Here is a 288,358-nt window from a genome sequence, read left to right on the forward strand (position 1 = left end):
TGACAGCTCGAATGTCTGCTGTTGATGGGCTCCGTCCTACATCCGTTAAGTTTTTCGTCGTATCTATGGATTAGAGATTTGATATTTCAAATTAAGAAAAGAGAAATATATATTTGCAATAACAAAAACAGATTTGATGGACATTTAAAAATACCACGCCAAATAAACTTATCTTCTTCCAAAAATTCCTCTGTAATAACAATTACAAAGATTGATTTCATACTATTGTTAGTAGTGTTATATTACCAGCCTTTCATCTATATTTATAAACTAATATAATAAATGCGATATTATAATAATTTTTAGATAAATATTTGTTAGTCAATCAAGCCAGATCGACTGAACAGATCAGAAAGAAAATTAAGCAGACAAAGATTACAGTCTAGAATAGCCCATAGGCTACTTTTTATACTTTATATTACATGGGATACATTTTTTTTTGCATAGTTTGTAGCTCAGGGAACAAAGAGTTGCATAGGCTTATTAAATCCACGTGAATTAAAACGAGGGTAAGGATTAAAAGTTTTAGACTGCTTATTTTTTATAGTTATGTCTTACCTACCAACCTTTGTCCAAAGTCGACCGGAAATTATTCTTTCTGGAAATTAACTTATTAATTTCTTAATAAACATAATTAAAGTTTATTTTGGAAAACCTAATCCACACATACGAAGTCTTTATAGCTCTTGTACATCATGAAAAGTTTTTAACTAACCACAGTATGTGACAGTCATACAAGTACATAAGCATAAGTCTTTTGACTACAAATTACTTTTATATTCAACAGGGTAATAGCAATTGTTTATTTTAAGCTCTGTCGCGGTTGATATTTCACTAAAAAAAATGTTATTAATGCAAATTTGAGTAAATAAATAAAAAGATACTTGCCATTAGACAAATTTCATTCTACGTTGTCGGTAATTAGTCAAATTAATGATCGAAACAGGATCATATTGTTTTATCAATTAAACGTTTCCTAACAGCCCTAACTGGTTAAGTATTTTCTAAAAACTGCTTAATAAGCGTAATTAATAACCCGTAAATAAAAGGAATGATAATTATTTATAGATCGGTTAGTTAAAATTCTTTGTTCAAACCATTCAAGCAATAATGAAGCAAATTGTACATTCAAACTATTTAGTATTTATTTCTTCGGAATATGTGTCGCTGATTAACCCTAATGATTTTAACAGCGTTATGCGGGCTTGTCGGTGTGCCTCGGAATTGGAATCAGCCAGGAAAAGTTTGAAACCTAGGGCTAGAAGGAGCGAAGGGATCGTCGGCCTGAGGACGCCTCATGAGAGGCCGAACCTCGGCACAGGCGACGGTTGGAGTGAAAAGGTTTAGCACGATGATTCGTCCGCACGCCTCCAAGGCCGTGATGCAAGACCACGTCAGAAGTCGGGGACCTCGTCTTCGCCGGCAAAGACGCTGTGCAGAGGTTGATTGTGAGTCCTAATAGGGAGCATTTTCAGTAGTAATCTGAGACACTATGTAGTAACCCTATTACCCTGTTATAGACTATTTACAAATTATAGTTTCATGTCCTGTGGTCTTTTATCTAACGTTGTATGTATAAAGGTACATTTATTGGATGTTATTTTATAGTGCTTATCCACACTAATATTATAAATACTAAAGTATGTATGTTTTTTTTTTACCTTTTTTTGGCAAAACTACTGACTGACTACTGATATAGAGTATTTTATTATCCGGGACTAAAAACCGTGCCGTGGGCAATCAATAGGTAGAATAATATCTACCATAGCTATGTAAGACAAAAAAAATATATCTACACGGTCGCTTAAACGAATGATTTGTAAAGAAATCTAATGTTAATTCTTTATTTAAAACCTGAAAAAAGAACCTCCATAAATTTCGGAATCTTCATTCGATGTTCTATCAAACATTAGAATTTTTCGAAGTATCGAAATAATTATTTTGCAGTATTAACTTATATTGCCCACCAATCCGCATTTGAGCAGCGCGGTGGTTTTGTGCTCCGAAACCCTCTCTCCTATGATAGATTGACTAAATATTATTTTTGCTTAAGAATTTACATAGATTTCTTGAGAAGGTTGTTTATAATAAGTACCTAGATTTTTTATCCAGCTTACTTTCATAACAAATTGGATTGGTGTCAGTAAACATATAGGCAATATGTTTCGATTCTACTTAACCGCCAACGTTGTCCTTCAGTAGCCGAAACAACTATTGACTCAAAGACAACACATAAAAAAACATAAGTGTCGGGACACGGCGGCGTATCGCGTAAATTAAGCGTTTTTATCGCGCACACTGCCGCGGCTATTTTTACCGGTTTTACTATTTATACCGATTTTAGTGCAGGCACGCGCCCCTACAACAGGAGCTTTTTATCCCAAAGGAAGCTCTGCGGCAACGGTAATTTCTCTAATAACTCTATTATTAGGATATGTAACTTGACATATGGTAGATAAAGATGGATAAATGCGTCTGGTATCTTGGAATGGTAGTAAATATATTTACGGAGGTTATTGTTAGATACAATAATGTATTGGTATATGTTTCATTATTTTAGTTCTTAAAAAGTAACTGACTTTAAAGATAAACGAGGCATTAAGATTTACTTAAACGATAAAAAAGCTTAGGTGTAAATTGCTTTAGATAGCGCATTAGTATCAAGGGGCATTGTTAAATGGTGATTACAAAAATAAATATACCTAGCTTAGATCTTTTGAACTTGTTCTTAGACTGTGGTAAGTTTGGAAACTCGGTAGCTTTAGTTTTAAGTTGATAAATGTAATTATCAACACCTTATACTTATTATATATTCTTACAATACAAAAAAAATTAAGTACACATTAAAAGTGTCTTCTTTGTTCTTCTTGAATAAAAGTTATCTAAAATATTGAGGTTTTTATGGTCCGATGTTAACAATTATTCATTGCAAAGTCAACATCTAGGGTACATTGCCGAGGATCTGTTTGGTGTGGACTATACGGATTGAAGAAATTAAAAATTACACCAAAAGAAAAGATTCTCCTGCTGTTCGCGGAGTATAGCAAATTAAGCTTAATTTTCGTAATAGGTATATTATGGATTTCCGCATAGTTTTTTCTATCCAATGTTTTTATAATGTTTGATTGAAAATTATCGGAACAGCTTTTAAACTTTTTGTGGTTAACCATTGTTGGCTTATAGGCTTGGTTTATAGGCTTTATAAAAAAAAATGTTGTAAAGTTGGTCGGTTTTTATTTATTTTCGTTACTTTAGAACTCCATCATTTATATATTCTACCCAGATTTGCACGTTACTCTGGAAATTGGAAAGGACATACACCTTTACGTATACATTTACGTACATCGTTGGTCCTATAGATGTTTTAATAGTAGGTTGGGTTTTTTATTAATAATAAAGGGATAAATTGTCATCTAATTGTCACCAATCCGCACTGGGCCAGCGTGGGGGACCACGGCCTTAACCCCTTCTCATGTGGGCCCGTGAGAAGGGGTTAAGGCCGTGCCCTGTTGCCCGGTAATGGGTTGATATCATTAATGTATTTTTTAAAGCTTAATTCATTTCATGGTATATTTCGAACCATTATAAATTCCATTTTGATGATATATACCAGTATGTTTTATTCATTCAGGTATTTATAATAAGTGTGCTTATATTATAGATTTATATTAAGTATAGTTAAAAAAATACCTAGGTATATGTCAATCTGCCCTTGTTATGCACCCAAATTAAAAAATAGATGAATATCTTTTCGTTAGACTAAATGCATAAGTTTGTTAACGAAAACAACACAGCTTCCTTCACAATGCACGGTAAAAAGATTGTTGGTTTTTAAGAAGTTTACCCACCTGCTACTGTCGCGTGCCTGCAACTTTTGTTTGAATGTTACCTTTACTCCATTACGTTAAGGTTTATTTTAATGTTTACTATTTTTTTAAAGCGAGAAGTTTTTTAGTTAAAAAAGTATTCTGCCTCTCGCTCGTTTGAAATGCATTATCCTTGTTCATCAGGATGTTTAGGTTTGTTATCTCGCACACGCCGTCGCACCTTGCCTCGGCTTCGGGAGCGGGCCCCTGTTTTGCGGGCTATCTATAAATTAGGCAAGAACAGAATCTTTGTCTTGCCAACATTCGCAGATAAAGAACCTTTGGCAGGGCAGGTGCTGTGGGATCTTATCTTCTATCAATATTAGTTATAAGTATATCTTTAATTAGTGCAACCCACAAAGGACTTTTCGGCAACGTGTTTTCTTTGCAGATTGTATCAATACAAGCTGGAAGATTTATGATAAAGGTGCAACACATATAAAAATTACCCTTGTAAATTTTGTCCTTGTGATAACGCATTTTTTTAACGAGTAAAACGTAATAATTAGTGGATGTACTTATAAATTAAAACCAACACAAAAACATCTATTCCTTAGAGCAAGACGAAACGCTACCTAGATTTTATTAGGTTGTTAACGATACAATTTTCCTATGCGGAATCAACACTAAGAATTTTGTCACCTAAAATTTAAGTTTAATTTCGAGATTTGTGTACGACTGAATTAGTACAAAGGTTATAGTTTCGTCTTAAATCGGCCATGCACTTGAAGTGTTTGATTACATAGCACATTGATTTACCTCATATTGTTTACCTATAATATGTGTTTTTAATTTATGCAATTCACTATCACTTGCTTTATCGGTGAAGAAATTAATAGTGGGGAAACTTGCACGCCTGAGAGCACTCCATAATGATCTCAAAGGGTGTGAAGTCTACGAGTCCGGACTACGTGGTGGAGCCCTAAGCCCTTCTCATTCTGAGAGAAGAACAGTGCCGTGTAGTGAGACGGTAATTGGTCGACAATGACGATGATAATCTTTAATCAAAACATTTAATGATTTAATTTTTGATGATTTCTTAGAAAATAAGAAATAGTGGGCAACATCAACATCCAAGATTAAACAAAAAAAGTATCTAGTTGGAAGGTTTGAAATAAACAACTTAATTATATATTATTTCATATTAGATGTTCAAACGCGATTATGGGTTTACTGTAACTGCTTTACCGCTAACAGGATAACCCGTTTTATCTTAGACTGCAGCACCACCAGAAGGGCTAGCTTCTAAAGGAATAAAAAAAAATTGCCTGACCCGAGAATTGAACCCAGAACATCGTGATCCATTGTTAAACATGCCAACCACTAGACTAGCGAGGCATTTACGTACAGTGTAATTATGCATAGTTTGTATGCATACAAAACATAACTAAACCTACTTTTTGTGAATTGAAATTTGGTCCGTGTAAGTGAAAGTATCCTTTGTTTCAAAGGAGTACGACCCCTGCGTAGACCACTCGTCAAACGAGCCAACTCTTTGAAGTCAACAAACCACAATTAAGCCTTGCCGGGGAGAATTCAAGGACACATCACTTTGCCCCAAAACGAAAGGGCTTTTAAAATTCACCTAACACTTTTACTTTCCCTTTATTCGCACAAAGCTTTTTGTCGGGAGCTTTGCTTTTAGAAACAATACAACCCTTTACGGTTTGCTTATAGATAAAGGGATACGGATATGCCTATTTGGCAATGTTGTACAAATAAAGCGTAAGTATACGAGTAAGTTGGTAGGTAGGTAAGAATTTTGCACTTCATGTTGTGTAAGATGAATTTGAATTACCTACTATATAATTTAAATTCATTTTACTTCTTGAAGTTAGTTCGGGAATACCCCCTCAGGGGGGGGGGGGTCGAGTCCCACATTGAATAGCGTCTATCATGCCCAAGGGTGAAAGCCAAAGGTAGACGTATTCCTAATTTGAAAAGTTATACAAATATAGTAGGTACATTGCTATAGCGGCCAGCATAAGAGTCGCTTATAGGTTCGTAGACAGAATTAAGATCATACGTGCCTATATCAATGCCTATTGGTGGCCAAGGTTTGTATACCTACTTATGATTAAAAACATACAGGAACCGTGTACACGACTAATACACTTAGTAGTGTTTCTCGAACAGGCGATTAGTCACTACATTCATTTAGCAGTTGACAGTAAATATTTTAACATGTTCTAAACGTTTAGCATAAAATGGGGAAAATGGGAAAAGTTTTTTAGCCAGGAACATTCACAACTGTGAAGTGAGACGTGCTCGGGGCGTTTTCTCTGTTTTTGGACACAATGCACTGCATGTATATTCTAAATTCTATGCTTGTATACTGTGTTTATTCAAATTAAAAGTAAGTAGCACCTTGGCAGAACTTATTGACGGCCGACTGGCGCAGTGGGCAGCGACCCTGCTTTCTGAGTCCAAGGCCGTGGGTTCGATTCCCACAACTGGAAAATGTTTGTGTGATGAGCATAAGTGTTTTTCAGTGTCTGGGTGTTTATATGTATTTTCTAAGTATTTATTTATATATAATTCCTAAAAATATTCATCAGTCATCTTAGTACCCATAACACAAGCTACGCTTACTTTGGGGCTAGGTGGCGATGTGTGTATTGTCGTAGTATATTTATTTATTTATTTTATTATTTATTATTCGTAAGTAATAACGAGTTTTCTATTAGCATATATAGCAGGTGGTAGGTATTAAAGTAAGTTCATCAACTTCAGATTGTGAATTACAATTGTGATTTTTCAAAATCACTGAAGAACAACGAACAATAATAATGATTTTTCTTGCTTTCTATTTGCAAGCCAGTTCGAAATTTTAAAAAAACCTTAATAAGTTACGGGTTAATCTAGTTTCATGTTTCGAAGTAAAAGATCGTTCCATTTTTAAATTTACACGACAGATATGTTTAGTTTGTATTTGGCCGAACCTTAAAATCGATTTTAAGGTTGTAAAAATAATGCTCAAAATTCCAAGCATTTTTGAGAAAAATAATAATCTAGAATACCTACTAATTATATCTAATTATGAAAATCAGTAAATTCGCAGCATTTTTTTCCTAAAATGAAATTTGCCATTTCGCGTTTGAGCAGCTTTTAGAACTAAGGGTGTAAGCTCCAAATCCGTCTTGTCTATGAGAAAAGACACCTTTTGGTAGCGTGGGGAAATCCTCATGGATTCCTACTACGGAGAGGTCGGTGAGGTTATGTACTTCTGCCGACTAAAACCCCACACATTTGCATTGCATTTGCGCAATCCAGTCAGGGTTACGGGAATGCTTTCGTGCACAACCGCAATATAAAAAATGACTATTATTGTGTTAAGTTAAAGACGCTAATAGGCATGTTTTAAATGTATCATTTAAAAAATGGAGAATATTTTCCAAATTGTATACGTTGTTTTCTTTTTTTTCTATGTACTTTTTGTGGTGTGCTATAAAAGTATATTCATTCATTCATTCATTCATTCCTAGCACTGAATAGTATGCAAACTGTCTTCTTTTTTACTCTCATTTTTAAAATGCTACTTTAATTTAGTAACATAATAAGTGAATATTAAAAGTGAAAACAAACAATAAAACTCGGATGGGCACAAATAATTTGTCCTATTGCGCGAGATTCTAAAACAATAGAGATTTAAGACTATTCTGCCAAATTGGAGCAACCCGCTTTTATGAGCACAGACGGTATTGTTTGATAAATCCTTGCAAATCTCGTCAATAGTGCCGGCTGCCGGTAACTATCTTAGAGACAATCGCAAAATCCACTGTTGACCATTACACAAATAATACAAAGAGGTGTTTCAATGTTTTTCTTTATTGCTTGTTACATAATTCAATAATAAATAGTAGGTAGGCAAATGACCCGAGTTGCTAAATGGTAGGAGATTCGCTATTACTGACTGGTAGGTAGATAGTTACCATTCCACGCGGGCGTCATAAGCGGAATAGTAAAATAAGTATTTACTTACTAAACCTACCAAGAATTACATACAATTTTTTGCGCAAAAAGTGTGCCAGTCTTTTTGTCACGATAAACGACAATATATCGTGAACTCCTCCTAACAAATTTCTGACAGTCACATTTCATCCTTACCAGACTACAGAGTAATGTATTAGGTATATTATTACTAATGTACCTACTAAGACGATGGTTTTGCATAGCTAAGCTAGTGGCAAATCTATCGACTATATCATTAGTTTACTGTTGTTGACGTTTTGTTTCAGAATAATAAGCCTTATTTTTAGGACGTCAAGTAAATCAAATTAACTATAATCTATAAATATAATAAAATTGGAGTGTCTGTTTGTAATAGTGAAATAATATGAATACATTATATACAACTAATATAAAATATATGGTGTATGTACAAAATAACATTTTTTACAATTTTTTCTGTCTGTCTGTCTATCTGTCTATTGTTCCACTAATAATCTCGGAAATGGCTGGACCTATTTTGACTTTTATTGGCAGGTAGCTGATGTAATAAGGAGTAACTTAGGCTATGTTTATTCTAGAAAAAAAATTTTCGACAAAACTGAACTAAACTTACGAGTAATTAGAAAAGTTCTTTTTAAAATTACACCCCATTTTGTTTTACAAGAATATCCAAATTATAAACCTGATTTGAAAACAACAACAAACGCGGACGAAGTCGTGGGCAACAGCTAGTTCCAAATAAATACTACTTAAAGCGATGATAGTATTGCAACTACAGATGGCTTTTTAAGTTGCAATAAGTTATTTAGTCCTGACAAACTCTAATGGTAGTCACACTGTTTCGGGTCTAAGCTCCATCTCCATCCATCAGCTCTTACTTATAGAGAGAAAGCACCAGGTGCCCAGCAGCCGGTGTTGATTAAGTAGTTGCTTAAGCTGACGGTGTTACACTTTACAGACCCTATGACACTGGGATCTCCACGGCAAACGGAACAAAATTTGTAAATTGTGTAAATTGGAATAATTATTTATACGACGCTTCAACTCCGAGGAATTCGGGTAAACCTTGGCTTTCTTGTTAAAGTGATTGTTTTGTACAATATGATTGCGCACAATATGATTCGCTCCCTTCCGTGTGAACGACAGATGTGCACAAGCGCCGCGGAAATTACAAAAATTGTGAATATTTCATTCACATTATTGCGCATTCGGCCGTTACGAATCAATCGCACACAATGGACTCGAGTTTTAGCCAGTTTTTTTGTATTTGTTGGTGATTTTAATGTAAATTTTAGGTAAACTGAACCGTCCGGTAAAATAGGGTAACTTCAAGCATAGAAGTAATGTAACAATCTTATGATTGATTGCAAACTCGTTTTAACTTTTATTGAGCTAGGTTGACGTTTTAAAATCCAGTTTTGACAAAACTTCAGTTACCTAATTATATTTTATTTGTAAAATTAAGTTCAACATATAACAATTAATACGAACACTGTAATTGAATGAACTATGATTGCATTGAGAGTTAGTTGAAAGTTAAAAATGATTTTATCCGATATTTACAGAAAGAATTAAAAAATATGATTTGTGTCACGAATCAAGTTTATAACGAACTTCCAAGTAACGGGCATTTAACGTCTTGTTTGATTCTTTTAACGAAGCGATTAAACAAAGTGTTCGGGTTTCAGAGCATAGGCCTAGAACACTGCTCTCATGCGGGTTGGCGGACTTAACAACTATTACCACATGCTAGTTAGGTAAAACTAAAAATAACGGAAATAGACTTAGAGAGTTAGAAGAAGTAAACCTGCAAGGAACTGCAGAATTTCTGGGCAGCAAAACCAAATTGGTACCTACCTACTTTCTAATTCTAGGCTGGTACAGGGAGTCTTATAACAAAAAAAACATCTTTGCCCAAACTGGGAATCGAGTACAGACTACCGAGTACTCATTCATTCATTCGTATGCAAGATGTACATATAAAGATAAACCACTGAGGTAAAACTTGATGCATTAATGCAATAAATGTTATAAAATTTTCATTCTTTTGTTAGTCTATCGTTCCGGTACATCACGCAGGTGAGACCCGACGACAATCGTACGGGGATAAAGTATAAAATATAGCCTCCAAAGGATTCGCATTGAATATTTATCCCGTCCGTAGTCCTGTCCGAGCGTCCTTTGTTCTCGACGCCCGTTTAAACTTTTGATTCTGCAACGGCAACAGTTAACTGGACCCTCGGAGTTGACAAAAATACCCCACACATGTGATATACTCGAGATAAAATATACTTTATTTCCTAGTTAATAAGATAAATATTTGAGGGTCAAGCTTGGGTGGCATGTGTCCTTTGGGATAGTGGCAGGTGGCTATTCCTATGCTTGCGTCATGGACTCTCCCCTTCCGGGTGTGATGAATAATTCCCTTTTTCTGTTGGAGAGAATTGTCCTTGCGAACTAGCTCAACTCGATACGCGCCGTCGGCCGCTTCGCATAAATGTGAATTATGTCCTACACTATCCCACTTACTGAACTCCTCTTTTTATTTCAACCCTAAAGCGGGATTTACGTTGTCTCCCAAGTGAACGTTACGACCGTATGTGTGCACACATACCTCGTATTCTATCTATATATTTTTACGTTGTGTAGAGAGTACAGAGATCGAACCCATTGGTCAAGTGGTTAAGATGATCACGAGGTCCTGAGTTTGATTGCCGAATTGGTTAGGAATTGGGCTTTTCTGTCAAACAATTCGTATTGCCAGGTCAAAGTTAGGGCATTGTCTATTTGACTTTTTGATTGTTGACTAACTTCTAGTATACTAAAAATAAATTTTAAGGTTTAACCTCTAATTCTCCATCACCCATGAGAGAGGAGAATTGCACCCAGCCTTGGGTCTCGAATTAATAAATAAATAAATATACTACGACAATACACACATCGCCACCTAGCCCCAAATTAAGCGTAGTTTTTGTTATGGGCACTAAGACGACTGATGAATATTTTCATAAACAATATACATAAATAATTATAATATACACATTAAAACCCAGACACTGAAAAACTTACACAGACATTTTTACAGTTGTGGGAATAGAAGCCACAGCCTTGGAATTTTAAAAGCATCCTCTTATTATTACCTAATAAACACACACGTATTTATAATATTCTAGCTGTGGCAAATTGTGATTGAGTGGTTGAGAAAAATAGATAAAAACAATCCTTGATTCGTATTATATATCATGCTAAAATTTCAGTCCGATCGGTGCAGAACTTTTTGAGTTTTTGAAGCGTACTCAAATAAACATAACATTTTTATATATATACATGGGTGAGTTAGTATGTAAGGTAGATGAATAGGTATCAGCTATAACCTTATTATATAACTCTTAATCTGATAGCTACAGGGTAGGTAGGTATATAATAGCAAGTTATGTCCGGCAGAACGCGATTAAGGGGACACTGCTCGATCACTCCTTCCATTCAACCCCATTCATAACGTCTTTCAAACGTCTTCTCTTTGTGTCTTTTGCCCATCTCCAGAACTGTCACCTTTTGTAACGCGCGCCTCATCTCGTCCGCTGTCAAACGTCTTGCACAAATTCAAAAACAACATCGACATAATTTTTTTTCGGTGTCCCTGTGCAAACGATAGATAAGTTTAGCGTTTGGACTCTTTGTTTGATGCAAACAAGGGACGTGTCCTGTCGCTTATCGGTTCCTCTCGATCACATGGATAGGTTATATGAATATCAAGTCGACTATTAACGAAAAAAATACAGAATCACTTTAAATTTCTCGCATCAGACGAATAGTATGTTAACGTTACTTGTAAGCAAATTTTAAAGGTTAGGTAAACTTTGTACTTCGTGAAAATAAAACAAAATCTATTTCAAGCGATTTACTAATACAAATTGACGCAATATCCACTTTATGGACAGCATCTAAATCGTTTTTACCCAAAAACTAGGCACAGAGGGTAAAATAAAACATTTTATGTGGCAAAAAGACGCCACACACCACAATACCCTCTTGGCTTGACATCAATTCGCAATTTTTTAAAAACACAATGTCTAGCACTCGTGCCGCCGCGGGCGTCGCGCGGGTCTCCATTGTGATGCATCGAAATGCATAATTTGTCGAGCACATGTCGGTTTTTTATTATAAAAAAAGATAATGTAAAAAGTGACCTTACGTTTCATAAGTAACGGGAATCCAATAGATCCTATTTATTGAATATTTTTGACCCGTGGACATCGAACAACAAAAAATAAGTCCAGGTGGGGACGTTAGAAAAGATACAACGATTGTGAAAATACAATGTTTATTGTTAATAGGTCTACAATATTATTTCTATTTTATTTTTTTGGCTTAGATACAGCACGCGTTTGCTTTTCGTGAATAAGTCTAGGCACATATCATGAAGTTTGCGCGTGATGTTGTATTAACGAGGCCTCAAACAAACTTCCCAACAAGAGAAAAAGTTTACAGTGAATTTTATTAAAGATCCATAGATACTATAGCACTCGTGTAGAGCTTGTAGTATCAGCTAAATCATATAGTTTAACTCTCAGTATAATATTTTTGTGCTAGTTAGGGTTCTATTCGTATCTTTTTTCATCTTAGCGGTGTTAGTGTTAAAGACTAAAAATAAATATTTGAATATGTTTTACCAAAATAAATATAATCTACACCTTTTCTCAGGCCATCTTAAAGTAATATACACCCTGCAGAGCTAAGGTCTTGTTCATACCAGAAAAAAATAATAATTTTATTTTACATAATTATTATACACATAGATTATCAATGAACTATCGTAATATTTTAAATGTGAAAGTGTATTTGTTGTTAAGTTATTCCGTCAACAGCAAGTACAGCAGCATAAGGAGATATCAGCAAGAAACACTACAGCCCTGCGATTCTTCGCGGTTTAATGGTACAGAAAAGTAAGAAAGGTATAAAACCGAACTATTTATTCAATTCAGTCCGTCTATGATTATACAATCCAAAAACTATCTTCTTAAGTACCAACATTTTAATAGCAATTAAAAGTCAGCTTTGAATGTCTTTTTAATCGAATTTCTTCAAAAAGGAAATCTGTTAAAAATTCAGATGAGGTTAGGATGGTAAATATACTATGACAATACACACATCGCCACCTAGCCCCAAAGTAAGCGTAGTTTGTGGTATGGGCACTAAGACGACTGATGAATATTTTCATAAACAATATACATAAATAATTATAATATACACATTAAAACCCAGACACTGAAAAACTTACACAGACATTTTTACAGTTGTGGTAGTTATCAATTAATGATGTTTCATTTTTTTATGTATTTCCGGGCATAACCCCGTCATTGAAGCTAATTGTAGCTCATATTAGGTACTTAAGCTTTATTTATACAAAAAATAGTCCACCAAATAATTTATTTTCTGTAAAAAAAAAATTTCATCAAGGATCGGAAATTCATATTTTATACGTTTTTACGCCGTTTAATTCCGTTAAACGATTATATGCATTTTAAAATTTAACATTTCCTTCAAGTGAGAGTAACACAATTTAAAAAATATATAGGATGATGGATTCATTCTTATTAAGCATAATAAGAAATTGAATTTTTATTATTTTCTCTACCACCCTATATTATTTTCATGTCATTATGTCTGACGCTTAGGCTTTGGACGCTGCGAATCCTTTCTGATATGTTGTACGATCGACCTTTGTACCCTCGCCTCCTGCGTTTGACAACTCCTGACGTAACTGCCTTTACCATTGACCGTTCTTACATCGACTTCCAAACACAAATCAATGTTAAATGGCATGCTATTATAGTTGAATTGCGTCAAAAAAAAGAAAAATTGAGCTTACTTTAGCCAACTAGATATACTGTAAGAACGTAGATAATGTATCATCATTACTTATCACGTAATTAGAGGTAAGCCATACAAACAATTTTGAAGGTTACGTCCTAAAATAAAACATTGTTGGTTACAGGATCTATTATTGTATATTCGGCCGAAAGTTAAAACATATCTTAATATAGGTTAGTTTCTTTTATTATTTTACTAATTTTCCTTAATTCCTGGATTTTTGGGTCGTTTATTCTCAAGCAGATTTGTCAGCAGTGTCATTTAAAGAACTTAAATATCGGTTAGATAAAAATTACAAATCTGAAGTCTTCTCTTTACAATTTATAAAAGCAATACGATTGTATTAAAATACGTAATAAAAACTTGGAAGAATGAAAAAAAATGATCGGATTACCTTAGGGACAGGACAGCTGCGGGCCAGTGCGCGGACGCCGCACTTTTTTTACGATTTTGCAAAAATCTATCGTAAATTGCATCATTCAGCACGCACTCCGCACTTCCGATTTCAAAAGTCCAATTTCAATTCATCTCGGACGTATCTAATTCAAAATTCATTAATCTTTCGCTAGAACGGAGACCAGCCAATGGTTCCACTTGTGCATGGTCAGTTGCTGACAGGAAATTGATTATGGTTTTTTTATGATTCCCACAAATAATTTATCGCTGTTATCTTTTGGAACTCTAAAGATCTTTTAACTTTTAAGGTAACTTTACTTGAGTGTTCGGGTATTGTAGAGACACAATAATTATTCTACTATGGTTTTTGTTATACGAATGTATTAATGACAATAACTTTATTTAGATTATGAAAATTAAGCTTAATTTGCAAAAAAGAAGTACAGATTTTAATTTGCAAAAAAAGAGGTGAAAAACAAAAAGAAATACAGATTCTCCGCTAAAAGCACGAGAATCTGTACGGTGTAATTTATAATTTCTTTAACCTTCTCGCGCTACTTTTCGCGGAGTAAAGCAAAATAAGGTTAATTTTCATAATATATAACGGCATTCCGCAAAGTAAAGCCTGCTTCTATCCAACTTTATTTAGTCCAAAAATATTTTATACGTGTGTGTAGTGTTTAGTCCAAAAATAGTTTATATGCTGTGTTCTAAATTAAGTATTTTCACTTTTTATAGGTAGTACCAGCGCGCAGCTTTTACACAAAATATTTTATTTGCTCATATTAGAAAGATTTTAGTTTTTCGTTAATAATACTGATGAACTAATGATACCATATCATAAGTAAATAATATAGTTAACCATGCTCATGTTATTCTCCACCTACTTAATAGAAAATTGCCCACTGACTGGTAACCCGTAAGCGTTCATTTTATTTGCTGTCTTCTATACTTACTTATTTGCGAAATATTATTTTGTAAGAATTGATAGAAGACTTTTTATTTACCTTGTTGAAATGCTACATCCTGCTGGAAGTTTTAGATAACATTGGTCACAAAAAGAGCATTTAAAACCGATTTACTATTGTGTAGGCACACCTATGTCAATCAAAATCATATCAATTGTAAAATTTTGTGAAAAGCATGATATTTAAACATTAAGAATAAGTAAGTTTGGAAATTATGCAATTTTAATTGTCAAAATATTTAGGCCAATACCTACATGAGCGTATTTATAAACAAATTTATATGCAATTGGTAAGTCACAGTAGGCTTGGTCAAAGTAGGATAGGATAACATAGAATTATTATAATAAAGCATAGATTAAAACTAACTGTAAATATACAAAAACCATCAAAAGTATTCTATTTTATTATTAAGAATGAAAGGGTTTTTCCCCCAATCATTTCGATTACAATAAATCCTTATATTTTATTATAGTTATAAGTAGGACTATATTAAGAGAACCGAATAATCAGCAACAAGAAGCTACTACAATTGCATTTTTTGATTCATTACGCGATAGAATCTTTTTGCTTTAGGTCAACATAATACAGCCGAATATTATATTTCTCGAAAGAAAATATCCCATTTCCGCATCTTCCCACAACAATGGCCGCGCCATCCAACTATTCAAATATAGCACGGCGTGGGTACAGCACCCAATGATTTTTTGCACATCCAGCGAATTAATGGATAACCAAAAACCGAAACCAATATAAAAAACATGCTTATTAAATGTTGGTTTCACGTAATAACACGTTCATGGTTTCTTTCATTGTTTCCAAGGGCGCGCCGAGATATCCGGTTACGGCCGTTAAATATTTTGCCTCTGGATGAAAGGGAAACTAGGTAGTTTTTTCGTCAATATTCCGTTTTTGCTCCTCAGAACGCGGAAGTTGTATACTTATGCAAAAGCTGAAATCGGGAATCGATTTCGCTTTTACGTTCGACGGCTGCTCGCAACTAACATACCTACAATTACAAAATTATTTCATTCATCTGGTAACGAACTTCGGCAAAAATTGCGGTTTCATTGTTGGAGCTTCATGAGCGCTTGGATTTTTTTATCATTTTGTCCGTGCTCATAATTTAGCGTTTTAATTGAAATATCTACATTTTGCTGAATTCAAAGAATCCGCGCCGGGAACATTTATCAATTCACTAGCAGTGAAACCTCTCTCAAAAGAAGCCTGCGTCGGACAGATTTAATTTGTTGCGAAGGCCTTTATAATTATAACATAAAGATCGCGAGTAATTAATTTTCGCAGCGAGTCAAAAGCAAAGAGGCTGTGCATTGAGGCCGAGCGGGTCGGTAGCGGCCGCACCGAGCCTAATTAATATTAATGACCCCGGGAAGTGCCGCGGCCCACCTCTCTGATGTTGCTTTGTCTAGCACCTTCGTCACGCCAATTTTAAAATTATGTACTGTGTGTCTTCACACGGATACAATTCCATAACATATATTTTCCATGATAATTAAATCGTATTTACACATAAACAGAACTATTGTCGCTTGTTTCTCCTTGTACGATCGAAGGATGTAAATACTTTTTTGTCAAAAATGTTATTATTATTATAAGTATTTAGCCCATAATTTTGTTATAACATCTAAGTTTAATGTTTACAAGATGCAGTGCTAGTAGCATGTGTTATGGGTACTAAGATGACTGCTGAATATTATTATGAATAATATACTTTTAATGTACCGATAAATAGCCAGACACTGAAAAATATTCATGTTCATCACACAAACATCGTTTTGCACGACCTTCCTGGCGCAACGGTGCGCAGAGGTCGCGGGTTCGATCCCCGGCAGGAGCATTTTCGGAATTTATTATTTCTAAATTTTCTCTGGTCTGGTCTGGTGGGAGGAAAGACGTGCCGCTTAGTGATCTAGTGTTCCGATGCGATGTCGCGTAGAAACCGATTAGGGGTAGGACTACCATCCTCGCTAACAGGTTAGCCCGCTACTAGTCTTAGTCGTCTTAGATTCTTACTAGTCTTAGACTGCATTATCACTTACCACCAGGCGAGATTGCAGTCAAGGGCTAACTTGTATTGGTATAAAAAAGACATTTTCCACATGTGGGAATCGAACCCACGGCCTCTCAGTTCCTCACGGTTTTTTGAGTGCTTCCAAAGCACTCAAAAAACAGGGTCGCTGCCCACTGCGCCAATTGGCCGATTAAATGTTATTAATATTTTTAATTAAAAAAGAAGTTTCATTTCATTCGGTTGCACTTTCGTTATTTAAGTTTTAATACGTATTCTAAGTGTTTTCTTAAGTTATGTATTTTGAAAACCTAGGCTTTGCTTAGCTTTGCCAGCCTTGCCAAGCAAGCCTGAGTGATAAGGCCGCCTTTTGTTTCTTCAACTTGGAAAATAATGAATATAAGAAAATAAATATGGTTGCTTTATAAACACCTACTTTTTCTTACATAAAAAGTTAAGATATATAATGCATATATCTCATCCTAAGAACTTATAATCAAGTGTGTATGCGTGGGTGGAGAGAGTGGAGATATGGTGGCGACTTGATACGTGGAGGTGTGTGGCGGTGACCGATGGGACGGCGCTAAAAGCCGGACGGAAGCCGCGGACGCCCGGCTCCGGTTACACCGACCGTGGGATTTGGTGCAAACATTCACAGGGTTGCCACATCAAAAACGTTAAATATAGTTTACCACCAACGAGGGTTTGCCCATAATCACCACGCTGGGTGGAACGTTTGGTCATCACAGTAGATGGTAATAGTAAAACAAAGAACACTGCAGCCCATTCTCCATTATATTCCCTTTGACAACGGTATTCTCCAAACGAGATTAGTGGGCTGTAACGATTATTACATATCAAAGGTAAGATATAGTATCCAGGACTAATAGTTGAACGAGCTCTCCTTGGCACGTCAATTTCCTTTACTAAAGCGGTTACTAAAAACTTCTTACCTATACATTTTTGACTTAACCCACGAATTGAATCTGTGGCCTCGAGATCCCTAGTTTAAACAGTCCTAACATTTTTTGAACGTCTCTTCCCTGCATTGACTGTTTTATATAATATGTATATTATATACTGAAAAGTGCTGGCATGATTGGTAAAAAAACAGAAAAACATTAAAATACAAATAAAATACTGATGCTGAATGGACTCTGCGAACTACGAATGTTTAAGTGGCAGCCCTGAAATTATTGCACAAAGATGAGAGCTATGTATTCCGCAAGGTCTTCCTGCGCGTCCATATGCGAGCCATCTCGTCCCTCGATGTGTTATCATAAACAAAAACCTTACACCATACTTCAGTTTTTTTGGGTGTTGATTCCATTTTGTCTACTGGGAGCGAACAATAATTTCTTCGGCTTGAGATTGTAGGGTAGTTTAAACGTATAAACTGACTGTAATATTAGTTAACTAAGTGCGCGTTGATTGTTTTTACAATACATTCATCAGTATAGTATGTAAAGAAATATTTAAAACCAATTGTTGGAGCTTATAGACAGAGAACCTTAGTTAGGGCGTGAAGGAAGGACAAACGAACAAACAAACACACTTTCGTATTTATAATATTGGTAAGGATTATAATAATTATTTGTCTGATTGAAATTGACGCGGCGTTATCGCCGATAAGATTTCAACAATAACTATTACCTGTTTTTTCTTTGATTATTGGCATATATTTTGTTGTAAAATAAAGTGAATTTTCAATTATTTCCCATTTCATTATGTGCTTGACATAATAACGTCAACGACTTCTATATCTAATATGTATGTCTGTATCTAATCACAACTTTTAATGAAAATACTTTTTTTTTAAACTTGTTAAAGTTCATTTTCTGTCTGAATCTTCGGAACTTTAACATTCCCTTTTGTTTTATTTGGGGTTTGACAATATTGTATGTATTTATGTATTATTGATATTAATTATATAGGTATATATTAATTATTATCAGTATCTATATATTTTATTGTAAGTTTATTATATGTATATATAGGTATATATGCATGTTTATTTAAATGCACCACCTACCTCTCTTCTTGAGCTGTGTTTAACGCCTTTGGTTGCCTGGAAGAGTTCGCTATGTACTGATAAGGCCGCCAAATTGTATACTTTTTGTTAAATTTTTATTTATAATTTTACTATATGTTTATGTTGTTGTACAATAAAAGTGTTTTCATTCATTCATTCATTCATATAGACTTACTTAAAAAAAATATTTCGCGAACGTAGGTCTTTGCCAAAAAGCGCCACCACATCCGGTCCTTCCTCCTCATCCACCCACTCCCCGTCTCTCTTTATGTCGTGAGTTCATCGTTCTGGAGGGCGTTCCACATTATGCTTGCTTGTTCTGGGTCTCCACTCTAGAACTTTCCTGATCCAAGGGCAATCGCACCTACGATAAGCATGGCCTACCCAGTACCCATTGCCAATTCAACTTGCTGATAGTTTCGGCAATGTCAGAGTTCTGACTTTGGTTCTCCTGCTTACACTTTGATCTCTACGTTTCTAATTTTAACCCTCAGGTAAACTCATAGCATAGCCCTCTGCATAGCTCGTTGAGAATCTTTAAATCTGTTGATCTGTCTATTTGTAAGTTTCAGCGCCATAAGTTTTTGTACATAATTTTTATCTATTCTACAAAAATGTTAATAATATGGGTTTATTTACCTTACTTTCTTTATCGTGTCTGGATCAGATACTCGGGAATGTAACCATTCTGGCGGCTTCACTTGCACAAAGACCGAAGCAAATGTAGGTAAGAAGGTTATAATCGAGTCTAAAGTGGGTTAAAGCAAAAAGCGGCATATGTTTTATTGTAAAAAATCCTTTGAAACGCGTAATCTGCACGTGTGCGCGCTCTTGAGTGCAGGCAAGCGAAAGTCTTCGCGTGCGATATATTTGCACCGACGCGGCGACTTAACATGGTTTTACTCGAAATAAGTGTGGCAATAAATGATGAGTGCTTAAGATTACTAATGCCTATAACGTCACTTTCGCGTGGACTGAATTCGATACCGGGTACCTTTAACTTTCCGGAGTTAAATAATTAATAATTACCACGAAGGAAAACATCTCATGTATGTCTCAGAGTTCTGCATCTCGTTCTCAGCGGTGTAAAGTCTACTAAACTTGAGAAAGGGCTCTATCCTCAGCACGAATCTACTACCTTTCTGGAGTTATCTTCGTTTTAAGTAATTAATTATCACTTGCTTAATCAGTGAATGAAAACATCGTGGTGATACCAGCATACCTGAGCGATCTCCATAATATTCTCAAAGGCGTCGGAAGCTAAAAAAAACAAACGTCCTTTTATTAGCTTAATTTGTTGGTTGATAATTAGCATTTTCAACAAGGGATCACTACTTTATAGTAACTATTTTATTCTCACTATTTTCAATGTATGTATGCATCAAGTAAGTTATAATATAATCATTTTCATAGATATAAGGCATTTAAAACAACGTTGACTTCGTATTAAAAAAAAAATACATTTTGCTTCAGGTTCGTGTATAATTAATTGCGGTATACCATTTCTTCAGCTACCTGAATAGCAGACATTATTATTGGCTTTAGAAAATTTATTGTAATAGTTCTGTTTGTACATAGCTTGCAATTTTCTGCGGTCTCAAAGTGCATCGGAGCGGGGTTGCACTGCGATGCACTAGAGTGTGAAATCACCCGTTTACATGGCTTTGTATCCGCAGACCGACAAACGATACTCTTAACAACTCTCAAGTTGAATATTGTTGGCTAACTACGTATGCTATTCGCTTTTTTATTTGCATTGGTCTTCCTGTATTTATTTATAAGAACTTTTATAATTAGTTTTTTCTTTTCACAAATAGTACTAGCTGTTGCCCGGGACATCGTCCGCGTTAGTTACGATTTTTAACAAATCCCGCGGAAGCCGTCAGTTTTCTCGGCAGTTTTTGTAGGTGATAATAATAGACAACAATTTAGACCTTGACTGAAATTGCATCTGGTGTTAAGTGATGATTAATTTATATTAAAAATGCAGCATCGCCCGAAAGCCTTGTCGCTTATCAGCATGTCTTTGTCGTGCGCTTAAATTAAATAAATTGTGCTCGACGCGCAGTATACCTTAGCTCCAGCATCACTATCTAAAGCACTTGGCGTCCTGGGTGGCCTGATAAGCTTCTGGAGTGAGCTAGCTGGATCACTCCAGCCAGCCGTACCAGTGGCACTACGTACAACGGAAGGTTCCGGCCGACCAAGTACGGAGACAAGTCCAGGGGAAGAAGAAGAAGAAGTGCTCGACTAATCAAATAGATCAACGGCAAAGAATCGGAGGTGAAAGCTATCGATAGTCAATATGTTACTAGGTGGAAGGCGCTTTCTCTACCTACAAAAGTTACACAGTACCTACATGACATCCATTCAGATCGACAAAAATGTTTTACTTAAAGTAATGCCATCTTTTAATTACTTTGCGGTTAAGCATTGCATTTTAAAAACTGTTTTAAGTGTTATTCAGAAAGAAAATAGCACAATTCAAAATTTGAGAAGTTTTAGTTTCGTCTAAATAGTTTCAGTGGTTTTCGCATGAAGTAAATTGATATATCCACATCAGCAGGGGCTCGTCCCACAATAAGAAGGCCGTAGTCCACTACGCTGGCCCAGTTTTGGTGGACGGTGGCACGGATTGGTGGACTCCCACCGCCTTTGCGAATATTAAGGATAACAGTCATGCAGGTTTCCTCACGATGTTTTCCTCGACCGTTGAAGCAACTGATATTTTGATTGCTTAAAACGTGCGTGGATGGGATTCGAACTGGGCCCCCGAAAGTTAGGTCGATATCTTAACCAATGTGCTCTAGCCACTTGAACATATCCACAAACAACAAATTAATGTAAAATAATTCAAAACATACTAGCTATTTAAAAGTATAATAAGGTGCAAGGTAAAAACCTTAATGTCGTAGACTGTTGAAATAAAATATAAGGCTGTCGTTTATAAAAGTAAATAAATAGGTTCATTTATTTATTGTTGGAATATCTTTGAAAAATTGTATAACACGCACGTGAAGGTAACTTATTGTGAGAGACGATGTACCTATATCACAGGCTATATTGAAAGTGCAAGTGTTGCAATAATACTCGAACTATCTTACCGCGTCGCTTTGGGATGTTGGATACGTTTTTTTCCCCGGCCGCTTTGTTTGCCCGCCCAATACCAGTTATAAATGATCGAATCGCTCCAATATCAATTTACATCGATAGTTTAAAGGCTTTTAAGCACAAAATAGTACTGCACACAAAACTGTGTCATATCTAGAAGGCATAAGGTTTAAGATAGTTGTTTAAGTTTTAGTAGCAAAAAATATTCTTTACCTGCATATAAAAGGAAAATTTAAATTTGCCAGCGAATTTTTAAATTTCAAGACAATTTTACATAATTAACGGATTCTCATAAAATGAGATAGAAATTTATATTTCAAAATTAATACACATACCAATGCTTTCTCTCAGTAAAAATATAATTAAATAGGTTACTAGGTAAGACTTTCTTGGTAAGTAAATGACCAAGACATAGAACCTGCTTACAAATTTGAATCCAGCGTGCGTCTTATCACAAAAAGCCCAAGTTTGAGATCATCGGTCAAAGCAAATTACACGCCTCATGGCTTGCAAATAAAACCTGTTTTCAGTTAAGACCTACATTCACTATAATCAGAAACTGTTTGAATTCCATAACAAATCTATAAAATATATCTATATGTAGGTATCCGTTTGTTATACCTAAGTTATAACGCTTAACAAAATATTTGATCCTTTCATAGAACTAACCCGAAGAAGAGTAATTAACCCGCTTTTTGCGACTATCCCATATACATTTGATTTATTTTAGGACCCCTTCGGAATGAAAGAATTTGCGAAACATTGCAGTCCATTGGCGCAACGTTCAGTGGTTTTCAAACTTTTATTTTATTATTTTATATGAAATCTATGTTCCCAGTCTGAGTGTAACTAACTTTCACATCTATTCCTAATCCGTCCCTCGTTGTTGCTATTTAAATGGCATTCTTAATACAAACACAGAATACGACAGTTTGTGTCAAAAATCATGGCCAAGTTAGGTTATATAAGTTGCCTATTGAAAATTGATTGATGAAAGGTAAATGTATGTCTACGAATCTCCTTTGATTATGGGTTAAGCTCTGCTTTGATGTAATTAGTGAAACTGAGCATAAGAGTCATCTTCATAAGGATGTAAAAGGTCTTCAGACAGGAAGATTGAAAACAGCCTATTTTTTATGAAATAACCAAATGCATTTTAATATTACTCACCTTGCTATTTTGCCTATAAGGTACTAAAATATTAAACACTTTTACTAACAATATACTTTTTGGCTACTGAATAGTTTGAGAACAACAGTCCGTTGCCTTCTCCGATTCCGGGAAGAGAGTAAAAAGCGCAGGTATTCATCGAGAGTGAAAGGGTCGATGCAACTGGAGAACTAGCCCAGTTTCTCGTCTACTGACCCCGATGTTTTTGCTCAGATCAGATGGGCCATTGATTGCGCACTCGCAGCCGCGGAGCGAAGTGGAAACACGTGGGAATCTCGCTCAGCGTAGATCCCCGATACTGCATTATTTGCATTTTCTAAACCTCTGACGCTTTGATAATGGATCGGATTACGTAAACCTTTCCGAGAAACTATACCATCCGAGGTACTCTTATATAGTAAATTTTGCTACTTAACACAAATAGGTATATATTCAAGTTATTACTTATTTAACCCCTTAATATCGCATAACTTTCTAACAACTGTTTATGGTGTACAGGATTGCATAGTTTATAATTTTTTGCACGTTCTAATTTCAAAAAAACAATTTTATTAAATTGACCTGATTTTAATATCACAATGGAGTCTAGATATAGTTTTTTATAGTTACATATAAATGAGGCTACTTTTTACTTTATAGCAGATTAGGCTGTCTTAGAAAATTTATTTTTTCCGCGACATATTTAACGGGTAATCACAATAAATTGTGATTACCCATTAAATATAAAAACGTTGAAGTACTATTGAATACAATGCCTCATATTAATCATAATTATCATTATCAGCCTAATTAATGCTCCACTTCTGAATACTTAAGGCCTTATAGAAGGCCTTAATAGGTTACTTATAGGCAGTGGCGTGCATAGAGGGTATGCACAGGGTATACAGATGAAATTAAATGAAGAAAATCTCAGTACGAGTTATAAAAACCTTAAGAATAGGCATTGTAAGCGTTATGCTACCTACCTAGCCTACCCTTGAGTATTTATAACTCTTACGGAATATTTTCTTCATTATATATCATCTGCATACCCTGTGCATACCCTCTGTGCACGCCACTGCTTATAGGTTACTTAAAGAATGTATGTAGAGCTACTATAACTCATCCTCGCTGCAATATAAATAACGTCCTGCTGCAACTTTATAGTTGAACTAAAAAGGGAGTTTAAGCGAATGAAAAGCTTTGAATCGGCAAAAACCTGACGAATAAATGTTGCATAAGGCACGTTTATTCTTGCCGCTACAACTAGGTCACATCATCCTCCTAGTATCACAAAATGCCTGAGGTTGCATTTCCAATACAACCTCAGTATATCTATCAACACTCTTGGCACTATCCCGTTCTCTTGCTGTAAGTCCTATCTACAAAGGTTGCCTGTAAGAGATTGCTTGCAGCAATAAGGCCGCCTTTGCATGTCTACATTATGTGCTGTATACTCTTTACTGTTTCTTTTCCTGTATGTTATACGTGCAATAAAGTGTTTCTTCTTCTTCTTCCAACAGAGATGTGCTACATTGCTAAGCTTTGTGGTGTATGTCAAACCTGCCAAAAGCATCGCTTGAAATCGCTACGACTAGGCCACATCATCCTTATATTATCACATAATATCATATCACACAACGCCTGAGGCTGCTTTTCCATCAGAGTTGTGCTGCTTTTCCAGAGAATGTGCTACATTGTTAAGCTGTGCGATGTATGTTAACCCTTAAAAAGGAACGCTTGAAATTAATATCTTAGCTAACTGCTAAGCCTAGCTATGGTGGAAAGGGGTCTCAGCAAAGTTATATGTATCTTGTTTAGAGAGATACGTCCTAAAGATAGGAGCTACCGATGGGAGCCAAGTATGTGAGTTAGCTGTTATGTAACGGTATCATTAAATAAACAAATATACCTACAACGCCAATACACACATCGCCATCAAGCCCCAAAGTAAGCGTAGCTTGTTTTATGGGTACTCAGATTATGAACACCCAGCCACTGAAAAACATTCATGTTCATCACACAAACATTTTCGAGTTGTGGGATTGGACCCCAAAGCCTTGGACTCAGAAAACAGGGTCGCTGCCCACTGCTCCAATCGGCCGAGAAGTTTAGATTTAATGTTCTAATTAGTACGTAACGAAACCGAAATTTCGACAAATGGAGTCTAGCTAGCAAGAACAAACATCAGTTCACCTTACTTTTTACGCTAGCGATAATTAATTTTTAACTATAAAAATAATATTCAAATGTCTTTTTCAATTCATTTAATTTCATAGCTTAGCTTTGACCTCGCTCACTGCTTAGCTAAATTCATAGCTTTAGTTTAAAGACATTCCACAGTAACGCATTACTGTATAATTTAGTTTCATTTAAATGCAACTGTTTACAATGATTTCAATAAGTATAAGCCTAATTAAGTCCAACAAGCCAAACATACCTTATTATACAATATTTAGTTTGAAGTTGTATACAGTAACTACTGCACTATCTATCGTGGACCTAAGTCTGTAGGGATAGACATTGTAGCTATATAACGTAATTTCTTCCCACGCAATCGCATAATAGGCCCTTTTACTCAAATCAGACCCTTTGAGGCGATATTTGAATGTTTGACAGCAATTTTATTTGCGCAACATTTTTTTTCAATAAACCTTCAACGTGTGTTGCACTTTCTTCATGCAGCGTGGGAATGCAGGTGAGGAAGGGTTCGTACCTACGCATACTTTTTGCTGGGTCCGAAGTTTCGCCTTGGTTGCACAAAAGTCGGAATTATTAGCTCTTTGTGCAGACGTCAAGTGATGTTCGACTAATAGATCTTATTTATGGTGCCGCCAGAAAACATGTCACATAAAACTTTTATATTATTACTTATTAGCTTCTAATGTAGAGCTTGTTTTAAGACATTTTTGTCTATCTTTGTAATTTTAATATCCATGCAGGTTATTGGTTGTCCGAGGCTATATTATGTATAGGAAGGTATAATCATGGTCAGACTTTTATAAAAGCTTGACTTTTTGGAGCTATTAGTTTAAACTCTAATTTGCAACTTTGTGGATTCCACCCCCAAAACTCTAATGTAGGACATAGTATTTAGGTTATCTATCAATATCCACGTGTTAATATATAGAGCTTCCAACACCATCATTATTCTACCTACATCATATAACTTTTTTTCTTCATAGTTAGAAAATTGGCTTTGACAACCCCGAGCCTCGAAGGGCACAGAAAGCCGTCAGTCCCGGTTATTATCACTAACTTGTGAAAATAGTCGTAAAGCCCATCAACCTGCTTTTAAGTAGCATGTTGAGTATATGCTCCAAGAGACGTTAAAAGTCATAGAGTTATTGATTGACGGATTAAGCAGACGGTCCATTTTATGTTAAGTAAAAACCATCACGGTATGCAAGGAACACGTTACAAACCTGTACCCATAAACCTACATGATGATGAGGCATGTGTTAAGACTCATTTACCTGTAACTAAACCGGCAACCGCATCCTTCAGACCGGAACACAGCAATGCTGCTTAACGGTAAGTGCTGCTTGCGGTAGTAGTTCTCCGAACGAGCTCTGCCTCTATCAACGGCAGCTCTATTATTTTTATATGATTGCATTGTGGTTATCATCTATGTTGAATTGAGCACACATAATATGTGTGTGCGTAACTCAATATTATGACAGCAAGTAGTGGAATAATGTTTTGCAAATTAATATATCTTATATCTTTAAACGACCAATTCTGGTATATATATAATTGGAATCTCGGAATCGTCTCCAACGATTTTCGTGAAATTTAGTATACAGAAGGTTTCGGGGGCGATAAATCAATCGATTTAGCTAGGATACATTTTTAGAAAATGTCATTTTATTCGTGTTTTATCGATAAATATTAAAGATTTTCATGAAATTTAGTAAACAGGGGGTTTAGGAAAAATATTATTCATATTTCATCATTTTATAAGTATATAATTCGTACTTAAATATAATTTCCAAAAAACACAATTTAATCCAATATTTTTTTATTAAACATCAAATTTGAAATTGGTATCGGATAGCTAAACAACTTTGATAATCATATTATCGGTATTTTCTTTCCAACAAAATAAAATATGATACGGGTGAAATCTTAGAGCAGTAGGTACCTTAAAGTTTTTAGGGTTCCGTATAACTTTCTGTAGTCAGGGATATATTACGTATATATTTGTTATTTTTTCTTGTTTTAAGAGCTATCAAAGCTCTTAAAGCTAGGGAAATGAGATTTACAAAATGATCCAGAAGATACGAAAAAAAGTATTGAACTAAAACGATAATTCAAAAGGTTTACAAAAGTTTAAAATTCTTCTTAGTGTTAGTCAAAATATGAAGTGTTGCTGTTATATTCATTTAATATAAATAATACTTATAAGTAAAGTTGAACTTAAAAAACAATATAAACAATATATGAGTAAAACACTTTTCCACTTCCATTTAGATAAAAGTATTATCGTATTGAAATATTATTAACAGCTATTTCCAAACACATCCGTATTTTTAGGTATGAAATAATGGGCTTTGGAAGACGGATGGATGGACCAGGTCGCACCATTGTAGTTACATTTTTATCATTTCAGTACTCTATCTGTGACGACGATGACGATAATTGAAAAGTTTCAATGTGTTTTTCAGAATTGAAAAAGGATCGTACGTAGGTTCGTAAGCGAGCTCAAAAGCGCTTCACTAAAAGTGTTTGTGATTATTTTTTTAATTAGATATTTATAGGTATCCTTATGCTTCTGAGTTTTTGATAGAATATTTCCTTTCAATGTACAGAACTCATGATGCATGAATCGCTATTGGCCGGTTTGCTTAAGTTAGAATTTCTTAAGAATTTGCTGCGCCTCTGCTCTGGGTATATTTTTACTCCCGACGCAGAAAGAAGAGGCGCTTAAAGTACCGACCGTGACCGCCTTGTTTGCCTGTGTGTCTATGTTAAGGAGTTTACACACCATACCGTACCTACGGCGCTGCGTTGCACACTGTGGTTTGAATTCTCGATGTCCTGAGTTTGATCCTCGGCTGGGCTAATCTGGGAATTTACCATTTCTGATTTTTTTCTCGTTTTTTTCTGGTTCAGCCGTAGCTAGTTACCACCGTGCTGTCAAGCGATTTAGCGTTGCAATACACTGTCGCTCGGAAGCTGATTAGGGATTGGTTTTATTTATATACCTAAACGCCATGCCATATTCAACTTTTTTCTAGATTTTTTTTATACTTGATCATTAACATATTTTTGAACACCAAATGAGACGGCATTTTTTTTGCGTAAAACATAGCGCGTCGTCGAAATACCAGCTATTAAGACCAGTTTTTAAAGACCAGCCTGCACGTTTGCATGTTAAAATCAAACCTCAAAGCATATTTACACAGTGCTATAATGCAAACGTTACCACACTAATCCGTTTATGCATGGAGATGTATGGATCAGAGTGTAAGCGTTGACAAGCTTTAAAACTAAATGAAATGAACAAGGTGCGGTGTCCGTAATCCTCATGTACTCGAAACAGTCACGTCAGAATGCCACGTTCCTCTTTACGACCAACTCTCACTTCAAACCAACAAAACCCAATTTTAAAAGTCATCAGATTAACACGTACTTAATCCTCAAAATCCTTTGCGCAAAATTTCGTCGTAACCGATTCGCATTATTGAGACATCAAACAGAGTTGCTGGTTTTATTACTGTTGCCTTAATATTAACATGTGTACCTTCCAATATTATAATAGGTCCTCAGAATCAGCTCTCTCTGCTTGTTAAATGATTTAAACAGAATTACCAGTTTACTGAAAAGAAAATATGGTTGCGATCAGACTCACAATTAAAGAGTCACTCTCTTACCGCCGGTAACAGCCATTTGTAAAAAAAAAACTAAAGGATTTATAGGAATCCTAGCATGGGTAGCTGCTCTTCCAAACCTTGTTTTTTTATTTAAATAAAATAGACCTTTAACTTTTTGAAGCCGAACATCTCAAAAAAAGTTAATCAAGCGAGAAACCTTAGTAGCTGTTAGTATGGTTAACGTTATGGGGAAAAAAATAATAGCCAAAAAAATACTGGACTTACAACAACTTAAAGAGCGCAATGCCAATAAATGCACACAGACAAGCACCATGCTATATATTTTATGTCAATATTTACTGCCTTTGCTGCTTGTGTACAGACACCTCAATATTGCTACTAACAGATACATTAACTTACGTATAGATTTACGGATGTTAGATATGTATAAACGTTACAAATATGTGGTGAAACGTAAATATAATGTAATTTTAGTTACTATGTGCACAAAACACACAACATTACGTAAAACTTTCAAAACTATTCCAACCCCTTTTATAAATCCCCTCGGTTAATGCAGTATATAATATAATCAAGACAACCCTTTCTTTAAAGGGCATGCATATAATATGTACAGCTTTCCTCCGCGAACGATCGAATTTATTTACATCATAACCCTTTCACGTCAACCAATCAAAGCGCGATCCGACTGAGTAAAAAATGAGCCGCGTAAACAAGGTAAAAGATGAAACGGGCGCGGCGCGAGGCGGCGCACGCGCACTCTGATAGGGGTATAATTATAACCCTTTCACAATGGAAGGGTTAACCGACCAATCCGTGTAGAGGCGGAGCGTGTACGTAATTAGAAGAATCTCTACATCTAATTCATTTTATTTTGTGTAAATAAGTATAACTATCTCGTTGGTCTAGTTACATTGTGGATCCTCCAGAGGGTCGATCACAACCTTGGATCGATACCCAGATTAGTCAAAAAAATAAAATGGGGTTTTCAGCCAAAAATTTCGGTGGCAGTCTCTAAGTGGGTCTGGATGGGTATTACATGAATATGTTTTTTCATTTTTTGTTTAGTTTTTTAAGAGTTATTGTGCCTGTTGATTGTCCATAAAAAAAAATTCTACAGACGTTTTATTTCAGGTAGGAATACTAAAGGTGTAATATTATTTGTAATTTGCGTACCTTTATAAAAAGAACATTTATTGTCATCTTTTGAGTAATTAATTGATAGCAATCAAGAAGTCGCATGTGCCATTCATACTCGTAGCACATCGCTTCCACGTTTCTACGAGAAAATGTTTTTCAACTTAACATACTACTAGTACGATTATGATACTGTACTATAATATACTCTGTCTATCTCTACAAATACATGTAACAACATGAAAACAGGAAATAGCTTCTAATGCAACGGTCAGACGCTCCGAACGTGAATGCAGAGTCTGATAAAATACTCCCGCATATAGTTCGGTCACAAATGAATTAAATGCGGTCACCCTCTCCCAGCAATTGAAGACAACTGACATGTAATTTTATTGATACAGTCATCGACAGTCTTCAGAATTATAAAAATTAAAAATTTACATGAACCCCGACATGAACTGAAATTTCTTGCAACATGACACTTTGTTCATCAAACTGAGAATATTCTAATGAGACAAAACATGAGGTATATCTAAAGTAGTTACTGAGGGATATATCTCGTAGAGTCAGTTTAAGGTTATTTCTGTCTGACTTGGAAAAATTACCTGTGTCAAAATGGATAATAAACAATCCCTGGACCAATGTTAAGACACAAAATGAAAATAACAGAAAGTGGTTTTCGCTAACTCCTCTTAAAATTTAGTAAATCGGTATCTAGATACCGATAAGTATTAATGGTTTAATATAAATGTCACGTAAGAATCTAAGAGGTGAGCCCGCTACCATCTTAGACTGCGTTAAGATCCACCACCAGGTTAGATAAAAATATTAGTTGTTTTAAAGAGATAAATAAGTGCAACCACTTGTGTTAACGAGTGTATTAGTCATTTATGAACAAGCATTTACAAATTATCACTTTGTTGGTCATCTACATAAGTAATATGATCGTTGAGGCAGGCTCTAATAATGACCCTTTCCAACAAATTATATTTAATAAAATTAACTCTAAAATTCCCAGTAGGTAAATACGTTCCCTTCTTGGAAATTATGGACTGTACAATATAAAGTTGTTGGGAATTAACAACCAATTAAAATGGTATAGAAACTGAATACAAAATGCTGCCTATGATATTCGCCCACGAGTGGAATTCAACAATAGCGCTGTACATCTTCGTAGAGCTCTGCAAAGCATGCGACTGTTTATAAAGCGGCATTTTCACGATTTTGAGGCTGCATCGCAAAATAGTGGTTACGAAAAAAGTTATCATGGGCGACCTCCCTAAAATGGTAGACAACGCGGTGCGCGGCTTGGGTTACAGTTACAGACCCGGAACAAAGGGCGGCTGTATTTTCAGTTTAACAAGGCATCAATCAGTTGCCTATTCAACAAATTGATTTACGGTAATGTTACAATTAACATTACCGTAAATCAATTTGTAAACCCAATGCTGGTCGCGACCAAGACTCGACAGACGACTGACCAAGTTCCCAAGTTGATTGATACAGGAGTTTCTAGTCAAGAATTATTTCTAATAATTAAAATATTTTTTCGTTAGTTAGTGTTCATCGAGAAAGGTTCTATCTTCTTCTAATGCCATATCCTACCACAGGTAAGCAACAATTAGGGCTTACTGGACTTTATTAGTAGGTACAAAGTCACTGTTTATTAGTATACTGATTTTTTAGCCAGGAAATTCGCCTTCGACCTGGCCGACGGGCTATTTAGGTTCTATATATCTGCTTTATAGCGTGACACTACGAGCCAAGATTGACGCGGGTGAAAACGCGCTATTATATTTCTATATTATTATTATAATTAAGCTTACCAGCCTTAGGCGTACGGCACATAGTGTTAACAAATGTGTTTTCTTTTTCGTTATTCAATTTAAGCTTTAGTTCTTAACAACTTTTAAGCTGCAAGGGTTTCATTTTCCTATAGTGGGTGAATAACAAGCTCTCCTGTAGTCACGTAGGGCATCAACAAATAATAAAACAATAGGTAGAGTGGTGTGTATGTGTGGTTATGATTATTTTGCTTATTACCTTTATAACGTACCATTTTGTATCCATAAAGGGAGCAGTAAAAAGGTATATTATTTTCCCTAAACTACTTTAATTCGTTCCGCGGGAAATTAAATGAAATAACCGTACAAACGCCTCCATTACATAACTTATGTACGAACGCTTCACTATCACAAAACAACAATAACAGAGCTGTGGGAATCGTAAAATTGTCCCCTATCATCGGAATAAGTAACTTTTGGTCGAGTTTTCTTTTTTTGTAAATACGTAATCGGGGTAATAATGAGCCTTTTAAAATATCATAAAGAATGACAAAGTGGTGTAGAAAAAGCGTCATTGTAGCCTTGATATAGGGGCGTATTCAGTGCGGAGCCGCGATGAGGGCGATTGTTTCGTGTCTAATTGGTTAAGTAGCACGAACTAATAGTTGCCGGACACGACACCCACCTCGCGATTAATACTATCGTCATTTATATTCATTATAATCACAGTTGATGTAATACCCATTTTGTTAAACACTTGCTAATTTCTTGAGCTATTAAGAACAGATACCGCAAACCTTGCAATATATTTTTATTTTCTAAGGTCTAGGGTTCGAATTTATGATTTCTGAATTTTCTCTAGATTGGGCTGATGGAAGGCTTCGGCAATGGCTAGTTACCAATATACTGGAAAGGACATGGCGCGAAGCGATTAAGCGTTCCAGTTCGATTCACCAGTTCGTAGCAACCGATTACAATAATATGGACTATAGGTTAAATATAAATGTTATACCCTAACGGGTTACCACGGCATACAGCTTATTTATTTATTTATTCAAAGCACCAACAGAATCACATATAATACATTGACATATGATAATAGCCTAAGGAATTAGATGCACATATGATTCAACTTATAAGTAGCTACAACAAGCTCAATAACTATTAAAGTTAACGCTACTAACAGACACTATAACACGAAAAGAAAATGTAAATAATAAAAAAAGAAAAGAGCAACTAAATATACGAAATTATACAAAAGGGGATAAAAACAACCTAATTCTTTATTAATTATTTTTAAATAAGATTTCCCACCAGTCAAGGGTTCTCTCTCATAGAAATACTAAGAGAAAATGATACACATAATTATCTCGAGTTTTATTTATGCTTCCCATAAATGGCAAAAAAATATCTCACTGGGCAGATCAGTCATCGCAGAGCTAGGCCAATTCAGAGAGGGTATACCGCCACTTCTCGGTCGACAGAACCTCCCCACAAAAGACCTATGTCCATCAGTGGATGTCCATTGGTTTTTCCTGGACTTGCTTATTAGCCCTAACAGGTCAGCTTTCAGTAGATGTGATACCATTGGAAAGTAAAGCAATGTACTTAGTTGGGCTTACCAGACAATATTGTAGTTTCATATTGAAAAAAAAAAAGACACAACATTTTAGAGTTGGCACTAAACTACAAAAGATTTGGATCTATAAGAGATAGATCTAAGATTATTAATTCAATTGCAAAAGTACTTTTCAGGGATGTTGACCATTCTTATGCAACTGCCTAATTAACGTAAGGGTGGTCGGAACCCTGTGTGTTATACTGTATACACGGTTGATTTATAGTCCTCACGGAACAGCCCAAGTGTCAAACACGGCAAACGGTGCGATGTACATACACGTTACGATGGCTATTAGTAATCCTGCCTGGGAGACGCATTAGTCAAATTAACACGGTATAAACTCCGCCGTGCCCCTGATTACTTGCTGGAGACCAGCGGGTGCGACTGCCTAATTGACCTAAAACTGCTCAACACGAATCGTTCGAAATTACACTTTATAACCCATCAGGGATGGCGATATTTTATTTTTACTCTACGTAGTTTCGCAGGTTGAATTCTTCATCATCAATTTCAGGTTTTGAACTTGTTCACTAAAGAGCTGTGCTGAGTTCTAACTATAGACTGAAGTCATCAAAAGTTTTATCATTTATCCACTCTACGATAATTATTACAGACACAATTAAAAAACAAAGTTCAATGTTACTACCTAACGCTTGACAGTGACAGTAACAGTAACAGAGTCAGCCATAGTGCAATCATGACACCCTGGATCGCAATTGGCTCCTTTTTTTTGGCCGTGCGGCGACGGCAGTTCAGAATACAGATCTCACCCGTACTCTTCCTGCGGGTGTCGAACAAGGCGATTAAGAGAATATTACGGAGGACGGCGTCTTCTACTCTAATACTAGTATCCACTGCGATCACCGACCTGCCTGCCCAGGGTGGATTTTGGGCAAACCTTCCCGTTGCGAGAGGCCTTAGTCCAGCATTGGACTGTTATAGATGATGATTAACTTTTTAACACCAATCCGCACTCGGCCAGCATGGTGGACTACGGCCTAAACTCTTCTCAATGTGGGAGGATACCCTTAGTGGACCTGTAATAGGTTGATATGGTGATGAACTTTGTAACAACTATATTTGGAAGCCCTGGCTGGCTAGGCGACATGGTAATGCGGTGGATTGATAGGCCCGCGCCCAGTAACCCTAATCAAATTAATGGCGGCTGGGCTCTGATTAACGCGGCGCGCAATACATTTCCATAGCGTCGCATCACTTCAGTTCGCTATAAAAGGCGCGCCCGATTTATCGCCTCCAGGTCGTTCGATCTACCAATTACGAATGAATATCGCTTCTAATCACACTAATCAATCTTAAAACAAATGCTAGCAATATGTAATACAAAATAATGGGTAGAAATATGCGACTTATGTTTACAACCAACTACTTAGATATACGCGCAGAATCGAAAACTCCGCAAAAGGGATATTACTAGTATTTTTTTTTTAGTCGTAATAGATATACTTACTAAAATATTGTAACTCTATATATCGTAACCTATTACAAGACAGTAAATATTGTTTGTGTCTTTATTAATAAACATTTTGAAAGCTTTACTTCTTGGTTTGTGCAGTAGAAAGATCAACGAATCGAACGCACGAAAAAGTAATGCAAAATCCTTAGATCAAAAAGTAGGTATATCAGAGAAGTCGTCGTGAACTAAAGGGAACAGGATAGCACGGATTTATATTTATATATAAAGAAATCCAAAAATCCTCTAGTGACGGGTAAGTGAACCGTGACCGAATAATTGGTCAAAGCACTCCAACCGCGATAGCTAAGAAATGCGGGTACGAATCGCGTTGGTTAACGCAACTTTTGATAAGTCTTTATATTTTTTTTATAATTAAACCATTTTTTTATCGACTACTAATTAGCCCTTGACTGAAATCTTGCCTGCTGGTAAGTGTTGATGCGGTCCAAGATGGCGACGGGCTAATCTGTTAGGGGAATGGCAGTTATACCCATAACCCAAATCGGTTCCTACGCGACGACGTACCTGAACGGCACCTAGCCTAGCGGCACCGTCTTTTTCGGTATGGTGGTAACTAGCCGCGGCCGGAACCTCTCACCATAAATTTCCCAATTGCCCCTGACGGGGATTGAACCCGGGACCTCCCACTTAGAAGCACAGTGCTCACTGCTGCGCTAGGGGCAGGTCGTCAAAAGTAAGAACCACGCAAATTCAAAGTGTAGTCATTAGCAAGTTGTAACGATCGAGCCCCCTGATTGGTCCTCATGAGTCGATATTAATGGCACAGACTCAGCTCGGCTCCCAGTTTCCAACAAACTCCGACAACTTTGTTTGACGTAATTAAAATCCATCTCCCTTGAACGGCACGCAAGCATCCGACGTGTAATTTTCCTTTCAAAGAGAACTTCCGTTTTAGCTCCTCCCCACCCTAATGAAAGATTACTTTTCTCAGCCTAAAAAGGCTTTTAAGCAACGCCAGCAAAATGACCGAAGTTTTATACTTTAATGACTTAGTACAAAATTTGCCGATTCTCGAAGAAATTTTAAACTTAGATTAAGATTTCGATGTTTGAAATTGCGAGATGTTTTCGAGAGATTCCAGAGCGTCAACTACAAAGTATGAATATCAAGCAATCAGCTCTAATTGCTTTTTAATTGCTTTTTCGTATGATGGATTTTAGCAATAGCCTATAGCGCTTTCGAAGCGGCTACAAACTTTTGTAATTTTATACAGACAATATTTCAGCTTCAATGGATCATGAATTATTTAAATACCTACTCATTTGAATACAACAAAGTGATCGTTATGAGCGTCTGACTCATTGCGGAGACAACGCAAGGTTACAAAGTTAACATACCTATCTATAATAATATTAAAAATGATTAAAAATTATCGGTGTGTTTAATTGAGTGTTTATTTGGAAAAACTATTTTGTTATTGGATTTTGGTACACCAACAATCCAATATAAAATAGTTGTAGTTTTCATACAAGAGATGGTCATAGGAATGTTTTATACCAGCAAAGCGCTAAGGAATCGTTCCCTCGGGATATAACAATAATTATCTTCACTATCCAAGCTAGAGCTAGCTTGTATTGTGGCAGATATGTATACATACACGATACATTTATGGCAAGATTTTCTAAAAACCAAAAGAAAGTAGATTGAATTTGCGAAAAACTGAAGCGGTGAGCGCTGTGGTTGTTGGAGGTCTTGGGTTCCATTCCTGGCCGAAATGGGGAATTGATTATTTCTGAATTTTATCTAAACTGGTCTGGTGGGAGGCTTCGGCAGTGGCTTGTTACCACCCTACCGACAAAGACGTGCCACTGAGTAATTGATCAGTTGCGATGTGGCATAGAAACCGATTAGGAATATGGGTTACATATAACTGCCAAACAGGTTAGCCCGCTACCACCTTTGACTGTAGCATTACTTACCACCAGATGATATTGCATGTAAATTAAAAAAAAAGAAACACGAAGTAAGTACTTAATATACACTAGTGATATACGTAACACAAGGTGAGTAATAAAATTTGTCAGTTGTACAAGGAAAAGGAGTGTTCAGCGGCTGGCACGGTAAATCCTCGCGTCGCCAACGTCCGCGTACTTATTAATTGCTCGCTCCCCTCATCGCACTGGACCCGTGGCGAGGGCGCAAAAACGTCCTCCCGAGTCCTGTCAGCGAGGGAAAAAATCAGTGAGCGATCGTCCCCTCGCGGCCGAGTCCATCATATTGATTGAGGGTGGGGCTGCCATTGGTCAGCTTCCCCGCGCCCGTTCATTTATTATAGACACAGTGATGCTGCCGCACCGCCCGCACCACTCACTCATGTTATTTGGCACAAATACGCTGTTTGTAAACTTAACTATGTAAGTTTAAGGCGTAAAGAACAAAACAGCTTACTATTCTACTTAAATTCATTTATTTGCCTAAAACATGAAAACTTTACACATTTTTTTTAAACTCTTTAGTGCAAACCAAAAAAAAAATGGTTTACAAAAGGCGGATTGAATGCTAAAGCATTTTCTACCAGCCAACCTTGAAACTGTATAATCTTAAGGATCTCACTGTGTAGGTTACGATGAGACTGGCATGTCCTCGAGGATAAAAGTCCCCAAAAAAACTAAAAATTAAAAATAAAAACCAGTGCGAGAAAAAAAGTTGTGTGGGTGAGGCAAAAACAAAACTTATTTTAGTCTCCGTCTATAATCTTAAGGTATGTAAATTTACGATACATGTTTTACAAATTAAAATTAATACATATTTTAGCGAGCGAGTTGATGCGGGCGTTCCGGGTATTGTGTGGAATAGCGGAAGGAAGTCTGTATGGGAAACTTATCGGAAGCTGTACGTACGGACGGGTACAAACTAACGATCCCCGTATAGCTTGGAGTTGCCGAGGTTTTTAAGCTTTGTACTCCGCTCCACCGCAAAAAGATCTTCAGCAATGTACCTACTCTCTACGCACTTTTCGCTACGACACCGGAGCATCCTCAGCAGATATTGACTATACAATTAATAATTGTTTAGTCTTTCCATTAATTTTTTCAGAATATAAAAACGCTTGTCTCCATCTCGCTCATTTACCATACTTATATAAAGTAGTAACTGACTTACTGTTGTGCGTTGCTCCACCGCTGCGTGAATAAAGCCCAAGCATTACACACATTTACTCTAGGCTAAAAAATAAAACTTATCCAAACAATATTTAAAAGCTATCAACTATTTAACATTACTCATGCTACAACAATGGGAATGTTATATGTCTTGTGTATTGACAAAATTACAAAGAAAAGACCAGTGTATTTTCAAGTAGCCGATAAAATAAAAGTTGAACTATCTAGGACAGTGAACTCCCAGTAGTATTATGGAGAGGCTCTTTAAAAGGATTTTGTTTTATCATCTAAAGAAGCCGCCATTGTGATAGATAATGAGACAGGTAAGATTTGCAAAGTGTCCAAAATTACTTAAGAAGCAAAACGACAGGACTTTATTACGTTTGTTAACATAACAATTTAGAGTAAAGCCGGGAACCTACTGATAAAAAAAATTGAACTTTTTCATACATGTTAGAAATGTTACCTACCTATTTAATATTTTCTTTAAATACAGATAAATAGTGAACTCGCATCTTAAATTGAAGTATACATGAAAAATAAAATTTAAATAGCCTATACCCGTGATAATAATCTTTAAAGCCCACCAACTTGTATAAGAGCACCATTGTGGGTGCAGTGACCGAGGAGGCTTCGGGCCAGCATTGTGACTTTCATTGGTTGAGGATGATAATTATGAGACATTGTCACAAGCTACTAACTACAAGTAACTACTTATTGTACCAAAGATGGAGTCAGTAGGTAGAGTAAATTATAAAATAAAAGTTGATTCATTTACTTTATAATTTTAGATTTGACCTTCTTTTTGTGCTTGCTGTGCATCATCACGCAAACACTGGTCAAGATTATTTTTAATTTTAAAACCAAAAACTTTGCTTTAGTTTTATTCGATAGTAATCATCGAATAAAACTAAAGCAAACGCCGGTCTCAAAGGCCCTAGAAATTGTAGACCCTCAATTATTTGTCACACGCCTCCTTTTGATTTCGTTCTTGCATGTTTCTGTGTAAAGAAGATTAATTTTATTTTTATTCTTTATAATTATTTTATTACTTTCACCTTCGCAGTCACCAATAGGCCTTTTAAAATAACATCTTCAACAGTCAGTCAAATGGAAACAAACAAAATCTTAAGGTTCAGAAATGAAAACGTATCCACAAAAGAGTCCAATTTAAGAGCATTACAAAATACAGATATCAGAAAACACAAGACTATACCAACATCCTTATATATCAAAGATTGCCTGTGTAGGCCCAGCACTAAGACTTAAAAGGAAAAATAAAAGGGCAAAGTGAAGGGAAAAGTTTTATTCTCCTTAAAATATGTAGAGAAAGTGAAAAGTAAGTGGGGTGTGTGGAGGCAGCGGTCAGCGGGGATGATGGATCACCGCGCGGCGCCGAGCTGAGACCTCTCTTTTCTTTTATTCCCAATTACACCTACAAACACAACAACTTATTTAAGTAGCAGATACTGGCGTTTTTGTTGCGATATAGACAAATATTTGTGAGCCTTTTATAGAGAGACACTTATTTGTTTTCTAGCGTTTTAAGCCTGCGAAAAGTAGTAAACGTTTTCTAAAGATGATATTTTAAAAAATATTATGTAGTTTCTTGACTTTCCGAGATTGCAATTATTGAACCTAGTTATTAATTAAAACTGAAATAAATCGATTTTAAACACCAATTTTTTATTTTCCGATTCGTAAGAGAGTAGTACCTTATTATATAGATATTCACACGAATTCTTATTCTCACTCTTCTTTCTTTTTATTTCTGTATTTAGAAATCTAACTCTACCGCTTATCTTCTGCTTATGTAACTTCTCCTTTTTATAAAAATCAAATCGACTTTGAACATAAGTAGTTGTTTTAATTATGATTGACAATTATTTAATCCGCGGGTTTTTTACTTCAATCAGTCCAGTAGTTAGGTTACAAACGCATCGCGTTACTAACTGCGACAAGCTTAACCTGTAACCCTGTTTTTCATTCCACTACAAGTTAGCCCTGGACTGCCATCTCACCCGAAGGTAAAAATAAGGAAATGATAATTCAGTCTAAGATGGTTACTGGCTAAACTGTTTGTTGATATGGCAGTTATACTAATCGATTTTCTACACGACATCGTACCGGAACGGTAAATCGCTCGGCGGTGCTTTTTTTTTGCTTTTTTTGACGGCCGATTGGCGCAGTGGGCAGCGACCCTGCTTTCTGAGTCCAAGGCCGTGGGTCGATTCCCACAACTGGAAAATGTTTGTGTGATGAACATGATTGTTTTTCAGTGTCTGGGTATTTATCTGTATATTATAAGTATTTATATGTATTATATTCATAAAGATATTCAACAGCTATCTTAGTACCCATAACACAAGCTACGCTTACTTTGGGGCTAGATGGTGATGTGTGTATTGTCGTAGTATATTTATTTATTTTTGTCGGTAGGGTGGTAACTAGCCGCGGATAAACCGGACCCGACCGGAAAACATTCTGCAATTATGAATTCCCAAATTGCCTCTGCCAAGAATCGAACCCGGGACCCACCAGCGCTCAAGTCTACTCCATAGAGGTCATTATTAACACTAGCAAAGAGTACATCATATTCGCACACTGAGTTTTTCGTACCTAATAGTAGATAACTAACCAATAGCAGATAAGTACTTAAATAAAATTCCCATTTCTTTAACAAACAAAAAAAATCAAACGTCATTGTAACCCAAAGTCGATCCCTGTTATCGATAGAGCATTTCAGATATCACAGTGCATCTTGGCTCTTGTGAGCAACTGGGTGAAGTAGTGTGTCATACATATGTGGGGTCGGATGCGGTAGCGTGTGGGTGCCCCTACCCCCGCTCGTTGCCCGGCAACCGTTTGTTTTCGCGCACCAGCCGACACGGGGCGGGATAGAAGGGGTAGGCTCCATGATTGATCAGCCTATCCCGACACCAAATGCCTACAGCCACATTCACCTCTCAATATCGCTCATATTTTTAAAACCCATTCATGTGAACGATGCTTTGTAAATATAAAGATTTGTTCACCGCAATATATCTATAAACCCTACTGATATCCTAACTAATGTTGTAAATGTGAAAGTTTGTTTTTAGCTCCTGCCTTCACGCCTTAATTAGCAACCAATATACTTGATTTCTGGAATAGAGTTAGTTGAAAGGCGTAGAGTTAGGTACACAACACTACAAGTTACAACAGGTTAATAGAAAGACACAAAACATTTTTTGAACTGAAATAGTACAAAGTTCTGTATTCATTTCTTTTCTGTATTTATTTTAATATCAAATTACCACGCGAACGAAGCCGCAGGTAAAAGCTAGTAGTAAAATTAGTGCGAGTGGTTTCAATTCTATAAACTGAGGCCTCACTACAGTTTTAGTAACTGTTTTATCTGAAATGCAAACTGAATTACAAATATCATGATTTAAAAAAAAAAAAAAAAAAACTATAACGTAACGTGAATAATAAGCGCTTTAAGCGATAGTAGTACGCTGAACTAAACAAGACAGGACTAAAAATAGTGCGATTCCAGAACTTATTTTTTTTTTTATTGACAGGGTACATTTAGTGATGTTTAGATATTTGCGTAAAACAGAATTGCTACTGTCTTTGTTAGTTTCTTACTTTGGCAATCCCGCAGCAACAGAGCAATAGATTGACGTGATCTTTTATATATATATATATATATATATATAATAATGTTTATACTTTATTACTCCCTTCAATGGGTAGTTGAAATAAAGACGAAATTGCGTTTCTGTGAAAATTCAAGAAACAACATTTAAAGCCCTTACTTCAAGGTCTTTAAAATCAAATGATTTCCTCTTCAAATAAACTCTTAAATATCTTTTTTAAATGTCACTTATCACTGAAAAAACATTGGTGACTTTAAGAAAAGGTTCGTTATATGAACTCGAGAAAAGAGGTCTTTATATCTCCCCCCTTCGGAGAATAACAATTTCATTTGACGATAATTGTTCATTCATCGATAAAAACTGGAGATAGTTTTGTTATGTGGTAGAGATTTGATTCCGTTTAGCTCTGCGTCCGGTATCAACTTCATAAATTGAGTTAGAAAAAAGAACTCGAGAAAAGAGTTCTTTACATATACTTATAAATAGTTTATGGGTACAGTGTCATATACTAATCCATCACACATCCACAATACACACTGTGTACGAGATGAGAACATAATCTAAAGCGTATTTTTAGAATTAGAAAGTACCTAATGATTTGATACAGTAGGTACGAGCTAATACTAAGTACCTTGACGAAGCCGCGCACAAATTTAGTCGCACATTTTTATAAAACCCACTGAGGTGTGGTAAATATAAAGATTTCTTTCACCTCAATACGTCTATATTTTACGTTGATAATATGTAAAGAAACTATATTATGAAAAGGTAATGTAAAAATAAATCGCTAGTCATTGTTGTCTAGTCAGCCCATTTATTACGAAAGAGATATATATATCTATATCTGTAAGAAAGTTCTAGTCATTTAATCTTTTTAACATAGTAGAAAAGCAAATATACTGATATATGTCATTAATGATAAACTGCCAACCTTGTGTTATTAGAGTGACGAGTTTTTTGTCAGGGTGCCTAGGTTAAGATTTAACCTAGGTACTTATTTGACCGCGTGAGGGTTAACTACGATTTGTATGGAATTTTAACAGCGCCATCTAGTTACAACAGATAGCGCTCACTGTCACTACATGACCGTCTTTTGATTCCATTATAACCGTAGTTAACTTTTATGCATATTTGTACCTAAGTATAAAATCTGACATAAGCATTAGGCACCAACAGTAGGCACTAGGCAGGCAGTTTATTAAAACTAGAATGTTTTGGAAATTATCTCTGCTCGTAGTGTTTTTATATTCATCAAGTATTTTTTAATTATAATATACTTTACTCAAAACGGTCCCGAAAAAGAAATTAGAACTGGGAAATTAAGTACACAAATCGCATACATGCACGGAGTGTTCCTTTAATAAGTTCTAGCTCAAAGGAACAAATTTTTTGTCATTGGAGTCCCTCTGAAAAAAAAAACCATTGCCAAACTTCATTCTTTTATTTACAACCACGCTTTTGTAGACCGACAAATAACTGTGTTATCTGGACTAACATAAATCTTTTTTAGCATTACTACCTAGATTGTGTGAGCTTTGTTAATTTGCATCTTTCAACCACTTATAGATAAGATGGCGTAATTAATTTGCACAAAAATCTAAATTAAATACTAGTGCTGACTAAAAACGAGTGAGGCTCTTTTAATGTTTAGATATACAGAGTATTTACGAACATTTAACGTAGTTTGAAAGTAAATGTGTGGCAGATTTGCATCTTACAACCACTTAAGAAGTCGTAATTAATTTGCACAAACATCTAAATTAAATACTAGTGCTGACTAAAAATGAGTAAGGCTCTTTTAATATTATTAAGTAATTAAATACTAATTAAATTGTAATTAAGTATTAGTACAGAGTATTTACGAACATTTAACGTAATTTGAAAGTAAATGTGTGGCAGATTGTTTGTAATTTTTTTTTTAGTCATACCTATAATAATTTTACTGAATAACATACATGTACACTGTAGTATATCTACTACACTCATCAGTTCCATAGGACTGGAACTTTGAAGAGGTGGTAAGTAGTGACCCGTGGCGTGCACTGGGTTTTTAAGAGGGTATGCATACAATAGGAAGATTGCATAAAATGGAAAAAATCCTCCTCCTATACGAGCTATATTTAAATCTTAGGGTATGCAATGCTTTTGTGCATGAATGAAGTACACGCCACTGGTGGTGACTATAGCCCCTAGCTACATAACATAACTAAGTCATAGAAAGCTACCAGGCACTTTTTCCGCGATTCCGAATATGCTAAGACCCGTACCATACCAAACTTGATTTCCAAAGCGTACGGTGAAATGGACCTAAGTACCTTTGAGTTATTATGGACACAGTTTATCTTTGTGCCAAATTTTATTTCAATCCAAGTTCTTTATATGTGATAAACCAACAAACATTCCCACATCCGAGCATACGTGTGCCTGACTTTACCACAATTTCAAAATTCAAGTCATCCATAAATTATTGGAAAAAAATACACGAAATACCTTATATAAATTTCTTAAATGAGTCATCTTAAAGAAATATATTTAAAGGATGTGATATAAAAAGGACGTTAACGAAGCTTTCAAAAATCATTGTTGGAATGTTGAATATTCATAAGGCAATTTTTTTTAGGACGCTACTTTATAATTACGTATTATTGAGACAAAAAGAATTGGAAAAAAATTGGGGTTCCATATTTTATAGTCGTATTTTTGCGAGTTTCTTGAAAGCGTGTCGACCATTTAGCAAATATCACTGCAATAACTTTAAAAATGTTGCTCCTTTTCAAATAGCCTTGCATTGTCCCTTATGTAAACCTTTTATAGTCACACAAAAGAGTTTGTCAGTATCCAAATTCGCAGAAGTATTATTACGTAATTTGCATAACCGTTTGCAAACTAACCTTTTTATATTTAAGCCCTCCGTTAAACTCTATACAGAGAAACCTAACCACGCACAAACAATATTAGACGATACCAATTGATTACTCATTTTAAGTCAACGAATGTGGCTATCGCAAATAAGATTAGCATAGACCCACAATGCTGCAATTTAAACAAATACCATGTAAAGACAACTACGTATCTATGATATGTTTCTCTAAACTATTTATATCCCTATACCTACTAATATTATTATTATTATTTTATTATTTATATTTATTATTATTTATAATTATAAATGTCAATGTAAGTTTGTTTGTTACGCTTTCACGCAAAAACTATTAAACCGATCTTCATGAAACTTTGTACACATATTCTTGGAAGTGTTAGTAGACATTAAGGTCAGTTCCTTTGGGAGGGGGGAACAAAGTGTTTGACGATTTTACACCATAACTCCGAATAATTATAACCGATTTAAATAATTATTTTTGTACTATAGAGGTTATAATATGTGTTTAATTTTGCCCAAACTTTGGTTGGAGATAGAGGACAAAACTCCTCAGCGGACAGCAGCAAACCCCTCATTTCAAACTTAGCCATACTGAATACTTTAATTTTTTTAGAACTACAACTAAATTTAATGCCACATACAAAAACAAAATCAAACGCAGACGAAGTCGCGGACAACAGCTAGTAAGTATATTATATATCTTAAACACATTATTCAGAAAAAGTCATGTAGAATCATGTGAAGTAGGTATCCACGTATTTCCATAATATAAATTTATTATAAACCTATCGTTCCTAGGTATAGGTAATGAAGCTATGCTATAGGAACATACTTATAATAACCTGCCTAAGAGTATAGCTACCACCCAACCTATTTCCTACCAACCATCAACCTACTACTTCTTTGATTGAATTTAATGATAGGGTTACAAAAACCATGGTTCCATTTTGCTTTTGTAACTTTGGCTTTGCATTCACAACGAACAATAATTCTTAGTTTTTAACTAAATATTTAGTTATGAAATAACAAACTAAATATAAAGCCTATAACTTAGATCTATAGAAAACTCTGGTAAATTTTACATATAATAATTATTACAGGGCATACGTAAATAACTGATATTAAAATCTAATATCCACTTAATTAATTATCTAGAATGAAAGACGGCCCTCGATGAATGGATTTACTTAAAAAATGTAATAAGCAGGAATATTTCCATGCATATCTTATCAAGACATTCCACAGAGAGCCGGACGCGTTCCGTCCCAAATTACTCCTATTATTTTATAATCCCCTACTTACGTTTTGAATATTAATGACATACCATAGCATTTTTTCCACGGCCTATTTCATGAAGGGAATTTCCGCCACTGTCACAAATTTAAGAAATGTAATTACTTCGAGAATGTAATATGAAAGTTCACATGGCTTCTTATGTAAAATACTGGTACATATAATAGGTTCAATAATTACTTAAGACACTATACCTTGCACAATCTATAAAACGAGTATATCTATGTCTTTGGTGTGCGGTGATATCGGGATATATGGTCGCTAGATACATATTGGAATTAGCATATTAATAAAATATATTATTACCCGTTCAGAATTGTGATAGTAAAATAATAAAAGACAAGCATTATACCTTCACATCCCGGTACTCAGTGAGCTGACTAATTAAAACATTCACCTACCGCGGTTTAACTGAATTCTAAAAAAACGTAACCCTAACGGCTACAATAAGGTGGATTGAGGTTTTTATTGAGCTTTACAAAAAAGGCAGCACACGCGCCTTCGAAATCCGATTAAAAAAGGGGTAAGAACGCGTGTCTTTAAAGTAAAAAAACTTACGGGTCGTATAACCCTAATTCGACGCGATACTGATAGAGCTATTTAAGCGCGTCTTTAAGGGTCAAAACGGACGATTGTTTCGATATCTACTAATTGGATCATACGGTAATCGATAACCTTTCTACGGCAATGTGTTTTTACATCTGCTTCTTAAAATATGATAAAATATTCTGTTTTTCTATTTTACCAAAAAAATACCTCTAAAAATTATATAGAACCTATACCTAGTTCACTTTTAGCTTTGTTTTTCAGATATGTCATATTAATCTAAAATACCAACTATCTGTCGTTTATTGTTACACAGTACAATATAATCCATTTAAAAAAATGTCAAACGTCTCAATAATATCAACTCACTGCTGGGCGTAGGTCTAATAGGAGTTACAGTTGTAGAGCATAGACCCATCACACTGTTTCAATGCGGCTTGATGGGTTTTAAAGATTGCTAGTGCAAGTTAGTGATGTTATCAGTAATACAAGTATGGCAAACGAGTATCTGCTACCCGACACTATGGCAATTTCCTTCACTACTTTGCAACAAAGACTGAAAGGAAAATGTATCAATAAGATTTAGTGCTTTAATATTTGTATTGCAAAGTACATCGTGGCCGCTGTGTAGGTAGGTGATACAAAAGACACGGGCAAAAAGGTTTTTTAAAAACCAACTCCACATATGTACTTACCTAAGTATTCTGAATTTGAATTTTATACTTTTTTAACAATGACACCTGTTTAATACATTTTAAAATTATACCCGTGTGACAGTTAAGTAATCTAATTCAATATTGTTGAAAATGAGTCTAACAGGTGTTATCTAAAAAAACTCCCGTGTCCACAGAAAGCTGTTTTGGCTCAACTGTCACGGTTATCTAAGTTTTTATTGTGTATAAAAACTGGCTTAGGCCCAGTAAAATATTAATAAAATAGCACGCGTGGTTAAATAGTAGAGGCACAAAGTGAAGTTTTTATTTGTAGTACGAGTATGTAAAGTGTGGCTATTGGCTAGGTATTCTTAGAAGATGAAATAACAATAGTAATTTTTTTCTTACTTGTTCTTATAATGTAAACAATATTTTTGTTAATTTTGGTCTTTATTTCCAACTTGTTAAGAAAATAATTAAAACACATTTACATAAAGAGAATTTCGTTTTATTGTGATTATTTTTATTTATTTTATCGCACTTGATTATTAAAATTTTTAAAACATACTTTACACCAAAAAAATAATGCAAAAGATTGGTTACATTATAAGACAAGTTAGTAAAAACTAAGTGTACTTATATTATTTTTGTATTCCAATAACATTTATTAACGAATATTTAATTACTAAACAAAAATACTAAAACAAATATAACCTATGTAAATCTAAATAAAATCTAAAATGTCTTCTTCAATGCAGCGATACACAGTGCCTAATATACTGGCAGCATTGCTCGTTTGGATGGCCAAACTAATTCTTTGGCCAAGGTAACTGCCCGCTCTGGGACCACCGGTAGACTCGTTAACCCTTTTTGATACATCTGTAAAAAGAGCTTGAGCCCCCGGTCCCGTTTTTCTGCCTTTTGCCCCTACTCCAAAAGGCAGAAAAATGAAACTGCTATCCAGGTTTTCATATTTACGCCTTTTGGCATGTTCTGCACTGGTAGCAGCCGCACCCACCATTGACGCGGTGGCCTGGATGTGTTATGTAGCTAGGGTATCGACACACGTTGCATCCCACACAAGTGACCTTCCCAGCCTCCAAGATATTCCTATATTGAAAAAAAATATAGTTTAGTCCAGCAACTATTGACTTTTAAATCGGATTTAAATCGAATAGAATCGCAAGCTGAACTAAGTTCTATTTTTTTTAACTGTTAATTGTTTTTTTTTTAATCAAACTGACCTTGATCACAAGAATCAATATTCTAAGCATATTTCCGAAAGCCCATGACTCTCACAGATAAACAAACAAATGATACACTGAATATACCAGAACATTTGGCCAGGTTGGTCTGATGTTCATTTGTCAAAAAGTGACGCGGCCGATGCACAAGTGCATCCCATAAAAAACGTACAATAGAAGGGTTGAAAGGGTTGTAAAGGCATGATATCCGTGTAAACATCGTGTAATTGCATATTACAGGTAAAAGGGTTCTCTGTAGGTGAGTACCTATACAAAAATAATTCCAATGTCAATAACATCTAACAGTTATGTTTTTAATTCAATGCCTCAATGGCAACAGTAATAAAAAAAGAATTTAATTAAATGAATCCTGTAGGTATATAGTAAATAAAACCTAAATAAGTGAATAATTTTGAATGTAAACGTATTACTATATTCTAACGTTGAGTTCACGTTAATTTAATGAATCGCTTAATTCGGTTAATATTCTATTTCATCAGACTCAAAAAAATGAATTTCCGTTTTTTCAATGCACGTTTATAAGACTGATTATTTTTTAAGTACCCACGATTTCCGTCATATTACCTACAGAACCAAGATTCGTGATCTTTCTTTCCACAGAGAAATACTTCAGCAATATGAACTTAGCTTTAATTAGCTAAAAATTAAAATTATTTGAAAAAACTACTTAGTTTTTTTAAAGAAACATTTTTTAAAGTCGGCTGTTGAAGTAAACAAGTTTATGTGTGAACATTTGAAGTTAGGTTTTTTTAAGGATTTTATGAAATGCAAACTAAATCCCCATTAAAGAATGTGCGAAGAAATCCTGTAGATATACACTTATTTAGCCATTGTTCCTTTTATTTGCGGTTTCAAGGTCTGTTATCACACGTCACACATTCGAAGGTATCTATCTCTACAGGACGTAAATCTACGATAATAAATAAAAAATAGAAAAAAAACCGGCTAACAATCATTTCGTACCCTTTTATTGCGGCCGATTGTAAAACTGATAAAGGGATGAATGCCATAACTGTCCGCGGAACTAATTTATAAATGATTGAGATTTCATTTTTTTGTCATTTAGGGGATACGCACTAGACATTTTTTATTACTTCATGTAAAAAAAATTATACAATTTTTATTGTATCTAAAATAGTGTAAGTAAAACTCTACAAAACCATAGACTTATTCTATTACACTACGTAAAGCAGTTTGCTGTTTATAAGTATACAATTTATTGACTTAGGTTTCTCGGTGCTGTGTACTATCCTACAGGCGAAAACGTAATGCCAAGTGGTTCAGCGTTAAGGTAAGATGCCGCGTAGAAACTGGCAACCAGGTGCTCTTTCGAGGTGAGACCGAATTCAATTACTATGTGACTTTAATTAATAAATGATCTGTGCCCTTCGAATGATTTCTATACATTCTTTTTAATTTGAGAGAGTTTGTTAATAGTTGATACCATATCTAGTTTATGAGGATCCCTGATTAACATCTGCAGCAATAGAGTACCTTCGTAACTCCTTCACAGACATAATCTAGACATACCTACGCTCTACTTATTCTTTTTTGTAAGTATAACGAAGTCGGTTACCTTTTTTAATCCTAGTTTTAATAAGGAAAGCATTTTCCAGATTCCACTTCCTACTTTATGTTACCTATTATTATGACCTAACTACTTACGAGAAACTACATACCTATAATTATCATATTACAAGGGCGAATTAAATTCTTTATAAAAAATGCAGTTTTAAAGGAGATATTTTTCGGATTTCAATTTCGTATAATAACGGCAATCGATCGAAGCAAAGTAATGATTACTAGTTTCAAAAGCACCCTTTCTGACCCACTTTTTACCCGTTTTTAACAATTTTTCTATTCCCTCTTCAAAAGCTCCCTTTGAAAGGCCGGGCGTGAACGAGTTGATGATATTACATTTTTTTTCCAAAAAAGGGAAAATTTACGAACAATCTACTGTATTAACAACAAAACAGTGCTGTTGTGTTCTTTATAATGGTTTTTTGCAAGATCGCGTGCGCCTGCGCGTCGGCGGCCGTTCACGTCCTTGCGAACCCTTCCTAGTGAGGATAGAACGCGGAACCCTTCTCGCTCAGCCTATGTGCGTGAGGGTTACCCTACATGAATGCTTCCGCTCCAGAACGTCACAACCATACGAGCAATGTAGTGCACATACGCCTTTTAAGAACCGCGAAACGTTCGCTACAATTCGCATGTGTGCCACCCGACAGCTGCATCCAGTTTTTATATACCTATACTCTCTCATATTTTTTCACAATGGATAAGCGCAGCGCACCCTTGAAACAGTTTGCGTAATCGATGACAAAACTAAACATTCCGCCCGATGATTTCCGTATTTTTGGAATACACATTCAAATGCTACATATGGAATGAACGAGTTTAAATCTGACAGTAGCCGTTAATGCAAAAAAATGTCTTCTATAGTCGCCCCTATAGAGAAAAAATAATTTACGCTTTTTAAATTGTTCTTGTCCAAATTATTATACAGAATATTTTTTTTATTATTGGATAAATGAGAGCATATTAGGCCAAAGTTGCAAGGCATTGTTTGTAAATGAAGTAGCGCCGTCTCGTATCAGATTGTAAAAATTTAACACTCCTAGAAAAAATATCTTGTCCGAGAGAATAAATCATGGAAGTTAGCGCTTAGCAATTGAATTTTAATGTGTGAGAAAATCAAAGTGTTATCGCGGTATCCGATCATTTTTCTAGGAAGAATCGCAGACAATTTGTTGTAAATCTCAACAGGTATAAAATTAGCGTTGATCGACTACAATAAACAATTGCTACTATTCTCTATTCCATAGTATTGCACACACATACCTTTTTACCTGGGCATTGGATATTGGATAGATAGATTAGTATTATACGTAGATTAAAAATAAAATTTTATTATAGATAAACCTGGAAATTGGTTTAGTAAATAGCTCGGAGGACCGATGGACCGATGGTCTCAGCGGACGCAAGTTCAGCTGAAAGACGCATGATTGTAGAATTTGGAATTCAGAGCAATATTATTAATTTATTAAAGGCTTAAAGCGTTATATATTGTAATGAAGTGTTAGTCGAACAGATTATTTTTACATTGGTAGGAAAGTAGGTACCTTCATAAACACAGTTTATCTGATTTAATTACACCAATTCCTACAATTTCAACCGCTTTCGGCCTCCTCTGCCGAAATGTTTTTATTTTACAAGTAATACTTTAATTTATTGCAGATTGATTGCTTAGCAAACTTCGGAGATTAGTATAGGGAATGATACATATACAAAATCCTTTTTTCGCGACTTCGTCCGCGAATCTACCTACAACTAAGCTTAACCTTAACTAAATTTGTCTCACAAAAACTTCATTCGACAACACGCTGCGTTACATCGCTCGCCTACAGTCGGACTATATGCCTAAGAGTCGTAGCGTCATGTAAAATAGCCTTTAGCCTCCCTCAAGAATTAGGCTTAAATATTCAAAAAAAACAAAAATGTATGTTGTTTATTGGTATTGTTGATATAATAGATAGCTTTAACAGTTAATAAAAAAGTTCATAGCTGATAAGGACCTCGAGGACTAAAAAAGTAGTGTATATACTAATTTTTCTCGTTAAATCTAACCTTTATGGTGCATCCATGTTCGTGGGTGAAGTTGTGACCAATGCAGAATCTTATTTACTCGACCCTATTATTTAGCTACCGTTCAAAATTTGGTTGGTCCCTTTGATTTATGCAAAGCAACGAGTCGAACGCAATTGTCCACTTTTTTTGCACCAACAACGGCCGAGGGGATAGTGGACGGGTATTGATCATAATGTAGATGGTTGCGCAAATTCCAACTATTCTTTATCTTGTTTTTCTATATTTCTATTAGAAAGCTTCGCTAAATTCAGCTCCTATGTGGTTTGGTAAGCTTTAACAATTATTACTATCACAAATGTTAGTAATATTAAGTACAACGGCACTGCGGTTCTGTGTACCGAGAATTTCTTAACAGAAAACCCAATAGCTAAGAAAACCAAGGCCGAACCGACTGTCGACCCTAGGAGCTCGTTGCCCTTACTAAAAATGCTTACCTCCGAACTAACGAGACCGTAACCAGCCACTGAGGAATATGACGAATTTTCATGAGATGAATGCCGACTGACGGAATGAAACTTGAAGTTCTACCTCAGCGATGCAATATAATACTAGCGGTCCCGAGTCAACTACAAAAGATACACATATACTGTCCTGGACTTTTTTTAAGAACATTTAAAGAGGAAAAAATCCGTTTACGCATCGTAAGCATCGTAGGCTCTCAAAAGGAATATTTTCTCCCATTTTTGCAAGAATTTTCATTGATTCTCCGCTCCTATTGGTTATTGCGTGATGTTATATAGTAGCCTTCCTCGATAGATGGACGATCCAACACCAAAATAAGTTTTCAATTCGAACCAGTATTTCCTGAGATACCGCATTCAACCTAAAAAAACTCTTTAGCTTTACAATATTAGAATAGTAGTATTGATTATTTTTTTGTTTGAAATTCAAGTACCAGAATATAGTCGTCCCCTTGATATACTCCAATTTTAATACAGTGTTTTATGAGGTTTGACAGTAATAACTATAACCTAATGTAGTAAGTTATAGTAGATAACGTAACTAAAGATGTCCTATCCCAAAGAAACTAGTAGTAAAAGCTTGGTATCAAAGTATCGATTGAAAAGATACAATTAAAGTTAGAGTTAGGTTACTGCGCGTTTGTTGTCTCACACATACGTGTATGTACTTTAACCCCACAAAACTTTCATCTCCAGAGGCCCTGCGTACACTCGTGTGCGAGAGGGCCGACCCTCCCTCTGAAGGGAGTAAAAAGTTGTTGTGACTTGTTCACCTCTTTCGGTGTCGCCCTCCGCACGGTCTCTTAGTGTTCCTTTTATGAGAGTACGATGTATATAATAAAATATCGTCATATGTTCACAATTTAAGTTTTGTCGATATTCCTAAATATAGAATAGCCAATAATCATTATCGTTTGTATCGGAAAAGTCTGCACATACTAAAATAATATTCTGGTACTACTAGTAACCGGTGATAGCCCAGTGGTAGGACTTCGACTTCACTTTTGGGAGGCCGATTTTGAATCCCAACACGCACTTTTAACTTTTCTAAGCTATGTGCGTTTTAAGCAATCAAAATTTCATTAGCTTCAACGGTGAAAGAAAATGTAGTTAGGAAACCTGGATGTCTGTGAAATCTCCATAATGTTCTCAAAGGCCGTAGTCCTACTCGATGGCAAAACGCAGACTGGTAAACTTAACATACCTATGAGAACATTATGGCGAAACCTCAGGGATTGCAAGTTTTCCTACGAAGTTTGCTTCACTGTAGTGAAGCCGAAGTCCTAACCAATTTCTAACACCGCTTATTTTATTATCTCAATATGTGTAATTATTGTACCTAATAACGCTGACGTAGAAATAGTAAGTATCTATTATATCATAGCTACCAGATTTATCAAATAAAAATGTAACCACTTTATCAAAAAGTAACTGTCAAAAAGTATCAAAAAGTAGTTGCCAGTAGGCAAACCATTTCAGGTTGGCTATGCCATATTCTATTTCTTTAAATTAACTAATTATATCTGAGACAAAACAACACTACAAAGCGCCACAAAAGATAGCAAGGTGGTTTGTTTATAAAAATACGTGTATCACGTGAAGACGCAAGTTATACCTCGCGGTGCGCGATGGCACACACTAAGCTATAAAAAATCCCTTCCTTACATAAAATCAAACGCGTGCTCATCCGACACGCAACAATTGAATTCAACTGCGGGGACACATTTTTTGACTAAAAAAGTATATTTTATTTTTAAAAAACACTTTTCCCCCGTTCTACAGTCGTTTAAAAAAGCTATAACGCGTCCCCGAACGAGAAGCGCGCGCCGGCTGAAGATTTGACGCGCTCGCGCATGTGTCTATAATCGTCCCCTCGGAATTTACAATTTTTTCGTAAAATTTAAAACCATCTAGTACACCGGTTAATGGCGATCGATATTATGTAAAAAAAATACGCGAATTGTTACACAAAAAGAGCGGACATCAAAAGGCTACAAAAAAACTAAGTAGGCAATCCCACAGTTTTTCATCGACATCAGGGCCGAACGGCTGGACGTTATGGGCTCAGTATGTAAGTTCAACGGTTTTTGTGTGGACCCCAATTTACAACGAGGGTCCGACCGTACCTTAACATCTTAGCCTGCATGGAATCTAATGTAAATTTGGTACAAAAATGGGAATTTAAATAAGTGTAGCCCCAACAATCCTCGAGTGGCCCTTCGCATAAAGTAGCCGTTAATACCTACCGGTGCTTCAGTAAAACACGTAGCCGTGAACTTTGACATCAAAACGCATTAGGGATTAACTTAACTGGCTTAAGATTTGTCCTTAACAAAATGCTTTGTAGTATTATATACTTAGTTCTGTAAGTAGTTTTCTCCTTTCTTATCAACTCTGGAAGATCAAATCATTGGTCAAGTAATTATCTTGTAAGAATAAATTAAAAAAAAAAATTGTAAATAATAATTATTTACAATTTTTTAAGATATTATTGTAAAAGAATTACATTTATTTATGAGTTTTCTACTCGTTAGTTTGATTTAGTGCATTACGCAAATACATAATAATTACATAAAATATATAGACGTAAAACTTAATAATCTCAGTTTAAAAGCACTAAATACTCAGCCAATGTTGATCCAAAGCGGTCTACTAAAACTCAAAAGACGCCATAAGATCAAATTCACACAGGCTAAGCAGAGTGTAAAGGCTAGCAATTATTATTATATAAATGGCCATGGATAAAATATATCCTAGCCACTTTCCTCAAAGAAATAGTGTGTTCATAGTCGCACAGGAAATTAACATGATGCGAGTTTTCCTCTGGGCAAAGCTGGAGATATCGGCAATAAATAAAATTGCCAAAAAGCGAAGCGGCGCGGCGGCGGACATCGAACAGGGCGGAATAGATAAAAAACCTCGTAGAGAAGTGACCAAATTGTTTTTTCTTTATAGACAGTCGATATCGATAATTATATCAATAGGGAGGGGAGGGAGGATGGGGAGTAAATTTGCTTCAAATTTTTATTGAAAAGAAATGATAACTTTTCATGCGAAACTACCTTTAGGTTCTAACTACCGAAAAAAATGTAGGTCGAGACATCTTATATATATCCCAACAACTTTATATCACCTGCCTATCCGGTGTAACTTATCAAGTTAGCAAACCTAAGGTTGCAGTAAACCAAAAGATTGTCAAATTTCTATGGAGTTGTAAAACCATTACGTTTAGCCATATAAAATTACAGATTTACACTAACGTGAATGTTATTTCTTGATCTTGATGAACATCCCTGAGCTGGGAAGTTCGTTTCATTCGCAGATTATCAACAACAGAATCAGAATCCTGCAATCAACTTCATACTATACCTAAACTAAATGTATACATGCAAACTGTGCCCGCTTGTTCATTTGTTTTATCGTTACCCCTTTCGGCTTCGGTTCGGCTCACTGCACCGATCTTGATGATTTTTGGCAAAAATATAGCTAAGCAACTTGGAGATGAACATAGAATACCTTCTTTTAATAGCGGGATATGTACCAGCTCTCCTCGTATCTTTAAAACCTGAAAAAAGAATGCGGACAAAGTCGCGGACAACAGCTAGTAAGTAGTTTCGTAGTAACGTAGTTTGTACTATGGCTGGTTCCCTGATTATTTTATCATCAATGCAACCTATGTGCGAGCTCAGCAAAACAAACATTTATAGGCATTTAAATTATCAACACTCAAAGATATTGATATATATTTATTAATATAAAATCTGTACACATTCAGCCAAGGTATTCTGAACAGATAACATTCGAGAAAATACTCAGTAGGTACGTTTTAATATAGTTTTCTATGTACAAATATTATTTTTACTTATAAAAGAGTCATAACTTAGAAACGAAAACTTTTGCATCATATACCTACCCCTTGGGGTAGACTGCAAGAAGAGGGTGAAATGGACAGTGCGCACAGTGATGTATCATTGAAGCGCAGAAGAGCGTGATTCGCCCAAGTGACCGCAGTCCGCACTACGCGCCATGCAGATTTACATCAAACACTCGTTACGCTCGTTCGCCGCGTCATCGTCATCCATCTAAAGCATTAAAGTCGAAGCATAGTCGAAATTTATCGTCATCAGTGCCCAACAAACACACTATACCTAAATTATACCTAACCGTAAAATTTTTAACTAAGCGTAGTGGTGTCACCTGATCAGCAATTGCCTGCACTAAATAAGCTAGGTTCGGCAGAAAAACAATTGTTTGTACGTAGAATGTTGCTATAGAATAACAGAGATATTGTATTATATATTATATATAGTTCTCTATTCACGAAGTTAAAATAATAATTATGAAGTCTGGGTTAAAAATTCTAACATTAGTCTTACGGCCATATCAAAGATTCGAATCGAGTTTTTGAGCAGTATAGTTATATGTGTTTGGATTCGGATGAACCTGCTGACCTCTATTGTAATATCACTGAAAAGGCTATCACTTTGTTCTTGTCAGTAAGGTGAGTCCGGAGAGCACTGGAATATAATCATAAAGGCACAGCTGGTAAGTTGTTACAGTTAAGTTTATGATGATACCAACTGAATAGCAAAATTATATCGAGTTTCTAGTAGTTCTATTTTTAAGTTTTATTTTTCACGAAAACTTCAATCACTTATATACCTCAAGTAGGTATATAAGTGATTGAAGTTTTCGTGAAAAACTACTTCTGCTACTACTTGTGAAGTTGTACTTGTGTTGTTCTAAGCTTACGTGAACAAAAGATATTTAAATATAGTTAAAGTGATAAAGGGTTATGTAATGTGTTATTTTTATTATGTTATTATCTGAACTCTGAAATACTCGACTTCGTTAAACAATTAAGTATAAAGTTAGAAATAAATATTTTCTACAACATTTTTAAGTCGGTGCCAAGTAAAATGTTAAATTACTAAGTATAAATATGCTTTGTATACGATATCCTCCTTAATAGTACCTAACATGGAAAGTACCTAGTATTGTTTTACAATTTACTTTAAAACCTACTTAACGTATTGTAGTAAATATTTATTTCTTGCTTTTTAGTTGTTTAACAAAGTCGCTTTTTAGTGGGTAGTTATGCAATTATCTAAGTTAAAAATGTCAACTGCTCGTAACCCTTTAGATTTTTCCGAGGCCGCGGCGTTATTGGTTGAGGAGTGCATCAGCTTTATTATTGTGACAACCATAAATTTCTTAGCAACCATATACCATAATCAAAGCGCAACCCGTGTAGGTAATACTAATTATTGTATAGTTCCAGTGGACATCCATGATCTTAATCAACAGTTCTACCTGACCATCTATTTTCTATAGGATTTTGTGCATCTTCTTTTCAAAAGATCCTTTACCAAATGGTGAAATTGTTATAGATGGGCCTATAATATTTGAAGAGTTCCCTCGATTTCTCCAGGATCCTTCCAATAAATCTTCACCAAATTAATTAATTGATGGGACCACCTCTGGGGTATGAAGTACCAAACAAAAAAATAAAAACTAATATAAAAAAAACTAATAACAAACAGCCTTTTTTTAAGTCGGTTGAAAAAACATGTTAATCCCTTGCTCTGGAAAATCAAAAAAAGGGTTTTCCCCAAGAGAATCATACATTTAATCCGGGATACAAATGTACCTATGTACCTACTACACCAGACTATAATCTTTCTAATTGCTAAACTTCATCCAGACACGTTCAGCAGATCTGGCTGGATTGAGTAACAAACATCCATCCAAAATTTTGCATTTATAATATTAGTTTTGACTTCCATTGAAATTGAACTGCTCTTCTATAAGGCAATAATGAGTTACATAATATGGTGTTCCAAGGGCTAACCGCCCTAACCCTTTACCGCGGTGGTGTGGGGCCGGTCGGAGGCGGGCAGCGGAAGGGTTGCCGCCCGCGGGAGGGCGGCGGCGGCAACTCTGACGCACCCCGCTCCCGACGCATTTTTACGACGAGGTTTTTTATCGTGCGTGCCGTCGTTTTTCCTTTTCTATTTTTTATGTTTATTTCCCCGAGATCATAAATTATGTTTGAAAGAAGGGAACTCTCGGACGTTCACGGCGACAGGAACCGGGGTTAGGCCGAGTGAGTTTTCTGCTTTCGATTTCGTTTTTTTATGGTCTGTCATGTGTTGTCGTAGGGCTGCAGCGTTGCCATGACGACTGCATCGCATTAGACAAAGGCGAGGGAGGCAGACCGCTCCTTAGCGAATGGTAGCCTGATTATCGATGCCATATAAATAAACGAGAATATTTGTTGTTGTAACGCGATCCAGAACGACAAACACGCATGTCTATATTCATTCGGATCGTGTTTGCGAACAAACTGGCGAGATGGACGCCACCATACCGTATGTTTACCCGCACTCACTGAACTCTCGACCGTGTAATTTTATCCGACAATGTTATGGAACGAATATTTTATATACGTGATTTTTGGAAGCATATTTGCTATTTCTGTCTCCATGAGTCGTGGTTACTTATTGTATTACTTATCTGCGGAGGTTCATTTAGTCAGAATAGAGCAAGTAGTACTTACTCGTATAACAAAGCTGATGCTCACGGAAGGATAGAGATTTGTAAAAGGATTGCAAGGAAAGAGGCTAAAAGGAAATATCCTGAAATATTGGACCAGGTGAAGAAAGCACTTGATTGTCCCATCTACCGTGCTTACCATACGGCAGAAAATACGAAGAGGTGGATAAACAGTAGTTTCTTATCATATTAGAGGTTTTTGTGAGAGCTTGTCCGGTGAAGTACTACCTACCGTAGCTTATTTCTGCCGCTAAGTAGAAATTCTGTGTTTCTCGGCGTGCTGCCTAAAGGGCTATAATAAGGCTGCCTAACGGTGTAATAACAGGACCATGATGCTTACCACCTACGTCTCAGGTTGATGGACCCATTGCAGGACCTGTTCCTTGCATGCCTTGCTTAGAGTAGACCTGTTTATAGGTGATGTTTCTCCACTTACTATCAGGTGAGCCATGTGCTTGGTGCGTCAATTAAAACTATAAAAAAAACATATCTGCACGTTATATCCACTAGGAGCCACGATCCTCGATGAGGAAGCGACCTCAGTAAGAATTAACAGGCACCTTCATATCTATAACTAACCAAAAATTAATAATTACCTAGAGATATAATAATGAACAGTTTTTTTGCATTTGTATAGCAATTCGTTTGGTATTTTAATTGCAATAATCTGCCAGAATTATTAAAATACTTGTGTATGCTGTAGTAGTTAATTGGTGATCAACCGCAAATGTCTTGCAAACGAGCGTTGTAACCAGTTAATTGCTTACCCTTCCACGCGTTGATAAAAAAACCACGCCATATTGCGTCCAGCGGGCAGCGGGTTAACCACCCGCGAAAAAGAAATTTACGAATAAAGGCAGAAATAGTTACACGCTGCATTTAAAATTAGAACCCTTTAGGGCGCCACGCCGACAGACAAAGAGAGAATGGCGAATTGTCGGCAGGTAGCGAATATGCCAGAGTGAACCCAATAATTACTAAGGGTTTAATAAATGGCTCTTTTTCTAAATTATGAAGGGCCGATCGCGCCATACGGGACGTACCTGCCACGAACCCTTCGCCAGCCACGATAATGAGTTATAACTATTGCTATTCCGATCCATTGATACGATGCAAAAATATATTTTTTTTTTTTAACAAAGTTCAAAAATAGATAGATATTTAAAAAAAATACTTTAGAAGTTTCTTTACTTTAGTATATTGCTCCTAAGCCTGCCTTTCATGTAACGTCATTTAGAATCATCTGCAATACCAATTTTGCCTGCAAAAAATAATAAAAAGAATCAACGTTTGTTTGCACTTAAAGTAAATAGTTAAATAGAAATAAAATGAAAGGGTAAGGATGTGACAACAAACACCCTTTTGCCTGAAGGCAATAGAGTGTATCATAATGACTTGTAATTCTGATGTTTTCGCTTTTAAAATCGCATTTCCTCCAGGCGACATTTATAAAAGTCACCGATGCGCACACGAGAGCATTCCTAATGCTAGGACAAAGATCTGCTAAACAATGCCTTCCGAGAGAACTTAAAAAGAATTCCTCCATAAGCCTTGCCGCCTACGCACATAGTGAGGACTGCTTGTGGTGCAAGTTACAAGATTGACCCCATTAACAAATTGGCAACTGAAAAGCTAAACAAAATACAATACAGATGTCTAAGAATATTACTTGGTGCCATAAAGTCATCTCCCACCAATGCACTGCAAGTGGAATGCGTTGATCCTCCAGTTCAGATAAGAAGCCAGTATTTATGTGACCGCTTTATCTGTAAAAGAAAGTTTTACAACTTTCTTCGCATCCGTTATTTGATAGCCTTCGACGGCTATCTTCTGTTGTCAAAACAAACCAAGACCTCCCTTTTCTTTTGAATTATTTTTGTAAATTCACATCTCTTCCTCATCCAATTCAGTCATCTCCAATGATATCCCTTTTTTTTACACCATTCAAAAGTTTGACTTATAAACCATCCATTGTTAATTTAAATATACATAACGATACAATTGAGGCCAACCAAAGGTTCAATGAAATTATTCATAGTAACTGGCCCGAGTACCTTACCATCTATACGGATGCCTCAAAATTATCTCTGTCTGGTTGCGTTGGCGTAGCATGTTGGATACCAAAATACAAAATTGGTATTCAATTCAAGTGTCCCCCACAATCTTCAGTATTTACAGGAGAATCTATAGGTATATTGGAAGCAATCCTCTTTGTGGAAGCCCATAACATAAAACGAACAATAGTACTGACTGACTCCTTAAGCTGCTTACAAGCACTAAAGGATAATCCGTTTCGCTCTAAGATGAGAATCTCCATCATATTAAGGATAAGAGAGGTATTGCAAACATGTCAGCAGAAAGGCCTTACCGTTGTGTTAGTATGGGTTCCAGGTCACTCAGGCATCATTGGTAATGAGACAGCTGACGCCTGGGCTAAACTTGCAACCGAATCGGGTTCCATGACCTATTTTAAAATCCACCCGCAAGACCTTCGGTGCTTAGCAAAATCAGACTTGGAGAAATCTTGGAACTCAGTGTGGGTCGAATCAAAATCGGTTAAAGGAAAACAATATGCTTCAATCCAGCCTAATATCCCCCGAAAACCTTGGTTCTTTATTCATAAAAAATCTGTTCGCTGGGTCACGTCAACTATCAGTCGTCTACGGATTGGACATGCTTGTACCCCAGTACATTTGACAAAAATAAGAGTTCGAGATCATTCTCTGTGTGAGTGTGGCCTGGACGAAGCATCAGTCTCACATATCCTTTTTTCCTGCCCGAAATTGCCCTTTAATCTGTATGATATACTTCCTTCTAAAATTCCTCGTCCCTTAAATGTCGAGTGTGTGTTAATGTCAGTGTATAGTCGGTATGTTAAATATCTATGCAAATTTATTAAAATTAACAAATTAAAACTATGATTTTTATATTTTGGATATAAATTTTGAATTTTATTTTATCTTCAAATGATTGTTAAATTCATGCGTACTTAGTTCATTTCACTAACACCTACTATTGCAGCTCGAAGTTGTGAAATATACATTTCTTTTTCTTTACTGACCACTCTAGTTCGTGCCTTTTCCAAGCTACTTGACACTGGCAAAGTACATTGTGCTGTTTTGGCACTACGAAAAGCCATAAATAAAAAGAAGAAGAAGTTACAAGATTTCACAGGATAGAATTCTTGTACCTCTGGCAGCCAACTGATATACCAAGGATATGTGCCAACCGCTATGGCTACATATTGTGGAAGGTTGGGACCATCCATGTCGGTTTAATCTAATTTCAGATTTCTCTGTTATGAATCATATATTTTAGTGCTCATTCATGTTGAAATGCGGATGCGGTAGTTACTTGTAAATTGTTATGTATTAAGTTAGAAGCCCAGGTGTATGAACAAGTGCGTTCTAAAGTAGGTAATAACCACGTGAGCTTCTTAATGCGATAGTGATATAAGACGATTTAGCCATTGCCAAGCATTGAATAAAGAAAAATGTAGTAAAATTAAAAATTTGAATACATTTTACCACTTTTTGTAAATGAATATTATTCACTCTAGTAAAGATGATTGTACTAAAATAGTGAAAATATCGAAAATGAACAAGATCTGCGCGCTAGCTACATGGTTATCCTACAGTCATGAAGTAGCTAGAGTGCAGTTATTTTGTAAACCATGTGTGTAATTACTTTGGCATAGAAATTTGTGTGCCAGACTGATTTACGTGATTGTGTCTAGAATCTTTAACAATCGATAAAATGTATCACATGAATTAAGATATACCTACTCTAAACCCCTTACTAATAATAACTGTAACACAAAGATTCACCTTCAATTTTTAAAGAAACTGCTACTGCAAAATAAGAAAGAATATATACTTTATTGCATACCAAGAAACACATACAACAACGTCATAAAACGATATGTACTTATAACTTAAGTTACGGACTGCAACGCTGTATTCGCCGTAAGTTAGTGAGTGTAATAAAGTAAAACGCAATAGTCTGTACCTTGAGGCAACTCGGAAGTGAACAGAAGGATCGAACAGGGCGCGCTACCTACTCACTATAGCGACACACTCAACCGTGAAACTTCTGTCGGTAATCCTTTACCGACGCAAGCCTTTCACGAGCGATAGCCTAGAAATATTTGTAAAATATTTTGGCGGAAGATACATTGTACGGGTGGTTATGTTTGATTACAACCATTAGACTGATATAAAACATTAAAATATTAATTTTAAAATAAACAGTTTAAAATTAGTGACAAATAGTAGATTGTTAAACGAGTTTGAGGATGAGAATAGGGTGTGTTCACGAATTGAACATAATTCTTTTCACATCGATTGTGAGGAAAAATAATGAGATGAAAAAAAAAAACAATAAACGATATTTCTCGAATAGGCTGTATGGTCAGTGATCTTTGCCTGACCTAAAAGGTACAAATGAAAAACAACAAATAATAAGAAATTAAAATATCACTTACTTCAGCGGTAAAGGAAAACATCGTGAAGAAACCTGCATGCCTGAGAGTTCTCCATATTGTTCTCAAAAGTGTGTGGAGTAATGAGTTGATAAGATAATGATGATGATGAACAACAACAGAATAAAAATGGAAAATATCAGACGATTGGCCATTCTGACTTCTCCTTTTGAATACATTTTACCACCCGCGGTATAGTAATGAGGGATTTTCCACCCGCAGTTGAGATAAAGAACGCTAATTTTCTGAACATTTTGACGACCTTAATGGCGCAACAATTTCGGGCAGGAATAAAGGACATGGGAGACTGTTCCTTCGTCCAGGCAACACTCACACAGAGAATGATCTCGAGCTCTTATTTTATCAGATTTAGGCACTAAACTTACTAGGGTACAAGCATGTCCAATCCGTAGACGACTGATAGTAAACGTGACCCAACAAACCGATTTTTTATGAATAAAGAACCAATATCGTGGTATATTAGGTTGGATTTAAGCATATTGTTTGCCTTTAACCTATTTTGATTCAACCCACAAGTACCAAGTTTGGTCCAAGCCAGATTTTTGTAAGCGAATAGCTATTATTTTAAGCTTTATCTAATTTAGGATGATAATTTTGACCATTTCACAAATCTAAATTAGACAAGCAAAGTTTTAACACCGGCACCAACGACGACTTAACGTGGTCGGTAAAAAACTAAGCTATGACAAATTCACCATAGTGATATATTATATCATATTAAAGGGATCGTTCTAAGGTTTATAATTTAAAAGTCAATTTCAAAATTACATTGACCAGAAAATATGCAAAAGAAAATCTGTTCAAAATTATAAAATTCCAGCGGGAAACAGGAAAACAATTTATGTACCACACGAGTCGGACTCGTACTCGACTGTTACTGAAAAAACTGAAAAAACAGTCGAGTACGGTAACTAGTCGGCAGTGGCGTGCATAGGGTTTTTGACCAGGGTATGCATAAAGAAGGAAGATGGCATGAAATGAAAAAATCCTTCGCATTTATGAGTAACATCCAGAATTAAGGGTAGGCAGTGCTTTCTTGCATGTATGAAGTGCACGCCACTGCTAGTCGGTAAGAGTTATGTCGCTTTATCAAACCATTATTCACTATCGGTCAACCTCTCTCTAAAGTGCCTATTTGACCAAACAGAAGTCGGACACGAATAGGTACCTCATCATTAATACCCGTCAAGTAAACTGCGAGAGTCATTTGAACTAAGATCACATCATTAATATTGAGTAATACATGTAGGCGGCGCCCGTACGGATAAGTTTCACGGTGAGCTGCTTTCACCCTTTACGACTGCCATCTATTTGTCACTGAAAAGGCTTCTATTATGGAGAAAGAGGTTTATTTCGATGAATAATTGTATCTCTTAGACTATGATCGTTAGAGAGCAGATATCTGTTGACTACCAAATAGTATCGATTTCACACTTGGCTTAACGATATAGCGGAGATAGCTATATTAAATTTGTAGAAACATCTGTATTTATAGCGATAACAAATATGACGAAGACTTGTTAGGAAGGTACTTTTTTCAAAATGTTGTATGATAGCATTAATAAGATACAATAAAACGACATCGAGCTAAAAAAAAGGCTCTCAAGTTCGATCTTACCATACATTGAGAACTTGTTTTTAGCTCGGTTTATTCATAGGTACGTAAGGGCCCCAGTTATTAAATTTTTCAATAATAACCTACCTAATTTACTAAAGTAAATGTAAAGAACTGTTGAAAAATATGTCCCTACGATAGTAATATATTAAATCGATTCCAACCATTCATTGCACTTATTAGTACATTTAAACCTACCCATTTTGAGCTTTATGTTTCGCAATAGCCACGTAAAAGATGAAATCTAAGTATACCTACATTGTCCGTACGTTGGTAACCAATCTATTCCACTGACTGTACTGTCTAGGTATAATTTAGGTGTTTTCTAATCATTATTTACCTACCTACCTATAGAGCTAAGTTATCATATTATTTTCGCATTAGGAAATCTGAGATTTATAGCCTGCTATGGGAATTCCGATCCTACGCCACAAATAACGCTGTCACTAGAATATTTCGGAAACAATAATAGCTGTCTATGTCGTGAGCCCTGTCTATAGGTACCTACTTATGTAGATTTATATATACATAAATATCCTCGTTGTACTACGGTTTCACATGTTCGACTTATAGGCGCTTATTGCCGACACTAGGTGTAATAAAGGTAGGTGTTATAAAAAAAATATAAAAGACAATAACACATTTTATGTCGAAAATAAAACATTATGAGATGATTTTCAATAATCATTATTAGTCATAGAAAATTACAAAAAGTAATTTTGTTATTGCTATAAATCATGTTATTTGGCTACATATTTTTGTGCTTATATTGCGCCGTTGTGACAGGAAACTATATATACTTATGAGTAAAGTACCGGCGCGGAGCCTATACTTATTTTAATCGGGTGAAACCACGGGGCGAAGCAAGTGTTCCAAAAAGTGAAATAGCAAAGGCTTGTAATTGTTTTTGTAGATTTGCCCAACGATTTATTTGCTTAAGGTTTACGATACATTATTTATCCTTTCACGTGACTTCCAATACAGCGTCCATACTCCATACAAAGCTCCGCGCGTCGGCCGGTCAACCCATTAGCTGGTCCGCACCGCGGGAGATCATGATCACTTTGCTGATGTTAATTTATGTGCTTTGTTGCTTTGTCCGATTGACAATAGGCACATTTTATAGCATTCGGCTGCCGGACACCAAGATTAACATCTATGCACGGTTTTGGCTTTCTCTCGTTTTGTGCAAGAACACAATGCGAGTCTAACTGGGCACCTGGCATTAATGGATTTAATGTCATGGAAACTAAAATGCTCGCAGTTGCTACCTCCTTTCTTGTTTATGCGGTAGGTACACTGCATAGCTTGACTAGGTGCAAGTTAAGCATACAGGTAGGTACCGTATTTTCTTATCATCATCACTGGCAACAGGAAAAAAATATTAATGCTTTATAGGAATAAGTCTAGAAAAATAATGCCTTCTTACTTTGATATAAATGGGGAATTATTAAGAGGTATCATAAATGTAAATACTTCATTTAATAAAAAGTAGTAAATATAGGATATTGTTACCAAAAATTAGTTTGCGTTCGAATACCTAAAGTTTTAAGAGGTAGGTTATTTTTTTTTGCAATTAGACCGTTTTAAATTGCTTAGACTTTACGAGAAAAACCTACTTGAAACTTGTCAATCTTTTTTATCCACCTAACACAAAATAAGAAAGGATAGGATTAGCTGTAACACCTACTTACAATAAGTAATAGAAAATAACAAACAAACAAAAGGTGCATAAAACATTATAATTTAAACCCTTACATATATTATTACACATAAATGTTCTTAAAATATCAAGTAAGTATCTATCTAAATAATAATACAACAACATAAAATAAATTAACTAGTAGGTAACTATGAAACGATAAACAGTGTTGTCCTTATTCATATGATCACTGCGTCTATTCATTTTCAATTCTCAAATCATCGTCGTTTACCTGTGCCGTAGACCGCGCCTGGTCTGATATCAACTCTCCATGAACCCTCACTCGATAGACACATGTGTATACAGTGTGACCCCAGTTTGAATATACTTTCAAGCGGACCAGATTAAACCCTTTCGACGATGATTGCAAAACTTCATAATACTGGATCGGTTTTCCATTCTTGTCATATTCGAATGTCCCAAAGTCGTGCGGGTAGGGATCTCCACGGAACTCGAGTCCTTCTAGTTGGAACAATCTAGGTGCTGACGATATTTCCCTAAAATAATCTGATTGATCACTGGGTACATCGATATAAATTGAAGTCATTGACTGGGTATCGTGGCGGTATTATCAAGGTAAGCGCTTGACATTTAATGATGCAATATGACGGAATAAGATATACCTACCTATGCTATATAACTTTAACAGCCCCCCTAGTGGTATTATATAAACTTAAAACAAAAAGGCTTTCTGAAGTGGCTATGGCTAACACATACTCATCATCATTATCACATCAACCCATTACCGGCCCACTACAGACCACGGGTCCCTCCCACAACGAGAAGTGGTTAAGGCCGTAGTCCACCACTCTGGCCCAGTTTGGATTGGTGGACTCCACACACCTTTTGAGAACGTTATGTAACAACACATGTGTGAAAAGTTTTCAAAATAAGAATACATTTTCATTGAAACCCGAGCGTTTTTTTTGTTATCTAAAGCCTTGTTATGTATCTAATAATCTACGTAGGAGTAGGTATCTAATAGCAACCACGTTTGATATTATGTACACGGTTCATAGATCTACGAGTAGGTTGCATAAACTCACATAGAAATCGGTGTAGTAGTTTTTAAAGAAATTGGTTACATTAAACTCATGCAAACATACCTACACAACAGGTGTAACATCAAACACAAATTCTAATTCATTCCATCGCTGTGAAAGGTAAAAGGATATTTTGTCTGATTTAGTAACTTCACAATAATAGTTGATTTAAATAGATATTTACCCAGTAGCTGAAATATGGGCCGGAATATGTTCCAGGCTTAGCCCATGGACATGGACAGTTCCGAGTAACCTGATCGTTGCCTCGCCTCTAGAGCCTCTGAAAGCCCAGCATTCCCCTGGCAAGTTCCCGGGGCGGATGATGGTGCTGGCTCCGGGACACTCTCGACAAAGGATTGAGCTGATCATGTGCAACACCCAGCTTACTGGAGACTCGTATACAATATGCTCCAGCGTTTCTCCCGTGTCTACTACACGAGCGCCTGCCGTTTCTAGCGCGTAGTCAGCCATCTTTAAATCACAATAGGTAGGGCAAAAGGTATATACGCTCTGTAAGGTTTTCTACCAAATATTTGTAATACTTTAAAGCTGAACACAAATGAGGCCGCACAGATTACGAGATTGATTTTTTTCAGCGAATTCAATAAGAAACAATTCAATCTCGGAAACCTATACGAGATTGAATTGTTTCTCATTTATATACTCTTATATTCTTATTTGTATTATAGGTTTTAAAAATTTAAAAAAAAAAAATCTTCAAGTAACCATAATATATGAAATAGAAGAGCGGTGATAGCTTGGTGGATAGGACTTCGATTTTACTTTCGGTGAGCCGAGTTCGAATCCCAGCTCGCACCTCTAAAATTTCTAAGCTACGAGTATGTGCGTTTTAAGTAATTAAAATATCATTTCTCCAACGGTGATGGGAAACATCGTGAAGAAACTTAGATGCCTGAGAGTTCTCCATAGTGTTCTCAAATTTAAAGTATTTTTTTTTCGTTATTATAAATTTTCTATGGGCTGGTCTGGTAGGAGGCTTTGGCCATGGCTAGTTACCATTCTACCCACAAAGACCTAGGTAACGCTAAGCGATTCAACGCTCAGTTACGATGTCGCGTCGAAACCAATTAGGGCTGTGGGTTGTTGTGTTGTATGTTGATATAACTGGTTAACCCGTTACCATCTATAGATAGATACCAGCAGGTGAGATTGCTTGCAGTGGAATAAAAAAAAAAAAATGTCTAAGACAATTGATCGCATTGTAGCGTAATCTGTTTGGAAAGTTCTTAAGCCCTCTCTTCTATGATAGAGAGACCTGTTTCTACAACAATGGGATTACATAAATGAATGATCATGATCACCTGGCGGTCGTAATCGTAAACATCGAGAGGGTGTCGCACGCTACGACGGGAAGGTTCCAACGCATCCTTGGCACGCCCAGCCGCCGCTGCCACTGCCGGCAGAGCCTCTGAAATGCGCTCCATTTCACCTTGTAACGACTCGTGCTTGCGATTAACCTGATTGCGAAAAGCATCAAATACTCAGCAAATGACCAATAATAGATCGTTGTAGCGGCTTATCAGAATACAGTTTTTACTTGTCACCACCCCTTGTCTTCCTGCGGGTGTCATACAAGTGACGTACGTCCTCTGTTTGCGTCGTCCTCTGTCTGCGATTGCTAACCCGTGGTTAGCAATCGCAGTAACGGAGTATCACGTGGTGATAACATATGGGTAAAAGCTCCTTTAGGCCCAACAGTAGTGTTATAGGGTATAGATTGATCAATAACATACCAAAAGTATATTAAGTATACGCGCAATCTTAGTTGGCTGGACAAGACTGTGCCAGACGCCATGTTCGGAATTGAATGGTGACAGAGATAGGTAGCGGTGTCCACCAATCCGCACAGCCCGCGCCAGCGTGGTGGACTACGGCCTTAACCCCTTCTCATTGTGGGAGGAGACCCGTCTGTAGTGGGCAAGTATGGGTTGATGTAATGATGATAGGTAGGTACGATATATTGTGAAGCGACCCGAGCACCCATGGGCTTCTCCCACCATCAAATGGAATTCTCATATACCTACCCATACACTCCTCGCGTTAAAGATAGTAAACCACTTGTGGGTATATGAATTGATTGAGGTGCCTGATGGAAAAAGAATAGTGATAGGACAGATTATGGTAAACCAGATTTCATCAAATAGTCTTTAACAGTTCTGTGCTCGACCAAAGGCCATTCTTAGAGGGTTTCCAATAATCACCACGCTGAGCAAACGGGTTGGTGATCTTAGCAGATGGTAGTAGTAGCACAGAGGAACCCGTTCACAGTTAGTTATATTCTCTTAGATTTAGAACAAGTCTTCTTTCGTCTATAATGTATGTACCAGGGGAATCCCCGTTCAGACGATAAAAAAATAATTCTTCAGGGACAACTTTAATAAGTAGGCGCCTAGCCGAACTAAAATACCATTACGTAATTTTATAAATTTAAAATGCATATAAAATGAACCGACAGGATTTTAACCTGCGACTCTCTGGCAATCGCGGCCTGAGCGGTTCTGTCGGTTCCGAAATTTTTGATATGCATTTTAAATTTATAAAATTGATAATCCCTCCAAGTGTTAAAACACTAATAAAAATAATAAAACCATTACATAAGCCTAGTCAGGAAAAACAGAATATGGTAGGATAACTGTCTTCCTTTCAACCGGTAGACGTGTACTGTTTGTCATAAGACTTTTGTAGAACCCGCTAAATCACCCCACTACTTAAAGCTGTCGAAAGCACATCTACGGTTTGCCTCCGAAATAAGGAGGTACACCGCTGAGATACTACCAACAATGTGTGTAAGTAATTAGTAGTGTGCTAGGAGTAACCTCTGACAAGCCTCGGGTAAGTTGCATGACCATATATTTGATATCCGTAAAGTCACCCTCCAACGCTTCCTGAGGATCCAGGAAGTAACTATACACTTGGAGTCCGAGAAGCAGCGAAAGTACTACACAGACAAACGTTCGGAAGACTTGGCGAAAACAGCTCTCGTGTTCAAATGGATAATCCATCTGTAGAAATAATTATGTTTATTTAGTTTTCTTTGATAGTAAAATAAGCAATAGGGCTTGTTAATTTATTTGATAGAATTTTGATTGATTTTGATAGAATAATAGAGGCACGTCATATTATTATTAGTGTTTGTATTTTCTTTGGTCTTGCTTTCAGTAGAATTGATTTTATTGTGCGTATTACAGTAAAAAAACCTGTTTATATAAAACTTTATTTAAGGGTAATAAATATTAGCTGTATTACTGCTACTAACACATTGAATCAATGACAACGGGTAACAAACTGACAAAAACTACGTTATCCTGGCTTTTCAAATGTGATGGTATGCTCTTTGCAATATTTAACACACTATATTTGCTATATTTGCTATCACGAAATTTCTTGCAAACAACAATTTAAGAAAATCTGATTCTGAATTTTAAATAATATGATAAATGTACTTTAAAGCAATGCTTGGTAGGATTGAAATGAAAAAAAAAATATTGTTTTATGTTTATTATTCCGGAAAAGTATAAATGGTATATACATTATATTTTCCAAACAATTGCAAAATCACGACTGTAATTTTTGTAAATTAGTATGAACCGCAATTTTGCATCTGTGTGGGTATTGTTAAAAGACTATAAACACACATCTGTGCAGTGTCCGGCAAAGATTGTTAACTTGGCGATATGTGTCCGTAAATGTTGTGTAACTCCAAATTATATAATTATATTATTATTGTGACTTAATTATTAAAATTAATTATAATTATAAAATCACCTAGCTATTTATTTAGGAAAAACATACCGGAAAAGTTCTATCATGTGTTGCTTACATTGCACAGTTGCGAGTGTTACCTCAGAGAAAGAATACAGATAGAGCGAGTCCTAGCTATTGTTAAACTTACAAAACAATGTAGCAAAAGGCTAAAATTTGTATGCGTTTTTTTATATGAAACTAGTTGAACCGGTCATTGGTTCATACCGAGTGTCTACAATGCATTACATTCCGTGTTAATATAACAGTTGCTCGAAAATATCAACAAATGGCAAAAACGCCAATTTCTAAATTCCCAAATCAGACCTACACTGAAAATTGAACCCAACCTCTTGTTTTTAAGGAATTAAGAAAACAAAGCAGCACCAGAGGGGTTGTCGAGACAACAAGCCTTTGTTATGATTGCCATAAGGCTGTAGCCAAATCGCATTGAAATTGGAAGATCTTTACTGTCTCTTCTATGAGACCAGCCTTGGGACACTTATAATTTGAGGTGATTTTTTAAAGCTCTCTTTACCTATATTCCTTTCTCTGAGGTGTGTATAGTCGATTAAATGGCGGAGTGACGTTAGTGAACGTCATGATATTTGTGCTCAAGGTTTCGCCAGCTGCGCGGCGTACTCGGATTGCGCGGCGGCGACTGACTTCATTGCCTCGTGCGCGTGGTTCACGTTGCCGCGCCACGATACTAACACGTCGCGAAGCGTCGCCCACTGCGCACGACCGAACGTGCGGTGCATCGTGTTGGACACGCGCACCGTGCGGGCCGCTTGGTCCATACGCGCGCGCACCAGACGTGTCTTCAGAACTGTCATGGAAAAAATCACAGCTATACTATTTGTCGTTAATATTATAAATTTTTTTGCTTATTTGCCCTATGTACATACCCTCGCCCCAGATAGATATACAATGATAGTTAACAGAGTAATTCCAACCTAGTCAGTAGGACCTGCTAGGGCTAGATTCCACTCTACTACTCATTACTAATCGTACAAAACCCTCAGAATTTTGCCTGTGTCAACTAGGTACTACATTCAGGCGACTGAAAACAATTCAAATCCCAACTAAAATTTAAAACCGAAAGTGGGTTTGCATAGAATCAAGAACATACAGAACCCTCATTCAGCCATTATTGTATGAAGTACATTGTCTTATGCAAGTGCAAAAACAGTGAAAACACCCCGCCCACATCTGACTTAACACCCGTGGAATGTTGCTAGCTCACAAACTTCAATTTCCTCATTTTATGGTAAACGTTTAGAACATTAGAGGTAAAATAATTACTGTAAACGGCTAAATGGAATAAACTGACTAACCGCCTGTCCGGAAAACACAACTAAAGTGGAGTGGTTTTTTTTATTAGTCGTGTACACGATTTCTGTATACTTTTAATTCTGTGTGGGTTTGTTTGTCCGTCCCTCACAGCCCACTTTACCGACCAATTAACTTGATTTTTGGCATAAAGTCAGTTCGAAGGACAGAGAATAACCTAGGCATACTTTTTATCCCAGGAAAACAAATGGTTCCCACCGAATTTTTATAAAACCGTAATACAAGCGGACAAAGAATTCGGGCAACAGTATTATAATAATACTAGCGGACCCGGCAAATGTCGTCCTGCCCAGAAATGGAGCGCCATGTATATCTATACTTATATTATAAATGCGATAGTTGTGATGGTTGTGAAAGTTGTCACTTAACCTTGCCAGATTGGCTGAACTGATTTTTGGCACTGAGTTAGATTATAGTCTGGATCTTAGACTAGTTTTAAACCTGGCAAACAAATGGTTCCCTAAGGATTTGAATAAAAACCGTAAACAAGGCGAACGTTAGCTAGTGATAAATATAATTTTTCAATCAAATTACCAACAGACTGACCAGCTTCAAAAATTCTCAAACGAAATGTTTATATGACTCAAAATTTAATCTCCTGAACTGAAATTTCTAGTCACTCTACCCTCGAATTGGTTGCATTAAAATCTCCATCCACTCTACTGACTTACCTTCAATAACAAATGCTTCTACATTTTTCTCTTCAATTTCGAGTTCAGAGATAATTTCGTCAAAAGTGATTTCAGGGTTAGATTCTGCCATCTGCATGAAGGTCAGTATCCTCATTTTCTTAATGTTTAGTTCATGGTTCAAACCTGTAAATAATAACCACGTTGTTATCAATATCAATCCTTTGCCGACCTACTACAGGGGTCGCCCCTCATATTGAGAATATCTTAGGTTTAGGCTAGTGCTATATATATATAGCAAGTGTAGATTAGTAGACTTCACAATTTTTTGGGAACATTATGTCTCAACTCTCAGGCTTGTTTTCTCAGCACCATTAAATAAAATGATATTTTAATTGCTTCCAGCGCACATCACCGAACTCGATCCCCACGGAAGGCCGAAACCCTAACCACTAGGCCAATACCAACCACAAACACCAAAACCGCAATATGAGACATAATAAGATAATTTATTACAGTAGTTCAACTCGATTTTCAAATTGTCAAACACTGTAAAATCAAACTAAACTGAACCTGATCTCACAAATTCTACATCTTTAATATTCTAACAAACTGTAAAGGAGACTCAAATCATACACAAAATGTTCAAATATAACTTTATATTGCACAAAGCAATGCAAATCATTTTGACAGCTGATGCCCTCAGAGATAAATTTGAAAAATAACTGACATCTCTAAGTATACTCCATATCATTTCATTAAATTCAGTTCTGTGTTAACCCTACTTTAATGATCAGTGAAATATAGACTCGACATGGTAGGAGCCATATCGCAGCACATGTTAAATGTTCGGCAATACAGGTAAGGTAATCAGAATGGGCATAATAAGTTATAAAAGGAAACATACCTTGAGAATGCACAAACTCCTTATGATTGTTGTAGAAGGTTTGATAGCTAGACAACTTTTCAGAGACAAAGATATTTAGTAGATCGTGAATTAGCTCCCTTTCTAAAAAGCGGACTGGTTTCAATGCCAACAGTGGGTCTAAAAGGAATGTGTTGGGATCTGCCAGAGCTGTCACTATACACTTGATGGCATCTTCCCGTGCATACGATGCATTCTCATCTGTGTAAGTGCCTAATAGCTCTATCATCACCTTTGCTGCTAGTTCACTAAAATTGAAAAAAGGTAAAATGAAAATTTTCATTCGAATATAAATAACAGGGGTATTACTTAAAGCAAATGTATTATTTTAATGTTGTTTATGCTCCTGTATAATGCCTATTTTAGGGGTTTTAAAATATAACTGCTTAAGTGATGGTTTACAAGCCTCCTTTTTTTATTTCATGATGGACTTTGCAGCCTCATTTGAGCGATTGGTCAAACTTGGCTTCCATTGGGTGGAGGAGGTCCTAATTTGGACTTTCTTCTGTGCCTTGGGGTGCATGTTGGTAAGACTTAATCCCTAATGCAAAAAATATGCAATTGACTAATGATGTCACTACCTTATTAAATAAACACAATCTAGCAATATTTATTTTATAGCCTGCCCAGTCTTGAACACTGCTGCACAACTGCAATTGTTTATATGTGTTTAATTTGTGTTTTTGATGATAAAGAGACATAGACCATAGTGTAGATACATAATAGAGATAATTCAAGTCAGTAAAAATTGGAAGACAGGAATTTTCTTAGAATAAAATATTATAGTGCATACCTGTTTTGATCTTTCAACACTTGGTGAAGCAGTCTGTACAGCTTTTGCATTTGTTCATTAGATGGTGGGCAACTTGCAAACTCAGTTCTCAGTTGTTCTACTCCCTTAAATACATCTCCAACAGAGCCCAATCGTGCAGCCAACTCTATTACATGATAGTAAACATGGTACCGAAGTGGAGAATTTGACTCTAAATTGTTGTAGAGCCGCCACAATCTGTAATTAGTCAAGATTTAATTAAGATTTAAGTGTTTAATTGTTTTGTTATGTGACCTATATTATTTCATAAATTAATAACAAGTAGCTATTATCAGGTCTGGTTCTAATTCATACTCAAGTTTGTATTCAGGTTCTATAGTAAACCAGGAAGCCTTGAGTTTTTAATGTCTGTGAAAACTGTTTTATTACAAAACTACTATAAACTTAAAACTTTTAATATGTGATCACTTACCAACCCACCTTGCATGACACTAAATATAATAGGTATTTCAAAATTACTGTAAGGTTTTCTTAACATATTTTCAGAAATACTGCTTCCAAAGATATATGACATTATTAATTGATTTCATTTTAGAACAAATTGAGCAATGATTGATAAAGCATTTGTTAGGAGGAAGAAGGAAAATACACTATATAGTACAAAATGTCATATTTTAAATAACTTTAAAAATATATCACGATGCTTATAACTTAGTAAAACATAAAGAGGTGAATGAACATAAATAAGAAACTGACAAAATCATAATTTATCAAATAATACATACGATTGTAGGGCAACCATGCCAAGCTTCGGACCAGGAGCTTTAGTAAGCCTTTGACTGAATGCCAATATGAGATTTTCACCTCTTTCTAATGGAATCTGTAATTAAATTTCCCTTGAATTAAATGATCTCTATTTTTATTCTATATTAACTTCTCACCTTGACTTGTCCTTTAAAATGGTTTAAACCTAGTAAGTTTTTCAAGAAACAAGCATCTTATTATCAATAGGTTAACACAGTAAAAAGTTTGGATAGGCCTCTTTGCTAGGCCTTTGCAAGTTTATTGGTTAATGGTGGTATTATCTACATGTACCCTTCTGATAGTAATACAAGTTCCTGGATTTTGGGATTATTGTGTTCTTCCCCTTTCTTTTTTAGACAAAATTTGTTTACTACTCTTTGCATCTTGATCATCTTCTGACCTGTCCCCAACATGTGTGTGTTAAGTGATGCAAGCTATAGTCATACATCATAAGTCATTTAGGTAACAGAAACTCTTCTTGCTCCACCACTATCATTATTGGTCATCAATTACTGATTGTATAGGTATTGCTGCTGCCAACACCATTATATGCCATTTGATCAGTCTAATCAATTTAAAGTCTTAGTCTGACATTTGTTAGTCACTAGAAGAAGTTGGTTAGACAACAGGACCATATTTAGCTGAGTTAAGCCATTTGAAATGCTTACTATTACTTGCATCCCCTTACACCTTCAGTATTATAACTATACTGATGCTGAACTGACTGAATATATACTTACTGAAACCATGATAGAGACTATACTGTTGAGTATAGCTTCCACATCTGCTTCATTGGTTTCTTTGAAGCAAACATCACATACACCAACAATTTTATGCAAATCATCTTCAATACCTTTTGGCGACTTTTCTTCTGATATCTCAGCACCCAAACTCTTAAAATATTTTCTGAGCTCCTGAGCCTAGAATGAATTTTACATTTCAAACTTTATCAAAGTAATTTAAACCTGGGATAACTTTCTATACTAGGCGCAGTCTTAAGAGATTATAATGTGTGTTTACTACTAGTATCTATGGGGAAATAATGATTTTATCATACAGAATATTGTTGTTTAATTTTCATAGGTTATGTTCACGCGTGAACTTACTTGATCTTCAAGCGATATATCCATAAACACCGCAGGTCCTTGCATGGTTACTTTTTATTTTTATCACGTTGATTTCAATACAATTTTTCTCACAAATACTGAAATAGTTGGTAATACTAGTCAAGACATTTAATGAGTTTTTGACGTGTACTACACCACAGATTATTGATAAGTAGTTCACCACAGATTACTAACTCAATACAATATGGTGAATTCGGACTTCATTTGACACATTGTACCGATAGTTATAAACAGAACTGTATTTAATATATAGGTATCAAACATTTATTATATTAAGTAATAGGTGATTGCACCAAAAATAATTACGTAACGAAGCACAAGACACAAATGTATGCTTTTCGTATTATATAATTATATCTTTAAAGCGATCTTTTCACTAAAAAGTAATTGAAGGTTATTTTCATAACAAGAAAAACTTGAGTTTATCTGGTATACAATTTTTCCTCTTTGGTACCCTCGTCTATAATCTCGTACTAATCTAACATTGACTTATGTCGAAAAAAAAACATGTTCACAACAGACCTTACAACTTAGGTCAATACTCAATCAGTAAATAAAATTTATTTTATTTAGCTGTTATTTTATTAACAAATAATGTTTCCTCGTTTTCAGTTTCTTTATTGATGTTTTTGTAAAAATAATGACAAGTTTTCACAAAGCTTCAGCTTTTCATACGTCTCTTAAAGGGACAAAATTAAAAAATAACCTAATATACATTTCATCAGGCATACCATCATTGGATTTCATTATTGGTAGGCATGGGATTTTTACGTTACGGTACGTTATAATTATTTTGTAAAATCGGCTCTAATTCTATTATTTATTCCAGGTGGGGGATTATCCGCCGGCAGTGTATTTCTTGTCGGTAAGTTTTACAATTAATTCATCGTCGTTTACTTTATGTGAGATTACAGTCAAACTGAATTGAACTAACGAAATCAATTTTAACGAACTACATATTTGTATTTTCAGAAGAAGATGTTTTAGGTAGTTACGGCAGAGTGCTTTCTAAATACTTTCTTGCTGAAGGTGTTGTTTGCAAACATGACTTATATGTCATATCTGCTGATGAAAGCCCAGAGGATATTGTAAGTATTTCATTACTTTCATCACATAGACAATAAGTTGCTTTTGTTGATCTATCTTTAATAAATCATTAAAGATAAAAATATTAGGTAAGCCATATTAAATCTACCTCTTTAAAGAGGATATATAATGCAAAAATATTAACTTTCCAAGATTGGCCATATATTTTTATACAAATACAACTTTATTTTAGTGGTCTAATATAAAAACTATAAAAATCACAAATAAATGCTATCATCATTTGTCCAAGGTCCCACTGCTGGGTACAAGACTCACCTCACATATAAGAAAGCTATAAAGAGCTTACAAACAAATGTATGGAAATATGCCATACAAGCAAGCCACAAAGCAGTGGCAACGCAGCTACCCGTACTCTTATTTACATCCCCTTAAAATTTGCACAATTGATTATTTGACACATGGCCAGTACTTTTGACTCTTTCTATGTCTATGTATTGATGGAGAGTGGTCAGCATACCCACCCATTCACTGAGAATTCAAAACATAATTAATTTTTTGGCAATTTGTGTTTATATATAATATACTAGTTTTACCCTGCCACACTTTGCTGTGGCACATCTATATGGAATGGTTAAGAAATGAGAAACAAAACAAAGAATACATTGCATATAAGTTTAATTTTGCAATACTTTGCGGTTGTCAGTCTCGCTTTCGGCAGATAGAGCGGGCACTGGTACACAATGGTGGCGGATATGTCACTGATGCAAAAAATAGATAAAACCAATCCTTGATGCAGATTATATTTCATACTAAAATTTAAGCTCAATCGGTGCAGAACTTTTTGAGTTTTTGAAGCGTACACAAACCAACATAACATTTTTATACATAGATGTATATATATTTATTAGTAACTAATTTATAATCACAAAGTTATTAATATCATTACAAAACTCTTTAGCCTTTTATGCCCTAGTTTAAACAATGCTTTGTTAATTCACTTATTGATCTTTTACTTTTATTGTGTCTTTCAGGTCAAAGAATTACCCCAACCATGTATAGTCCCAACTAATGAGAAGACCAGCAATCAGGGTAGCAGTGCTGAGATGAAAATAGCTTGGAGGTATGAGGGCCTGGGTCAGGTGGAATCATCATTTGGAAGCAACACAAAGTTTGGCCACCATTTTGATCTAAGCAAGCATATTGATGAAGATACACTCAAAAACTGTAACATAACTTATTGCCATTTACTTGAAAATAATAAACAAGTTAATGGTAAGTTTGCATTTTACACAATAGTAAAGATCATGGTTGATCACACATAATGATCACAGTTGTCAAAGAAGTCCCTTTAACCCGTAATCAATGCTGTTATTAAATAGAAACTGGTATTTAATAGTCCCTATAGTTGCTTTGGACCAAGTTTCAAATGCATCTGCACAAAAATTTACAAAATATTTAAAGGCATCATCATCAATCATCATCGTAAAGGGGAAAGACCCACCACACTGCTCCTAAATGGGTGGGTGGTCCTAAATAAATAATGTACTATCATCATACATCAGGGATAATAACTGGGACTGGCTAGTAGCCTGGTACTATGATTTTTTAGTAGAATAATCCACTACCTAACAATTCTTGACAACAATCAAACGTAGTGTTGAACTCACTAACCACAAGACCTACTAAGCAGATACTGTAGTAATAATAGTTTCAAGTATAGAAATTCCAACAGCCTAAGCCAAGATTGGACAGTTATGTATTCTCTATGTCTGGGAGAGCACCTCAAATAAGAATTGCATCAAGTTTTCTAAACCTGCCAACCTGCCCCAAAGCAAAGATATATTTCTATGATATAGTAAGCTTGTACCCAATTGCAGAACCGAAACCCATTTTTTTTTGTTTTAGGGTTCAAAAATGGTCTCTACCACACATTATTAACAAACATTAAAACGATTTTATCTAAGGAAGATTATAAGAGTAGTAGTCAAAATAAAAATATTCTCCGCATATGCATTCAATCTCTTGGGTCTCCCGTTTGGATGGCAATGGATTGTGATGATGCACAAAGTGGGTATGGACAAGATCTTATAAAGTTTTTGTATTGTTTGCGAATGCTGGTCCGAGACACAAATGCAGTTATTTTTATAACCATTCCTTCACATTTGTTTGATGTAAGTCTTTTTTTTACTTTTATATTTGTTCACTATTGTATGTTCTTAAATATTAATAATAGTAACAAGAATGGCCTATTATTGAATTGGACCTCAAATTGCTTATATTTAGTATGTCTATGAATACATAACAAACTAGTTGAAAATTCTTCCTGAATCTGTTTATTTAAAACTAAAATTGTTTCTTGTTGAAAAGTCAAAATACTAAGCCAAAATAAATAACTTAAACCAATCCACATTGCAGAAAAAATTATAATGTTCAAGTCTTTTACATATGAAGATAATTCGTTGAATTTAGAACCTCCACAAATGTATAGAATTTATTGACCCTTCCAATCCTGCGATTTGTATTTCACAAACATTTTTTGTTTATTTACGTGGCCAAGAGGCTAAAGCTAAGCATAAGTAAATACTATTCTACAAACCTGTCAGCTCCAGTCATTACTAAATAGTTAAATAGACAGTATAAACAGCCTCATCAACATACAAAGTCAGCAGCAACATTTTTGCCTGACCACTTTCTGAGAGATTTTACATCTACGCGGGAGATATTATAGTGCATATTGTGTGCACAAAAAGATGATATCGCCCTCTATTCCCTCACCTATGAGGGTGAGTCCAATGGGACAGTAGATCCGACTCTACCGGAAAGAGATCAGGCACAGCTTATCATGGTCTCCGAGGCACTAGGGTGAATCACCGCCAATTTCTAGACTCCAGGCTGGCACTAAGTATATCCTGATAGAAAACCCAAACACTACTTATTTGCCTAACCCTGGGATCATGCCCATGACCTTGTGATCAGCAGTTCACACACGCTCACTACTAGACCAACGAGGCATTTCAAGCTATATGTCAAATATAAGGCATGCAAGCAACTGCTTTCAATAAATTCATAAAAAGTTTATTATCATTTCAGGATGAAAATATAATAAAAAGGATACTGTACTCAGTAGATAATGCTGTTCGAATAGAATCTTTTACTGGATCGAGCAAAGAGACAAATCCAGTGTACAGTGATTACCATGGACTGTTTCATATAACTAAACTGTCTGCCCTGTATACACTTGTACCGTTTGTACCGCCAAGTCTGGACCTTGCTTTCAAGTTGCGAAGGAAAAAGTTTGTCATAGAGAAACTACATTTACCACCAGGTGTGTACAATAAAATACCTTTTTTCTTTAATAGTCCTTATAGCACAAGCTGTACCACTAATCCTAAACAGAATTAAATAGTTTAAAAGATGGCAGTTCTTTATTTTCAACAGGGATAAGTGGGTAAAGAATGGCACTACTTTTACTATCATGTATAACCAAATAGACACCACAAAACTATGTATAGATATCTTTTGATAGTAGTGATTTCTTCAATGAATACCCTGCTTTGCCACACTACACCCTTGGTAGATAATTTAATGCATGAAGTGAAAACTAAAATAGAAAAATATAGAATCTTATCAGCCTTTATATCCCTTATTGTTTTATCAAAAAAAATAATACACATTGATTGATGTTGAAACAGAAAAACTTTTATTGCAACTAAACACAAAGAAACAATATAAGGAAAACAGAAATAATACTTACTAAGTATGTACTTAGTGCTAAGGTGCAAAGGCGGCCTTATCAGTAAAAGTGATCTTTTAAAGGCAACCTGAGCGTGCATAGCCGATGAAAAGGTGAAAAGTGGAACTTGACGTTTCAAAAGTACTTATATTATAGACCTACTTGAAATAAATGAATTTTTACTTTGAATTTAAATTTTTGATAATTTTTTTGAAAATTAATTTTTACTAATTTTTTTAGAGCTTCAAGAATCGAGTGAACGTGAACAAGATGACATCACGGCTATCCCAAAAACATGTGGCGGTTTTAAAAAGAAGGATGTCGATTTTTAAAATCAAACTACCTATGTGATAATAAAATTTACTAATTAAATAAATTTTTTATATTTTGATGCTAGGCTTTATTGTGTGGATACCTTTGTAAAGTAGGTGTCACGGAAAAGTAGCGCTAAGAGTTGCACAAATTTTTTTGCTGAGGAGTTCGAAGATATTGCTAAGTTATATTTAATTAATGTAATTTCTAAATAATAAACGATAAGATATTATATAATATTTACTATACGATGATGAGGACTTGAAGAAAAGCCTTTTACTACAGCAACAGTGTTCACAATTCTTGAAGAAGGTCAAGCTATTCACCAAAACGCTGCGAAACTTGAAGCTGAGCAAAATAAAAGATAATGCTAAGAGAAAACAAAGTAATAACTGACCGGATGTCGGTGTGTGATGGTGTATGTTGTGGAGACCAGTGGATGAGATCCTGTATTGGAAAAATTTACTTCACAGTATTTTGCCAGCGATGCGGCTTCCGACTTCTGATATTGCAGTTCGTCCAGCTAGTGGGGCACCTTTTAACGTTTACCGGTGTGGGATAGCCATTCCGGTCCAGATCTATATAAGCCTAGTCAACTCTTCGCGCGCTCTTTTTACGTGACACCACTTTTATTAGTTTTCGGAAGGAACATAATATTGAGTAACTTCGAAATTCCAAACAGGCACGCAGTGTTGAAATAAGTCATGCATAATTTTTTAGACAAAACTGGCTTAATTATTAGTCACCCCACCTGTTCAGCAGAGCGTATCTCCCTAAAACCGACAAATGTATTCATCGAGTTTATTCATAGGATACTATAACGCGTCCACGCATTTACCATATCGCATACCATTTCATATACTGTAGTACCAGTGACACATATTTCGTGCAATATTGTTTACAAGTGAACATGAAGAAAATTGCGAGTGCCAAAGTGCTGTTCGGATGTTTCAATACGATATTTTTTGTAAGTCATATAACAGCCTTATAACATTTTTTTACATAATATACAATTATAAATATTACGTAGTAAAGTATATTAAGTTGCGCCAACAGTTGCTCGTTTGGAATTTCCAAAAAAATCCACGGGAACCGGTTGTGTCTCCAGGCTTGAAATTAGGTCTGGCTCTAAAGACTCAAACTATGTCTCAATGCAAAATTTCGTCAAGATATTTTATTTCTTACTGCACTTTGTTTTCGCACGCGTTTATGACGATTTTTTATGAATCCTTGAAAACCGTTTGTTTTCCAGGTATAATACTCTCCGTTCTTTCAACTATCTTCATGCCAAAAGGCAAGTTGATTGGTTTTTTTAGTTAGGGCGTGAAGGAAGGATACAAAAATAATTTCGCATTTTCAATATTATCTACTAGATGTTGCCCGCGTTTATTATGGTTTTTACCAAACCCGTGGAAACCGTTAGTTTCCCTACGATAAAAATTCATTGGTTGCTTAGTGGCGTAAAGAAAGGATAAACAAACACACTACTATCCTATTTATAATATTACTGAGCGTATACAGAGTTAAATAAAAAATACCAGAAAGCTCTCCGCCTAGTTGTTTTTTTATTTATTTTTATATTCCACTACAAGCTAGCCCTTGATTGCAATCTCACCTGGTTGTAACTGGTGATCCAGTCTAAGATGGTAGCGGGCTAACCTGTTAAGGAATATTGTAGTCACACCCCTAATCGGTTTCTACTTGAAAGCGCACCAGAACACTAAATCGCTAAGCGCTACGTCTTTGTCGGTAGGGTGGTAACTAGCCACGGCAAAAGCCTCCCACCAGACCAGGCCAGATCAAATTGAGAAATTATTTAATTTTTTAATTTTAGTGTAAAATTTAAAATAACGATTTTTGTTGCACGACTTTAGTTTTAACTCTACAGTTGATGATATATTAAATGAATATTCCACTCTACTACGCGACGTTGTCGAATCACATGTATTTGGATTCACAGTGTAATGTTACTTTACAGAAATAATATGATTTATTATTATTTTCGCATGAAATAAATTAATTCTGAATTTTGAAAAGCTTCAGAATTAAAGTTTTCAGTCTTATGGTAGGAGTTAAAAGGCTGAGAGGTTTCTGCCCTTTTTTAACTAACCCTGTATAGTAAGGATTCTTACCTATTTGTTCTAGGCATGTGGTTTCATCAAAGTAGTATGCGGTTTTCTGCTTCTGTGCGACACTCGAAGGATTCTTCTATCTCGATTGCTCGCAATGCCGGAAGACGGTTTGGAAGAGCCGCCGTTCTACTACGTTGCGCTTGGTCTTCTTGTCGCTGGTATCACGGTTTGCGCAGTAGCTGCCATTGGAGTGTGGGCCACTTACTTACCGGGATATGTTATTTTGACTATTGTAAGTAAATACCTAGGTTAGTGGGTGGAGTTCACTCGCTTTAACGGTGAAGGAAAACATCGTGATGCTACCTGCATGAGTTGAGAGTTCTCCATTATGTTCTCCACGGCGTGCGAAGTCTACCAATCCGCACTTGGCCAGCGTGGTAGACTACGGCCTAAACCCTTCTCATTCTAGAAACCCTTGCCCTGTAATGGGAAGGTAATGAGTGGACGATGATGAAGTAAATACCATTTTATATTACATAACATGTTGGCGCCTGACCGCAAGATCACTTGGTGGTAACATAAATTATCTATAAAACCCTACAGGTTACCATAAAAGGTTAGCTCGCTACCATCTTATATTGCATCAGCACCTATTAACTGCAGCGTCCAGATTAGATGTAAAGAAGGGTTATCTTGTGGTAGATTAAAAAAAAAACAGGATAACTTATGCAAACGTATTTATTAACTATCGTAAGATTGGCAATTCTCAAATATAGAAACGAACGAACGAGAGCGGAATTTTGTTTTTTTTTGTTTGAAAGCTGAACTCGTCGCAATCGGTCTTAGCTAGTGTCCAAAGAAGACCGTCGCCACAAAATGGCGGATGACATATTTTTCGATAGCTCCCACGATATCGGTATCAAACGAAAGCCCTTTCATTTGTTAAAACAAGAAGAATAATGTACACTTTATTGCAAGTCGGGGTATTTTTTATTTTCCATTTATATATTCGATTATCTATAGGTACCACAGAGATTGCAGTCAGGGGCTAACTGTTAGTGGAACAAAAAAAAAATATGGTTATTGAAGAAAGTTAAGTTTTTTTGTTTCTTTTTTAGTAGCACTAGATCTTTGCATTAACTTGCTATGACAGCAATTTAAATATTTGATTAGGTACTTTAGTTATCTACATTTAAGATTATCTATATTAGTAAGTGTTACTTGTATCTACATCGTATCGCCCTTCTGCTCCTTTCAATATTTATTTAAGTAATGATGTTATATATTGAAATATATTGATAGTATTTTATAGGTAAACTAGATGTGCCCTGCGGCTTCGCCCGCGTAATTTTGGGAGGCAACGTACTGCTACATAGTCACACTTATAGTCATAAATGAGCTTTAGAGATTTTTTCATAAACATTTTTTTCTTACGTTATTTTTTTTTAATTGAAAAGTATTCTATATTATTTCTAATACCTCCAACAATATGTATAAAAAGTTTCATGAAGACCGGTTCAGTAGTTTTCACGTTAAAGCGTAACAAACAAACTTACATTCACATTTATAATATTAGGGATGTAAACCTACTTATGTGCACCACCAAACTATTTTCTGTATTTGTTTTCTTAGCCATTGGTTGCCTAGAAGAAATCACTATGAAGCGATAAGGCCGCCAAATTGTATATGTTGTTTTGTTATACTTTTCTTTTATGTACTTTTTGTGGTGTGCAATAAAAGTATATTCATTCATTCATTATTCATTCAATATTATGTGGATAAATATTACACCCTGTTTTTTTATTTAAATTTAAGAGTTATTGTTATGTATGAGTTATGTTATTGTATGTATCTAATTGTTTTCTGTCCTAAATAAAAAAAAAAAGTCAGTGTAAGAATAAAGACGTTTTAGCTTCCCGTGATAGTAGTCCTTGCACTTCGTTCCGCAGTACTTCCTAGTAGTGCTGGGGCTGTTGATGGGCGAATGCGCTGCTGGCGTGGTTGCCGCGATCTGGCCGCGTTGCTATGGCATCCAGAGCACGCGTGGTGGAGCTGTGGGCGCCCTACAGAGCTACTACGCTGTGCCGGACTTTGAGCACTTTACCGCCGCGTTGGACTTAGCGCAGACTGAGGTAATACAAAATCGTGACTAGATTATAGTAGCCGTAGAACTTTCCGTGACAGAGCTCATCCGGGGAAGAACTACTAGAACTACAAGGCGTAGTTGGTATGATTACAGGCACATTAGGCTTGCACGCGTCGCTCTGTTTATATGCGATGTTTTTTCAGGTCAGCCATCTACTTAGTCAGGCAATTAAATTTATGAAAAACAATTTCTTTTTTCTTGGTTGGTGGGGTTGGTGAATGAATGCAGTTGATGGTAGTAGCACCGAGGACGCTGGTGTCCGTTCTCTGTTATATTTCCTTAGCCACATCGTACAAGAAACGGGAGTAGATGAGGGTTGGTGACAACTGTAGGTACTGTACTGTACTGTACTGTACTATTTGATCTGTTTTCAACACACGGCGTAACAAAGCATGCGTGTCAGTTTATGGAGAATGCCGTTAGAAGTGAAAACTAAATCTATGTACATGTTATAAATATATATAAACACATATAACTTGTTTGGGCACGATGACATGAGTTTTAAAGTTTTTGTTTACTCAAAGTACACATATAAACACAGTATTCCATACCATATAGCTCTTGTATGAATGAATACACTATTATAAATAAATAAATAAATATACTGCGACAATACACACATTGCCATTTGCTATCTCGTCCCAAAGCAAACGTAGCTTGTGTTATTAGTACTAAGATGACTGATGAATATTTTTAAGAATAATATACATAAATACGTATAAGTACACAGATAAACACCCAGATACTGAAAATAATCACGTTCACATAAACACAAACATTTTCCAGTTGTGGGAATCGAACCCACGGCCTTGGACTCAGAAATCAGGGTCGCTGCCCACTGAGCTAATCGGCTTACGATTATTGTACACCACAGGAAATTCACAGAAATCCATATACAACAGAGCGTTAAGGTAGAAGGTACAATATAGCGATCTCTTCAAGCCAGTCAAAGGCGTGGAAAGCGTTCGGTGATGACGACGCGTGTTCCATGATTTTTGTTTCGCGCTAAACGTTCAAGTTTTACTTCAAAAAAATTAATTTAAAATTTTACATATATCTCAGTTGCAGTGCTGCGGTATGACGAGCGCTCGCAACTACGACATGTCCCTATGGCAACTGAGGAGACTGGGGCCGCGCGGTATGTCTGCGCCGCTCAGTTGCTGCGTACAACCGCACGGCGAGCGCTCTTACCTCAACCCCGCGCCCGTCAACACGTCGCGCTGCCAGGACATTACGCCCAACGCGCAGTACCGATATGTGCCGGTGAGATTTTTTTCGCACAGTCCACAAGCACGGCTATCATCTCCATCACTCATTTATTTATTTAACACGAAACAAATATAAGTAAGGATGTGTTCAAGTACAGCTTAACTCTTAAGAGATTTCTTTCAGAAGCCGCATACTTAAAGTCAGGGTGTGTATAAGAACAGCTTAACTCTTAAGACTCAAGAGTAGTAGTATGAGTAGTTAGGTAAACAAAAAAAAACTGAGATAGAATGTAAATGCTTAAGGTACAAATATATAAATCCAATAAGAATATACTGAAAATATATTACATAGATGAAGAGTGCTGCTTGAGTCTCGTCTTAAAAACATTAAGAGTCGGGTTATCACACAGGATGTTCTCTGGTATACTCCAGAGGCGAATTCCAGAGGCGCGCTGTATGTACTGTAAAAGACGAAATGACATATAGAGTTATGCTTACCACTAGCATAGAACTAGCATGGACAGCATTTTCTTTACGGGTAAAGCACAAAATGTTTTATGTCCTCCCACAATTTACGTGTAAACTATTTTTTTCTTTTGTTATTTTTTAGTTTTTCTTATTGTAATATTATTATTTGCATGCGGTGTTTACCTAAAAGTAGCTGAAGATTTTGCCTTCATATTGTATAAGCTAGTTTAAATTGTTTTTTGAAATGTAAAGCTATTGGTAAATCAAATAAAAAAATACTGTTTTGGCGCGTCCATTAGGAGGCCAATCTAAGCGTAGACAGTAATGAATATCCTTCAAGTAGCTCCGATTAGGGTGGCATGTTCAGAATTGAACAAACCCTCCACCCTCCTCCTTGTATAAATTAACAATGCCGTTATTCATTACAGGGGTGCCAGACTAAACTTGAAGATTGGTATCAGCATCAGTACTTCATATTCATGATCTCTCTATTCGTCCTCGCGATTTTCAAACTGGCTATTCTGCTGAGCACTGTCTTTTCATGCATTCGGCTGAGGAAGAGCAAACAAGATGTCCATACTTTCATGATAAAAGGTCTCGGCAGTAAGGCGAACGAGAACATCTACGAACGGAACATGAGTTTGCACGATGAGCCCATAACAGCAAAGTACATCCAACCAAACAACTTCTACAGCCCCCGTGTACGAAACCCTCGTATTTTTCACACTAAACCCAACGAGATGGTATGAGAATTAACCGCGGAGATAAATGCTTTAGAGAGAAGATTGGAACGTTTCTCGGACATTCTACACAAACATCAGGCGGACTCTATTATGTGGTAAAGATTGTCGCGGTTTGTGTTTAATGTGGTGCCGCTGCATAACTCTTATGTTAAAGGTTGCTGTATACATAAGGTAAGGCGAAACGGGACGGAATGTAATATAATAGAGGAAACGGTCCGCCGTGTTGTGACGGCAGAACAGAATACAATCATCACTCCCAATTCTGGGAGGCCCTAAGTCCAGCAGTGGACTGTTGTTGGCTATTGATGTACAGGAGAAGGATAAGGCCCACAAGTGAAACCTAGATATCGTCTAGAACAACAAGATATCATCCATTAAATTTAGCATACCAAGTCTCGTCCGTAATTCTATGAGTTACATTTGCCCTGCAATTCGTAGTGACGCGCATTGTATTTAATTTCATCTCATTTTCGTAATACATATGTATCAGTACGCAGTGTAAAATGGAACTTATGTTGTTATAAAGCTCAAATTTGTCTACAATTCGTGTGTTGCCGTCTTTCTCCGTCTCTCACTGTAGGAGTGAGTGCCATTAGGTCAATTTTGTTTTGACTGTATAATGTTTCAAGTAGCGAAAACTTCTCCTATTATTCTCTTTGCGAGCGTGCGAATCTTATTCTTCGGGCACAGGGATCTTATGAGTATCCGAAAGCGTAACCAAATCCGAAATCGAAGAAGAATCTAAATGAGCCAATATTTCGAAAATCGTTATCATTTATGTTGCCTAACCTAACCTAACCATACAGTCAGTCATTCATACTTGTTTACTTACATTTACAATACCTTAAAATTCTAATATCCGTAACTGAAACTATCGGAAAGTTCGGTATAATTTCATATCCGTATCTAAGACTATTTTTCATTTATCCGTAATCCGTATAATTATCCAGATCAGAAATCGTTAACGGGTAAGCATTGTAACCAACTTGTTATTTGATTTGTCTGTCTTTTCTGCGCCGCGTTTACGTCCTAACCCGGTTATGTATGCAGCAACCTTTATTGCACCGTGCCAATACAATTAGCTAGAAATTATGCTTGCGACTGATTTATGAATAAATCAGGGTTATGTCCTTAAGTTCAGACAATTTTCTATGAAGTTTTATCTCCTCATTACATTTATAAGTGACCTGCACAGGGTTTGACCCGGGTAGGCATAAAGTAGATGGCATAAATAGGAAAATCCACCTCTTATAAGAATTGTATAATAATGAAGTGCCACTGAGTGACTTACTATTTCATCCTGCGGCTTTGTCCACGTGGGAACTGTATCCTTTTTCCACCTTGCTAATGTTGTAAATGCAAAAATAACTGCGTGAGCCTTGATGACCTATACCAAATATGTAATTTTTAAATTGTAATTACAAACTTACCAGCGCACCTAGCATGGCAAGGTTATGACTGTGAAGGTTATGACAAGTATACATAGATGGCATACCAGATCCTAGCTACAGTCTCATTTTCTCTGCAAAAATTACGAAAATCCAATGCTCCTAACGCTGCACTGCAATACTTTCGCATTTATTATATTAGTAAGAGTTAACTATTAGTAGATATTAATTATTAAGATAAGGAAAGACTGTAATTAGTTTAAAAAATGTAGTTATAAGTTATTTTTTAAAATAAAAAACCAGATTTCAATATGTAATATTATTTTCAAAAGAACATTCAAAAATTGGTCCTAAAGTTAAAACATTGTTAACAATGGCTCTGGAATGTTTCAATCATTTACAACTGGTCACTAGCTGTAACAGAGAGCGGGTTTTCATTTATATTAATTATGATTTTTTTCCACTTAAAAAGGAATTATATTTAATACATATAATATACTATCTTTTTCAGCTATGCTTTTCCGAATTTTAATAAATGATTTAACATATTTTGTAAAAATAATACATTGAAAACATATTATACATACATACAATAATTTAATTCTCGTAACCTACTGGCGGAACTCGTCCAGAAAACTAAAACCAACCAACCATCCAGAAAATTCCAGAATCCCACAAACCTCTTCTAAGTAATACATGAGATCCTTAACAATAACAATATTCTATTTATAATAATTGATTCTATTTTAAACCTACAGACCATTGAGACCGACATCACAGTATAATCTACTAATTACATCTTAGGTACAGGAATGATCTTAAAATAAACTTAACTAATAAAATGTACATTTGCACTATAAATAAAAATAAATTGGGCCGTTTGCAGGCGGAAAACTAACCTCGCCAATAATCCTATATACAATGAAATAATATTTTTACATAAGCGTTTCTACTTACACTTGGAGGAGATATCATAATATTTATATAGTTTAATTCAAAATAAAAATTTCGGAATCCTCATTTTTCCAATTGCAGTCTAAGTCCTTTGCCAACTAAGCTACGGTTCTCATAACACCGGGTTTTGAGAACCGTAGCTTACCGGCGGGTTCGAAATTTTTATATGCATTTTAAATTGAAAAATGAAATAATAATTAAGACTGACTTTGACATCAAAGTTTTAACTATATATACGTCAATAATTGTAGTGACATGCGCTTTGATCTAATGTCATTCATATATCTATGCCAATCAGTGGCGTGCACAGAGTTTTTGACCAGGGTATACATAAAGAAGGAAGATGCCATAAAATTTTAAAAATCCTTCGCATTTATGAGTGATACAAACATTTTAGGGTAGGCAGAGCTTTTGTGCATATATGAAGTGCACGCCACTGACGCCAATCTATAAGTCTACCAGTCCGCACTTGGACAGTTTGGTGACAACGGCCTAATCCCTTCTCATTCTGACAGGAGACACGTGCGTTACAGTGGGCCGGCAATGGGTTGCATATCGATATATATTAACGCGTTAATCTCTAGAACTACATACCTACTGTTAGATAAAGAATAAAAATTGGTCTTATTTCCGTAACGTTAAATTGAAGCGCCTTCAAATTTGATACGTAATTGTGGCATTATAATTACTTTCATTACTCTCTTAGGATAAGTTTTAAGCTTTGCGTTCTTCGAGATAAACATAGGTAATTTTAACTCAATATTAGCGCCACGGGTAAATAGATTATATAAGACATTCTAATACTAACAAACTGTTTCAAAATTTACGTTATAGAATGAATTTAAAAGTTAAAATTTCAATGCCACAGACTCAAGGCTCTGAGATTTAATGCCATAAGATATAAAGAGCTTTTCAACTTCCAATCACAGGAAAAGTTTTATATTTTCAAAAAGAAAAGGATTATCAGCGAGATTGTAATGGAGGTCCAGAGGAAACGAATAAATTACTACATTGTAATGTCACATGGTAAAGTACAGACTCGATTATAAGAATATACGCTATAAAATGTATTGCCCCAATTATCTCTGCATTTGATAAATAAATTTATAAACTTGTAAATAAAATCGTTGAAATGTCTTTTGTGCTATTTTACTTATATTAATAACAATATCTGTAATAAATATACATAGTATATAAAAGCAACTCCGCAAATAATGAGATACGTAATTACCACCTCGTAAGGATAAATTAAGTTATCTGGGAGCTTTCCACTACTGCCCTACATTAATACTCTATAAACAACCTTACTATACAATATTTTTTTTTTACAAATGAACTATGCATGAACAATAATAAAAACCTATAAACATTACGAAATGGAATTCTTTAGAATAATTATTAATATAGTCCATATAAAACAATGCATTAGAAAATGTTTATATTTATCGGAAGATTCGCCAGTGGCGGGGCCACGGCGTATTTCTGATGGAAAACTTTGGTCACAATTTGTTACACGTTGGTCGCGAGCTACTTTATATGCTATACGAACAATAATGATACAATGATATGGCGCGGCTATCCGAGGCTGCCAATTTCCTTTTATTTAGATGAAACTAAAACACAGTTAGCGCCGACTTACTCGTCCGGGCGGAAGACAGCTTTTGAAACGTTCATGTATGTGCCACGTGAAAATTTCACCTCAAACTTCTATGGAATTCCTATATAATGAGCCATCTTTGATCACGTGTACTTTAAAAACACTTATTGAAACCTAAAATATGGCTATTTCAGTGTCATAGGGTTCAATATTACTATTTTAGTGTCAAAAGCGCAAAAATACTTTAAAACGCGTGACATTTACGGCCAGCCCCGGAAAGATCTTTTTTTACTTTTTACGCCGCAGCGTGAAGTCTTGGTCCAATAACGGTCAAATATATCCTTTCCCATTGAAAAAAAACTTCATTATAAACAGCTCAGTATTTATAGTATGTCGTTCAAGAATGAGTTATCAAGCGAGTTGAGCAACTCCTGCGCAGTGAGGTTGCTGGCGTCGCTGGAAGGCATGTTGTCGAGGAAGTCCAGGTTGAAGTCTGCAGTTTGCCCCGTGAAGGAAGACGCGGAGTGGAGTGAGAAGGGATGGCTGTTCCCGTTCTGTGTTTGCATGGGCCCGTTTCCGAGCATGTTCTGGGCCTGCATGCTGTTGCTTTGCGCATGCATCGGCTGTTGACTCGGCATGGACTGCATGGGCCCCAAACCGCCCATGCCGGACTGCTGCAAGCTCATACTCTGGGACTGACTCATGTGGATATTCGGCATCTATAGACAAATATTACAAAGTTCATTTTAACTGGCCGAAATTAACCTACAACATTAACAGTTGAACATTGATTTACTTTTAATCTGCGACAACCAGGCAAATCTGTGTGATAAATTTCTAACTATCAATATATACTTTTACAACGTGTAAATGAAAACCGAAATAATACTTCACAGGCACACTGTAAACTTATCTGTGAAACCGAAAACCTAATTGTTTTTGAGTAAACTACTGCCATAGTTTTTACTGAAAGAAATCAGATACAGCCGCGAAATTGAAATCATGAGACTCCTGCCACTTTATAAGGTACGCGTCGCGTAGCATAGGTACTATGCGCGTGTCGGTATTTTATCTTCAATAGTGTTGTCATAAGTAAACACTTAAAATGCTTTGAATTCGTTTGTATGGAATAATAAATATGCATCTTTTGATTTAATATTTTTTCCTTATGAAATATACTTATGCACGGTTCAACAGTATTTCGTAATTCAGTTACAGGTTGTAGTATGAGTCTGTTCGTTACTTTTAAGTTTGTCTTTATTTTTACCTTTATTTGTATATTGACACACTCTTTTTGCATTTCGACGTACGTATAGTAAAAATAATATTTACATATAACGTAAGACAGTTTAGAAAGAATAGTTGCCGATATCGCAGTCCCGGTAAATGTGAAATATCAAAGTTAATGATAGAATTTGCAGTATTAAAAGAAAATATATTAAATTAATGTAGCAGAGTTTCGTTGCTAAAATTCCCTTATATATTAACTAAGAAAATTATATGGTGGTGTAGAAGAGGCATGACGGCATATGATGATATGAGAACGTCATCCGATCCTTGTGACGGCATACGGGTCGATTTTACTGCCAAGGCGACAAATAATTAGTCTGCTTAACAACACAAAGATCCTCATACGTAATCAACGTACGATGGAAATGTTTACTTTATAAATTTTATTAACAAGTGTGCACAGATTCGTGTTGGCTCTCGTGGTGTGATTATAGCAAATTAAGCTAAATGTTCGCTGTTCACGCCGTACTTCCGCAAAGTAACGCTGCTTACATTTCAATGATAAACATTTTATATTATTATTAATTTCCTCATTATCGCGTTGTTAACACCGAGTAAATCAATGAAACGATAAGCGCGTACGATAAAATAATTACCTGTCCTTGCACGCTCATCATCTGGTTTTGTTGCATAATCAGATGCGACATTGATGACTGTTGATTCGACGCCCTGGAAGTAAACAAGTGCGATAAATAAATAGCTCGCGAGTTAAATGTAGTGTCGCCATGGTATTGTGAATTTCAGGTTTGAAATAAAAAACATAGTTTTAAATGTTTGGCCAAGAATACACAAATATTATAACTTCTGGTGCGGACTTATTGTCGTTCTATTAAAATTTCATTAAAATATATCATAGAAATGCCATTCGTTTACAGATTGACCATTATTTTGGTTGACAATATGCCTCTGGCATCTTTATTTTATTTTGGGTTAAAATATTTCCTATAACCTGGATGCAATCTATTTCTATGCAAAATTTTACCAAGATAAGTAAAACGGTTAAGCCATGCATAGATAACAAATGCTATGTTTTAAAATGCCGCAGGTAACTCGGCTATCAGCTTTTCGGGATTAATATTATCCTGTGTTCATCTCCAAGATGCCAAACGGTTAAGCTGAACATAGGTAATACACAAACATACACGCTTTCGCATTTATAATATTAGTATGGAAATTAAAAAGCACAAAATCGCGTGGATTGCCTTTACGCCTCGAACGTACAACTGGCATGTGGGCATTCTTTCGGACGGAACTGAAGTCATATATACATACAAGTACCACATACTTGCGCCTCGCAAAATAACGAACTCTTCACGATTTAAAAATGTAAATTTTATTAAGAGCCATCTTTATATTTTAATGCAATCTTTCCCGCAATTTCACAAGCGCTAATCTAAAAACACAGATTCAGATCGATCTGGAATTCACTTATATTGCTTATATATACTTTTATATAATGCTTTTACGTAACACCAACTTTTGAAACAGCATTAAAATAAAATTTGTGCCATAAAATTAAAACATTTTTAAAACAGGAATCACACCTGCTACGTATAAGGAACAAAATAGTGTTAGAATCTTTAACACTATATAAACAAAATATGGTATTTTTAATCATTGTTTTTATTTGTATCGGGACATTCTATGCCAGTAAGGGCATTATGACAACATTAGTAACGCGTTATGCTCGCAAGTCGTCAACAAGGTGAGCGCTGAGGTTAAAGAAGGGGATACGCGACTAGTTTTAATTAATCATTACATCACCAGTGTTTGCACGGAAATTAAAACTACTCGTGTAACGTTTTCTAACGTTCACAGTACCAAACAGTTCTACTAGCTGCTAAACGCGTTTATTACGGTTTTTTACAAATCCCTTGGGAACCGTTGGTTTTCCTGGGAGAGCTTCTGTTACTCTCCACCCTTTCAACTAGCTTTAGCGCGTGAAAGAAGGATAAACGAAACACACACTTTTATCAAGTAGGTACACACTAAACACATTTCGATTGCCAAAATATCTCCGAGTATGACAATTTGACTATTTGACATAAGTTGTGTGGAAAACATATCATATAAATCCTTATTGTCAAAGCCCTTAAATGAGACCCGCTGTTGTCTGTCATATTTTAAGACCCATTGTGAGACATTATCGATGCTACACAAAATACCGCATCAGAATCGGTCCAGTAGAAATATGCTAGTTTGGTGAGTAGCGCTGCGTTGTAGCCTAAAGATGTACAACAGATAACCAACATATAATCAACATAAGTGCATATTCTGTAACACCACAACGTTTATCGGGGAATCCCCTAATATATTGTCATGAAGCTATTAGTATAACCAACCGTTTAAAATAGTTTCCTATTGATTAGATAGTCTTACGTCTGGTTTAAATCGAATTGTGTCGTTATTTTGAAGAATAAGAGAGAGAGAAGAGAGAAATAAAAAACAAAACATGTTAGGTTACCTTTGCTGCTGATGCTGCATGAGTTGCTGTTGCTGCAATCGCGCCTGCTGCAGCTGAAGTTGCTGTTGTTGCGTCATGCCGCCGCTAACGCCGCCCACGTTGCCCATACCGCCCATCCCGCCCATATTGAAACCTGGTTGTTAAAGACAAAAAAAACCTCCATCTTTATATTCTCAGCCAAAATCACCTAGGCTATCCAACCGCTATTAATAAATCTGATCATCATCATCATTAACAGTCAAATACAGTCCACTGCTGGACTAAAGGCCTCTCGCAACTGGAGGATTTGCCCATAATCACCACGTTGGGAATAGAGAGCAACTGTGTCCATGCTATTCTCCAAGGCGTGTGAAGACGATCTACTAACGTGGTGGCCGGTAATGGTTCTGATTCATTGATGTCTGCTACAAAATGATACCTTGATGATGGTGCGGGAACTGCTGACGCGCTGATTGCTGCTGTATGAGCACATGCCGCCAGTCGGGTGCGTATTGCCGCGCGTGCGGCGGGAAGGCACGCGGTTGCGGCGCAGTAGGTCGGCGTGGGCCCGGCGCGGCGCTCGCGAACCGCGCCTTGTACTCCGGCGGGGGAGGCCGCATCTGCTGTTGCTGCTGTTGCTGTTGTTGCTGTTGTTGCTGTTGCTGCTGTTGCTGTTGTTGCTGTTGCTGCTGAGCCCGAAGCATTTGCTGCTGCTGTTGCTGGATTATCTTTGCTTGCTGCTCGCGTGTTATGCCAGCTCCTGTTATACCTGGTGGGAATAAAATGTACCTAAGAAACTCACTATGGAAGTAATGGTGTTCCAAATATATATGTGTAGGAAAATTCTGAATTTAAATAGTTCATGGAGTTTTCGTACTTTGACGGAGCTACGGTGTTTGTACTTACCTATTATTTACCTATTATTTGTTTCTGGAAGAATATTATGTCTTTGTTTGTTGTATACATCGTAGATGTAAACCTTATACGGAAAATAATTGCGATGATACGTACGTACGTACCTAGTTTTTTTTACAATTACATTTGTATGTACCCATAAGTTTTGACGAGGTCGCGTTAACGTTACTTATTGTTTACATTGAAACATCGTATAAAAATATATCTATCTTTCTATCGAGCATAAGGATCTTTTGTACCTACTCTCCCTATCCTCTTACTAAATAGCTACCTATACCTATTATAGCCCGCGAGACCAAACAGGCCCGCGACACTATTTAAATACCCAAGCAAGTCGCGGAAAACGCTAGATTGTGATGGGTCAACTGTAAAGATAGCTATACAATCTGATTGGCTGACACTATTTCACTATTGGCTGATAAATACAATAGCATAAATTTATTCAATAACAAAAAGTGCGATTATCAAGAGTTTCGCAGTCGAGTATACAAGGTAACTATCCCGTGTCCTGTGCATAAAGTAGGTAGCTAAGTATATGGATTGGTGGCAAAGTCCGTTGAATGTGCTCCGTCTGCATTATTAAACATAACCTCATCTACTTACATCGTCTGGCTAACGCCAAGTATTTATACTGTTGGTACCTATTCTCTCAAATTTGTCATAGTAAAATCGCGTTAACAGTTTTTAACATTGAAAGCTTAAATTAACGCTCCGTTTATCGAACGATTTTTAATAGTCATAAGATCGTACAAAGTCCATTTGCTTTGATTTGGCATTTAATTTCGAAGTGCCATGCCATGCCGTAGTGGAAGGTGCTATTTGTTGACTATTGCAGAATAGGTTTTTTCGTAACTACTACTACTACTACTACTAACAGTACTAGTAGTAGTAATTACGAAAAAACTACTCTACTACAATCAGTAGTAGTAGTCGTTCCTACGTCGAACAGATGTTATGCTAGGTATCAATACTTTACTGTGGATTGAGAACGTTATGACGATGGATCCTTTATTATAAATAGGTATAGGACACAATGAACCCAACACCTTGCGTGATGGAAAATAGTGTCTATTTTACTTTCGTTTATATTACTTTATTATACCTCTTCGTATTTATTATAACATACCATAACAATAAAATTCAACAAAACAGGTACCTACTCTCCAAAAAAACAGAATTTACAAAACTAATACAGCTTTATTGTAAAATGTCAAATTCGCCTGCCGGTGTACCGACACTATGAAATTGAACAGACTATACACGCTATTGCGAACACGGCCTGATTTGGCCTTGTGTTTACCTCTACTTTACCTAGCATGAATGAAGTTTCGCGTTAGATTAATAAGACCAAATAAAATTTCCCTATATAGATGCAATGGAAAGGCCATCCATGGTGAGTGAGGATTGTATGGAAACCTAAAGGTCAACACCATTCTGCTAAAACTGAAACAGCTTAGAAGAACTTTTTGTGACAGTTATCATCCGGGGAAGCAACAGTGCTGTGTTCCAATTTGAAGGGCGTGGTTGGTTTAATAACAGGCGCATAAGGCTTAACACCTACGTATCAGGTCGATAGACACAGGACGGAACTTGGTAGGACGGGCGATGGCCTTCCTATAACAAACAGTCGAGCCATCTGCTTGTTCCATGAATTATAACACATTATTGCACAACATTGAGACAGTTGATGACCTAAGGCAATTCTATGAAACACCTATTGAAACGACAACTCCATTCGACAGTTTGAAAAAAATGGATCTGCCGAAGAATTTACATATCCAAGAGGATTACGTTCGCTTCCATCCAGTTAAAGATACCGTGTTCAATGGAAAGTCTTTGTTCCCAAAAAGCTCAACAATTTTCTCTGGTTTCAAAACAAGGAAAAAACATGAAGGCTTCACTGCTGAAGAGAAGAGATCATGGCCTTAAAATGTATTTATTTCCGAATGTTATTGGTTGCTAGAGACAGTAGGTAAACAAATAATAATAATAATAATAAATATTAAAAAAACAAGTTTCATTCGTTTTTTAAATAAGTACTTACCGAGTGTCTGCTGACCAGGGCCAGGAGCGTTCTGCTGCGTTTGTCCGGTGGGTCTCACCCGCATTGACGGCGAAAAGTTCATACTCTGCGACTGTGACACCGAGTACGAATCGCATCCGCTCCCTGGGTAAGATAAACTTCATTATTGCACTAATCAAGATATGTCGGAGGACTTTTCGATAATTTCCAACCCGCATTGGATCAGCTTAAGGGTCAAAACTTTAATCCCTCTGTCTTATGAGAAATGTTCCATGTTCGCTTAAATATAGGTGCTAAACCGATGGATGTTGTGGCCCCAAGGTGCTGGAATGGCGACCTCGCACCGGTAAACGGAGAATTGGTAGACCCGCAACGAGGTGGACGGATGACATCAAGCCAGTTGCAAGGAGCCGCTGGACCCAAGCAGCACAAGACCACAAGACCCAAGCGGTATTTGAAACTCCCTACAAAATACCTATGTCCAGCGGTGGACGTTCAATAGTTGACATGATGAAGTTGATGATGAGATAAAGAAAATAAAATTAAAATATTTTTTCCTTTTTTCGGTTTGTAAGTTCGTATGAACTAATACTATTACTGGACGGTATCTCACAGTTTCACATAAATTAGGCTGATGATGAGATAGATGACGGCATCTATACAATACCATTGAGACAGTTACTGTTGTCGCGGGCAAAATAATAATTCTAAAAAGGTAGAATAACCACGTAGGCAGCTTCGTGACGCAAACATATTTTTTTCCTTATCAACATTGCGTTGACTGGGAAAATTTAAAATGTGATAACATTGCAGCGTTAAATAAAAATTTAAAATTTAAAACGTTATGTTATTTTACCTATCAACAAATTCATCAGTGCCTGTACGTAGATGTGTCAGTTGTCTTCCCCGAAACCAGTTGGCATATAAGAAGTCCAGGTTTGTTTGCGTAATATTATTATAACGTATCAATCGGGTTAGTTAAGCAACGTCGATTTATCAGTACCAGCAGGGCTACCACAGATAGGAAACAAAAATTATATCCCCTGACAGGGAATATTAAGAAATAAATTATAAATGACGTGTCCACCTGCTAATGCTCGGGAACATGGAATAGGAGAAGTTTACTCCCGTTTATACATATATTATTTGGATACTATTTCCACTTGAGCGCCAATGCCCTAACAGTTGATAAAGCCGTGGGAGAAGATAATAAGAGGTACATTTTTATACTTTCCCCAAGGGGATAACTTTATTCTGCCCATGCTAGCCGTGCTTGATGAGTAAGCGACTCTTGAGATATAAAGGCATTAATCTTTTCTCCGTAATAAACGTTAAAATTCTCCAATCGTTATTAGAGCAGTGCAGCGTCGTTGTTCTAAGCTCTTTCTCTCTTAAAAGAAGTGGGACATAAATAAGGATAATTAGTGTTTTAGTAATAGCCATAAACTTCTATTGTTACAAAATCAATGTGAATCAATCATGAAGCACTATATGTAACGAGGTATTGCTTAGTCAATTACGTAACCGAACAATGTTAAATTTCGTGCTGTGACTGAAGTCACGTAACGAGAGACTTGGAATGGTATTTGTAACAGTTTTCCGACCGACTTCCAAATGGAGGGGGGAAATTAGAAGCGTATTTGTTTTGGGTTATCCTCAGCTTATTAATGTGCCAAACCTACGTAATCCACTGTAAGTGAAGGATTTAAAAGTTTAGACCTAGAATAATTATTGAAAAAATTCAAAATTCATTTATTTTAAGTGGGCCTACTTTATAAAGACTTTTGAAACGTCAAGTATGTATGTTTGTAGTGACTCTACCACCGGTTCTCAGTAGTTGCTCTTCTACAACATCAACATATACAATCACTTTTCTATCTTGAGGAAGATGAGAGCGAAGCTGGCTGCTTCTAATCTACCTTGTCATTAACAGATTCATCAAATGTATAGTAACCTCGTTGTTTAAGATGTGTTTTTACACATTTTTTAAATGTATGGAACGGTAGGTCCAGAATTTCTTTAGGAATCATGTTGTATAAAGTTGTAAAAGCGTATACTCAACCCTACAAAGGAGTTCTGCACCTTTCGCAGACGATATGCAGATATCACTAATTTATGTCCGTTTCTGGTAAGTCGATTGTTAACCGTCATCTAATATGGTTTGGCGGTCTTGATAAATGATCATAACTGTTACCGACGGCATAGGTTCCCAAAGCAAGCCATGTAAATGTAGCAACACTAATTCTCTATCTATAATGTTTCAATTGGTATTGACCATTTCTTGGTATAAAAAATGAATACGATATGGTGGTGGTATTATAGGCACATAAACACTTACTTACGCCTCATACCCGAAGATCACAAGGCGGCAATTTGTAGGACGTGTTACTTGCATGTCCTGCGAATTGTTGCTCTGTTTAAAGGGGTTTTACACTAACCTGCATCTACCTGGTTGGCGCATTTTTGCAATAACACGAAAAAAAACGTCCGAACCGCAAACCGAATGTTATATGTCTCTGATATCTTAAGGGACTTTTTTTTTTTGACTCATTTGTACCATTGAGAACCTTACATTCAGAAAACAAAACAGAAGAGGTCAGACAACAACTCGTCGCGCAATAGTTACTGCAGTAGACACTATCGTCAGTTTCTAGTGCATACGTAACACCCGGAAGTAGGTTTCGTTTATGTTTTTTAATAAAATTCAGCGCAGTTTTGTGACATTTGGCTCGCTAACTCGCGTTTTAATGAGACGACCTCCCAGGCGCATCGGTTACGCAGTTGTCTTTTATGACGAAGGTCGTACGATTGAGTCCGAGCTTAAATAATGTCTATGTTTGCTCCAGTTAGCTCTGTTGGAACCATTAAAACAAACCCAGAAAACGTTTTAGGTGGGTAAGGGTTTCACACACAACCATACCCTACAGATTAACACGCTTTAATCTTAAGACTGTGTCGTCACTTGTTTTCAAGTGTGTTCGCAAGTAAGTGCTAAAGTCATCGAATAAGCATTGCAAAAAAAGGCATCCTATATTAAGCATTTGTTCGGAAGCTGACCTCTGCAACTTTGTAAGGATAAACCACTTATAAAAAAAAACTAGGTACAAGTTATACGTACAATGACTAAGTTTTAATATGTCCGCAACTCGATAACTATTACGTATATACTATACACGTAAGTAGATACTTACCAACATTTATTTAGAGATTAAGCCAACAATAGGAGGGTTTAAAGTAAATTTACTTCAATGTATATGTAACGTATTCGTAATCTAACAAGTTACTTCTAATGGTTAAAAAGACTGAATGCGAGTTATGTACTGCTATCCGTAGGAATTCAACCTTCCATCGTAGAAGATTTTTATCAGATATACCAACTTATAAGAAAACTGTAAGTGAACCATTTCTATAAAATATATTTAGGAAAGTCTTCAATATTTTGGTTAAATTTCTCTTCCACCATTTTCTAAAGCCACCGTAAAAACATGCATGAATCAAAAGCTGGAATAGATTAGAACAAGAATTGTAATAAGACGAAATCGGATTGTTACAGGCTTCAGAAAAATAGGCTTTGGACGACCTCTCTGGCGCAGCGGTTAATTGTTTTAATTTCTGAATATTCTCTAGTCTGGAGCGGAGAAGGCCGTGGCTAGTTACCAAGCTACCGACACAGACGTGCCGCTAAGCGATTTAGCGTTCCGGTACGATGTCGCGTAGAACCAATGGGTTTAATATAGGTAAGCCCGTTACCATCTAAGACTGCATCTCCACTTACCGGCAGGCAAAGGGCTAACTTGCAGTTGAACAAAAAAAAAAGCTATCCAAGTTGTACTGGTGCCGCCATCGGTGAATAATTAAATTTTACGAATTTGCTCTGCAGTATTGTTTTTCGTTTATTCCAACGTAGATTTACAATAAAAGCCTACCTAACAAAAATCTCTCAGAAAATAGTATATCTCTTGTTGAAGAAGAAAATAGTATATAACTTGATCTAAACTTGAAATTACCATAAAACAATATTTCAGGACGAATTCATAAGTTAATTCAATTTTAAGTTTATGATTTATCCACAGAAAAGTAAAACTTTGATAGGTTATATTATCTTACGACCCTGGAGCAGTGGTGACGCTGTGGTCTTATAAGTAGAAGTCCCGGCACCCGGTCCCCCAGTTCGATCCCCAGCAGGGGCTATTTAGGAAATAAAAATTTGTTAATTTTCTCTAGTCAGGTCAGTGGCTCATTGCCACCCTGTCTACAAAGAAGTGCTGCCAAGCGATTTATCGTTCAAGTACGACGTCCATACGTACGGGGTACGGGGTTTCTAACCCCCGCAGGTGCAACTTCTAGTTGAATAAAAAAACAAGAATTTTCATAAAACCTTACTACACAGCTTGCAGGCAAAATGCAGTTAAATGTGTATAATACTTTTGTATAAATTCATAAAGATATTACGAATGTGCATAGTTCTCAAAAGATACACGCCAAAGCTGATACAAAAAGTAAAAAGAACTCTTCGTTCGGTGTACACCACGCATCATAACTAAACAGTAGCACAAAAAGAACAAAAATCACTTATAAAGCGAACGCAATAAAGACTTCAATCTATGTCATCCCCGAAGCGCGCTTGGCGCATTCTCGCAGATCGTCAACCTCAGAGTACCCTCCCCCCGTTCACAGATCAACCGAACGGCTACTGTAGTTTCGCAGCTACCACGCGACCTATCACGTCAACATAAGGTGCATTTTCACCCATATTACACCGACGCTTAAACAGGCTGGCAGGAATACCCATACCCCTTGGTGCATTGTACTGAGCGTGTGTTATGAAAAATAAACTAAGCACGCAACGCTATGTTGTTACTCAAACCTATATTGGTAGATGTAGTGTTAATAAAGTTATATCGAGTCATATTCCATGATATCCTCTAGCTAAATCTGTTAAGTTATTACTGAAATCTAATAATGTCTTTAACAAATAAAACACAAAACCTATTTATAAAAATAAAAAAAAAAAGTTGTTCTTGCCCGCTTTCTTCTCCGCTTTTATTACGGTTTTTTAGACATAAATAAATCCCTACTAATATTATAAATACGCTTTCACGCAAAAACTACTTAACCAATCCTCATGAAACTTTGTAGACATATTCTTGGAAGTGTAAGAAGTAATATAGGATACTTTTTATCCCGACATTAAGCTCGGTTCCAGGTGATGAGTGTTTGACGATTTTACAACATAACTCCGACAAATTATAACCGATTTAAATAATTTTTATTGTACTGTAGAGGTTATAATATATATTTAATTTTGCTCAAACTATGGTTGGACATAGAGGACAGAACTCCTCAGCGGATACTGAATACTTTAAATTTTTTTAGATCTACATTTAAATTTAATGCCACGGCAAAAAACTAAATCAAACGCAGACGAAGTCGCGGGCAACAGCTAGTAATAAATAAATATACTACGACAATACACACATCGCCATCTAGCCCCAAAGTAAGCGTAACTTGTTTTGGGTACTAAGATGACTGATGAATATTTTCTTTCTTATTAATAATATACATAAATACTTATATTATACATATAAACACCCAGATACTGAAAAACATTCATGCTTATCACACAAACATTTTCCTGTTGTGGGAATCGAACCCACGGCCTGTGGAACCGTGAGATTTCCTGAGATAAAAGATGTTACTCTCCGTCCTTTCCACTAATACTATACCAAAATTTAAGATGATTAGTTGCTTAATTAGGGAGTGAAGGAGGGACAAGCAAATAAACACAATTTAAAATATTAGTAACGATTTGTATTCTTGTAACAAATGTAAATTTTTGATGTTTTATTTCAAAGTGTCTTATAAAAATTGCGGTACATTATTGAACAATATTACAAAGCTAAAAAAACGATTAGGTTGGCACGTACGTAAATAAAACCAGCATACAACGGTATAAGCGCATGTACTTATATGGTATGGTAGATATATTACGTATAGCATAGCCAAAATGGCTATCAGCAAACCAAACGACCGGAAACCGTGTAAATTCCGAATGCCAGGTAGACACGTCGAATTCAAAATGACTATAAGAACGAATTTAAAAATATTCACTGATCCTCCGCACTGCATTAATACGAAACGTGAAATCTAAGATTTGTCTAGGACCTACATATTCATATATTTAATCTAAACTCTAGGATTAAAGACATTACCTTATTTTTATCAGGCTAACGCAAACTATTAACATTTACCGGAAATATTTATATAATGAGTCTCAATGAAAATCTACCGCAGCGTTTTTCAACTAATTGCCCGAGGCTGTCATCAAGTTTACACCATAGTAGAGTAAATCTTTTAGGCCACTTCCTATACTTGCACTTCTTCTTAACAAAGCATCATTACTGGCCTCAGAGTGCCTGCGACACTCTACAATACACATTGCACTTGATTTTATTTAGGTCGCGTACGAAGGTGGAAAAACACTTGTCTATATAGCCGAATTAGAGTGTGCGAGAGTTCTCACTGCCCTGGTGGAGGCCTAGTGAATCCGTTAGAATACCAAGGGCTCACTTTCTTTGAAGTGCATAACGCTCTTATCTCGCGATGCAATAATATCTCGTCGCGCTCTGGCCTCTGCGTCCATACCTGCTCAATTGGAACCTTCCGTAGATCGATTGCGAAACACAATGTGATTATCGCAATTGTTGCTCTTGGCTTTTATCGTACTCTAGCTCTTACGTATTCCAACCAAACGTGGAATAGTATAAGCTAATCAGAAAGCATTAATTAATAGCACGGCAATCGACAAACCGGTATTTTTAGAAATTACAACAAGAGTACATGGTATGACTGTAGAGACGATCATGCGTGGCGTGTCCTCTACAGCTAACATTTACGCCACGAGATAATTATGTCTACCATTTACTCGTCTCATTTTTATGACGACGAAAATGATCTTATGCCGCGGATCTTAGCCCCACCGATGTTAGATGGAACGTGCGTTGATAGGTGGTAAAATTTAATGTACGGGTACATCTCAAAAATCGTGATGCAGCTACCAGTTTAGGTCAATACACAGTAATCAGTAGTAGTAGTTGTCAAGAAGAGTCACAAACATAACACTAAGTTTTATACTCTGTTTTCAATAATTGTAAGCGCTATAAAACAATTCTCTTGACAGTTGAAACTAAAATACAAAATTAGCTGAAAGAGAGATCGGTTGTGTGGATCACAACCGATCTTGCTCTTGTGTCTCCCACCTCGGTCACGTCATTCAGTGATACACCTTTTAGATACAATATGAAAATTTCTTGATGAATGTTAAATTGTAAATTATCGATGTTGGAAAAGAGCAACTGTTGAGTTTTATTGTCGGCTTCTTCTCGGTAGAGTCTGCCTTCCGAACCGGTGGCAGAATCGCTACTAAAGTATGGACTTCACGTTTCAAAAGTCCCCATATAGAGTAAGACTTCTTCAAATAAATGCTTCTTGGATTAAGTATATCACGTTCAGGGAATGTTCTTACCTTGATGGTGCTGCGGCGAGGGTGTGCCCTGGTGCTGGAAGGTGGCGTACATGCCCTGCTGCGCGGCGGCGGACACGTGGCCGCCGCCGCTGCCGCTCACCTGCATGTGTTGCGCTGCAGACACCTGCCATACAACATTTATTATTACTAACTGGGGTCCGCGTAGTGTATATTTTCTTTTAGTAATAACTAGTTCTTGCCCGAGTTCTTCGTCTAGGTTTATTGCGGTTTTTCACAAATCCCGTGGGACAAACGTTTCCCACGGGATTTGTGAAAAACCTAGGGATAAAAAGAGCCATGTTAATCTCTATCCTTTGAACTAAATCTATGCCAAAAATCCAGTCGACTGATTCCTTAGATTGATGGATGGCCCGGGGAATATCAACGCCTACAAACAGAAAACAACACCTCGCAAAGCATGCTAGGAACACGTCCTATAAAGTACCACCCTGTGTCCACCAACACTATCAGCCGCCGTATTCAGTAACTTGTCTGACAGTTGTTACCGGTGGTGACCTGTCATCGCGCACGCATCGTGCGCTAACGTATCGACTATGAGTAGACCATGAGTTCGTTGAAACACGACGTCATCGAACAAAATGAGTCAATTTTAACTTTATATTTGTTCCATGGAATGCTTGAATATAATAATTGGAATGGAACAATATGCAGGAAAATCATTAGACGCCTACTTATACTCTCATCTGACGTCACTGTGACACACGCCTATCGTCGTATCGTCCGATGAGATCGCATTCCATAGAATAAATGGGAACTACCCTCCACTAGTAGCGCCAACTTAGTGGAAAGTTATATGTTCCAGCTTTTTTATTTAAAAGAGTCTAATTCTAGCTCAGTTAATTCCGTTACGATATTAATGCCCACATCTTGTTTACAGCAGATTGAAAATTTAATTTTTAATTTGAACCCCAAGTGATATAGATCTACCTAAAAGGAGATAAGAGATTTTTTATTTAGTGTAAAAAACATTAAACTTAGTTCAATTTGATAAATTATATTTATAAATAAAAAAAAATACAGCAAAAAAAAAACGCTAATGATCATCTGTCAGCTTTATTTTTGTGTACAAGGATTAATACTTACTTAGATTTTATCATTAGTCTAGTCTAGTCTAAAAACTAGTTACACACTTTAACTCTATTCCGACGTTATGACACGTTTATTGATGAGGCCCAAAAAGTTTTATTGTCATGGTCTCCTACATAAGAATCTTACCTATGACCGTCACCATCTTCTCTATTGGCTAAGGCTGACCGCTGTATCCATCAGTTTCCACATAAAACCTTACGTCAGTTGCGCGTGAAAAATCGCTAATGTAATGGGTACCTACCAACACGTTGAACTACGTGTTGGGTAATAATAATTCTTTGACCTCTAGCCCAATAGACAGATGACCCTGTCTACTTTTTATGAAACCCTTAAGGTTATTCGCTCATATTGTGACCTTCTAGGTGGTAGGATGCGTCTCGGTCGGGCGGTGGTAGAATTCGAGTAATCAATTTTTTTTTTTATATATACTACGACTACACACATCGCCATCTAGCCCCAAAGTAAGCGTAGCTTGTGTTATGGGTACTGAGATGACTGATGAATATTTTAATAGAATAATATACATATAAACACCCAGACACTGAAAAACAATCATGTTCATCACACTAACATTTTCCAGTTGTGGGAATCGAACCCACGGCCTTGGACTCCGAAAGCAGGGTCGCTGCCCACTGCGCCAATCGACCGTCTTTACCGACCGAAATTAAATGAGTATAGACAATCCGTCGCAACGATAGATTGTACGCAGAATTCTAGTATATTCTGGTGGGAGCCTTCGGCCGTGGCTAGTTACCACCCTACCGACAAACACGTGCCCCTAACCGATGTCGCGTAGGAACCGATTAGAACAATGACTACCACACTCCCTAACAGGTTATCCATCGGGTAGACTGCTTTTGGTGGTGATGGTAATTGATGAAATTAAGAACTACATACAAATCTAGTTAATTGCTTTTTCGGAAAGTAAAGCATTCGTAACTTTGCCCTAAACTTATTGGTGTAACGGTAATCCATCGAAATGTGTTAGCCTGTAAGGTAAATAATTTAAGAAAAATGCTTATCGTACCCATGTTATTACATTTACAGCGATCCCTAAAGCTATGCTATATAATAAATATTATTCGTTCAGCTGTTGCTTAACACCTAATAAACAGAATTGAAATCATTTTTACAACCGTATCAACGGCATCGTGCTATTCTCTGGTAGAACCTGTTATTGCGGATATCTATTTAGGTAATTGGAATGATATTAGTCATTTAATGTGCTCACTCTGGTCAGGTTTATGAACACATTAAAATATTTTGTATAAATAAAACCGTAATTATCAATTTCAATAATAATTTGATATAGATATAATATACCTAATATGAAAGAACCTGGAATAAACGACTATATGTTCATACTACCTTCTTTGTTTGTTTGAATCACGTAGCAACTTTGGCATTCATAAAATTGGTATAGCGAAGTAAGCTACAGTACGGTATAACAAGCGGTGATAGCCGAGTGGCTAGTCTACTAGGTTCCGGTCTTTAGATCGATCTCCGGCACGCATCTCTACGTTTTCAAAATTTTATTGTGCATTGATAATGTTAGCAATAAAATATAACTATAATATTATCATTCTTTAGTTCCTTTATATTCGCATTGCGTTCTGCAAGGCACGAAATGTCTTCACGGGTGACAGCTGCCAGTTTAAAGACATGGGCGTAAGTCCAAACATCGGGACGGGACGCGAAGCGCAAACCAGTTCTACGCCCCGCACCGCTCCCTCGATCTGCCACTCGCCGCGATATAATATGCGTAATAGCCCGCTAAGCTGTATTGTACAGCCAGACAAGCTAACGGAATCGCTTATCTAGTCGCGCATCGCCTTTCCGCGCGCGGCCGAGGATTGCTATCACGACGCGCACCTACAATAGCGAACTAACCGACGACGCGACGATGTGAAACCTATGTCGAGCTGAACTGGTTTTCCGTTATACCTCGCTTGAGACCGAAATAGATTCAGGTTTCGCTGTATTTGAGTTTAAATAGAAAATAAAGTAGTAAAATGTAGACAATACAGCAAACTGGATACTCTGAAACGAAACGAAAATCACGTCCTCTACTGTTCATATGACTGTCGAGAAATCGTAGGTCCCCTAGATTAAAAATCATAAGCGATTAGGCAGACTTATTAGTAAATAGCTGTTAGCCCGTCTTTGTCCGCGTTTATTACGGTTTTTTAAAAATCCCGTCGGAACCGTTGGTTATCCTGGGATAAAAAGTAGTCTTTGTTACTCTCCGTCCCCTGACCTCTCAACTAACCCTATGCCAAAAAACAAGTCTATTGATTGCTTAGTTATAGTGTAAAGTAAGGACAAACAAACAAACACATTTTCGCAATTATAATATTAGTATGTATTATACTAGTACATCAAGTCAAACTGTTGAGTGAACCTATAGATACTTCAGTTAACTCAACAGTTTTATGGAAATGTGTATAACTATTAAGGAGTCGGTCTATCTATAGATAAGTAAAAACAACATGTGGAGACGGCGTAGTAACAATTCTTGAGCTTCACAGCTAAGCATTCCCCCGGTAATGATTTTGTTGGATCGTGACGTCACGGATCGCTACTCGCTAGTCTATCTAACGGTTCGTATAGTACGCCCACGAGCCGACGTCACCGACACCCACAGCTCGGATCAAGCATAAAGTTCATTCTAATAATAAACCTGCAAATCTAATGATACCTCAGCAATAAGTTTACTTTGATTCACTTTCATAAGCAGATTCGTTGCATGTTGCAAACCTTTGTTGTTTCATAAATTATGTCGCAAACCTATGTTGAAAAGTTAATATAGTCTTCGAGAGATAAAGCAACTGAATTCAACCCAATAAAATGCAACACTACTTTTAATAAAATTCAAGTGTTTATATGCCGCGCGAATTATTATGCTCTACATATTATATTCAATACCTTTACATCATCGCGTCAAACTAGGGCAATCCGAACCATAGCATACTTGTATCTAGTTGAAGTATAAGTCGTCTACTTTATTCCCCATTTTGTTAAATGGAGTGCATAACCTACCATTGTAGTTTAAAATACTTTATAAAAAGTGATAAAAAGGGTCAAAAACTGATTTCCCTTCCTTCTGGGGCAGTATCTGCAGGGCTAGCGTAAGCAGGAGATAAAATTTATATCCCCCGAGAGGGGGTATAAGTAACGTATCCACCTTCTATAGTACGGGAACATGGAATAGGAGAAGTTTACCACCGTTTATCTTTAAGCATATATTATTTGGATATTATTTCCACTTGTGCGCCAAGCTGATAAAGCTGTGGGAGAAGATAAATTTTTATCCTTTCCCCGGCGAGATTATTGTGTCTTGGCCATGCTAGCCGTGCTGGTGTAAACCTAAACTAACTACCAGGAGCGCATAAAATACAATCGGATGGCAACACTAGGCCGTATGAACATTGAATATAATACCTATGTATGTACTGTGCACAATAGAGCGTTTTTAATTAAGGGAGTGTCGAGATGACTGTGGGTGGGTGGGACACGTGTTCTCGATGCAGGAAGTAAATGGACGGGAGGTTACACTTTTTATTCCATTCAAATGTTCTGATGTCATCTGTCGCTGAACATGTTGTTATCATTTTCATGTTCGTGTACTCAGTAAGGAGTAGGTTTTTTTTTATTCCATTACAAGTTAGCCCCTCTCACATGGTAAGTGTCAATGCAGTCTAGGATGGTAGCGGACTTACCTGTTTAGGATTTGCCTACTCAATCGGTTTCTACAAGGCGTACTGGAAAATGAATGCCCGTTTTCACTAAAACGATCAAGGCAATGCCGAAATAAGTAACGCCTTATCTAAGGAGACACTTAGACACAAAAATTGCCCACCAATAGTTATTACCTAAGACTTGGTGAAACGTTTTTTTTATATAGACATCACCTATTTCATTAAGCATTCGATTTACGCGATGCCTAGCGTTAGTGAAAACAGGAATAAATCGCTTTGCGGTACGTTTTGCCGCTAGGGTGGTAACTAGCCTAGGCTAAAGCCTCCACGACCCGTCCACCAATCCGCACTGGACCAGCGTGGTGGACTACGGCCTTAACACCCTCTCATTTTGGTGGAGACCCGTGCACGGGCCGGTAAGGGGTCAATGTGATGATGATGAAAGCCTCCCACCAGACCAGACCACAGCAAATTCGGTAATTATAAATTCACAAAAGCCCCCACTGGGGATCGAACCACGGACTTCCACATATAAATCAAACAGTTCATACGGGATTTGTATTAAAAATAAACCGTAATAAACGCGGACGAAGAACGCGGGCATCAGCTAGTGGCTCGATCGACAAAAATCACATTATTTAATTAGGTGGGAACTACGTGTGCGTATGTAATATTAAATAAGTCAAACATGTGGCCTTAGCACATCTGCGAATTGCAAATTCTATTTCAGACTTGTTTATATTTAACACGTATGTATACCAACTACGACATAATATTATACTGAAACTATATCAAAATAATTAGTTCATCATTTGCTTGCCTGACCGACTCAAAAAACCTACGCCCGCTACTCATGATAACATATAAGGAGATCGTTTAAGAATTAAACGGTTTTTTTTTTTTTCAACTCAAAAAGCCATTGAGTACCCTACGTTTAGTATAGTATTAAATTGTTGAAACGACGTTTTGAGTTACGAAACACTGCTGCCAGAGAGAAAAGAAACTTATCGACTTTGAATAAAACTCTAATACTCTTATTTTCTACCAACTTCTTTATACAGCTTTCCTATACCGGTTAATAGTTTTACTAAAAATACCTTTATTTTTATTAATTCAAATAAAAATAGCCCAAAACATCCTAAACTTTCTAATTAAGGCAATAACGCGTTCTCTACAAGTAGATTAGAGTTGTCATGATACATTATTGGTATTTGCTACAATAATTTCCATTCCATAAAAAATGTAAACATTCTTTGTTATTTGTTTACTGGAATGATAATTGATAACAAATGAATGCTATGCGGTTTATACATACAATTTACTCCCACGCGGGGCGCCTATTTTGCGATATAGTGCGTATGGGTCAGACAAGCTATGCTTCGATAATCGGTATCATGGAAATCCTTCTCGGATTTCCTTAAAGTTAATTTCAGTGGATCTATATGATATAGGCTATAAGCAAATGATATAGAAGCGATAGAAGAAGACGGCAAGGATATTCTTGTCGCACTCGTTTCTAACCCTTCGTAGTCTCCGACTGCGACCGCTCGGCGCGCGCATCCTTCCCCCGGTCGATACTACACCAGACTCCCATGTTTTTTATGTCCTTTCACAACACGAATTACCCAATAAATAAGACTTCCAATTACTAAACGCAATTCATTGCAATGATTCTTATGGAGTGCCAAGAAACGGGGATTCGCCAACGTCACGTATATAATATCCCTCGATATCATCCCATAAATGCGCATATAACACGGGCCGTTACCGGAAACGGTCATACTATCCGTACATATTGAAAATTTTAGCGCGCGGAATTGAAATTATGGCGTCCTACAAAAACGAGGCGTTGGCATACTTAATAGCATTTGAATTTTATATCTGTTTCTTTTGGAACACATGTGATGCTGATTTCATTTAGTATTACAATTTCAAGGAGTCAATTCTCGTACAATGAATTTCTTATACTGTCTGAACACTATGAATCCTAACAGAGAGAGAAATTTTAATGTCTTGGTAACTTAACTGGCACATAAATTTAACACGACAGAGGACACTTACTTGTAAGTTATGATGAGGCTGTGACAGATGTAGCTGCTGCTGTTGTGACATGTGCAGATGTTCTAGCGGTGGCTGCGTCGGTCTCGGCCGGTACCCACCGTAGCCTCGGTAGCGCGCCCAGTCTCCACCCGTGGCTTGTTGGTGCTGTTCCGCCATGTGCTTCAACGTCTGCGCCGCGGGAGACATTTCTCCGCCGCCGTAGGGCCGCGGCGCCGGCTCTCCCTCGGGCGGCTCAAGACCTCCCATACCTCCACCCCCGTTAAGTTTTCCACCATCGAGATCGAAATCCTTCATTAGCTCGGGATACTCGGATATCTCAGTGATGAGGTACTCGAACGCGTCGTCCCCATCGTCCTCGCCGATGAGGTCGGCGAGGCCAGGGAAGGCAGAGGCCGCGTCGCGCTCGAGGGCCGCCGCGCACTCATCCAGACCAACAAACTCGTCATCAGCCACTTCGGATTTGCATTCGGCTTTGCATTCTCGCTCGCAGTCCAGCGGAGAGGGCACGCGCGGGGGCTGTGACGGCGGCGGGGAGCCGGATGTTTTCACCGCGTTGGCGAGAGCTTTCACCGTCACGTTCGTTGAGATCTGTTGCGGTTGCGAATCTGCGGCGGACGTGGTGAACTCCAGTTGCTGCACTATTTCAACGGAGAACTTCGTTAGTCCTTCACCCGAACCTCCTCCTGTGCCGCCGCCACCTACGCACTGTAGTTTTGCTGGGGGCTCGTAGTCGCCACACCCAAACTTTTGTTGCTGCAACAAACAAAAGAAAATTAATAAGTATAATATTTATTACATTAAAAAAAATTTAAACAATGTTCTGCTATGATAGCAGAATATCGTTTCTAACGTATATTAACTATGCTATGGGCATAATGTGACAAATGAAGTAAGATGTATATGTGTTTAAGTATTTTTAATGACGCAAACCCGTCGATATTGATTGAAATTCCCAAAAAAAAATTAAGTATTTGTAATAAAAAAAATTATACAACCTATGTCATACAGATTATCATTTTCTTAAACAGTAGAGGTGTGCTTTTAATTTGAACCCTAGCATTCGGGCAGAAAGATAACGGCAAGAACTGGTCTTTGTTTTATAAAAAATAGAAAAATATTTGTCAGTAAGTGTTAAGAAGTACTGCTGACAAATTGAATTAAAGCTGACCTCGTAAGTCTGGAATTATATCCGGTGCCTAATCAATTGATATACAACAGAATGCGGAGAACTGCATACCAACAGAATGGAATTAGAAAAAAAGTTCTTCTATCAATTATTATTACTCCTCGACTGCATTTATATTCATATAAACATTAAACGAGGTAATGTTGGGATGGGTTGATAGTAAGAGTTGAGGCTGGTTGAGACTCTTACCATACCTTCTTTTGCAAGAGTAAACTATGTTTTACCAAGTTTTTAATACAAGTTAATAAAATCTTTAGTGCATTTCGTTTGTTAGGTCAAAAAGGGGTTTGAATATTTCAGGAAGCATGGCTCCTTTTTTGTTCACAATTTCCTTTCAAAATAACGGCTACACACGCATAAACCATGTATTAATAAATAACAAATAAATATAATATGAAATAAAATCTTCCGAAGCGTTTCGAAATCAAGAAATCTTAAGAAATCACTATAACAATTTGCACATTTCGCTATTACAGCATATTTGCATAGACGTCATCGATGTTTGCGAATTCAAATTCTGGTCGGCCCGACCTTGATATAATATCACGTGTGCAAATATCACACTTGCCGCTGAACGTGTGCCGAGACTTGAGAAATAAGAGAGCCATCAATTAAGACTGTAATTGTAAATGCCTTACACGTAAACGCACGTAAAAAGAATGTTCCCTTTTACTGTTCGCAATTAAAACATCAATGATGGAATATTATCATAACCTTCACGTGATTACTACACTACGAGTAATATACGCTTGATCGTATAACGTGTAAGCTAAACGGTTTAACGCTCCAAACAAATTAAGGGTATGAGTTTTAAAGGTGGTATACATAAATGGTTTACAAAAAAAGCATTAAGAACTGACAATTTTTACATACAATGCGCATGCTTAAAAATTGAAGGTATATTGACCAAAGCTTATGTTAAAATAAGTTCAGTTTTCAGCCATCAGTTTGTTCCTTTTAGATTTAAGTCTGATTTTTAAATCGCCAATTAGTCTTACTCTATCAAACTTATTCCTCGAAAAAGTCGATCGAAAAATCTGCCAAACTGTAATTCAAAACTAAAAGCTCGTAGGCAAAAAGTTAAAATACCGACAGATATGCTATTATTTCCTGGTTCCGGATATATAATTACAAGATGCGCCGTTTTCTTTTGGACTGGCATTTGAGACTGCAGGTGATCTGTGCCAAGCTATACCGGCGACCAGTTGAAACATGGCAAAGATTGACTTGATTGACTTGTAATAGCATAAAAAAGCACGTACCAAAGGTTTAATTTACAAGTGAAAACCTTCGATTAGAAAAGCCTAAAATTGTAGAGCGATAAGACTCTTGTGGAAAGTGCGGTGTTTCGGAGGTCGTCGTAGTGAACGGCACGAGACAATACGAGGCGATGGTTGCGAAACCGCGTTGTTTGCGCAACCACACTGCGCAGTCCTATCAGGCTACTAATGTGATTCACAATAAGATCTAAGTACAATAAATAAACCACGAATAATAATTATAGCGACACCGATGCGAAGCAACTTAGCCTTGCGATATTCAACCTGCCTAGCTTTATCGTTGCAGCGTCAAAACTTAAAGTATAACTTAAAAAAAAGTATGACCAGAAAGCTATTGTTCCTATTGGCAGCTTTAATGGTAACGACTAGACGAAGCAAGGGATGATTCCTTCACACGAAGAAAGATCAAAATACGATACACGGAGATATTGACACAAGACGCACAAGACCGTAGAATTTTGAAGTTCCCTACAAATGAAGCAATGTAACATGAAGTAAAATATAATCGCTTACTACATAAGAATCCCCAGTCACTCATCGAAATATGTGAGAGAGCTGTGCTCGGAGATCCGTGATCAAATCACAAATAAGGATTCAAATAGGATTGCGAGACTTGCGATGCTCTCATTGCGGTTATTGCAGCTACCCATGTTTTGTTATATAGCTGAATGTATGTTACTTTGGCTCTAATTGCGTATTTTAATTGATAGTGCAATAGTTTGCGAGTCAGACAGCATTGATCGTCACATTGTTGCTGTCAATCTATGACAATCATCTCCTAGAGTTACCAGCATAGTTCGACTAATTGATAACATCAGTGGCATAGTTCAGAAGTTTGATATAATTTTTGGTGCTGGAATGTCGAGCCCCGACCGATATTCACAGCAAACTAATTACACGAGGTGGAGATTCATCATAGGACGTCAGAAGTTTCATGAAGTTGATGGACACAAGCGGCACAAGATTGTGTAGCTCAGAATTCCCTACATAACTTCTAGCTGAAGACGCATCCCTAAGTAACGAGCGGAACAAATTGACTAGGTCATTAAATAATCCGAAAAGATCAGAAGAACGAATTAACGGTTAAATTTAATCGTACATTATAAATGTTAGGCAAACAACAAAAACATGTTGATACATTTATGACACGAACGGTAAACTGATACTTAACAGCTATGCCAGCCAACTGTTCTACGAGTAATGCGACTACTTTAATTGAAACTCTACTAACAGCTATTTATAGTAGCACTTGAGATACATCTGATTTCATTTTGCCTCACAACCGCTAACACGAGGCGAGATATAGGAAGGTACTCATTGGTGCAGGTACACACTCGTCCCACCAAGACGACATTGCATCGCCACTGCAGTATTAGGATCTTAACATATCTATCGACAGGGAATCAGCTCGAGACAGTCCGAATAGGTTAAAGGTTTCTGTTTTGAAACCAAGGGTGATGCCGTCGTTTTCCCTGATACGCGCTTCATCACATCAACCCATTACCGACCCATTACAGATTACGACTCTCCTTCCACAATGATAATAATAAATAATAAATAAATAATAAATAGTTTATTTTTTCCAAATTTTTACAGTTTTAACAAGATTGCAAGTTTGGAACCTTCTTTTAGATGTAGTAGTAATACACCTGTATCAGAAGAATCCGCTCTTCCATAACAATATCCGTTATATGCGTAAAAGAAGTAAGTTGCGTTTTAAAATATTATATATTTAGGCAAATTAACGTTGTGCGTGTGTGTGCGTGTGTGTGTGATGTGTGTGTGTGTGTGTGTGTGTGTAATGAGTGAGAGTGTGAATGTGTATAATACGAATAATAGATGTGCTTCAAGTGATTATATAATCCGCTTTAAAAGGTTTTCCACATAGTAGATAAGGGGTTAAGGCTGTAGTCCACATACCATAGATTCATTCCTCACGATGTTTTCCTTCACCATTGAAGCAGGTGATATTTTAATTACATAAAACGCACATAACTTAAAAAAGTTAGAGGTGCGTGCTGGGATTCGAACTCGGCGCCCCGAAAGTGAATTTGAGCTCGTAACCAATGTGCTATCACCGCTTATTATTAAATCTCCCAATCGTTATTTTTTTGCTTTTGCTTTTTGTTTTTGCATGATTTTGGTCACTCTAGGAGTAATCTTAAATTAAATATTATGTTGTGTTTTATCAGTATTGTCAGAAAATAATATCATAGTTTTAAAAAATTCAAACAACCAAATTACTTTATAATGTCTACATGTTATGTGTAGTATTGTGGTATTATTTTTATCCATTGATGAATATGTAACTAATTAGTATTTGTAAACTACGTAACTAATTTTATCCCAAAATTTAAAATTTTCGTAGGAGGACATTGCCATTTTTTTCTATTGAGAAAATTTTACCGAATTTTGATATTCAGAAGACAACTATTTATTCAGAAATATGGTCAAGAATCGTAACATCCCTACTAATATTATAAATGCGAAAGAATGCTTGATTGTTTGTTTGTCCTTCCTACGGGCCAATGCGACCAATCTTGATCTTTGGCAAACGGTACGTTAAAAGTAGGGTGGCTAATTTTTATCGCAGTATTCCCAGGGGATTTGTAAATAGCCGTTATAAACTCTGACGAATAACGCGGGCAAAAGCTATAATCTTTTTTCTCGCTGTGAAGAACTACATAGATTTTATTATGAATAGTTTAAGTCTTTCAACCTCATTAAGCAGGACCACTGTAGCATTCACCTCTTCTAATCCTAAGCGCCTCTGCCACGAGGTAGGAAACCTTTGATGGGACCTTAATAGGCTGTGGGTTATGACAGATGTCAAATACTTCGTTGCACAAGTATCTGTTCGACAGTCTTCTTTAGTCTGTGATACTGATGACAAACCGAATGAGGCACGGGATGCGACGGCAGGGGTCAAGTCAATTGACATCGGGTTACATCCGGGCGCGATTCGTCGCGTCCCCGTAGCACGTGCTGCCTGGCAATTATGTTGCACGACTCGCTACCACCTGCCTATATATCGCTACAGCAAGGTTGCTATAAATTTATACATATTATGTAGTTGTTTTCCGCGACTTCGTTCGCTTCGAATTTTTATATGTATGGCATACGCTTCCAAGCATTCTGTGACACCTGAACTAGTATGCAAAAAAAAAATCGATCTCTTGCTCTGTGGAAAAAAAAACAAGATTTGTTTTTGTTATGCCCAGGGGATAAACATTTTTCGGGATAAAAAGTTAATCTTGCGCTATTTTAATATTTAATCGCTTTTTTATACTTGTTTTTCAAATTTCTTTTCTATTTTTATTGTTATAGTTGGTACTTGAGTTTATTTTTTTAAATCTTCATTGACTTTGTTATCACTACATTTAAAAATATATTGTAAGTCTGAATATACAAACTCTCTCTCTCTTTAGTCGCTCCCTCATGACTGAGGATCGTGATCACTGGTATGGCGAGTAATCTTGTCATATAAGATCTCTCTCCATCGGGTCCTGTCTTTGGCCATTTGTATTGCGTTATAGAAGGTACGGGCACCAGTTTCTCTTAGTTGATCTGACCACCGGGTTGGAGATCTGCCACGGGGACGTTTGCCTTCTACATTTCCAACCACTATCAACTTTTCAATGCTCTCGTTTCCGCGGCGTGTGATATGTCCAAAATAACTAAGGATGCGCTGAAGGCAAATGGTAGAAAGACGTGTTTTAATTTTGAGTTGTGAAAGAATTGATACATTTGTGCGTTTGGCCTCCAGCACCACATTTCGAACGCATCAATTCCAAGTTTCTACGCCATAAAGGAAAATAGGAAAGATTAGTGCTTGTACGAGTCGCAATTTGGTTCTATTCGTTATGCTACGATTCTTCCAGATATTTGTTAACCTAAGCATCGCAACCTTAGCTATCGCTATTCTTTGTTTTATTTCGGAAACGCATGAGCCATCACTAGAGATTAAGGAACCCAGGTACGTATAAGTCTCTACAGTGTCTATATCCTGAATGCTGCAAATATTGGAAAGTTTACTCGATCGATCTACCACCATGAGCTTGGTTTTGCTTCGATTTATAGAAAGTCCTAGATCTTCGCTTTCAGATTTGGTATATTCTGTGTCTACCAATGAGGAAAGCGATGAACAAATATTATTATTATTATTATTTCGTCAGGACACATTCAGCCGTTCTGGCGTGTTGACTGACTAACATCTATCCAATATTTTGCATTGATATTATAGTAAAGATTTAAGATTTTCCTATATACGATACAAAAATTGTGGATAGATTAGACAATAGAGTATACAAAATAAACCAAATATACATTAACAATGGAGCAAATGGCCGCTAACTCAACCTTATTTTGCTCCGCCTGTTTGTATATTCAGACTTACGTTTGGTTAAAATATATTTATAATGTAGTGATGACAAAGTCAATGAAGATTTAAAAAGAGAATTCTGTAACAAATTCGGCTTCGACAAATATTCCTATTTAAACCACGTTATTAATATTAATAACTACCCAGCTAGTAGGTACATTCCTAAGCGTAATTTTCCCGTAAGTTTGAGAATGTATAATGGCCCAGTTTTTGTATTTTCCACTACAAAAAATAATTAATAGGCCTGTTAAAACTAGGCCCAAAAGTTTTTATTAGTTTCGCCAACGTTGCAAATTGCAGTAGGCACTTTCATACTAGCTTATGAGCTTTACTTTCATACCTACTGGTATGCCTGAAGGGAAGCTATACTCGGATTCTTTAATATTCTTGAAACGTCTTTTCATCTAAATTTGCTACTAAAAATCTACAAAATTGCAAATAAAATATGTTATTAGAAAGTGGTAGAGCTTTTTGTGATAGAGCTCGTCCGGGCTCTGTCAACATGATTATTTCTGCCGCTAAGCAGCATTGTTGTGACATCTGCATATCGTCTGCGAAAGGTGCAGAAGTCATTTGTGGGATTGAGTATACGCTTTTATAATATGATTCCTAAGGTAATTTTGGACCTACCAATCCATAAGTTTAAAGAATGTGTTAAAACACATTTATTACAGCGAGGTTATTATACAATTGATGAGTTTCTTAATGACAAGGTTGCTTGGAAGCACCCGGCTCCGCTTTCATCTCTCACAAGATAGAAAAATGAATGTTAAAATATAAAATGTAAATTTTTGATGTTGGAAAAGAGCAACTGCTGAGTTTCTTGCCGGCTTCTTCTCGGTAGAATCTGCCTTCCGAACCGGTGGTAGAGTCACTACACACGGACAGACTTGACGTTTCAAAAGTGCTTGTATTAGGCCTACTTGAAATAAATGAATTTTGAATTTTGAATTTTGAATTTTGCAATGCTTTGTTACGGTCTGAAGGGCGTTGTTGCCGGTGTAATCAGAGGCACATGTGATATGAGGCTTAACATCTTCGCCTCAAGTTGATATTTACATGGTAGCACGAATAATAGAACATGTTCCTTGCATGCCTTGCGCAGTGTCTCTCTGTTTACAAGCGATGATTTTCCACTTTCCATCAGTCACCGTCAATTATAACTAGTAATTTTTACATTCATAGTTTTAAGATTTTAATATCTTTAAATAACGAGACATCCCAATTACCAAGATTGTTTTGCGTTATTTGGACAGAAGCAGGCGTTACTTTGCGGAAATCCATGATATATTATGAAAATTAAGCTTTATTTGCTATACTGAGTGGTGTAATTACAATTTGTTCAATCCTTATACTCCACACCAAACAGAGATTCGGTAATGTACGGCGTGTATACAATTATTCATTGTAAAGTCAACATCTCCTGAGGATGCTCCGGTTTCGGAGCGAAACGTGCGTAGAGGGTACATTGCCGAAGGTCTGTGGTCAAATTATAAATGACACCACACAGATTCTCCTGCTTTTCTCGGAGTATAGCAAATTAAGCTTAATTTTCGCAATAGTTTGGCGTTTAGTTTAATTACCTATAGAATCAAATTTAGTATCTGATTATGAAAGAAATTAATGTATACTATTCCGATGCATATTCTAATCTATTTCTAACAACTCTGTCATCAAACGAGCGACACGTGCAGAATAAATTAAGAACGGGTAGGCATTTTATTCTGATTACTAATAGCAAAGACCCACCTGCATTACTTTTCATCTGAGCGGATATTAATAACTTTATAATTATTATAACTGACCTGAGAGTTATCCTCATGTTAGCAAGCAACGGAATACATCAATCTAACCTAGATTGCACAGCCATCGACAGCAATAATAATTATGAGGACAAAAAGGCTGGCTCACAGAATTAAGAACATACAGAACCCTCATTCAGCTATTATTGATGTAGGCATTATGTCGAAAAACAGTGAAAACGCACCGCGTATGTCTCACTACACACCCGCTGAATGTTGCTCGCTCACAAACTTTCTCCCATTTTCTTATTTTATGGTAAACCTTTATAGGTAAAATAATTTCTATCGGTTTTCTATGCTTCAATATAAGTATTGTACATGGTTTCTGTATTTTCTCAATTTTGTGGACTGGCTATTTTGTTTCGCAAACTGGCTTTTTAGTCCGTATTCTAGGCACTTTTTCACATGGGCAATACTTGAACAGTGGCCAACCCTTAACTTTCCCGTCCATTAAATTAAATATAACGTATTTATTAGAGAACCTACTCCTTTGTGTTGTCGGTCTTTCGACGCAGTCTTATAAGTGAGAGATGCAGTTCAATTTTGGAAATTATAATTCTGAATTCTGTATATGGTATTAGTAGCACATAGAACGCTGCTACCAGTTCTCCTTTACATTCCCTTAGTACGACACCCGAGGGCAGAGGAGGGAGTAGTGACGATTGTATTTTGTAGCCTTAGTACAAATTATGCTCGTTCGCAATAGAGGAGTTGTTTTGGCATATCAAACTGTATCGTCAAAGTAAAATTGACCTAATGCCACTCAATTTTGAGTAGCAATGTCTGTATTGATTTTTGTTTTACAAACGTTCTGTCAGTCCGAGCTAATGAATTGTAGGCAAAATTGAGCTTTAAAATTATGTTCATAAGATCCATTTTTCTTTGATGTTCAAGTATTTCCATACCTGAAAACCATACTCCTCGATTGCGAGCAAGCAAATCTTGTACTATGACAACTGATCTGCCGTCACCACACGGCATAAAAATATAGCTATACATTATAATATATAATTAGATATGCATATTAGATCTAACAGGAACACACTCTCGACGGGATATTGCAACAATGAACATGCATCGTGAAACCGACGTCATCGCAAGAGAACTTCAGCAGCAAGGTTATATGCAATCGATCACCGTAACGTGTGGACTACGGTGTGTAGGTACAATAAGGCACGTCGCGTTAGGGATTGGCTACTGGCAAGGCTATGCCAATGAGGTGAAGGGAGTGTACGATCCTTCTAAATCGTTCATGACCTCATCAAACCAAAAATAATAATAATGTAAAGCTAAAGGTTTTGTAAAGATAAACTGCCTACTCAGTTTAGTGGTTAGCATAAAAGATTATGGATTGACTACGTTCGATTCCCGGATCGAGCCGAAAGTAAGGTTATTTTTTTTAGAAATTATCAGTATCAGCCTGAAGTTAGGAAATAAGCGTGTTCCCCTTGCATCGGAGAAGCAAGCCCGTAAACTCTCATTGGAGCAGCGTGGAGAATCTATGCTCTAACGACATGTAAATCCCTTGTAAGGGGATATGATTTTTGTCTCCTGTCTGTGCTATCCGTGCATTGTTATAGGTAAAAAAAAAATGTTGCGAGTTGTATAACACTCGTATGTACGAAATTAAAGGAAACATGAGGTCAAGTATTCAAGGTGACATTCAAGCGAACCACGCGACCAGTTATGTTACCTATCACTGGGGCCTAAAATGTATATAATTTTATGAACGCATGAGCTAAATGTTATTATGGTTACCGTGTTACCAATAAATTATATTATTTTGGCAGTACGCAGAGTTGGCCGTATCTTATATTATTATAGTAAGAGAGGAGTGAATTTTCTAAGGTATTAAAAGTAAATTATATGCACCGTTTGATAGCTCACTTGGTGACTTTTATTTACGTGGTATAAACTAGGTTTGATTCATGAGCTGCGTTAAATAACCCGAGTTAGCAATTTCATATGTGTCATCCTTAAGTATTTATAAAACGATTTTGTTTCCCTAACCAATTTACTAACTAATGAGTTTTCCACCAATCGCCACTGGACCAGCTCGGTAGACTACGGGCTGAACCCTTCTTATTGTGGGAGGAGACACGTACCCTGTATTTGGCCGGTAGTGGGTTGATGTGATGAAGTTTCCCACTATATTTTCTCTATCCCACTACAATCCAGCGCTTGGCTCAACTTGTGGTAAGTGATAATATAGTCTGAATCAGAAAGTAGCGGGCTAATCTATATTAATCCCATATCCCCAATCGGTTTCTAAAGGGAATCGTACCGGAAAGCTAAATCGCCTGGCGCTCGTATTTGTAAGGCCGAAGCCTCCCACCTGACAAGATAGAGCCCGGGATCTCTTTCTCATAAGCGTTTACCACAGCGTCAGTCGGGGAGTTCGAAAAATAACTTACTAATGTATATGTTTCTTGTTCAGGCTTGACGCGGTAATTGTACTATTCTAACGATAAAAGCTTATATTTATTTAACTGTTAAATTTATTTAACTTCAGTATAACAGGAATAACAAAACCTATTTAATTCATTTCAGAAACCATATATTTCTGAATTGACCCAAACTGCAGGTTTTAGGTCCGGCGCTTAAGAAAGATTTAGTCCAAAAATATCCGAGGACAAAAGTCCAAGGAAACTTGACTCCCCCATCGAACCTTACTACCAGTGAAATCGGAAGAACATTCAACTCACTGCTTATATCTTCTACCAATAATATACTGGATATGCTGTCCTTATTTCGCTAGTCTTTGAATCGGGCTGCCTATCTAGTTGGCCGCGATCTTCGTCAATGTTAATTACGGTTCTTTTTGAAACCCGTGGGAGTCATTTGTTTTTCTGGGATACACAGTAGCCTTTGTTACTCACCGTCCTTTAAACTAAACCTCTGCCAAAAATCAAGTTGATAAGTTGCTTTGTTAAGGCGTGTTGGAAGGACAAACAAACTAACACAGGATTAAAACAAATTTTCTAAGAACTAATAAAAAAACAAAAAAAGATAGCTCACACAGCTCACATGCACGCTGCTGTGCAGATTGCTGCTGATTGATGGAAGGTCAGGCTTGCGATCAGTCTTCTTCGCCTGCCGCTTGGCTTTGCCTTCTAGAAACCGCTTCTGAAGGGCGCTCGTCTCTAAGTTCTGTTGCTCGCAAGCCCCAGTGAACGATTGATCGAATCTCGGCACGCATTCAGACTGCCGTCTTCGGTATGTTTCTATCCTTCGCCTGCGAACAAAATAAACAATGATAAATAAGGGTTTTTTTTTACACAATTAATTTCATGGATCTTGTAGTTAAAAAACCTACAGTACCCTATGTGTAAGTTTTCACATAACCTCGACAAAATATTTGGCAAATTAACGTCAGACTACTTCATCTTGATAAGTTACACTGGGAGCACAGCTCGCACATTTGGCTGTCCTAAAGTCTGCTCTCAGAGACTCTTTTTTTTTATTTGATGGATGGTAGTGAAGCTGTCAGGGGTATGGCAGTTATTCGCCTTAGCCTTAATCCCATATCCCCAATCGGTTTCTAAGCGACGTCGTACCAGAACGCTAAATCGCGGCACGTCTTTTTCGGTAGCCACTAGCCACGGCCTGGTAATAGACCAGACCAGAGAAAATTCCAAAATTGCCTTTGCCAAGGATGGAACCCGGGACGGCTCACTTGTCAGACAACAACGCTGGCCAAATTTCTTAAAACACATTCACCCGTGACTTAATTCAGCCCAGCTAACATAGAACGCAGTCTTTATTCCTCTTGCATAACCTTTTAGTAAGTAGGTACAAACGACGGCCTCGGTTTCTATTTTCTAATAGCGAAGGAATTGATATCGTTCTTGTAGTTTTTGAATACAAAGTAAACATAACTGGGTTTTCAATAGCCTTAATGTAAGTTTTTATTTAAACTAACATATAAATTAAAGCGTAAATCTATAATTTCATATTTCTATGGAAGTACAAACGTAATTTTTATACTCCATGCAAATATGACAAAACTTTACTCTAAAGTTAACTTTGTAAACTCGATAAAAGTTACTAGGGGCTCAGAATTAGATGAGGCAGATGAAGGTGCTGCAAACAATACGCTAACCGATGTCGATGCTCAGTCAGCCGCAACTCGCGGCGGTCACCTTGAGCAAATGTTAATGCGGACACTTCGTTAACAAAAAATATCACAACAAGCTTTTCATTATTCGTCAGCAGTCAGCTCTGTTACCAAACAGTGAAGGGTTCAAGGTAATTTGCCTTCATTCTTCCCACTGCTAAATTATAATGACTCTATTTACTCTATTCTAGGTAAGAGGTAAATTATTGAGTATTAGCTGTGAGCCGCGTACTCCGTCCTCGTTTATTAAGGTTTTTTACAAATCCCGTGGGATAAAATGTAGTATGTTACTCTCCGTCGTTTCAATTAATTGTATGCGAAAAATAAAGTCGATTGGCTGCTTACTTAGTTAAGTTAGGTTAGGTTAGGAAGGAATAACAAACATTCAACATATCGCATTCATAATATTAGTAAGGAAGTAAGGATCAGAAACAGATGACTGATTGGATTGGAGACATACACTTTGAAAAGACAAAAACTAATTTTTCGAAATAATTGCGTATCATAATATTTAATATTTAATAATTGCGTTTTTCGAACCTTGAGGCAAAAACCCTACTCCACAAAAAAATATAAAAGTTCACACAATTGGGGGACATATCCCGTAGTGGTTTAAATCAACGTTCAATGTTGTTTGCATTAGTTACTGGATTAGGAAACTATAATGTCTAATATATAAAGTTTACAAGATTTCCGCCTTCCGCAAAGTTATTTGATGACCCGATAGTCTACAGACCTTTGACCAATTATAGAACATTAGATGCATAACACTACATATTTTATAACATATACCGGAAATATAAACGAATGAAAAACTATATCAAACTTAATCTTAAAAATATTTCTGTCACAACATAGTCCTAATTTTTTTGCTATTGATACCATTGAATAATTATAAAAAAAAAAAACATATTCTGCTTTTAGTATGAAATTTGTGTAAGTGCATTATTTATATCAATTAAGTAAGTACTTTACTTTCGCTTGCCGGTAACAATAATAGCATAGTCATTCACCGTATCATGAACATAGTTGGGTAATCTTTTTGATTTGTAGATATTACATAACCAGTTTATATCGGCGCGTCGGCAAGCACGTCACTCGACGACGACGCGACGATTCAAACAGTATAGCCATATAATACACGTATAGAGCTTATCCAGTACCATTATTATAGTCTATCCAATGCTTTGCAGTGGGTACAGCAACAGTCTATTCTGGAAACTATGAGAAAATAACGCGGTAAAAATATGATTTAATCATTTAGTACCCGACTCATTTTATATATTTCATTAATCACAATCAGAATATTTTATTAGTTAAAATTTATTAGTTATCCGAATAGGGAGTGCCGAATCTTTGTGAAGTAGCTGACGTCTCACCTCTCACCAATCATTATGGAAGGACAGTAACTGATAACCATAGAAGGGTAACGTGGAATAGGGCAAAAGCCAGTAGTTGATCCCCAGGGCTTGGTTGGTTTCTAACTTACTATATCTACTTACTATAACGTCAAAGTAAAATAGCCCGATGGTTACTCGATATAGAAGCTCAAATTTTGTATTACTGATTTTTGTTTTACCAATTACCAAGAACGCAGGCTTGCTGGCTGGCCAGAACGTTAGTCTAACTCGAACTGAGGATTCCGATGAATTAATTACACGTTAACAAAATACGGTAAAGCTTAAATGAACTGAAAACAATTTTATACGTTTAATAAAACGAACATGGTGGACTGGTAGGTTGGCAAAAATATGCTTAGAATATTTTTGTCCTTCGAAAAAAATCTTTGATAACGTGTTTACGGCTACGTGCTCAGGGTGAAAAGTCACGTTTTAAAAATGTAACAATTAAACCCTTTTCCCAGCAGAATGCAGAGGAAGCCAAACAAATTCCCAACAACCCTTTTGCGTTCGTTTTGTATGTTTAGTTTTTTAGCTAGTAGCTTTACGAAAGTTGTTTGCTCTGATATAAATCCTTTTTTTTATACTTTTTCATACAGCGCTTGACTTCAATGTTCACTTTATTCAATCTAGCTGTAACATAATTATCTCAATATAGAATAAGCGACTTTGCTATTATAAAAAGTGCATCTTTTTTTTAACAAATAACAATGTTTCTGAGTAACTTATAGATTATATGTTTTACAACATATTTTTTGTTACAATACAGTTTTATCTGAGATTAGTATCCGCGCTAAGACAGTAAAGAGTTAATAGCGCAGTGGGTAGGAGCTCGACTTCACTTTCGGGGGGCCTAATTCGAACCCAGAACGCACCCCTAACTTTACTAAAATGCACATAGCATTTTCAGTAATTAAAATAGCACTTGCTTCAACGGTGAGGTAAACATCGTGAGGAAACCTGCATGCCTGAGAGTTTTACATAATGTTCTCAAAGGTGTATGGAGTCCACCTATTCGCACTGGGCCAGCGTGGTTGACTACGGCCTTAACCCCTTCTCACACCCCTTCTAACCTCCTCTTCACACCCCTTCTAACCTCCTCTGCACATTTTCGTAGTGGACCGTTAATGGGTTGATGTGATGATGATGATAATGAAGAAAGTTAGACTCGTTGGAGGCCCTTTTTTATAACATTTTACTTAATGTGAATCAGTAACATCAGATTATAGATATTCGTATCACAAATTTATGTTTTCTCCTACCAAGTTGAATAAGACCATGACCTTTTTAATCCTTAGATAAGCATACGCGATAAAATGTAGTTATACAGGAAATAGTTATTTCATACTAGCTATTGCCCGCGTTCTTCATCCGCGTTTATTATAGGTTTTTTTTCACAAATCCCGTGAGAACCGTTTGTTTTTTTTGTTAAATGCCTATTTGATTCCACGTCCTTTCAACCAAATGTATGCCAAAAATCACGTTAGATTTGTTGACGAGCATCAAAACCTAGGACAAATGAACGCACCATCGCATTTATTTACTAATGATTACTTCTTTGTGAGAATGTTTCTAATAACAATAAATTTAAACCAACTTATACTTTCAGTCGGTTTGGTACATGAGTAACAGCATAATATGTTAAAATTTATGTAATCCAAAAAGTTCAGATGACAGATTGAATTTAGTAGTACTTTCTATATCAACTGTGAAGATTAAGAGAAGGGTTGCTCCTCTGTTCATCTTGGATGTCAGCGATTTGTCTGTGTAAAATTTCTAATAAGTTCAATTTTCTTTCCCCCTTAACCTTTTCGCTTTGAATTCTTTCTGTAAATATTTTTAAAACTTGAGACACGAGAGACGCACTTTTAGACGCAGCTTTGATCTGATTCCAACGGTTCTAAAATCGAACCAAAGATAAGGTAGAAAAAAAAATTTTTTTTTATCATCACACCTTTCTCTTTTCGCAATGAGAAGGGTTTAGGTCATAGTCCACCACGCTCGCCAAGTGCGGATTGGTGGACTTCACACGCCTTTAAAAACATTATGCAGACATGCAGTTTTCCTCACGATGTTCTCCTCACAATGTTTTCCTTTATGAGCTAATATGAGCTAAGCTAGCTTAAAAAGCGATATTTAATTCGGATATTAGCGATATTTAATTGATTATTTGTTTATGTTAACATACTCAGATTCCTACTTTAGGTTATTCTAACATGCGAGATATCGAATAATGAAGAGCAAGAATGTTTTACAAACGCTTTCCCTACAAGTGCGACGATATCGCTATCGGTGTACCCCACCTCGCGACTTTATCCGGGGAAGTTGATTACGGCTGATGTTACCAACTACAACCAGTTTACTTCATTATACTACTTTCTCTTAGATATTATACATACCAACATTTAAATTTGTCGTTAATAAGGTAAAAACAAAAGGCACCTATTCTACTAGTTAGTTCGTGAACTTTATAAAGTGTAAAAAATACGAAATCACTTTTATATCTGTGTGTGCCGTATCATTTTTACGTATTAATTCAGTTTCTTTGATACGCCAACTGAACGGCTCGGCCTATAAGAGGGCTGTTTCTTTCTTTATTTAGTTTACTATGTTCTATTTTACTATGATATCATTTTTCTGATAATCTGATGCGATTTTACCACAGAGCAAGTTCTATTCAGGTTACTACGTTATCTAAGTAGATTGGTTATACTATTAAAATGAAAAAATAGGTATTCGTAAAGATCACACAAAAGTATCATTATTAAACTATTTTATAATTTTATAACTGCCCCCTCTAATTTTAGGTAGCGTACTAAAAAAACAGTTATGAATGCTATTTTCAGTCAGATGTAAGAAAAGTACAAGTCTTAAAACAGCCGCATGGCGTATAAATTTGAAATTTGAGTTCCACTATTTGCCGATTCATTGGTATCATTACAGTGAGATCGTCCGTACAGTCCTCGATATAGTCTTATCGTTTGTTTCAAGTTTAATTAAAGGACGATTCAGATGCATTGAACGAAGCTAGTTATATTTGTCAAATTCTAGGGTTGCCTGTTTCTTTTGTAAGTACTACTACTAACCTCTTTTTTTGATACTGCGCTATTTTAATGATCTGTCTGTTTTAAATTCGTTTGTACGATGCCCTTCGTTCAGGCTAATACTGGTCAGTGTTCCTGAAGCCTGAAGTACCTTCAAGCATGTCTTTATTAATTAAATATTTTAGTAAATGATCGATTTATCACTTACACCACAAGCAACATAGAAACAATATTAGACAACTCATATTCGTAAATATATGCGTAAACATACATGCGTACCAGCGGTCGGCAACCTTTCGGCAGTTAAGTTAAGGCACGTTAAGGGCCATAAGTTGAAAAATAATATTTTGGTACTTGGTAAATAAAAACCACAAAATCATTAGACGCAGGAGCGGTAATAGCCTAGTTTAACACCTTGGTCTGCTTTCAACTTCCTCTCTTCTCCTCTACTTCGACCTTTGTGATTTGTGACTCTTGACTTGTGATTTGCTTTAATAATTTAAGGAATAATAATTTAATTTCATACAAACTCTTATTCCCTTACCCATTTCCCTTTGGTGGTAGTAATATTATTAAGTGAAATCTTTCACAGTTATTATTTTCTTTTGGTTTGATTTCGGAAGCTTGGCGATCTTAAAGGAACACCGCACTCGTTTTTGTTTAGTTCATTGACCACGTCCACGGCTGGCGGCCGGCAGTCGCAAAGCAAACAACGCCTCCGATAAGTCCCCGATTGTATGTCACGGTATGTCACTCACACCGTATCGGTAAATCCTTCAGGTAGTTTACACCTGTCCTATTTTTAATTTTTTTTGGGAGCTTCTATAGCCTTATCTTCTTGTAAGCATACACAGCGTTACGTACACCAAACCGATATATAATATCATATAGTCAGTTTCATACTGTTGACGAGCTTAATGAAACTATATCATATTAACTCCAACATTACTGACTTCACAAGATGGGTTCACAATATTAGAACTATACATTGTATTTAAATAACGATTTGTAAATCTTTCGATTTCTTCGAATGCCGGCAAAACTATATACCATCGACATTGACAATGTGTCAATATCTGTGGTTGAAAATAGGGTTTCTAATAATACTAACAGTGGAAAATAGCAGGTGGTTATTTGGATACCAATAGGCTCCACTAAGACAGCTTAATGACTCACTTCTGGCCACAGACCTTTCTTTGTCATAGAAGAGAGGAGTACTGAGCTTACACTCACCACGCTGCTCCAATGCGGGGTTGGTACCCACCAACCCCGCATTGGAGCAGCGTTAACGGTGATTTTTTTATGTAATGATTAGGTTAACATATACCTTAAATTGTTCGCTGGTACTTAGAAATTTGACACAAAGTGGAGCTTTGTATCAAATTTCTAAGTACTATTAATAGATACTATCAATATGTGCTAGAACGTTTAGATCCGTAGTCGAAAAGGTAACGTCTATACCAATGAGGCAGTTCCAGTTTCATCCTTCAATTTTTTTTTTTGTCAACCAGAAACATAACCAAAAATTTTGACTACCTACGTAGCCTAGATGTTATTTAATGTAGGAATTTTAAAGCCTGTCCAGCGCGCAGTAACCTATGAAATAACGCTTTGTGTTTATCAATATGCATATATATAGTTCGAACATTTTGCTTATTCCGTATCCACCCACTGCACTCGATGCATTTGGCCCAGTTCTAATAACCATTTCGCATTATTCGACTTTCACCGCGACGACATAGGCGAGAGTAGAGACTGTATAATTTCAACAACAATCGTAAGTAGAACCTCTTTACGGGAATAAAAACTTTATATACATTTTTAAACAGGTTTTCCCTTGACCACAGTCCATTCACACTCGATCGTAATAAGTAATGATAATATAGTACCCTTACTACGGGATAACGCAACTCACACACTAAGTATCGTTTTCGAGAACATATCGAAGTTATCGAAGTACTTGTATTTTTTTCAATTGTTTATTTTATTTTATTTTATTTATTAGGTTTACTTACAAACACTTACACTAATACAACCGTTTTTAAAATTTAACTATTCTATTTAAGTGTAATGTTTTCTTAAAAGTAAACACAGCATATGAAAATATACAATAACACCATAACATGAAAACAAAAGGTATCGTGAATGAGAATATAACGTTTTACTTTCGTTCAACGTGTAACGTTTCTTTTTGAGTATCGAAATCATCTCGTACCGTAATTCACTTGTAAGATGTACAGAGGACGAATATAGTACATACTAAGGTAAAAGTTTTACCTTATTGGTTTAAGAAGGAACGCGTTTTACAAGATAAGATGAGGTGGTATGGCAGTTGAATAAATAACCATACCGTCCTAAATACATGGATATAAGCTCTGCCAAAGCAGATATTTTTAATCACTCCTATTGAATATTAATTTCGCTACCCTGGACGAACACCCCATGCACTTCACTGTGGGTCAGTTATTCGTATTTATGCGTCTAGCTTAATTTTAATATATTTTATACCAAATTTTGTAACTTTTACTGGAGGAAATATCATATATCAAATGCAAATGGTGCATTTAAAAGAATAACTTTAAATAAATTAAATTAATAGGCGCCCACAGATTACGGCAGACGACGCGCGACGGCTGTAGTTAATACTAACTATAGCTTAGTGGCAAAGCGCTCAGAAGACGATTGCTAGATAGAGGCAGATTCAAATATTGTGGGATACGAACGAAAATTTTACTAGCATTTAAAAATTTTACTACAATTTAAATTTTTTATTAATTTTGTGCCAAAGTTTAATTTTCATTACAATTATTAAATCTCGATAATCACATATATTGGAACTCTTTTTAAATTAACTGCATAAATTGTCCAGTGCCCAGATAGACTGCCAGCGTCTTTACGTGACTTGAACTTGTGAGTTATCGTTTGTAACAAACTGTGCAAATAAACTATTTCGAATATAGCCTTATCTGCGATTAACCTTTGTTGTTAGGGTTCCAACAGGACCCTATTACCAGTCAGTGTTCGTCAGTTCGTCCGTCCGCGTCTCTCAGCAGGCTCTAATTTTTAATAATGAATAAAATCTGTAATAAATTAAAATAAAAGTAAATAAATACAAGCGACGTTTTTTTAGCTCGATCTTAATAATGTTAATAATATGTAGTGTTTAATATTGCACCTTCGTACGGAACCATGTGCCTGCAAGTCCAACTCGCATAACAGTTTTTTTGACACTTTCTGCCAAATTGCTTCTAATAACTAATCGTAGTGATTTTTGCGATACAGCAAAGGTTTTTCCGCGCATGTCCGATCCGCCCGCCCGCGTCGCACCGTTTCCATTATGGACTCCTTGAGTTTATCAACTCTGGCTCTTAGCACTTCGAATTATACAGATTCTAGAATAGAGGTCCACCAACTTTTCAGGCTCGTTATATCATTAACCATGTCTTTGTCATGGCTTGCTATGTTTGAGTATTTTGGAAATCCAACAACTTCAATTCACAAATGAGATCCACTGTCTCTGACCCTCATTTACATTCCATATATCCAAGCTTTTCTTTCCTTTGCCTGATGGTCGGTGTTAACATCTTGGAGTCTATATTGATTACTTTCTTAGCTTGTTCTAGAACGCCATCGTTCTTTTGAATATATTCTATGGAACTATCATTTTTTTTAAAGATTAACTGCATGCTCCTTCATTTTTCGGGCTTTGTTTAAGGCCGCTCAGTTGAGCTTCATTGCGTTTCAGCCATTCGTTGCGTGAACATCGAAAAACCTGCTTTATATGACGCATGTACTAGGTAAAGATGAAGCAGACTCTTACGTAGTAGTAATACCTAGTACGCAGGCTGTTTATTTATTTCGATTATTCTCTGTGATTTGTTTTTTATGAAACAGTTGACTAAAAGTTACGTACGTTTAAAAGAAAATATGCTAAGTTAATATTCATGTTATCGATTTTTATTGCTATTTGCTGCATTATCGAAATACAGACCTAAGAACATCTATCGAAGTGTTTATCCTAGATTTGTTGTTATGTAGGGATGCCAAAAGATTACTAGATATAGTAAGAGCCTATAGGAGCCATGCATTACCGATTGACCGTTCTGTACCGTTAGCGCTTGCATCGACGTAATTTACCATACGAATGACTAAAATTATGTGCATATCTTATCAGGACTCGTGGAGTTTCATTGTTATTCTTGTGTTAACAATGAAAATATAAAAATCATTGTTGCAATGAAATTATACCGAGGTACATAATGTTATTTATTTGCCTAATAACTACTTAGGTACCTACTCAGTTATTTTGAATCAAACAAATTTGTGAATATTAAATAGCACGTAATGTTACGTGAAATATAATTTTCGAAATATTATGTCAGCCGCTCTGAAGTAGGTCTACCGTAGTAAAATTTGACTAGTTATTATCTACTTACGATTACTTATTGGATCACGTTAAAGTTAACTACGATGTATTTTGTAACGAAAAAACGCCATCTAGTGAAAGAACGGTTTCCGGTATTTTAACTAGATGGCGCTCCTTAAATAGTATATAAATCCTAATTTACTTTCACGCGATCAACAAAGTAGAAAATCTCACACTTGGCACTCAATAGTAGTTTCACATGAGGCGCATTCACATAACGGTACCTGTGGATGCTGCTGATCGGAAGGTCTGACTTTAGAGTGGCAAACCTCAGGTAGAAACAGTAAAACCGCCACTATGAATCTAATTATTTATTATGAAAATGACAATAGTTTTATTTTAGTTAAGCTACCTACCTACATAATGAAATTTATTATTCGTTATTTCCGATGGTTATTTCTTACTAGAAACATTATTCTAAACCAGTGCCAGTAGAATAATTACCCTCCAGGATATTAAGGGTATAAAACGTTGCAGGGGTCATTTTTTTATACGCACAATAAAAAAATCAGAAACGGTGGGTTTGAACCGCATCTCTCTGGCAATCGGAAAAACGGTCCTGGTACGGCCGATGCTGAAATTATTTCACTATCCCGTTTTATCTAGCCTATTCTTAAATATATAGCGTAATTTTCATAAGCATTTTAATATATATTTGATTGTAAAGTTTATTTGAATGAAATAATTTTAATTCAGTTTCTCATGTATCCCATACATAAGCTTGTGTTACTCACTGCCCCTCAAAATAACTCTGTTCTAAAAATTAAGTTGACTGGTTGCTTAGTTAGGGTGGGAAGGTAGGACAAACAAACACACTTTCGCATTAACAATTTTAGTTAGGAAGTTGGAATTTCTAAGTTACTTTAGTGAACACCGTAACCTATTCCAACAATGCAACTCTCCCAAAAGTCTCTTTCAGGAATAGCAATAAAGTGTTTTTTCATATAAATTTAAACACATAGCAAATTGAGTTATGGATAGGAAACAATAGAGCAATTGTCAAAAATCTTGTTATAAATAATATCTACATTGCAAATATTGCAAGGACTGATTTTACATCAAAATGTAATCAATTATGTTCATTCTCGTAAAATGATTGGTAGGTATCTAACAATTTCATTATCAATCCACTACATAATTGTAATGGGTCTCCTTTCAGTACAAAGTGTTTAAGCTGTAGTCCACCACACTGGCCCAATGAGAGTTGGTGGACTTTCGCACAGCCTTGAAAACATTATCGAGAACTCACAGGCACACAAGTTATTTCATTATGTATCAAATTTGCCTATACAAATAGTGTCTTGTATGCAGGAATGTAGAAGTCTATCAGTTAAGATGATTACAAACGTATTAAGATTACCAACAACAAGAAGATGAGTTACCTTAGTCGGTCAACAACAGCTTGTCGTTTAGGAGGAAGGTTCATTTCTTCCATGGGCTGCAGCATATTAGGCGGATGTTGGGCAGGCGAGGCGCCGGGCAGCAAGCCGCCCGCGCCGCCGCCTCCAACCAGGTGCTCCACGGTGATTCCTTGCCTCTTCACCTTTGCTCCCTCATTCTCACTCAACAACCCAGCCACACAGTTTTCAAGTACAACACCATAATCCCATTGTCTTTCAGTATAGTTCACCCCAGTTCTCAAGTACTACACCGCAACTGCGATAACACTAATAAAAAACAGTTACAGTTCGTCCTGAACTCTTTGAGCACATTTTTCATATTGCCTCTGAATATCTACAAACTACTTGAATAATTTCACTTTTCTAACTCGTAAACCAGAAATGTCTATGAATTGTTCATCGGTACACGCAATAACCGTCTTAAATTATAGATACACTGCCTAAAATCAAATGTTTTGATACAGAACAAGTTATGAAGTCACAGCACAATCATTCGCAGGAACAATATCTTATATTTGGATAATTTACCAAACAATATCATGAATTTGGTAAAATGGAGGATATAAGAAGTAATATATTTGTAAAATGTTCGGATAATTATTTGTACAATTTAAAAACAACATAAAAGTTCTGTTTTCATAATTTCTACAACTACAATACACACGACACTTTGTATCAAGTTCTCAAACATCAACTGACTGCGGAGTGCAGACTGACGGTGACGGCGAGTGGCGACGCTTGCTTGCTTTCAGTATAAATGAACGTTGCAATGAGGATACAAACATTTACCGTGAACAAGTTGTTATGCCCGATCCACACTCGCGTTCGAAGCCGCGAACTACCCGCGAAGGGCCATATCCAGTTAAAAACAAATTAATGCTTGCTTGGTGAAACAATGTATATCTTGATTAATACGAGTTATTGGTTGCAGAACTAAGTTTCAGTGATATTAAACTCAGTTAAAAAAAATAATGGATGTTTCACGTGTACTCACAACTAATTTGACACTTGCACTATGTCTGTTCTCATTTTGATTCTAATTCAGGTAAACCTGACCGGTAAGACTCTTTACAATTCCTAATAAAGTGGAGACAACTTTATAAGGAATTGTAAAGAGTCTCTCCGGTTATCTTCTTCTCGTTTTTTTTTCGGCAACTCTGCATTACGGGGTAGCGTGCGCTATTTCTGTTGAAATTTGGAAATGGAAACCAAAATGGATGCAGTCGATTATAATTTATATTACCTATTTACTATTAAGTACTGCTATTTTTACTTTTATTAAAATTAAATAACTCTGACCGCATTGCTTTATTGAACTCTTGAATATCGACAGCCCCCCGGAATATCGATGCGCTAGGACTCACGTCGTGATTGCAAGCGGTTGTGTATTGAGCATTACTTTAATGGGTGCTCGTAGTCTGTTGTATTAGGTCCTGTATTTTTTAGTCAGTGAAAAATATGAGTTGTTGTTATCTCTTTGTTTCTGTCAAATTACACATTGTAAAATCCCAATTAAGAAAAAAATACAATCAATCTAAACTAAATTTTTCATTGTGGTAATATTCCTGGAAACTATTATTAAACATTAATGGTTTATGAAGGTCTTCCTTATTTTGAATGTCAGTTGTCACTTATAGTGATTAATATTTATTGACTGATCTGTGGTGACTTATATCAACTGTCAAAAAAAAACTTATCTGAGAGTGCTTGTGAAAATAAAATTATCTTTAACATCAAGTAACTGTGGTTAAATATCTGATTTAAATGCAAAATTATTAGATTCAAGTACAAAAGATATATTATAAAAGTTATTATGTCAGCACTTAGAGCTAGGCTGGGGTCGTCGGTTTTTCTTTCTAGGTTACTTTATCATTCAATAAATAAATCTAAACCAATAAAATGTTTAACTATTGCAGCAAATGGATACAGTGGTTCGTTTAAAATCATTTATACAGATGCTTAAACTCTACACTAGAACTTGTTAATATTATTCCTAAAATTACAGGGAAACCTTTAGTAACTTCAAAGTACAGTACAGTGTCCCATCAACAGCCGGCAGAAACAACAAAAGGAAACACTGAGCGAAAAGAGTTTCAAGCAGAAACAAGAATGCTCCTCGACATTGTTGCTAGATCTTTGTATTCAGATAAGGAGGTCAGTAAAACTAAAAATATGATAAATAATCGTCATTAGCCTTATCAATGTCCAATAGCTGAAAACACGCTCTCTCCTCAATGGAAAGATAAAAAGAGCTTAGACCCACAGAATTAATTATTACCTATGATAAATCCAGTCACTTAAATGGAATAATATTTCAGGTATTTATCAGAGAGCTTATATCAAATGCAAGTGATGCTTTAGAGAAGTTTCGTTATTTAAGTGTAAGTGCTACACCAGAATCACAAAAACTGGAGAACATGGACAGAGCCCTGGAAATAAAATTAACAACTGATAAACAAAATAGGACACTCACCTTTGAGGTAATTATCCATTATAGAAATTAATTTGTATGAAACCGTAAACAGTTAATTACTAAAGAAATACATGTCTTCTTTTCATCATGGCTGAGGGCCATTACCATCTATTCCAGCTTTACTTATGATGCAGTCTAAGATGGTAGTGGGCTTAACTGTTATGAAGTATGGAAGTTATATAAACTGAATTGAAATTTGGCATTTTTTATTAATATTTGGCTGTCATATCCCACCAACAAATTAAGTACTAAGAACAAAATGTATGTAAGAATCCACATTAAACAGTTTAAAATTGTAACCTTCATTTGTACTAACCTGTCCTAAAATATTTACAAAAAATATATCCCTTTTTTTTAAATTGAAAATATGAAGATACATAAAAAAATGTCTCTTTTCATTTTATTTAATTTTATCTTTTGACACATGTGTTTTTGCTATTTTTAAAACATACTTCAAACACATATATCCAAACAGATGTGGTTTTTATGTCATATAAGAACAAAATATAAACTATATATTCTTGTTATATTACTAACAGGATTCAGGCATAGGTATGACTAAAGAAGAATTGGTTTCAAACTTGGGCACAATTGCTAGATCAGGTTCAAAATCATTCATAGAAGAAATAAAGAAGCAGGGAGCTGAACAGGCTAGTTCTATCATTGGGCAATTTGGAGTTGGTTTTTATTCAGCATTCATGGTAGCGGATAAAATAGAAGTGTTCACAAGAAGCAGTGTAGCTGGTTCCCCTGGATATAAATGGAGCTCTGATGGGTTTGTTGTTTTTATTTTATATTTATTGCCCTAATGGTAAGTGTAAGGGTAACCATGGCTTATAGACTAGAGTACACTTTGCAGGGCATGCCAGGAACACATCTTAATACTGCTTTGCGGCAGAAATAAGCATGGCAGTAGTAATTACGCTAAGCTAACCCAGCATCAGCATTTGTTATGATTTTATGAATGAATGAATGAAACAAATACAGGAAATATTATAGAAAAATAGTTTACACGATGTATACAATTAGGGCCTTATTGCTACATAGCTATCTTTTCCAGGCAACCGATGGCGTATAACACTGCTCAAGACAATTTTACATCTGTTTTGCCCATATAATTTTTATCCAATCTGTATATAGGGGTATTAGCTGTGTTGTTTTAATAAATATACTTCACTAGTGGATAGCCTAATAGTCAAGACTTCAGCCTACCTATAAGAGCGATTTTGATTGCATGCAGCTCTAGTAGGTCAGAGTTATGTTTTTAAGCTAAGCAATTATATTTCACTTGCTATAACTGTGAAGAAAAACAACATGAGGAAACCTGCATACTTGATAGTTCTCCGTAATGATGATAAAGGCCATGTAATGAACTAGCATTTCCCTCAGCACTAGTTGCTGCAATGTAGAGGTCCCTGGTCTAAGCTTTATAATAGGCTGTTAAATTACATTATGTCCCACTGATGGGCACAGACCTCATCTTACACTTTCATACAGCCTGATTATTAAGTATGGGTACAATATTTCTTTATTGACAGAATAAAAGCAGTTGGAACCGGTTTATTCACTAATAGCTGTGCCCTGATGTTTAACAGATGTTATTGATTTATTTGATTGTAGGTCTGGGACTTATGAAATTCAAGAAGTTGATGGAGTACCAATTGGTACAAAAATCGTTGTGTATTTGAAGACAGACTGTAGAGAGTTTTCAGATGATGCTACAGTTAAAAGTAAGTTTTGCAATACTACATTTTATAATTTTAGGGTTTTGTACCCAAAGGGAGCCAATAGGACCCCTATTACTATGATTTGTTTGTGGTCCCTCTCTCTGTCTTGTCTTGTATCTCATGAACCATAATAGATAGAATTGAAATTTTGACAGAATGTGTATTTCTAAAAATAATGAAAATAAAAAAAACTTATAATAGGGTGCTGAATAAGAACAGTGCCATTTCTGTTGTTTTTTAACCAATCTTCATACTCATACATGTAGTTTTTATATTTCTCGTTGTTGTCGGCCGATTGGCGCAGTGGGCAGCGAGCCTGCTTTGGGAATTTTTGGGAATCGAACTAACGGCCCGAGCCCGTGAGTTCCCACATTCAGAAACAAAAATTCACACAACTGGACAAAGTTTGTGTGGTGAACATGAATGTTTTTCAGTGGGTGTTTATCTTTATATTATACCTATTTATGTATATTATTCATAAAATTATTCATCAGTAATCTTAATACCCATAACACAAGCTACGCTTACTTTGGGAGATGGTGATGTGTGTATTGTCGAAGTATATTTATTTATTATTTATATGAATTACCATAATGTGCAACTCCAACTTGTACTTACAGCTGGTTTTGAATTATAAATACATTATTTATGATTATAAATTATTATATTTTTTTGTTACAGATATAATAATGAAATATAGCAATTTCATTGGCAGTCCCATACTATTAAATAGTGAACAAATAAACTCAATTAAGGTGTGTATATTTAATTTAACATAACTAAACCAATTAAGCATATAAAACCCGCCTGTTATGCATTTTATTCTCTTGATGATGACAGTTGATTCTGATCAGCTGTGATCATACAGCAAACCATTGGTTCTCTCACCAAGAATTAATTATATACGAATATTATAGATTATTCCTTTTTTATTTATTTATTAAGCCAGTATCAGATTACACAAGTTATTTTTATTTCTATACAATATTTCATAATTTTTTTTTAACTAATCTGCATGCCCTTTGGCAAAGGTCTCCTCAAATCCTCTCCAGTCTTCTTTATTTATTGCTTGTCTGGTCCAGGTTTTCTCTGCTATAGCTTCAATTGTATCTTCTCATCTATCAAATTGCTGTCCCTGCCTCCTCTTTCCCTCTCTGTGCTACCATACACTGACTTCTTTGCACTTAACAGCTAGCAAATGGTTATGCAGCATTGTTGTCTAGAAGCTCATTCACTCGACTTGAAGCCACTAGTGTTATAGAAGGTTGATGAAAACGGAAGCAAGAATTACATTCTAGATCTTTAGGTTCATATTAGAAACAAGGAAGCAAACGGTCTCATCCATAAGATATCAAGTTAATTAATCTTCCAGTCATTATCATCAACTTATAACCAGCTACTAGGCTACTAAGGATTAAGGCCGTTGTCCACCACGCTGGCCAATTGGTAGACTTTCCGACCCTTGACAACATTATGGAGAACTCTCAGGCATGCAGGTATCTCACGATGGTTTCCGTCACTGTTGAAGCAAGCTATAATTTTGTTAATTGCAGAACCGGACATAACTTTGAAAAGTTAGCGGTGCGTGCCGGGAATCGAACCCGGTAACTCCGAAAGACAAAACCTTACCTTATATTAGGCTCCAGTATACATTAAAAAATTTGGAATCAGCACCGACATTTGAACAACATTTTAACTGTGGCGTTGGGTTTTTGACCAGGGTATGCATAAAGCAAGTGCTTGGCATGGTAATGGTAAAATTCCTCTCCAAAAAAATATGGGTATGCAGTGCTTTTGCGCATGTATGAAGTGCACGCAACTGATATTAAACTTCATAATATTTTCTTCTAGCCATTGTGGTTAATGGAGTCAAAGGAGGTCACCCAAGAGCAACATATAGAGTTCTACAGGTTTATAAGCAATTCCTATGACAAACCACGTTTCACCCTCCATTACAAAACAGACGCACCATTGAGTATCAGATCCATTCTGTATGTGCCTGAAGGGAAGCCGGGGCTGTTTGAATTATCAAGAGATTCAGATGTTGGCGTTGCGTTGTATTCCAGGAAAATTCTCATCAAGAGCAAAGCTGAAAATATCTTGCCCAAGTGGTTGAGATTTGTTAAAGGTTAGTTCTACTATTTTTTATAATACATTATATTTTCACTTATTTTTAATAAAAGTGGTAGGTGGTGATAGCCTAGCCCGGCACACCTTTTACCATTTCGGAGTTAAGTGCGTTTTTAATTTTAGAATTTTAAGGATATTTTTTGCTTAAACGTTGTGAAGAAAAGCATCGTGTTCAAATCTGCAGGCCTGAGAGTTCTCTATAACGTTTTCAAAGGTGTGTGAAGTCTATCAACCCGCACTTCGCCAGCGTGGTGAACTATGTACTAAATCCTATTCATTGGCCGGCAATTGGTTGATGATGATGATGATGACAATGACGATGATGATGACGCTGATGATGATGATGTTGATGAAAATGATGATGATATGTGTGTGATGTGTTATAACTTAATGCTTTATTATTTCATTACCAGGCAGTTTTACTAGCTTAATTTTAGTAAATGTTTACTATATACTGTATAAAATCTATGGATGCTAATAAGTTCGGCAATTTAATCTGTCCATACTAAAATTATAAATTAGTTGTTGCACGCGACTTTGACCTTGATCGTTTATATTCCCGGAAATATAAACGCTATTACGGTAATATATAGCGATAAGCGAAATCCCGGGCTTTCCCTTTAAAAATAGCATCCTATGTCCATCCCCAGGATTTTATGTTTCTATGTAAAATTTCATCTGTGAAGTATATGTTATTTCAAAATTTTCCTGGTGCTTTTCCAATATAAAAAGTATCCTATGTACGTACTTTTTAGATATTTAAGTGAAATAAAAAGTTCTCGCGGGGCTTTAGTAACCGTATATACCACAGATGACAAAGCTAGAAATATCTAGTTATTTAAGTATAATTATATGTTATAAGACATGCATCCTCTGTTCTAGGTGTTGTTGATTCTGAAGACATTCCACTTAATCTTAGCAGGGAATTACTACAAAATAGTGCATTGATTGCGTAAGTATATGATTCATGGTACTTTTTTATTAAAATGCGCTATAATATAAAATCAAAATAAGCCCAGTCTATCAAGGTATCTATTGTTTCTTCAAGTTCATGAACACAAGCGCAGGAGGTCTGAGGGGTATAGGTATTTTATTTTATTTACATTTTTGTGGCAGCGGTGATAGCTCAGTGGTTAGGACTTTTGCTTCGCTTTCGGGATGCCGAGTTCGAATCCCAGCATGCACCTCTAACTTTTCTAAATTATGGGCGTTAAGTAATTAAAATATCACTAGCTTCAACGGTGAAGGAAAAACATCGTGAGGAAAAACATCGTGAGGAAACCTTATCCGTAATGTTCTGACAGGCGTGTGCAGTCCACCGACACTGGGCCAGCGTGGTGGACTTTTTTTTTTTGCAGTGTCACCCGACCCCGGCTAACCTGTTCTACGTCCTAAACCCTGCGTAGCCAGTAAGAAGTTGCTGCTATAACATTATAAAATAAAAATAAAAACTATTGTTTCATAAAAATGAACACATTTACAGTAGGTTTGATCACTGATGCCTAAACTAAGTAATAATATATGCATACGTACGTACGTTCGTATTATAGTCAATAAATAATTAATTTTAAGAATAAGTGTTATTATTCAGTAAATGTAATGTTGGCTATGAATAAATAAATAAAAAATATTAAGTAAAGCATTTAAAAATAAAAATAAAAATAAATTTTGAATATGATAATCATAATTTTTGTTTTAGTTAAAATATTACTTATGCTTTAATACGATTTTATTTTTAATTTTTTAATATGTAACTATTTATAAGTTCACTGCTTAAATAGTATTGCACGCCTGAAATGGCAAACTGTAATTTAGTTACCTTAGTAGATACCTGAAATAAGTAATTAATTTTAAATTGGTTATTTCATGTTCTGTTAATGTACAATAAACTTGTTCATGCGAAGGGGAGAGCGCTGATGAATATAATACGAGTATATATTAATACTTCATTTAGGCATGATCGTTATAGCTCGGCTAGTGAGCTATATCGGTTTTTAGTTTGGTTATTAGGGTCTCCTAATTTTTATTTGATCACGTAGCGATACTCCGAAACCTAACTTAATAGATTATTAAGTTTACTTATAGTATTTATCACCAATTTATAATGCATCAATATTTTATTTTGCAGAAAATTACGTACTGTATTGACTAACCGGTTCCTAAAGTTTATGGTTGATACGGCAAACAAAGATCCGGTTGGATATGATGCATTCTACAAGGAATATTCTTTGTTCTTTAAAGAAGGAATTGTTACCAATCAAAATTCCCTAGAAAAGGTATATTCTATTATAGCTTCTAAAAGTTAAAAGAACAATGTATTTTTCTATCTTGAATTTCATTGTATTATCATTGTTTAAATCAATTAAACTCTACTCGTCCAGCAATTGCTAATATTTGTTTTTAATGTACTTGCTATAAATGGTGTAAAACAACTCAAATAGTATATTTATTGCAGGAAGAAATCGGTAAACTGTTACGTTTCGAATCTTCAAAGTTAGAGAACGGCGTTAAAACTTCTTTAGCCGATTACAATGCACGACAGACTAACGATCAAAAAAATATATATTATTTGGCAGCTCCTAGGTAATGTTACGTGTTTTAGTAAACTATATTTGAATAATAATAATAATATTAATAACATTACAACAATAATACAACTCAATTTTATACACACCACGAAAAATGAACGTACTTAAACAAACTAATAAAGGATGTAAAGGCGGCCTTAGGACAAGTCGTGACCTTTATCAGGCGACCGCTAAGCACAATGAGAACAAATTGTAGTCTTGTTATTTGGTTGGTGCACAAGTTAAAAATAATCAGATGAATTATATTATCATAGGTAAGTGGTACAAGTATACCACTTACCTGCAATAAAAAATTTTAATTAACAACGAACTTGCATCAAATTATATATGATAATATGAATAAATATTTATTTCTTTCAGATGTTTTATTGTTAGTTCAGGTGGTAACATCAAATATAAGTTACACCCTAACACACACACACACACACACACATAATATAAATAAAATTTAAATATATATAAACTATCTAAACATTGTGATAATATATGTTTAATTAAGTAAAGCTTACATGTCATTTTATATTCCGCCTATCCACAAATAAACTTAAATTTCAGTCGAGAGTTAGCACAGTCATCACCTTACTATGAATCTCTGAAGAAACGCGACGTTGAAGTCTTGTTTTGTTATGAAATGTACGACGAGCTGGTCTTATTGGAATTGAAGGAGTTTGGAGGCAGGTCCCTGGTATCGGTTGAGAATGATATGCAAAAAGATCCTACGGATTCCAGCGAATCTATTATTGGTAAGTTGATATAACTGGAAAAAATACAACTATAATCACGATTTATGAAGCGAAACTTCTTAGGGGACCATTTTATGTAGTAAAGTTTAATTTCAAGGTCACGTTAGGGCATTTCGTAATGTGAACAAGTAGACAAACCTGTTAAGAAGAAAGAAAGAGAAACCCAGAAAGCGAGTTATACACAATTAATATCTTAATACGAACCGCGTTTGGTTGATTTTCACATGCAAGCATGTCCCATTTATGCGTTAAATAGTCAGCGAAGGACACAGAGGTGTAATGTTACTAAGATATTATAGTTCGGCTGTTGAAAAATTTTGATAGAGCGAGATTGAGTTGTTAAATAATTGAGAAAACTAGTTGATACCCGCGACTTCTTTCGCGTAGATTAAGGTTTTTTATTCCCACGGGAACTCTCATATTTCCCGGGATAAATGGTAACCTATGTTCTTTTCCATGTGAAGTGCTACATGTATGCCAAATTTCATTCAAATCCGCTTAGCCGTTTTTGCGTGATTGAGTAATAAACTTCCACACATTTACATTTATAATATTAGTAGGATGATGAAGTAACAGAGGCGCCAGGGAAGCATTCTTTCAGCGCATTGATTATAATAAGAGTTTATATTTTAAGCAAAAAATCCATCAATTGTACCGATGATGTTTTTTTTTATATATTTTTAAATTTTGCAGGAAGCGACGATTTGCAACAAGGACAAGTAAATGAATTGGTTTCATTCCTAAAATCCAATTTGTCGGGCAAAGTGTTCGAAGTAAGAACTACGCAGAAGTTAGATTCACATCCCTGTGTGATAATCGTTCCGGAAATGGCTGCTGCCCGCCACTTTATTAGAACTCAAGCACAGAGCCTTAGTGACGAAAATAGATTTGCTTTGTTGCGACCCCAATTGGAGATAAACCCAAAGTAAGGGCCAAAATAAATCACGACAACACACGCATCGCCATGTAGCCCCAAATTAACCGTAGCTTGGGTTATGGGTACTAAGATAACAATTGTTTGGTTTATGATTAATATACATATGAACATCCAGACACTGAAAAGCGCTCATATTCATCACACAAAAAATTCCAGTTGTGGGAATGGAACCCACAGCCTTGGACTCAGAAAGCAGGGTCGAAACGACCTTCAAATAAATGAATAATTAATAATAATATTCACTTCAAAAATATCATTTTAAAATGCATTACAAAAACACAAACTGCGGTATGTAAGCCCTGGTGGGGTATTTTAAATGCAGTTTAAAATAATATGTGTTATCCCATCCAAGAAAAAACATTTTATAAACAACGTAAAATGATAAATATTTATTTCATTCGTCTACTTTAATTTAAAAGTTTTACTATGATTATAGTACTTATAAGATTATTCATTATTCTCATAAACTGAATTGGCAGTCGAACATGACATATATCTGGCTTGTCTTTTCACAATAAGAAATGACTAAATAACGCTTAACGTACGCTTACGTATAATTGAATAAGTCGTTATTATTACTTTCATTCAAACTTAAGTATTTTTGATTTAGTAAACTTCAATTTAGTTATATTTCATTTGTTGTTTACAGGCACCCCATTATCAAAAAACTACATAAACTAACAAGCAGTGATAAAGAACTAGCAAACATGGTGGCACAACAGTTGTTTTCCAACGCGATGGTAACCGCTGGCTTGCTAATGGATGCCAGAAATTTAATAACGAATATAAATGATCTATTGGTGAAAGCCTTGGAAAAACATTAAAATATCTAGTCGAAAAAAATTAAAACTAATTAAACAATATTATATTTCTTTGGTAGCATTATTTTTTTATTAAGCTTAAGTAAAATAAAACGGAGGTGAGTACGTGAGTGATATCAGATTTCGAATTGGGAAGGCGTTCTGAATAAATGTCACGTGCCATTTTGCGTATAATATTTACTAAATAATAGTAGTAGTAGTTGTTACGTTTTGGTATGTATTTTTTAGCGTTATATTAATAATATATGTATTTCTTACCCTCTTAGCACTATCCTGTTATCTTGCTGTAAGTCCTATTCCCAAGGGTTGCGCTTAAGAGATTGCTTGCAGCAATAAGACCGCCTTCGCATACCTACAATGTCCTTTACTGTAAACATATTACTGTCTCTTTTCCATCAAGTTTTGAATGCAATAAAGTTTTTCTTCTTCTAGTTTAAAATTGCGAAAGTGTGTATCGTTTATTGTTATATATTTTCGTCTCATCTACTGCACCTAGTTATTTTAAAGAAATTCGGTTTGGAAAGAAACTAGGATACCAGGTCAGGTGCGGTCAGGCACCGAATCGCACGCCACTTGTAGCCACAGAGACAAGGCAAAGGCAAGGTGGGCATGGTTGGGTAGGTTAAAAAGTGTATCTTTAATTTACGCATATGCACATGCATTGCGACGCCGCAGTGAAACTTCGACACTGCTTTCTATTCCTAGAGAAAATAGTCTAATGTCAGTTTTCACGAACGACGAACAAGGCAATGCCTAGTGAAACTTTTTTTCCATAGACATCGCCTAAATCATTTCGCATTCGATTTAGGCAATGCCTAGGTTTAGTAAAAATGGGCATTAGAACTGCAGTTGGGCCGCCAATGCGATAAAATCATCGAGGCGACGTGTAGATCGACCCTTTATCCCCGAAAAACAACGGTAGCCGTTTCTGTAGGATAGCATTCATTTTTGTATATTGTGTACACGTGGTTTAAAAGCCGAGCCGGTCTGAAAATATAAAGTTGATTATCTAGCATAACAAACGATCACTGCGGGATTTGAAAGAAATTGTGGGCAATAGTTGTAACTACGTATAAAAATTGCACCCAGTACTAAAATTAACTTGTAAGTACCTTGTCCTATATCATTATAAAAAAAAAATTTAAATTTTTTATATCCTCTTTGGGATTATTTGTGGTACTTTCACATTTCGTCTATGTAATCAAATGCACGTAGACAGAGAAGTAAGTTACTTCTCTGTCTACGCAAATGCATCATATTTTACACAGAGTATATACCTAATTATCTTAGCATTAAAGTGCTTTTGGCTTTTGCATTTTTTTCTGCTCTGTGAATGTATTCAATCGACCGAAGCGGTGCGGTGCGTTGATAATTCCGTAACGGAAAAGCCGCTTATTGTATTTTGATATCCGGTGCATTTGATGTTTTTATGAGTTACATACAGTGCTAATAAAATAGTGTTCTTTAGGCGTTACTTACCATTTCTTTATGCCGTAAGTGTCTCTTCACCTTTTTATTGTTGTAGGCACTGTCAATAATTACGACAAACCTTTACAACTCTTCTCTCAGCCTGCCGATGCATTTATCTTTATGAGAAGCCAATAAAGTGTTTTCAATTAAATAACTTTATCTATTCGAGCTTACTTATTAATTTGATGAATGTTTGAGAAGGATGCTGCCGATAACCTACATTCATCTGACAAGATACTAAATAATTTAAAATATGGTATAAATAATAATAAATTTAATTGAATGGATAGAGAAATTGCTGAGATATTTCTCGTTAAAATTATCGTCATGAACTGGTATGAACAAACATCGAAATTCTTCAAAATGTACTACATAAATATCACGTTATAATAGGGGCCTATAGAGTTTTACGACTTGATAAATAGACATATTTTGTATTTTTTTGAGCAGAATCAAGAATCTTAGTGATACTTCAACATAACTATGAGCACCACTGATATAAATAAAGTGGAAAATGAAGATGACAACAAAACCCTGGATAAGCTTCAAATTGAGGCAGAAGAGAAAGAAATGATGCTGAAAGTGGAACATCTAGCTGATGATGATGTTGAACTCCGTAATGACGAGGGACCAGTCAAGACAGCACTCTCTGGGGACATAACAGAACAGGGGCGAGAAGTCAAACCTAAATTTATACCTATTGGTGCCATTAAAATGCCTGGTTTCTTTACAAGAAATTCTGACAGGGAAAAATCTAAGGTATATATGTATGGTCTAAAATGACTCAACTTGATAATAATAAATTACCTATCCACAGTTAAAAATTGTATGGATCTAAAAGGCTACATAAAAAACAGTTTTTTGTTCAAACAGACTGTTGCCATACATTTCCAATTCAGAATATTGGTACCCTAGATGCAAAATAAATTAACCTTCTGATTATCAAATTTGTCTCTGAATATCATAGGAGCCAAATACTTTTCATAAATTCGTAGAAATCATAAAAAAATAGGTATGCATTATTCTTAATATTTATTTTTGTACAGGAAGAGGAAGCTATTGAAAAAGACACGGACAATGAAAAGAATCAGGATAAAACTGACGATGAAACCAAATCCAAGCAGCGCTTCCAGTTTTTACAAACTTGCCCATTTACCAAATTTATTAAACAAGCTCCAAAGGAAACTGGTTTGTTTGTCAATAATATTAATAGTTATTAAAAATTCAAAGTCCATTCCCTGAATACTATGTTTATTAAAATACTAGCAGACTTGCGGGACTTCATCTGCAACAAATTAATTATTACAGGTTTAAAAAAAATTAGAACCAATTTAATTGCCACCTACTAGGTCCAGTTTTATTTCCAAACAGCATTATTTTTGCTTTTAGCATTTTTTATAATTTATGAAGGAATTTGCTTGTACATAATCAATCTTAATTATAAAACTATTAATTTTTATAAGGATTAATATCATGATAGGAATGTCACCATTTTTTGATTGTACCTATGTTTTTATTGACAAATTATAACAAAAAGTGGTTATTGTGTGTTAACCATAACTATTAGACATTGCAGATTATTTTGTAGATAATAATAATTTCTTTAAATATTTAGTACATTATTTTTATAAATCGTTAATCATTTTTGCGGCATAAACCAGTAAAGCTCCAAGTTGATATGGCATCTTTAACAAATATTTATATGTATCAGCCAATTGACAGAAAACCATAATAAAATATACACTTACACCTACTGCATGAGTCACTCTGTTCATTAGTGAAGGCTGCATGAAAACACGGGCTACTTGTTTTTATTATATGTAAAGATTATGAGTACTTTTCAATAATTTCTTTTTTATTGTATTTTCTCCAGTAATGTCAACTCTTACTTTAATTAAGTTATAAGTTAGTTATATTTTACTATTTAAGAGTGATTACTATTTTGTCTATGTGTTCTAGATGGCGATAATACTGGGCAGAAAAAACGCTTAGGAATATTTAATTTTATGAACCCAAAAATGTTTCAAAAGCGCTCTGCAGGAGCAGCTGAAGCCACACTCGCATCTATGGAGACACTGGAAGATAAAATCGACACACCCAATGATGGAATGGAAAATGTGAAACTGGATGTGGCTGTAAGTTTTAAATAATATTTTTCTATTTCATATAATTAAATAGCTCAAGGCCTAGTATATTGTGATTATTCTCGAATTATGGCCTTACAACTGAATTCTAGCACAAAATTGTGTGGTGCAAACGTTGTGATAGCCTTTTTCTTCAGTTTAACTTTCCGATGGACTAAGTGCTTTAAATTTTCGAAGTTAGTGGCGAAGGAAAAATACATGAGGAAACCTGTATGCCTGAGAGCTCTCCATAATGTTCTCAAAGATGTGTGAAGTCCACCAATCTACAATTAGCCAGCGTAGCACCCTCAACATTTCTCATTTTGGGAGGAGACCTGTGTACTATAGTGGCCCAATGCCCTGTAATGAGTTGTTAAAAATGATGTTGACTAGTGTAGCCCACCAACCCGTATTGGAGCTCTTTAGTGGGTCTATGCTCTCATATTCTGTGATAAATCTATTGGAAGTATTGATTGTGACTTAAAGCACTGGTTAAAAACTATTATATTTTGGAAATTCTAGTTCTAAATGATTATTTATAATAATATTTCAGGATGAACAAGATGGAAAAGTAGCTACAAGGCTTCCCTTAAAAGAAAGGATTCGACAAAAGAAGTTCATAATAGGTAAATGCTTACTTATTTATCGCTGTAACAAAATAATAATTCCCTTTTTAAATTAATCATTTAATATATTTTATTAGGTTCTTTATATTATTGCGTCTTTACAATTCTTTTATTATCATTATGATTCAATTTGTATAATTACTAATTATATACATAACAAATCAGATATGTACCAATTTAATATGTTTCTGGCAATTTAAGTAGTCATTCATGCATTCGTGTTTCAACAAACTTACCCCTTCCTGAGGACAATTTTTTTTTCCTTGCAGGGGATTTAGAAAATAAAAATAATAGGAAAAACCTTAATCGGTTGGGGCTATTTTTGGCGAGTATGGAGGACGTATGGTTTATAACTGCAGGTCTTGTAACTTTAAAACTCTTCTGTAATATCATTGAACAATAATGGCGAAAATAGATTGATTACTGAGTTTCGCCATCATTGGTCGAAATTCTTCACCATAGACATCCGCTGTTAACAACGTACAAAAACAATTTAAAAATTCAAATTCAATAATAATTTAATAACACAAGAAAGTCACAAAGTAGTCACCATAACTATGTTATGTGTGAGCTTCGCTTTAGGGCTTTTTGGCTTTGCGATTGACAGGACATAAGATCTATCGACAATTTGCATCATACGTCACCATTCTTACCAGGTTACACATCAGTTAATTCATGGGGTACCTTATATTATGTGATTCATATACAACATATAAATGAATACCGAAATAATACTTCACAGGCTTTAGAGGTATTATGAGGTATTTATGTTTCAGAAACTTATCTGTAAAACGGAAACCTAATAGTTTTTGACTAAACCGCTGTCATAGTTTTTACTAAAAGAAATCAGACACATCATGTAAAATTTAAATCATGTGACTTCTGTATCTTTATTAGGTACGCGTCGCGTAGCGTATTTACTTTGTGCGTCGGTCTTTTATCTTCAATAGGGTTGTCATATATAAGTAAACACTTAGTGAATTCGTTTCTATGGAAAAATAAATATGTTTCTTTTGATTTCATATTTTTACAGATTGATTCCTTATGAAATATACCTACTTATGTATGTTTATACTATATTTCGTAATTCAATTACATTGCATATTTCTATTTTATACTTTTTAGGATTAACCACATTTTAATATTTTTGGTAAACTAACATCCAAAGTTTAGTCATTCAGCTCCTCCATCATTACTAATGGTTTATTGTTCAAGACGAAGTTTTCATTACGAAACCATAAAACTAACAAAGAACGTGTGCAGTAGTATAATCGTCCAACAGCAGAATTGATATAGGCAGATGATGTCTGTGCTAAGTCAGAATAACGTCGGATCCAGTATTCAATAATTACTGTTATTGCCATTCAAGTTTCTATGAAACAATGAATGTAAAAACATTTTATTTTCATAACACAGTTGCTTCCACTGATAAAATAAAAATTCCACTGTATATCTTAATTTCAGCATAAGTGAACTGAAGTTTCGTGACTTTTATCTAAATTTCGCATGTTCAATGACCAAATCAAATCAAAATTCATTTATTTCAAGTAGGCCTATTATAAGCACTTTTGAAACGTCAAGTCTGTCTGTTTATAGTGACCCTACCACCGGTTCGGAAGGCAGATTCTACCGAGAAGAAGCCGGCAAGAAACTCAGAAGTTGCTCTTTTCCAACATCAACAATTTACATTTTAAAATTCATTTTTCTATCTTGTGAGAGATTAAAGCGGAGCCGGATGCTTCCAAGCAACCTTGTCATTAAGAAATTCATCAATTGTATAGACCACTATATAAAAACAGCAACTTCATACTTTATTTTCCTTAAAATTCTAATAAACCAACTTCGAAGCCTCCACTGTCCGTCCATTTCGTTAAGTTAATATTATTGACTTGGCTCACTAATATCTCATATGTTTACCTTTGCATGTAATTTTGTTAATTTGGTTTTTACTGTTATATTCCATAACATGCAACGTTTAATGAAATAAATTGATTACTACACATTTATAACATAAATATTATATTGAGAACTAGCATAATATTGTATACAACTATCAAAATAAATGTTTCTTACTTTTAACAGTTCTCCGTTAGTATCGTTCAAACGTCACTGTCCTCTTGTAGCCTACCCTGTGCTCTTTTTTGGGATCATGTCACACTGTCTTTTTAAACTTTTTTTTTGTGGTATCTATAGGACTAAGCTTTCCTTCACGCGACTTATTTATTGTTATGTTATAGATGACCTCATGGTGTGCGGGGTGACACTGCTAGTCTTGTTGGCGGTCATAGTTGGGATAGTGATCGGCGCGCGATCCGGCCCGCCATTAGAGCGCCCACTTCGTCTCGGTCGCTTTATCACTACACAAACCTCTTGCGGATTAATTGAAGGGTGAGATCTATAAAACAATTGTTTAAAGCCTTCTTGATTTGCCTTTTAACATTGACTGCCTTTTTATTCTTGTGCATAGTTATTCTAGCATGTTTGACTATGGATTACATAGTCCAAAATTTTTCTAGGTGCTATGGATTTTTCAGTCAAGATATGTCAAGAGATGTCATGGTCTATAATATTTACAACAATCGTTGAGTTTGGAAATTTCTCTTCTTTGGATATGGTCCCTGAGAGCCAATAAAAGATGAGGCTAATCAGATCATCAGCTAAAATAGACCGAGGACGATGATGATGATAGATGTTTTATTTTTTATTTTCTAGGATTCTGGACGATGGGGTCTACAACTTTTTCGGCATACCATATGCAACTCCTCCTGTGGAAGAAAAGAGATTTACCTATGCACAGCCTTTGAATAACATATCAATGTGTTGGAATGGTACTCTGGAAGTCCACGAACCTGGTCCGTTATGTCTACAATTTTTGGAAAATGGTACCATCATAGGAGATGAAGATTGCTTAACTCTGGATGTAGTTACTCCCCACGTGAGATACGATTCACCGTTACCCGTTGTCGTTCTGATCGGTGCGAATACGCTAGCGGGCGGCATCAGTCCCGCTCAGCCGTCGGCTATGTATGCACGCACTAAAGAAGTCGTCTTCGTGCGACCCAACTTTAGGCTCGGTTCCTTTGGGTTTTTAGCTCTAGATATTTTATCCAACTCAAAATACCCGCCCACATCCGGCAATTACGGTCTGAGTGACTTACTTGTTGCGCTCAAATGGATACAGAATAATATTAAGCATTTCGGAGGGGACCCAGACTCTGTAACACTGCTCGGGCATAGAGCCGGAGCGACCTTAACCGCCGCTCTGACCACCGTGCTTAACGCCCATAAACTGTATTCGCGCGTGTGGCTCTCGTCACCCTCTGTGATCTTCCCAGGTAAACCCTTGGAGCAAACTCAAAAGAGTAATGAACAGTTTAAACAGATCAGTAAGTGTAACGACGTCGATTGCTTGCGTCGCATATCCCAGCTGGAGATCTTAAGCGCGACACCCGACACGTGGTTGGGGAGTGACGTTAGTACATTACCGACTTCCGACGAATTCAAACGCTCCTGGTTAGTACTCGACGGGCAGTACCTCCGGACACACGCCTACGAACGTTGGGACGCACAGAAAGAAGCAAAGAATATTGGCAACGAGAAAATGTTCAAGCCGATCGTGTTCGGGACCACCCAACACTCTGGTCACACTGAGCTGTTACGAATGAAACATCTAAATTGGACGGCAGAAATTGTGGAAAAAATGGTCAACGAAAGCTATCTAGGGGAGAAGAATTTGACGGAGGACGTGTTTAAAATTTTCAATAAATCGTACTCGGGGCTTGTGGAGCTGATTTCTTCGGTGCGAACGCTGTGCCCGCTTGTTAGCCTGGCGCGTATGCGACTGAGTGCGCCGCTGTACGTGGCTCTAGGGGCAGGCGCGGGCGGCGGCGCGATGGGTTCCGGCTTAGCCGACATCGACTCCGACATCCAGGCCATCCTCGGCACCTTCGACTCCGTGATGCCCGAACAGCGCCGCTTTATGGCGGCCATCCAACAGCTGTTCTACTACTACGTCTGGAACGGCAAGCTGCCGGGCGACCAACACGATCTGATAGCGGTGGGACAAGACTTCCTCCCGCATCGCGGTCTCCCGGAGTGCGATCTACTCATACAGAAAGACGTTGTACCACGGCACGCGCATGTCGATTGATTCACTAAATGAATTTCCAGAATCTTTACTTTTCAATGTGTGTAACTTAAAACTTCTGTATTAGTTTTTTTTTTTATTGAATGTACTTTTTTCCTGTAAATCTAGCTTTCTCTGTACTTACGATGCAAGTGTTCGCCGTTTGATCATATCATGGTATCGCCGCTCGCGTCGTTGGGATGATGTGATGATGTTTTACTTCATAATACTCAAATAGATATTATAATAACTTTGAACTCGAAGCTGTTTAGTGCGTGTAACTTTTTTCACGGAATAATTTAATGAACTAATAAGACTGATTTTCGAAACCCATCAAAACGCGATGATCTCATGTCAACATTTAAGATAACAGTCGCTTTAGTATTTTTTGTACCACCTGAAATTATGTACTATGTGTAGTTAGTTTTATTACTTTTATAAATACTTTATACTCATTGTAAAATAGTTTGATAAGAGTAGTAAGTGTTAGATAACTTTTCCAAAAACTAAGACTCCATTTGAGTCTTATTTGTAGTTTTAAGATGGTATTCATATCTACAATAATAGTGATTTACTTTAAAGTCTGATGATCCAAAGAATTAACTGTGGATAATTTTTGTATTGATTTATAATAGAATTCTTAGTGATTTTATATCTTGTGTGAAATAGTGATAATAATAAGTATATTAATTAATCATGACATTGACCCCAAGTATTCTTGCCAGTTATTAAATTGTAATTTGCTTGAAAGTTTTGGATGTATTTATTTTTAATTGCTTAGGCTAAAGTTTGATGTGCAGCTATGCCAAATTATGAATCTCAAATATTGAAATGGCGTTTATTTTTGATCGCCAGTCACTCCGAGACTGCCATTTTTTTTACATGTTTTCGAGCAACTCGCACATGCTGTGTAATTCACTTTTTTAGAATACGTAGTTTTGTAGCTTCATTTCGTTAATTGGTATATGAAATATATGTATGAGGCTGTAAACGGTTTTTCTCTTCTTAAACATCATCGTCCTACTTTTCCTATTAGTTTACTCGGCGGCCGATTTTCGCAGTGGGCAGCGACCCGGCTTTCTGAGCCTAAGCCTGGGTTCGATTCCCACAACTGGATAATGTTTGTATAATGAACATGAATGTTTTTCAGTATTTGAGTGTTTATCTAAGCATTTATGTATATTATTCATAAACCAATCATCAGTTATCTTAATACCCATAACACAAGCTACGCTTACTTTGGGGCTAGATGATTTGGATGGATGATTAAATATCTTTTTTACATCGCATTCCTGAATTTCATATTCAAAATTGAATAAAACTAAGAAATATCGACGAAAATTTGTAACCGCTGCTTTTCCACTAGTGCAGGGAAATTGAGGTCCAACTTCACCCAGCCGTGGATCATGATAATTTCATGTGTGCATCATGATAAAGCTACATAAAACCATTTTGAACCACCGCGGAAAATCCAGTGTTCCCAGTATTCCTGAACGGCTTATACTTACACTGGACAATATAATAATAAGTTCAGAATGCTATGGCCTGTAGTGTACCTGTTTGTCAATGCGCGGAACGATAGCTTTGATGCCATATGGCGAAAAAAAACAGAGTAACTACTAGTGTCCGGGGATTGGTGAAGAACCAGCAGGATTAGGCATTCGGCACATGATAACGTATAGGATGATGGTCACTAGACTGAAACTCGTGCAGAGGACTCCCGTCTTTTAGGCACTATTTTATTGCTATTATTCTCAACGTATTTATTTTGTCTGATAAATGAATAAAACACAGTTAATTTTGTCCAAATATTAATATTAGTCAAACCATCTGAATAAAAAAATCAGATCAATTCTTTAGAACAACAAGACAATTCCAGCTCAATATAATGCAAAATTATTTTTTAGCTCGAATGTTAATAACCAATAAATTAAAACAATAATAAATAAACGACAAAATATGAAAACAATTTTCAAAAATCGGGAAATAAATTATTATGTTAAACATTAATTGAATTACAAAATGTAGTCACGATAAAATCTTACAAAGTAAAATAAAGGCTCATCAAAAAAAAATTGTAATTATAATAATCATTACTATTGTAACAATTATTAGTAACTAATATTTTAATAACGATTAATGATTTCGTTCTCGCAATGGCGAAATTACAGTTTGGATGTTCTCTTTCCCAATTTTCATTGATTTTCGAATCACGCAAGGCGACTTAGGTTTCGCTTGCACTTGTTCTGCGTCTTTTAACATTTTGTCCATAACAGACGACTGTTTGGCGAGGGTCATGGTCAACTCCTCATTTTCTTGACGCAGGAGAGATAGCTCAACAACTAGCGACTGTTGGTCTTGAATCTGTTAAACAAAGTAAGACAATTTAGCAAATTTCTGCGAAGTGCCAACAAATAAATGAAATTCACACACACGTCTGTCCGTATGTTACAGCTACTCATCGGAACCGCTAAACATATATAGGTTAGTAGGCTTTAAGTTACTTTTGTGCTACTCTTTAACATGCGAAGTCTAGATCTATTTACTGGTACAAATAATAGAAATAATCAATTGTTGAGGTAATACCTGATGTAGTGATGCGGGAACCGCCAAAAGTATATAAAATATATATATATAACCGCCGATATTATCTAATAATTATATATGATCATATCGATTTAGAAAAATGTAATGAAATCGATTTGGATATATCGCAATAAAGTCACAGACAGTGAAAACATTTCACTTTTTTTACGGCTCTGAATTGCAGCGGTTTAAATCAGTGTCGACAACGGCGTGCTATTGGAAATATATCGTATATGACACATTTGCGATACGTTTTATATAGCTTTCGACATTTTTTTTTATTTTTTAAATGTCTAACCTGTTGCTGCAGCGTACGGTTGTCGGTCTCGAGACGTGCTATCTCGCAGGAGGCGTGCGCAAGCAACGAGCGCGCCTGTTCCGCGGCCGCCGCGGCCTGTCCCGCGTGCTCCGTGGCCAGCTCGCAAAGAACCCGCTTCTTTTCCACCTTTTGAAACACACAACACATACTGACTTTTAAAGGTCCTTTAACAATCATCTTGAAAAGAAAGTCATCTTCTTGGTATTAAAAATATCCATATTTATTTCAATTTAATTTGATTTCACATGCAACGTTTTGTATCTATTGGGTGTCACTGAATCATCAGAGTAAAATAATCTAAACTAGTTAAACTACAATTTAGAGTAAAGTTACATTATAAATAGTAACAGGTATATACAAAGTTAATTAATAAAAAAATTCCAATTTAAAAGCTGTATATTAAACTCCATGTCCCTGCTGCCAGAAATCTATTTTGTATATTTAATATTAATATCTCATGTAAGTTTTAAATTTAGTTTTTGATTATTACTGTATTTTAATTTTATATAATAGTGTAGATGGGTAATAGTTAACAAATAAAGAAATATTATTATTAAGCAACCAACCAACATGATTTTTGAACAAGAGTTAGTTAAAAGGGACTTCAAAAAAAACGGAATTTGTAAAAAATCAATTTTCTTACCTCTCCTCTCAACATTTTTATTTGCGAACATGATTCCTTTTTAAGCAATTCGACATCTTCTATTAGTTCATCTTTTATAGAACCCAACTCACGATAGGCTTCCTTCTCAACATTCTGTAAACTTTCAATCAAGGACACATTGTGTTCAATAATACGATTGTGTTCTTTAGCCAAAGCTGCTTTTGATTTCAATATATTCACTAGAGCTTCTTTGTATTCATTACATTCCAGAACTGTGTTATTTAGCGTATTTTTGTAGGTGACCAATTCCGATTCTAATCCTTCTTTTGAATTTTTTAATGTTAAAATCTGTTTCTCTAAATGTTCTAATTCATTATCAGATTCACGCAAGCGCATAGTCAAAACTTGAACTATGTCTCTGGTTACAGACAGAGACATTTCAAATTTATTTTTTTCTTTAGTGGTTCTATCGACTTCAACTGTCAGCTTGTTAATCTCATTTTCGAAATTTATGATCTTCTTTTTTGATTCCTCTTTAGTATCTTCTAGTTCGTCACATAATTTTTTCTGTTCTAACTTAAGGGCATCATTTTCTGTTTGCATATTTTTCAAATCTTTATGTAATATTTGATTCTTTTCTTCTTTAATGCTTAACAAATACTTTAACTCCTTTATTTCATCTTCGAGACTTTGAATTTCTTTTTGTTGCTGAGACCAATGCTCTTGAAGATGTCTACTTCTCTCCTCAAACTGTATTTCACACAGTCTTAGTTTCTCATGGGTAGCTTCATTGATTTGCTCTAGTTTAGCTTTTATTTCTTGTTCCTTAACAATCAGTTCATGTTCCAAAACCTGAATTTTATCATCCTTCTCTTTTATGATATCATTTTTGATTGATTCAATCAATGTATTATATTTTTGTCTTATTATTTCTTGGTCAACCTTACTTTTAGCCAAAATAGCTTGCTTTTCTTCATCAAGTTTCATTTTAAGAGTTTCTAATTCAGCTTTATATTCACGTCTAATACTTTCATTTGCCTCTAGAGCAAGAGCATGATGCCCTTTAACCATTTCTAGTCTTTGGCGTGTTTCTTCCAGACAGGACTCCATGTCAGTTAGCTTCTTCTGTAAATCTGCACACAAACTATCTCTAATGGTTATGACTTCGTCAAGAGAAGTGATTTCAACTTGTTTGCTACTGACTTCTTGTTCCAACTTCTCACATTGCATCTCTAACTCAAATATCTGATACTGTAGCTGATTAATTATTTCTTTGGTATGATCAGAAATCACATCTTTTGTTAATTGATTATCTTTAGTCTTATTTTTATTATCATCTAGGGTTAAATGGCTGAAGTCTGTGTCTAGCGTTTGGACTTCAGCCTTTCCATCTCTATTTTGTTTAAGCATTTCATGCAATTTAGCTATTTGATTTTTGAGATCATCAATTTGTTTATTGTATTCTGATATAGTGTAATCTTTATTCCTGAAAAAATAAACATTATTCAACATTAATCAAAAGAAATCTAATGAATTGCACACTGTCAAACATGTGCAAAAAATATTTATATGATTTTTACACTGCAAATTTTGTAATTATCCCAAGATAGGTAATGAAGAGCCTTTTTTGTTTTATAATACCCTTAGTGACCTTGTGCGTCACACTATTACCTTTAGATCTACTACTTGTTGCTACTTGTAACACAAAATAATATTATAGCCTCTTGAGGAAATGGAAAAATGTCAAGTTCCACAAACAGTAATACAAAAAATAGTCACCTAATTTCCACTTCACAGGCTTGGATAAGGTCATCTTGCAATTTGGTGTCACACTTTTTAATGTTGTTTTTGGATGGTGGCAGAAGTGTCTTTTTTACACTACTTACAGTTTTGCTGGATGTAATAACCGATTTTATTGGTCTTGGCTGCAAAAATAAGTAATATCTGTTACCATTTACATTACATACCATTAACATTAATTAACAGAAAAATAACTTATAATACTTATGTGCATATTATATTAAAAATACATTAATACTGGGCTTTTAGAAGACCTGCACTCTGGGGCTATTTATACCAAGACATTTTGGAGACAAATAATGTGTGATTAGATATACTTTAGTACCATACTACCAGTAAAAAGTAACTCTAATCTAATCTAATCTATCTGTCTTAAACAATTTCCATATTATACCAGAAACTTTTAATACTTGGAAGAGTTTGAATATTTAAGTTATGGTACACCTGGCTTACTGTCTGCTATATATTTTTGTTTTCAATATAGAGGTCACACACAAATCCTTTACTTTTGTAGCTGGTCTCAATAAATATATTTTATTTTAAGAGACAAAATCTGTTTAAGTGCCAAGACACTTCAGGAAATTTTATTTCAGTTTTGTAATTAACTTTTAGTAGCACTTATACAACTCAGAATATATTTAGGAAATTTGACTAAAATATTTTTGTCTTAAAGGTATAATAATTAACAATTGTTTGTATTGGTCCATCTATTTATCAGCAGAGGTTTAATGTGTGGCTGATATATAAAAAAAAAAATTTTAAAAGTGGCAGACCAGCCAGTGGTATGCTAAATCAAAATAGTAAAAATATTTGAAATAATTATAAATATTCAAAGTAAAAGGGGCCAAATTCAAGGGGAAATTTTATAAGTGAGGTCTTTAGGGCTACCTATAATAATATAAAAGCTAGTTAGTTAGTTACATTCTAAGCAACTTGTTTTTGAGGCGAGGAATAATTAATCAGCTGGCCTTTTAAGCTGTTGATGTGTTCATACCAACATGCTTCTTTAAGACAATTGATATGGCAGTTAGCAGCAAGTGTAGCATCTCCCATACCACCCGCTGATGCCAAATACTGAATGATTGAAACACACAAAGTTTTAAGAAGTTATAAGGTTTGATTTGGACTGTACAATAATGTGTGAATAACAATAACTGTGTTATTAAATTGAAAATGATTATTATTATATCGTACAATTGGAAATATCTATCCATTTCTTTCAGAATGCATGTTTCGGAGTATGCACCCTGAGGTGCATAGATCAAATGGCCATTGGGCTTTCTACCATCACACTTTATAAGTATAAGTATTTTTTTAAAGTTAGTTTTTTAGACATATGTAATATGATAATTTATAATTATGGAACAAAAATGCCAAAAAATTAAAATAATATTAATATTGTTATTGTTTGTTTAAATTTATTATTGAGGACACAAACATAAAATATTAAGCCCTAAATAAAAATAACTGTAAACTATGCACTATGGTATTAAATTATTATCTTAGTGGTAATTGTGCTTTAGGAAATTGTAGTAATTGTAGTATGGTTGCCCCAGAGAACATTTTAAAAAAATGCTGTATTATTTAAAAAAGTATATTATATATTATAGACAATTTACTCACCGTTTTAAAAGATTTTATACTGTGTGTGGAGCTGCATTGGGATTGGGTATCAAAATCTTTAGAGGAAGTTGATATGGCTTTGGCTGGTTTAGATATAGAAGTCACTTTAACACCAGTTTTCTCTAAATCTCGTTTTGAAGAAACTTTTGGTTGATTTTTCATAGCTGTGGGAAACCAATTTTGTCTTCAACAGCTGTTTTATTTCGTAATGAGTTAAAAAATAACTTATATCTAAGTTTCACATGAGTACCAACGTGAATTATGAATTTGATCTAAACTTCTTTAAGTACTAAATTAAATATTTGGTAAATTAATAAAAAAAATAACATTCGACATTGAATTACAAGTTCTCACAACATAAACTTACCAAGTGAATCGAATCTCTTCGCTTTAGAAAACATTATTGATGAGTTAATAACCTGGATACAGTGTAAAGTGGATAAATGCAAGCTATGTTAAATAATTTCAGTACAAACTGATTTTACAACTTTTTACTATAACTTTGCCTCTCGTGTGACGGTGAAATTGCGCGCTTTTTTGTTTTCATTTGTATTGATGGACGATTGTTGAATAGAATGACCGTTATTTAACGATCCAATGTTAAGATTATAACTGCCAAAAATAGTCTGTGGTAAAAAGCACGTCATGTAAAAACACAAGAACCACAAAGTTTGTATTCTCATTGGAGTTATTTACTTTGTGACAATAATACGAGACAAAATATAACTTCTCGCAGATTTTAATCACACGATGAATACATTAAACTCAATGTACATACAACTTATTACAATATTATAATAATAAAACTGCAAAATATTGACATATTATTTCAATAATCCCAAACAAATATGAAGTAAAAACAAAATATTGGTTTATATACTACATATTGTAGGTTTGTCATCGCTTTTTTGCAAAACTGGTAATCGGATTGTGAATATTCTTTTTATATTGGCAAACAGACGCTTCAGTTATGGGAAAAGTTTCATTAAAATTCGGTCTATCGTTTTCAAAATTTAAATATTTTCTTGATGCTGATCTCATTTAATTCTTGCTAATTGATACAAAACCACAAACCAGCAGGGCCATACCGAATCAAAACAACTACAGGAACTTTGTCCTTTAAAGGAAAATAAATGAAAAAAATAACCTTTTTTTATTTAGATCAGCGCGCAGAACCAATAAACCAAAAAGAAGGTTTATTTTTTATTTTCTTATAGATTTCGTGGATAGCTTGTGGGTGTATTTCATTGACCTCTATTATACTACGCAGTATAATTGAGGTCAGTTGTGTCCCTACTCAAAACCATTTGAGTGTTTGACTAGACGAACTCAGAATTTGTGCGGAACACACTGACATTGTAGCTATTGCCCGTAATCACAGTATGCCGAATATTGTAAATAATATTAACGTGTGTCGCCTATAGAATTAAGATTTACCTGTGTTCTACATAAAGAAAATATAGGTTGTTAATAGTTACAAAGAGGTGCAACATGGGTACGATGAAGCTGTCTAGAGTTAGACAGATCAATCGTTTAATAAAGAAGTAAGTGTGGGGCTAGGAATTACCCTTACAGACCTCAGTGGTAATGGACCTAACTACAAAGCATGCACTGTTGCGATTTTTTTTTAATACAAATTCTCGGCATGATCCGGAATCTAACCCAGGACCATCAGTAGTTAACGAGACTAACCACTAAGACAATGAGGCATCTCTATTACGCTCCATTATAAACTCAATTTCAACTCTCCTAGTTTGTTTTTAACGATATTTTTTAGCAGAAAAAAGTGGCTCCTATATCTGAAGTCGCGTGTCGTCCGGACGTGGGCCCATGCCATAATGACGGGGGCGTTCGCACTAAACACTCGTCCAAAATGTCTACTTAAGCCGAAGTACTCGCAGGAAAAACCCTAAAGTCGACGTGCTCCATTCCTCCCAGGCTCCTTTAGTCGAGCTAAGTGCTCAACTGGCCAGCGTTCGCGCTCGCCCACATCTCCCGGTAACGCTGATGAAACCATACGGTAACTACGATCTTTTTTAAATAAAATATCTGTGCGCATTCGATTAGAAAGCGTCGCGGTGTGTGGACGTAGGTTGACTTGTACTTTAAAGAGTATGGTCTTAATGACTCTCTTGTGGCAAAAGTAATCTGGTTAGTGTTTGACTAAAAAGTCAGAGCACTAACTGTACCCATTCATAGGTTTATTGGATACAGTTAGTGTCTATTTTGACATACGAATAATAACCAAAAGTTAAATTTGTTAAGAGTTATGTGAAATACTTGATGAGAAAACTTAGCGATATAGACAGCGGGACAATTAGCAAGATCGTTTACGAGTCAGTTAATAAGGTTTGCAGGCCGCTTAATTTAAGTTACTGTACGCTGTACTGCACAAATTCTAGACTCGTCATATTCTGACGATAGTAAGTTGATTCATGTTTTTTTATCTATCTACTGATGGGGCCCGTTCAGCGGATGCCCTTCGACCCTTCAGGATCTTTTGTAGTTGTCCCATCCTTAAATGCCTAGATAGCTTCAAATGCCCAATCTAAGAGTTTTATTGAAGCTATTAGGTTGGAGGCACAGTAATCCTCTGGTTGTGGATAGGCCACTCCCAAAAGATCCAATCGCTTTATAGCCAATCCATGGCATTCACAAAGCAATTGCTCCATAGACCTAACGTTTTTGTGGCAGACCCTACATGTCTATTACATGTAGGGTCTGCCCCGAAAATGGTGTATCTTGCCTGCCACCTACTCAGTTTGTTAACCTTGTTTGGAAAACCGGCTTCAATTGCCTACACAAATTTCTTGGAGTGCCTTGGACCTTCTATTTGGTCCCATTCTGTAGCAGATTTGATTAATGCTAAAGTAGGTAGTGGATTGGTTGGTTGTAGTAAAATAACCATTTCACTTCCAGAACATTTGAAACGGAGTTCTAGTATTATTTAATAGGCTACTACACTGGACCCTATTCCAACTGTTCTCTTGTTGAATGACTTGACTGACTATCCTTAGGGCTGTAAGGAGGTTTTACATCTGCAATTGAGAAAAAGAACACCAATTTTGCAAACATGACATAACATGAAAATAGGTATAAAATATATAAGATAAATAAAATAAGATGAGAGGTATAAAAATAAGAAAAAATAATTTCACACTTTTAATATTATCATTTGTTAACCATTTGTTACATAGATGGGGGTGGTGGAGGCACTGGTAATAAAGGGGGTGGAGGTGGTACCCCCATCATTTGGGCACCAGGTGGTGGAGGCAAACGCATGCCATGGTTTTCCCACATTTTAGGTGGCGGAGGCATTCTTAAAGGCTCCATTTTAAATGCAAACTGGAGGAAAAATTGTTTGGTATCTTTATTCCAATGGGTCCAGAATTTAGAGTCATGCTTCTCCACTTCTCTACTGGGCACTTTAAATGCTATTGTTTCATATGGTTCTGCAGCAAAAAGTAAATATTGCCATCTTCTGTCTGGGGGTTCTATCTTCTGCTCATAAGCAGACATGAAGCGATGCCTAGGCTGAACCCCTTCAGCTATTTCTAGAATAAAAATACACCAAAAATAGCTTAATATATTAATCAAAACAAAGTCAGGGATGCATGTAAAACTATACAATAAACAGATATTACTCTTATTTAGCGATTCTCATAACAATCTGTTAATTCTGAAGAGAAATTATTTAATTGGCAAACATAATCTTTATTTTTTTGAGGGTTCTTGATAAGTGTGTATTTATGATTTTTCTTTTGAACTTCTGAAGTGTTTCTTCAATTGGCAGTGCAGTCAGTTCATTAAACTGCACAATGCCATGTGTTTTCAGCCAAATAAGACACTTACAGTAACTGGGTAGGTATTTTGTTCCAGGAAGGGCAGTATAGTATTAATGGTAGGGAATTTGAGACAACCTGTCCAAAATGTTAGGCACCGGTAACAGGAAACAAGGGCTGAGAGACATTTTAAACAATCTAGACACAACACTTGCTGGAAACACACGGCCAATTAATGAAAAAAATAAGAATTTTCATTGCCCGTTATTTATTCTCTTAATAGTTTATAATAAAAATAAAGATTTATAATAATTAAATTTTTTAATAATCTGATTGATCCTGTTGCAATGCAGATTTCCATGTATATTTTGCCTTAGCCCGGTGGATCTGAGAGGTTGATCTGTACAATTTATTACATCAAAAAAAATATTTGTAACTAGGTTCTTACAATTTAGATATATCAATTTAATAATAATACCTGGATAGTCAACTTGAAATAGCAAGCTTTGCTGCCCATTCTCAGGATCCTTCTGCTTTGTGACTCTATAACCTGGTCTTCCAATTTTTACAAATTTTTTAGGTTCAATTCTTGGCTTCTCTGGAGCCAGTTGCTGAGGTGCTTCTTTAGCTTCCTTAGCTGCTCTCCGTGCTAAGTTAGCCTGATGCTTTTTTCCTTGAGTGTGCGCTAGATAACTGCCTTCATTGTTATGTAATGTAAGGCATAATTTACACTCATAAGATCCTAAAACAAAAATTTTTATAGATTAGCATTATAAATACTGTTTTATAAAATATGGATGGTATGATTTTACAAATGCGAACTCTCAAGAGTAACATGCACTTGACACTGTGCAGATGGAAGTCATATTTGCCCATTAACTCATCTCACTCAATGCATGATAGGAATGTCAATTGAATCAATGCAACTTGTCCCACTTCCTAGAACACGGACTGAGTATTGCACTCATTTTGCAAGCGTTATCTATAAGCCAGTGAGACTTTCCCTTCTAAGAAATACTATGATCTAATATTGGTTCTCTACTCACAGTACATACTTCAAGTTAGTACATTCACCAATACATTATACAACTATTCTGAAGCTGACAATACTGAATGTGTATGTTTGAACACACTAATATCAGAATACACATACACTTTAGAGGAGCCTGTTTACTAAGAAGGGTTATAGGATTAACCCTGCTATGATCTGTTACCATTGATACAAAATTGATTTAATAACGCCTTAGCAGTAAAATATTCAGTAGTCATGCAAACATACATTGAAATTTAAGACAAGTATAATATGTTTCATACATTACCTAAATGATTTTTCATAAAATATGGATCTTTATTAAGGTCGATGGTCTCTAAGGCGAGTTGCCTTAGCCTTTCACGTCGATCTCGGTTGCTTTCCGACCATGATGCTACGCCTCCTCCACCGGTTTTCCCACCAGGTCGGTTTTGAAAGTCCATTTTGGACAATTGTCGTGACGCACTTTACAGGATTGTTGAAACTATATTATGAGATTAGACGAATGGGAATAAATTTACGAACAAAATACAAACACTCACAAATCAATCAAGATTGATACTTGATAGATTGAGAATGCCGACCAGACTTCAATGCCAGTTCTATTGAGTAGTGACCACTGACAAGTGACAGATTTGACAGGCCCAAAGTTTTTTTCTTTATTCTTTCCCGTAGGGAAAAGGCAAAGGTATTTTGCTCTACAGCCATGTCTTCAGTATAAGCCACATTTTGGTCCACAACCATTTTGACCTCGTCGCATCACGGGAGCTGGGCTTTCGGACTAAACTACAATCAGACTGAAAGTCTACAAAGTCCGATCAATGTCCAACCGAGTCGAGGTCCGAGCCCTCGAAGGAAACCCTCTGTTGAAGTCCCCTATTTCCCCCGTGACGCCTTATCAACACCTCAGTGGTTATCAGCAAGTGTCCTTCCGAAAAAGATGTGGTGGTAGTGGTAGGCCCAAACAAAGATTATCCTTTAAAACGGCTTTACTTTTTCTACCTCTTTTTTCTCAATAAACTGGGTTCTTTTGAAAGACTTTATTTGATTTGGCTCATTAAGATTTTTCTAATTTGTAGTTTTTTATAAAATACCGATCATAATTTATATCATGAATGAATATTTGATTATATGAATAATAATCTATTCATTTAAATTTGATGTATGGTTCAAAAAGCCCACAAGCCAAGTTAATAAAATAAACTGACAGTTGACATTATGTTTTCTTTCTGACTCCTGTCTCTTTTCTTTTGTCAAAATAGGCGGAAGGTAGTGTTTTTAATATTAATCGAAATAAATCTTTTTAATCAGTGTGAAATAGTGCAGTTCTTATTAATTCTCCATTAAAGTAAATAATTAACGACACTGTGAAACATTAATTTTGTGCCACGAATGAATTTTAATGTCTTGACTTATAACCTCTTGCCGGAGTATTGAGGATTAATAATATATTCTTGTTTTAGGTAGTGTATCAAGATGTTGATGCCAAAACAGAACCGTGTATCTATTTATGAGTACCTGTTCAAAGAAGGTGTTATGGTAGCGAAGAAGGACTACCATGCACCTAAACACCCAGATCTTGAGAAGATTCCTAACCTTCAAGTTATTAAAGCTATGCAGTCTTTAAAATCGAGAGGTTATGTAAAGGAACAGTTTGCGTGGAGGCATTTTTACTGGTAAGGCATCTTTTACTTGGTTCACTGTGTTGATAATGACACCAAAAAGCATGACAAACAAACAAATCTTTATGTCAAAAGGGCTAGCACCTAATTACTGATCATAAAATGTGGATCATATTTAACATCACTTAAGTCAACAGGACAGCAAAAGTTTAATTACCCATTTATGGGACAATAAAATATTACTCTTAGTGTATATAAAATCAACTAATAAAGCCATCATTATTGCTAGGAATAACCTTTTTTCCCTTATATATTCAGGTACATCATGCAATTTGTTCTAAAGGATAAAAGACAAAAATTGGTTAATAAACTATTATTGCTAAGAATAGACATTTTTTTACCTTTGTAGCAACCAGTTTACCAAATTATATCATGCAATTTTTTAAATAATAAAAGCTTTTTATTTTACTAAACCATTCTAATTTGACTTGTGCTCTTAGCTTAGCAATAATATAAACCATGTTTCAATGCATTGCAACTTACAAAGTTGATTTAACAGTAAACTTGCAATTGCAAGTATTGTAATGTCTGAATTGATGGTACCCTTACTATGGCTCAAGTTGTTTGTGTTACCCAATAGTAAGATACTGTAACCTTTCTCATTCTGAGACATGATTCATATATTATAGTCAGCAAGTGATGGCTTCATAAAGACTATTTAATATTCAGATGGGAAACAGGACATAGTTTAACTAAAACTAACTGTTTAATTTCAGGTACCTCACAAATGAAGGTATCGAATACCTGAGGATCTTCCTTCATTTGCCACCTGAAATCGTCCCAGCAACCCTTAAGAGATCAGTACGCACAGAGACAGTCAGGCGTGGCACTGTTGGTCGCCCTGATGCCCCAGCTCGCTCAGCGGAAGACCGCTCGGCGTATCGTCGTGCACCAACTACTCCAGGTGCTGGAGGACACGATAAGAAAGCTGACGTAGGACCAGGATCAGCTGGTGTTGAATTTGTACGTTTTTATTATAATTATGATATGATTTGTTTCTTGTTATTCATGCCCACATATACAGATTTTTGTGCAATGAGAACAGTTCACTATAAAAGCTTAGAAAAGTAATCCAGGGCTTTAATGATTTTTCATAATTTTGGGGGCTAATATTATACAGTGCTTGTACTATCTTATCATTGTCTGTCTAGCAACAAATTCTTATGTAGCTAGGTTGAAAAAGTTCTGTGAATCATTATGAATTCATCAGCGCAGTTTTTTTTATTAGATGTTAAATACAATTATTTTTTGTTTCAGAGAGGAGGATTTGGACGTGGAAGGCCTGCACCTTAATTAAGCGAAATAAATGTAATAATTGTCTAACATTTTGTTTTATTTTATGGTTATTGCTAAGTCATAAATTCACATTAATAATGATAATAACTGTTAAAAACAAAACATAATTTATTACAGTTGCTCTACATAGTTTAGATCACATTAGTAGATAAAAAATTTATAACTGATTGCTATGGTGTTGCTGATTTACAAAGCTGTCTGTACTTTAGGTGGGTCTGGAGTTGGGAACTCTCCAATTTCATCAATGTAGTACTGGTAGGCCCTGTAGGGTTTCAGTTCCCATGGTGCTTGGTCTTCAATATTTGTAAGGGTGACTCCAAGATCTTCCAGTGTTGGTACACCTCTTACTGGTCTGTCTGTTGTAGCTTCCTGAAAAAGCATGGTTGAAGCCGTTATTCATTGTCTGTGTGTTTTCTATTCAAAGGTAATTCTTATACACATGTTCATTGGGATAAAGTTATATCCCAATGTTCAGCAAAAGCCTCCTCAGAAATATGAATGGCCTATGGAACTTTTGACCACCACTATTATCAGTATAGGTTGGTGGGTTACAATTTCACGAAATTTGCTTGTTTCCTAACTTTTTTTTACGTCTGGTGATACCACACAATGTGATAAACATTGGATATTAACTGATTATGATCATATTAAACCATTATCTACCCACTACAGGGCACTTGTCTCTTCCATCAATGAAAATAGGTTAAGGCCGTAGTCCACGACGCTGGCCAAATGCGGATTAGTGATTTGTGACTGACCATATTTGCACAGCTTGTGTTTGTTGGGCTAGCTTGTCGCTTTACGGCTATGGATAAAAGTCCTAGAAGTACGGATGTGTGTGTAAGTTCAGACGTCCGAAGACCTCGTTTTAGCTTGCGGAGAAGCTGTGATGCATTTTGGTTGTTGGCAATAAGTTTGATGTGATTTTTTAAGCGATATTAAAAGGTTGCATTTATAAGCTCGCAGATTGGAAGCGATTGAGCAAGCTCTTTTATGAATAACAATGATGTCCAGTGATTAACCGAGACTACGACCGTGTCGAAAATAATATGGATTTTACACATAGTAAATTACTAAAAGAAATCTTGATACCTTTTCAAGACTATCCCAGTGTAGCCCACCATAAGGATAAGCTGGAGATAATGCGCTGGCGAGCCACACCTTGATGGGGAAAATAGGGTCGTATTTCATATCGTAGTGGCGGAATCCCCACTTTTCATCCTTGCGCATAAGCGCGTAGAACCAGGTTACCAGGTCACTAAGCATGTATCTTTTTGGCCTAAAAATAAAAAAAATATTTCAGATATTAAATTAAAAAATATATCATATATATAAGGAATCAACCTGTAAAAATATTAAATCAAAAGAAGCATATTTAATTCTCCATACAAACTAATTCGAAACATTAAGTGTTTACTTATGACAACCCTATTGAAGATAAAAGACCAAAACGTGCTATACCTACGCGTACCTAATCAAGTGATGATTTTACTCTTGCGTGTGATGTTAGGGCTGTATCTGATTCCTTTCAGTTATAACTATGGCAATGGTTTACTCTAAAACTATTAGCATTTCAGTTACACATAAATCAGAAGTAAATGAAATGAAAATACACTTTATTGTACACCTAACAGAAATCGAACTATATACAAAAACAACACAATAAAACACAGGTACAAGTATTATTTCGGTTTCCATTTACACGTTGCCCGTGACTTCATCCGCGTTTCTTTCGGTTTGAGTTAACCTGCAGGTGTGTAAATACCTTAAAAGATCGGATAGGATTGGATAGTCTTGTTTGATAAATATGCTCTCAAACAAAAACCTTTTTTTTTCAATTACAACCAGTAGTTCCAATAGTTTATAATATATAAATGGTTTAATTTGTTAAATAAAACCACTCACCCAACAGCCTGATACACCTGGCACCTGGTGTCTGGGTCGCGCGCCGCGGCAGCAATGCCTGCAGCTACGTCCGATACGTATACAGGCTGCTTAATGGTCTCTTTTCCATCCTTGTACAGAGGCATGAAATGGCTGTGAAGACGCCAGAAAGTCGCAAACGATCTGAAATTTCAATAATAGTTAATCATCATTCCAATAAAAGAATGGATGCATTTATCCTGCATCATTTCTGCTTAAGATGAATACAAGATCAGCCTCCTTTTTATTGAAGGCCAGCCTTTTTCTTCTTTTCTGACTTTGCAGCCCCAAATTAATCCACACACACGTTGAGTGGGCATTTTGACTTTGCTTGTGTGTGTTTGTAACTTCCATGACTCAAAGTTTTAGTGGCTCAACAAAGAACTTACAATAATGTGAATGACCTATGATTGATATGCCTACAAAAGTGGCCATTACAAATGGATAAGAAAAAAAAATCTGTTATGGCTAAAACGTAAAATAAACTCTGAAGCCGATTTTGAGAATTATTGACAGACAACAACAAAAAAATTTGAATTAAGCAAAATTTAATTACCGTATGAATCTGTCTTCTGAGCCATAGATGTCAGAAGCTCGGATGATGGTAGCAGTGGGGAATTCTTCCTTTACAGCACATTCACCCAAGTATTTGCTAATCTTATACATTGATGGCTTCTTCATCACTAGAGGAACAGGATTTTCCTCAGCATTCAAATAAGATAAATGGATAAACCTTTCAACTCCCATTTCCCTGCTGATTCTGTAATTTTATTAATAATGCATAAGCTTTAGCAATAAGGTTGCTTGGCAGATACTGTATTATAAGGGTTTTAGTCACCAATGAAAATTAGACTTTAAACAAAGTTTTTAGTAACTCGAAAAATTTGACATCGACTTACTGTTATATTTACTAACTTCACATTATTTTTTTGCAAGTTTTCTTATTTTATTGACATGAGTACTTTATAGAGAGCTCAACTGAGGGTAAGTGGCAAATGAAATTTTAAATAAAAGCTATAATTTATAACTTTTATGCAACATAATATAAAAAAAAATAATAACATTTTATAACAAGTTTTTTTTAGGTAGTTTGTGTTTTTAGTTAGATTCTAGTAATTACTAGTGAGTATTCAAGAATGTTTTATTCTATCTCATCTGCTTTGAATTTTGGTGAAATCGTTTGTAATAATTTATTACCTAGCAAGGCGCCTAGCACCCTCCACGTGGACATCTGTGTAATTGAAGTTCTTGGTCTCATAATCACGGCCCACAAGATTAATAACAACATTTGAATAGCGAACTGCTCTTGCAATTGACTCTTCATCTCGCAAATCGAATGGGGTAAACAACACTTGACCAAGATCACCACACAGCTTTAGCCTTGCTGCTTCATAGAAGTCACTTCGGTATGGTAGAATCATCTGAAATAATAATTCTATTTATCCCTTTATTGCAGTAATATTTAGCTGTTGCCAGCTTTCTTTGTCCATGTTTATTACAGTTTTTACAATCTTGCGGGAACAGTTTGTTTTCCTAAGATAAAAATTTGCTCTCTTGCCTTCCAACTAGCTATATGCCAAAAATCAAGTTGACTAGTTGCTTAGTTGGGGCTTAAAGGAAGGACAAACAAATAAACAAACACACTTTTGCATTTATAGTATTAGCAAAGATCTCATAGAATTAATAATACAATTTTAAGTTCATAGCCATAAAATTGATGTTCCTAAGAGTTCTTAGACAAACATTGAATAAAGAAATAATAATCTGGATAAGGTAATCTAAAAAAAAATTTATTCCATACCTGTGTGCCAATCTTGCCCAGCTTATTGCACACATAACGGCCTACAAATCCTGTGCAACCGAAAACTGTGGCCACAATTCCATTGAAACTGCTGCGACCACCCGTTCCTCGCTTGTACGCTGCTAAGTTGGGTCTGCCATCAGAACTGTATTGAGCAGATTTGATATAAACAATGCTCATGGACCCATTTTTAGCTGCAATTTGTGGGGAATATATTAGTTTCTTACTTTACTGCCTACACTTTATTAATACTGTTGTTTATTTTAAAACAGATATCAAACAACCAAATTGTAACCAAGAATATTATGTAAGAGTTTGGTTATTGATTAGTGCATACAGAACAGTGTCAAAGACTTACGTATTAATTTAGTTTTTAAATGGTTTGTTAACGCTGCTGAAGCCATTTTCAGGCTCTTTTCGGAAGAATTTATCTAAGCCACTATTTACGATAGGTCTTGGCTCTTGAGTTCTTCAATATTTTTCGGTATGACATTTAATGTCAAATATGACAATTGTGTAATGACCAATCAAGCCACAGATGAAAGCCTTATTTATATTTTATAATAGTTATGTTTTTTACTATAGGCCTCAGATTGTTCTTAGCCACAGACCCAGAAGCCAAAAATGAGTATTTTATCCACTGACCTGTATTATATTATTGATAGAGTCGTTTCTCTAGTCGAGTATTGATAGAGCCTGGCTGTCTCACGGTAGAAGACCTCACCGACCCCATCATTTTTCCGTTCATCGTGATTCTATAACCGAGTTTTTCATTACAAAACATAATCAACCTATGATACCTCAGTATTACACAGATAAAACTTCATGGCCGCTTTTTGCCGAACAATGAATAATAGAGCCGACTTAAACATAGACCGACATACGAATTAAAGCCATAAATCAAAAGAAGAATAAGAAGATACGGTTGACACTCTTGACAGTAGACAGCTCATTGACAGTGACAGTGATTGGTGATAATTGCTATTGATGACATTTTGAAACGGCGAATAGCGATTAGTGATTAGTTTTCCGTGTTAGGTAGTAACTAGTTACCAATTTTACGGGATTTAATCACAATTATATTGTAACACTGCTATATTTTATGCAAAACTCAAAATGAATGAAGACGAAATCAAAATTATAAGCGGTAACAACTACACGGAGATCGCTCAAATTTTAGAGAATTTTATAAAGATTGTAAGTTTACCGACAAAAACAGTGCGTATTTTCATTTTTAGATGCTCCAATTGAAAGTCTATTTACATTGTACTTTCAGAATGATAACGTATTTATATTTCCCTTTTTACTGGAAAACAACAGACGAGTCTCTCTATGGGCCGCATTATTCCAGCATCTACAGTCAGAGTCTTCAGGGTCCATTCATATTGTGTGTTTAAGTACTATCAAGTTGTTGAGGTAAGTTCTATTACAATATAAATCCTGCCAAATTTAATTATTTATGAAATGTTTAATGATAAAAAATGCCCCTATCCTATCATATGTGTTATTAGTGTAATAAATTATAGAATATTTAATTTAAATAATTCTCTGAAGAGTCTCGCATTTACAAAATTTGGCAAACTCCCTAGCGCTATTATCTATCCATCCTTATCTAATATTGGGAAGTCTTTAGTTTAATCTTTGACAGGTACAATATTCAATATAATTTTAAAATTTCCTCTAGGCTGGTAAAAGATTTCTGCAATGCATTTACCATTTAATATAACGGCCAAACCCCTCATAGGTTAACTTGCTACAATCAGTGCAACAAGAGTGCATAGCAGGTGTGATTGCAGGTGATGGCTTATTTGTTTGTTAAAAAAGGAACTCACCTTCTGTGAACACCACTGTGGTTATGTAAGGTTTAGTTCTCACACTATACCAAATATTTAATGGAATTAATAAACTGCCTGACAGTATAAACCATGCACCATTAATTTATGTGATGTGTCAAATGCATCAAATTAAATTTAGTGTCCTTCACAAGGTTATTGAGTATATAATGATGTATGTGTTGATATCCTTTTGTTACACAACAAACAAAGAGTTGTGTTTATTAGTATTTAGTTTTACTAGTGGATGCCTGCAACTTTGTTGCATGGATTTAGATAGTTTAAAAGTCTCTGAAAAGGTAAGAAATTCCGGAATAACAATATTGGCTACCTATGCGAATTTGGAAACAAAGATTTGTAACCAAATTTAATTTTTAAAACAGTAAGAAATAAGAATCTGCTACAATACAAAAACAAAATTTCAAGAAGTAGGTAATACATTTTTTTCTCATTTAAAAGACATACACACAGCAGAAAGACAGACATTCAGACACACACAGACAGACACACGGTCACACGTCTACACAGACGGACAGACAGATAGATAGACAGACACACAGACAGACAACACACAGACATACATACAGACAGACATACATACAGACACACAGACGGACGTACGTACGGACGTACGTACGGACGTACGGACGGACGGACGGACAGACAGACAGACAGACAGACAGACAGACAGACAGACAGACAGACAGACAGACAGACAGACAGACAGACAGACAGACAGACAGACAGACAGACAGACGGACAGACAGACAGACAGACGGACAGACGGACAGACGGACAGACGGACAGACGGACAGACGGACAGACGGACGGACGGACGGACGGACGGACGGACGGACGGACGGACGGACGGACGGACGGACGGACGGACGGACGGACGGACGGACGGACAGACGGACAGACGGACAGACGGACAGACGGACAGACGGACAGACGGACAGACGGACAGACGGACAGACGGACAGACGGACAGACGGACAGACGGACAGACGGACAGACGGACAGACGGACAGACGGACAGACGGACAGACGGACAGACGGACAGACGGACAGACGGACAGACGGACAGACGGACAGACGGACAGACGGACAGACGGACAGACGGACAGACGGACAGACGGACAGACGGACAGACGGACAGACGGACAGACGGACAGACGGACAGACGGACAGACGGACAGACGGACAGACGGACAGACGGACAGACGGACAGACGGACAGACGGACAGACGGACAGACGGACAGACGGACAGACGGACAGACGGACAGACGGACAGACGGACAGACGGACAGACGGACAGACGGACAGACGGACAGACGGACAGACGGACAGACGGACAGACGGACAGACGGACAGACGGAAAGACGGACAGACGGACAGACGGACAGACGGACAGACGGACAGACGGACAGACGGACAGACGGACAGACGGACAGACGGACAGACGGACAGACGGACAGACGGACAGACGGACAGACGGACAGACGGACAGACGGACAGACGGACAGACGGACAGACGGACAGACGGACAGACGGACAGACGGACAGACGGACAGACGGACAGACAGACGGACAGACGGATATACAGACACCCAGGCACGCACGCACGCACGCAGTATAATTGTTTTCTCGTGATAAAAAGTCTCCTTTATGTTGACCCGGCTGTTTTGGACTCTTATCTCTTCTTGATTATAAAGATAAAGAATCTTCCAATAACAGTGTAACTAATATTAGTTTGATATGATTTCTATAGTAAATAAACTTCAGATACAGTGCAAACACAGCCTTAATACTCACCAAATGAAATGTGACTATTGATTATATTGAAATTACAGCCGAGATAAAACTGAACTCGAAAACTTGATCTGTGAGAAATGGATAATAACATTAATTGAAAAAGCTGGTCTGTTTAATTTTGTGGATCCAGAAGATTCTTTGGATGTTGATATGCCAGTAAAGGAGGTAGTTGTGGAGGCCTTGAAATGTCTTTGCAATATAACGTTCAACAGTAACGAGGCACGTGGATTGTGTGCATACACAATTATTGCACAGGGGCTGGTTGCAAGATTACGCTCGTACAAGGAAATAGCTTTCAAAGATGATATAATGCTCTATGACATGAAGCTGTTGTTTATATTGACAGCACTAAGACAAGATATAAAGGCTAAAATAAAAGATGAATTGCATGGGATGGATTATTTGATTAGTTGTCTCAATGAACTTGTTTTGGAGTCCTCTGAATCTCAATGTGAAGTTGCTGGGAGTAGGGAAGTTATTGAAGATGCTCACTGCTGCTTCCTACAGGTAAGACAGAACTTAAATATAAAGATAGAAAAACTTTATAGCGACAAAAAACTTAGAAACAATACAAGAAACCAGAGATTGTTCTTAGTGCTAGGGTGCAAAGGCTACCTTATAACTAAAGGGAAATTTATGTGTATGTTTTAAATTTTCTTTTTTATATTCATAACGAATTGAATCTTCTTTAAGAGTGTTATAAAAAACACATGATATTACTGAGAAGTAAATATACATTACATACTGCTTTCTGGTCACAAGGCCTGTGATATACCAATGTCAATTAAATTTTATGTAGAAAAAAAGAGAATGTTATATTTTCTGCAACATGTTTTAACTCATCTACATTATGTTTAAATAATTATATTAATAAAAAGAGAAAAATACTATTATAATATTAAGGATTACTTAAACGATATAAAAGCTTGGGTGTGAATTGCTCTAGCTTCATAGCTGATTATAAATTTACTGTGAGATGGTGATAACAAAAAAAAATTTTACCCGGCTAAGTTTGTTGTGGGCTCTTCTTAGACCAGGGTGCGTTTGGATCCCTCGTAGACTTAGGTTTAAGTTGGCGAATGAAGTTATCACCATCCCCTTACAATTATGTAAACATTTATGTATGAACGCTTCATAAGTGCCTATGATAGGCCTACATGAATAAAGAAATTTTGAATTTAAATTTGAATTTAATTAACAGGATAACCAGCAAGCTATAGCATGTGAGATACTTAAAACCCAGTTCAACTTGACCCTCCAACATTCTGAGGAACCAGTTAGCGAGGCAGAGGAGAGCATGTATCTCAAACTGATGCCCGTGCTCACAGCCCTGTTGTATGCACAAACTTCCACACAGGATTCACTAATGGACCTCCACAGCAATATCGCTAATCTATTAACTGGGTTTGTGTACTTTGATACTTTTTTTAAAAATCTATACTATAATATTATAATTGTTTGTTTGGTCCGAATATGCTCTGAAACTACTGGACCGAGTTTAACCATTTTTCAGTAACACATTTTTTTTTAATCTGAAATATAAACTAAATTTGAGATGCTTAAGGGAATTTCAATAATGTAACCTAAATCGCTCAGTCCGCGATTGCCCGAGAGTCGCAGGTTCAAATCCTGTCGGTTCCGAAATTTTTTAAATGCATTTTAAATTTATAAAATGGATAATTCCTCCAAGTGTAGGGAAAAACACTAATAAAAATTATAAAATTATAAAAAAGCAATGTGTCATCTCTTGTTTCAAACGTGTCTCATTGTAATATGGACTTTTGAAAAAGGTTCGATGTCGGTTCCGAACATTTTTATATGCATTTTAAATTTATAAAATGTAACCTAAAGTAGCAAAATTTTCCATATAAAATCCATTATTTGATGTTCGCTCAAACATGATTTTTAGAAATCCGTAATAAAGTTGGACGAAGCCGCGTGCAACGGCGAGTGCTACTATTAATCAACTAACATTTAAATTAATGTAATATTTGTTGAATCGCTTACTCTGGTATAAGTGTATCCTTTTTATTTTTAGAGTACCACCAATGTTTTACCAGTATCTGACTCCAGAGCTGAACGATGGAGAAACAGCACTGTGCACATATGCTGGTAGAAACATGGATGCTTTGCAAGCCCTGCTTCAGTTGCTATTATATAGGCTCTCAATAACTACAGTAAGTTATTATTTATATTCATAATTCGTTTAAAGGAAATTGCATACAATTCTTCAATAAACTACCAATTGTCATCTTGGAGATGTCTCTTAAAAAGTTCAAAGTTTGTATTAAACGTAAGCTTATAGAAAAGTATAAAGGTATAAATATATAGTATAAAGGCCTATTATAGTATAAAGGACTACGTAAACGATAAAAAAGCTTGGGTGTAAATTATTGCTCTAACCAGGTTGCTCTTCTAATAATTTAAAATGAGATTGTGAGATGGTGATAACAAAAAAAAAAAAAACACCCGGCTAAGTTTGTTGTGGGCTTCTTCTTAGACCAGGACGCGTTTGGAACCCTCGTAGCTTTAGTTTTAAGTTTACGAATGTGGTTATCGCCATCATCTCACTACCGTGTGGTTCTTATCTTTATGGTATCTTTATGTACGCACCAAAAGTGCCACCTGTGGGGCCTACTTGAATAAAGATATTTTTGACTTTGACTTTGACTATTTTCTACATAATTTTTAATAATAAATAATATGAATATGAATCAAGAATATGCAACCTTGAGAGCATTGGATGCACAAAGATGGTCTAGTAATTGATTGCTGGAACAATTACAATTTAATTAATCCCCAGTAAACTATGGGGAATAATTAAATTAAAAATTATCTAATTTTTATCACAGATTTTTACTTAAACTAGAAGGAAATAACAAAATATGCATTAAACAACCAAAACTAAGATTCTTAAAGGTGATAAAAATGGTGCTGGATACTATATTGTTTAATATTTTGCGACAATTATTATTTAGAACAAAAAAGGTCTATGTAGAATTTGCTTTGTGAATGCAAAAGGGTGGCTTAAAAGCAAATGGTAATTTTAAGAGTGGGATAACGAAAACAGGAGAATTACTGTGACGCCAATCTAAAAGCTTCAATCAAACTATTAGAGTTGGTATTTGAAGCTATTTAGGATGAGGTAGAATTAAGGGTGTTGTAGCAAAAATTTAAGCAATATTTTATTCATTACGGCCGATTGGAGTTTGCAGTGATCCTGCTGTCTGAGTCCAAGGCCGTGGGTTCGATTCCCACTACCGGAAAATGTTTGTGTTATTAGTGTGAATATTTTTAAGTGTCTCGGTGTTTATATGTATATTCTAAGTATTTATGTATTCATAAAAATATTCATCAGTTATCTTAGTTCCCACTACACAAGCTAAGCTTACTTTGGGGCTAGAAGGCGATGTGTGTATTGTCGTAGTATATTTATTTATTATACACATCGCCATCTAGCCCCAAAGTAAGCGTAGCTTGTGTTATGGGTACTGAGATGGCTGTTGAATATTTTTATGAATTATATACATAAATACTTAGAAAATACGTATAAACACCCAGACACTAAAAAATATTCATGCTCATCACACAAACATTTTCCAGCAGTGGGAATCGAACCCACGGCCTTGGACTCAGACAGCAGGGTCGCTGCAAACTGCGCCAATGGGCCGTCAAAATTTATTACTATTATTATTTATTATTATTATTCATGTTTTATTGAATGACATATTAGTCAGCTTTATTACAGAGCACAAAGAACCAGTACACAAATCTGTCTCCGGTACTCATAGTGCTGATCAAGAGCGCCCGCGGTTGCAGACCGCAGCGCAAATATCTCAGGCAGGTGGTGTTGCCTCCCCTGAGAGATGTGTCTAGACCCCCGGAAGAAGGCAACACTCTCCGCAACCAACTGTGCAGGTTGCTTACCACTCCAGTAACATCTGTGAGGGACTTGGTCGCTGAGTTCCTGTTCATCCTTTGCAAGGAGAAAGGTTAGTTAAGTAAACTCTGATAACTCCATCGGTTTGAGCGGAGTTAGTCCAGTTTTGGCTCTAGTTACCTGGCTCCTCTAAGTTACAATCTATACACTTTGTAGGAAAATGCTCAATAAAGTTTAAAGTCGTAAACAGCCTACAACTGATTTTTTATACACAATTTTGACGGCCGACTGGCGTAGTGGTCCCCGCTTTCAGGAACTGGAAAATGTTCCTGTGATGAATATGAATGTTCTTTAGTGTCCGGGTGTTTATCTGTGTTTTATAATTATTTATGTATATTATTCATAAAATTATTCATCAGTAATCTTAGTACCCATAACAAAGGCTATTCTTACTGTAGGGCTTGATGGCGATGTGTGTATTGTCGTAGTATTTTTATTCATTTACTTATTTAATTTTACTGCTAGATCAATGTACTTTAAAACAAAAAACTTTTGGAAACAAATTATTTTTAATAATGTATCGCCTATTATATAAAACAGAAAAAATGTTTCCGTACGGTAAAGGTTTTCTGCAAGAGATCGTATTAGCGCTAAGTTTTGCGGTCAACAATCGAAAATCTTCCTATTACTGCAGCTTGCTTTAGATCTGTGTAACAAGGTTCGGTCTAGCCATTTGCGTCTTTAACGCAGTATAACTCTTCCCAACAATTTTATCTTCTAGTATAAGTCTTAGGAAGGAAAACTGGTCTGCTGTTTGTAGGTGGCCAAAGATTTTATTTATTCTTTTTCTGCATAATGGGTCCACCACCAGTTCTCGGTCTTTCCCTACTAGTTCTAGTATTTCCTTATTAGATGTGTAACTGCCACTCGATTTTGAACGTTTTCCGGTATAGCTGCATTTCAAACACTTCAAGTCGGTCTCATATCAAGTTTTAATTTTGGGCTGCAGAGTGTTAAATGAGACTATCACCTCTTTGCAAGAAATAACAACTTTGTAATCTATTATCGAAATTAAGCTTAATTTGCTATACTCCGCGAAAAGCAGGAAAATCTGTATGGTGTAATTTATAATTTCTTAAATTTTTAATTCTACGCACGTTTTGCTCCAAAACCGGAACATCCTCAGGAGATGTTGACTTTACAATGAATAATTGTTAAGTTTTAACAATTATTCATTGTCAGCTCCGGTTTCGGAGCGAAACGTGCGTACATTGCCGAAGATCCGTTTGCTGTGGAGAATAGCAAATGAAGCTTAATTTTCATAATATATCATGGAATTCCGCAAAGTAACGCCTGCTTCTATCCAAACTCTTAACAGTTGGTCGCATGGTGAAGTACACGGGCTTCGGTAACGCAGCTGGTCACCTGGCTCAGAAGGGGCTCATGGGCGGAGCGCGCGGGCCCGTGCAGTACTCCTCCAGCAGCGAGGATTCCGACACCGAGGAGTATCTCGAAGCGCAACCTCGTATAGACCCGGTAGTGGGGTGCACGAGACCGCCGCGCGTTAACCCGTTCGAGGGCATGTCTGAGGAACAGGTGAGCATTATCTACGTCATATCCAATACTAGTTATTGCCCGCGACTTCGATCGCCTTGAAAATTTGATAGGTATGAAAGAAACATGTCGATTTCTTGCTTATTGCTTACGCTATACGCTTGCCTAGAAGAGGCCTATTTACTCTTGTGTATATTTAATTCGAGTGTCCTTCGTAGGTTTCTGTTTTTGATGTTAGACAAATGATATTAGCGATTTACGCTGCCGGCTGCTCTAGAAAGTGCGTGGTCGATCGATAAACTTTTTTATACTTATTTTCTGTTTTTTTTAGAAGGAATTCGAGGCCATGAAGTTGGTGAACCTGTTGGATAAAATGCTGACTGAAGGTGTGGTGAGGCCGGCGCGCATCGGTGCTGACGGTCGTCCCGTGGCCATCGATCACGTGCTAGACATGCGCGAACACCCACCGAATCGACCACAGTCCTAAACCCCCACTTACATATTGCCACACGTTGTACATCGATGTCATAAACCGATTTAAAAAAAAAACTGCGGGCTCGACCAACAATGTCACTTCGCTTATAAGATTTGTACAATCGCAATCGTGAAGTCGTTTCCGAGTATCGTGAAATTGTAACGTCAAAACAAAATGGACTTAATTTTATTTGTATCAGAGTCGCATTCTGAAATCCTGTTTTTTATTTGACTAGAGCGCTTGCTACGGAAGTGTGAAACCATTGGAACCATTTTACTCTGACGTAACAAAGTGATGATAGTCGAAAGAATAATCGATTACGAGCGTACAAATCTTATATTAAATTCTTACTTTTATCTACATTTTTATGTGACCGTAATTCTTCATTGATTTATATAATGTAAATAATTTGATGGCTGTGCTGTGCTTTTTGTATATTTCTTTGATGGGGTAAACGGGCAAAACAGTTTGGCGTTATATTATAAATTCCGCGGAAGCAAATATCACTGCAAAATTTTGCCAATATCGGTATAACTGGGAAAGGCACGTTTTAAAAATATTGCTATTTTTTTAAAACCCCGGATAAATTACCCTGTTACTTTTCCGGGATAAACAGTATCCTATATATCGGGAAGAAAAATATGTGCCAAATTCCATAAAGCTCGGCACAGTAGTAGTGGTAAACGGAACATAGGTAACAACGAAACAAACAGATACACTTTCGAATTTGTAATGCACATGTTTTTAAAAAATGGTAAGAAACTGAAAAAGCCCAGTGTTACAAATATAAGTAGCCTTATTAATAAAAATGACATTACGTCGGAATAGTAATGCAGTGTTTTTTGTTTATTTAATGCTTGTGCACCATTGCTCTAAGATTAATACATACTTTTTGTTACACTTTCACTTAAAGTAAAGTCAAAGAGTTAAACAGTGTTAAATGATTCCGACGCTATGCCACGCTTATTTGTTAGGCCAATGAAGTTCCATAGTTCTTCTGCACGCCGAGGTGTTTAACCTTCAAATCCCTCTGACCCAAGTATATAAGGCCAGATGTATGTAAAAACTCATATTCCGGGATCTGGGAGAAAACATCCTTCTTTGATATTATTGGTGAAAACTACCCGATCTATAATCGAAAGCAAATGTGTTTTTAATACAGGGATATGAAATTTGTTTATTTACTCTACTCATATAAGGTTTTAAATATTTTGTTATTTACACAGTACCCATTTTTCCATCTAATGAATGTAATCGACGTAAGTTTTAACTAGCATTAGAGCAGCACCCCTAGTTTAAGATCTGCACGATCGCAATCAAATATTCGTTTTCGTGTATCAGAAAACTATCGTCGAAGCAAAATTGACCTAAATTCCTTTGTTTTAAGTTGCACATTTCGTTCTACCGTTCATATTTGACATACATTCCGCTAAGAGATCTGACTGTGGAAAATTGAACGTACTCGTAAGCTTTAAACAAAATGAACCGTTAAAGTTTTAATGCAAGGGAACTAGGTCTATTTTAAGCTGATGCCAAAGTCTTTCGATACTCGTAAAAGAACTCTGCCATTGCAATCGTGGGTATACCCTTTAATAAGGGTACCGATGTTTCAACGAGTTAACCGTATACACAAAATGTCTATGACACAAAAATCTACCAAAGACAATGCTGCTAATTCGGCGGTACACAAAATCTCAATTCATTTTTGTATTTTTGTTTTATTCCACTACAAGTTAGCCTTTCACTGCGATCTTACCTGGTGGTAAGTGATGATGCAGACTAAGATGGTAGCGGGCTAACCTGTTAAGGAGTATGGTAGACACCTAATCTCTTTAAATTGAACTAAAACATATGTGCCGCGTTTGGTTCGAGGGAAAAGATGCCAATATGTCAAAGGCGCTACATTACCATGGCAACTTAATGGTATTACACTGAACCACAGATTATTATTATTAACACTGGATTGGTTGTCCATAAACATAGCGCCGAATGTCATACTCACGAGTGTTTCTGGAACTAATAATTTATTTATTTATTAATTTTATTTATATAATTTATTTGTACAGAACAAAAATAAACTTAAAAAGTAGGATACAAAGGACGGCCTTTAGTAGCGATCTCTTCCAGGCATATTAATCGTATTTAGGAATATTAATTTTCAGTTTCACCTTCGGGGGGCCGAGTTTGAATCCCAGCAAGCACCTCTAACTTTTCTTAGTTATGTGCGTTTTATGTTATTATAACATCACTTGCTTCAACATTGAAAAACACATCTAGAGGAAACCTTTATGCCTGTGAGTTTCCATAATGTTCTCAAAAGCGTGTGAAGTCCACCAATCTGCACTGGGCCAGCGTGGTGGACTACGGCCTAAACCCTTCTCATTGTGGGAAACCCGTGCCCTGTAGTGGGACGGTAACGGGTTGATAGGACGATGAAGATGATGAATTCTAATTTTAATTCCTGGAACTCTCTTATAACAGTCACACAAACAGCGCTATAATGACGTCAATAAATTCTATACATAAACAAAACAAGATGACAGCAGCCTGTCCTGTGGTAATAATATAGGTCAGTGTTCAGGGTCAATGTAATGCACAAATGCAACGATGTTCACAATTGAAAGTTAGCATAAAAGCATTGATAATCGAGTCATCAGAGTTATTTTAGCTTTTCTTCTGCATTTGGATAAAAGGCGCGCGGGCGTTTTCCGATCTTTTCCATCAATTTAGATTACATATTTGTGTACACCCGAATTACTATCATTATAATATGAAGGATGGCCACTAAGGCCATTCCAGAGGCAATAAAGTTTTAAAATACATTTTAAATAATTACGAAAGCTAATAATTATCAAGACTTAACATGGTAGGTTGTATTGTTGAACAGTGAGACGTTATTATCTCTAGAGTCCTAACTTCCAAGAGCTTTCGAAGCCAGTTAGGTTTCTGTCACATTAAAAAGCCGTCATCACGTTATTATTTACCGTGTAATCTTGGTTGCCAAAAGAGATGACGCCACAATAACTAATTCTGAGTTGCCAAATGAAGTAACAGAAGGCAAAATAAGGAATATAAGCTTGCGGATCAAATTCCAAGATATACAATCAGATAAATGCGTGAGGTGTAATTTTTATCAAATTTATATACTTACCACATATTTGATGGCAAATATTCATAGATTTTTTAGCAGTTATATCGTCGGGATACGGAGTGAAATAGAGTCAATATTATTATACTGTAATGTAACAAGAGTATAATATGTGTGTATCTATGCGTTTTTAAGGTCTAGTCTTTGTGAGGTTAGGTTAGTTTATTAACGCCAATAGTATGAAATATATTCGTCTAGAAGTAGTAACATCTCACTGGTTTTAAATCTTTTGAATTAAAGGTTAGATATAGTACATATTATAGATTCACGGTAATTAAGAAATAAGTCGTATTTAAAGTTTTAATCGGTGTTATCTGCCTAAAAATGATTAGTCCCAATGTCAATGCAAAGCAAAACAGTGGAGCGTCGTAAGTTAAAACACTAAGTAATATGACAGTATGTCTGTGTTCAGCAGTGGGACCATTAAATAGAATTGAGAATAATTATGTTAAAACCAAAACACGCGTGAATAAAGACGAAGTATTTCTTAATTATTATATTTAATGTGAATACCATTCACGATAGTTCTAATTCAAAAATAAATTCACAATTTCTAAATTTTCATGTAGTTTAGTGTTGCCGTTCGGTATTAGTATTTTTCTGCACATTTTTATAGAGTAAACCAAAGTTTCGAATTACCCATATGTAGTTGTAAATGACCTAGTCATACGTACATTTCTGTTATAATGCGCTTTTAATGAATTCATGAATATACTTTTGTTGTATACAGATTAAAACAAAGTTACAGAAATATAGCAAGAGGATAGATCCTTGAGGGCAGAATTTGTCGGCCTTATCGTTACATAGCCATCTCATCCAGCAATCAACGGCGTTTACTTACACTTCCGTAACAGCTTGTGCAAGTATAAAGAAAACTTGCTTTTATTTCTCGCGACTTTGTTCGCGTATTTCTAACTCGTCAAATATTTACATATACAGAATTTCTTTCACCTATTCTTCTATTAAAGGGTTATTTAAAAATTTATTATGGAAATTTTCGGAGGACATTAATAGAACAACAGGTTTGAATGATTCATAAAATATGAAACGAAAATTAGTGAGTCCAATTCTCAGCGGATAACATCCTAAAAGGACCTTCTAAATTTGTAAAAAAAAAATATGTTCTAATCTTTAAAACAACATGGAACTCATGAAATCTGCCAACCGCCCTCTTAGGGCGCTTGTACACGCTAAGAAAATTTGCCGTTCCTGCGACAGACAAGACAAATTTTTCGTGTAGACGACAAGAATTTTGTCTGTTCCACACACGAAAACTTTTCGTGTCTTCCGCAGACAAGACCAATGGAAACGTGTACACGACACGATTCTTTTCGTGCAGTCGACAGTCGGGCGTAGGGCGCGCAAGTAATAACAAGTGTAATCAGTGAGTTTCGTTTATTTATATAAATGTTAACTACAAAGCAAAAAAGAATGATAATTGCATATTATTATTATAACAAAATAAAAAAGGAAACAAAAAACAAGAGACTTTACTGGGTTCATCCAATTATACAAGAGAAAAATGGGTTTGGCGGGTTCATTACCCTTTACCGTGTCATGCGACAACATGAGGAAAAATTTGTGGATTATTTTCGCATGAAAATGTCTACGTTTGACAAGCTTTTGACAACAATAGAAAATAATATACGACATGAAAATACCAAAATGCGAGAAAGTATTCCTCCATACATTAGATTGGCCGTAACATTAAGGTAAGTAATTTTTTTAAGCATATTGATTTGAACGTTATACAATAATAAATGTCTTTGAAGTGTTACATGTTTCCAAATTCAACAGACTCCACATGTTCATATTCTTCAGAAAAGTCAAAGTGAAATTCATCTGTATGCGATGTTTCCACACTACTAATAGTTTCGGTGTCAAATTCAATGGATGTAGATTTTTGAGTACTGTAACCTGGTCGAGTCGAGTATGATGGGCCGGGTACGTTAAATGACGACGTAGAAGGCTGCGTTGTTTTGTAATACTCAGTACTCCATTGATGCTGAACATCACTTCCCTTTCGTTGTTGCGTAGAACGCACAAGTTTTAAAACTTCAAACTGGAAATCCACCATTTCCTCATCACTGAACTTATCAACACTCGGAGCTATACTTTTAAAAAATGACATGGCACGGCTCTCTTCTTCTTTGGTAACAGCCTTTATAAATTCTGCCATATTTTTGTCCACCTCGCTAACATCCTGTTTCTTTTTTTTCGCGATCGGTGTATGTTCTACGGGACTTTTTTCCACGTTTGTTGTTTCGGGTATATTTGACTCAGTGTCTCGGCGTGTTACAATTTTTGTCAAAAATAACATTTCGTCGTAAAAATCACATTTACGAATCTTCTTAGCACCCGATCCCGATTTCATTTCTTTAAGTCTTCTGTGACATTTCATCCACCTATCTCGCAAACTTGTCCATTTTTTTGCTGTAGACTTTGCTGAAACAAAAAACGAACTACCGTTAGAAAGTAGGTACCATCTATTGCAAGTAGACATAAACTTCATATAAAAAAGGAAATGACCTCATTGTAAGAGTAAGAACACACTTGCAATTAATCGCACTGCAAGTTGCAAGTGTGTTCTTGCTCTAAGACATTGTTACAATTTTTTACAGATACATGGCAACTGGAGATACCTTCGCACGTCTTCATTTCGATTTTCGAATCGGAATAAAAACAATAGCGAACATTGTACGTGAAGTTACTCATCATATTTGGTCAGAATTATCTACAGTTTATATGCGGATGCCAACACAAGAAGAATGGTTGAATATAGCACAAAGATATGAAATAAATGCCAATTTTCCACACTGTCTTGGAGCACTGGACGGGAAACATATTAGAATAATTAAACCCGAAGAAAGTGGATCAATGTTTTTAAATTATAAACATTTCTTTTCTATTGTTCTCATGGCTATTGTGGATTCCAACTACAATTACATTTTTATTGATGTAGGGTCGTATGGTAAAGAATGTGATTCAAATGTTTTCAAAGAAACACAGTTTTGGAAAAAACTTGTTGACAATACGTTAAACATACCATCCCCATGCTCTATAATAAATACTAACTATATATTACCATATGTTTTTGTAGCTGATGAAGCTTTCGCACTTCATGCTAACGTACTTCGACCCTACGGTGGTAACGAACTCACAAAAGAACAAAAGATATTTAATTATCGCTTGACAAGGGCAAGAAGATACGTCGAGTGTGCATTTGGAATAATGGCCAACAAATGGAGAATTCTGCACCGATCTTTAAACTTAAGTCTCGATTTAACAGTTGCTATTGTAAAAACTACTTGCGTTTTGCAAAATTTTATTCATACAGAAGAAGGTCACGTTGAGCCTTTAATCAATCGAGACCGATTAAATAGTCCATTGCATTTAGAAGGCAATAATCTCACAGCAGACGAAATTCGTCAAAAATATACTGAATATTTTTCCTCTGATGAAGGATCACTGCCATGGCAAGATAAATACACATAAAAAATAAGTTCTAAAACTAAAACCCGACTACTAAATTTTAATCCAAAAAGTGTGAAACAAGGAATTATTCTTACCTGCCATATTGTTTAAATAAACAATTACATGTTATATTTTTTTTCATGTTTATACGTATTTTATTATAAGTATTAGTCATTATCGTTTTTAGCAAAGCCGTGTCCGTATGCTACTTAGCGCTATTGAACTTATGATTGCTTGCAACTTAAATCTTTTATTGTAGATGTATTTAATGTGGGTAACGACAATGATTAATATTTATAATAATATATAGCTATATAGAATATATCTAGTAATCTGTATTTTTGAAAATTGTAAAAAGATAGTAATATGTTGTATGTACTTACCATATTCATTTTTTTTGACATTTGTCATTTCGTCGAAGTCTTTGTTTAAGATAGTAAATATTTCTCTCCATGCTTCGTATGTGAGTCTTTTATCTTTATATATGTCTAAAGTTTTGTCCCACAATACCGGTCGTCCTTCTACTAAAGTTATAAGTAACTCATCAGCCATTTTGTACTCTACGCTGCAATACACGTCCACACCAAACGCACAACGCACAACAAAAACTGGGCTGGCTCAACCCTACTACACCGCCCCCCCGCCGCTCCGCAACAACGTTCGCCGCGTCGTGTCTTGCGCAGACAAGATTTTTTTTCGTGCACCGCTGCGAGCAGTGTACACAGTTATTTTCTAGTTACGACACGAATTCTTAGGTACGCCCGGCGTTTTTTCTTAGCGTGTACAAGCGCCCTTAGGGGTAGATATCCGAAATAAAAAGTACCTGCTGTAAAAGTCACGTGAAAATCGGTCAACTGTTCCAATGATATGCCCGGAAAAACAGCCAGAAAAAAATGTTCACATTTGTTTGGGCTATGCTATTGTTCAAATCTAAGCATAATAAGAGAGTTATTTAGACAGACGCCCATACTTTATATTGTGCTTTTTGGGCTTTGACGAATGGTTAGGCACGGACAGCTGAACAAAGTGCAATTCGCACTCATGTAACTTTTAACTTGAATAAAATTATCCGTGTACATAATTCATAAAGTTACAAAAATATACACGGCACGGCACGGCAAATCTACAAATAGGCTTTTCACGGCAGTAACGTGAAAAGCCTATTTGTAGATTGCGGGACGCAACGCCATGTATTCCCCCGATGCATTGCATCGATTAGCTCATTCGCTAATAGTAGGTATAGTTATATTCTGTACTACGTGTTTCAGTGTAGGTCTCTCTATGCATTATTAATGCTGTAATGGGCGCCGGCAGGTATTTGAAAGGGGGTTTGCACCCCCGTGGGTTTCCTAAAGCAACATTTCATTGATAATTCAAAATGTATAATCACTTTGAATTATCAATGAAATTTATCAAACACTGAAATGAAGAAAAAGAAAATAATTTTTCAGGGTTCGATTTTTCGATTTCAGTTTTATTTGTCAGAGCGTGGAAAAGAATAGTGCATATACCTTATCATTTCGACGTTAAGCTAAGTTAATTATAAAGGCCCTAATAGGCTGAGAATGAGGATGTACGAGTAATTAGGTATGTCCATAACCAATTCTGAAAAACCCAACGTGGACACATAAAGGAATGACGAATTTCTGGCTCTCAAACATTGTAAAGTTGACATCCAGAAGTCCTCGCTATAAAAGTTGCTAAAGTAATCACGAGGTGCGCGGTGACAAAAGCATAAAGTTTTCAAAATTTGTTCTAATATCATCTTGAAATGTTATATTCTGACTATCTAAATTATTAATTTATTGAGATAAATAAATTATATATTCTATTTATTCTAGGTAATTATAGTTGTAAATGATATAAATATATTAAATCTTAAGAATTTTAGAAAATCAATCATGTAAATTAATTTATTTAATAGGTTAAAATTTTATTTAGCTTTAAGTTTATTCCTGTAATAAATAATTACTGTCTAATCGTCTTTTATTTGTTTACTATGAAACCATATTTTTTTATAGCTACAAGGAGGCAGAGAGTTTACATTATCGACAACGAGTAGGCAATGATAAATGGCATGAATGCACACGTAAAAAAATACACCTATAATTGCCTTACCCGTTTATCATCATCAAGCCTATAACAGTCCACTGCTGGGCTAAAGGTCTCTTCCAATTGAGGGGTTTACTCATAATCACCACGTTGCCCTTTCTCCATTATATTAGTCGCCTCGTACGACATCCGCAGGAAGAGGTAGTGTCAACTATTCTGATCTGCCGTCACCGGACCGGGAGTTTGCGATATAATAGGTAACAATGCGGCCAGCGAAAAACTTGATATTAACAGAATTTGACCTTATTGGCATAAGTTAGAAAAGAAAAAATTATAACTTTGTTCTCTCTCTTGCACGCAAGTAACATAAACATTTATCTTATATCTTTAAACGAGCAATTCTTGTATATATATATAATTGGAATCTCGGAAGCGGCTCCAACGATTTTCATGAAATTTAGTATACATGGGGTTTCGGGGGCGATAAATCGATCTAGCTAGGATTCAGTTTTAGAAAATGTCATTTTATTCGTGTTTTCTGGTAATAAATGATTTGGTGCAGACGAAGTGGCACGGGTCAACTAGTTTACATTAACGAGGTATCTCTTCGGTTAGCCGAAGTTAAATTTCTATCAAGCCACAAGTCTGAGCACAGACTGGCTAATTAACATAATTTTAACGTGCTGCTTTTGGATCAACCTTAGGTAACTACGTACTGGAGATCTAGTGGTTAATTATCTTCAACTAACGAACTTGAGCGTTTGTTTTTCAGGTCAGGTCAACACTCGCCAGGTAGGTTTCAGGTTCAGTTAAAAAATCAGCATAAAATAATGATTGTTCATATTTAATTTTATTGACGTGCTTCTAACTTACTAAATGATTTTTTTAAACCTAGGCAAGAAAAACTGTTAGGAGGCTTCGCTTTGCTGTCATAATACATCCAAGTATCATACCATATAAGTGCCCAAAAAAGTTATTCGTAGATACGTCATGAATATCACAATCGGCGCAGTAGTTTTACAGGAAAATTATATAATTACTAGCTGTTGCCCGCGACTTCGTCTGCGTTTGATTTTTTTTTATTGATATGCCATTTAATTGGCATTCAAGTATTAAGTATCACTAAGCCTTAAATGAGGGGTTTGCTGCTGTCTGCTGAAGAGTTCTATTCTCTATCTCCAACTACATTCATCAGATCTGCACAAAGTTTTGGCAAAATTAAACACATATTATAACCTCTATAGAAGAAATATAATTGATTAAATCGGTTATAATTTGTCGGAGTTATCGTGTGAAATCGTCAAACACTTTCATCCCCTCACCCAAAGGAACCGAGCTTAATGTCGGGTTATAAAGTATCCTATATTACTTCTAACACTTCCAAGAATATGTGTACAAAGTTACATGAGGATCGGTTAGTTAGTTTTTGCGAGAAAGCGTAACAAACAAACTTACATTGACATTGATAATATTAGTAGGGTAGGGATACCTACCTATGTTATGAAAAAACTGAACTTAGGTACCGAAAACCGCAATAAAATAGTCCCATGATGAAAAGTATTCTGTGTCCGCTTCCAGAAACCCTATTTTTCGAAACCAAAAACTATAATATATTTGTTGGTAATGTCACCAATAGCCACTGTTTTTTAACCATTGGGAAACTTTTCCGGGTGTTTTCATGGTTGGACAATACTTTTTAGTGGTTCTCCATTTATAATAATAAATGGAGAATCACTAAAAATGGAAGATTCCACAGTTTTTCTGGGCATGACCTTGGATTGTAAGCTTCAGTGGGGTACCCATATAGATACACTAGCAGGTAAACTAAGCTCGGCTGCCTACGCCGTCAGGAAAATTAGACAGATTACTGACGTAGAAACAGCAAGACTTGTTTACTTCGCGTACTTTCATAGTGTGATGTCTTACGGGATCTTATTATGGGGCAAAGCTGCTGATATTGAAATTATATTCATATTGCAGAAAAGAGCTGTACAGTCAATATATAAACTTAAATCACGTGAATCCCTCCGTGAAAAATTTAAAGAAATTGGTATACTTACGGTAGCCTCACAATACATTTATAACAACATAGTATTTGTAAGACGACATATTAGTCTTTATAAACAAAAAGTGGATATAAACAGTCGACTTACAAGAAATGGTCATAAATTAGTGACATCTGCATATCGTCTGCGAAAGGTGCAGAAGTCATTTGTGGGATTGAGTATACGTTTTTATAATATGATTCCTAAGGTAATTTTGGACCTACCAATCCATAAGTTTAAAGAATGTGTTAAAACACATTTATTACAGCGAGGTTATTATACTATTGATGAGTTTCTTAATGACAAGGTTGCTTGGAAGCATCCGGCTCCGCTTTCATCTCTCACAAGATAGAAAAATGAATGTTAAAATATAAAATGTAAATTTTTGATGTTGGAAAAGAGCAACTGCTGAGTTTCTTGCCGGCTTCTTCTCGGTAGAATCTGCCTTCCGAACCGGTGGTAGAGTCACTACACACGGACAGACTTGACGTTTCAAAAGTGCTTGTATTAGGCCTACTTGAAATAAATGAATTTTGAATTTTGAATTTTTTTTGAATTTCTTTATAACTAAGTCCAGGATGCAAGCAATAGGTATAAGTCGAAAATAGGTAACAAATGAAAGAAAATGACACACAGTCGCAGTTCTTAACATTACGTTGTTACATAGTGCTAAAAAAGATTGATTTTCTAATTAATACAACGTGCGGACGTCGGTACAACACATGCACCACCTTATTTACCCCTATCCACAGCCTCTGAGCCTGTATTCCTTTATTCAATTTGCAGTTCAGCCCCGCCAGGCGAGAAGGGCGGGCGGCTTTTCCTACGATCGCGTTTATGGCTCTTTTGTGTAAGTCGTAATTAGCCTTAATTACGAAAATCGCTTCAATACTACCTGAATATAGTAAAATATGCTAAGTATTGAGTTTTTTCATAAAATTAGGATCCGATTTTAGTTAGATAGTGAGCCGGTTAGTGACCTTTCTTTGTTTAAGATGCAACAGATTCAAGCCTTTGTTGTCAATAATGGACTGATATAGGTATCGTACCTATCATGTATTCACTATGTGAAATCTTACCTGTAGGTTAATTACCTATTGATTATACCTGCCCAGTATTATCGAAACTTATCGTATAATTTGATATTATCTTTTGCAATTTTTATGTTCAAAAAACCTGTGCAACTCTTCGCTTTATTAACATATTTAATTTCTTGTGCATTTGTTTGCTGTCCTGTATCTTTGCAAATACGATACGTATTACTTACTATATTTTATGTCTAAATAATAATAGAATTTACAGTTAGATAGATGATTGAATACGTAACTAAGTGCTGCAACTAATTCTCTTTTTAATTAATTAAAAAGAATTAAATCAAATTTTCTGATTTTGAATCTTAAGATAACTTTAAAGATCCCGAACAGAATAAGAGTTTCTCTATAAGTAGGTAAAAACTATTTTATTTGTGTTACAGCAGATCGAGCAACAATATTTTTTGTCGCATATTGATATGTTGTTGATCCTTTGTCATTTCTTTGTGATCTTCTCAGTAGTATCTGCTTCTGCTTTTGCGGTGTATGCACCTTACATGTGGAAAGTCGCGGGTTAGATTTCCAGCGTTGGTCAATTGATAATTTTTCTTTAAATTGACTTATGCAGTTCGGCAATGTCTTCTAAGCAGCAGGCAATCAATTTAAATATTAGAATATACCTATGTTATGCAGTAGTTAATTTTTCCTGGAGGAATATGCTGTGTCTCTCACCGTCCTGTGTATGTAGCTGCGTATGTAAGCTGTGCTTTAATGTATTTTCTCAAGATAGGTTTAGCGTGCATAATGAATATATCTTGCAAAGCTTCATGAGACTCATGAAACTTAATAATCTACCTCATCTAAGATCTTCAGACTACTACTCTTCACTGCCAGTGATGTGCATAGAGGGTATGTAAAAGGTATGCAGATCATATAAAATGAAGAAAGTCTCCAGTACGAGTTCAAATAAACTAAAGGATAGGCATTGTAAGAGTTATAAAAAGCCTACTCTTAAGTATTTATAACTCGTACTGCAGATTTTCTTCATTTTATATAATCTGCATACCCTTTGCATACCCTCTAGGCACGCCACTGTTCACTGCATAAAAGCATAGCACTACTAACTTTAATCTACCATCTGAAGGCTTTGCATTGGATTGACTATTTATAAATTTCAGGCGATAGGGTTAGTTAAAGCTATCTCTGCCATATCAGAGCATATGTCATAGAGCTTTCTGTGGCAGAGCTTGTCCGGAAAAGTATTTCCGCAATGCTTATTTTGATAAAGGGTTTGGTTAATGGTGTTATTTCCGATACAGACACTATAGGCTTAATACCCAAGCTTCTAGTTGACACAGGGTGCTCAGGACGTGTTCCTTGCACGTCTAATATTACTGAATGAAGGTCAAACCAACAAACACTTTTGTTTATATAATTTTGTAGCTGAACATGATGTTGGTGCTGCTGACGTTGTGTTTTTTGACTGGGACCGCTGCGTCCGCCCCAAAAGACAAGTGCGAGCACGCGCCCCTTCACGCCCAGCCGGCAGACGAACACTACAAGCTAAGCGTAGCCGGCAACCCGGACCTGTTCTTACCGGGAGAACTTTATATTGGTAATCTACCAATTTATAATTTGCGTACTTTTTTTTTTCTTTTAACTTGTCTTCTTTGTGTTATCGACGCGTAACTATTAGTGTAAACTTTATTTACACATTGTTAAGAAAATAATAAAGATACACCTACAAAAAGATAATTTAAATGTATTGAGTTTTTTTTTATATATTTTTAAAACATACTTTACACTAAAATGTAATAGATGGTTTATAATATAGGACAAGTTAGTAAAAATTTAAGTGCTATAAGCTCAATACAGGCGAGCCGCTCGGGGAAACAGCTGTGTGTGGGATGCTTCATAATAGATACATGAATTGTACAAATATTAAACGTGGGTCAATTTTGCAAACATGGTACTATATGCGAGAAAATGCTTTTATTTATCCATTTTATTTATTAAGTAGATAGGTATACATAATAACAATAGAAATATCAACATTGCGTAAAACGAAAGAATTGATATCTGGGTGTAGGTAAGACATATAGAATCCTAGATGTCTTACCTACATTCAGATTTATATCCAACCGATGATGATATCGAAATCTTTTATAGCCTTTATACAATAGCTTAATAGGCCTGCATAATGACCTATTCATTGTTGAAGTTTTAGTACCTAGTTGTGTCACTAAACACACAATCATGTACTATCACATTTACATCAAAACAAAAAATATTATTTGGTATAAACAAATATAATATTATCGTATTCCGGTCTGAATTTCATAGGTGACAATTTCATGATTGGAAGAGGTCTACCCTCAATAAAGGCGTTGGTTGGCCTTCAGTTTTTTTACAGTTTAGAATAAGAGTTAAAAAGGTTTTTACTATTAGATAAACAATTAAGTAATAGAAAAACCCACAATATGAAACTATATGGACAGCGTGAACTTTTTATTAAAATACTTACTTGAAATCATAGAATCTTAATTCTGTGCTTCAAAATATTTGATCGCCTCTGAAATGTTTATCTGTCTTAACGAATACCGTTTTTTTAGTGTCAGTTCAAGGAGTGGACAGCGGACAAGGCCCAACGCCATTCGGAAGTTTTGCAATATGGTCCGAAGTAGTGGAAGAAACTGAAAACGAGAAAACAAACAGTACAAAGATTATCAACTCCCATTCGTTTGGTACGTTTCAAGCGTATGACGCTCAAACTAAGTCGCACGAAACGTGCAAGTCAGCCGTGGAGAATGCAACAGCGCATCCTAAAACTGAAGTGCAAGTAAGTGAAATTCTTATATCCTTAAAATAATTCTTACTTTGAGGAAAGGGGAAATACTAAAATTTACCTACCTACTGAGTCATGAGTAGGTTACTGTAGGTACACTTGTTCAGTGTAGACTGTATTATACTTTCAAATCCCCCTTGAAACTCGTATTTTAAGAAGGATTAGGACCGTTTGTACGGGCGCTAATACGGCCAAAGCTTTTTCAGTTTCTTTGATGCCTCGACATAAAACCGTTTTACGTTATGATTTTAGCAATCGTTATATTATTTGAATATTTTATGTAGATACGTTGAGGATACCCAAGCATCCTAACGGTTTAGCTAGCTTATAGGTTTTATGTAGTTAAGTCTAATGTATATGTAGGTATAAGTCACAATATAACGGATATCCCATACAGTCTAAGATGGAAACATGTTAACCTGTTAGCCCCATACCTCTGATAGATTTGTATTTTATGCGCAGTGTAGTATGGGAACGCTTAATTGTTTCACGGTACTACTGTAAAGACTTTTTCTCTCGGTGACTCTGCGATTCTTTGCATATCAATGCTATTGGTTTGGAACCCCAGTGTCCATAAACCTTCAGAGCTATGTGCATCTAAATGGGCTAGTATGATCAGCTTCGCAATTTGAATCTTCTCATTTCTGATTTGGTCACTTATTTATGAGCATCGATTTCCTCAATCGATCATTTTATTGAATTTATGCTTTATTCAGTACCCACTAAAAATTGTGTTCTAACGGTATAATACGCATGAACACCGAAAGTTTTTTTTTTTAATAAATGTTATAAAATGATATATAAATTCCGATAAGCTTATGCAGCTAATGTTTAAGCAATTTATTCAAATAAATTAAATGAATTTCAAAGAAAGAAATAATAGCTAGCAGCTGTTTAAATGTTCATTAAGGAAGTATTATTTGAAAAAGTTATTCGTATAATTTAAATGATAGTCATAAAAATCCACCCATCCGCACTGAGCCAGCGTGGACGTCTAAGGTCTTAGAAACTTTTCTCAATGTGGGACGAGACCCGTACCCTGTGGTGGGCTGGTAATGGCTTGAGTTGATGATGATGAATTCGATAACTTCATTTATTTTTATCATCTTCAATTTTGCTTTATTTTTATCATTTATTCAAAAGTTTATTAACATTTCTTATGGTGGTAAATGATGCAATAGTATTTTAGATTACGGAACTGCCTTTTAATAGGTCATCTGGAGCGCACCCACAATCGCAGTGGACTCTTGCGTTCGGCTTTGCGCTCGTGCAACCCAAACAGAGGGGTCCAAGAGCTCAGTACTGGCGCGCAAACTTTGTCCTGCGCCCGTTACAGCCACTCTCAGCCGACAGCCTCCGATCCTCGAGCCGTGCTGTGCTTGTGATGAGGCGAAGTATGAGGTACGTAGGTATATAACTTAAATATAGATGTAAATTAAAACCGAAATAATACTTCAGATGCTATAGAGGTACATTGTTTACTGTCTCTGAATCTTAACTTTGAAAACAAAACGCTAATAGTCTTTTAGTAAACCATTGCCATAGTTTTTAATTCAAGAAATCAGATACAGCTCTAAAAGCACATGCTAAAGTAAAACCAGTAACTCTTGTAATTGTATTAGTTATGCGGCGTGTATTGTAAACGTGTCAGGGGAAAAGATAAAAATGTATCTTCTCCTATTAGTAATTTGAAAATAGGGGTAGACATCTCCTATTCCATATTCCCGTGCTTTAGCAGGTGGCCACGTTAATTATATTCCCTGTCAGGCGATATAATCGGTGGATATAGTTTTTGTCTCCTGCCTGTGCAACTTGCTAGCCCTGCTGGTGTTTCTAAGTGTATCGTATTCGCAGTAATATTGAACCCATACCCTTTAACGGTTTCTACATTCCATAGATATATCTGCAGATTATCGTGTCGAACTGGTTATCGGTACGAGTAACGAAAGTTTGTTTTAGCAATGGGTTTTTGATTTTCCATTTTAATACTTATTTTATTACATAATACAGGTTACATTCGAAGGGCTATGGTCCCGCAACACCCATCCCCGGGAGTTTCCCCCCGAGGGTGCGCGGGCGCATTTTGGTGACGTCATAGGCGCCTCTCACAACGCGCAATATCGCGTTTGGCAAGAAGGAAGAGTTGCTAGTATGGGTTTGCGTCGGCTAGCTGACGATGGCACCACCACAGCTCTTGAAAAAGAACTTAAGGCAGAGGCAAGGCTAAAATCATCTGTGACATATTCTATAGTGATTGTTTGATATTCATTTGAGAACATTTAATACAATTTGAAAAACTTACTGTGTTTACGCACAAGATTTTCACAATATACGTATATTTATATTTATATGAATTAATAGGTTGGTATTGAATCAGAGTGGGATTACTAAAGAGTAAATACTGATGAACGTTTTTGTTCATATTTTGTACTTTAGTGATACAGCTTTTTGCGGCAGCTCGCCTGGAGAAGAATTACCACCGTGCTTATTTCTGCCGTCAAGCATTATTGCTGTTTTCCGATGAGAAGGGCGCGTGGTTTCCGATGTAATTGAGGCACATGTGGCTTAGCGTCTAAGGTTGATGGACACAAGACAGAAATTTGTTTGACGTGTTGCATGCCCTAAGAAATGTTGCTTTATAGACTACGGTTTCACCAGGAAGGCGACGTTCTTGGCCCGACGATTCGACGGCCGACTGGCGCAGTGGGCAGCGACCCTGCTTTCAGAGTCCAAGGCCGTGGGTTCGATTCCCACAACTGGAAAATGTTTGTGTGATGAGCATTTGTGTTTTTCAGTGTCTGGGTGTCTATATGTATTTTCTCAGTATTTATGTATATATAATTCATAAAAATATTCATCAGCCATCTTAGTACCCATAACACAAGCTACGCTTACTTTGGGGCTAGGTGGCGATGCTAGGTGGTGTCGTAGTATATTTATTATTTATTTATTTATTATAATATAAAAAAACATATAACTAACGCGAAAACAAAAGTTGATCGCTAGCAGCAAACGGGTCACTTGCGTGGCGTATTCTTTATCTATATGTGGAATAAAGACTTTATCAAAATTCTAAATAATAAAATAACCAATATATAACTAGATATATCATACATAGCTTATAACAGTCCACTACTGGTCTTAAGGCTTGTTCCAACGAGACGGTTTGCAGATAATCGTATTCGCATGTACTGTTTTTGTAATTATTAATATGTATGTATATTCTTAGAGTTTTGCGCACCGCTATAAGGATTCATATGTGAGCCAATTCCTCATAATGGTTGTCTGGAAGAAACCACTATAAGTGATAAGCCGCCTTTGTTACACAAATTTAATTGATTTGTACCTTTGTTCTCTTTTATTTATTTTTTCTTGTGTGCAATAAAGTATTTTTGATTGATTGGTTAATTAATAATCACCACTCAAGACAGACGGGTTGGTGATCGCAGTAGATGGTAGTAAGGCACTGCTGCCCGCTCTCGGTTATATTTCCTTAGTCGCCTCGTACCACATACGCGGGAAGAGGATTGGTGGTGACCAATGCATTCAAATTCAAATTCAAAATTCATTTATTTCAAGTAGGCCTACTTTAACAGCACTTTTGAAACTTCAAGCATGTCGGTTTGTAGTTACTCTACCGGTTCCGAAAGCAGATTCTACCGAGCCGGCAAGAAACTCAGTAGTTGCTCTACTCCTACATTCTGATCTGGCGTCACCACGCGGCACATATAATCTTAATTTTTTTCTTCTAGAGTGATCGCATCCGCACAATAATTAAAGCCCGTGGTATATCATGGCAGCAAGTCGCTGGGGCGGGCATTCCTAGTACATTCGCAGTGTTCAGAGTGGACGCTAAACATCACCTCGTCTCTCTCGCCGCGAAGTTAGCGCCATCTCCTGATTGGATCGTGGGAGTTTCAGCGCTAGAGCTGTGCAACGCGAACTGCACTTGGCGTCGGTCTGCTATTTTACCTCTGTACCCTTATGACGCTGGCACCGATAATGGCCTCAGTTATATGGTTAGTATATTTTATCGTGCGACGCGTTATAAACGTTCTATCATCATCATGTCAACCAATGGACATCAACTGCTGGACATAGGCCTTTTATATGGAGTTCCTAATTCCACGGACTTACTCTTCACTAACTTTGTTCAAGGCCGGGTGTTAGTGTAATGCCCTATTTGATTGTACGAGAGCTCCCCTCAAATCCATATAAGTAATTTATATGATTTATAACTTCATTTTCGGCTAATTTGCTCAAATACAAATCAATCTTTGAAAATAACCATCGATATGCAAATAAATATTATTGTAAATGAAATAAATTAACTTTTTATGTAATACCTGCGTAATTAAATTCTCATTTCATTCTATTTTTCTTTACAATATTTGTGCGTAACAATGGTTTAGGTACGACATTAGCTCTTGTACCTAAATATTTATACTTTAAAAAAAGCTTTGTTCCATAATTCTCTAATGGAAAAAGACTGGTTCAGTTAAATACAATGGGGTTATACATTTATTATGTCATTTACTAGTCCCGCCGGAGCCCGACTATTCCACAAGCACCAGTGCGAGCTCTTAGACCGGAATGGCCTCGTGATGCACGCTCACCTTTCTACAGCTCGACGGGAGAAATGCGGCCAATCGCTCGCCTAAGACTATCACGACTTCGACTTTATGAGAAGAGCTGTGATACTACAGGTAACGTTACCTTTATTAATAAGTATTGATTTCATTAGAGCGTTCCATAAGCTACCGTTATAAGTTCGTTTTTAATATGTAGCTATTTTAGCTTGTTTAAGCAACTCAAATGTGAGACTTAACCAAGAACAACTTACATCCATACTAAGGATTTTCTCCTAAAATAATGCTTTGTAAATGCTAAACATCTATTATTGACTATGAAGCCATGCTATTCGTTACGTCAGTGATACGTTTTATAAAAAGATTGCGATTATCAAGTTATAGTTATACATAGTTATTAACCTCTCAGAATGAGATGGCCACTACACTGGCCAAGCGCGGGTTGGTAGCCTTCGGGCGCCCATGACAACATGGAGAACTCTTAGGCATGCAGGTTCCCCCACGATGTTTCCTTCGGCGTTGAAGCAAGTGATATTTAATTGCTCCCAGGGATCAAACTCTCTCCCCTGAAAGGCTAGCTGAAGTTTTGTTTTAGCCGAGGCGTTCACGCCCAGTAGATAAAACTTTGGCTCTCAGGTATAAAATATTCAAGCCTAAGCGTACTATATAATCAAAATATCTGGTTCTCAGAGCTCGTTGGTGAACAAATTCCGGAAAACATTGTTAGTAGTGGTGGCGGAGCGTGTGCCACCCACGCCTGGGGCCCGTGGGGTGCGTGCAGCGTAACGTGTGGGGAAGGTCTCGCGGCCCGGCAGAGACACTATGTGTGGCCTGGGAAAGCGAAGGCTGACGCTTGCAGGATATCTCTTACTGAATACCGTCCGTGTCGTGGACCGAGGATGCATTGCAGGTAGACATTAATAAATAAATGTTGGATTTTTTAATGTATATACACTAAATATCGCTAAATTATCGCAACTACAGATGACATTGTGCATTAAGACGCTTGGCAGAAAAGCTTTGCATTAAGCAGAAATACATAATATTATTAGTTACCTACCGACTGCCGAAAGCGAGACAACTCAGACAGACGTTTTATATATGAGTAGGAATCCAGAAATACCTTATTAAAGACCGATAAGAGCATTAAAGTTATACAGTTACTCGCAATTCATTTTTATAGAACGTGTAACCGAATTACGTTGTACTGTAGAAGGGTGCATAAGTATATTTCACAAGGAATCACCCTGTAAAAAAGGAATAATATATATATATAAATCAAAAGGAGAATGCATGATTGTTTTGATTTGTCAAATTCCAGAATAGTAAAACTTAACGAAGTAAAATTTCACTCTAAAGGCAATTCAATAAATCAATTCTATCACAGATGACGCATTCAAGCTATAGCTTGACTTTAACAAAACAAAAGCGCAAGTCGGTCATGTATAAAATTTCTTGTCTTAGGGTTAAATCAGACTACGAGCCGGACCCCGCGGAATCGACAGGTCCGTGCGCAATGTCCACGTGGTCAGAGTGGTCCCCGTGCTCGGGATGTGGAGTACGAGCACGTACTCGCCACTACTTAGTACCGCGCGCACACAAGCGATGTCACGTAGGCTTTCGAGCGCGCACTGTCATGAGCCAAGCAATGCCTTGTGAAGCCGGACCTTGTATTGGGTTTGTAAAAACTACCTCTACCTATTTTCAGTAGGTTTACACATGCATCTCGAATAACGCTTTTGATTTCGTCGAATAGGAACTTTCCAACTTTTATTTCAAATCTTACTCACTTTAAACAAATTATGACACCATCAAGGAATGAGATTATATAAACAGAATACCCAATAAGGGTATTTATTTTAATATAATTACTTTCTGCATTCTTGCATATTTACATCCTACGTAATACGTTATACGTTCTTTATTCGCTCAATTACAAGCAACCACGCAGCAGTTGCCATATGCTACATATGCTACACACAGCACATTGATTCTAGAAGCTGAAACATTATTTATGTATTGACTTGAATTGCGCGTGGAAGATAAAATCTTACATTTCTTTGCAGACCTGGCGATCCAGTAAACGCCACAAACTACGATTGGTTTTATTTAGTAAGTCTATGTGATACTGTAGTATTAAACAGAGTGTCTTTATGACGTAAAATTATTCCTTGATGAGCCTCTATTTAACTGCTGGTGTATTAATTGTTTTAAGGATTTGGAAGCTTTTAGAGATAGGCACAGAGTTTTTGAGAACTTGGAGAATGTAATACTGGGATAAAGCCATTTTGAACTTTTCCAGGAAAATCCTAAACCAGATTGCAGGGTAACACCCTGGGGTGGTTGGTCACCGTGTTCTGCTCGATGTGGTCGGGGTAAACGAATTCGTACTCGTCTCTTTGTATCACAAGACTTACTCGTGCAAAAGGAACTTACTCGACGGCTCTTGATGACTTGGAACCAAAGATTTGCTGAACTACAGGATATTGTGAGTTACTTCATTTATTTACCAGTTGTATTTATTTTATTTACCTTTATAAAGTAGCTCGTTTCCGTGTCAAATAAAGGTGTTACATTCTTCTGAGGAAAATAAACACGCATATATTTTGCATGAATGCAATTTACTCTTGCACAAGACAATTCTTTAGGTTGTGTTTGCCCTGACAGGAACTTCCGTTTGAAAATGTGACAATCGAGGATCCTAAAATAGAGTCACTAGTGCAGGAGCATTTGGATCGCTGTCAGTTTACCTTGACGCAGCAGGAGGCCCTATGTGATGGAGAAGACACTAACTGTGAAAACGAAACCTTTTCAGAAGGTAAGATAATATTCTGGTTAGTGTGTAAATCAATACAATTCTAAATTGACATGGCCATATGTTACTTAATAACATTTAACACAGAGACTTTGCCACAAGTTTTGCATAACTGTTGTGGCTTTAATGTTACTGTTCCAAAATGTTGCATTAGGAATTTCTGTCTGAATTTATATCTAGGAAATCACCAAGCATGTTCTGTGTTGTTTTTTCTCCTAACTGGTTAATGCTTTTTTCTCAGAAGTGTGCAATCTGCCAGTCTCTGTGGGACCATGTCGTGGATACGATGAGCGTTGGTTTTTCGATTCATCGCGAGGGAATTGTGAGCCTTTTGGGTACACGGGTTGTGGTGGTAACGCCAACAACTTCCGCAGTAGGGAAATCTGTACGCGAGTGTGCCACAATAATACAGGTGTTACAGGTGAGTTTGAAGAAATTTTGTAGTGAAGCTATTGTTTGTGCAAGGTATAATTGTTTTTCATTGCAGATCAAGCTCGATCTTTAGGCCTATGTTTCGGGCATCGATTAATAATATCGATTGTTTAATCTTTTACTGTAGTTAAAGCGAGTAACATCTAACTGAGCAGCGATATATAGTTTTTATGATAGGTACTCGATCGCTTTCTTTCTTTCATGGTATTTTCTAGCAGAATTTAAATCTTTTTAACTTTGGAGTAACGTTATTCTTTCCAATGTTTCAAGTTTCTATGCAATTGTCTTAACTTTTTGTCTAAACTTTACTTTGGAGTAATGTTTTTCTGTGCAATATTTTCGAGTGATGTTCACATGAAAACTTACACTAAAGCCATAATAATCCTTTATTGTGATGCAAGAGATTTTCTAATTGTTAATCTATGTAACCAGTTACCTCATCGCTAATAGAAGCAAGCACAAAGAAAATTAAAGCTACCCCTTCAACGGAGGATAATGAAGTTATGCCGAACGATGCTCCACCGCCCGGTAAGTGGATTTAAATTACCAGGGTGAGATTATTAATGCAGTGAGGATAGCAATTTATTTATTGACGAGACAAAAAATAAATAAAAATCTGTTTTGGACAATCTATCAAAATTTTCAAAATACATTAAATGTACGGAAATCTTTCAGTTACCGTTTTATTATAAGTGTACATATTAAGGAATAGATACTCTTTTATCACAGAGCAACACAACACCTATCATCTCTCGATAAAGTTTTTAGAGTTCGACTTTATTGAGGGCAGATTTTCAAATTCAGTAAAACGTTTGAAAATAAAAATGGGATAAGTTGCTTCGGAGCTAAATTTGACATTATAGCGAAAGCAAATTAGTGACATGTCATAAATTAGTGACATCTGCATATCGTCTGCGAAAGGTGCAGAACTCATTTGTGGGACTGAGTATACGCTTTTATAATATGATTCCTAAGGTAATTTTGGACCTATCAATGCATAAGTTTAAAGAATGTGTTAAAACACATTTATTACAGCGAGGTTATTATACAATTGATGAATTTCTTAATGACAAGGTTGCTTGGAAGCATCCGGCTCCGCTTTCATCTCTCACAAGATAGAAAAATGAATTTAAAAATGTAAAATGTAAATTGTTAATGTTGGAAAAAAGCAACTGCTGAGTTTCTTGCCGGCTTCTTCTCGGTAGAATCTGCCTTCCGAACCGTTGGTAGAGTCACTACACACAGACAGACTTGACGTTTCAAAAGTGCTTATATTAGGCCTACTTGAAATAAATGAATTTTGAATTTTGAATTTTTGCAAATAAATTCATAAAATGATTTGTTACAGCAAATTAAGTTAATTATATCTACAGATTGGGTGTTAAGCATTACAATTGTTGATACCCTTTATAAGACCTAGTACCTATAAAGTTACGTTCTCACATCAATTTAGAGCAAGATAGATATAAATAATTATATTGGAAAGTAGGTACATACCTACTAACTATTCATATAAATGTTCGTACATTTATATTCCATTGAAAGCCTATGCCTAGAGCTGAATAGCCTATTTCACAAACATAGAATACTGCTCTAGCATACTACGTTTATGGCCTATTTACATTCCCCAACGCTCATGACATGTTTACGTTTAAAAGCTTTCAACTTGTATACTTGTAGGTCGTATCTATTATGAGAAAAACTGCAGTAGCCTTTGATATTACTAGTTAGAAAGCGATTTATGTCTATGTAGGAAGTAAGTATGAGTATTTATAGTTTATTGAAAAGTAAGCGAGAATCTTGCATCGCGATTTTTATCTTGTTTTTATCAATTTCGAAAATCGGGATACCTTATTAACAAAGAGAAGTTTTAAAAGGTGCGTCCTCGAGGAAATCGTTTTATTAAAAAATTTAAGAGAAATTCTCATTGAGCTAAATGTTATAGCAAAATATAGTCTTAATAAAATGACAGAACAGACGCGTATATAATGGACTTATATTGTCTGTAATTTCGTCTCAGTCAAAATGAACAGCAACAGCTTTTGATCCGAGACCCCAAACAATTTTTTCCCATTCGAAGTAAAAGAAGAGTGTAACTCGATCATAAAATTGTATCCTGCCATTTTATCCTCGACTAAAAAATCCTCACCTTTGCGGCTCGGGATAAACATCTTGGATGAAATAAATTGTTTGTTGCCCTTGTGGCACACTTCTATTTTTAACTGTGTAGAACTAGTCTAAGTCCATAAATTAACATAGGTAGTTTAACTTCTTTCAACCCTATTTATCCAGCACTTATCTCCATTGTATAGTCGTATTAATTTAGAACGAAGCTAGTATCATTGTGATGGAAATATAAAATATCTTAAATCATATTCATAAGGCAGTAATGAATAAATAAGTAAGTTTTGTTTATCATGCGCGCGACCGGTCACTCCGGTAGACGTCAACTGTGAGATGGGTCCGTGGCTGGGATGGAGCGAGTGTTTCGGGGAATGTGACTTCGCAGTCAAACTCAATTACAGACACATTCTTGTGAGTACGAATAACTTATTATTCGATTTATATCGAAAACATACTCGTAACAGAAACAACCGTCATGACGTCGCGTCGGATGTTTGTAGAATTTATTTATTTATAATATGATCATCTTTGTAAAACGAGACATTAGTCATTTTATTTTATTGCATATCTACGAAGTACCTGCCACTTAAACTTTCCTAGTTTAACGTGGTAGGTACTTCGTGCCTACTTGCTATTTGTTTTAACTTGACATGCGTGGCGTGGCGTCAGGTTGTGTGTTACGAGTGTCGGGCTTGCTATTACATCCCTAGCCAATTCACTCGCATCATCTTGCAGCACCGTAGACTTTAACTGGGACATTATTGGCAATCTTCCATCTCATCCTATACCACGCCATACGTGTTGAGTCGAATCTAATTTTAGTATGTAATTTATCCTACGCGACGCGATGTTGGGTGTTAGTAATGTGTTTCTGGGCTTACAAATTACAACGATTTGATTCGATTCAACACGCCTGGCGTGGTGTGTTTTGTACCTTGTGGATTTAGTAGATTTTTGTACCTATATTATAAATTTTAAATAATCGGTTGTTAACGTTTTGACTGCTTTAAAACTTACCTGCCTTTAAGTAATCAAATAATAAAATCAACTAAGTATATAGGTATATCTGTATGAAGTTCATAAGACGGTAATTTGCATGTTATCAAGATTCAACTGAAAATTATCCGAATACATGTTGGAAGAACCCTTTCTTCATACATTCGGATTGCACTACTTTACAATGTACCTAATACCTATATCCTTGCGAACTACTAATTATTTTTCGAATTACGTAGGATCAGCTTTCTGGTATATTCTGGCCATTAGGTCGGGTCTTGAGCGACTCAGATCTTCGTTCACGAATGTCTAATCAGCGCTTTCTAAAGACGGCCGCGAGGAAACAATAATAAGTAAATTTTATTAATAAGATTTATTTTTGATTTTCAGCGTCAACCCTCTGGGTCAGGAAAAACGTGTCATAAGGTTATGAAAAGTCGCATTTGTAAACCAACGCACTGCAAAAAACATCTTTTGAACATAAATAATTCATCGGAAATGTACAATGGCGATGAACATGATTATTAAATGGCTTTAGTGTTTTATTGTATTTAGTATGAATCTGTGATAGGCAGTAAATAGATATATTAATAATTCAAATAAATAAATGTATCCTCTAAAAATGTTCAATACATGCAACAATTTATTAGATTTCTGTCTGTTATATTATTTGTTATAGAAAATATTTAAATCCTTATATATTAATTAATATTAACTCATACGCTAAAAATGTAAAGAGAAATAAATTCCTAAGAGAAAATATTGTGGTGTCATTTTACTATTTTTTTTTTTCATGGGAAAACAGTACCTACTATTACACATAAGAGTAATGCCGTATTTTTATATCACATTAACCAATTTGCCGAATACCTTGTCTTCCATCTAGCCCAAGCAAAGAGACGTTACGTCTAGCATTTAACCTACGACTTGCAAAATCAATATTACTTAGAAGAAATGGGGACTAACTAATTATATTTAAGTATAAATATAGTAAATAGTTTTGGTCTCACTTTTGTAAACTCAACGCAAGGTACAAAAATACACGAATATAATTGGTATATTAGGTTCTACATCATAATAGATACATACTGGTTTTAGTATATGATTGATGAATACAAAAGTAGATTCATTCAATGGCGTGAACTTTTGTATTCATCAAGAATGAATGGAAGTCGGGTCGGTAATATGGCACATGTGACATGTCAACACCAAGCATGTTATTGGACTCAACACAACCTAGCTAACCTTATACCATTTTATGTTGACTAACTTATTGAGAGTTCTCCTATCGAACGGTAATACCTAATAACGCGTGTTATTTTTTGACTATTCTGAATCTCGGTATAATACATAATAAACATTTTTTTATTGATAATGTTACAATGAAACGAATAACTAAACTATACAGTAAAGGTCATGCCCGTGTAAAATAGTGCCAATTACAAAATAAATAAAGCATCCATCCAAATAACCTTAGTAGTAATAGTAGTAGCTATGCGTGACAAAGCTTGTCACATGAGGTTTAACATCTACTCCTCAGATTGTATGGATACACGGTGGCCTTTTGCAGGTCGTATCCCTCGCATACCCTGCAAAGTGTTGCAATGTTTACAGACGATGGGAATTCACTTACCATGGTGGGCCATCTGCTTTGTTCATCAATTATTACTATAGGTATAAAAAAACCGGTGGATTTTCCATTCTGTCACATCTTTGCAACCGTGACGCTATGGTGTAATTTAGACTGGTAATTGAGGGTAAACAATGTAAGCCAAAAAATGGCGGATCAGGTTTTTTTTCAGAACTCCTTCAATATGTGTAACAAATGAAAGTGCTTCGCTAATAGAATATGACAAATTTCAAATACAACATGACCGCCATCACAAAATGTAGTTTTTTTTAAATCATATAGGTATCTCTCAATATGCGCTTATGGGCTTAGCTAACAGAATATTATGCACTATGGCAAATTTTAAATAAAAGATGGCCGACACCCTTGAAAAAGCAAATTACTTTGTTTTCACAATTCCGTCAATATGGGTATGAAATGATAGGGATCTGTTTTAATAGAATAATTTACACACCATTGAAAGACGAGGATTTTTTAAATTTTTAATTTCAGATTCATCATAATTACTCATTGTTACTTCATTCATAATAACTTACACTATTTCGAGTTTGGACCCGAATTGTTGTTAATAATTTGGAAAGAAATTCACACGTCGCGCCGCGTGCATTTTTCGTGTGTTCCCAATTATTTTCTATTTTTATTTTTGTAGAAACAACAATAATTATCTAAGTACATAGTTTACTTAAAGACTGTCTCAATTGTCGTAAAATAAACACTATATCATTGTTAAAATACTTTATTTATATTACATTAATTAATAGTCAACAAAACTTTGTACACTGCTTATCATATAATTTGTCAACAATGTTACAGTTATTAGTTAGGCACTGAATAATGTTACCGTCGCTTTATATTTGTCACATAATACTGTCTAGGAACATCACAATTAATTAGACGAATTATAATGTATTTTCCTCAAAACTAAACTTAATAGTTAATAGTAATAATAAAAAAATAAAAAATCATAACATACTTATTAATATTTCAAAGTACCCGGAAGGTAACCTATCGGGAATTTCAGCGGGTATATTTATTATATTACATGTTACAGATTATAATATATTATATTAACATTCTGTTTTCATTTTGTTTTCATTTTATATTTATAAATATCTAATATTGGTAGATGGTTTGACTTAAAGTTATTTAACTAACCTAACCAAAAAAAAATTGTTGAGACAAAATTGAGGTTTTTATTGATTGTTTCCTGCATATATAATATTACTGTTTAAGTCCGTATTGTCGCATCTATTTTACTAATTAGCGGAGCCTTAATTAAAATCTATATCTATCTATTTAAAATGATAAATCTGAAGAGTTTGATATTTTTTTGTTTGCTTAAACGCATTTTTCCCTGTAACTAAGAGTGGAATTCGAAATTACTTTTCCGGGACCAACCGGCTTTCAGTACCTAGGTGTCAGTTGTGAAAGCTGTCTCCATTTCAGCATTTTTGGATACAATAATTTTAGTTTCCGCACTGCAGTCTCACCTTTGTTCACTCTCATTTAAGGAATGGTCTAAGAGAATCCTTGGCCAACGAGTCAGTTAGGTTAGGTTAGATACGTATTATTAATAAGTAGCTACATATAAAAAAAAAAACTCGTAACACTTAAGGAGTTTGTATCTGGGCAAAATTTTTTCGCATTATACTATTTTGGTTCACAAAAATACTTTTTACCGAATTAAAAACAGCATTTCCCTCAAAAACTAAAGTGAAACTCGATACCTACGCAACTTAAAAAACATTAATCAACTTTCACTATTTCTATTTTAAAATAAAACTAATAAGCTGCCGGTCTAGTTTTCGAATGTTCTTTGGTTGTACTGATTTTGTTTTTGTATTAGAATTACAACTTGAAATAACTTATTCTTACTTATAACTAGCTAACCTAGATATCTATTTAAAATATGATCAAAATAAAATACGTTTGAGCTTTTAAAATTTACTATGTTATAAAACGCCGTGTAACACGGGAGATTTTGCTTTTTCAAACAGACTTTCAGACTTCTCCTACCTTTGCTCTACCTACGTATCTTACTCGTCATTTTCCATGTCTTTCCGTTTCTGGTTTCCGAAAAATAGAGCAAAATACGTAGGTAGAGGAAGAGTGAACTAGCTAGCTAGCTAGCTAGCTAGTTCACTAGCTCCTTTTGCAGGAGGTCAACTCTGAAACTGTGTTTTAAAATGTCAAAAATTCGCTCTTTTCGTTAGCACGGCAGTATAGCTTAAAGTACAGTTAGAAAAATATTTTTATCATAGTTATCATAGCTTTCTTCTATTAAATATGTTTTGTCTTAAAAATACTCTCACAATCATATTAATATACGCAATTGTCCAAAAATGAGCACATATACCCTGTATCCATTTTTTTGTAAAATTAAAGGTCAATAATAAAAAACTTGGTATTGTATGGCCATCAGTGGCCTTACTATTAGATTTGTACAATACTTATCAAAGTTCGATTTCGACGATCGATAATCTGTACCGTCATTTTAAAAAAGAACTATCTTTAAAAAAATGAGTAATCAAGTGATCTTGGCAAAATAAAACAGCGTAACGCCGGCTTGTTGGCGTGCCTCGGACTGAGGCTCTGCTAGGGAGAGTTATATATATTATGTAGTACTGTAGAATATAATGATAAGCCCGCACTGTCAAAACTGGCCGCGCGGTTTGTCGTTCCTTGCGCGGTTTGTTTCTGTGCCATTTTAAACCTAATGCTCACCTAACACACGTCAATATTATTGACAATATACTGGATCTTGTCAATAATATTGACTATTAATTGTAGGTGGCCTAGACCTTAGAGTACGCTATCTTGCGGTTTAATTTTATACAGAATCATATACCTACTTAAATCTAACAAAATGTTATTGTGCCAGTTTGGGAACGTTAATTAAAATAAGAATATGTATTCTTAACATGCATAACATCCCAAACATGTTTCGAACGTTCAAGATGGCATTCAAACAAAGCTGTTAAAACTTCATCAAATACGAGTAATGGAAGGTTTTCGAGGTGCCTGGCAACAGCGCGGCGCCGTGCATTCCTTAGCGCAAGGGCAGGAGCAGGCGACGTTTGCGAAATCTACTAGCATTTTCTTTTCCTCTTCTGTGCCTGTTAAAATAAGAGTTATAGGTATTAAATAACCGGTGAATTGAAATTTTATTTCATCATGATACATAGTCTATCAATATTCAATGTGGCTGGGTACAGGGCACAGACCTCTCTTACCTTTATGACGCGGTAATTTTTAACTCTACCATTAAGTAATTTTCTAGAAAGAAAATCTAATACCTTCCGTATTCTGTATTTTATCTGGTTTTAGCGTTCAGTTGGTGTGGTGTGCTTGATCAGGTGATTTGATTTCAGTCAAGGGCTTCACTTGTAGTGGAATAAAAACGTTTACGCTATACTTTTAAAGACGCTGCACTTACTGCGATGTATTTGTTCCAACGATAATTATTTTAGGATTCTACGTGAGAATTGGATACAGTAAACGAAAGTAAGTAATTGAACTTACCAGTGATTGTAGCCAGCGTAAATTCGGGCTGAAGTGTTACCAGCCCAATTCCATAGCGCTTGAAAATGTCGCAAACTAGTCCAGAACTTCTCATATAAGCCTAAAATTAGATAGGTATTTTTCACGCACAAGAAGGTATTTATATAATTACACTTGCATAACATTACTGGTTTTAGATTTATAGACATACACAACAAACACAACCTCAGAAAGGTTTTCAAGTGATTAAGTGTTCCGGTACGATGTTGTTTAGCAACCGATTAAGGGTACCGGGTATGTGTGTTTTAACATATACCCTTTTTTTTGTTATCGGGAGGGAAATCTTCAATGATACCCGACCTCAGGGAAGATTTTTACCCAATAAAACCCCCTCGGTGGCCATCCTCGGCACGTATTTGGGAGGCTCCGGGATCTCCTAAGAACGCACTGGTGCCTCCCTCGTACAGCGCATGTAAAGCTCGTCCCGGGAGTAGCATGTACCACTAACTGAATAACCCGCTACCATCCAGACTGTATCATCACTTACAAAGTTACTACCACGTGAGATTACTAAACTTATAGCATAATAATAGCATATAAGCATATAATATTGTGCTTTGATAGTGAATACCGTATTCAAACCTTAAACCTTGGGATTTGTGTTATGGTCATCTCCGGATGGCCTAGGCCAAGCGGGGGTACGCTCCTCGAGGCTCAAACTACGTACTCTATTATTTTCTTTAAGCCTAGGGACTACAACCTCTAGGCTAGGATAACATTAGGATTTATAGCAATGTATGTGTTAGTTACCTCATGTGAGTCGTAGGAGACGTGAGCAGTGGCAACCAGCCGGTCCCGATGCAGTTGCCAGACGTGTAACTCGTGTATGGCAAGAACTCCGGGAACTTTGAGCGCAGCAGCACGCAAATCGCAGGCGCCTAAACCTTCAGGCACTGTTTGCAATAGAACCAATCCCGCGGAGCGCACTGTAAAGAAAGTCGATTAGAAATATCGATATAATTACTTTGTTTTTCGCGGGTAGGTGTTAAAATAAAAACACATGTTTGTTAGCACTCTTGATTTTTAATTTGATTTTAATATTTAGATATAGTTTACAGTTAATTAATATGTTGAAAGTTGTTCTACCTACCAGCTACTCTTTCCTAACCTAACCTCACCTATAAAACTACAATGGAATCAATCCAACAAATAAATCTGTAATAATTAATAGGACTAATAAGGATTATTCCTATCTGCTCCCCCTTCTCTATCCCTTCTGGTGGACAGATTGGAATAAAAAGTTTATACATGGGACTCGAAATTATTAGTTTTCAGCTTTAAAACCACCACATGTATATATAAGAACATTGATTCAATATGTTAATAATTTGTAAGCTCAATTTATAAGAGGGTATTGTGTCAGAAACCTGTTGATTGCACTGGCTGAAGGGCCGAATGGCTCCGTTGCTTGATGAATACGTTTTAACACCAACTACTTTTTTTAAGGAGGAAATCAGCTTTTGTACTATCAGTTTTCGCCGCCACTTGCGGCTCATGTGGCACTCTACGATAAATTTTAAAGCAATGCCCTCCGCATATCACTGTCCCGTGTGTGAAAAGGTAATTAAGTTCTATGATTTTTTATATCAATTTTGAGACACATACATGCAGACTCGGGATAATGAAATAAATTAAATTATATTAAACGTATCTAATATTAAATTTCAAGATATTTATTATTTATTATTTATATCGTGTAACCCGTTAGATAGGTTCCTAAGTATACATTTCGCGTTAATTTGATAACTAACGGCAATTTAAGATGTAGGTTAAAAGGTACGACCTTTGGAAACTATTCTGGTTGTGATGTTATTAGTAGATAGTAATGTAGGTATCTACTTATAATTGCTAATTCCTCGTGGATCGGATGTTCAGCATATAAGATAGCATGTACATACACCTCATACCCGATAACAATTTTTATGTCCTACTGTTGGGAATTGGTGTGGGGTCTCTAATAGGAGAGGGTTCTAGAATATAGGCCATCCAAGTTGCTCCAATGACGATTGGCGGGGTTATAATTTTGTTATGAAACCGTTTTTTTTCTGGAATAAAAAGTAGCCTATATTACTCTCCGTCCCTCCAACTAACTCTAAGCCAAAAAACAAGTTAATTGAAAACTAAGTTAGGGCGTGAAGGATATATACTAGATATGCCCTTCGGCATCGCCCGCATAAATTTCGGGACGCAGCGTACTGCTACATAGTCTACACCTATAGTATACATGATATTTTTGACAAATATTTTTTATCTTTCATAAAAAAATATAATTTTTTTTTTAATAAAAAGTATCCTATGTTACTTCTGATACCTCCAAGAATACGTGTACAAAGTTTCATGATAATCGGTTGAGTAGTTTTTGCGTGAAAGCGTAACAAACGAACTTACAATCACATTTATAATATTTTATATTATAGGTACAAACAAATATATAATTGCAAACAATGGCTGGCACATTACGGGGCTGGACTACGTCAATTTCCAACTTTCAGGCTTCCTGCGATTTTTTAACAGAATACGCAGAAAGCCATACTTAACATTTTTTATCTTAACCGGTTATCAGTGCTGAGGCCAAATTAAACTTACTGAATGGGTAATTGAAGATCACAAGAATGATGGCAGCAGAGGCGGATAGCGCCGGGTCAGCGATCCTTGCTGCTACAGGCTCCCATTCCAGTGTCAACCCCGCTCCCATCACAAATAGACTACCTTCAGATGTAAACAAACAAAAAATTGTCGATAAATACAGTAGTCTCCAATTTTTTGACCGCTCTGAACTACGTGAAGCTTACTTTAGAGCGGCCAAAAACGTGTACGTGATTCTTATCTAGAAATTATTTCAATAAATCTTCAGATATGTAAAAAAAACATCGGCACGGTTCTTCTTCTCATTTTTATCAGGCGTAAACTCATTTTACTCTTATACTACCTGTATTATCTACCACACAATTAATAAATTTTTTTTTACTCCTTTCCTTATACTTTTTCATGCTTTATTTGTATTCGGAAGGGTTTATCGTCTAGTTTTATAAATATTTTCGGATATAGACGTCGTACCACAAATGCAAATGCAAATCTTTGCAATAAGTGCGATCAAAACTTTTACACAAAAAGCTTTCAAAGCTGTATCCACTTTTTGTGTTCATGTGACTAAGTTTATTAACAGCTAAGTCTGGCGATACTAAACGGCTTTATCCGCCCAGAGCCTGGGATTATAAATGAATGAACATTTTCATGATTTTTTTTTAATTCATTGTAATTAGTCTGCCGCCATAAAGATAAAAGACGATTCTGATTTATAATTTTTTTTCGAAATTGAGATATAATGTTTCTGCCTATTTAATAAAAAAGTTCTAAGTCTAGTGAGAACAAAGGACTATCCAGCTAAGTTAGATATGAGCTCCCTAGCCAAGGTCGCTTTTGGAACCATTTGAATAACGAAGTTTTGAGTTTAAATTAACTTTAAAAAGAACCAAAACCTTACTTGCAATGTCGGTGGGTGCATGAGCAAGCACGGGCTCCGCTGAGCCAGTCTTCAATACCACTTCCCCTCCTTCTGTCATACTCAATCGCCGGCTGTAGCTCAGTTCCCGACCTAAGAATGAAAATAATTTGAAATATTGATAAGCAATGCAATGTACCTAAAACGTATATCAACCTAACAGCGTTGGAAACTTTCTCACTGCGGTCAAAAGGAAACCGCATAAGTACGACACATGACGCAATACCGATAGCAATATACATGTTTGATTTATGTGTTTATTACATATAAATCAAACATGTATATTGAAAACTGAAATTGTATACAATCACACACATATATATAAAAGCGTCCCGTTAATAATGGATCAAGCTTAAGTGAAGATACATCACCAATTAGTATATAAAACTTGATTAGCTTAAATTAAAAAAAAACATTAGAACGTCTGCCTACTTACTTCAATCATTAAAACAAGCATATACTATAATTTAAAAAATCTACGCCTACTTAACTAGAGTATTTTAAAGAAAAACACTGTTTAAACTCATTGTCAATCACTATCAGTTTACTTAAGAAAAACAATACAATAAAATAAATCATTGTATAAATTAAATAATTTTAATTTTTCTGGTCTGGTGGGAGGCTATGGCCGTGACTAGTTACCACCTAATGCTTAGGTTAATTCTAGTATAGAAAGAACATACAGAATTCATATTCAGCTATTATTTTATGCAGTGTATTTTGTCCAAAACAGTGAAAACGCCCCGCGCACGTCTCACTTTACAGCTGTGGAATTTTGCTATCTCACAAACTTTTTAACGTTTATAACATTAAAGGTCAAATAACTGCCAACTGCTAAATGGTATGAAGTGGCTAACCGTTTGTTCGAGAAAGCATTCTAAAGTGGAGTGGTTTTGATGCTACAATATTAGTCGTGTACACGGTTTCTGTGTGTTCTTAATTCTGTGCGTTCAAGTACGATATCAACTAGAAACCGATTAGTGGTGTGGGTTTAATCTAACTGTCATATTCCTAACAAGTTAGCCTGTCACCATCTTAGACTGCATCATCACTTACCAAGTTACCAGCTGGTGAGATTGAATTCAGTAACAAACTTGTTATCCCTATCCCTACTTCCCTACTAATATTATAAATACCAATGTAACTTTGTTTGTTACGCTTTAACGCCAAAAACTACTTAACCGATTCTCATGACACTTTGTACACATATTCTTGAAAGTGTTGGAAGTAATATAGGATACTTTTTATGCTCGGTTCCTTTGGGAGAGGGGATGAAAGTGTTTGACGATTTTACACCATAACTCCAACAAATTATAACCGATTAAATATTTTTTTTGTACTATAGAGGTTTTAATATGCGTTTAATGTTGCCCAAACTTTGTGTAGATCTGATGAATGTGGTTGGAGAAAAAGGACAGAACTCATCAGCGGACAGCAGCAAACCCCTCATTTAAGTCTTAGTGATACTGAATACTTTAAAAACAAGATCAAACGCAGACAAAGTCGCGGGCAACATCTAGTAGTGTTATAAAATCCTAAATAATTTTAAAGTAAGTTGTCTTACCAGCAAGCAACATGTAGTTGATAGCATGTAACATTAGCCCAATTACAGCACTGCCCACTATCACTCTCGGGTACTTAGGCGGTTGCACGTGGGAGGAGTGTACGCCTAGTTGCAAGGCATTCACGACGAGGGCCAGAGTGAATGAAGCGAACAGCACGTGAATGGACAGCCGCCCAACAACTTCGATGCGAGCCCATCCAAATGTGTTCCGCAGTCGACCTTCCCGCCCGGCTCCCTCGTCAGCTCTTTCGTACTATGCATGTAAAAAGGGTCGAGTTAAAATAAATAAATAAATAAATATACTACGACAATGCACACATCGCCATCTAGCCCCAAAGTAAGCGTAGCTTGTGTTATGGGAACTAAGATGACTGTTGAATATTTTTTATAATAATACACCCAGACACTGAAAAACATTAATGTTCATCACACAAACATTTTCTAGTTGCGGGAATCGAACCCACGGCTTTGGACTCAGAAATCAGGGTGGCTGCCCACTGCGCCACTCGGCCGTCAAATTATCGTTATCTTCATAAGTCATTTGTTTTGTTGTCATGAATATTTTTTTATTCTACTAATCTATGCTATTCCTGGCAGCAACCAACATATTCTGATAGAAGCAGATAGCGGCGGCCTTACCGAAAGGATAAAGAAAAAAACTACCTGTGAAGATGAGCTATTTATTCAACTTGAATTAAAAATAAAATTCAAAATTTCAAAATCCATTTATTTTAAATAGGCCCAGTTGACAAGCAATTTAGTGACTCTACCACCGGTTCGGAAGGCAGATTCCACCGAGAAGATCCGGCAAGAAACTCAAATTCAAATTCAAAATTCATTTATTTCAAGTAGGCCTAATTAATAAGCACTTATGAAATGTCAAGTCTGTTTGTAGTGACTCTACCACCGGTTCGGAAGGCAGATTCCACTGAGAAGAGCCGGCAAGAAACTCAGCAGATTGCTCTTTATCAACATAATTTTCAGTCAGCATTAAAGTCCTACTGTTAGGCATAAGCTTCTGTCATACTACAGAGGGATGTAGAGCTAAGAATACTACCATAGTCACCGCTCTCATTCGATTTGCGGGCTTTGATAAATATTTAGCTTGTCATAAGCTAAAAGAACTCTTTGTACTACCTTTATACTAGTGATAAAGGACTAAGACACCGGCAGGTATCTTTGCATAGTAACATATTACTGTAACACTAGTTACTAGTACGCATTTGGATAATAATAGTGGGAAAAGTATAGTACGAAAGCCAGTTAATATTGATGACGATCATTGTATAGGTACTAACTAGATCTAGATTTTTAAGATCGTGCCACGTATATAAATCTAGACATTATATTATATTAGATTTATGTTATTTTTAGCAATTAACTAAGTAAGCTATGAATTTATAAATGGTCCTTATAAACGGTTAACCGATTTCACGCGATAAGATGAAGTACTGGGTAAATGCAAATTAGATATCGTAAAATATAGGAAATCAAAACACCTTGTTAGGACCTTACTTTTACATAGTATTTCTCACGTTGGCACGCAAAGGTTGGAGGAGCGATGCATTTTAAGGGCTCCGATGGTTACCACGAAATAGAAAACTAACCGTTTAACGCTTAAATTAATGTGTCAAAAACTTAATGGGAGCTGCGAAAACAAGGGGCACGAGACCGTGGATTGCAGAAATTCTTACAAAAGAATTATGTCTGGTAGTGTCTTGGTTGAGATTGCGATAGTGTTTATTATTATCACATAATTTTTTTCCTGCAGATAATTGCTTTCTATATAGGGTGTAAAATGTATATATTAACTGTACAGGAGCTATTTTGATACGCTATGCTATATAGCGGGTGATCGTGCTCGGGGCCCGAGGTCAAAACATTCATTTTTGGAAGTTGTATATATAGGCATTCTTAGTGAACACTTCGCTAGCGCGATGCAGGATTTTTGTAGCGCCATCTAGTTATGTAATGTGGAGACCGCTACATAATTCGATAAGTCAAATTAAAGAGACCAAAAATTCGACAGAGTTTTGGGTCAGTTTACCTAATTATTGGTATACAATACTTGTTCCTATATGTTCAATTACATTTACATTCGGTGAATACATATAAGTACATTCGGGATACAATATCCTAAATAATTAAATATGATGATGAAATCAGCTTAATTACTGTTAATTCAATCATGATTGTGACATCCAGATGTGACATTACGAATTCTGAATGATGCAAACTAAAACGCGATCTCAATGTTTTGCGGCCGCTGTCCCTCTATTTTTATTAGCGAAGTTTTAATCAATCTAATCTTAAATCATCAGATGGCAGATTTAATTTAGTAGTGTTATCTTTATTTACAGGGATGAGTTAGGAAAGGATCACTTCAATCTGTCATCAAAAATTTTCGGTTCGATTTATTATTAACATGTTCACAAACAAAAAAATATTTTATTTTGTAATATTAGTATAGATTTCAGATTTCTGGCGTAGAGTTCCTAAGAAACGTGTGCGAGTACTTAAGTACATTACCCTCATATTATTTAATCATCATTATTATCCACCCCTTACTGGCCTACCGTTCAAGGGTCTGTCTCAGAATGAGAATTCAAATATGAATGAGAGTTAATAGGTCGTAGTCCACCACGTTGGCCAAGTGCGGATTGGTACACGCTCTTTGAAAACTCAGGCATGCAGGTTTCTCGATGTCTCCTCAAGATCTTTTCTTTTACGTTAGAGCCGGTGATATTTTAATTACCTTATAACTTAGTAATGTGGTAATTAAGCCAACGAGCCTGCACAGGGAATGGCACGTGTCCACGAGTAGAGTCGGCGAGTGCGTCACATGTGCTGCGAATAGACGGCCGCTGAAACCTGCAATTGCGATTAGCAGGGCTAGCAGGGACCGTGGCGGTGGGAGCCATTGCAGCCACTCTTTCATCGCCATGTTTCTTCGCTTTTTGGACCTGCGCAAAAGTAAATGTATACGTTAATGAATGATGTTGACAGGTTTGATAGGAACATTTACAGGTTCATTTTGGAATGTCCGTGGCGCTGTGCTCATTTATATCAGTAGGATCCCTACGACCTCTACGATCGGTATGTGAAGGTACAGTCGGTTTAAATCCTCGGAGTGCTAGAAGGTCTAAAGGTATGGTGGGAGTATTAGTATTCAGCTAAGACTAAGGCAACGAAAAAGTCATACAGCTAAGCAATGTAGTGTTCTGCAGGTAAGATGATGCGTAGACACCGATAAAAAAACTACCTAGATACATACTATAGGAAAATTACTTTATTTTCCCTGTAAAATTTCTTTTAACTCTAATTATTATTTCAGGTATTCTCACTCTACAAACTTTCGTGGCTGGAAGTTAAAATGTAGTACAAATGAGTTACAATGCAGCTCAAAAAAAAAAACCTTTTTAGGAACATGTAAATGAATACCTTTCATGTAAACCCCACTTGACCCAGTAATTTCTCAAGAACTGAAATCATTGATTTTAGGATTTTTCTGTTTACTCGTACCTGTACCAAAAGATGAAGATTGTAGATCACAAAGTACCTTTTATGATTTATTGTAACCTGTGAGTGGAATTATTTGAAAAAATGTTCTTTAAAAAGCATGTTTCCAGTTCTATTAGCTCTAATCTTGAAAACAATATACAACCGAGGTCAATGATTCTCAGAGTCATGGAACATAGAATTTTCTCCTGTTTTGAATTCGGTTTTAAAGGTTAAAATATATAAGGTAGCCTGATGGATTAACTAACATACAGACAGACAAAGCTTATAAGTTCGTAACCAAAAAGTAGTGTAATTATTTATGTTCCCAGTTCTATTAGCTCTGTCATTTTCGGTGCTATCTTTATACAATGTTTCCAGTTATAGACCTGTTATTATAGAGATAAAAGTAGTGCTATATTTTACCCAATGTTACCAGTTCTAGACCTGTCATTTAAGAGATCAAAGTACTTTTACTCAAAGTTTCGCATTCTAGACCTGTCATTGAGAGGTTTGTACACTTATTTGGACGTTAAAACTAAAGATTAAACTATACCTTTGTAGTGATACCGACACACAAAGGCTACGTATGTTCCATGAATGAAGTATTAGTCATAACTTCATGCGACGATAGAGGTCACAATACTATTCAACTGACCCCAGCAAGGATAAACGGGAAGTACGTGGGGAACATGTACGAGTTAATAGAGTGATATTTGCACGTCATATGTTTTGAATACAGTAAGTGCCCATAGTAGGTATAGGATTTCTACGCTTGCAAACGTTAAGTCACACAAGCCCTTTTTCCCTAATCTACAGTGCCTTCCCTCCTGGGGGTTTGATAAAAAAAACGAATGGATTGTAATTGTCAATTTATACTATCTTACTTCAAAATTCTATTGTCTTTGTAACATTATAATACGCAAGAATGCCGTGACTGAATGTTTTTAAATAGGGGGTAGCTAACTTTTTTTTTATAGCTTTGAATTTATCACTGTGGATTTTTGGTGGCTGATTGTTAATTGTTACACAACATAACTCTGCATGCCTCGTCGGCAGATGTCCATGTATAATATTATTTCTTTTCTAGTAGTAATCTGAACGTTTTTCTGATTTTTTTGATTTATTTATGTAAACAGTTGTCTGTTGAAGTTAATAAGTGTGTGAGCAAACTCTCTATTCTCTCACTCTTATAGACTGATGGGACGGCAGCTCCAGAAAAAGATTGTGTTCAGGACTTTAGATTTACAATATTGGTAACCTACATGCCAGCCCCATAGAAATACAAATAAATCTAAAACTCCAACTATCTGAGAAAATGTCTAAGAAATCCATACGCTTTCACTGCCGAAATGTCTGAAGGTTCACTAAAAAATAGAGTAATAATACCATTATTTATAAAATGTAAATTTAGTTCGTACGGAAGTTTTTTTTTCAAACTGTGATACCGAAAACACGCCATAAATAGCAAGCTTTGTTTATGTTATCTTGCGGTTATAACCCCTGAAGACATATTGTAGGTAGGTGTCTACCTGGTTATTGTTTTACAGTTAACTAGTTGATGAAAGTTTGAGATTCATCGTATCTATTGTTTGGGGGTGTAAGGGGGAGGCTAGTACCAGTCAGCCTCCCAAAATGCCAACCTCACCTGCACGTGGTGCACCCTGCCGTCTAACCGACGAGGCTCTGGCGACCGACAAGTGGCGGTATAACTACTTCAAATTGGCTAGACTGAATAAATGGCACAGACCGGTGTCGGGCAGCAGCGACGCCGGTGCGATCAGTCTAGCCCTGCGATGACCAACCCGCCTGCCCAGCGTGGTCATTACCGGGCAAATCTTTGTATGAATGGAGAAAAGAAAGCCACAGCCCCTAGTCCCCGGCAGCCCCGCTATTCCTGGCTCTGGCAGCGGTTATGGTAACGGCGGGGCAAGGGGTGTCAAGAATCTCCGGAAGAGATTCCGCTGCCAAACCCGACGACTGGACCTGGCAACGTATAACGCACGCACGTTGAGGACCGATGAGAAGTTAGTCGAGCTGGAAGAAGCAGTGAGCAAGTTGCGCTGGAGTATCATGGGTTTATCTGAAATCCGTAGAGAGGGGGAGGATACGATAATCCTAAAATCCGGCAACTTGTTCTACTACCGGGAGGGCGAACAACAGTCCCAAGGTGGTGTCGGATTCATCGTCCACAAATCCCTTGTCAACAACATTGTTCGAGTCGAAAGCGTGTCGAGCAGGGTAGCGTACCTTGTACTCAGAATAACCAAACGGTATTCCCTGAAGGTTATACAGGTCTACGCACCCACAACTGCGCACTCCGACGAGGAAGTAGAGGCATTGTATGAGGATATTTCGAAAGCCATACATGCCTCGAAAACCTACTATAGTGTTGTGATGGGGGATTTCAACGCGAGGCTGGGCAAGCGAAGCGGTGCAGAGCTGAGAGTGGGGCAATTTGGATATGGGCAACGGAACGAACGGGGCCAAATGCTGGCCGACTTTATGGAGAAGGAGGGCCTCTTTATGATGAACTCCTTTTTCGAAAAGCGGCCGCACAGGAAATGGACCTGGCTGAGCCCCGATGGTTCGACGAGAAATGAGATCGACTTTATCATGTCGACCAAACGGCATATATTCAATGATGTCTCTGTGATCAACAGGGTGAAAACCGGGAGCGATCACCGTATGGTAAGAGGCACATTGAATATAAATGTAAAGCTGGAAAGGGTCAGACTGGTAAAGTCTACGCTCCGGCCTACTCGTGCTCATATCCAAAACCCCGAGAGCTTTCAACTGGAGCTGCAAAACCGGTTTGATTGCCTGGACTGCGATTCTGTGGACGATCTTAACAACAGGCTTGTGGAAACTGTCCATACGGTTGGGTCCAAGTTCTTTAAGACCCACCGTAAACATAGAACCAAAAAGTTCTCAGCCCATACACTCGGGCTTATGGAGAAGAGACAAGAAATGAGACTACAGTCTTCAAAAGATGCGTCTGAATATCGGCGTATTAATAGACAGATCTCGAAGTTGCAGACGAAAGACTTGCGACACTTTAACACTGAGAAAATTAAAGTCGCCATTGAGCGCAACAAAGGCTCGAAAGTGTTCGCAAGAGATCTGTCTATCGGACAGAGCCTGTTGACTCGCCTGAAGACTGACAATGGTAGTCTCATATCTTCTAAACCAGAGATCCTGAGTGAGGTTGAGAAATTCTATGGACAGTTATACACCTCAACACAAAAGCCTGTTGAAAGTTTGGCTAAAGACCCTAGAGCCAAATTGACCCGACACTTCACTGAAGATATCCCGGACGTCAGCCTTTACGAGATTAGTATGGCTCTCAAACAACTTAAGAACAACAAGGCACCGGGTGATGACGGAATCACAGCAGAACTCCTGAAAGCGGGTGGAAAACCGATACTTAAAGTCCTTCAGCGGTTGTTCAATTCCGTCATTCATCAAGGCACAACGCCAGAGGCATGGCACAGGAGCGTGGTTGTTCTGTTCTTCAAAAAAGGTGATAATACCTTGCTGAAGAACTACAGACCTATCTCGCTGTTGAGCCATGTCTACAAGTTGTTCTCAAGAGTCATTACGAATCGTCTCGCGAATAGGTTCGACGACTTCCAGCCTCCTGAACAAGCCGGTTTCCGAAAGGGCTTCAGTACCATAGACCACATACATACGCTGCGGCAGGTTATACAGAAGACTCAAGAGTATAACCGGCCACTTTGCTTAGCGTTTGTGGACTATGAGAAAGCCTTTGATTCGGTGGAAACCTGGGCTGTGTTAAGGTCACTGCAGAGATGCCGAATTGACTACCGGTACATCGAAGTTTTGAAGTGTTTGTACAAAAACGCCACTATGTCAGTCCGTATACAGGACCAGACTACGAAACCGATCCAACTGCAGCGAGGAGTGCGACAGGGAGATGTTATCTCCCCGAAGCTGTTTACCGCTGCGTTGGAGGACGTTTTTAAGCTTCTGGATTGGAACGGGCTTGGCATCAACATTAACGGCGAGTACATCACTCAACTTCGGTTTGCCGACGATGTAGTCATAATGGCAGAGACTCTGGAAGACCTTAATGCGATGCTCAATGACCTCAGCAGAGTTTCTCAACAGGTGGGCCTTCGTATGAACATGAGCAAGACGAAAATTATGTCTAACGCTCATGTTGCGCTCCACCCAATAATTGTAGGGAACTCTGCACTCGAAATTGTAGACGAGTATATATACCTAGGACACACGATCCAGTTAGGTAGGTCCAATTTCGAGAAAGAGGTAAACCGCCGAATCCAACTCGGATGGGCAGCGTTCGGGAAACTTCGTGACATCTTCTCGTCCAAAATCCCCCAGTGCCTGAAGACTAAAGTCTTCGAACAGTGCGTGTTGCCAGTGATGACTTACGGATCAGAGACATGGTCGCTAACTATGGGCCTCATAAGAAGGCTCAGAGTCACTCAGCGGGCGATGGAGAGAGCTATGTTAGGAGTATCTCTACGTGATCAAATCAGAAATGAGGAGATCCGTAGAAGAACTAGAGTTACCGACATAGCTCAGCGAGTTGCGAAGCTGAAGTGGCAATGGGCGGGGCACATAGCTCGGAGAACCGATGGACGTTGGGGTCTTAAGGTGCTGGAATGGCGACCCCGCACCGGTAAACGCAGCGTAGGTCGGCCCCAAACGAGGTGGACAGATGACATCAGGCGAGTAGCTGGGAGCCGTTGGAGGCAAGCGGCCCAGGACCGTGCATTGTGGAACTCCCTACAAAAGACCTATGTCCAGCAGTGGACGTCAATTGGTTGAGATGATGATGATGATGATGATTGTTTCAACTGTTTGTCTTTTTGTAGATATCTGTAATTAATATGCGACGACAACGACGACAATGATTAGACGACGACCTTCGTAGCGCAGTGGTAAGCGCTGTGGTCTAATAAGTGGAGGTCCCGGGTTCGATCCCGGCTGGTGCAATTTGGGAATCTATCACTTCTAAATGTTCTCTGGTCAGGTCTGGTGGTTTACGCCGTGGCTAGTTACCACCAAGTCGTGCCACCGAGCGATTTAGCGTTTCGGAACTAGCTGTTTCCAGTGACTTCGTCCGAATTGTTTTGGGATTTTTGAAATTCCTGCGGGAACCGTTTGTTTTCCCGGTATAAATAAATGTAGTAGTAGTACAGTATGGATACTGTAATATACCCATCACCTTAGCATCCCCTAACCTTGTATATTCAAAATTATATTTAAATATATCAGAAGTGCCCAATTTTATTAGGTTATGGGACCCTTATTGATAATACTTTTTTGGCGGAACCGTAACTTGCTAATTTGATACTAAAAGTTTGTATTTATCTTGTAGTCTGAATATATTCATGTAATTGAGACCCAAAGAAAGAATTCAGAAAATGAAAAATAATTAAAATATTTCAAAATCTTGATTGGTTATCGTGGCGCAGTGCGAGCGCGGACCCCTGGGGTTCCGTGGAAGGATAACATCCCTTCCAGCAGGGTTACGCGGACTACTATGAACAAATCTATTCCATTGACACTTTTATATTATATTGACTGGCATTACATGTAAACAATGTGTCATGTGACTACCATGTACAAATTTTATACTATTTTGTATATTGCCATAATTTTTATTTATTTAATCGATAAAAACAAAAAAGTTTTATAAGTTCAATTTAAAAGGTGTAAAACATAAACTCTTAAGAGTTTTACCGCTAAACCTTAAATCATTGGTCGTGTCTACATGCCGAATTCTAAAATTATATTTACGCTAAACTAAACTAAATGATCATTAACTAATGACAAGTGGCGATAAATAATAAGTATTTACAAATATATACAGCTTAATGTGGGTAGGTTATTAACTCTTACTTATATTTAAGTATGTATCGTATGTTATAGTATATATTAGTTTATTATTTTTTATATATTTTTCGTATTTTATGCGTGTAATCTGGATAAGTAAAAGTGTGTATCTGTTCTTAAGTACCGAGTATATAATAATAATACACCCCACCAATCGGTTTCCCTTGGTTTTCCTAATCCTAAAGTTGCCTGGAAGAGATCGCTACCAAGCGATAAGGCCGCCCTTTGTATAATACTTTTTAAGTTTCTTTTTGTTGTGTCCATTGTTTTTTTCTCTATTTTGGTGTACAAATAAAGGGTATAAATAAATAAATAAAATAAAATAGGTTAAAAATTATGAAAGTAATACATTCGTAACTATAAAACTGGAGCTACTCACTCTTATGAGGGTTCAAACGTAACTTCGCTTGTCAGAAAAAGCACACAATAAACGTAGCTGGGAATTCCGTGACGTGGGAAGTTTTTTTTGTAAAGATTTTTTTATCCTGCTAAATATATAGCTGTTAGATGAATACATAATTTTGTCCTCATTATGATTCATTTCATTAATGTTTCATACTCGTTGTGTGCTTATCAGAGAAACAAATACAATTATTGTAACCTAGGTACTTACTACATTAAGAGATCGATTAATTTAGTTCAGAAACGAAAGTTGAATAGATCTCATAGCGGTTTGTCTCTAATAAAGGTGAAACATGCAGGTACGTACCTAGTGTAGGCAAGCTCAGACAATAATGAAGACTGGTAGTATTGACGCATTCAATTGGTGTAGCGGTAAAAATAAATATATCTCTTGAATAATTGATCTATTGGTAAGCATGATGACTGCGGATCACGAATCACGAGATCCTGAGTTCGGTTTCCGGGTAGGACCAAAAGTGTCTTAACTTATTGTATTATTTTTTGCCACAACATATTTGGCCTTATTGGTTTAGTAGTTCACGAGCAGTATCACGAGATCCTGGGTTCGTTTTCCGGGCCGGGCACTAGTGGAGTTGCTGTCAAGAAATTCTTAGTATTTACTACCCCGGGGTTTAGAAAATAGGCTTTTATCATCTACCCCCTAGGAGAGCTGTGGGCTTATTATCGCTTAAAGCATTATTATTTTAATCTAATATTTCTTCTAATCTAATTCTTCTATTCTAATTTTAAATTTAATTCTGTCTCATTTAATTGTTCTTCTATCCTTATTTGGGACATATGACCGGTGATAGCCCAGTGGGTATGGCTTCGGCTTTCCTTTCGGAGGACCGAGTTTGATCCCCGGCACGCACTTTAAGTATCACTTGTTTTAACGGTGATGGAAACCGGCATATTCTCAAGATCGTGTAAAGTCTACCTTGGCAAGAGTGTACATACATCAAATGATAAAAAAAATGACATGGAAAAAATGTGAGGTAGTCACTGGGGATTCAGTTATATTCAGAATTCAAAAGCGTATTTTTTACAAATTGATTTATTTGAATCGGTAGTCTCAGTAATTTATGTTTAAAACCCATAGTTTGGTAAGGCATACGGTGTTATGATACAAAGATAATAAAGAGAAATTCATAACATCTAACTAGTTTATTTCTTAGGTACTCAGTGAGAAAAAAGTTTCTTTTATAATTCGTTTTATAGGTTGAATTTAATATTTTTAGTTTCAAATAGTTTTTGGGTGAAAAAATTAACGTTCTACATCAAATAATCAGATTTCAGGTCTGTAGCTCATTCTGGCAGACCGACAGACAGAAGATTGTCCGTTTTGTTTGTTTAGTATGGAACCCTACAAACTTTATGACGACGTATATATAAACAGTTGTATATAATACATTATACATTTGTCACAGTTTGTTCTTAGCTGAATGCATTTTAAATCATAATCATAGCGATCATTTTCGATACTGGATTTTATGGTAGCTTAACTCTATCTCTTACAAATTGTTTGAAAAGATAAATATGAACAATAAATCTCTTAAATCCAATAATTGCACTTAATTGGTATTTTATAAGATTAAAACGTGTTGTAATAAAAACGTAATAAATTTAAGAAGGTAGGAAGTATTTTTTTGTACAGAAGAAAAAATCCCACTAACGGGGATATAATTGAAGGCTAAACTCTTGTAGAAAAGTAATGTATGTATGCTGTGCCTAAAAATAAAATAGATGATGAAAAATAAAATTTCAAAATAAATAAAAATTCTGGAAGATTCAATAAAAAGTAGGCTATACTTGGCACTTTTGAAATGACAGGTATGTCTGTTTGTAGTGACTCTACCACCACCGGTTTGGAAGGCAGATTCTACCGAGAAGAAAGCGGGCGAGAAACTTTGCGGTTGCTCTTTTCCAACATTATTTTATAATTTAACAATCATTGTTCTATCTTGTGTGATATGAGAGTGGAGCGGCTAGCTACAAGGCAACCTTGTCATTAAAAAAATCATCAATAGTATAGTAACCTGGATGTATTCAATGTGTTCAAAACACATATAATAAATACATCATAAAATATTACGCTTACCATTTAAGCTCAATGCAAGGCAGGTCAATAAGTGCTTATTATTAGGTGTGGTCCACAAAATTATGCTGGAAGAGCAACTGCTTTGTTTCTCGCCATTTTCTTCTTTGTAGAATGCCTTGTGAACCGGTCGTAGAGACTCTAAAGATTTGACGTGTACTTGAAATAAATTAATTTTGAACATTAGACATTTGAATTCAGTGCAGCATTTTATTAGTTGCACAATTAATAATAAGAATTACATATTTGAAAATTACAGAATTCAGAACATATATAATATATCAATATATATATATATATATATATATATATATATATATATATCAATTCTGTGTTGAAATATAAAATTCCTCGTCCATGAACGGCGCACAGTTAACAAAAGTAAGTATCAACGCGGTTCGAGGAAGTTGGCATTCAGTCGTAATATATAATGGGCGACACATAATAACACAATTCAATGTCCTATTCAAAGAGCATACAAACACTACGTTAATCCCATTCATGTTATGAGCACACTAATGAATGATTCTATGAGTTTGATAAAGAGAATTGATATTATATGACTTTTATACCACCCTACTACATGTTGTTAATAGAATATAAATTACTATCTAATAATTAGAGGTATGTACTTTGTTTGCTGTTAACATATCTTGGATATCCTATTGTTTGTGCCTTGTTCACAAAGTTCTTTTTTTACTTTTCTCTCTAACTTTGGGATTAAGAACTTAATAATTTTGTTTTCTTTTTTTGGTTAATAGGTTTTCTTCCAATATTCGTGATATTTTATAGGAAATTGGCTGTGATATACCGACAAATTGACTGACATACAGCTATTTGTAATAGCTTATTTTTGTTTGATCTCATCAATTTTGTCTTATTATAATTTAATAAAAAAAAAACGAAAAGTCATTATCACTTTTTCAAAACCAATCCCCAACAATTCATTGTGCTGAGATCCATAGTTATAAAACACTCACATTTGACAATCTCATATTAAACGTAGCTTGCATAGTCTGTACGAGTTCCTTGCTTCAAAGTTTAAAATAGATTATTGCCAAAATGCTACAAAGTATTACAGACACGTGTTTGGCTTGCTTCAATAAGTTTATTTTAGAAAACTATTTCATTGAATCCTAAGTAATTCGGTAAAGACATTTTTTGGTATTTCGAACATCACATACCTGCTTTTTTTATAATAATTATAAAAATTATAATAATAAGCTTTATTTAACGGCGCGTATTGTGAGTAGGTTCCTCATTCTAGATCCCTGACCCCCGGTTGCTTGGGTACTCAAAAGCTCTTTGGTTTTTTTTTTATGAATTTCTAACAGTGTTTTTTATTTTTCTTTTATAATTTCACTGTTGAAAATTTAAAAAAAAAGTAAATATATAAATAAATGATAGAATAATATTAAGCTTTATTTAAATCCATACAAATGATTACAGATCATTACTACTAATAATATTGAGATTCTATAAAATAATTATGACTAGAGATTTTTTGAGATGAAAATTGTTACACTGATCCCCTTCGGGTAAAAACCTCATCCATGGCATTCCACTGGTCTTCGGAGATGGCTAAGCACAGCTACGAATAGAGATCAGTGGAAGCCGCTATCGCTACTATTTCATTTACCCCGCCAGATGGTCGGCCTTTCGCTCTAGTACCTTCTGGTCCGGACCATGTAACTGATCATACTGTCCATCTATCATCGTTGTATGCCTTTTTTTATAGTAATAATTAACGGATAGACCGAGTAGATGGCCCCGGATGGTAATGGGAAAACCATCGCCTTTAAACAGAGCCATTCATTTCACAGGGCATTCAAGGTGCCACCTACAAAGTGCCACCCTTTACATAAACTTGACGCATAGGTGTTAAGCCTCATGAGCCTGTAATTACATCGGCAACAACGCCCTTCATCGCCGGAAGACATCAATGCTGCGGAACAAAGCAATGCTGAGTTATACTCAGGCCGCGATTTCCCGAGAGTCGCAGGTTGAAATCCTGTCAGTTCCGAAAATTTTGCGTTTTTTTTTTATATTAATAGCGGGCAAACGAGCAAGTGGGTCACCTGATGATAAGTGATAACCGCCGCCCATAAACGTCTGCAGCACCAGAGGAGGCACCGCTGCGTTGCCGGCTTTTAAGGAATTTGTTTATCCGCCCCTTGAATAACCCTAGATTGTATTTTTGAGGAAACACATATGATGGGAGATTGTTCCATTTTAAATTTATTAAAAAAGAAAAGCAAAGCTGCTTAGCGACAGAAACTAAAATAGCGGTAGTAATTCCCAGGACGAGTTTCCACAAAAATCTCCACTACTATTGTTTAAATATAATGTTATATAGAGCATCATATGACTGAAAACTTTTTTTTAAGTTGACAAGTGCTTTATTGTAATCACACTGGTAAAATATGATCTAGCCTGAATTAAAGAAACCCATTTATAAAAAGGTGGTTGGGGATAACGGAAGTGTGACAAGACAAGAGGAAAAGCAATTACATAGTACGTATTGATGGGATAAAAGAAGTCAGCGAGACATATGCTTGGAAATCAAAAAATCGCTACTACGCCGACTTTACTAGCACGCAGGTCGCCGGCGTAGGCGATAAGAATGAATTTTCTCCTGACTCTTTGGTTTAGTTATTTCAACAATTATTTTGAAGTTATTTTTAGTAAGTTAGTTATTCTAATATAAATGTATAAGTACTACATGTAATAAGGTTCATACCTAGTCAATCCCGACACTTAATTTTACAATATTTATAGACAAATAATGTACTTTGTTATGTATACATACAATGGGTTATTTCTGTATTTAAAACATGTTTTTTATGCTGCCTATTTTGACACGCACTTAACCATTTTTTTATAGCATAGATAATAATCTGTAGATAAAATACTTACAGGTATCTATTGATTAAAAACAGTAGGCAATCCAATGTAATAAAAGTAATCGTATGTCTAAATATGATTGATGTTATCATGTCCAACATATTAGCAGCGCTTACGAGGATGGTCTGAGCCAACAAACTATTCCGATGTGTTTTTACATTTAGGAAATAATTAAAGTAATTTTCTTAACAAGTACCTACTAAACTTGCTAAGTACAGAGCTCCCAAAATGTTTATAATTTGTTCTTTTATTTAAAGTATTTTATTAAATTTGTAGTGGTCACGTATCCAGAAGAGACAACGACTCCATTGAACGTCTGGTTGTCCAAGGAAGAATCGAGGGCACCAGATCACGTGGAAGATCGCCCATGAGATGGGCTGACCAAATAAAGGCTGCAGTGGCTGTCCCCTTACATGAGTGTGCTAGAAAGGCAGCTGCCAGAGAGGAGTGGCGACGAATAGTTAAGCGTGCCACAATCCTTAAATGACGACCACGACCGCTCTGACAAGAGCGAACCGACTGAGAAGAAGATTAAATTTGACTTATTTTTAATTACAATTTCATTCACAAGTTAAACCTTGACTGCAATCTCACCTGCACAAGCAGGAGACAAAGATTATATCCCCTGAAAGGGGTTATGATGCAGTTTTTGATGCTAGCGGTCATCCCCACCAGACCAGACAAGAGAAAATTTGGAAATTATGAATTCCCAAATTTCCTCCGCCTGGGATCGAACCAGGGACCTCCATTTACAACACCACAGCGTCGGAGGTCGTCGGAAGGACGACATTTTACCTCTTCAGATATTAAGGTACGGGGTGCCTCTAATAATATGTAAATACCTAGTCTTGGAAATAAGTAAAATTTGCTGTACTATTGCAAAACAAATTGTTGATGGCATGACGTTTATACCTACTTCCTGCAGGTAAAAATATCATATCAGTTTGTTGTTGACTTTTATTAATCGAAGGTTTTACAGGGGAGCAGGCCAATGTCAACAGAGAACACCATTTTGACTTTCAGTGCCCTATAATAATACATTTAATGAGATTTAAATGAAAGTTAAAATAGATGTTTCACATAAAATTAGCTACTTAACTTTTCTCAAAAACTATTAAGTTTTTTTTAATTAGGTACTAAAAATCATTATTTTTTGAATAATTAAAATGTAGCAAGGCAAATCTCCCATAGTACCACATTGCTCCACTGCGGGTTAGCGTCAGTCTTTTAACATAAATATTCTAACTAATTACTGTTTGCGAGGCACATAACACATTAATAACGTTTGTGTACCTAAAGGTCTTTAACACGTTCAAAGTGAGAGTTACGATCTCGCGTAAACAGACTTTGCTTATTTACCGGTAAACTAGTAAAAGAAAGTGTTATTGTAAGTAGAAGATAGGTACCTATATAAGTGAAAATAAACCCCAGTTGCCGGTTACGGTCCGTTGCACTGCTGTCAGACGACACTCGTCGCTATCCACAGTTCGCTGGCAATTACGGATAGTTAGGAGATACTTACCTTCTGTATGATGTTAATCCCTATTTACTACACACAGACAGACTTGTCGTTTCAGAAGTGCTTATATTAGGCCTTCTTGAAATAAATGAATTTTGAATTTTTGTTAGTAATCCCATTAATTTTTAACAATCACTTTATATTGGTTTTCTAGTGTTTAGACTATCGCTTGCCTGGTGGTAAGAAGGTACGCGATGAAGCAGCCTAAGGTGATGCCCATCACTTCTGTCGACCTCCTTGGCGTAGCGGTGAACGTTGTGGTTTTAAGTCGGAGGGCCCGGGATCTATCTCTGGTAGAGGCAATTTGAGTTTAATTTCTCTGGTCAGGTCTGGTGTACTCTACCGGCTCAGCGACTAGGTGCTCCGGTACGATGTCGCGTAGAAACTGATTAGGTGGGTTGGGTTTTATACAACGTGTAAATGAAAACCGAAATATTACTTCACAGGCTTCATAGGTAGGTACATTATGTACTGTCGCTAATAGCTTTTGAGTAAATCATTGCATAGTTTTTACTGAAATAAATCAGATACAGCCCTAACATCGCATGCAAAATTAAAATCAACGACTAAGTAGTATTACGCGCGTACGTATTATGCACGTGACGGTCTTTTGTCTCCAATAGGGTTGTCATAAGGAAAAACAATGTTTTGAATTCATTTGTATGGAAAAATAAATATGCTTCTTTTGATTTAATATTTTTACAGGGAATTTTATTTTAAATATACTTATGCACCCTTCAACAGTATTTTGTAATTCGGTTACACGTTTTATAACTGCCATACTCCTAACAGGTTAGCCTGTTGCCATCTTAGAATGTAATACTTACCAGCAGGTGGGAATGCAGTCGAGGGCTAACTTGTTGTGGAATAAGAAAAATCACTTTTGTCATGAACAAACTCATATTTTAGGTGGCGCAGGAGGGAACACGGGTGATGCGATGAGTAATTAATCGTGATAAAGCCTATTTACGTCACGAGAACACTGTTTGGGAACCTCACTACTTAGTAAATTTGTTAACTTAAACTTTCCAAAAAAACGTATTTTTGACAACGTTGTTTATTTAATTACATACCATAACCATATCAATTTAAACGTGAAAATTAGCATTACATAAATTATTAATTATCGTCGTTGTTAATGTTTTAAAATTTTGGAAATTATGATTTTTAAACTCGCTAATAGGTTTGATTTGCTGGCAGATTTGTTCCACTACCAAGCGATTAAGTTTGCCGATATCCAATATATCCGATATCAAGATAGTATTAGATAGTTTTTTAAGGTGACATAGGTATCACACATTCCAACTAGGGGATATCATTCCTTGATTGCATTTGCACCTAACGGTAAGTGGAGACTACTCGTTAAGTGAGAATGTTGTCAAGGGTTAAGTACCCTTGTCATAGAAAAAAACTAACAGAAGCACACTTTTTGTGTATCAAGAAAGAGATTGGGATAACTCTCGACGGCACCCGACGGAGGCATTATTCCAATCTCGCTTTATGTAACTTTATTGTTAAAATAGCTATAACTATATTTTTTATGAAATAACGTATCAATTATTGGCAAGCAAATTTTCATAGTGATTTTAGAAATTATAATTAAAAATTAAAAACCAAGACCTATAACGAAATTCGTTAAAGATTCTTATTGATGCGAAAAATGGATGAAATTTTGATAATTTTTAAAACTTAGTTATTGCTATCGCAGTATTCTTAAAATAATAACGATTGTGTTAAGAGTTCACGGACGATATGTAGGTATTGGTGCCAATTCTGTGATAGGCACATAAATCCTAAACTAATTAAATTAAATTGTAAATTATACAAACTTTCTTTATGAGCTTAAAACAACGCTATCATTTTCCATGAGAAAATTTTGGAAAATGACTGACCTGATAATTTAGTTAACACGAGAATGGTTAGGTGGGTGCTGGGCGCTTAAAAAAATACTCAGCATTGGTAACACGTGACAAGAGCAATGATCGGCCTATTTTTACCAATTTTACTGTCGATGTAGTACCGAAAAATAATTCACGTTTTCGGACAGGAATTCAATAATAGCTAACTGAATTAGAACTCACCCGGCGAACTGCGATGTTTTCGTTCTATTAAACGGCACAAGTTAAAGTAAAAACTATCGCTGTCACAACACTAAAGTTTACTAAACACTTGTCGGCGTGGTGCATAGCCGCTCTATAATACCTATTGTTTATATTTTGTAAACGTTTGGTAGCGTTTCAGCCGAACGACGGCTGGGAGTGGATGCGCCGACGTTTGTCACGGCACTGACGGCTGCGTGCGCGCACGCCGCGCCGCCTTATCGTCAAGCCTCTCGCACGATAAGCGTAATGTTGAACTACTAAGCACTCCGGTATATTGCTAGTGAATTGCCCTATCAAGCACTAGCTCTCTACAGTAACCCAACAGCCACTCTACAGGTCAAAGTCCTCCTTTTTGTTTGATGACAAGTTGCGATTGACTGTGGCCCACTTATCCCCCCTTAATCAGTAAATTTCAGTGTCAGGTTGTGAACTCATCGGCTTCTTACAGAAAGCAATTTGGCACTGTTCATCGCATTTATATTAATACACTGAAGTTGCTGTTTGGTTCTGCTTTTGTCAAAAACTGTTGTAAGTGAAAGGTTGCCGGCAGATAGCAACTGCCAGAGGAATTACTGAATAAGGGAGCAGATTGTAACTGACGATGTAGTTTAACATGGTCCGAACACTCGTTAATCAATTTAACAAATTCGCGTGATTGCTTTCCGCTTTTCCAGGGAAAGTGGTAACTCGGCAGAAGCCGCCCACCGCCTATTATACCAGACCTCTCTATTCGTTAACTGGTCTAACAGTTGCTAACTGAGGGCGCTCTGTCTTATCCGTACAAAATCTGCAAAGAGTTTATAATTGTTGCTGTCATATTATATGCGTAGTTTAAGAAGTCTTTGTAAATTTTTTGGAAAGGAAAAAGGAAAAGGAAAAAGGATGTTTTTGTGCAGCAGAGCTAAGAAATAACACTGCTATGGACAAAGTAATATAATATAATACTAATTACATCTTATGATAATATACAGAAATCCTAACTATCCTAATCATAAATTATTTTCATTATAAATGCGAAAGTATGTTTATTTTGTCTTTCACGCCCTAACTACGCAACCAATCGACTTTATTTTTGGCATAGAGTTAGTTGAAAGAACATTTTTACTTTTGTCAACCCCCAACGTTATTCAGGAACATTCGTACTTTTATTCCTTTTTTATATAAATAGCCGAGAAAAAAGCGGGCGAAACCGCGGGCACTTCTAGTTTATCCTAAAAATAGTTGATCCTAATAAAAGCTCAAAGACATTAAAAAGTCAATGAACCGTCTTTGGATCCGAAACAATTGAGCGAATATAGAATGTTCACCGTAAAGTGTATACATATTAACTTTTGAAGTATGTGACTTCTATAAGTAAAAGTTTAAGATAACTTTTAAGCACATTTCGTTACATCAGAGAAAAGAAAGATATAACGTAGCCAGAAGGAAAAAGAGAGCTATATTTTGAATGCAAATCGCGTATGCGATGACGTGGATATTTTTGGGCGTAACTTGGACGTTGGCAGTTCAACATATGGTGCTCTACAAAATAACTGGATCGTTGGTCTTATGATTAGCATATTCGACTAAGGATAATGAGGTCATGGGTTCAATTCCCGGGTCTGGCCTAAAAATTGAATGGTGGGTACTTACTGGTTTCTTGTAAGAAAATTGGTTTTCACACTCACCTGTATATGTATGACGGCCGATTGGCGCAGTGGGCAGCGAGTAGCGACCCTGCTTTCTGAGTCCAAGGCCGTGGGTTCGATTCCCACAACTGGGCAATATTTGTGTGATAAACATGAATATTTTTAAGTGTCTGGGTGTTTATCTATATATTATAAGTATTTATGTACATTATTCATAAAAACTATTCATCAGTTATCTTAATACCCATAACACAAGTTACGCTTACTTTGGGACTAGATGGCGATGTGTGTATTGTCGTAGCATATTTATTTTACCTGTGGGAATGAAGGGGGCACCCCCTTCAGAAACTGTCCCTTTTGTTATCACTAAATGTATAGCTTTTAAATTCCTTCAACCGGCGTTGGAGGCTGCAGTAGGGTCGAGGTTCTGTAAATTTCACGTAAGATAGAAAAAAAATGCTGGAAGCCTCGCAATAGAACATAAATAGTTTGAGCATGAGTGCTCTATAAAACAAAAAAGACGTAAACATGTTATTTCGGTTCACTGCTAAAGTCTTTTCTACAGAATATATTCATAAAAGATTTCGGGTCACGGCCGACCGACCGCGGCCGTTATTTCCGCAGCGGTGGCAGCTGAAAATATCTAAACCTCACAATACCGCGACGATAAAACAAACATTTCACTAGACGTCCCACGTTAGAAACCTATTTGAAACGCCAGTTATTATACGCCCAGGCTGTATCACAGAATAAATATATAATGTAGTGGGTGTCACATAAAAAGAGCGCTGATGATCGGCATGCTCTTACATATATCACTTATACATATTAGCCGAAAATGACTGTGACATTATGAATTAATTAATATATTCTATTGTAAGTTTGCTTACTAGATATTTAGTAGCAAACCACATTTTATTAATTTATTCTTCTTGTAGATATGAAATTACAAACATACAAACGTATATAAGTTAGATGTGAGTGCTGCGAAGTGAAAACGAAGTCTAAGTTCTACCCACTGGGCTATCGCCACATAAATACTAATAATAAAGCCTTACTACTTGTTAATCTTAAACAAACCAACTGTTTTTTAGATGCCTCTACATAACAATTTATGTTGACCAAACCAAAAACTAGGTTAAACGTTACGTCGTTTAAACTGTTACCGTAAAATATTAAACTTGTCATTTTATTTTTTATAACTATTGCATTGAGATTGCGGTTCAATTTTTCCTATCATTGAAGCAAAACGGATCTTTCGAAATCTTCGCATTGCAATAAATATGAAGAAATTATTAAAATTAAAACTAAACTTTATAACTAGTGTAATAGTATTTAACCGATGGATGGTTTCCTTAAAATAATGGGAGGAATAATAAAAATAGCAAAAATCAAAATAGTTTATTTTCTAATTTTTCTGATTTTTTATTTTTTTTTTACTCCGACACTCAAGCAATCCCAGCACGATAATTATCTCCCCGGGGAAAGGATAGACATTTATCTCTGACAGCTTTATCAACTCTCAGAGCACTGGCGCACAAGTGGAAATAATATATGTGTAATAATAAACGCGGGTAAACTTCTACTAATCCATGTTCTCTTGCTTTAGCAAATAGATGTTAATTATACTTATTCCCTGTCAGGGGATATAATTTTCGGGGAGTCGGACGATATAATTTTTATCTCCTGCCTTTTTTGCATTGTGCTGATGTGCTAAGAAGCTTGACAATTTTACATTGTAAAATTAATATCTTCATTGTAACCCTAGAGATTTCGCATATTACATCAAATTAAGATTATTGTTCATTGCTATTGAAGTGATAACTTCTTATGGGAGGGTAAACTGTTTCGTTACGTAACGCGTTATGGCGCCAGTCGGCGGGCTTCCTTTATTCTCACACACACGGCCGCGACAGCGGCGGTAGGCAGATCGATACTTTTATAGGATTAAATAGAATGTATGGTATTAGTAGAAAAAATCGAATTAATTCAATTAATTTGAGAATTGTAGCTAAGAGTAAAATATAGTTTATAATCAATAATAGATTTTATCAATAAATAATTTTTCCTTACATTATCATATACAATTTAAGGAAATAACCTAAGCTTTTCTGAAGTTAAAAATTTCAATATAAAATAGTTATACTTAGATCAGTTAGTTTAAGTTGTCACTTCTGTTGGGCGTCCCGTGAAGCACACATTTTTTTTTGTAAATGTTCAATAATGTCAGTGAAACTTTTAAAATCTAGGTATTGTTAAGGTAACGCACAGTGGGCGTTGTCTATTGTAGAATTATTTTAAACTTGAACGTTTATGTTGGCAATTTTTTATAGCAATCGTGCAGTTTTGTCGAGAACATCAAAGCAATGGTGTTTTTTTTATAGTTCTTGACGTAGGTGTGTGTATTAGTAGACTAGGAGATTATAGAAAAATAAATGAAAGGACACATTCATTGCTTCAATTGGTGAGTGTTTAAGTTGTTATTTAAATTATATTGTAGGATATTTATATTAAGATCTTTTGTCAAAATAATCCGTAATTAATTTAAGTAGTTGGCAAATAATTTAATACAACAACAACGCGATACACGAATTATGAATTATATTTTCAGAATTTCTGGACTGTTGGATGTCCAACTTGACATCTCGTACCTACGCAGTCCCGTCGTGCCCACGATCCATGCAACTGGGTCGAAATATCGACAAATCCAAAATATTATCGTGGTATGTACTCGTTGAACTATACTTAAGAAATGTTGATTAACCACGAAAATCTTAGTTTAAAATCTTTAATTATATTTTCAGAACTTCATTAAGTAACATCTTATCATTATGTTATTTATCTACGGTATCTAGAGAATTAACACAATTTTAAAAATTTTGAAGCAACTTAGAACAATCACGTAGACAAAGGTGAACCACCATAAGCGCCACATGGGGTGCAAGGTGGTTTCCGTGTGCGATTTCATAATATCTAATATTACATTATTACACTATTATCAAAAATGATCAAAAATGTCAGTGTTCTTTTTACGTGAATCGAAATCTTAATTAAATTGTCAATTTTCCAAATAACACTAGGTTATATTTCCAATATCTTTATTTGTTTTAGATATATTAAACAGCCGCTGCACTAATTTCTGGTCAAGTGCCTACCTATTTTAATATTGTTACGTAATCTGAGCAAACACGCATTGGTACTGATAAACACATTTATACTTAGGCACCTACAAGTACACCTACTTAAGAAGCCTTGTTTCTAAAGTAGCAACTTAGAAATAAGGGAAGGTAGGTTAATAGGTAGGTACAACAAAAATCATCATCATCATTACCCGAAATCGATTGACGTCCAATTCAATTCGTTTATTTGTCCACCACGCTTATCCAGTGCGGATTTGTAGACTCTAGCACTTCTAACTTTTCTAAGTTATGTGCGTTTTAAGTTATTAAAATATCACTTGTTTCAATGAGAGATCTACATAATGTTCTCATAGGTGTTTGGAGCCAACCAATCCACGCTGGGCCAGCGTGGTGGCCTACTGCCCTAAGCCCTTCTCATTGTGGGAGGAGACCCGTGCTCTGCAGTGGGCCGGTAATGGGTTGATGTGATGATGATGTTGATGACAAGGCATTTTCAAAAGTAAAAATAATTACACAACCCAATATGGTTTAAGTAATAGTATGTTATTAACTAAATGTAGTAGGTTAATAACTAAACATTGGCTAAAATAATTTTTCCCTGCATGTCTGTAGTTCTTAAGCGAGGTATTGTTACCTTTTATTAAAGAACGGAACCACCACCCTCCTTTGCCATACTTTACAACTAAAATACTAGCAGGTTATATATCTTTTTTATGTTTTGATTCCAAGAAAGTGTATGTGTCCTCTTTGATACCGAGAAGGCATAAGTCATACATGTCAGAATTGTAATATTTGACCAAATTTTCAAGTTCAACGGTTCATTTTAGCAACGAATTAAAGAAAATTCAAAAAAATAACGACAATGTTAAATACGTTGCGCAATGCTGGCTCCCTTCCCGGTAATATATAATTGAAATATATTCAATTCAATATTTTATATTATCTTGTTATAACTGTTTAATCGGGCCTATAATTTGTAAAATCTTAAAAATGGGTAACTACCACTTATTATGGATTGATCTGCTATTTTACTGTAATAATTTTTTAATTAAGATACTAGAACCTAGCTGTAACCCAAGATTCACGTTGATTTAATTTCTCAGTTTACAAACTGTATTAAGTATATCTGACAAGAAAGTTTTACTCCAGGGGGTTGAAATCCGTCGAACCCCTTAAAAGCAGCGTGTTGGGTCAATGCTATTATTCACTCTCTCCTATATATTAGGAGTCCTGCACCCAGCAGCGTTACATTAATAGACTGAAAATTATGATAATAACGAATAAAATAACGATATTTCCGCGTTCATATAATGTGGAACCTTGTAATCTGAGTCTATTATTTATAAACCAGTCTATTGTAAAATAATTTCTTCAGTGCCAGAAAAAACTTTTAGCCATGACACAGGACAAGCAGTAGGTATGATCTATAAAACGAAATATTTTTCATCAAAACCTTGATGTTCACCTTGGTTGGTAGTTAATGTATTATTTATAATCAATTTTATCAATCCGATGATAGCGCTAAATCGGTGTGAAAATATAATATTAGTTTATGATAAAAAAAATCCCTATTGGTTGATAATCGGTTATTATTAAGGGCCAATCTTTAAAGCAAAATGTGCAAAATAAAATGCACTCGCGTGTCTCCAGAAGGAGAAGGGCGAGCATTGTAATACTCTTAACGTTTTTTATTAATATACTAAACAAACCAAAATACATAGTTATGTATATAGGTAGGAACGTCATCATCAATAGTCTATAACAGTCTACTGCTGGACTAAAGGCCTCTCCGAAAGAGAGGTTTGTCCATAGTCAACACGCAGCACTGGAGACAATAATATCCACGGGGTAAGAATTAAAATGTATCTTCTTCCACAGCTTTATCAACTCTCAGAGCACTGGCGCACAAGTGGTAATAATATCCAAATAATATATGTGTAATAATAAACGGGGTTGAACTTTCCTATTCACTGTTCCCGTGCTTTAGCAGGGATATAATCGGGGGATATAATTTTTGTCTTTACTTGCCCAGCTGGGCAGACGAGTTGGTGATCGACACACACTACGACACGGAGGACGCCGCTGCCCATCGTCTATTATATTCTAATCTAATCTATTCAGTCGCTTCGTACGACACCCGCGGGAAGGGCGGCGGGTGGTAAGGCACGGCACAATGCAATGGATAAAACTATATAAAAAACAGAAATACTTAATCGTCTCCAATTGTGGTTTTTAGAACTTCATCCTATTGGAAATTGTTTCCTGGTTAAAAGTATTGCTCAACACAAGAAATCCTAAGCAACTATATTATTGAAGCCAAAAACAAAAGATAAAATGAGTACCTACGTTATGTGGGCCCTTATGTACTTATCTCTATAAGGTTATAATTATAACCTAAGCTGTGCAGGGTTATTCATCATCAATAGCCTATAACAGTGCTATCCAGTGTTGGATTCTGTCAAACACTTGACTCGCCTCTTCCAATCCGGAGGGGTGGTGACAATTGTATTGACGTCAGGCGCCACCCTACCTATTAGGGCTATAACTACCATAATTCCTAACAGGCTAGCCTGGTACCATTTTAGACGGCATCATAACTTACAACCACGTGATATTTCAGTCATGGGCTTACTTGTAATGGAATAAAAAAAAGGCTTTGCCCATAATCACAACGCCGTTGGGCAGATGTGTCAGTGATCGGAGTGCATGGTAGCCGTACCACAGAGGACGCTGCTGCCCGTTTGCCGTTGTATTTCCTTAGTCGCCACATACGACGCCCTTGGGAAGAGGGGGGGTTATTCATATTTTGTTCATTAACTTTCAATTCATCAACATGATTAAATTATTTTAGTTTCAATGGACACCGAAAATGAAAGCACAAAGAAGAAACTGCGACCTGTGCTCTACAATAGAGCTCATTCTACGAGTCCAGTAGCTCCGAGACCACAAGTAAGGAACATGTACACTTTATTGTTAAGAGTCAGGTAGGATCTCCTTGATGGTCTAGTGGTAACCATATTCGGCTTCTCTATTCGATTCCAGGACAATTAAAAATGTGAGCTTTTATTATATGAGTATTTACCTTATTATCAATATATTGTAAGCATTCATGGATATTAATACCAACATATTTCAAGTTCGCTCGTAGTTGTTGATAACTTAACAGATAATTTATTCCTTAGTTTTATTCGAATACGTTTCTAGTAGGTTAGGCAATTTCCTAAGTATAATTATAATTTTGAAGCTCTGAATTATTTCATAGTCTTAAATATAATTGCCGGCGCGGTGATCAATTTGAAAAGAGATAAAGAAAAAGACGTCGAGGACATATTGACGTTATTTCCACGACACAAGGAATCCAAGTGTGGAAATCACAGCCTTGATCTGTATTGTTTGGATTAATTTTTATGTTTTTGTTAGAATTAAATTATTAACTTGGCATAACGTCGGATTAGTTATGCTGTATTTTGTCAGCCTTCAACTGACGAAATATTTAAAATTACAGCGTGAAAAAATCTGTAGTGTATTTCTATTCCAATTACACCATTATGTCACGTTTATTTTTGATGCCTTAGAGTATAAGCCGGTAAACCCTGGGGCTTGAAAGTGAAATAACTCTGCGAACATAAACTTAGTTTAAAAGCCAGCGTGATTATGGGGTTGAGCTTTTAAGTTTGATTTACTTTCTACAGATTCTTTTTTATTATGACGTCTAGGTCAGACGTCATAATTACCTGAAATAATAGAAATTAAGTATTCCGATTAGTATACACATAGAAAGTATAAAAGTATATAACTATAAAAAGAGTGATATATGATTTTAGTAGTACTACTAAACACCGAAACAAATTGCAATCTGATTTACAGTGGTTACTTTCGTTTCTGCCATGGAAATATCCAAAAACAAGCCTAGTACTCTTCCATGGAATTCTTATAACGAGAGTAGGTTGTATTTACAGAACTCATCAAAGATTAGATACCTAAGATAAGGAATTTAATCACATGCAGTATGTAATTATTATATTGATGATTCGATATCAAACATTCAATTTGTATTTGTCCGTTTCTCGGTATAAATACCAGTAATGAAGCTTTCTTGCGAAAAGGATTTCAAACTTGAAATAAATTATCTTTTTATTTTAGGACCCTACTCAAGCAAAAAATCTGGCGAAATACAGAAGATGCCAAAGCCATTCACCGTCGAATGAGAAAGTGAGTTTATTTATTATATTATGTAATGGTGTATATATTATAATAGATAGGTTATAATAAATGTTTGATATGGCTTATAAACATAAGTAGCGGTGAAAGCCCACTCACTAGTAGGACTTCGACTTCACTTCCGGGGTTTCGAGTTTGAAGCCCAGCGAGCATCTGTAACTTAGAAGTTATGTGTTGTTTTAAGCAATTAAAATATCACTTCCTTCAACGGCAAAGGAAAACATCGTGAGCATACATGCATGTGGAGTCCACCAATCCGCACTGGGCCAGCGTGGTGGACTACGGCCTTACAACTTTTCATTGTGGGAGGTGACCCGTGCCCCGTGTGGTGGGCAGTTAATGGATAGATATGATGAGATGAAGATGATGGATTATAAGTCGCTAGCTCAAGAAATTCTATCAACAAGACCTAACATTTTATTATTTGATTTGTGTGTTATAATTTTAACCTTTGCACTTTTACGTAGCAAAATCCAAATATTCAATTATTCGACTCTTTGAAACATACGCAACAAACGACTTCGGCGCCACACAATTTGAACAATGGGATGACACCAAACTATCATATATATCAAGAGCCAGGTATAAACAACATTTTCACTCTTATTTGAAAATATCGATGTTGAAGAGGTAATTGTGGCTCATCATGAATTATTGATTGTAGAAAAAGACGTAATCCTGCCACAATGCATAATTATAAAAACGATGCGAGCATTGGCAACAAGGAAAAGAGAATTTCTTAAACTTAAGAAGAACTTAATTGCGCAACAGGCAAGTTTCATAAAATAACCTCTCACGTGAGATCTTTGCTTTCGAAAGGCTCTACTTCTCTGTTTTGTTGTATAGAATTTGGTGCTGGAACAATATGCGTTACTTAAAGAACTGGAGACGCGCGTTGGAGCTCCTGACGAGGCTTTGAGTGATATACGTGTTCTGACACTTAGAGGTTGGCCAGCGCACGACATTCTACTTCTGTTGAGGGATGATCTTAATATAAAGCGAACATCTGAAATAAGCGGCATTTTCGGTAACTAGAAATATTTAACACATCTTTAAGTGTCCTGTTAAGGTTTTTTTTATAAATAATAAACGTAATATTTTCTCTCAGTATCTATCGCTACATTGGCGTATCAAAAGAATGCCTTCGATAATCTAGACACGTGGAGCTTGTCAGCCAAGTTTCAGCCAAGAGTAAGGAACTGGCGACGCCGCTACCGTGTGTTATATATTACACGATGACGTTATGTTACAGGAACTACTTAGAGCCACTTTCTTTATAACTCAAAATCTATTTAACAAAAACACATGAAATTTGGTTTATTTAAACCACTTTTATCGGGCGTGCTATATTTTATTTATTTATTTATACTCTTTATTTGCACACAAATAAAAATACAAAAAAAGAATAAAAGAAAACACAGACAGAAGAAGTATACAAAAGGCGGCCTTATCGCTTTGTAGCGATCTCTTCCAGGCAACCTTAGGATAAGGAAAACAAAAGACATATATTTTAAGTGGCGTACGGACGATACGATGTACGAATGACAGTTTTTTGACTCGCAAATTCATTTCTAAGGAGAAAAGGTAAAAGAACTATATTATAGAATTGCAGCTCCAGCAATGCCGGTCAAGTCACTGTTTACTTTTATTTTCATCCATCATCAATGCACATCTCTCCCAGCTATCTGATCAGGTAAAAACACGCTGATTTATATCTTGAATGTTTAAAACAGGTCCCCAAGTTCTGCAGCAGTTAATGGCACAACTGAATCCAGTTCCAGAAGAGGTACTCAGTATGGGAGCAGAGTTGATGGCTCGTCGAATAGAACTGCTGAAATTGCTGCGTTGCAAGCACCGCAGCGACCGCGCTACTTATCTTACTGTTAGTTTCATTTAATTGTGCTATAATACTTTGTTTTTTGTTTACGGAGATAGTCGATGCATTTTTGGGTCTTGTTCTTCCTTCGCCTTCCTCGGTATTATCGTGCAACGTAGCGGTTGTGTGAGGCTTTGTAGTTCGTCAAAGCTGGTTCAACAAAGATTTTTTTTTAGTTCTTGTACTCTGAGTGACAATTATTGAGAGCTGTTGTTTTTTCACGTGGAAAAGATAAAGTAGATTAACTTGACGTAAATAATATTAACGTGAGTAATAGTTTGCATGTATTGTTTTTAGAATATGGAATGGAAAGCAAAAAACGACGATTTTGATACAGAAACAGAACAGCTACAAAGAATGGTGGCCGGAACCGCAGAAAATCTAAAAGCCAAGATGACATATTCCATTGAACTGGCAAAGTAAATAACGTTGTCTATTTTGTTCATATTTGTACGGATTTTATCTTATTCCGTAATTAGTATTATCATATTTTGTCCTAAGTTTTTCTCCCACGTTATTGCTCACTATTGCCAAACTATCAAAAACCTGAAGATAATGTTAATACGCTTCAGAATACCATGGATAGATCGTGATTCTTATACAAAGAAAATTGAACGATTGCAAAAAGAGAATGCCACACTTCAATGTAAAATTGAAGAATTGACAAAAAAAAGTAACCAGGAAGCTAAAATAACGGAATGTAATAAACCAGAAACAGATACCAGGTATCAGGTTTGTATCGAATTTTTAATTTAATTGGAAAATTCCATTTAATTGATGGTGATAGGATTAGGAACTTATTTTTTTTTTGTTGTAGACGCTTAACGAGGAATTGAGTAAGGAGCGTGCTAACCGAGAATCGCTGAAGGAGGTTGTTGCGTCAGCAGAGAGTATGCTTCGAGTAGCGCGCGCGCGGATTGTGACCTTGGAGAGGCAGTTGAAGGAAGCGAGCACTACGCTTGAGACAACCCAACGCAAGTATAAGGATCTAGAGCATTTGGTAAATATAATATTATATGCTATTTGTTATTTTAACCTAACTGCAGTGAAGAAGGTGGGACAGTGTTGAGTAATATGGCTCTTATAAGTACGTCCCAGTCTAGATTTCTGGCAGAGAAGCAATTATCAAATTTATGATCTCAGAATTTTCTAAGATCTGGTGTTTTCTCGGGCGGCTACGGCCGTAGCTAGTTATCATCCTACCGGCAATGACGTGCCTCTGCGATTTTGCGTTTCAGTACTAAAACTGGGGTCAGGGTCACAACTGCGACTGCCATACCCATTACCCATAACCGGTTATCCCGCTACCATCTTAGACTGCACTTAAGCCGCGGAATAAAAGAAAAATCTAAAATATTGATTCAATAACCTCCGATGAATCCAATATCTGTACCACATATTTATGCTAGCTTACTTAGGTGATACTACCTACTCTACCTATCTACTATACCTAGGTTTTATAGAATTGACTAATGAAACATTTTTACCTTTGTGTTATAATATTGCATGCTTAATTCTCTAGCTTTAGAAAATAATAAATTAAATATTGTTGTGACAGTATCGTCATCGAAAATCAAGTTATGATGCGCGGTCCAAAAAACTAATGGAAGTTTCGAAGACAGGTGAACTTACTATTGAAAGTTTATCCCGACAACGTGATGCTCTGGAACTAAGGTATGTAAATTTTGTTTAGATGTAATTAAAACAGAATTATAACGTATCTAGCGTTCATGTAAACTTAGGTAACAACCAGACATTGCAGGGTTCACTTTAAAGTTCCTGTGATGGAATTACTGGTTGCTTCTAATTTTCATAATTTATGAACAGAGTAAAAGAATTACGGGATCAAGCTGAAGCATCTGAACGTGCAATAGAGGCCAGACAGGCACAAGAAAGAGCTCGCGTCGAGATGCTGCAGGCGAAGGTAGCAGAACAGGTGCCATGAAGTTATCTCAAGTATTACCATGGAGGGCCTGAATATTTATCGCCAGGCACCTTCGATATATACGCACGGTTATAGTTATCAATATTCTGGTGCCTTGTTTTTCGGATTCTATTTAGCCGTTAGGCAGCACACGAATACGAGTGTATTAGCACGGTTTATAGACACTCTTAACGGAAAGGCCAAACTAACGAATCCAGTTCTCATGTGCGGATATTAAGAAAATAAAAACAAATTACAATATATTATTATAATTTGAAGCGACTTATTTGTCTGGTCACCATGAAAATGCAGCACCTCCGCCATCGTGGAAGTGGGAGTACAATTTTTTTAGCCTTACGTAAACCTAGGTAGCACATATGTCTCCGTATATAGCATGTGCAGTTATGGGCTAGCAACCTATATCATACTTAATATACTTATCATTTTTCTTATTCTTATTTCGTAGGAAAAGTGCACAGCAGCTTCTAACGAGCATGTTACAGAATTAGAATGTCGCATTAAGGAATTAGAGGAGCAGCTGATTTTTTTACGGGAACGTTCAACACATTTGGTTGATATGGAACGAAAGCGATGCTTTGAATATATTCCTTCGAGAGGTTTGTTTCGGAAAACACACAGATAGAGCCACCATTACATATTTTAATAATTAGAGTAATAATTATTTATGCTATACAATGCACAGAGAGTGAACCATCGGATAGAGAAACAGAAATTTGGAAAGAACTGCAAGCAACACGTGTGGCGCTATCGCGAGCTGAAGATGAGGTTCGCCATTGCAAGGCTGATAAAGATAGTTTTTTAAATTCTTTGTCGAAAATTGCGGTAATAAATTGTTATAGTGGTTATATATATTTTTAACGCAGTTGAAAAAAAGATTCCGATTAAATTCATTAAACGTTTTAGCAAGAAGAAGGTGGTGATAAGGAAGATAAAATGGCTGCAGAGTTATTAAGTAGGGAGCAAAAAATTATGAAATTACAGCAAGTTATTGATGAGCAGCAAGAAAACGAGAAAATTATGTATGATTTCTGAAATATGTATAAATTACTCAATATAGTTTTAACTATTGATCTCGATGAACCTGGTTTCGATCCCCAGTTTGGATCAGTTAGGTATTGGGCTTGCTTCTGTCAAGAATTCTCAGTATCAGCTGGAGTTAGAAAGTTTACGTTGACTGCTCGCCCGTGCCTTGGAGCAAGTTTAGCAATCAGTCGTACATAAGAGCTACTTAGAGGGCTCACTTCAATCCCATACACAAGAGGAAGCCTGTATTCAGTAGTTTTGAACAAATCAATAACCAAATTTGAATATTTCTTACATTTATGTAAACCAAAAATCTTTAAATGACAGATTGAATGGATTATTTCTATCCATTTCCTGTAGGTGAGGATAAAGATTTTGGTTTAGACAGTTTAATTAACTTCAGTAATATTTTTGATATGCAGGGAACATAGTATGACTGAATATGAAAACCAATTAGCCGCACTACGGCTGGAAGTAAAACAGTTACGGAACTATGAGTTATACACTAAAGAAATTTCTCATCAAGACTTACAAACAGAGGTACACCATTGTATTGTGTTCTGTTTATAGCAGTAGTAAATTAGATCACAGATTGATTTACGTAGTGACGTGAATCGTCTTATGTACTTACTTTAATATATTCATTAGTTGTTGGAGCTGAGTATGCAAGTGGAACAACTAACTCGTGAAAGGTCGGCGCTAGTAACTACGGCAGCATCTCGTGCATTGATGTTGGAGCGACATGAACGATCTGCAGACTTGTTCACTAAAATGACGCGTGCGCGACGGGAGCTCACTGCATTCTTGGAGAACGGAACTGATCCACCAGCCATTAGCTATAATTTGCACACTGAGGTTTAGTTGTTTACTAGTACGTCAAAAGTCGGGTTAAACTAAGCAAAGTTAGATTACTTACTTAAAATTTAATTTTTAGATATCACGATCCTTGACATCAATGTGTGCACGTGCGGCCGACACTTGGTCCGCTCTCCGAGCGGAACGTGCTCGCGTACTTCATTTAGAAAGTGCCGTGCTTGCGCACAGCTTGCAATTAGAAAAAGAAGGAAGAGTAAGGACGCAACTTGAGCGACGCAAAACTTTGCTGGAAAGAGAAATAGTTCGCACCCGACACACCGTTTCAACTTCAAAAATAGTTAAAAATAGAAGCTTGGTAGATATTTAAATATTACATTTAAATTCCATTGCCATTAAGACGTAAACTAAAAAAATCCACTACAATTTAAAAGCGTAAAAAATAGTAATCAATTCTTCAAATCAACTATAAATAAATAATTGTTAAAAAAAAACTAAAAACACGCTTTTTATTTCTATAAAATATAAATTAATAATAGTATAATAAAAAAAAATATATTGTAAAAAAGCGTGGGTGCATGGTGTCAATAGTTATAAATATTTTATTGACAGATATGAGTAGAGTGATTATCATTTTGATAATATCTTAAAAAGAACTCCACGCTTTTTTTTAAAATAAAATATTCTTTTTATTCACACTATTATTAATTTATATTAATTGAAATTTTTAACACTACTTTTAATTTAAATTGATTAAAATTTATTTTCTATTTTTTAGTTCGGTTTTCTATAAAAAGCGTATTAGTATTTTACCTTAGATTTCGCTGTTAGGTACGCGAACGCCATCTGTTGGTAACGCCATAGGTTTTTTACATTTGAGTCTAGATGGCGCTGTAGTAATTGTAATTAATAGTTCGAAAAAACTAAAAAATCTTATTTTTTATACTGAAAATTGGAATAATCTTCACAAATTAGTGTAAAGTCATCGGTCCTCGATATGTCTACAAAGTTTGAACGAAATCTGATGGTTCAAAGTAGGACAACATCGAGCTCAAAGGAGTCGGTTACAAACATACAAAAATACATACAAACATACAGGTGACGCTAATAAAAGCGTGTTAAAAAAGCCGTAACTGTAGCTGAACTTAGAATACCTCGTTTAACACTCCTTTTTTATTAATAATAATAATTCTTGACATTGTTGCAGATTCAAGCGTATTTTTTGACTGAATGATTCTTTAAAATAGTATAAATTTATTTAAATGAATAGATTGAATGAGTTGTATTTTTTTATTTTGATGCATACCTACACATTTAAATATAAAAAACATAACATCGATATCATAAAATAATATAAAACAGAATTATGATATTCGGTGACTTGCAAATTTAAACATTTTGCATTTTTTATCTCCTTTTTCTTCAGTAGGCAGAACATATTGCAATTTTTTTAATAATCTTCCTTTTGCATGCCTATGTTGTAATGATCCACCCTCGTACAGTAAATTATTATCTATAAAAGCAATCTTATTTTCGGCATCATCTTCTGATATCCACTTCTGTTTATTTATTATGGCTTCTTTACAAGGAAAATAATTATCGTTTTTATATTTATCATCGTTATTTGGTATGTACGTTTTCTTAATAAAGTTGCCCATTACTCTTTTAGTAGGCATAGCTTTGGCATTCTGTTGATAGTTGGACTCCTTTTCATAGCACCGATCCTCATGAATGTTCTCATTGCGAATACTAATGTTTTCATTTCCTCTGCAATCAGAAACGTGATTCATTGTTATTAACGGTGATTCTAATGGAGTTCCTAGTTCATCTTCGAGAGTTTTTATTAGATTATCTAGATTTTCTGGGCCAGCGAACTGGCTGTCTTGATTGGATGTATAGTGATTCAATTTGGCAATTTTTTCTTCAAGAGCATGTATTTTATCACAGTCTCTTCTTTTTTGAATAGCACCTCTTCTATTTTGGTCTTCCATCGTAAGAATTATCTTCTCTAATTGAGATATTTGTTCTTTTCTTGCTTCTATATTCTTAATAAGAGAATTGATTTCAGCGTTCTTTTCACAAATTACTTGATTTAATTTTAAAACACTTGACTGTTCTTCTTTTTGTTCAGATAGTTTTTGCAATACACTTTGCTTCTGATCAATTAATCCCTCAAGCTCAGTTACGCTTTCCACCAATTCTTTTAAGTTATTTTGCTTTTTTTCTAATTCTTCCGATAGTTCTTTATTTTTACGCCTCGTTTCAGCCAGCTTAATATTTTGTCGATTCACCTAGAATAGTAAAAGTTGTATATGTTTTTAATTATAAATAAGATTATTTAATTTTAGAAGTTTTTACTGGTACATATCGTGTTATTTAGATTACCAAATCGCGAAGTTCATTTAGATTTTCGAATTCAATAAAATGTTCCTGTAGGTTTGATAAATGGTTTTTAAGGGTTGTAAGTTGGTCCTCGTAAACTTGCATTTTGCGTTCGCTGTAACAAAATGTTCTCAGGGATTAAACTATATTACCTATACTTGAATGAAAAGCTATAATAAAATAAATTATAATAATCAATGAGGTTTAAGAATTTAACTACCTTTCTAGGTATTGTTGCTGTAGCAAGGCGTGTTTTAATTCAAGTGTTGCTATATAATCTTCCTTATTTGCTATCTCACCTTTTATTTTATTTTCTAATTCATATGAAATTTTTAAGTTGCCCTGTGGACACAGCGTAGTTAAATCAGAACAAAAAAAATTAAAGTTCTAATCTGTAATAAAAAATAATATTTTTTGCAATAAAAATCAAAAGTTTCTTAGTGAATACCTCAATTTCCATGATTTTCTTATCCTGTTCCAAAATTAGCTTCTTGTGTTTTTCTAAATTAGCATTGGTTTCATCAAGCTCGTGCTTCGTTCGTTCATAATCTTCTTTATAGTGGATAAATTCATCTACAAGAAGCAATATATATTAAAAGACAGTGAAATAATTTTAGTTACTCGGACCTTACACAAATAAAACATTTTTTTTTTAATTTATCTAACAACTAACTTGAATTTCTTTCTGTTTGTTGACACTTTTTTAATATTTCTTTATGACTTAATTCATATTCTAGTAAATGAGCGCATTGAGATTCTATAGTTCTATGTAATTTCTTTTTTTCTTCAATTTCATCGTTGTATTTTTTTTCAACGTCTATAAGTTTACCGACATTTTTATTAAGATCTTCTTTCATCGTAGCAAGGGATTCGTTATAATGAAAAGAGAGTTCTTCAAGCTTTTTCTTTAGATCTTCTTTCCTAATAATAAAAAATATATAATAAAAAATTATAGTCAAAAAAACCCAATTTAAATAAAATTGAACTTACTCGTTTTGCAAGGTTTGTCTTGCTGTAGCAATCTCCTCTAAATGGGTTGTATTTGTTTTCATGGTTGCTTTTAATTTATTCAGTTCATCACCAAAATCTTTTTGCAGTTGCTTATTCTGAGAAATTACAAAAGTATTATTACGATTATACATATCAGTGCTGTTTCATTTGAACTGTACGGTGGCTTCACCTGCTCATGTAGTTGTTGTACAGTCCGTTCTAAAATTCGTGTTTGTGAGCGTGTTTGATTCAGAGCCGCTTCTAATAGTGACGAACGCTCTGCTTCAATTTTTACTTGCCCTTCAGCTCGCGATAAGTGATCTCGAATTCTCATTTTCTTAAACTTTTCATCTTTCAGCTCTTTTTCGAGTTCCTATATTCACAGCCAATATTCGTATTTTAATTTTAACTTAACTCCAAGGATTAAAGTTAATGCGTTTTAATCATATTAGTCACTTCTGATATGTTATCATATCTACTGATTAATATTATTATTATAATATTATATCTAGCGGTTCCCTACGAATTGTTTGATGTCGTATAACTAAATTGTATCTAATATTTTAAAAAGTTCATTTATTCAATTACATTGCACGTTAAAGTATAATACTGTATAAAACGCAGACGCGGTAAAAGCTGGTGCGATTACAGCCACACGAGGCTTAATAACTACGCCTCAGGTTGGTGGGCAAAGGGCATCACTTTGTAGGTAGTGGTACAAGCCCTGCAAAGTATTGCTCTGTTTATATGAGTTTGTTTTCTTTTTACCATCAGAAAAGTCATCTGCCTGGTCCGTCAATTATTAATAAAAAAAAGAGTAAATATAAATCTGCCAATACCTCGATTATTTTTTTGTTAATATGTGTCTTCTGTTTTTCGGCATTATATAATTGCTTTTTGAGATCTGCGTTCTGGGAATTTAATTCTGATACTTCGTAAGTGAATTCTTCGATCCGCAGTTGGAGGGCTACTCTCTCATTCAAACAAGATCTGATAATATAAATAAAAAGAAACTGTAAATAACAAAAGGAACTAACTGAACTGTACTCAGAACATAAAATCGGCAGGACGTCATGGTTTAAGAAAATACAAATAACTCCGGAGACTACGTACACTTTTAAGATAATATTTTTACCTTAGAATGTCATTCAATTCATTAAGAAATTCATTTTTGACTGTCGTTAATGTGCAACTCAACATTTCGCTCTCTGCATTAAACTCGTTTATCTTTTTTGAAAGACTGCTCTTTGGGCAACCCTGTAATTGTTATTTTTAGTATAATTAGAGTTCCATTTAAGGCAGATTGCTACATCTTGTACATTGTCGTCAGGTACTTTACTTTAAAAGACCAAAGTATTATAAGACTAATTCATTGCAAAAACAGTGAAAATGTTTAAGTAAAATCAGTAAACCTTAAAGATATCATCTAGAATCATATAACCTAATACAGCGGGCTATAAAATGACTTCTATGTAAAACAATGCAACAATGCGATGTACCTGCTCTTGATTTTTTAATTTTTCAAACCAATCGATCATATCTTTTCTTGTCGCTATCGTTTGCTCACAGGTAGCCACTAATTTTAACGGAATCTCGTTAAATTTTTTCAGATCAATGACCACAGAATTTTTAGTTAGGTTATCTGTTATTAAAAATTCATGAATAAAGAATTAGTATTATTATTATTATTAACTAAACAAACCGTAATAAATTTTACTAAATCAATTTCTCGTGAGTATCGATCATCTCTTTGTTTGCAATTGACAGGCCACACTATCTGTTTCGAATCTCCATGGCTATATGAGGATATTAGTGTCATACACAAATTCACTATACCCTCCGAACCATGACCAACAATTCCATGCCAATAAATGTTTATTAAAGGCTTTATGATGTTAATGACGTCTTCAGAGGATTTGCATAAAATATTGCAGCTAAATATAAAGATCATCAAACATTGAAATTGTATTGCCCAGATACGTTCATGCGCCCAAATAATGAAAGACTATGTGTTATCCGCGGTAAATAAGTCTGTACATGTAATTGCAAATACGTGTAGGACAGACTAACTTGGAAATTTCATATTTTCCAGCACTAAAAGTAGCCTATGTCCTTTCAACTATCTCTATGCCAAAAATCAAGTTCATTAGTTGCTTTGTTTCGACGTGAATAAAGAAAGCAATGTAGATTTAAATTTTTTGTTTTTCTTTTCTTTTCCTCTCCTTTTTTATAATTATTTGTATGTTTATAATTGTGTTTGTGGGTTATACTGCATTTTATTACTATTATTATTGTAAATATATGATTTAACTTCTTTCAACATGTTTCAACAAAGGACTGAGGTGTGCGTGAATAGTTGGAGCTTGCATCCCCCCATGATTTTAAATCTAAATTAATCACGTAAACACCACGCCAATCACAAATGACCGTCCCACGAACCTACATAAGTTTCACCTAACCTATTATAATACATTTAATTTTCTATCACAAATGACTGCTGACTGGTCACTATTACTTTCTTGATTATTTATCCAGAAAGTAGTAATCGAAAGCGCTGGGTAAGCAACGTTGACACAAGTCAGTAAATGGATCTGACACTTGAAGTATAGAAGATAACTTGACATCGGACATATACATATATAAATATATATATATATATACAGATAGATTAATATGAAAAAATAAGAATTCGTACCATCTCTTCGACTTTTAGATTCTGCACATAATTGGAGTAGCTGATTTGCACTCATATTGGCAACATTCATAATGCGTAGGTCGTCTGTCGTGGGCAGTTCAGTTTCATGTCCCATTGACATTAACTTCTGTTTAGCATTTCTCAATGATGCGTATACTTCCAATATTTCATTCTGTATGATTAAACTTTTTTATTAATTTAATTAGGTTGACTTTAGATGGACTGATTGGAACTGTTGAGCTATTTCGGCAAATAATTATTCGATTATTACCTATACATTTTCAGAAATTAAGTATTTATATTTATATAATATTAATTAGGTTGGCGGGGCGGCCCACCTAATTGTAACCTACGGTACACCATAATCATGTTGTGACGTGACTAAAAGATTCATTACGATAGAAATGTTATTCGTATAAAAGTAAAAGATGTGCATTTTTGAGGATCCATTTATAACGAATATTTGTTAGAGAAAGTAATAAGTGGAAAAGAGTATTATTCAAGTTCCATACCCACGTTCCCCTAACATAAGATAACTTGAGATGTGTCGGTTAAAAACTGTATGAATGGATAGAACTGTTCAGCTATCCAGGCTCATACTTTTCGATCAATGCCCTCTAGTACTTGATTGCGCTTTTCGCAAACGTTGATGGTTTTCAACTATGGAAACAAAATACCTACGTAACTAACGTAATAAAATGAATAAGCAGTGAGACATTAAATAGGCTGAAAATCTAGATATCCATATAATCCAGAAAGATCCAGTATACGTTAAATCTATAAGCAAAAAAAATACCTGTCGATCGTTTAGTTCACTTTTCATCTCTTCAAATTGCACAATTTTTTCTTGCCAGCTATTTTGTAACTGCAATATTTTATCACTTTGCGACGGGATAGACTCTTAAACATAATTTGCACATTGAATACTTATATTAGCTACACATTTTATTTAATGCATGTAAGCACAGTGACTTGGAATAAAGTGCCATATTATAAACTTAATATTATTAAACGATGTAGTAATCGTTTAATCTTTGTGGTACAGATAATGCTGTATAACAAAGTTGTACCACAACAACTTTGTTTGTAGATTTGAAATTATAACCGAAGTCTCCGTTGTCGTCATCATATCAACCCATTATCGCTCCACAAAAGGGCATGCCCACAAAGAGAAGGGGTTAAAACCGTAGTCCACCACGTTGACTCAGTGCGGATTTGTGAACTCCACACCTTTGAGAACATTATGGAGAACTCCCAGACATGCAGCAAGTGATATTTAAATTGCTTAAAAGGCACATAACTTAGAAAAGTTAGAGGTGCGTGCTGGAAACGAACTCGTCTCCCGAAAGTCAAGCCGAAGTCCGGTCCACTGGGCTATCCCCAGCACCAGTCCTGAATTAAAAAAATTGTGTTGTTACGTCTGCAGGTGACTTGTTTCCTAGACATTAACAGACTGATAATGATATTGAATATTCGATAAAGTTATACTCCACCATCTTCATTAAAATCCATAAATATGTCGTTGACACTATTGTACATATGAGCTGCATCAGAAAAATCTTCTTGCTGTAATTCTAAGTCTTCATATTTCTTTATTGTTTCCTAGTAAAACAAAATTTCGTTTAAATTATGAAAATATTCAGGTATTTAGTTACATACATTTAGTTCCCGTTGTTTTTTGGATTCCGCACCTCATATTGGAAAAACGCAAGCCTTGTAGGATCACTTATATGTTTGGTTATCTGTCCGTCCGTCATAGCCCTTTTCTATGACTCAATTAGATGGATAAAAAAGTTCAAACACACACACACACACATACCAGTATACGCGTGTACATGTGATTAGGTACAACTTACAAGTCTTAATAGTTCCAATTACCTGGTCAGGGAGATTTGATGACATTTTGTTATGGTATGTAGCTTTGGTTTTCTGTAAAAAATATTGGTGTAAGATACACGTTATTTATTACCTAGTAATTTCATACAAGAGTACTGCATCACAGAAGAATGAGAATAAAGAGCGCGAGTTTAGTTAAAATCTTTAGTTAGTTTTAATCAAATTAATTTAATTTAGTTTTGAGCCCCAAACAAGCCATTGTTTTTCCTAAAACGAACTGGGTAGGGTCGATAGTTACAAAGGAACAATGATGATTGATTGCTTATCAAAATACAACAAAATTTTAGCAATACCTGTTTTAATGGTACTGTAATAATTTGTCTGCCCGCTTTGATATTTAATGATGTATCGTGAAATTTCTCATTTAAAGCTCTTTTAGCCGGTTTCTAAAACAAAAATAAATAGTATAGGTCACTATAAATAAATAGTATACAACTACTTGATTTTTCGTACCCACATTTAATTGTACAGAAAGAGAAAAAATAAATAAACACTTGGAATCTACGTTAGTGCCGTGTGGTGACGGCAGATCAGAATACAGCTGTTGTCGCCACCCCTCTTCTTCCCGCGGTTGTCGTACGAGGCGACTAAAGGAATATAACGGAGAGCAGAATTCACCTATTTATCCGTTCGGAAAATATGTCACAGACAGGCACACACCCGTACACACTCTGCCACGTCAAACTTATCACACCCCGTCATTTTTGCGTCTGGGGTTAAAAAGCAGTCAAATGAACCAATTTCATGAACGGAAACGGCTAAGGGAATGTAACGGAGAACGGGTAGAAACGTTCTTTTTGCTACTACCACTACCATCTACTGTGATGACTAACCCAGCGTGGTGATTATGGGCAAATCCTCAAGTTGGGTAAGGCCTTTAGTCTAGTGGACTATAATAGACTGTTGATGATGATCTACGTAAGTGTACGTTTTAAAACTAGTATATAGAGATAGAGGACTTGATAATATGCATGTTAATACACTGACTGATATCAGGCAGCGGACGGTGGTAATGATCAAAATCAAAACATAAAGTCTGTCTTCAAGTGATCACTTAAAGGGGTTTAAGAGCAAGAACAAGAAAGGAAATTATCAGTGCTGTTCCGAAAACACCTCAGAAGGGAGCGAGGAGTTTTTACCTTCTGAGTCATTGAACACCGGTCCCGCTCCGGTCGAGAGGATCTAGACGCCAGCGTTGTCGCTGCGAAATCTGCTGGCTCTCCCACTTCATTGGTAGCTCGGCTCACAGACTTCGGCCGGGACTAGTTATCGAAAGAAAGCGATATAAAGCACTATTATTATCATCGTATATAAAATTATCGTATGTTTCTATTTCATGAACATTTTCAGCACCAGAGGTAATGAAGCTTTTGAGTCATTTGTTTATCCGTCATTTAAATAACCCCACATTGTAACATTAAGCAGGAACACCTTACACCGCAGATGAAAGCTGGTTTACTAATTAGCAAGTTCTGGTAAAACGGACAGTCGATAAATACACACTATCCAGCTATGACAGACAGGAGACAAAAATTATATCCCCGACTATAAACCCCTGACAAGGGGTACAATTAACATGTCCACCTGTTAAATCACTGGAACATGGTATAGGAGAAGTTTACTACCGTTTATTATTCCGCATTTCAATTATTTGGATATTTACAATTGAGCGCCAGTGCTGGGGAGATAATTGCATCCTGGCCATGCTAGCCGTGCAGGAGGTGGGGGATGAAATTTGTTTCTGCGTCGCATGGCACAACAAGAGAATAGGAAGAAGGAAGATCCTCCTGTTATAATAACGCATACGAACCTTAAATTTCGTAATATCTTTGCTTGGCTAAATCGATTTTCGTAGACTTCTACAGGCATTACCTTCCTAGGTATCAATGTATTGTTACAGTAGTTTTGTAAACTGGGCAAATAAATAAACTTTTGATAAATATAACGCGCTTTATTAAATTGATAACCACTTTAACGAATTTATAATTCTTATTTATTTTATAAATGCTTTTCAAGAAACAATCAAAATACGCGTGAATTTTTGGTAAACATCGGCAACAATCATTGTATGAGACTTACACGATGCAAAGATACCTCATGGTGTCTTTAGTCGTCATCAGTAGGCTGTTTTTTATTTCGGAAATGAAAATCGGAAGAAATCATGTCACAGATAGCTATTAAAGTAAACATTTCATTACAAGGTGGAAAACAAACCTCACTCGAATTTGGCCGAGTCTTACACCTCACGACGCCATTGCTTGGTTGATGCGATGTCACAACATCGACTTTATTTTTCTAAAAAGTAGTATCGAGCCATTACCGCCAATTTAGCGTCCCTATCTGTAATTCTACGTTTTAGTTTTTTTGTATCAATTTTTGAATGCTCAGGAATTACCAGTCGGAATTGATTTCTTTTTTTCAGCATTAGATAGCCCAATTCTTGAGTAAAGCTCCTACTCTTACTGAAGTAGGGTGGGCGATGCAACGCGATGGGTATTATAATTGAACAAGCAATTTTGAAAGGGCTCATATCAATAAGAAAATGTTTACCTAGAAGTGAAAAAGATTATTATTTTCAAAAGGAAGTATGAAAATTATATAAGTTACAAACGTACCTCAAAAGGGTCATGAAATTACTAAAGTATTTTAATTTGGAGATTTTTTGTACATTCGAGATGTGCACTTTTACGAAATTGCATGTTCAATTAAAGTTAGTAGGTAGGACAGGACAAAAGTTGTATCAGGTCTCAGTCGTGGGTTGCCAATAAATACTTACTGCATCAACACTCGGAGCTTTGGATTTGGGTGGCCGCTGCCGCCCAGGCGCCAAACGCTGAGGAATTCGACATTTATGATGGTACTCAACAGCGCTACTCGGTTCTGATAACAAAAAACACGATTTATTAGTTGTTAAGCATATGCAACCGGTGACGGAAAATCAGAATACAGTTGCCCTCCCCTTCCTACTGGTGTCGTTCGAGGCGACTTAAGGAGAACGGGCAGTAGCGTTCTACTACTACCATGTACTGCGATAACCAACCCTGCCAAGCTTAGTTATTATGGGCTAGCCCTCCCGGTGGGAGATTTAGACCTGTATGGGCCGGAGACAATGAAATGATAAAAATGTATCTCCTCGCACAGCTTTATCAACTCTCAGAGCACGGGCGCACAAGTGGAAATAATATCCAAATAATATATGTGTAATAATGAACGGGGGTAAACTTCTCCTATTCCATGTTCCCGTGCTTTAGAAGGTGGACACGTTAATTATATCCCCTGCGAGGGGATATACTCGGGGGATATAATTTTTGTCTCCTGCCTGTGCTAGCCCTGCAGCAGTGAACTGCTATTGATAATATGAAATTTCATCATAACGTTACGTTTAAGGGAAAAACCGTTGGGAAATCTGCATGTCTACGTGTTCTCAATATTGTCTCAATGGCTTGTGAAGTCGTTGGACTAAACCCTTCTAAATCTGAGAGGAAACCCATGCCCTTTAGTGGGCCAGTGGGTATATAATAAAAGATGATTGTGATATACAAATAATCATTCCATACAACCATCCATACAAATGTAATAAATACGGAAGTGTGTTTTTGTTAGATTGTTAGCTATGATCGGCTCAACAACTGCACCAATCTTGATAGAATTTGGCACACGTATAGCTTGCTTTCTGGAAATCGATATAGGATACTTTTTATTCTGGGAATACTGACGGATCCCGTAGGATAAGTAAGTTCTAAACCGAAAAAAACTCGGGCGATGTTGCGGGCAACAACTAGTCGAAAATTTCAACGAAAATGTCACAAAGATTATTTGAGCTCGAAAAAGAAAGCACTGTAATTAAATTATCAGCAGGTCTTAGTTTGTTGACTGATTATCTATAATGAGGAAGGAAAATAATAAAAATAGTTATAATTAGTGAACCTGGATATATATAAAAAGAGTTATAATAAGTAGACCATTTATCCGCCAGCCTCATCTTTACCAGCTTAAAAAATATCAAATCGCTCCCCGAATAATGTATGTTTTCAATTTAAGCAATTAAAATATAACTTGCTTCGTTGAAGGAAACATCTTAAGGAAACCGACATGCCTAAGAGTTCTCCTATATTTCATCAAAAGCATATGACGTCTTTCATTCTGAACTTGGCCAAGCTTGGTTCAATTGTCTTGGCAAACAATTGGACCAAATGCGTGAAGAATTTTTCCAGTCTCTTTGTTAGTTCCATAGATTAACAAAAGCAAAAACTTAACCAAAACATTTTCTTCCTTTAGCAATTTATTAAAATCATACCTTGATTTTTTGGTTCTCCTGACATTTCAAAAGTTGTTTAATAAAATACAAGTTAGTAAGATATTGATTTCAGTAATAACTGTAAATATACTAAATTTCCGTAATAACTAAACAACGCAACAAATAATTTATAATCAGTTAAATTTAACTAAAATAGAAATACAATTTTGACATTCCTGTGATGATAAAATATGATAGATGATGACATAGATACTGGATTTTTTTTTTTTCATGAGCTTGTCTAATTTTAAGCTGCGGGACGTCTGTAGAACCACCTGTGGTGATGAATGTAGTAACACGTGCCTTACTGACTAACGTTTGTGATTGACTGAATCTACTAACTTTACAGATGGTTTTTCGTTCTTTCCTTCTTGTCCTACTCAAAATGTTATTGCATTTTATGAATCTGAATCAGTATCTCTTAGCAATATTCATAGATGGCATGTCCCTCTGCCTTGCTCTAATCCTGGCTGAATACTACGTTTTGTCAGTCAATGATAAGTCAGGTCAATACGCGCTGTCAGATTTCATAATTAGAATATCTACGCGACAATTCGCATAAACATGTCACAAAATTGTAAACGTTTTTTCACTATAACAGAATCTACAAATATTAAATTTTTCTGTTAATTTTTCAGTGAACGAGCTAACTATGGCGACTCCAAAGTCGCAAAAAGATAAACTACGTAAGTCCCAAATCTTGCAGACTTAGATTAAATCTCTACGATAGCGTACCTATGTTTTAGTGCGGTTTCCCCAGGGTTACTCGCACATAGTCGCGGATGTGTGCGAAAGAGTTCCCGTGGCCCAGCCGCCTGGCGACTGGTTGGAACATCGTGGGGTAAAACCCTAAGGTGTTCCAACCAGTCGACATAATCACAGAGACTTCCCGTGGCACGGTGATATCCACGAGGGTTTGCCCACGAATTTCTCTACTTTTTATCGGATTTTTGTAAATCTCTCCGGAACCGTTAGATTTCTCAGGATATAAAGAACCTCTATGTTCATCTCCAAACTTATGTTTACCTACCAACTTAAACAAAGATTTTTTTTTAAACTCACGGAATTACCCTACCCTGTGCTTTTCCGGGATAAACCGTGGGTAAACTTTTCCGACTTCAGGATGCAAGCCATCCGTGCTAAATTTTATAAAGGGCAGTGCAATGGTTATTTTAAACATAGGCAAGAAACAGTTAGTTTTCTTTATAATTTTCGTCATTCGCACAGACTTAGCAGGCTAAAAAAAGCTAACTGGGTGCGTGGATATAATTGGTTAAGCTAAAATAGCAGAGATGATAGATTAAAATCCTTAGTTCATTTCGGCCACCATAACGTGCCACTTTCATAGTTCGTCGTTATGTTAACTTGACGTACTATGACATCAGATGGGGTGGCCCCGCGTTTCCTGCCACGTCCAACCGCAGCTTCTGCGGCACGCGCCGCAAAAAATGCCACCACTCGCAACCAGACAGCATTAGCAACGCTTCGGCAATCACCTGTGCGGTCACCACCATCGCCTGCGACCTCTAAGGTTAAATAGCCTCAAAGTTTCAAAATAGTTACTTTCAAAAATTTGATCAGGCCTCTGAAAACCGTTAATGATCTGTCCAGTGTGACCAGTAGTTAAAAATTGAGTATACAACTGTATATGAGCATCGGAGCAGTGTGGAAAGTCTGTTGAAAGTTGAGCATTGACCTCATTTCTCATATAAGAGAGAACAGCAAAGAGCTAAGAAATTAACTAGGAACATGTTTTTTGGGTTCGCTCTTTTTTACACAGAGAAAATGCCTGATGATCTCTCCGTTGGGGGAAATGAATTATATTGCAACCCCGAAAATTGGTGTATATCTTAGGGACTTAGGGGTGTACAGGATGCATTTGGTCATTGACCGCGCTCGCGCCAGGCTTCGACTCACCATTCAAGGCATTCATGTAGGACGTTTATACCATCGTCATGGTTGGGTGACCATGATGACTTTGTTGAACCTAGCTCCTAAGTTGTGTTAACGTTGCTTAAGTTCAACTCATCCGATATTTTTTCAAAGTAGCTTTTTGAATTATCTACTAAATGATTTTAATCTAGTCACTATCTCTTTAAAACAATGGTTTCAGGGTCAAACATTTTCTTTAAATACATTTGCAGATGAGGACTGCCGTATCACGCAATGGACAAAAAACTGAATCAAAAACAGAGATCAAAGTTAGTTTTCCAATATTTATTTACATTATGATATTAATTCTTTGAACTGATAAGTAATAATATAGGTGAAGCACTTGTGCTACCCACAATTATGTTCACGAGGTTACAAAAGTAGATATTTAAACTTTATCGATTTTAAAAGCTACAATAGTATCCATAAATATGGTATTTCTTTTACATTCAGATAAACAGAAATTGTGAAAGTGAAATTCTCCATGCTAATATCGAGGTATGTTACATTTTAGCTCCATAGATAAATTATAGAAGGTAATTACCATAAAGACTCATGCCGATGCCGACTTTTCACTAACGAAAAACAAGGCAATGCCTAAACAAGCAACGCCTAATGTAAGGATTTTCCTAGGCATACATAAACCGTTCACCAATAGTTATCACCTAAGAGTTGGTGAGTTGTTGGTAGTTTTTTTTCGCTTGCGTATGAGACTCTGGGTGTGGACCCAGAGTCTCATACGCAATTTTTAAACGTTCTCGTTAAAACGTTTTATATAATATATGCTTTGTACGAAAAAAATATCGACGTGACCCAAAAGCCTTACGATTTTGTCAAAGTTCAAAGTTCAAAAAGGCAATTGTCAGTGTATTGGGTATCGTGGCCATTTGTGATATGTTTTCGCTGAAATTCTTCTTAGTTAAATATTTGAATGAGATCTGCGACTATTTTAAGCTGTAGAGTTAAATATAAAATATAACAAAGTTAAATATAAAATATTAATTTTTATACTTATCTATGGATTAAAAAAAAGTTGAATTCGTTACCGAGTAAATTTTTTCTATAAGGAGCCACTTAAACAAGGAACAAGGACAGAGGCCGATCTGTTTTTCGCCGCATACGAGGATGGAATAATCAAACAAGAAGAGCACGTTGTATTCTCGAGTACAGATGATTTGCAAGACGTGGACAGTTATGTTTCTGGTAAATATGTTATGTGGTATGTTGACGATATCACATAATTATTCCTTTTATAACATTTCAAACCAACATTTACAATACAATTTTAGTAGTAGTAGAGCTTTTTGTGACAGAGCTCGTCCGGGAAAGTACTAGGTACCGGCTACTGCCATGCTTATTTCTGCCGGCAAGCATCATTTTTGCAATGTTGTGTTACGGTCTTGAGGTCGTGGTTGCCGCTGTCATTACAGGCACATCCGATGGGCCATCTGCTTGGTCCGTCATTTAAGCTTTAAACTAAATAATTATTCTTTTTATAGATATGCAAATTGTGGATAATAATATATTGGTGCCTGTACAAATTGCAACGGCTGGAATAGGTTGGTACCAAACATAGTATGATATCTTGGTACACTACACGCTATGACAAGTTCGAGAGTTCAAGTTCTTTTATCAATCTATCTTTTTCTTATTTATAGGTTATATATCTTCGCATCCCTTTGACGTTAATTTCAGCCTGTGTGCCACAGCGTGCCGCTTACTCTTTAATAATAGTTATTATTAAAACTTCCGCTATGGGGTGGAATTGTAGGTATGCCACGTATGACCCCTGAATTACCACTATGCAAAAAAAATGTTGAGCTCTTGCTCTGTGAAACACTTACATAAATCTATAATCCATCTACTATATATAACCTCTCTCTGACTATAATCCATCTCTGTGCCTGTCCTGTGTCTCTCATCAATCAATCATTCAGGGCACCAAGTCTGCTTTTTACATGACTTTTCATTTTGCCATTTGTAACTTGGCCACTGTAACTTTGTTAATAATATTACATTGGCATAGTTGCCATAATTGCAAATCTTCGAAATCTACAAATTCACAATAGCCGTACCTACGATTGGATTGTAATGGATTTGCAGTAGAAAAAGAATCGGTGCTTCTATGCCAATAGGTGATCCGTTCAGCCGTACTGGCGTGGTTGAATAACAACCATGCATCCAAACTTACATTACTGGTAAAATAATATAAGTGATATTTTTTTCCTATGTAGTGCAACCGGAGAGTCTAGATTCACAAAGTCGGCCGCAGACGCCTAGAAACGTTTCAAGTCGTCCAGAAACGCCAAAACTACCAAGTCGACCAACGACACCAGCTTACCCTGCGCAGCGATATGGAACACCAACCAGCCGTCCAAACACCCCACAACGAAACACACCCCCAAAAAGACCTAAAACCCCTTCTATGCACAATTCTTTATTACCTCGTCCTATAACTCCAGTCTCATCAAACCGCTCTCGGCCTCCTTCCCCAACAAAAGAAGGGGACGATTTAAAATCGCTTTACATTAGTAAAAAAAAAGAATATCATCAAATGAAAATGGAACTCGATTTTAAACAGGTGTGTAATAATGTTTTTCTTTTGATAGATATTTAGCGAATTATAATCATTTTGTATAGAATCTTTTGCTATTTGTCAAAATATAGGTATTTAGGGTTTATATTCGTAAGTATAGGTTTTAGTAAGGGACAGGTATAATGGTTTATGCAGTTTAAGTATTACTCTCAGCTACGAAACGGGTTGGCAATATTAACAGTAGTAGAGTTATAATTGAAAAACCAACGGCTTTTTAACTACTGTACGGAATTTTGACGTGGGACATAGACTACCCATTCTCTTAAGAATTTTAGATTAGAAATATAATTTTAGCAAGCAATATTAGAAGTTTTCAATGGACTGCGCGCCTTGCAAGACCGTATGGCACGAGAAGGGATAGCAGGCGGAGGCGAATGTCGACAGGATCTGGTGGTGTTCAACGTGGCAGACTGGGCACCCGAGGAGGTGGCGCAACTGTGCCGCGATGCTGTCGCTTCTCCGGAAACGAATGGAGCCCTGGAGTTGTTCCAAACGAGTGTACCGATTGGTTAGAAGTCATTGCATTTGTTGGCCAATGAGTTTTTTAGTCGTAGATTGCCTAACAACTACTGTAACCAGACATACATAGAAGTTTCGAGGGTTCGTGATGAACTAACCTATAAATCTCTCAATTAGAAATATCAGATTCTCTCTCTCTCTCTCTCTTTTGAATGCCTTTAAAACTGCCCTGTGTACTGACGTTAAAAATATTTTTTTAATCATTCGTTTGTCTAGCGATTTGCTACAGGCAACAAAGCCTCGCGTTTGGAGAGGCCTTCAGTCCAGCTGTGGACTGTTATAGGCTATTGAAGATGGTGATTTATTGAATGTGTGGTAGGGTTGAATTGAGGTATTTTTACCAAACTAGGAATGAATAGGTGGTGAGATGGATATGCTATTTTTTAACTTTTAGCATGGAACTAGGTATTTTGGGTAATGGACTGTACATCATTGGCGGTGTGAGTGTTTGTCACATAAACAAATTTTTTCTACATTCTTGCGCGCAACTTATGGAATTATTTTTTAGGTAGGTATACATACTCTCCAAACTGTTCTGTTTGCGTAATATACAAACTATAATTGCGTGATAAACGCTCGCGCAACAATTTTGGCGAAGTAATAAAAGCTAAAAAATGTTTATCCTGTTAACATATGACTGTGCACTATCAGATGTAGAGTCCAAGACATTGAATATTCCTGGATGTTTTGCTGACTTATGCCTACAGGCATTTACGGCTAGGCAAGAATTAATAGATTGGGTGAAGGAATTAATCCAGAATCAAGTAAGTAAAATTCATCTTATACTAAAGTCTTTCTCTGTCTCTTCTCAAGTGTTAATAAAAGTGTATTTTTGAGCAGAATCATCATCATTATCATCAACTCATTACCGGCCTTTACAGGGCACGGGTCTTCTCTCAGAATGATATTTTACTTATGGTATCCTCTAAATATTTAACAGTAGAATATCATCATTATCATCACTTCAGCCGATTGAAGTCCACTGCTGGACATAGGTCTTTTATAGGGAGTTAAAAAATCCACGGTCCTGGGCCGCTTGTTTCTAGCGACTCCCAGCGACATCGTTGGGGGCCAAACAACGCTGCGTTTACCTTTGCGAGGTCGCGATTTACAGTATTAGATATTAAACATATATAACAGTATAAAAATCTACCTAGCAGGAATTCGGGTGCAACGATGCAGTGGACCGTATAGCTCACTATAACAAACAGGGGCTCGAGCTTTGTGAAGCTCTACGTGAGATGAAATCTCGAGCGGACGATGCTCTTGATACCGTTACACTATTCTCTAAGTATGAATATACCTACTCGTAAATGTAACAATTACCACTATAACTGTAATTATTTAGCAATAGGATATTTTTTTAAATGAACCAACAGGATTTGGGGGACTTTAGACTTTCTGGCAATCTACCACTTCTACCACTTAGATTATCAGTTTTATAGCGACTGTATTTTTCCTCCACGTTTTAGTAAAAGCACTTTAATATAAGCACTTAAAGTTCTAAAAACGATATTTCATTCTTGGTCACGGATATCTACGAATCAGCAGGTTGGGTTTTATTTTCAGCCAAAAATTGTCAGGATTTTTTAAACTGTCTTACCCCAATTATAGTACTAAAAGCAGCGTGGAGTTATGGTGTTAATGGAAGCTCTAGGAGGCCTGTACGGTAGCAGTGGAATATCAATAGAGTGAGGGTGAAAATAGGTTGTCGATGACCATTTAAAGAGTAGTTTTAAAACGACTAACGAGCATCCTTGGCACTTTGTGTTTTACTACCTATTCCGATATTTCATGATTATAAATACTAAATCATTACGTAGTTAGTTGACACAAATGTATGTCATCAAGTTTTTAAGCATGTGTATTTTCAGGAGAGCGTGTCGCGAACGTTCAACTTTAATAGCAGTCGGGGAATCGTTAGTCCGGGAAATTGCTCGACTACGTCAAGAGATAGAAAGTCGCTCTTCTGTAATTTTAAAAGAAACACGCGCAGAAGATGATGTTACTAAAGCATACGAGGTAGCTCATTAGTAAAATTTTCGCCACCTTTAGTTGTTACCCACATTTAATAAAAGCTCTTAATGTTGAATCCCCACAAATGAGTGAATACCCATTATTTAAGATTAAAAGTTTCATAATTTATTTCAAGGAAATGCGTCGTGAACTAGAAGAAGAGCGAACTGCTAAAACAGCACTGAAAGATAAACTAACAACAGCAGAATCTCAATTGCGACAGACACGTTTACGTGTCTCTAAAATGGACAAACAGATGCGTGAAGCTGAAGCAAGCATAGCCAGCCTTACAGGAACCGTGAAAACCTTAGAAGACCAGGTATTTGTTTATTCAGCCTTGTTTAACAGTATTAGAAAATACCTACCTATCTTTACTTATGATAAGATGAAGTTTGTATTTTTGATGTCTAGACTACTTTTTCTTTTCGATAGTCCAACTCTTGAGGTGTAAGAATTTATAAATTATTCGACGTGATGGGGTATAACGTGTAAAATAGCAAAAGTTCTAAAGTAATTCGTATCTCTGAGAACTGCGTCTTTAGTTTATTAATTTGCACATTAGACGACGGCTCGCGACAAACGAGGTTTATTTGATTTGGTTAAGCCAAAAATAGATAAGCTTCTAAATTTAATCTGATGTTGATAATTTCCAAGGTTCCGTAATAGCAAGTTACTTTGATTTACAGAGTAGACAACGAGAAGTTCTATTAGAAGCTAGAGCAAGAAAGTTAAAAGAGTCGCTGAAAACCGGCGAAGTGGCTACTGGTCATTTAGCGCAAAAACGCGATGCTTTACAGGCTGAGTAAGTTGTACATATAAAAAACCTTCTACTAAAATCCAACGATTTGACTTCTCACCTACTAATATATTTGATATCAAAAGGGTTAATGAATTAAAAGAACAAATTCAGACAATGACAACGCAACACAAAGCAGAGGTGGAAGATTTAGATAGCAAGTTGAAGGAATTAATGACAGCTCTACAAGAACAAAAAAATGTAGCACTATGTGTAACTGAACAAAAACAAGAAATCGAAATGGCTTTGGCAGAAAGTCAAAATGTCATAGAAGAGTTAAAAACGCAAGTTACTAAACTTGAAAACAGTCAACCCAATCCTGGTATTATTATTGGCAATATTTATGTTATTGACTATTTTGTAACTTACTAATACTATTATAATATATCGTATTGAACTTTTATAAAGTTGTACAGTAAAGATAGTTGTTACTTTCGCCTGAAAATAATAATCACTCTAATTTGTAATCTTTATATCAAATATTAGTTCTCTACTCACCCATTCATATTATAGAAAGACCGATTCGGTGACATAACTGACTAATATTTCTTCTTATAATATAATATATACTATAGTCTATAGATACCCCTATCCCTACCAACATACAACAACATCAAATTTTGCCATAGTCCACGACACCTAGACATATCTACATAAGTGCAAAGAAAGAATTCGTCTGGTTGATGCCGAATATAGCAAGTTAAGCTTAAAGTTTGAGTTTGACCTCTAGAAGGGACCCGTGCCCTGTACTCTGTAATGTGCCAGTAATCGGTTGATATGATGAATACCTACCCCTCCTCACAGATTTACCAACACAGAGAGAAATGGATTTATGGGCCGAACTACATGCTACCAAAGAAATATTAAGAAATACGGAGGACGAAGTAGTTGCAACTAAAAAGGAGAAAGTCCGCTTTTTGGAAACGCTGTCAAAAATTACGGTGATATATATAATTATGATCAAATCATACCTTTCAATTGTTTTTTTTTCAGTACCATATACAAGGTAACTTATATGATACTTCTTTTAAGGTGATGTATTTTAAATATTCATACAGTTACAGTTTATTGTGAAAAACATTTTTTTTATTAATTTTTTTTTCTACCCTTGTTTAGCCCTTTTTTATTTAGCCCTTGACTGCAATCTCACCTGCCGGTAAGTGATGATGCAGTCTAAGATGGTAGCGGGCTAATCTGTGTATGGTAGTCATATCCAACATAATTTTATTATTTATTTATTTTAATTCAATCAGTATCAGGTTAGCACCAATTACACTAATAAAATTCATAGGAAATTGAAGGAGAAGAAAGAAAGACAAAAAAAATATATATTACATTATCTTTATTATAATGTAATAATAGTAATACTTACCTACTTGTAACTGTGCTATTTTCTTACACAATCCAGTTGCAATGTTTAACAACCGTGTTCCAAGGATCCGCGAATATGTTTATATTTCAGGACTCTGAGAACAAAGGAGGAATGCAACAAAAGTTGGCATGCGAATTAATAAACAAAGAGGAAATTGTAGCAAAGATGCAAACGCAAATTAGGGAACTAACGAAGAATATAAAACTAAAGTAAATAATTAATACAATTATCCTCACTATCTACCTATTATAAAAGAAAATCTATTACCCGAGTATATCTGTCTTTAGTGTGTGATTCATTTCGTCTTGCTAAAAGATGCCCTGATATTCCAGTTAGCTTTAGTGTTATTTTTTAGGATAGTGTGAACATCCAGATCAAGTCGGCAAAAATCTTGCTGTTCGGCAGATTTCTACCGAAAGTATATACAAGCGATTTCTGAAACCCTACGTCTTACACCTCTAGTGAAGTTATATAATGTTCATAACGATTTTTGCAGTGAAAAAAAAGTTTTTCAATACGAACAGTACGTCCGAGACTTGCACTCTCATAACAGATCTGTGTCAAATTGTCAGGAAGCATCAAATGGCATTAGTTTCCAAGATCTGGAACAAGAGGTAAATAAATTTATTACATTATCAAAGTATTATGCATTTATTATTAATTATTAACACTACAAAGTTGGTAAAATAAAGAAAGAATAGGAACACAAACATATTAGAGTAGAATACAAAATGCAGCCTTATCGCTTAGTAGCGATCTCTATAAGGCCACCTTAGGATTAGGACAAAATGAGCAAGAAGTTAATAACATAAATAGATCATAAATCGTTTGAAGCGGCGATACAGTGGGTAGAACTTCGGGTTTACTTACTTCGATTCTTAATTTCGAACCCCATCTCGCCCTCTAACATTTCTAAGCCATGAGCGTTTTGGAATTTAAATATCACTCACCGTTAAGGTGAAGGAAACATGCATGCCTGAAAGTTTTCCATGATATTCTCCAAGACGTGTGAAGTCCACCCACCAATCCGCATTTAGCAGCTTGATTGAGACGACCTAAGCCCGTCTCATTCTGTTGTTTTTAGATATTAAGTTTACGGATGAATCTTCTGGATGCGGTCCATCGTAACGAAGATTTATCAGAAGCTCTTTCTCAAAAAGAACAAATGCTTGAACAACAGGACAAAACATCACGAGCACAGGCAAGAATCATCAAGGTTACTTCCCTATTACTTAAATAATTACTTAAAATGCATTCCTCTAAAATAATAATCTAATATGTATTTTAATTATGTATGTATTTGCATTTTGGTATACTTATGTAAGAACACTCTTGTCACTGTTCCGCTCTATGGATGTAAGTCCTATCTGCAAAGGTTGACTGTTAGAGATTGTATTTAATTTTTATTTGCTAAGGCTGCCTTTATTTGGGGACTACATTGTTATTGTCTACATTGTTATTTACCATAAACTTCTTACAATTTGTTTCCTTTATACTATGCGTGCAATGAAGTGTTTCTGCTTCTTCTTCTCCACACCATACTCTAAGAACCAATAATTATACGTAGCTCCTTGAGTCTAGCAGGTATCGCCATCTGACTTTTTTAAATTACCTAATGTACCAACCTACTAAGATTAAAGGGCAATTTAGAATAATATTATCTATGATATTTTTTAAATCATAACTTTACAAGTTGTACAGGTTCGTGAGGAACTAATCAACATGCTTAAAAACAAGGAAACCGAGCAAAGTCGTGAACTCTCCTCATTGCAACAGGATCTTGAGCACCGAATGAAAATTGTAGATGAAGTGAGATTTTTTTATTTGAATTTTTTTCAAGTTACGTACCTACATATAAATAATATTTCTTCTTTTATTAGAAAAGTCAAACTGAACGAAAACGCGGACATTAACTTAAGAAAACTGGTTTTTATTTATTTCGTTTCATTAAAGAGCATTTAAAGTGGAATGTATTTATAGGTGAATAAACAGATAGCAGCAAAAGCAGATGAGATTCAAGAACTGTTTTCAACGCTCGAGAACAAGCAACAGCAAATTCACAGGCTAGAAAAGATTGTGTTAGCTCTTGAAGAACAACAGCGGCGTGCGCAGGCGCAACGCATGCGCCACGAGGAGAAGATTGCTGCACTTGAACACGAATTAGCAGCTGGCGGGAACCGACGAGAAAGGTTTGGTTTTTTGTCAAGGCTGGCATGTGAATGACAATGTTCTTTTTTAAAATTTTTTATAATTTCACATTACACGCATTGAGCAGTAATAAATTGACTGTCTGTGTGAAACCCTTCGAAAAAAAACCTAGGGTGTTATAATTTAATTCAGTACATTATATCATTCGTTTGGATGACATAATGATTATTAAGACATTGGGTGATTTAATATTGACAATAAGCTAACAGTTTCAGAATCTTTTATAGGGGATTTGAGGCATGGGAGCTGATGAAATGGTTTAAGATAACTGATACTGCACGTTAGCTACAAGGTTTGGAGTGGTTATATAGTAACTTTTTTAATTCCGTGCGGGTACTGAAAAAAATCTGTCCTAAAACCCTTATTTACCTTTACTTATGAATCGAACCAGAATTTATTCCGCGGTTGACCATGTTCAACATACTAAAACAACGAGGCAATCATTTTTTATACGAAGGTACCTTAAAACGTCATAATAATAATTATTTTATTACTGAAACACGTATTTTATATTGTTACAGAAAGTTCATTTTCTTCTAACATACGACGTGCTTCAAAGTACCGAATAGAATAGCCGGTAGTCGTCATTTAAACAAAAATTGTGCAAGTGGACTTTTGTATTGTATTTTGGGATTAATATTTTGGAACTTGTTGTTTAAATAAACACTTTAATAGGTACCTATTATAAATACTTATTTTAATTCTACTTAAACATAAACTCTGCAAAATCAGTTTCACTCTAGTCCTCTTCTTTTAAGAATTCCGTACCTGAAAGGTGTCAATTGAAACCTATTAGTTAACCCACGTTGTCCATTTGTCCGTCCGTCCGTCTGCCGTATATCTCATGAATCGTAAGAGGTGGAAATTTTTCTGAGTCTGTATTGTCGCTCTAACAAAAACTAATAAAAAAAATCAAGATGTCGAATTCTGAAATAGCCGCCATGCAAATTTAACCAAAATTTGTTGTCAGCGCGCTCAGTGCTAATAATAACAAACTTGTATAAATATATCTACGAAAAGAAAACACAAGGAAGATAGAACCCATGCTATTATAGGGAAATAAGAAAGGCAATTCAAAGTACCTGTTGGTACCTTTACTGCTACCTGTATGATTGCTATAGTAGATGCGCTTGTCGCTTACAACTCCACTGCCCGTTTTCACAAACGACGAACAAGGTAATGCCTAAATAAGTAATCTAATTCTCAGGCATACATCTACTTTTGAACAATAGTTATCACCTAAAACTTGGTGAAACGTTTTTTTCTATAGATATCACCTAAATCATTAAAGCATAAGCAAAATATGATTTATGTTGATCCTATATTTGGTGAAACGGGCATACATGCACACTATATATGTTTGGTCAACACAAAAATTGATTTCATATGTTACCATCGTAACTAGATAAGCATTGTCTCATATGGCTGTGGGCATAACTGGCATCAGTTGCCAACATGACGTCAAGTCATCAAGACTTAACGATAAAATTATGGAAATGGTGAATTGTCCCTTAAAATATGTTTAACACGGCCCGAAAAAGGAACTACCACTCATATTTATAAGCTTACTGAATAGAAAGCATAATTTTATGCAAAATTAATAGAGTATTATTCATTTACCCTTTGGCCAAAAGTTTGATAGCACGCTCTAAAAACCACGAGCCCATAGCCAGTAGGCAATTAACAAAAATAAATAGTAATTGTCACTTGACAACACATTGACATCTGAGCTGACATTGACATTAGCTAGATACCTACATAATATCTACCGCATCATTGTAGGAAATAGGTACTTAGTGTTTCACGCCTATTTGTTTGAATTAATATAAACATTGTGTGATATAATATTTAATCGAAAATGTCGGAAAGAAAAGTTTTAAACGTAAGTATTTTTTTTACATAATTATATATTTACATATTACAAATTTCTGTATGTTTCTATGATGGCTCATTGTACGTTTTTAGAAATACTATCCTCCGGACTTCGATCCTTCCAAAATACCTCGTATGAAATTGGCGAAAAATCGCCAATATACAGTACGACTTATGGCTCCATTCAATATGCGATGTGCTACCTGCGGCGAATATATTTACAAAGGGAAGAAGTTTAATGCACGTAAGGAGGACGTTGAAAACGAAGACTACCTTGGGATAAGAATATACAGATTTTATATAAAAGTAAGTAGAAGTTATTTAATGCCATCATCCTGAGCCCTTGATGAGGCTTTTCTGGGCATGGATCTGCTCTTTTTTGGGAAAGAAGGATTACAGCAGCGTTAAGGGCCTTCAGCCCTTCATGCAGCTAAAATGTGAGTTAGAGTGCTTCAAAGATAATTATTATCTACTAGCTGTTTCCCGCGACTTCGTTTGAGTTTGATTTTGATTTTTGATGTGGCATTCAATTGGCATTCAAGTATTCAGTATCGCTAAGCCTTAAATGAGGGGTTTGCTGCTGTCCGCTGAGGAGTTCTGTCCTCTATCTCCAACTACATTCATCAGATCTGCACAAAGTTTTGGCAAAATTAAACACATATTATAACCTTTATAGTACAAAAATTATTGTTTACATCAGTTATAATTTGTCTGAGTTATGGTGTAAAGTTGACAAACACTTTCATCCCCTGTCCCAAAGGAACCAATCTTAATGTTGTTATAAAAAGTATCCTATATTACTTCTAACACTTCCAAGAATATGTGTCAAAGTTTCATGAGGATTGTTTAAGTAGTTTTTGCGTGTAAGCGTAACAAACAAACTTACATTGACATTTATAACATTAGAAGAAGGGATAAGTAATAATAACTGGAATTACAAATTGGCTTGCTCTTTGAGGCATGCGTTTGGAATACACAAATTTTCAAACTTGTCTAGTGCTGGATTTTTCTATTATCTTTTATTTGAGAAAAACACAAAAAATGTTGTAAGTCTAATATGTATTTATTCAAATAGCTGTACAGTATACATGGCACTTTTGATATGCACATTAAAAAACTAAATTTGAAAATAGTAGTGAAATGAATGGGATAACTACATTTGTAAACTTAAAACTAGATGGCACAATCTAGAATACAAACTTAGAACCTCTTGGTCTCTCGCAATAAGGTATAATCTAATGAGGCAGTTGAGTAGAATTCATTCCATACTACTTATGCATAGGGCATGCATAAGTGGTATCTAGGAAAATTGGATATCATAACCTTTTCAACATTTAATAGTGACTGTATCTATAGAAAAGGTGACCTCAATAAATATTAAACAATTTTGCACAGTAAACTCTTTGATCACACAGCATAAACTTCCGAATAAATAAACATCATAATGTTTATCACCACCCCAATTAATCCAACTGTATTCCTATTTATTACATTGGTATTTTACTTTTAGCAAGATATGCTAATGTGGAATCACTAAACTAAATTAAATTGATAGCTCTAAGAGCAGTGCTATTTTTAGACATGTCAATTTAGATAAGGGATCTATGTACAATAGAATTGGCATTAATTCAATATATTTTTTTACTAATCTTAACAATATATTTAAGTTTAATATACAAACTAGACAGACAAATAATTGTTATTGTTTATTTTGTTAATTTATGTACTTACTCTTTACAATCTATTTAATAATTTATTTTTAGTGCACACGCTGTCTCCAAGAAATATCATTTAAGACAGATCCAAAGAATACAGATTATGAAATAGAGGCAGGTGCTACCAGAAACTTTATGGCATTAAAGCTGGCTGAAGAACAAGCTAAGAGGGAAGAAGAAGAACAAAAAGAGGAAGAAGCAAACAACCCTATGAAACTATTAGGTATTTACTTCTATTATTTTAAAAACATGTTTTTTTTAATTATTAACTTTACTCATATTTTAAAAGCAACAGTATGTATATTTGCTACTTATGGATGGCTCAAAAGCTGAACTATTATTGCTTTCATCCTTAAAATGGACATATATACAAGCAACTTACAAACTATTCTCTCATCTTGGATTTATAAACATAAACTTTGGCACCCATGCACATCTTAAGAGCTAAATGAATTTAATTGTATGCAATAATTATAATTGTGCAAGTTAAACTCATAGAGTAAGGTTAAGGAGGACAAAAGTTACTAGTTAAAGTTAAAGTAGACCATGATAAAATTAAATTGTAAAATTCTGGCGGGAACTGGTTTTTTCCTGTGCTCAGAAGTCTCTAGGGCGAAAGCTAAGCTTTACATAGTGAACGAAATTACGGGATTTTAAATCCCAAACCAATAGTCCTTTGACTAGGATAAACCTATCCTCCGATATGCAAACTACATCTTCAAAAAGTTTACCAAGGTTTGTGGAGTGGTTAAGATGAACATGGGTATCAAGCCAAATGACACAATTACACAGTTATAAAAATAATATAAATGTATATTAAATTAGAACCATTGTGTTAGAGTCATATATATTTCAAGTAAACCACTAAAAGACTTTTGAAATATTAATTATGTTACTAGTATTGTATAAGTCAAACCCACTAGTTAGTTAAAACTTTATTTCATAACTCTTAAACAATTTTAGTAAAATTTTTTTACCACCTCCCTCACCTTCAATCTATCTATTCTTTATTTAATTTCCCCATTTGCCCAGGAAACATTCTTATTGGCAATTGGTAAAGGGCAGGAAATGCAGTAATTTTTCATTGACCAATCAGATATAAGTTGGTATTGCTTGTAATAGTTTTTTTTCCATGATGTTTATTCTATCACTATACCTAAAGGAGCTGTGGGAGAGCATGTTGCCACTGACCTAACACCTCTTTTCAATATAGCTATTTGTTTAAATTTTCAGAATATAGAACAGAGCAGTCGAGGCAGGAAATAGAGTTGCTTGAAAGTCTTGAAGAACTTAAGGAGCTGAACCGACGACAAAGGACTGTGGATTATGAAGGCTTGCTTAAACAGTATCAGACAGAGACTGCTGAGGAAAGAAAGACAAGAGAGGAGAGGGAAGATAATGAGTTCATCAAGTAAGCATTTCATACCATTTTAACCAGATAATAAAGATGCTAGAAACTCTTGAGAGACAAGTTCTAGTACTCCATGTGCTTAAAGTAGGGGGAAGAGAGTTCATTTAGGCTGAATCCCTTTGATGATGCACAAAAGATGATATGATAAAAAAAAAACCCTCTTTGATGAACACTCTGGAGTGGGACCCGTTCTGGGCTACAGATTAAACAAATTTATAAGAATACTACCGCTTCCTTGCGACTTTGTTTTTATACGTATATGATGTAAATTTTTTATTCTACAAATAATAGCCGGATCGTTGCAGAGTTTGTCTTTGGGTTTGTTTACTTAAATACACTAACTTCTGGAATATCACGAAATATTTGGCATTTGATAGCTCATTGCACAAGAAAGGTTATTATTTGCAATTTATCGTCAATATATGACACTTAAGGAGCTGAGCAAGAGAAAACAAGTATTTTGTGTGGACTTTTATATGCAGTAGGTGGTGGAATAGCGGATGGGAGCTTGTATTAGAAAAAAATATTTGTCCTAAGTTGTAGTAAAAAATATTTGTCCAGAAGTAACTGGAGACCACTAGTTGGATCCCCGCAATCCAATTTCGTATATAAATGATACTAGAAGCCCGCGTTCAGCGTCCGCGTTTATGGAACGTTTTTGACAAACTTCTGGTTCCACAAATAATTCACTTGACAAAACAAATTACTAGACAAATTGTGATTTCGTAAGATATTATTTGACAAAAAATAGATTTATTAATTGTGTTAATTAATAGCATTTTTTTAATTTTTATAAAATGATCTGTGTGATGACTTTTTCCGGTATGGATCGTCATTTAAATTCAGGGTTGGCAACTATCAAATTTTTTAATGTTTATTATCTTGAACAATCTCACGAAGTTAATTTGAATTTTTCTGGGCGAAAACATTCACAGAGAACTCATGATGAAAGAGCGAGCTCGCGACTCGCGGCACTCCGATCCCATATTTTAACCTAACCCGGATGGGTTAGGTTAAAAGATGGGGTCTTACAGGGTTTGTAAGACCCCGCCATCCCCTTCGTGGTAACTTCTTATTAAACCATCCAGAAGAAAGACCCCAACGTCGTTCGTTATTATTGACAAGTTATTAGTTCTGTTTATCAAATAAGAATATTATTCAGTTTGTTTAGCGTTTTGTTAATCAGTAGTGAACCGGATAAAGCAGCCCTTGAGCGTTTTTTCTTCTGGCTTGCTTTATAACCATTATTTCAGTCTGAAAGGTATTTTTTTTCTGAAAATAAATGAAACCCATGTCACTTCTGAATACAAAGAAACAAACATTTAACAAATCTTTCCTCTCAATAATATTAGTATAGAAGGACGCACGAAAAAACTGTATCACGCCATTTTCCATTTTCAGATCGGTAAAATTCAACAATACAACCAAACACAAAGTAGTATCTGAAGAAATAATTGAAGACGTACAAGATGATGAACCCAAGGCCAAGAGTGTTAAGGTCGAAACAATAACAGCAAAACCAGTAGAACCTGCTTTAAAGAAAAATGTAACATGGAATCGAAGTTTAGGTGTAATTTCCAAGAAACCAGCATTAGCTAATCTTGTGAGGACCAAGAAAACAGAAGAATCTAGTAGTAGTATTGCTATAGTGCAAAAAGAAGAAAATGTGAGTGGTAACAGTGAACCTGCTGCCTCAGGATTGTCGTTGTTGGCGAACTATTCAGGAAGTGACAGTGATTCACAGTGAGTGATTTATTTATTATGTGTTTTCGGTTAAACAAAATATACAATGCATGTTTTGAAAAATATCTATTTGTTCTTACTGAATCATGCCTAGGTACCTCTATATTAATTTATTCGTGATTAAAATCTTAAGCGGAAAGTATTCAACAAAGTTAATCCTTGAATTTCAAATATATATTATCCAAGGTTATAAGTATCATAATTAAGTTAAATGGCAACATATCCTTGTCTTGTTCTGAATCCAATTTGGTCATCAAAAGGATCTTCTTTCATTAACAAAGAGTTATTGTTTCAGTTCAAAACATCCCAAAGATTTTGTGTTGCTTCTTTTATATTAAGACTTGTAGTTAATTTACCTGCTTGATAGTGCTGCTAATTTTTCTGTCTTATTTTAAAGAAATTTTATTTATGAAGCTCTGGACAGTCTATCCTCCCAGTAAGAATGTTACAAACAGTAACAAGCTGGTTATAAGCTCGTCTTCTTTCCAGTGAGTTGAAGCTCAAATGACCAAACAGAAATCTTTCAGGATATTGATAAATTTATATTATTTTATTAATCGAACCTCGGTTCAAATAAATTAGATTTTATTTTGGCAAATTTAATGGCATGGAATTTTGATGCCATTTGGTTTACGCACTTATGGTTTCCACCAAAGGGTTGAGGAAAGGAGATAGGACGTAACGAACGGCTTATCGGGCAGGTTATTTCTACCAATGCAGAACGAAGATGTGTGCTGCCTCTTGAGTTGAGATAACAGTGAAGGAACAGTTGAGCGTGGTCTGTCATATTAGCTGTGTGGCGCCCGTTGCGTGCCGCACACAGCTCACTTCTCCGCAGAACAGAAATAAACCACATCTCTCCTTCCGCTTGAATAGTGTCCACTGAAGCTAAGCAGGGAGGAGTTGTGGAAATAACGTTAACCAATTTGAATACTTACGTCTATAAACCTTCCATTTATAAAAGGTGCATTCTTGCCAGGTAACGTTTCGTCGCCTCGGTTCGACCTCTAGTTCTTTCGATTTGTGAACAGTAGCACATCTGTCTGGTTTTATGTAGTCATCCGATTTATAGTTGGCACTTTTCTACTAGCTTTTCCAGTGTGTACTAACGCGAATAGTACGCCTTTCGCGTTTGTATCTGAGGTATCACCGATAGTATCACTATAACCCTAATTAATATTAATAAACCACATGCTAAAATCACGCCAATCCACTTCTCTATTGCTGCGTGAAAAGTGTAACTAAAATGCAAGAAATAAATATTTTCTACAACATTTTTAAGTCGGTGCCAAGTAAGATGTAATAAGTTACTATGCATGGATCATATACTTCGTATTCCTTTTTATATAGTAGAAAAAAAACTTCCAGTAATTTTCAGTCGTCAGTTATTCAGTTTTCAGTTTCGTCAGTTATTTATTTTCACGCCTTTTAATGGATAGCATTGTTATCATATCTAAGTTGTAATATGTTTACAAATTATTGCTTTTCCGGAAGCTGGGTTAAGTGTTAAGGAGTTCTCCCGGCACTTCACCAGCTAATTGATTGTGACAATGAGAATAAATTACTTAAGTACTAAATGTCGTATATAAGATCTCTTCAACAGATCTTGAGCTGATTAAAATGGGACCACTGTCTCGAAAAAAAAAAATAGGTTTATAAATGACCAAATTCTGAGCTAACAAAACACAACCGAATTGAGAACCTCCACCTTTGTAAGACGTTTAAAAAACTAACACACTTTACTTTTATGAAAACTGTATATAAAACTTTTTTTTTAAGTGTACTATAATGGATACGGAAGACACAACTAATTTTTTTCATTCTTGTCTGTCTGTTTGTCTGTCTCTTGGCCGTGGATCATGCCGGAACTACTTAATTGATTCAAGTGAATCGTTGCATGATTTGTTTTATAGAAGGTAGGTAGGCATACGATACTTTTTATAAATTCAGCATTCAGGGAAAGTGTTTGATGATTTGACACTATAACTCCGTTAAATGTAAACCTATTTTTATAATTATTTTTGTACTAGAAAATTCGTTATATCAGTTTTATTACAAATTTCGTGTAGATCTGATGAATATGATTCGAGGTAGAGGATGGAATTCCGCAAGCAAACCACTCCCACACAAGGCTTAACGATGCTGAATACTTAGTGCTGCCACATTTATAAGGGCTTTATTGCAAGGACTGAATAAAAATATTAAACATTTTCTTTTTGAACCATCAACATACAAATAAACTAACAATGCGATTTAGATTCTTCTTTTAACGATTACTATTCTTTACTAGTGATGGGAGCCAAGACTTATGGATACGAAATTATCTTTAAAACTTCCAAAGTCGAGCACCCTTCCATTTACTGACCTGGGTCAACGTTGGTTTCCCAGCTCTATATACGAATATGTGGTGCTGCTATTAGGCTACACATAACTTACAGTCATTTATTATAGGGAATTCAAAGTATTTTGATTAAGACGAGGCGCGAGCGGGTCCTCGGGACGGTCATTTGCGATTCTTCCTTTTACGACGGTTAGCTGTATAGTACCATATTTACTCATAGATATTTAAGGAATATATTTACACATACACACACACACACACACACACACACAGTGGTGATAGCTCATTGGTTTGGGCTTCGGCCTCCCTTTCGGGAGACTAAGTTCGATCCCCGGCACGCACCATTAACTTTTCAGAGTAATGTGCGTTTGGAAACATCGTGAGGAATCATGCCTGAGAATTCTCCATAGCGTAAACGACCTCACTTGGGCATCGAAGTGGACTACGGCCTTAACCCTTCTTATTCTGAGCGCCGCTTTGTTGTGGGTGGCTTTTTTGAGATAGAGTCAATTAAAGAACGGTATTTTTAAAAATGTAAAAGGTAAACGCTGATCAGCGCGGACGTGCCATCTAATAATAATTATTCAATGTGTAATTGCTTTACTATACTTTATATTCATCTGAATGTTTTATGTACCTATCCCAGATTAAAGATATTTTTTTTTTGCATAAATATATTACAACAATACACACATCGCCATCTAGCCCCAAAGTAAACGTAGCTTGCTTTATGACTTTATTTACTAAGATGACTGATGAATACTTCTTTATGAATAATTTTCATTACATAATTTACAGAGAAACACCTAGACACTAAAAAACTTCATGTTCATCAAAATTTTTCCAGTTATGGGAATCGAACCCACGGTCATGGACTCAGAATGCAGGATCGCTACAACCTGCGCCAATCGGCCGTCAAATTACTTGAAAAACGTGATATTTGATAAGCTGGCAAAAGTTTTGTTTACTTTCCTTCTTCGACCCTAATTAGATTTTCATTAAGTTCCCAATGTCAGCCTTGCAGCTCTGATAGCTTCTGAATAGAATGGCTGTGACATACTGCAGGCATGATGAGCTATAATATCCATTAAATTATAGCTCATCAGGAAGTACCTTGCTTGAACACGAAGCACTAAGGCACGCTAATAGATGTTAATAAAATTCCGAACATTTAAATAAAAATGGTGTAATTTGCGGCCTCGAAGTAAAAATGAACAATAATAAGTCATATTTTTTTTTTTTTTGGCACACTTAAGTGTCTGGTCGAACCTGTATAAAATACTTGTTACTTACCTACTCATCAATTTTCATTCATATAAAGATTAAAACGTTAAAGGAATTTTAAGGACGACTTTAAGCTTTTAGGGTTCCGTTACATCGAACCCTTATGGTTCGACTTTCGTTTCGTCTGTTACACCCTTATATAGGGATCATTGCACACACATTCGACTTTAAAAGACTACATTAATTGGGATATCATAATATGAAAGGACCACATTTGTAAATTTCAAAGCAGGTTTTGTTTTTCTGAAACCGCTCGACCTCTTTTTTTTAATGATCGGGAAATCTGACATTGTCACATTGTCCTCGAAGTTTTATATCTATGTATCTATCAGTTACCTAGTAACCTTTTCAAACTTAGTAACTATACTAA

The 288,358-nt window shown here is 35.9% G+C and overlaps 20 protein-coding genes across 35 annotated transcripts; 11 read left to right on the forward strand and 9 right to left on the reverse strand.

Moving 5' to 3' along the window:
* Positions 1 to 67,308: 67,308 nt before the first annotated feature.
* On the reverse strand, positions 67,309 to 71,178 carry LOC120623952 (SUN domain-containing protein 1-like). Its single transcript, XM_039890244.1, has 4 exons — positions 70,993 to 71,178; positions 69,478 to 69,633; positions 68,340 to 68,626; positions 67,309 to 67,609 (listed from the first exon to the last, which is right to left on the reverse strand). The coding sequence occupies exons 1-4, from the start codon at positions 71,176 to 71,178 to the stop codon at positions 67,309 to 67,311; spliced, it is 930 nt and encodes a 309-aa protein (XP_039746178.1).
* A 481-nt stretch (positions 71,179 to 71,659) lies between these two features.
* LOC120623853 (eukaryotic translation initiation factor 3 subunit M) lies at positions 71,660 to 77,671 on the reverse strand. Its single transcript, XM_039890123.1, has 7 exons — positions 77,507 to 77,671; positions 77,141 to 77,320; positions 76,382 to 76,476; positions 75,618 to 75,833; positions 74,807 to 75,072; positions 73,942 to 74,085; positions 71,660 to 72,746 (listed from the first exon to the last, which is right to left on the reverse strand). The coding sequence occupies exons 1-7, from the start codon at positions 77,549 to 77,551 to the stop codon at positions 72,532 to 72,534; spliced, it is 1,161 nt and encodes a 386-aa protein (XP_039746057.1). The 5' UTR covers positions 77,552 to 77,671; the 3' UTR covers positions 71,660 to 72,531.
* A 362-nt stretch (positions 77,672 to 78,033) lies between these two features.
* LOC120624021 (elongator complex protein 4) lies at positions 78,034 to 82,692 on the forward strand. Of its 2 annotated transcripts, none has more exons than XM_039890327.1 (8): positions 78,034 to 78,090; positions 78,134 to 78,279; positions 78,357 to 78,392; positions 78,500 to 78,615; positions 79,606 to 79,846; positions 80,480 to 80,745; positions 81,665 to 81,899; positions 82,548 to 82,692. In XM_039890327.1, the coding sequence occupies exons 2-8, from the start codon at positions 78,168 to 78,170 to the stop codon at positions 82,637 to 82,639; spliced, it is 1,098 nt and encodes a 365-aa protein (XP_039746261.1). In that variant the 5' UTR covers positions 78,034 to 78,090; positions 78,134 to 78,167; the 3' UTR covers positions 82,640 to 82,692. The 2 variants fall into 2 exon arrangements, with proteins under 2 accessions (XP_039746261.1, XP_039746262.1); XM_039890328.1 differs by having other exon boundaries at positions 78,037 to 78,061; positions 78,140 to 78,279.
* Positions 82,693 to 82,767: 75 nt separating this feature from the next.
* Positions 82,768 to 90,366, forward strand: LOC120624020 (tetraspanin-17). The gene is made up of 5 exons (XM_039890326.1): positions 82,768 to 83,586; positions 84,765 to 84,983; positions 86,641 to 86,823; positions 87,900 to 88,100; positions 88,942 to 90,366. The coding sequence occupies exons 1-5, from the start codon at positions 83,530 to 83,532 to the stop codon at positions 89,260 to 89,262; spliced, it is 981 nt and encodes a 326-aa protein (XP_039746260.1). The 5' UTR covers positions 82,768 to 83,529; the 3' UTR covers positions 89,263 to 90,366.
* Positions 90,367 to 90,948: 582 nt separating this feature from the next.
* LOC120623594 (neurogenic protein mastermind-like) lies at positions 90,949 to 138,010 on the reverse strand. Its single transcript, XM_039889639.1, has 9 exons — positions 137,279 to 138,010; positions 125,928 to 126,144; positions 114,261 to 115,013; positions 107,392 to 107,515; positions 99,888 to 100,010; positions 97,368 to 97,697; positions 96,950 to 97,082; positions 95,082 to 95,154; positions 90,949 to 93,914 (listed from the first exon to the last, which is right to left on the reverse strand). Exons 1-9 carry the CDS (start codon positions 137,341 to 137,343, stop codon positions 93,579 to 93,581), a joined length of 2,154 nt encoding a protein of 717 aa, XP_039745573.1. The 5' UTR covers positions 137,344 to 138,010; the 3' UTR covers positions 90,949 to 93,578.
* A 943-nt stretch (positions 138,011 to 138,953) lies between these two features.
* On the forward strand, positions 138,954 to 148,768 carry LOC120623595 (heat shock protein 75 kDa, mitochondrial). The gene is made up of 13 exons (XM_039889640.1): positions 138,954 to 139,227; positions 139,302 to 139,450; positions 139,615 to 139,776; positions 140,309 to 140,544; positions 141,390 to 141,499; positions 142,178 to 142,251; positions 143,348 to 143,624; positions 144,509 to 144,578; positions 145,755 to 145,902; positions 146,082 to 146,209; positions 146,770 to 146,957; positions 147,651 to 147,882; positions 148,544 to 148,768. The coding sequence occupies exons 1-13, from the start codon at positions 139,110 to 139,112 to the stop codon at positions 148,716 to 148,718; spliced, it is 2,067 nt and encodes a 688-aa protein (XP_039745574.1). The 5' UTR covers positions 138,954 to 139,109; the 3' UTR covers positions 148,719 to 148,768.
* Positions 148,769 to 150,031: 1,263 nt separating this feature from the next.
* On the forward strand, positions 150,032 to 158,045 carry LOC120623822 (neurotactin). The gene is made up of 7 exons (XM_039890079.1): positions 150,032 to 150,208; positions 150,636 to 150,944; positions 151,232 to 151,373; positions 152,145 to 152,320; positions 152,862 to 152,934; positions 155,172 to 155,322; positions 155,647 to 158,045. Exons 2-7 carry the CDS (start codon positions 150,669 to 150,671, stop codon positions 157,082 to 157,084), a joined length of 2,256 nt encoding a protein of 751 aa, XP_039746013.1. The 5' UTR covers positions 150,032 to 150,208; positions 150,636 to 150,668; the 3' UTR covers positions 157,085 to 158,045.
* Positions 158,046 to 158,869: 824 nt separating this feature from the next.
* LOC120623729 (myosin heavy chain, clone 203-like) lies at positions 158,870 to 164,579 on the reverse strand. Its single transcript, XM_039889922.1, has 6 exons — positions 164,360 to 164,579; positions 163,993 to 164,156; positions 162,349 to 162,494; positions 160,609 to 162,055; positions 159,945 to 160,091; positions 158,870 to 159,424 (listed from the first exon to the last, which is right to left on the reverse strand). The coding sequence occupies exons 1-6, from the start codon at positions 164,391 to 164,393 to the stop codon at positions 159,197 to 159,199; spliced, it is 2,166 nt and encodes a 721-aa protein (XP_039745856.1). The 5' UTR covers positions 164,394 to 164,579; the 3' UTR covers positions 158,870 to 159,196.
* A 2,544-nt stretch (positions 164,580 to 167,123) lies between these two features.
* LOC120623730 (splicing factor 3A subunit 2) lies at positions 167,124 to 169,411 on the reverse strand. The gene is made up of 3 exons (XM_039889923.1): positions 169,094 to 169,411; positions 168,253 to 168,516; positions 167,124 to 167,546 (listed from the first exon to the last, which is right to left on the reverse strand). Exons 1-3 carry the CDS (start codon positions 169,245 to 169,247, stop codon positions 167,182 to 167,184), a joined length of 783 nt encoding a protein of 260 aa, XP_039745857.1. The 5' UTR covers positions 169,248 to 169,411; the 3' UTR covers positions 167,124 to 167,181.
* A 529-nt stretch (positions 169,412 to 169,940) lies between these two features.
* LOC120623815 (40S ribosomal protein S10) lies at positions 169,941 to 171,809 on the forward strand. Of its 2 annotated transcripts, none has more exons than XM_039890072.1 (4): positions 169,941 to 170,073; positions 170,268 to 170,480; positions 171,203 to 171,449; positions 171,744 to 171,809. In XM_039890072.1, the coding sequence occupies exons 2-4, from the start codon at positions 170,281 to 170,283 to the stop codon at positions 171,777 to 171,779; spliced, it is 483 nt and encodes a 160-aa protein (XP_039746006.1). In that variant the 5' UTR covers positions 169,941 to 170,073; positions 170,268 to 170,280; the 3' UTR covers positions 171,780 to 171,809. The 2 variants fall into 2 exon arrangements, with proteins under 2 accessions (XP_039746006.1, XP_039746005.1); XM_039890071.1 differs by having other exon boundaries at positions 170,041 to 170,152.
* LOC120623814 (NADH dehydrogenase [ubiquinone] 1 alpha subcomplex subunit 9, mitochondrial) lies at positions 171,799 to 176,016 on the reverse strand. The gene is made up of 7 exons (XM_039890070.1): positions 175,865 to 176,016; positions 175,507 to 175,700; positions 174,903 to 175,126; positions 174,262 to 174,465; positions 173,688 to 173,849; positions 172,875 to 173,061; positions 171,799 to 172,151 (listed from the first exon to the last, which is right to left on the reverse strand). The coding sequence occupies exons 1-7, from the start codon at positions 175,908 to 175,910 to the stop codon at positions 171,969 to 171,971; spliced, it is 1,200 nt and encodes a 399-aa protein (XP_039746004.1). The 5' UTR covers positions 175,911 to 176,016; the 3' UTR covers positions 171,799 to 171,968.
* Positions 176,017 to 176,522: 506 nt separating this feature from the next.
* On the forward strand, positions 176,523 to 189,383 carry LOC120623588 (synembryn-A). Of its 3 annotated transcripts, none has more exons than XM_039889624.1 (8): positions 176,523 to 176,703; positions 176,783 to 176,922; positions 179,193 to 179,661; positions 180,356 to 180,558; positions 181,193 to 181,331; positions 182,888 to 183,146; positions 184,413 to 184,630; positions 184,920 to 189,383. In XM_039889624.1, exons 1-8 carry the CDS (start codon positions 176,623 to 176,625, stop codon positions 185,073 to 185,075), a joined length of 1,665 nt encoding a protein of 554 aa, XP_039745558.1. In that variant the 5' UTR covers positions 176,523 to 176,622; the 3' UTR covers positions 185,076 to 189,383. The 3 variants fall into 3 exon arrangements, with proteins under 3 accessions (XP_039745558.1, XP_039745559.1, XP_039745560.1); XM_039889625.1 differs by having other exon boundaries at positions 184,923 to 189,383; XM_039889626.1 differs by having other exon boundaries at positions 182,903 to 183,146.
* LOC120623589 (protein ALP1-like) lies at positions 189,383 to 192,019 on the forward strand. Its single transcript, XM_039889627.1, has 2 exons — positions 189,383 to 189,923; positions 190,833 to 192,019. The coding sequence occupies exons 1-2, from the start codon at positions 189,619 to 189,621 to the stop codon at positions 191,704 to 191,706; spliced, it is 1,179 nt and encodes a 392-aa protein (XP_039745561.1). The 5' UTR covers positions 189,383 to 189,618; the 3' UTR covers positions 191,707 to 192,019.
* On the reverse strand, positions 189,923 to 192,469 carry LOC120623590. The gene is made up of 2 exons (XM_039889628.1): positions 192,069 to 192,469; positions 189,923 to 190,656 (listed from the first exon to the last, which is right to left on the reverse strand). The coding sequence occupies exons 1-2, from the start codon at positions 192,235 to 192,237 to the stop codon at positions 189,986 to 189,988; spliced, it is 840 nt and encodes a 279-aa protein (XP_039745562.1). The 5' UTR covers positions 192,238 to 192,469; the 3' UTR covers positions 189,923 to 189,985.
* Positions 192,470 to 196,583: 4,114 nt separating this feature from the next.
* Positions 196,584 to 211,281, forward strand: LOC120624144 (spondin-1-like). 2 transcript variants are annotated; one of them, XM_039890510.1, is made up of 16 exons: positions 196,584 to 196,632; positions 198,257 to 198,428; positions 199,426 to 199,652; positions 200,871 to 201,059; positions 201,669 to 201,875; positions 203,411 to 203,677; positions 204,199 to 204,364; positions 204,938 to 205,157; positions 205,712 to 205,924; positions 206,314 to 206,359; positions 206,550 to 206,735; positions 206,915 to 207,065; positions 207,304 to 207,483; positions 207,927 to 208,022; positions 209,938 to 210,029; positions 211,005 to 211,281. In XM_039890510.1, exons 2-16 carry the CDS (start codon positions 198,263 to 198,265, stop codon positions 211,140 to 211,142), a joined length of 2,544 nt encoding a protein of 847 aa, XP_039746444.1. In that variant the 5' UTR covers positions 196,584 to 196,632; positions 198,257 to 198,262; the 3' UTR covers positions 211,143 to 211,281. The 2 variants fall into 2 exon arrangements, with proteins under 2 accessions (XP_039746444.1, XP_039746445.1); XM_039890511.1 differs by lacking the exon at positions 209,938 to 210,029 and having other exon boundaries at positions 211,005 to 211,126.
* Positions 211,282 to 212,970: 1,689 nt separating this feature from the next.
* Positions 212,971 to 239,471, reverse strand: LOC120624101 (zinc transporter 1). The gene is made up of 8 exons (XM_039890453.1): positions 239,257 to 239,471; positions 223,627 to 223,834; positions 220,872 to 221,124; positions 219,290 to 219,400; positions 218,392 to 218,514; positions 216,556 to 216,731; positions 215,767 to 215,866; positions 212,971 to 215,360 (listed from the first exon to the last, which is right to left on the reverse strand). The coding sequence occupies exons 2-8, from the start codon at positions 223,813 to 223,815 to the stop codon at positions 215,233 to 215,235; spliced, it is 1,080 nt and encodes a 359-aa protein (XP_039746387.1). The 5' UTR covers positions 223,816 to 223,834; positions 239,257 to 239,471; the 3' UTR covers positions 212,971 to 215,232.
* A 5,392-nt stretch (positions 239,472 to 244,863) lies between these two features.
* LOC120623828 (227 kDa spindle- and centromere-associated protein-like) lies at positions 244,864 to 254,349 on the forward strand. Of its 4 annotated transcripts, none has more exons than XM_039890090.1 (18): positions 244,864 to 244,944; positions 246,897 to 246,994; positions 248,189 to 248,257; positions 248,734 to 248,848; positions 248,931 to 249,037; positions 249,113 to 249,293; positions 250,000 to 250,148; positions 250,440 to 250,561; positions 250,715 to 250,874; positions 250,960 to 251,142; positions 251,701 to 251,816; positions 251,970 to 252,078; positions 252,533 to 252,683; positions 252,770 to 252,852; positions 252,991 to 253,106; positions 253,533 to 253,650; positions 253,759 to 253,965; positions 254,045 to 254,349. In XM_039890090.1, exons 1-18 carry the CDS (start codon positions 244,908 to 244,910, stop codon positions 254,291 to 254,293), a joined length of 2,370 nt encoding a protein of 789 aa, XP_039746024.1. In that variant the 5' UTR covers positions 244,864 to 244,907; the 3' UTR covers positions 254,294 to 254,349. The 4 variants fall into 4 exon arrangements, with proteins under 4 accessions (XP_039746024.1, XP_039746022.1, XP_039746023.1 ...); XM_039890088.1 differs by having other exon boundaries at positions 252,770 to 252,909; positions 254,045 to 254,348; XM_039890089.1 differs by having other exon boundaries at positions 251,970 to 252,066; positions 252,770 to 252,909; positions 254,045 to 254,348.
* A 938-nt stretch (positions 254,350 to 255,287) lies between these two features.
* Positions 255,288 to 266,215, reverse strand: LOC120623953 (putative leucine-rich repeat-containing protein DDB_G0290503). The gene is made up of 19 exons (XM_039890245.1): positions 266,184 to 266,215; positions 264,663 to 264,766; positions 264,101 to 264,181; positions 263,026 to 263,148; positions 262,180 to 262,272; positions 261,869 to 261,919; positions 261,484 to 261,592; positions 260,787 to 260,890; positions 259,991 to 260,162; positions 258,795 to 258,937; positions 258,431 to 258,552; positions 258,135 to 258,285; positions 257,486 to 257,668; positions 257,296 to 257,411; positions 256,979 to 257,226; positions 256,754 to 256,878; positions 256,526 to 256,647; positions 256,309 to 256,420; positions 255,288 to 256,214 (listed from the first exon to the last, which is right to left on the reverse strand). Exons 1-19 carry the CDS (start codon positions 266,206 to 266,208, stop codon positions 255,288 to 255,290), a joined length of 3,111 nt encoding a protein of 1,036 aa, XP_039746179.1. The 5' UTR covers positions 266,209 to 266,215.
* A 519-nt stretch (positions 266,216 to 266,734) lies between these two features.
* LOC120623776 (myosin heavy chain, muscle-like) lies at positions 266,735 to 278,293 on the forward strand. Of its 8 annotated transcripts, none has more exons than XM_039890000.1 (21): positions 266,735 to 266,869; positions 267,569 to 267,714; positions 268,328 to 268,384; positions 268,569 to 268,613; positions 269,183 to 269,318; positions 269,615 to 269,674; positions 270,350 to 270,696; positions 271,006 to 271,219; positions 271,864 to 271,994; positions 272,388 to 272,521; positions 273,105 to 273,252; positions 273,383 to 273,565; positions 273,933 to 274,048; positions 274,129 to 274,364; positions 274,847 to 274,983; positions 275,505 to 275,623; positions 275,911 to 276,028; positions 276,499 to 276,630; positions 277,116 to 277,223; positions 277,395 to 277,603; positions 278,144 to 278,293. In XM_039890000.1, exons 1-21 carry the CDS (start codon positions 266,836 to 266,838, stop codon positions 278,160 to 278,162), a joined length of 2,829 nt encoding a protein of 942 aa, XP_039745934.1. In that variant the 5' UTR covers positions 266,735 to 266,835; the 3' UTR covers positions 278,163 to 278,293. The 8 variants fall into 8 exon arrangements, with proteins under 8 accessions (XP_039745934.1, XP_039745936.1, XP_039745935.1 ...); XM_039890002.1 differs by having other exon boundaries at positions 276,499 to 276,615; XM_039890001.1 differs by having other exon boundaries at positions 272,391 to 272,521.
* A 1,075-nt stretch (positions 278,294 to 279,368) lies between these two features.
* On the forward strand, positions 279,369 to 284,428 carry LOC120623748 (splicing factor YJU2). Its single transcript, XM_039889956.1, has 5 exons — positions 279,369 to 279,504; positions 279,588 to 279,800; positions 281,258 to 281,432; positions 282,443 to 282,620; positions 284,022 to 284,428. The coding sequence occupies exons 1-5, from the start codon at positions 279,481 to 279,483 to the stop codon at positions 284,365 to 284,367; spliced, it is 936 nt and encodes a 311-aa protein (XP_039745890.1). The 5' UTR covers positions 279,369 to 279,480; the 3' UTR covers positions 284,368 to 284,428.
* Positions 284,429 to 288,358: the final 3,930 nt, after the last annotated feature.

Source organism: Pararge aegeria, chromosome 5, assembly GCF_905163445.1.
Source record: "Pararge aegeria chromosome 5, ilParAegt1.1, whole genome shotgun sequence".
In the NCBI taxonomy this organism is placed as follows: domain Eukaryota; kingdom Metazoa; phylum Arthropoda; class Insecta; order Lepidoptera; family Nymphalidae; genus Pararge; species Pararge aegeria.

Bases quoted from the DNA above. Each gene is read 5' to 3' on its own strand.
- LOC120623853 (XM_039890123.1), bottom strand. From the start codon at position 77,551: ATGCAAGGACCTGCGGTGTTTATGGATATATCGCTTGAAGATCAA. The intron at 75,834-76,381 runs GTATGTATTATT...GACTAATTACAG, and splicing joins GGCATGGTTGCCCTACAATC to ATTGTGGCGGCTCTACAACA. The intron at 75,073-75,617 runs GTATGCACTATA...TTTCAATTTTAG, and splicing joins GTGTTGAAAGATCAAAACAG to TGAACTAGCAGCAAAGGTGA.
- LOC120623953 (XM_039890245.1), bottom strand. From the start codon at position 266,208: ATGTCAGGAGAACCAAAAAATCAAG. The intron at 264,182-264,662 runs GTAAGTATTTAT...ACTACTTTTTAG, and splicing joins AAGCTCCGAGTGTTGATGCA to AAAAATAAAGTCGATGTTGT. The intron at 256,421-256,525 runs GTAGTTAAATTC...ATTTTGTTACAG, and splicing joins CAGCAACAATACCTAGAAAG to CGAACGCAAAATGCAAGTTT.
- LOC120623748 (XM_039889956.1), top strand. From the start codon at position 279,481: ATGTCGGAAAGAAAAGTTTTAAAC. The intron at 279,505-279,587 runs GTAAGTATTTTT...GTACGTTTTTAG, and splicing joins CGGAAAGAAAAGTTTTAAAC to AAATACTATCCTCCGGACTT. The intron at 282,621-284,021 runs GTAAGCATTTCA...TTCCATTTTCAG, and splicing joins GAAGATAATGAGTTCATCAA to ATCGGTAAAATTCAACAATA.
- LOC120623730 (XM_039889923.1), bottom strand. From the start codon at position 169,247: ATGGACTTTCAAAACCGACCTGGTGGGAAAACCGGTGGAGGAGGCGTA. The intron at 168,517-169,093 runs GTAATGTATGAA...TTTTTGTTTTAG, and splicing joins TTTTATGAAAAATCATTTAG to GATCTTATGAGTGTAAATTA. The intron at 167,547-168,252 runs GTATTATTATTA...TTTTTATTCTAG, and splicing joins ATTTCAAGTTGACTATCCAG to AAATAGCTGAAGGGGTTCAG.
- LOC120623594 (XM_039889639.1), bottom strand. From the start codon at position 137,343: ATGCTGCAGCCCATGGAAGAAATGAACCTTCCTCCTAAACGACAAGCT. The intron at 100,011-107,391 runs GTAAGAACATTC...TATCTTACCCAG, and splicing joins CTCGCCGCAGCACCATCAAG to GGAGCGGATGCGATTCGTAC. The intron at 95,155-96,949 runs GTAACCTAACAT...GTTTACTTCCAG, and splicing joins ATGCAGCATCAGCAGCAAAG to GGCGTCGAATCAACAGTCAT.
- LOC120623729 (XM_039889922.1), bottom strand. From the start codon at position 164,393: ATGTTTTCTAAAGCGAAGAGATTCGATTCACTTG. The intron at 164,157-164,359 runs GTAAGTTTATGT...GGTTTCCCACAG, and splicing joins GAAGAGATTCGATTCACTTG to CTATGAAAAATCAACCAAAA. The intron at 160,092-160,608 runs GTAAGAAAATTG...GTGTTTCAAAAG, and splicing joins TAAAAATGTTGAGAGGAGAG to GTGGAAAAGAAGCGGGTTCT.
- LOC120624020 (XM_039890326.1), top strand. From the start codon at position 83,530: ATGAAGAAAATTGCGAGTGCCAAAGTGCTGTTCGGATGTTTCAATACG. The intron at 84,984-86,640 runs GTAAGTAAATAC...TTCGTTCCGCAG, and splicing joins GATATGTTATTTTGACTATT to TACTTCCTAGTAGTGCTGGG. The intron at 88,101-88,941 runs GTGAGATTTTTT...TATTCATTACAG, and splicing joins CGCAGTACCGATATGTGCCG to GGGTGCCAGACTAAACTTGA.
- LOC120623822 (XM_039890079.1), top strand. From the start codon at position 150,669: ATGAGCACCACTGATATAAATAAAGTGGAAAATGAAGATGACAACAAA. The intron at 150,945-151,231 runs GTATATATGTAT...ATTTTTGTACAG, and splicing joins CTGACAGGGAAAAATCTAAG to GAAGAGGAAGCTATTGAAAA. The intron at 152,935-155,171 runs GTAAATGCTTAC...GTTATGTTATAG, and splicing joins ACAAAAGAAGTTCATAATAG to ATGACCTCATGGTGTGCGGG.
- LOC120623952 (XM_039890244.1), bottom strand. From the start codon at position 71,178: ATGGATTATCCATTTGAACACGAGAGCTGTTTTCGCCAAGTCTTCCGA. The intron at 69,634-70,992 runs GTTACTCCTAGC...TTTCGCAATCAG, and splicing joins TTACCCGAGGCTTGTCAGAG to GTTAATCGCAAGCACGAGTC. The intron at 67,610-68,339 runs GTAAATATCTAT...AGATTATTTTAG, and splicing joins GCCCATATTTCAGCTACTGG to GGAAATATCGTCAGCACCTA.
- LOC120623590 (XM_039889628.1), bottom strand. From the start codon at position 192,237: ATGGCTGATGAGTTACTTATAACTTTAGTAGAAGGACGACCGGTATTG. The intron at 190,657-192,068 runs GTAAGTACATAC...TTTTTGTTTCAG, and splicing joins TGTCAAAAAAAATGAATATG to CAAAGTCTACAGCAAAAAAA.
- LOC120624021 (XM_039890327.1), top strand. From the start codon at position 78,168: ATGACAAGTTTTCACAAAGCTTCAGCTTTTCATACGTCTCTTAAAGGG. The intron at 78,393-78,499 runs GTAAGTTTTACA...TTGTATTTTCAG, and splicing joins CGGCAGTGTATTTCTTGTCG to AAGAAGATGTTTTAGGTAGT. The intron at 79,847-80,479 runs GTAAGTTTGCAT...TTTTTGTTTTAG, and splicing joins AAATAATAAACAAGTTAATG to GGTTCAAAAATGGTCTCTAC.
- LOC120623815 (XM_039890072.1), top strand. From the start codon at position 170,281: ATGTTGATGCCAAAACAGAACCGTGTATCTATTTATGAGTACCTGTTC. The intron at 170,481-171,202 runs GTAAGGCATCTT...GTTTAATTTCAG, and splicing joins GCGTGGAGGCATTTTTACTG to GTACCTCACAAATGAAGGTA. The intron at 171,450-171,743 runs GTACGTTTTTAT...TTTTTGTTTCAG, and splicing joins GATCAGCTGGTGTTGAATTT to AGAGGAGGATTTGGACGTGG.
- LOC120623776 (XM_039890000.1), top strand. From the start codon at position 266,836: ATGGCGACTCCAAAGTCGCAAAAAGATAAACTAC. The intron at 274,365-274,846 runs GTATTATTATTG...CCCTCCTCACAG, and splicing joins AAACAGTCAACCCAATCCTG to ATTTACCAACACAGAGAGAA. The intron at 274,984-275,504 runs GTGATATATATA...TTTATATTTCAG, and splicing joins AAACGCTGTCAAAAATTACG to GACTCTGAGAACAAAGGAGG.
- LOC120623814 (XM_039890070.1), bottom strand. From the start codon at position 175,910: ATGGCTTCAGCAGCGTTAACAAACCATTTAAAAACTAAATTAATAC. The intron at 175,701-175,864 runs GTAAGTCTTTGA...CACAAATTGCAG, and splicing joins TTTAAAAACTAAATTAATAC to CTAAAAATGGGTCCATGAGC. The intron at 175,127-175,506 runs GTATGGAATAAA...TTATTATTTCAG, and splicing joins TGGGCAAGATTGGCACACAG to ATGATTCTACCATACCGAAG.
- LOC120623828 (XM_039890088.1), top strand. From the start codon at position 244,908: ATGTTAAATACGTTGCGCAATGCTGGCTCCCTTCCCG. The intron at 246,995-248,188 runs GTAAGGAACATG...TTTTTATTTTAG, and splicing joins CAGTAGCTCCGAGACCACAA to GACCCTACTCAAGCAAAAAA. The intron at 253,966-254,044 runs GTTTAGTTGTTT...TTTAATTTTTAG, and splicing joins GCTATAATTTGCACACTGAG to ATATCACGATCCTTGACATC.
- LOC120623588 (XM_039889624.1), top strand. From the start codon at position 176,623: ATGAATGAAGACGAAATCAAAATTATAAGCGGTAACAACTACACGGAG. The intron at 176,923-179,192 runs GTAAGTTCTATT...TTGAAATTACAG, and splicing joins AGTACTATCAAGTTGTTGAG to CCGAGATAAAACTGAACTCG. The intron at 179,662-180,355 runs GTAAGACAGAAC...TTTAATTAACAG, and splicing joins CTCACTGCTGCTTCCTACAG to GATAACCAGCAAGCTATAGC.
- LOC120624144 (XM_039890510.1), top strand. From the start codon at position 198,263: ATGATGTTGGTGCTGCTGACGTTGTGTTTTTTGACTGGGACCGCTGCG. The intron at 205,158-205,711 runs GTAGACATTAAT...TTCTTGTCTTAG, and splicing joins GGACCGAGGATGCATTGCAG to GGTTAAATCAGACTACGAGC. The intron at 210,030-211,004 runs GTGAGTACGAAT...TTTGATTTTCAG, and splicing joins TCAATTACAGACACATTCTT to CGTCAACCCTCTGGGTCAGG.
- LOC120623589 (XM_039889627.1), top strand. From the start codon at position 189,619: ATGTTAACTACAAAGCAAAAAAGAATGATAATTGCATATTATTATTAT. The intron at 189,924-190,832 runs GTAAGTAATTTT...AATTTTTTACAG, and splicing joins AGATTGGCCGTAACATTAAG to ATACATGGCAACTGGAGATA.
- LOC120624101 (XM_039890453.1), bottom strand. From the start codon at position 223,815: ATGGCGATGAAAGAGTGGCTGCAATGGCTCCCACCGCCACGGTCCCTG. The intron at 216,732-218,391 runs GTAAGTTTAATT...CTTTCTTTACAG, and splicing joins GATCTTCAATTACCCATTCA to TGCGCTCCGCGGGATTGGTT. The intron at 215,361-215,766 runs GTAAGTTCAATT...TTATTTTAACAG, and splicing joins TACGCTGGCTACAATCACTG to GCACAGAAGAGGAAAAGAAA.
- LOC120623595 (XM_039889640.1), top strand. From the start codon at position 139,110: ATGTCAGCACTTAGAGCTAGGCTGGGGTCGTCGGTTTTTCTTTCTAGG. The intron at 144,579-145,754 runs GTAAGTATATGA...TTTATTTTGCAG, and splicing joins CAAAATAGTGCATTGATTGC to AAAATTACGTACTGTATTGA. The intron at 145,903-146,081 runs GTATATTCTATT...TATTTATTGCAG, and splicing joins ATCAAAATTCCCTAGAAAAG to GAAGAAATCGGTAAACTGTT.